This window comes from Pteronotus mesoamericanus, unplaced genomic scaffold (genome assembly GCF_021234165.1).
Source record: "Pteronotus mesoamericanus isolate MK-2021 breed Mesoamerican mustached bat unplaced genomic scaffold, CSHL_Meso_final contig_20, whole genome shotgun sequence".
Lineage (NCBI taxonomy): Eukaryota > Metazoa > Chordata > Mammalia > Chiroptera > Mormoopidae > Pteronotus > Pteronotus mesoamericanus.
Genome location: NW_026555085.1, coordinates 99,927,811 through 100,216,168, shown reverse-complemented (window position 1 = coordinate 100,216,168; position 288,358 = coordinate 99,927,811). Strand labels below are relative to the sequence as shown.

At 46.5% G+C, this 288,358-nt stretch overlaps 3 protein-coding genes across 9 annotated transcripts; 1 reads left to right on the top strand and 2 right to left on the bottom strand.

The window, feature by feature from the left end:
- Positions 1-9,080: 9,080 nt before the first annotated feature.
- DYNLT1 (dynein light chain Tctex-type 1) lies at positions 9,081-15,813 on the top strand. The gene is made up of 5 exons (XM_054570177.1): positions 9,081-9,156; positions 11,661-11,702; positions 14,470-14,593; positions 15,024-15,101; positions 15,385-15,813. Exons 1-5 carry the CDS (start codon positions 9,130-9,132, stop codon positions 15,453-15,455), a joined length of 342 nt encoding a protein of 113 aa, XP_054426152.1. The 5' UTR covers positions 9,081-9,129; the 3' UTR covers positions 15,456-15,813.
- TMEM181 (transmembrane protein 181) lies at positions 10,764-75,462 on the bottom strand. 5 transcript variants are annotated; one of them, XM_054570173.1, is made up of 18 exons: positions 75,329-75,462; positions 51,070-51,173; positions 46,955-47,010; positions 45,213-45,303; positions 43,903-44,024; positions 40,395-40,505; positions 29,249-29,329; positions 27,682-27,781; positions 27,159-27,289; positions 26,868-26,959; positions 25,952-26,009; positions 24,576-24,678; positions 23,937-23,988; positions 22,005-22,087; positions 20,910-20,999; positions 20,021-20,087; positions 16,236-16,362; positions 10,764-10,853 (listed from the first exon to the last, which is right to left on the bottom strand). In XM_054570173.1, exons 1-18 carry the CDS (start codon positions 75,460-75,462, stop codon positions 10,830-10,832), a joined length of 1,626 nt encoding a protein of 541 aa, XP_054426148.1. In that variant the 3' UTR covers positions 10,764-10,829. The 5 variants fall into 5 exon arrangements, with proteins under 5 accessions (XP_054426148.1, XP_054426147.1, XP_054426151.1 ...); XM_054570172.1 differs by lacking the exon at positions 10,764-10,853 and having other exon boundaries at positions 16,205-16,362; XM_054570176.1 differs by lacking the exons at positions 10,764-10,853; positions 75,329-75,462 and adding an exon at positions 61,678-61,828 and having other exon boundaries at positions 16,205-16,362.
- Positions 75,463-90,277: 14,815 nt separating this feature from the next.
- Positions 90,278-282,352, bottom strand: TULP4 (TUB like protein 4). Of its 3 annotated transcripts, XM_054570169.1 has the most exons (16): positions 282,240-282,352; positions 227,636-228,798; positions 226,582-227,422; positions 152,832-152,960; positions 145,506-145,667; positions 133,240-133,420; positions 130,508-130,642; positions 122,692-122,858; positions 114,514-114,738; positions 113,316-113,550; positions 106,523-106,667; positions 103,634-103,778; positions 102,566-102,659; positions 99,206-99,349; positions 94,003-96,500; positions 90,278-92,532 (listed from the first exon to the last, which is right to left on the bottom strand). In XM_054570169.1, the coding sequence occupies exons 3-16, from the start codon at positions 226,831-226,833 to the stop codon at positions 92,416-92,418; spliced, it is 4,629 nt and encodes a 1,542-aa protein (XP_054426144.1). In that variant the 5' UTR covers positions 226,834-227,422; positions 227,636-228,798; positions 282,240-282,352; the 3' UTR covers positions 90,278-92,415. The 3 variants fall into 3 exon arrangements, with proteins under 3 accessions (XP_054426144.1, XP_054426145.1, XP_054426146.1); XM_054570170.1 differs by lacking the exon at positions 282,240-282,352 and adding an exon at positions 281,373-281,518 and having other exon boundaries at positions 226,582-228,798; XM_054570171.1 differs by lacking the exon at positions 282,240-282,352 and adding an exon at positions 267,054-267,104 and having other exon boundaries at positions 226,582-228,798.
- Between the last annotated feature and the right edge of the window lie 6,006 nt (positions 282,353-288,358).

Genomic DNA, 288,358 nt, shown 5'->3' with positions numbered 1-288,358 from the left:
GGACAGTATTTTTTGTTTTGGTTTAGTTTGGTTTGGTTGGTTGGTTGGTTGGTTGGTTTTTAACTAACTCTCAAAGTACCTCCTGCATTTCATTTAAATCATCATTACCCTGAATTTTAAATGTATGCTATTCAATAAAAGTATGTTATTATCCTTTGTCTAATTTACCATTGTTTCTGTTTCCCACCTTTTAATGTCACCAATCTAAGAAAAGTTACCATAACTGTAAACTCTACCCACACCCCTAAACAACCTGCCCAAATGGCTGCCCCTGGATGCTCAGCCTACCTTTGAATCAGCTTCACAAGAAGAGCCCAGAGAGTCTGTTCTGAAGAGAAGGAAGTCGAGTTTTCTTCGTGTTAGAACAACTGACGTATTTCTCTTTCCTTCCTGTTGGGCATGAGGCTGGCCCCGAGTGCCTCTGTGGCTGCCCCACATCACCAAGGACCCCGAGAACAAAGCCCCCCCAAAACCACACCCAGGAGCTCTCATATACCGAGAGCTCGCATTTCTAGCTGGAGGAAAGGCCAAGCTGATGTGACCAAAGTTGCTACTGCGGTGTTTCAGCATTTCACCCCCATGAAGAAAACCCCCAACAGACAGCAGAGGCTCCAAATATTCAAATGCTCCCACTCTTGCAAGGGGTTTCGCACTAACCTCGGGTGTGAATTACTGGCTACGGCTCAGACAACAGCTGCCAACTCAACAGGCACTTTAGAACAAGATTGGTACGGGCTGCGGGGGGAAATGTCACCGCACTTCAGCTCCCACCCAGAACACGATACAAATCATAAGCACAGCTTGATACAGTTTCCCAAACCGAACACACTTCTAGCAAGAAACCAAACTTTATCAGCATCCCGAAAGTTCTCGCAGTATTAGATTTTAGTGTATGACTATCAAAAAAAAATTGACCTCTTGTACTATCGATGGGCACTTGTGTTATCCATCATTGTTGGCTATGATGAAGAGCGTGTCTGCGGACGTTCTCCTACGGTCTCTTGGATGGATGTTTGTACGGGCTCCTGTGGGCGATGCTCCCCGGAGCGGAACCGCTGTGTCATAGGTTAGGTGCTCGTTTCATGTCAGCAGATGCTACCCACAGTTTTCCTAAGTGGTCGTACCCGCACTCCTACCAGCAACAATTTCCAGTTGTTTCACATCCTCGTCAGCATTTCACATTATCTGCCTTTCTTATTCTATCCGTCCTGCTGGTTTTCTGGTGGTGTCACATCATGGTTTTAATTTTCATTTCCTTAACGTTTTGTGTGGCTGAGTAATCGGAGCCTCGTTTTGCATGTTTATCGGTCATTTGGAGATCTCCTTTGATGTTGGGCTTGTCAAGTCTTTTGCCTGCTTTTCTATTGGGTTATCTGACTTTCTGATACTGATTCGTAGAGGTTTTTTAATATGTTCAGGGCATGAATGCTTTGGCAGATATTTATGTTGCTGATATTTTTTGCCCACTCCATGAACTGGTTTTGTCATTCCCTGAACAGGCTCTCTTGAGGACCTCGGCTCCCGCTCAAGGGTGAACTAGTGTGAACTCTGAGAGCATGTGACTCAGGCAGCCAGCGGACACCGCGAGGCCCTGGGGGCCCCTAGGTCTCTGACACCCCGGAACCCGATTGCCTCCTCCATAAGTGAGATTCGCTGTGACTGTGCCTCCGGCCCTTCGGCTCTGCAACCTCACTCTTCCCCGGCCTGAGGAGGACAGCTTGGGATGGTGACTTCCGGCAGGTGCAGAGCAGGGATGGCCGGGAGGTGGGGCGGGCTGGGGAGGGTCCGGACGGAGGAAGGGAAGAGTGAGCCAGGAGGCCAGTTCTGGGCTGAGGCAGACCGGGGAGACCCTGAGCAAACCACGGGGCCTCTCGGAGCCTGTTCCCTCGTGCGGGTCACAAGGCTTCCCTCCCAGTTCAGAGGTCATTCAATTCACTCACGCGTGTTTGTCGTGCATCTACTATGTCAGGCACGGCCATGGTGATCATAGGGTCCCTGGTCTAAGAGGATTCTTAAGAAATAGTGCTGATATTACTATCTTATAACAGAAGATACTGAATAAATTCATTTAGGAATATTTGGAGAAAAGTGTTTTAGAAATGAGGGTAAACTGGAAGGATAACTATCTTGCTAATGCTGTTGTGACAAATACTATAGACTGGAGAGTTAAATAACAGAAATTCTTGATCTTTGGGCCGCAGTTCTGAGGTGCAAAGGTCAAAGTGTTGGCAGGGTTTGTTCTTCTGGGGGCCCCTCCCCTCATCTGTGTCCTAATCTCCTTTTCTAATAAGGACACTGTCATATTGGATCAGGACCTGACCTGATGACCTTGCTTTAACTTAACACCTTTGAAAAAAGATTTTATTTATTTATTTTTAGAGAGAGGGGAAGGGAGGGAGAAAAAGAGAGAGAAATATCGATTGGTTGCCTTTCACATACCCCCAACCAGGGACCTGGCCTGCAACCCCGGTGTGTGCCCTGGTCAGGAATCGAACCAGCGACCTTGCAGCTTGTGGGACGACGCCCAACCTACTAGCCACACCAGTCAGGGCTAATTTAGCACATCTTTAAAGGTCCTATCTCCAAATACAGAAGGTGACATTCTGAGGTACTGGTGGGTAAAACTTCAACATATGAATATTGGGAGGGCCGTAATTCAGCTCCTAACAGAATATACTAAAAAAAATTCAGAACTTCTATTTTTTTTTTAAAGCTAAAGCTTAAACTTTCTTGTTTAGGAAATGGATTCATAGTTTAATATATCATAGTTGAAATAAACACTCCTCTGGGTTATATGCTCAAAAATTGTTCCTGGACTTCTGGTCAGATGGCAGCGTAGGTAAACACGGCTCACCTCCTTGCACAATCACATCAAAACTACACCTAAATTATAGAACAGCCATCGCTCAGAACCATCAGAGACCGAATTGAATGAAAGCCTGACAACTACGGAATTAAAGAAACCACATCCATCCAGACTGGTAGGAGGGACAGAGACGCGGAATGGGCCGATCCCACATCCACGTGTGGTGAATAATCAGGAGGGAAATCTCAGGACGAGGAGTCCCAGCCCCACACCAGGCCCCCCAGCCCAGGGTTCCAGTGCCAGGAAGACTAGTCCACACAACTTCTGGCTCCAAAAACCAGCCAGATTATGTTGGTGGAATAAACTTCAAGAGTCCCAAGTAGGTCCCCTTAAAGAACCCACACGCAGACTTCCACAGACTCCTCCCTTTGGGCTCCAGCACCGGGCAGGAGCTTGAAAGGCACCAGTGGCCTGCGAGGAGGAACTGAAGTGACTGGCATCAGGGCGGGGGCTGGGGGACGGCTTTCTCTAGACAGAAAGATGGGCAGAGGCCATTGTCCCTTTTATGAACCCTCCCCCCCCAACCAACTGAGCCACAGAACCAGCAGGTGGGCGCCCTATCCACCACTGTGGCTAACACTGTTGCCCCACCCCGGAGATCCCCTGAAGCTCTGTCCCACCCAACTAGCAGGCCCACCCAAGCAGTTAACAGAGACTTTTCCATATGAATGGCTGCTCTGGCTCCTGCTTCACAACTTTGAAAATCCCCTCAAACAAGCAACAGCTGGCCTCTGTGAGCCCCAGGCCTGGGACTAGCAGCAGCCAGCCTAGGTTCACAGCTTGGCTTCACCTGGGAATCTCCAAGCCCAGCACAAGTAGCAGCCATCTCAGATTGCTCTATAGCTCAGGCCGGGTGGTCCCAGGCAGAACACAGGCGGGGGCTGACCTTGGCCTGAACCACCCGGGAAACCCCAGAGCCTGTGCACCCAGTGGACCATCGTAGACCATGTCAGAGCATCACCACCCTATGCCGGTACAGCTGATCCTCCACGGAGAGCAGAGAGGTTGGTGGTCAGTGGTCACAGCTAGTCCCTGTAGCTGACTGGCCTCGGTAAATCCCTCCCATTGACCTGCCAACAGCAACCAACCTCCACTACAAGAGGAGGGTGTGCTCAGCCCACATGAAGGGCGCACTTTGAGTACCCAGGCTGTGTGACAGGAGAGGCTGTGTCACTGGACCCTACAGGACACCTACTACATTAGGCCACACTGCCAAGACACGGAGTCAAAGCAGCTCTACCTGATACATAGAAACAAACACAGGGAACCTGCCAGAATGAGGAGACAAAAAAACATGGCCCAAATGAAAGAACAGATCAAAACTCCAGAAAAGGAACTAAACAAAAGGAGAGAAACAATCTATCAGATGCAGAGGTCAAAACGCTGGTTATAAGGATGCTCAAGGAACTTAGTGAGGACCTCAGCAGCATTAAAAAGACCCAGTCAGAAACAACGGATTCATTAATTGAAATAAAGAACAATTTACAGGGAAACAACAGTAGAATAGATGAAGCAGAGAATCAAATCAATGATTTGGAACTTAGGGAAGCAAAAAACAACCAATCAGAACAACAAGAAGAAAAAAGAACCCCCCAAAATGAGGGTAGTTAAGCAGCCTCTGGAACAACTTCAAGAGGTCCAACTTTTGCCTCATGGGGGTGCCAGAAGAAGAAAATGAGCGAGAAATTGGAAATCTTTTTGAAAAAATAATGAAAAAAATCTTCCTTAATTTGGTGAAGGAAATAGACATGCCAGTCCAGGAAGCACAGAGAGTCCCAAACAAGATGGAGGCAAAGGGGCCCACTCCAAGGCACATCATAATTAAAATGCCAAAGGGTAAAGATAAAGAGAGAATCTTAATTGAAGCCAGAGAAAAACTCTTAGTTACTTACAGAGGAGTTTCCATAATACTATAAGCTGATTTCTCAAAAGAAATTTCGCAGTCTAGAAGGGGTTGGCAAGAAATGTTCAAAGTCATGAAAAGCAGGGACCTACAGCCAAGACTGTTCTACCCAGCAAAGCTCTCATTTAGAATTGAAGGGCAGATAAAGAACTTCCCAGACAAGAAAAACTAAAGGAGTTCATCATCACCAACGATTATTATATGAAATGTTGAAGGGACTTATTTAAGAAAAAGAAGATCAAAATTATGAACAATAAAATGGCAAAAAATACAAATCCATCAACAATTGAGTCTAAAAAGCAAACTAAGCAAACAAAAACAGAGACAGAATCATGCATACGGAGAGTGTTTTGATAGTTGCCAGATGGGGAGGGGGAGGGGGAGAATGGGTGAGGAGGGGAGGGGATTAAGAAGCTCAAATAGGCAGTTACAGAACAGCCACGGAGATGTGAAATGCAGTACAGGAAACGGAGCAGCCAAGGAACTTACATGCGTGACCCATGGACATGAACAGTGGTGGGGGGACTGCCTGAGGGAGTGGGGGATGCTGGGTGGGGTGGGGGCAAAGGGAGAAAAATTGGGACAACTGCAATAGCACAAGCAAAAAAATATAATTAAAAGTAAACAAACCAACGGTAAAAAAACCCCACCGATCTAGGGCTCCGGGGCGCACAGGGAAGAGCTGGCGCAGATGGGACAAGCCCGGGCACTGGCACAGGGCGGGCCAGTCAGGTCGCACCTGAGAGTAAGCGGGCTGACATGGGGCGCCCGGGAATGAGACCAGACAGCCGTGGCGGCCGGGGGGCCACCGAGTGGACGCGCGGGCCGGTCAGGCAAAGGGGGCGTGAAGGCGCTAAGTCACCGAGGGAAACCTCATGTGCGCTGTGGGCGGAGGGTTGGAGCACTTCCTCCCTTTGGTGTCCCTGCCCTGTAAACGCAGGCAGGGACAGGAGACTTGCTCCGGGCAACAAAATGTGTGCACAGGCGACACCTGCCACTTAGGAGCAGCACCTTCCTAGCCAACGCTCGCCCCCGCCCCCCCGCCCCCGCTCTCTCTCCCTGGATGACTCGAGTCACCCCGCTCCACCAGCCTGGTCCCAGCAGGGAGGGGACATCGGGCAGAGCCAAGCAGACCCTCCACAGCCATGCAGTGTGAGTGACAATACAACTTTGTTGTCGTCAATGACCCAGAGTCTAGGGTCACTTGTTTCTGCAGCTGAGCCTACGCTGGTGGACAGTGTGCGTGTTTGTTCACACACACAGAACTGTTACCCACCGCATAAAAATTTTCGCATAAAAATCCACTGGTCAGAAGATATACCAGCTGAAGGCCCCTGCTTATGCGTCCAGTTATCCTTTAGTTGTTAATCTTGGGGATGGGGTCTGAGGGAAGGGGCGGGGCAGCCAGGATCGGGGCGGGGGTGGTGCCCAGGGCCGCAGAGCGACAGCAGTGTCCGGTTGGTAGGGAGGTATCTCAGTCCCCCGGTGCCCGTGTTTCCCGGCTGACGGCATCTCGTTAGTGTGTGATTTCTCAGCTCAGGATTCTCACTTCAGAAATGTGTCAGCCACACGTTGCATTTTCTGTTTCTGACAGCATTCAATGGCTGAGACTAGGTTCTTTTGGCATCACCAGCTTCACTGTGTTGTTGCTGTTATTATTGTTATTATTGACTTACCATGCCTCCGTGGCGCATTGCAGTAACACACTCCTGAGCACAGGGAAAAGAAAGCTGGAACATCCACAGGGTCGGAGCCAGACGGCAAAGGAGTGTGCACCACAGACGACGCTGCGAGACCCAAGTGTGGCTGTTGAGGTGACATGGCTGGGGCTGTTAGGCCCACACTTGCTAAGTAAAGGCATTGGAAACACCAACCCCTATTTCTACAGAGTCCGTAGTTAAGAGGCCGGACTCGAAGGAAGAAAGCATGCAGTATCTACCAGTCTACAGCTAAGTCCCAAATTGAAAAAACAAACCTAAGATTCACTCCACTGACTTACTGTGCAGCAAGTAAACATTCTGAAATATGGCTGAATCTGAGCAATTTATGAATGGCCACGTGTCTGGTGGACACTCATTCTTGGGCAGTCAGTGCTGCTCGGAGTGGCAGCTAGTGGACCAAGTGCCCCGGCAATTTGAAACGCCTCAGCCCTAGTGCGTGTGCTCATCAGGCAGAGTACAACGTCCTATAGCTGCATCTTCCCAAGCAGGACAGCGTCACAGGGCCTGGAGAATCCAACCTCCTGTTTGCAGAAACATAGTTTAAAAAAGTCTCCATAGAGACCGTATCTTAGTCAACTTTGTTGCCGTGGGTCCAGCTCAGAGGCTGACACAAAGTGAGTGCTCGCTGCATGTGTGTGGGAAAAAAAAAAGTGAAGAGATAGTTGAGAAGACAAACAGACCCATTTATCCACTGCGGGGGCAGACACAGTATGGCATATACCACGAGCACTTCATGACTGTTCTTTGATAGTTAAAAATGGACTGGTACCCAGTGCATATCAGCGAAGCCATATAAATCTTTTAAAACTCACATTTACATGTTTTCTGTTGATTTTGCATATGCGGTGATTTTCGGTTCCACTGCCACCAGGTCTCTGAGATACCAGTGCACTGTCCCAGAGTCACTCAGGACATTCATTTGGATTTGAAAGTTCTTAAAAGGCTGTGGAACAATTTTAAAAATATGTCCCAAATTTCACTGTCTTTCACTGAAGATGCTCGCCTGTTCACTCTTGCTTTGCACACCTTTCTGAAGCACTAGCTCCCTCACGTCCACAGCTGAGGAGAAAATTAGAAGAGACTGAAAAGGCGCCTGTTTGGCTCAGGAGCATAGGGAGCATGGGGGGCATGGTGCCGTGGGGGACCCCAGGACCAGGCAGGTGGGGTCAAGTGACCATGAAGAACACCTCAAATGGACCCCAGGGGAGGCTGGGAATGTTAGGAAGACAAAACAAAGACACGTGAGAATTAGACTCATAGGTACACTGAGACACAAGACTGAAATATGGAACGGGAGAGTTGAAGTCAGATAATAGGAAGAGAGGAAAACTTAAAGAGTAAAGAAAGTTCAGGATCTGAGAAGCAGAGACCAGCGGTGGGAGAGCTCCAGGTCCCCACCGGCAGGCTGCCTTGCTCAGGCCAGACGTCCAGGGCCGTGCAGCCTGTGTCCCTCGGGCTCTCCCCTCCTCCCCCCACCCCCGTTTCCCACAAGGAGGCAGGCGATTGCATCTTTCACCCTCCGGGCCAGGTCTCTGCAGCTGGGTATGAGGCGCAGCTGACATCTGCGGGGAAAGCATGCTTTCTTTCATTCAGATTTTCACTGCGCACCTACTATGTGCCAAGTGCACCTGAAGAGGCAGGGGATACACCAGTGAATAAATTAGATTCTTTAGGGTTGAAACAATAGGGGTTACTGGTGGAGTGAAGGTTAACTCCACGGGTCTCAGGGCCCTGTGGCCAGACCTTCCTGGAGGGTGGGGAGTGGGTTTTCACAGCTGTGCTTTGGAGAGGTAAGAAGTGACCGATTGACTTCAAGGGCCTGGTACCGCCAGAGAAAAGAGCAGGCAAAGTCGAGATCTTAGCCTCAGAGCCCCTGCGGGTAGGTACCTATAGCCCAGCCCTTCTTGGGGACCACTGTCCCAGAGTGCGTCTAATTTTCCCTATTAGTTGAACCCAGTGACTAATTTTCATAAAGACCCCTGTACACAAGTCAAGTGTGCGTCTCGGTCATTCTGGTTAAGGCAGCCAGGAAGTGTGCAGCGTTTTACATACTTTCCACCGAAAAATGTTTTTTTTTTTTTTTCTTTTCCAATGGTGCTTAAAATAAAAATAATTGATACGGAAAACTTGCCTCCCTAAAGGAAGGTTTCTATTAGAGCTGAAGTTTCCTAACCCTGGCCCCCCAGGGGAACTGTAACCAATATCTTACGCTGCCCAGCAAGGTTCGAAGTCACATTACAATTTGTTACGAGGTGTCCAAGCCCGTCTGAGTATTCAAACGGAGCCACACAGCCCAGTACAAGCGGGAGGAAAGGGCCAGGCTGACTCCTCCCTCCCGAACTGGCCCTGTACATTCGTTTTGTTTCAGGGGCTGCGGTCCAGTCAGCTGCCAGGCTACTCGGGCGGGCGCCCGCGGAGACCACCGCCCGGGGAGGAGGAGAGGTGGGCATAGTCCCGAATTCCGCCCGGCGCGCCCGCCTGGCAGAGCCCCTAGGCGACAGGTTGGGCTCTCGCGCGGACGTGGGAGGGGGCCTAGAGGGGCGGGGCTTGGAGGGGCGGGTCCGTTCCGGGGCGGAGCCTAAGTGCGCCGGCGCAGTGCGCTCCGCTCCGGGAGGCGGAGGCGACGCGCTGGAGGGAAGATGGAAGACTTCCAGGGTGCGGAAGAGGTAACGGCCGGGTCCGCGACGGGAAGGGTGGCGGCTGGGAGCTCCGGCGCGGGTGCGCAGCAGCAGCCAAGGACGTGTGTGAGCGCCCGGCCCGCGTCTGGACGTGGGCAGCGGCCGTGTCCTGCGCGGGTTGAAGGCCGAGCACTTCGCCGTCACCCGGGCCGGCCCGTTCGGGGTGTGGTCGACCTGCCGGGGGGCGGGGCGACGGAGGGGCCCCTGCGCGGCGCGCGGCGCGCGCCGCGTGCGCTCCGCACCCCCTGCCCTGCCCTGCCCCGCCCCGCCCCGCCCCGCCCCGCCCCTGCCGGCCCGGCCTGCACGCCGGGAGAAAAGTCACTCGTTGCTCGTATTCATTGATGCCGACCCCACTGTAGGGTGACAGACACGTGTGACACGCACGTAGAGTCCCATCAGACCCAGATTGGGTGCTCGGCTGTCTGCAGGGCGCAGACGTGCACGGTCGCAGAACCTGCCTTTGTCCTTCGTTCCGCGCCTGCCCGCCGGTGGCTCTTTCAGGTGGCGCCTGAGACTGCAGCGAGCCAGCTCGCGCGAGCGCGCGCGCGCGTGTGTGTGTGTTGGGGCGGGGGCATTTCACTGCCTCAGTGGAGAAGCAGGTGAAGCATACAGGTGTTTGCCCAGCAGAAGACGCCCACGGCAGCGGTGTGCTGCTAAAAGGCTTGTCTCCGGGCGGGGAAGCTCCCGGGGGCTGCGTGTAGCTGGTGAAGGCTGCGGCTGTAGGACAGTTGCCCGTTTCCTTCTTGCTAAATGAGTGGTGGAAATTCAAGTAAATCGAGCCTCAGGTATCGTGCAGCCTGTCAGAAATAAACACTACGGGTAAATTTGGTAGGTTTGATGTTTTACCATTTTTGAAATTTAGTTTAAGCAGGCTTGTATTGGGGGGGGGGGTTGGAAATCGGAGGTGTAAGGACTGATCCTGGAGCTTCCGTTGGGATCCTGGTTCTGAGCCAGCAGTGTCGGCAGCAGCCAAGGGGGTAATTGTGAGAGGCAGGGGCAGCTGGCAGAGCGGCGCTGCTCCCTGCAACCTGGTAACTGATGGAGAGTTGGGGCATGGCGCGCATTGCAGGTGACACCGAGTGACACTGAAAAAGGAAGTGGCAGGGTAAGGGAATGCCCTCCGCCCTGGCAGGGAAGCCTCTGCTCTGCCAGCGAGGTGGCTTTGGCTTTGCTGTCCCAGATCGCGACGGGAGTGTCTGTGAAACGAAGGGGCTGGACAGAGTGATCTGTGCTTTACACGAGGGGCAGCCCCGCCAGGACGGGACCACGACCGTTTCTTCTCGCAGGCACGTGTGATGGTGCCGCCCTTCTGGCGCAGTCTGCACTGAAGCCCTTTCTGCGCGCCCATCCCCTAACCTGACCATGCTCAGCTCACTGTTCGTCTCTCCTGCAGAAGCCGAAAGTGCCCAGCGGGTTCTGTGCCACTGCTCTGCTTTCCACTGAAAGGTCACTGAAACGGCCCTTGAGCTCTTTCATGTCTTGACCACATGGAAAGTTACACAGGGACATTCCTGGATGGTTTAGGATCATTGACGTTCCTTGGAAGGATCCTCTAAACTCTGAGAAATAATTTAATCTCTAAGATACTGCGAATTTTCATTAACCGACTGTATTAGCTTTGTCTCTGAGCATGACTTCTGAGCAGGGCACGTGCGAGGGCTTCAGGCTGGCAGCTCTTGGACCTGCTGGAAGAAAAGGGCGTTGCGAAAACAGGGTGGTCAGTGGCCATCACCGGTGGGGCGAAAACTCACAGCCAGAAAGCAGCAGGGCTTCCTGCCTCTATTTCCTCAAATGCACGCCGACCGAGGGCCTGGGGCTGCCCTCCGGAAGGCCCGGCGGAGACTGCGTGCCGTTCCCAGCACTTGGATGAAACTTATACTTGTTCTTGTGCACTGCATGTAGAAAGAAAGGAAGGAAACCTTCTATAAGCTCCCAGCACTAGATTAGCACTGGCTGGCAGCCCACCTTGCCCATCCTGACCCTCTGCGACCGTGCTAGCAGCTGGGGGGGCGGTCCCGCAGTAGGACTGCACAGAGGGAAAAACCCCAAACGTCTGTCTGAAGTTGCAAGCCTCCGAGTCAGTTTACATCAGGAAAAGGGTCAGTTAATTCACACACAAGTCAAGTAACGCGTTAAACTTCGGGATATGTCAGTGGTCCTAGGGGCCTGTTGAAATGGATGGAGAGATTAAATTCTAGTTTGCAGTCCGTCGTTTGGATCCTGGTGTGATTACAACAAAAACAAAACCAAACACCTTTAAATCATACGTATGGGAATTGTAGTCTCCTGATGCCGCTCCCAGGTCTGTGACCCTCAGGGAGCCACGTTCCGCTTCTCTTTGTAATGTTTTCCTCAGTAAAGTGAACAGTCTGGTTGGATTATTTCTAAGGTCTTCATTTCTAAAGTATGTTCATTACCTAACTTTGTATTAATCAGTGCTCCAGAGGATGAGTTTTAAATCACTCAAACTTTGCTTATTTTCTTCCCTACAGACTGCTTTTGTTGTTGACGAAGTGAGCAACATTGTAAAGGAGGTAAGAGGGGAGATGGCTGCTTTCTGAATATTTGATTAATGGCTTAAGAGCGAGAATAATGTGTTTTAAGTACAGTCTTGGAATTGTTTCAACGCAGCCTGTGTTTTGGCATTTCAAATAACAGTTTTTACTTCAGTGAATATCTAAATAAGAATTACTCCCATATTACGTAAATTATATATTTTGAATCAGACAGGGAACTTTGTATACTAGCTATCCTAGCATTATTATTGAGTGTCACTAAGGCTTGATTCTATAACCGTTTAGGATAAAAGACTCATAGTATACAAGTATATGTTTCCAGTGTTTTACGAAGAGTCGATGTAAGGAACTGAACAACTTAAGACCTGGTGACTTTTTCTTACGTTCCTAAACTACCCACTTTACCATTGTTGACCATGGGGTTTCCCTTAGATAATGAGAAGGGGAGACAAAAAAGGTTTATTTGTTCTTCACTTACTACAAAAAGTAGAGGCCGAGGAGGGCTGCAGGGGGCGATCCTCAAGGAGCTCCCAGTTTGGGGCGGGGAAGGCAGACAGGTGCGCCGGGAAACCCCACGGGGAAGCGTGAGCTTGCGCTGCCTGTGCGGCTCAGCTGGCGAGTTCCAGGCCGGACCCCGGAGCGAGGAGGAGCACTGACTCAGCAGAGGGACCAGACATCCCGGGAGGGGACAGCCCGTGCGGAGGCCCTGTGCCGGGGCGCGCAGTGTGTTGAGGGACTGAGGGGGAGCCGGGAGGGGCACCTGGAGGGCGCAGAGCCTGGGGCAGGAAGGGCGTCCCCTGCTGTGTAAGCCGAGCAGTGAAGCCAGCCGGCGCGAAGCGGCTCTTCAGGTGACCCGAGTTCAGCGGCGCCCTGTGGGGCTATGGACGCGGTTTGGAGCCGATCCCGACGCACAGTGGCGGCTGCCGCCTGCCTTTGTAACATCACCGGAAAGCGGACTGACCTTGCTCTACCACACACACTTTTCAGCATGGGCATGACTTTTAGTTGCCTTTCATCTTTTTCTAAAGTGTTTCTTACGGAAGGGGTGGGAGGAACGGGGTGAGAGAACTGCCTCGACCTGTGGAAGCGCGTTGGTTATGGAGTCGCCTTTGGCCTCGCTTGTTTTCTGTTTGTTCTGACTTGGTCTCTAGGCAGCGGGACCGTTGAGGGTGGACCTGCCCAGTCTCCCTGGAAGCACCAAGTAACAGAGTGGTGTTCCCTTCCCAAGATCAGGGGCCTCCCCAGTTTTCCTCTGGTGATAGGTTAACTCTGAACTCGAGCTAGTTTAAGTATTGGCTAGTAGTAAATTCAGGTGGGTCCAAAATTGGAGGCAGACTTTTCTCCTTCCCTGAAAAACAGTGCATCCCTGAGTGTGTGTGCAGGGTCCTGGAGTTGGAGCTTTAGTCTGCGCAACGGTCCCTGGCAGTACCCCAGTCAAGCAGTAACCTGGCCCCCTTAAACCAGGGGCTGCGACGCCCCCAGCCCCCTTGTGTGCTCTGAGCTGGGGCGGGAGGAGGGCGCGGCAGAGAATGTGGAGGAGCTGTGATAAATGGGGGCGGGGGGAGAGCAGGACACCAAATGACCCGTGTTACTGTGACCGCTGGGAGGCCCAGCATAAACAGGGTTTCCATGGGGAGAATCGGGGCGTGGCCGCAGGTAGCTTTCTGTTCCTCAGAAGCACGCCCACTGGGCTTGTGCCCCAGGCAGCAGCCCCGTCACCAGGGGCGCAACCCAGGTGCTGGCACTGCTTTCCCTGCGGGTGTCAGGGCAGAGCGTGGTGGTCCCTTATTTTAGGTCATGACTCATCATTAAAACGATTCCGGTTGCCAGCCTGGAAGTCAGAACAGGGGTGGGGGAGAGCGTGGGTCAGAAGCAGGCATACCGGCTTCAGCATGGGAGGCCCAGAGGACCCTCTAACAGGGACATTCTGACTCTGGACATGAGCAGGAGCAGGTGTGAGGACAGCCGTGTGTCCGCGAATAACCTTTAACGGGCACGGAGTGCACCCTCCTCCCCAAAGCGCAGCAGAGCGCGAGGGGAAAAGGAAACCCATAATAAAAAGATTTGTCATGAACTTTAAGTTTTGGCATTGATAGGCCCTTTAGTTACATGAAAAAAAAATGCACTTAGGTGGTTACATATTCCCAGAAAATGTTGGATAAAGTATTTATAAAGACATGATTATTTGGAGAGGTTTGTACATTGCTAATTGTACAAACAGTTGGTACAGATTCCCCTATCTGCGATACTTTAAGAAAGGACTAGGCACCAGAGAATGCTTTCCGGTGTCCTGGGGAAAGTGCTCTTCTCCAGGTGCTAATAGCAACAGTAAACACTGAATTCAGTCAAAATGTTGACAGACCCTACCTGTATAATTACGAATTCTTAAAAACAAATATAAAACTGTTAATATGATAGTATTAAACAAAAGGTGTACAGTGGTACCTTGGTACTTGTTGTTAGTCATTAATTTGTTCCGGAACTTGTGATGCGTGCTGAAGGATGAAACATCTTCTCTTGCAGGACTCATAGAAGTCCTAGCAAGCGTGACGGGTCCTGAGCAAACGCCGAGCGCTGAAACTTTTCTTTCGTCAAAATGTGACGCGTACAGGGTTTGATGAGTACCAAGTATGACTGTATTTGCAAAAGTCCTTATGGATACATATAAGCTTACATTTTATGCCAGTTGTATTTCAGTAGTTCTTAGGGTGCTGGACTTCAGTAGTAACAGCAGGGCGTTGGGCATGTTCTGCTAACAGTCACCCCTCTGTACTTTGTTCCCCAGGCTATAGAAAGTGCCATCGGAGGCAATGCCTATCAGCACAGCAAGGTGAATCAGTGGACCACAAACGTGGTAGAACAGACTTTAAGCCAACTCACCAAGCTGGGGAAACCATTTAAATACATTGGTAATGGATTTTTGCTTCGCGTATGTATTTGTGTAGGTTCTCTGATCAAATACTGATCAGAGGCGGGTCTCGTGTCAGAAGAGTGTGATTGTGTCAGTGTGGTGCCCAACCTCAGAGTTCCCTGTAGAAGTGTCACTTGTTCACCTTGTTTTATCTTAGGTCCTGTCACAAACTGGCCGGTTTGGCTACTGGGACAATTGCAGGGCCCACGCCACAGGATTTCACAGGGTGTCAGCTCAGACACCTGTAGAACAAGTCTGCAGTGAAGGACAGGGATGCGTGTGATTTGTCAGTGTTTATAGGACCTGGTGACCTATGCTTATAATTTGTACCATGAGCATCAACCATGCCATGAATGTACATGTGCTAAAAGTGGGCAAAGCCAACCTTGTGTCCCAGAGCTTTCTGACACACCCTGTTTTCTTCGAAGTGACCTGTGTGATAATGCAGAAGAATGGAGCGGGACTGCACACGGCGAGCTCTTGCTTCTGGGACAGCTCTACCGACGGTACGGTGCCCGTCCCCTGGTGTCCGGGGGGTCACACAGTGCCTTCCTGGATCATGCTGAGGTCTAGACTGTCCAGGGCAGTGTTATGGACTGTGTGCTTGGGTGTTTCGTGTCTGTGAACGCATGTTTGTGAGAGTCACCTTTTAAGACATTTTACAGAAAAGAGACTTGCCAGCCGCCTTCGTGTACCACAGAGAGGCAGAGCCTTGGGTGTCTGGCCTTGCTGTGAGGAGTGAGCGTGAGGGGCCCGGTTGTGCTGACCTCGCTGCCCGTCTGCCCACAGGGAGCTGCACCGTGCGGTGGGAGAACAAGACCATGTACTGCATCGTCAGCGCCTTCGGGCTCTCCATCTGACCTGCCCGCCCGGCCCTCCCTCCCTCCGTGTCGGCGTTTCCCTTCCATCTTCGTTAATCGCCAGCCGGGAATTCAGTGAACACCTTTCCTGTTCTGTTTGTGTGTTTGTGTGTGTGGTGGTGGGGGGGCCCCTCTGACAATGTGGAGAAGAAACCCAGATAAGCGCACCGTCCTGTAATCAGCACACCCTCGGCCAGAGGGACCGTCCTCGGGGGCTGCCACTTGTCTCAACTCTGAATCTCTGCTCAAAGGTGCTAAACACTCCAGTCTGCTAGCGTGAAGCTGTCTCTACTCTCTGAAATGACTCAAACACACTACTTTTTCATACTTTGTACTTTTGTTAGAATAAATTAATCCAACTTTAAGTTTGTATTTTTCTTCATAGTCGAAATAGGGTCACAAATGAATTCTTCATATTTAGCACCTATAAAACTGTAAACGATGAAAACATAGAGGCTGCAGTGCAGCCTGGTCCTCTCCAGCACGAGGACAGGCGACACAGCCCGCGGGAGCAGCGCCGGGTTCCCCGGGCCGCATGCCCTCCATCCCCAAGGTCCCCCTTGTGGCGCCGCAGGTGGGCAGCGGGCAAGCCCCAGCCCGCCGGCCAGAGCGCTCTAACGCGCATGCTCGGCCCCAGCCTGCAACATGGTCTCTGGCTCTCAGTAGCGAGCGCACACTCAAAACATTTGTGCTTCATGGCTTGCAAAATGGTTCTGCAGTTCATTTCGTGTCTACAACCGTTAACACCAGTATTTATAGAAAATGTGTTTGAAGGTTTACCTGATTGACTTCAAGCCACAGCCAAGTAGGTAGGAGGTGGGCCCCAAACCCAGGTCTTGGGACCTCATCTTTCTGCTCATCCGTGGGCCACGTCATTGTGTTAATGAAGACACGCCTCTTCGTCCTCCTGCCGAAAGGAGAAAGCCCTGCTGCCCTCATCCCTAAAGCTCACACGTCTGGTCAAATTAATGCCACATGCAGAGAGCCAATGATACACATAAAACAAGACCAATATATTACAAACTGGTTAACACTTACCAGAAAGGCAGTCTCAGAAGGAAGCCACTCCCAAAGTTTGCCTTAAATAAACATTTATTCACTTTAATTATAATGCTCACTCTGTGACTGGGTTTGCTGTGCTCACTGACACAGTTCTAAGATCTAATACATTGCTCTACCCTTTTGAGCTTAAACTTCTGTTTTATTTTACAAATATTTACACTCTTTGTAAGAAGGCAGTTTTCAGTAGCAGAAAATCTTGTGGTTCATAGTACGGTATTATCGCTACCAGTATACATAAAACACGGGAAGTCAAGATAAACAGGCTAACGAGATGTCACAGACTAAAGCAACTGCCCTTTGGCCCAGGGAAAAGATTTTTTCCCCAAAAGTCTAACCACTAAGGCAACTGGTTTTAAAACCCTCAAAAGTTACTGTTTTAAGTCTAGTCTTCACTAGACGTCCCTTTTAATCATCACGTCTATGAAAGTCTGTTTTCCCGTGAAAAGGATTCCAGAAAGTTACTGACCAGGTTACAACCCATATAGCGTAACTATACCTTCAGTCCATGACATACTTGAGGCTGGTGACATTTGTCTTATAATCTGCCCATTTGGCAGGCTGGGGGTACATAATGTGTCTAAACTTACTGCAATCTGTAATTGTGTACAGGAATGGCCTCACAAGTCTTGAATGTATTCTGTATATCCCCTTAGCCCTTCAGGCGGGGCTTCAGAGAGAGGAAACCACACCACTTCACTGCTGTAATGACTGAATAATCAATCAGGCAGGAATATTATGCACACGGACAATGAAGCCCCCCCCCACAGGGAAACTGATGTACCTCCAGTCACCTGCCAGGTCCCCTGGACTATAGCAGTATAAAAAATCACCCCAGAGATGATGCTGTTCAAGCTGGTGGCATGGAAGAACTAAAGTTAGCCCTTTGAATTGGTCATTTAAGTTTGCAAAACTGTGATGCTCTCCAAGAAAAAAGAGAATGTCTTGCTACTGTCTAAAGTTGCTGGCAGATTGAGTGTTTTAACCTAACACCTAGAGCACATAAAGTACATGCTAAATATACTTTAAACAAAATTTTACATGGAGTAGGTAATATATTGATACATATGATACATCGGGAAGAAAAACTGAAAATGAATAGTAATCATTTCCCCCTTATTTTTTTTGTAATTTTTTTGTTTCCAACTTAGTCACAAAAAGAAATATGCGCACATTGTTCATTTCCTTGACTTGATGCCATGAGGAATCAATATGTGAGGACACGAGTCATCGGTTTAAAATTGCACTATAGGACAAAGTTAAGTTCTAAGTTGTGTGACTAGAAGCCTCAAATATTTTACATTTACTGATAACAGCACTCCAAATTATGGACCATAATGATTAAAATGTAAACTGTATCACATACTAGAATACATTAATCAGCACAAGTTTTTGTCAATTTACATAAAATTATAGTCATAATAGAAGTTGTAAAATTTGGTAACAAAATTTTTCAATATCTGAGTATGTAGAATCCAAAAAAAAAATTTCACACCATTGTAAACGTAAGAAACCATGTAAACTTAAATTACCCTTGCAATAATACAGTTGTTTTAATCCAAACATTCATATTTACAGGGTTCTAAAAACATATAAATGGAATCCATATTAAAGGTATGTTATCGTTCACGTTTAAAAAGAAAAGCTTTGCGTCAGCGTGAGTGGTCTCCTGAGCCCCTCTGCAAGGTCCCGGCGCCACCTAGAGGGGAACCGAGCTTTCAGCCAAGAGTGGAGATCGCAGAGGGAAACGATCCCCCTCAGACCAAGCGGGCAGCTCCCCCTCAGACCAAGCGGGCAGCCGGCAGGATGTCTGTGGGGATCACGTGTTAACAGTTCAAAGAGAGGCGCTACTGAGCCTGTCGGCACGGCACAGCACACCAGCGTCTATACCGGAGGAGCGGCCCAGCCTCCAGGGCCTGCTGAGCTGCCAGACAGCAGCTCCACGTGACTTCCTGTCCCGCAGCGCGATCCGCCCGCCCGCCTGGCCACCACGTGAGACGTGCCCAACGAGCTACCTCTACCCAAAGATGTGCTTCCATTAACCATCTAAAATGCTTTCTTTCATCTAGTTTCCAAATATGAAACAAAAACTTTTCGGCAGTAAAGAATCTATAATATATCAGTCATTTGTTTAACTTTTTATTTAAAAAAACAAAAAACTCTACTCAGCCTCACCCGTAGCAGAGCGGCAGGAATGCCCTCTTACTGGACGCGCTCTTCCCCAGCCCAACCACAGGGACGTCCACCCATATCCACGCGTGCGACGCTCACGCACTCCCATGCACACGTGCGCACACAACCCCTGGAAAACCGTATGGCAGCAAGACCTTTGCCGACGGAGCCGCGGCCTCTCAGTGACCTCACCCTCTCCTCCGGAGCCTTAGTGCGCCCTCCACAGGTCCCCGCGCACCAGTTCCGCTGGGGAGGGCTGTGGGGAGGGCTGGAACCTGCCCGCCTGCCACCTCCCTCAGGAGCCACTCCTCCTGCATTTCACATCAGCAGGAGTGTCTGGTCATCTACGACGCTTGGTGGCCCAGGGCGCAGGCTGCTCAGCGGGGAGGGCTGGCCCTCGTGAGGGAGCTGCAGCAGCAGGCTTCCCGGGGGGTTTACGGGGTCAGAAGCCAGGACCCCGGGGCAGCAGGTGGAAGGAGCTACAGGGCTGTGCACCCTGTTCCGAAGGACTTTCCAGGAGCTGGGAATTGGTAAGTTACTTTTTTTAATAAGTGCGTAATTCTCTGTACTAAAAAGAGAAGGAACCGCCTCCCTACCACTGAAAACAAGCTCGCTCTCATCTGAAATCTTTGAAAAACAATTTGGCCTCTCAAATCAGCACCTCTCTTCCCAAATAAACGTGACCACTCTAACAATAAATTTGGCCCAACATTAAAGTTTGTCCTCAGTTTTGGTTTCCCTTTCAAAAATATGTAAACAAAGAAGGACCAGGAAATCTCTGCTTGTAAGACAAGTGCGAACACAGGCAGGTGCAAGCAGGCCAGGGCGGCCACTGTGGAGCAAGCTCCCCGCCGGCCCGCCGGCGGCTCAGTCACTGTCCGACCCCTCCTTGTACTGGGCCCGAAGGGCCTGGCCATTCTGCAGGGGCATCTCTTCATAGTCACTCCTGTTATAAAAGAGACCTTTGATACGAGTCTGCTTTTGACAGCTCTTTTAATTCCCTCCCACGCTGGCATGCCCTTCTAACAAGGACGCATTTCATTCTTTCCCTCGCCCCGTTGCTGTCGCCAGCTGGCAGTGCCCACCCCTGACCCCCGCCCGTCCCCAGGGCTCGTCAGCCAGAAAGGGCCGGCCTTCCTGGGGCCGTCACTCACTGGGGTGGTTCAGAATACCATTCGCTCTGAGCCTGAGTGTTGCGGAAACAAAACCACGGACTCCCGTGACCCTGCCAGCTAAGAGAAACGTCCTAACACCGTTTGAGAACAATGAACCACCTGGCCAGTAAACATGCGACCCCAGGCCGAGCGCTCAGCCTGCACAGGACAGGGACTTACCCGTAGATGACATCGTCATCGGAGTCATTGAGCATGGAGAACGCGGGGTTGTCTTTCAGCTGGGACTCTGAAAACCACCAAGAACATTTTGACGTCAGTAGCCCGGAGAGGAGGGTGCTGTCCTAGGACAGGGTTGGACAGGGTCTGAAAGGACGTGATGCAAATCCCAGCTTCCACTGACAGAGCCGTGTGACCGGAACCGATTGTTCCGCGCCCCAAGCGTGTGTTCTCACCTGCCCGCCAGGGCAGCATCATGCGCGGCACCAGGGAGCCCAGGATGGAGTGAAGCTGCCGCGATCCTTCCCCCAAGTGCACACTGGGGCAGGAGGAGAGTGGCCGGGGGGCAGGGCAGGCCTGGGTCCCCCGCCCGGTCCCCCCCCTTCCTCGGCCACAGCGAGCTGCTGTGCGTCCATTTCCTCCTCCCTAAACAGGAGCGTCAGAGTGGCTGTGAGGCTCAAATGAGGCTTTTCATGAGGGTGCTCTGAGAACTCACAGGACATGGGGGTGGTCCTGACATGCAGGACCCCTGCCTGCCTTCCAGAAAGTTCTCATCCTGCTTGTTCCCTGTGTGACTGGGCGGTTTTGCTGTTTTGGGCTGTGCTTTCTAGTGAGGAGGGCTGCACATGCTGACTTCTTCCTGCGTGGTCAGGGCACGAGCATTCAACAGGCTTGCTTTTGTGGGGCCAAGGACAGGCGCCTGTGCCGGGGCCCACTCACCCGGTGTGGTCCCCTTGTGCTGCAGTGACGCAGCCCGTGCTGCGTGGTGACCGGGACCCGGGGCTCACCATCGAGGCGCCCCGTCCCTCTCTGCAGGTTGGGCCCTGGCACTAACGGGAAACCCGGGAGGCACGCCCGGAGCTTCCTGGCTGGCTGTCCCCGGGCGGCTTACCGTACAGGGCGGTCTTCGAGGGCGAGTACACAAAGGCCAACGTGTAGAGGTAAAAGTTCAGCAAGCCATAGAAAGATAAGAATTCAGCTGGTGACACTGTCAAGGAAAGCAAGCAGGTCCGGACGCTCTGCTTTCAGCCTCTAGTCTGCCTGCTCCTTAACCACCAGTCAGTCTTTCCATGGCTGACCGCCGAGTACCTCAGGACCCCCAACCCAGACCTTCGGGTGCCAGAGGGCAAGCCCACGGCCAGAGGTTCCGTAACCTTTCAAGGTCACCTGCAAGCAACAGGTTAACCGTGCTCTCTGCCACCCATGGGAGCCTCTCAAGGTGGCAAGACCCAACATGACTCAGCAGAGGGCAAGAAGGCCATGTCAAGAAGGAAATGAAGAACTGGAAACAGACCCTCTGACAGGTCATTCTCAACCTTTTCTGGATTACAGACCCCTTTGAGAATCTAATAAAAGTTTAGTGTGAAATTCAGTCACACAAATTGGAAAACCACGCGTGAATTCTAAGGATGCCAGAAGCCCCAAGGAAAGAACCCAAAAAGCCAAGGACTGACCCCTGAGCATCCCGTGGATGCCCCCACAGCCAAGGCAGCTATAAAACACACCCTCGGCCTCTCAGGCACCCGACGGAGGCCACTGCAGGGGCCAGGCCTCAGGCGCCCGCATAGGAGCGCACGGAGGTCCCGCTGCTTGCCAAGCCCTTCCCGGAGGCAGGCCTCAGCCGCCCCAGTTGCCGTGCCCTGTGGCGCTGTAGCTGGACACCTCAGGGTAACAGTGCAAGAGGCTGACAGCGGCTGCAGACACTGGGTCCCTGGGAGCGAAACCAACCCCCGCCGCCGCCCCGCCCCCGCCCCCGCGGGGGAGCCGGTCCCCCACCCGCAGCCCCGCTGCTGCCTACGAGGAACCATGCCCCTGGGGCTGCAGGGCCCAGGGGAGTCTCTCTGCAGACAGGCGGGCATCCCCCAGGGCTCCCCGGTGCAGGTCCCCGGAGGCGACCGCCTCTTCCCGATGCACAGAGGCCTCACACTCTAGCCGCTCCACCCAGTGCGCATTCCTGACGCCTGCTGCTTTCCTGTGAAAAGGATATAATTCTGGTAGTGAGCTGACAATTCAGCTACAAAATTGTCTTGTAACGCTTGTGCTCCAAACCTTAAGTAAAAGATGACGATGCTGAAAAAAAGGAGAGAAATATGTAAAATACACGAACAAACAGCACTAGCTTCGTGGACGTCACTATATTCACCCTATTAACAGTCACGGCCTCGTTACTGTTGTTTCTGCACAGAAACGTGTCCACACACACGCACACCGACCCCGGCTGGCGACTGTCGGTCTCAGATCCAGGAGCCAGCTGCTGGTACAGTCGGCTGACCCGGGCGTCGGCCAGGTCCAGGTCTCCAACCGCCGCCCTGGTACTCGCCCTCAGCATGTCCCCCTCCTTCTTTCGTTCCCTTGGTTCGTGCGTCAAGAACATCACCTTCCATCACAGCTGTCCCGGGAAGTCTGCTTCTCCATAATCGCAGGCCCCCCCGGCCCCCGGGGCACAGTGTCTCACGCCCCAGGTCAGACCCAGCTGCGGACACACGGTGACCGAGGCTCTGGCAAGGGGCGCTCTGCAGCCCGGCCCTGACCCTCCACCCGGCCCCACGCCCCTCACAGCCTGGCGCCTGGGAACACACGTGTAAGCGAGGCCCCTGCACCTGCGGCCTACACCCTGCACCCACCCAGGGAACGGTGCCCTGACCGCTCACACCGGCCCACGGGCCGCCTGACCTCTGTGGCGGCCAGCTGCCTCGCCCCCTCGCCTCCTAGGACGCTGTTGCTCCTCCTCCTCCTCGCTGAGCCCCTGCTGTCCCGGGGGCCGGGCAGCCAGCCCCATGTATTTTCAGGGCCAAATCGCGCGAGACATCCCCGACCCACCCCGTCTAAAGCAGCCTCGTCCCTCCTGCCATCATGCCCTGTTGTGTGTTCACTGCGTGTTCGTTGCTGTCTTCCTGCGTGGGAAGGTCAAGGCCATGACAGGGCGGGACCTGTCTGCCTGTGTACCAGCACGGGCACTCAGTGAACACTGGTGGGAAACGTAAACCAATCCCCTTGGATCTTTCTGACAAAAATCAGAAAGCATAACGGCTTCTGGGACAGGCTGTGCAGAGATCACCACGAGGACACAGTGGCCCCGGGCCCATGGACCGAGAGGCTCGCGGGTGCGGGGACGCGAGGGCTGCGGGGAGTGTGTGTGGACCGGGGAGTGCGGGCGAGAACGTGAGACGCCTGGAGCTGACGTGAGCACCGCGCGCTGCAGACCGATGGGGGCGATGACGCCCTCCCCTCCCCGTGAGGTCAGTGCTGAAGGACGCTCCCAGGTCCAGGCCCAGACTCACACCTGGGTGCACATGCGGAGGGCGGGGCACGGCCCTGGACGCCACGGCCCCTCCCACTCAACGGGGGGGGGGGGGGCAGGGGCGGGGCCAGCCCGAGTCTCCTGCTGCTCCTCCAGGCAAAGGGCAGGGCAGACAGCCACTTGACTCGCCATCCAAATAACCAGGAAAGAAATGCAGAGAACTAGCATTTTTTCCCTGGATTTCGATATGAGGAGAAAGACAAACCATAAACAGCCAAACAACGACCTGCAAGTCATTCAGAGGCAACGCCCCAGCGCTCTCAGCACCCGCCGCCAGTGCGGCTCTCAGGCCCGGCCGTGTGGGCGCGGGCAGTCCAGTGGTGTCTCCTGCTTCGGTCCTGTCCCGGGAGCATGCAGGGCCCCAGGGGCCAAGGGCACACATGGGACTCTAACGACACGTGCTGACTGTCTCCTCCCCCCACATGGCAAATGTCAGAGTAGGTCAGTCACTGACCCAGCCTGGGGTCAGCACACTGCAGTCAACACTCTTTATCCCCTAGACACTGAGTGCATCTGAGTAGAAGGACCTTAAAATTAACTCCGTAAAAGGGGAGAAAGACACCTGTGAGAATAAATAAAAATGCAGTTTCGTTTCTTTTATGAAATAAACTTTCTTACCTAATGATAAGCACTACAAAAGTCAATGCAGTCAAAAATTTTAACCTGAGATCTGAAAAAGAGAAAAAAACTCCCATTAAACCACCCTGGAAGTCCCTTCCACTTCATCTCAGATGAACACAAAGCAAACCCCTGAACAAGACCCCTTCGTGCGCCTGGGTTTGAAACCTGCCTGCACCCGAAGCCCAGGAGAAGCGCTGTCCCGCCTCCCGCTCCGCAGTCCGGGAGGGTGGGTCCCTGGCAAGGCCACAGCCACTGTGGTTTGTTGTGATAAATTGGAGGAAAGGATCCCACGAGCCCAGGTGACTTCCTGACTCGAGACTAAGGAAAGCGCCCTGGCAGGCCCCCCTGCAGCGTGTGATGCTGGAAGGATCCGGGCAGCTCCAACATCCACGGGCCTCCCTCCCACCAGCCCGGGGCTCTGTCCACGTGGCCCCGAGTTACCCATTCAGCCCCGCTGTGGCTCCCCAGGGACCGAGGTGCTGGGGCCCAGCCTGTGGGAAAGGGACGAGTCCCCAGGTCGTCCCTCTCCAGGTCAGGCCGCCTGCCTGGTGGCCTCCGTCCGCTCTGCCACCCGTGTGCACTTTGCCCCAACCGCCCCCCTGCCCCCCCCTCCGGGCACGGGGCAGTGGCACTTACCTACGTAAGGCATGTGGCGAAGCTCAGAGCAGGCCCGCACTACCAGGAAAAGGAGGTATAAAACGTACACAGCAGCTACCACCTCGAAGAAAACCTTCACCCCCTGGGAGGAGACAACATGCGCGCTGCGGTACGAGCAGGGTCGCCAGCGGCTTGCCTTCCAGTACCAGCCCGCGAGCAGGAAAGCAAAGCTTTTCAAAAGGGACCCAGAGCCCCGAGGGGCGCCACACAAGGCAGAACAGGAAGGCGCTCCCGCAGCCGAGGCTGTCCTTGCCCAGGCTTGGCCTGCCGCCCTCTCTGTGAGCACAGGCGGCTGCCCCATGGGCCCCGCCCCCACCCCCCACCCCAGCTCAGGATGCGGCCCCTCCCTCGGGAGCCCTTTTCCAGCATTAGGCTCATTAAAAGACAAAGACAAAGGACAAAACACAAAGATGCCCCCTCCTCCAGTCCCTTGGGATGCTGTCCCTAAGATGCCCAGGGTGGGCAGGGTGCCCACTCAGAGATCTTGGTCTCTATCTTCTGTGCCTTTTCTTTGAGGAGAAAGGTCATGGCACGTTGTTCCTAAGGCGCACATTCCGCGACCTTCCAAACTCCTCGGAGGGATAAATGATCGACTGGGAAGGCTCCGGGCACCCCCTACCGGATTCCAGTTAAGAATCGGGCTGCTCACCCTCTTTCCTAAGACACGTATGTACAGTCTCAACACAAGCTCAGCATCTTTTCAGCCGTCACTCGCTAGCCATCCCCTTCCTCGGCGGCTGCCCCACAAAGAACCGCCGATCTCATCGCTTTACAAGGGGCTCTGCGGAGCCACAGAGAGAAGTGCGGGCGTCACCCACGGTCAGGACTCAGCTTCGTGCCTCTGGGGCTGCCCCATGCCTCTCCGAGGGGCCACCTGCGCTTCAGGGCACCCAGCATTTGTCCAGTGCAGAGAAAGCCACCCGCAGGGCCCACTGTCATTTTTGGGCCTCTGTGTAAAATGAAAACGCTTGGACGCCCTGTTCAAAAAGGACAAGAATTTCCGGACGGGGACAACACAGCGCCGCTCGGAGGCCCCAGCCACGCCATTCACTTGCTGGAAACCTCCTGCCACTTTAGAGAATTAAGTGAACAAAAATCTTTTCTTAATTGTTCTACAATGTTGCTAAAGTCTGACACACCTTCTGGACCTGGAGCTTCAACCATTAACCAAGGACTGGGAGTGACAACATAGTTTTTAAAGGTTTACTTTTCATACTCAAATACATTTTTCTAAACTTTCCACATGGACTTTCTATAGTCCTTCCCAAATAGCCAGTTAGCAAGTTCATGTCAAAAGCACAATTTTTAAAAACGACACTAAAAAACAGTCCTCGTCCTTCATGAACGAATCTTACCTGGAAATTTTCTGTGTCAACTCGATACTGGTACGTCGGGTCATGTAATTCATTAACTCTAAAAATACATTATAAAAAAATAGATTAATAACTAATTTACTTTGTTTTATATTTCCACTTAGATTTTTGAAAAGTTACTAACATGAACAACTGACTAACCAACAGTAAAGAATTTTTTAAAAAGTAATCGTGAATTTACGAGGAGGCCTAAGTCTCACACTGACAATGCCTACGGCACTAGCACATAAACCATCCGCAGCCACCACCCCTGGGAAGTGAGGTCCGTTCCGTCACAAAAATCTCCGGACAGTTGCTCCTGCCCTTATCAGGGCTGCGCGCCAGGCACCTCCCCGGGACCTGCACACGTGCGCCGCAGAGATGAGCACACAAAAGCAGCAATGAAAGTAAACCCAAACCGCCAGGACACTCGCTGTGAAGTGAGCCTGGACGTGAGGTGACAGGCAGGCGGGGGAGGGAGTGGAGGGTGAGCTCCGCCCAGTGCCAGGGGCCAAAATCACACCCCTAAAATGGAACTCCTTTCTGTGAAAAATCTGCTAGCAGGATCTTAGGGAAGCACAGGAAAGTCCTGGGGTCAGGGGTGAGGCGGGGGCGGCCACACATGCAGCCCAAGGAGCCACTGGCACACCGGGGGCTCGAGCCGACAGCGCGCCGGCCTCCCCGGAGGAGGACTTGGAAGCAACGCCGTCTTTCCCATTTTCCATCTCAGGTTAGAAGAATCGTGCATATTTCCCTGGGCCATTCTAGCAAAAACGAACCTTCAGTTCTCGCTACCCAGTCCTCCAACTCCAGGGGACAGATTCCTTGCCGGGTGAGTTCACAACACAGTTAGACTTCAGATCTGTCCACAGTGCCACATGCTTCCAGGACAGGTCTCACACGTAACAGAACTACTCACGTCTGCCATATCCCTAGTGTGACCGAAGTCAGCCACAGCAGTCCGACGATGAGGAACTTAGGCAAGTAGAAAGTCAAACACTTCCTTTCTCCCTAACAAGAACAAAAGAGTGAGGAATGGGACGTTAGTAACTCTGGCAAACCACTGACCTAACAGACTGCGTGGGACCACAGACCCTCGGAGCATGTATATGGCGTGTGTCCTTCCTGCGGCCACAAGGCTGAGGACACGTCCCCAAGGCCAGCTGCCTCCCAGACGCCCCCGGGGCCAGCGGGGTGGAGGGAGGCTCACCTGCACCCGTATCCCATGGTACACGCACAGCCAGAAGAGCAGCAGGGCGCACAGGAACACGGACTGGAAGAGGTCGTCCAGCGGGCCCACCACCCAGCTGTTCACCAGAAAGGAGAGCGGGAAGAACGGATCTGGAACGCAGACAGCGGGGAGCCTGCTGAGGGCGGCGCACGCGCCCGTGGCTGTTGTTTTGCCAAACTCTTAGAGGCCGTGACGGGCGGTGGCCCCGGCAACGGCTACAGATGCCGTCTGCTCCCGCCACCCGCTCCCCCACAGGCCTGGGAGCCCCACGGCAGCATTCCAGAGCAGGAGGGGAACGGGGCGGCGGTGGGTGCCACCTTCAGCCAAGTCCCAAGGGGACTGCATCTGCAGCCCTGCTGAGCATCAGCCACCAACGCGGTCGCTCATTTGTGAAGGCTCCAGCACCTCTAACTCCTGGCGCGGCATCCCCCATGGGCTGCGGCACCCCCGCCCCCCGCTTTCCGTTTTCAAGGGCGAAGCTCCGCACAGAAGCGACGCCTACCGTTGTAGAGCAGCAGCAGGGGCAGCAGGACGGACATCCACCTGTGCTCGATGCCCCAGTCCCTCATGGAGAACTTGCGGAGGAAATGCGCAAACAGGCACTGCAAAGCAAACCGGCCGCGGTCACTGCGCGGGGCCTGAGGTCGCCCCTCACTGGACTGACCGCAGAGACCATGGGTGACAGCTGAGGCAGGAGGGTGCATGGCAAAGGGGCCCGGGTCGGAGGGTCACAAGCTGTTCTCACGGCGCAGGAGGGGACAAGGAATGGAACAGGGACACGGAGAGAACTGCCCCAGGCGCAGGCCTCGCGCCCCTGGCCAGGCGGCACCGGCGGGCGGACCAGGGCTCCAGAGACGTCTGGGAACGAGGCCCACAGCCGTGGTTGGGGTGGGCTGGTTTTCACAGGCCCCTGGAGGCGGCATGGTGGCCAGTGGGAGCAGGTTCCGCAGACCGTTTTCAAGCACTATACAATCTGTGATTCGGGTGCCTGGGGTGATTTTCTATTATCTAACACAAGCCACAATTTTCTGGGCTATCTAGACTTCCTGGCTGGTGGGCCCTGTCCCCTCGGCTATCTGTTCTGCTCCGGCCTTTTCTCTTATGTAAGAACACGTGGGAGCAGAATCCCCGGCACCAGAGAAGCTTCCAAAACAGCAAGGATTTCTGACTGACCAACTAGAAGTGGCGGGTCTCCACTGTCCTGTGGTCAGTTCACTAGGGAAGCCCTGGCCATGGCCTGAGACCACAGTCCCCAGCTCACTCCAGTGAGTGCCCCACCCCCGTCCACACCCCGGTCCCAGCCACCGCCGCCTGGCACTTCTCTCCTGCCCCCGAGCCGTGTCTTTCTACATACGGTCAGTCTGCAAGGCACCGGGTGTGCCTCGGGTGGCACCAGGAGGGGACAGCACTGGGGAGACCAGACCCGTCTCCTGGACGTCACCGCCTCTGTGCCAGTTGACGCGGGCAGACGGCTGCCCTTCAGATGGCGAGAAGCCACCTTCCTCCTCCTCTGATCCATCAATTCCCCACTTCACTGGCCGGGCTGCTCTGGGGACCGCCACCGCGCTACAGGGAAGCACCCCCTGTCCCCTGCCGCTCCCAAAGAGCCCTGTGCTTGGGGATGCTGAGCTCAGCGCCCGCATCGGCCAACAGCCTGCACCCCAAAACTGCCCAGCTGGACCCCACTCCCAAAACGCCCGGAGGCTGAAAAGCTGGGATCGACTTTCCACATGCCAAGGCCCAAGTACGAGCTGCGTCCGCACCCACGCAAGGCAGCCGCCTGCCCCGCAGGTAAATGGCCGGGTTGCTGTGCGCTGACGGGAGTTTACGAGTGGGTGGCCTGCGACCGCTATCCCGTGACACAAGTCCTCACTAAAGAGACCACGTTGCCCTGCGCCCTGCAGCGTCCTAGTGACATGCAGAACGTCCAGTGAGAGCAGGTCGCTCCGGACGCGGGGTCTCGGAGTTGAGACCGGCCTCCTGCGTGGCCCACGCTTGGGTCGTCCTGATGCGCAGACTGACTCCGCCCCTGTGAGCGCCGGCCGCAGCTGCCGGGCGGTGGTACTCACAGTGACGATGAAGGTGAGCACCACGAAGACGAACCGGAACCAGATTTCCAGCCGGGAAAAGGCAGGGTTGTACGTCTTCCACTAAAATGGAAAGTGGGGAACGATTTGAGAAACAGTGCATCTAAGAGGTACCACCGCACAGGGAACGCAGCCAACAACACTGTCGTAACTGTGCCTGGTGCCGGGGGTGCCGGAAATACTGGGGAGCCACTTCATCAAGTACCTGACTGCCCGACTGACTGCAATGCGGTCTGTGCACCCGAAACCAGTACGAAGTAATACTGAATGCCAACCATAATCGACAAATAAAATTAAAGTCAAGAAAGGCAAAAGGGAGTATGTCAGGTTATTCATGATAGTTATCTCTAGATATGAGCGTGTAGGTAACTTAAAATGTTCTCTTTCCTTACACTTTCTTACATGTTCTAAAATTTTAACACTTAGTATATTTTATTTTTATATTAAAGAACACAGACTTTGAAAATGTTAATTACCTAGGGCTGAAAATAGTTTTCAATGGCATTATACTAATGATGAATCTGGCAAAAAGATTATTCTATAATCATAACAAGCGTATTTGGCTTTTAAATCTCATATCAAAATTCAGCACCGTCAATCTCTTTATCAGAGAATGCCAGGTCTTCCACGAGAAGGAACAGATTTTTTAAGAGATGTAAACTGTGAGTAGGTAGGATGTTCTAAGAAAAGATTAAGGGAAACATGAATCTGAAACCAAAAAGGTGCAGAGGAAACCAGCCATCAGTTCTGCCGTCGGGATGGCGTCACTCCTGCCAGGGGCTCCCCGAGCAGAGCCGAGGACGCAGGCGGCCCTTCCGGCTCGGTCGCAGCCAGGGCCACCAGCAGACCTCAGAGCACTGAGTTTTCAATCCCCCTCCAGAACCAACAAAGTTACCGACGCTAGATATAACTTAAAGACTTGCCAGGAACATTCACATTCATATTCATATTCTCTCTCTCTCTCTGACAATGGAAATGCGGCCATGACAGAAAATGACCTCTGGCTGGTGGGAGAGAGGTGCACCCTCTGGCTGCGGGCAGAGCCCAGGGGGCTGGCTCCCTGAGCCATGAACACTCGGCTGGGAGTCCAGGGAGGCAACTCACCGGCGACGCTGTGCAGGGCAGAGCGTGGAGAAGAGAGCGATCCGGAGAGAGGGCGCCGCATGCACGCCAGAGCCGTCCCCTGGGCCTCTGCCTGAGCCCTGACCCGCACACCAGAGTCGGGGAACCGCCCGAGGCCCAAAAAATCCCTGAGAGGCTCGCTGGCACCCCCACAGGCCAGTCGCAACACCTGCTCCCAGAGCAGTGCACTCCTGTACCTCCGCGCGGGGAAACCAGCATTAATCTTAGACTTAGCTTTGGCCCCACCTAGTGAGGTTTAAAAGCAAGGCCGGAAAAGATCAAACCATTTCCAAGTAACTTCACAACATCCCTGAGCAAAGCTCAAGAATATTTTATAAGGATACAAGATCTAACAAGCAATGCCGTCTGGCATTGTAAAAATACCAGGCATGTAAAAAAGCACGAAAATACAAACCATAATGAGGAAACAACAAATCAATGAAAACCGACCCAGAAGTCACTGGCGGCAGAACCGGCAGGTGAGGACACCAAGAAGCCGGAGGAAAGAGGGTGCACAGGATGCAGAGTCCCGGCAGCTAACTGCCAGCAGAGCAGGCGCCACGGAGCTCGGCAACGTGAAGACACAGCGACAGAGGGGGCAGGAACCGGGCGCCAGTTGGCTGGGAGGCCACTGGGAGGCCACGGCAGCCACGGCAAGTGGCCTAGCGGATGCGCATCTGGAGTCCCTGGTGTATGTGGGGAGCTGGGGAGGGGCAGGGGGATAGAAACAAATATTTAGAGAAATAATGGCCAACGTTTTTCCCAATTTGATGAAAACTGTAAACTCACAAATCCAAGGAGCTCAAAGAACCCTCCGTCCAAGACACACGGGGAAAAGCGCACCAAGGAACCACTATCACACTGTGTGACACAGGAGAGAACTCTTACAGGCGGGGGGCAGGGGGCGAGAGGGGCCTTAGCACAGAGAACAAAGACAAGGACAGCAGGTTTCTTGCCCGAAAACGGCAAGCTGGAAGACAACATTTTCACGGTGTTATAAATGAAAACCCCCACGCACTGCAACACCACTACACGCCCATTAAAATGGCCCAAACGGAAAACACGGGCCACCCGAGGTTTACCAGGACGACAAGCAACTGGAATTCCCACGCCTGCTGGCGGGGACGCAAACCACACAGCCGCATTGGAAAACGGTCTGTCAGTTCCTTAAACTGTTAAATGCACCCCAACAACGTGACCCAGCCATGCCATTCCTAGGTATTTACCCAAAAGAAACAAAAGCGTATGTCCAAAGATGTGTACACAGGTGTTCACAGCAGCTTTCTTTATAACAGCCCTGAGCTGGAGACAGTCCACACGTCCATCAACAGGTGAACGGATAAACCACCGCTGCAGGAGCCGCACAGCCAACTAGTACTCAGCAGCGAAAGGGAATAAACTGTCGATACGCCCAACATCATCAATCAGTCTCAAACTAATTACGCTGAGTGAAAGAATTCAAATACTATGATTCCATTTATGTAAAACTCTAAGAAACACAAGTGAATTTCTAATGCAAACAGATCGGGGGGCCCCGGGGCTGAGAGGCCTCGAGGGGAGGGTACGCTCACGCCCCTGCCGTGGTGATGGCCTCCCAGGCACACACCTGTATCAAGGTGGCCAACTTTAAAATTTTACGCATGTGCACTTGGCTGTATGCCCATTATACCTCAATAAAGCTACCCAACAAAAGCCCACAGTTACTGGTTGATGCCCATGGAAAAGTGGAGCACGGGGAATCGAAGCTTGAGGTCACACGCGAAGCTTGAGGTCAGAGACTCCGGTTCAAATCCCAGCTCTTCCGTTTCCTAGTTGAGCAACTTACTTGATCTCACTACACTTTGGATTTCTCCTCCTTGAAATGGGGATACTATGGACTGCTTTGTAGAATTATTATAACATTTAAATAAGAGGATGCATATAAAAAGTTTAGACCAGTGCCAGCAAATAGGAAAAGTTTAATAAATAACAGCTGCTATTATAAATCCAAAACATAACACAAGTACCATGATTATCAGCTCAGTGTTTAACTCTCACAATGGTGTCACAGAATGATCACAGTCGTGATTATGAGCATTGATTACGACTGGTATGAACATGATGTTCAAACAGGAAAAGCACAATGCTCATCTTAGTTGAAAAACAGACTCTAAGGTATAATTAAGAAGAGAAAAGACATGTGTTACCACGAGGGAAAAACTCACAAATTATGTTTAAAGTAGCAGTGAAGGAAGTATTTTATCTCCAAAGAACTAGAACTCTTAAGAAAGAAAATACCCATGGTTTCCCGTCTTAAGATTCTGTCAGAGCAGCACAAAACAACCAACTCATTCACTTTAAAATGAGCACTAGAAAACAATGCTTTCTTCATACATGTAGTTCAACCCGAAATTTACATTTTATTCTCGAACATGAGTGAGTCAGAAGGAGGAGAAGGGTGCGGAGTTGGGATGGAGCGGAGCGCGCTCACTCCGAGCTTCCAGAGTTGGACCCCAGCTGCCATCTGGCGCACCTGCGGGCTCTCAGCGCCGGCGTGGCGTCCGGTCAGTCTTACTTTCCTCCCGTGTTCCTCCCCGCCGACCCCCCGACCCCAGGAGCCGCTTCCACGCGCGCCTTGGCTCAGGAAGGCTGCCTCTGTCAGCAGCTGCAAGGCGCCGCCTCTGTGTCCCTGGAGGCCACCCAGCCCCACCGCTCACCCTGGCACTCGTTTGCTCCCAGGACTCAAAAAGTCTGTCTTTCCCCTCGTGTGAGCGCAAGAAGAGAGCACGACGCCCAGAGAACCGGCTTCGGCCCTGCGCGGCGGAGAGCACCCCGTGGTCACCGGTGTCCGGTGACATCCGGCCGGGAGCAGGAAGGTCCGCGGGGCCTCCGCCAGGCAGCCGGCCTGCCGGCACCAGCCCATTACTAGGGCAGAGGCCGCCGCAGGGACCCAGTTCTATGGAATCAGGGGGTTTTGTTTTTGCGCTTATATTAAGCACCAAAATGTATATCTGAAATGTAAAAAAGCAAAATAAGTAAAAGGAAATAAACAGAGTAAAATCCCAGCTAACACTCAGGCTTTGTACATTTACTTTGACATCTCAAGAGCTGTCCGTCCTTTCCTGGCCTTTGTGCCAAGGTCTTTGTCGTTCACAAAGCTGCCTTTGTCCTTCCAGAGGCTGGGCTCACCCTGTCACACCGTGAACTGGCACCTGGGACAGGGGGTGATTTCAGGACCTCGGCCACTTCTAATTAAAATGGGCAGGTTTTGATCCAGTTCCCCCATTCAGCATTTGCTGAGCATCCACTCTGATGGTATATAAGCAATTACGTTGTCAAATCTTGCGCAGATACAAAACAATGAAACTTAAAAAAATTAGTCAGTAAAAATGCTTCCAGGAGCTAATTTTCTGGCAGAGATCAAATGTGTCTGGAGAGCCTTGGAGAGCCCTCCAAACAGGAAAGCCGCGGAGTGCGGCAGGGAAGGGGCCTTGGGGGCGGGCTCTGAGCCGCGCTCCCCCCAGAAACGCCCTGGAATCGGTCCGGGCTCAGGGTTCAGGCGCTGCCGGCCGCCGGCCTCCTCAGGTCACAGGGAACCAGGCGTCCGCTGGATGGAAACCTGAAGGACTTGGGAACACGGCTTGTTGTTTCAATCTCATCCCCCTGTGAAAGGCAGTGGCTTAGGGAGAAGAAGGAGGAAATGAGACATGAACAGCTGGCTGGAGCCACTCAAGAATCAACCTGGAGAGCAATTAATTAGAGGGGAAAAAACCCAGCTTAGCTGTGGGGACACATGGAACTGATGTGATGTGTGCAGAGCAGATGCTTGCAAAACGCAGGAGGAAATGACAGAAAAATGAGTAGAAACATCTGCCTGGTGTCTAACGTTCACCCTCCATTGCATATGCAGGGCATGGCCAATGAAACACAGTTTAAAAAAAAAAAACACCACACAGAGAAGATAAACAATCTCTCGCTAAGTACCTGCAAGACCTGGAAAGCGGTCTTGACTGGCACCAGGCCATGGGACGTGAGTGAGATGCGTTCGGAAGCTTAAGAGTTGATACACAGGCAGAGATACACAGAAGGACACCACCCTGCTCCAACACAGAGTTGAGCAGAACTCAGTGAACCAGATGGCCCTAGAACAGGCGACTGAGGACACAAGGAGAGAACGCCTCAGCACCTCAAACCAAGGGGGCGTGGCAACAAGGCCCAACACACACGCCCGAACACGCCAGGGCAGGAGGAGGGGCATCCGCCCCCCAGATGCCCACGTGAGGACAGGCGCACTGGGCTAACAGCAGAGCGCCTGGGCCCCCTGGGCTTGCCCTGGTGACGCCGCCACCTCCCAGGAGGCTGGAGGAGCAGCCAGGGGAACTCGCACCCTGAACCTGATTTTCCTCCAGGAGGAAGAACTGGCAAGAGAAGCACATGGACACAGAGTGGGGAAGGTGCCCCTGGGCCCTGGGGCGCTTACAGGAGAGCCAAAGGCACCCCAGCACAGCCGAGCGGACCCTGGCCCTCAAGAGCTCAGAGCCACAGCTGCAAATGCCACGGGTTTCCCAAGGAGTGCCAAGAAAAGAAAGAGGAGCTCTCAAAAGGCCAACTCTGTCGAAGAAGCAAGAGCAGCCGAAGGCAACGCCTGTTTTCACACGGGCAGCAGCCTAATGAGCTCCAATTTTCACAAGTGCAGGACGTGTTTTGTTTTTACCCAGATACTCTCCTTACCAAAACCTGTGTGCATGTCCTAAGTGTGCGGCTCAGGGAACTGTCAGACACTGAACACACCAGGACTCTGATCAAGAAACGTAAGGGGAGGGGCCCCCAGAAGCCCCTTCACCTACCAAGAGTCACGCTTTCCCTGACTTAACAGCATCAGTTCGTTTTTGCCTGTTTCTGTAATTTTTATCAATGGAACCACGCACTCTATGGCTCACTGCCTGCAACCCTGTGCTTATGAAAGTCGCCCACAATGTTGCACACAACTGTAACCGCTCGTGCTCTGGGCCGTGCACTGTCCCGTCAAGGAACGTGCTGCGGCCTGTGCGCTCACCGGGCCGCTGAGCAGCCTGCCGCCTGCCAGCTGAGGACTGCACGCCGAGACGCGACCGTGCAGACGTGGGTCTGATGTGCGTATTTGGGCCAATCCACCTCCACCAGGCCAGCTCACACCCTGGCCAGCCGGGCAGGGGCGCTTCGAGGGCCTCACACCCTTGCCGGTGCCGGCATTTCCTCGTCTGTTTCATTGTAGCCATTCTGGTGGGTGTGTAGTAGCACCGCTAACATACTCCTAAGATGTATTTTATTCCCTATACTTTGGTTACTTCCTAAAAGGAATGGAGGCAGCTTATAATAAAAAGCCAGACTCAAAAGAAACAATTTTTAAAGTTTTTTAAATGGTAAAAATGTAAAGAAAGAGGGTAAATAATTATACCAGAAACCTGTACCAGGATATTAGTAATTACTGCAATTCATATAAAACTTATTTCTGAAATGTCTAGCAGCTGATACCAAGAGAGAAATGTGATGAATTATACAGCTTTCACTCTCTAATAAAAAGAATTATAGCAAATGGGCAAAAGGAATTCTGTGCGGAGGGTTAGAGCAAAGCTCACAACATAACTGATACTGTCTTCAAGGGGAATTTTATAAAAGACACAGAAACACTGTAATACGCCTCTATCTAAACTATAGACACAATGTTACTTTGTGATTCTTTAAGGTAGCTTTTCCACAATTGAGTTTTTTTAGAGTGAATGGCTACAATGTATCCTGGACTTCCCCTGCAAATTTCACTTGAGTTAGGAGCCTTTTTTTTTTTTTAAATCCTTGCTGGAGGATATGCTTGTTGAGTTTAGAGAGAGGAAGGGAGAAAGGGAGAGAAAGGGAGAGAAAGAGAGAAACATTGACATGAGAAACGTCCATCAGTCGCCTCCAGCGCACACTCCAGCAAGAGATCAAACCCACAACCTCGGCATGTGCCCTGACCAGGAATTGAACCCGGCACCTTTGGTGTATGGGATGACGCTATATCCCGCTGAGCCACCTGGCCAGGGCCTTAGGAGGCTTTAAAAAAGTAACTTCTCTTCTGATTATAAAGGTAACAGGAGCTCGTTATAAAACAAAAGTAGAAAAAAGAGAAAAAAATTAAACATTAAGTCCATGACCCAGAGACATCCTTCTGGATGGTTTACTGAAATATTTGCCACAATTATCCATAATAGCCAAAAAAATGGAAACAACCCAAATGCCCATCAACTGATGCTAGACACACAAAATGTAGTACACACACCCACACTGCTATGCTATTCAGCAAGCAAGGGAATGAAGTACTGATGCCAACAGCAGCGTGGATGAACACGGAAAATGTTATACTGAGTGAAAAACGTCATTCACAAAAGGCCGCATACCGTATAACTGCACTCATCTGAAATGCCCAGAACAGGCAAATCCACGGAGACGAAAAGGAGAACAGTGATTGCTAGAGGCTAGGGGAGGGGACCCGGGAAATTGCTAATAGGCCTCTCTTGGGGTGATGAAAACGCCCTGGCAGTGGTACTGGGCGCACAACTCTGAAAAACCTAAAAAACACTGAGTTATACAGTTTAAAAGGGTAACTTTTATGATATGTGAATTATATCCCAGTAAAGCATTATTTTAAGAAAGGAACCCATCGTCTGACAGCCACGGCTTTGCGAGGCAGCTATTTTACAGATAAGAAAGTGGAGGTTTAGCAATGTCGGCCAATAAACGACGGTGCTAGGATCTGAACCCGGCGCCCGCCACCCCGCCAATCTACAGTCTGCGCTCCTGGTCCCTAGGCTGGTTATACTGAGTCCCCGTGCGTGGAAGGAATGAGGAGGTGAATTCAGGGGACCCAAGAAAGGGAAGTCTAACGGTGAGGCCTGTGCCACGTCAGGGCAGGGCCCGCGGCTCGCCCGAGGGGCCAGGGGGCCCTCAGGGAGGGGGCTGGGGAAGGAGGTCCTGCCTTCCGAGGCAGGCTCCCCAGTATCCTCTTTACTATTACTCTAAATCTCGGAACACCACAAAGGCGTTCCAATGTCATGCTGTTTCTGGAGGCTATTCTTGATCCCATATACTTAAGAAATTATGGTTTTCACTGGTTAAAAGTATGTTCTCAATGATCTCAGTTAGAAATTCAATGAAGAGACAGGAAACATAAAATGGAGATGGAAAACATTAAAAATAACCAGTCAGAAATAAATAATACAGTAACTAAAATGAAGAATACATTATAGGGAAGCAACAGTAGAGGAGGTAAAGCAGAGTTAGAAAATAAGGAAACAGAAAACACCCACTCAGAACAGCAAAAAGAAAAAAGAACCAAAAAAAAAAAAATGAGGATAGTATAATGAGCCTCTGGGTCAACTTCCAGTGTACCAGCGTTTGTATCATGGGGGTGCCAGAAGGAGAGGAGAAAGAGCAAGAAATTGAAACCCTATTTGGAAAAATAATGATAGAAAACTTCACTAACCTGGTGAAGAAAATACACATACAAGTCCAGGAAGCACAGAGAGTCCCAAACAAGATGAACCCAAAGAGGTCCATACCAAGACACATTATTAAAATGCAAAAGGTTAAAGACAAAGAGAGACTCTTAAAAGCAGCAAGAGAAAAACAGTTAGTTACCTACAAGGGAGCTCCCATAGACTGTCAACTGATTTCTCAAGAGAAATTTTGTAGACCAGAAGAGATTGGCATGAACAATTCAAAGTGATGAAGAACAGGGACCTACAACCAAGATTAGCCAGCAAAGCGATCATTTAGAATCAAAGGCCAGATAGTTTCCCAGACAAGGAAAAGCTAAAGGAGTTCATCACCACCAAACCAGTGCTACAAGAAATGTTAAAGGGCCTTCTTTAAGAAGAAGGAAAAAAAGGAATAAAAATATGAATAACAATGGGTAATAACTATACAGCTATCAACAATTACTCCATTTAAATTATTCTTGTTTATTCTATTACAGTTGTCCCAGCGTGTCTGCCTTTGCCACCCACCCAGCCCGCCTCCTGCCCCCAGGCAATCCCCACGCCACTGCCATGCGCACGGGTCACTCGAGCATGTTCCTTGCCTAGTCCCTTCCTCGTCTCTCCACCATTCCCTGCTGCCCCTTCCTCTCTGGCACCTGTCAGTCTGTTCCTTGTTTCCGTGCCTCTGGTTCTGTTTTGCTCACTAGTTTAATTTTGTTCAGTAGATTCCTCTTATAAGTGAGATCATATGGTCTTTGTCTTTCACTCACTGGTTTGTTTCACTGAGTATAATGCCCTCCAGTTCCATCCCTGCTGTCACAGAAGGCAGGACCTCTCTTTCTTTTCTTTTTCCTTCCTTCCTTCCTTCCTTCCTTCCTTCCTTCCTTCCTTCCTTCCTTCCTTCCTTCCTTCCACATAGTATTCCATTGTGTAAATGTCCCACAGTTTTTTTATCCATTAATCTACTGATAGGCTCTTAGGCTGTTTCCAGCACTTGGCTACTGTAAACAACGCCGCTATGAACACAGAGGTGCAAAAGTTCATCTGAGCTGGTGTTTCAGGATTCTTAAGATACAGTCCCACCAATGGAACTGCCGCATCAAAAGGAGTTCCATTTTTAATTTTTTGAGGAAATCCCACACTGTTCTGCACAGTGGCCACACCAGTCTGCATCCCCACCAACAGTGCACTGGGGTTCCCTTTCTCCACATCTGCACCAGCACCTGTTTTTTGCTGATTTATTGATGATGGCCATTCTGACAGGTGTGAGGTGATATTTCATTGTGGTTTTAGTTTGCGTCTCTCTGATGGCTAGTGAAGTTGAGCATCTTTTCACATGTCTATGGGCCATCTGTACGTCCTCCTTGGAGAAGTCTATTCTACTAACAATTACTTTAAATGTAAATGGATGAAATTCTTCAATCAAAAGACATACAGTGGCAGAATGGATGAGAAAACAAGACCCTCACATGTGCAGTCTACAGAAGACTCACTTCAGATTGGAAGAAACACACATACTGTCAGTAAAGGGATGAGAAAAGATATTTCATGAAAATGGGGGTAGGGGAGAGGGGAAGCTGGGGTAGCAGTACTTATACCAGATAAAATAGGCTTCAAAACAAAGACTATAACAAGAGACAAGAAGGATCCAGCAATTTCACTTCTGGGTATTTATCTATAGAAATCCAAAACACTAAATCTAAGACATATACATCCATATGTTCATTGCAGCATTATTCTCAGTAGCCAAGGTATGGAAGCCACGTACTTGTCCATCAACAGATGAGGGGATAAAGAAGTGGTGCATATATGCAAGAGAATATAACGCAGCCATAAACAAAAGAATAAAACTTTGCCATCTGCAACAACACGGATGGGCCTACAGGGTGCTGTGCTGGGTGCAGTAATTCAGAGAAAGACAAACGCCAGGGGATTTCCCTTGTACCAGGCGGGAGCTAAAAACCAAAATAAATGAACAAGCAGAACAGACAAACAGGCTCATAGATACAGAGAACACATTGGCGGTTGCCGAGGGGAGAGGCTGGGATTAAGAATCACGAATCGGTAGTTACAGAATCGCCACAGGGATGCTGAGTACAGCACAGGGAATAGATAGTGAGTGATACAAGGTGGGGCAAAAGTAGGTTTACAGTTGGGAGTACACACAACACAATTCTTGTATTGCTGTTTTTCCATACGGACAACTGCGAACCTACTTCTGCCCCACCCTGTACTGTAGTGACTGTGCGTTGTGCCAGACGTGTAGTAGATTTATCGGGGTGATCACTTCATAAGTTATATAAATATCTAATCTCTGGATTGGAAACCGAAAACAATATAATATTGTATGTCATCTGTAATTAAAAAATTAAAAAAAAAAAAGAAATTGTGATTTCCCTCAACTTTTTCAAACTGCACGTCTCCCACTATCCAAAATAAAATAACTTTGATGCTGTGTTATTTCAATCACTGAGCAGGGGAATGGGAGCAAAACGAAGGGGCCATGGAAACGGCGGGGCCAGCTGTGCGCTTACCGTGAAGTTGACTTTCTTGATGGGCACTTTCAGGTGTTCAAATCCCACAATCACTGTGTACTTCGTGTAGTTCAAGTAGCCGAGGTGAGCCACGATCATTTCTGCACACGTCTGCAAACGCATAGGAAGCACCAAGTCTTTAAAGCAAACAAGACTCCCTCTCCCTCCAAGTGACCGTGAAGTGACACGTGCCACCCACAGACGATCCGAAATGACCGTCTCCAGGGAACCCAGCAGAAGCCCAGACAAAGGCAGGTGCCGGCCACACACAGCGCTTAGAAAGGAGGACCCAAGTGGGTATTTTTAGAAATAAACAAAAATGACTTACAGTCCTTAGACTCTACTTGGGATGATTCAGCATAGTATGCAGCTGCCTAAGAAAGCTTCCAGGCTAGCCCAAGCCTGAGTCCTCCCACAGACACGCTCATGCGTGGGGAACGCGGCTGCAACACAACCAGCCGGACCATCGGCTCCCTTGCCTCCTGGGCCCCCTTCTGCAGCTGCCGTGGGTGCAATGGGCGCCTTCCCTTCTGCCCCTGCCCCTTGCCTGCCGCTCCTGACAAGGCTGCCTGCAGCTTCCGTCAGTCCCGGTGCACCAGCGGCGGAGGCTGCATGAACGACAGCTAGTGGGCTTGTGCTGACTGTGTGCTCAGGTCTCCACCGAGGGCCCCTTGCTTCTCTCCTTTAGAATTAAGAATCGGGTCTCCTCAGGGCTCCTTTCGGGGCACGAGGGGAACACAGATGTGCACTGGTGCCCGGGCAGGCGGAGACCCCCACCACAAACCTCTGCCCAGCCATGCGGGCGGCCAGCATGCTCCTCCGGAACGTCCCGGCATCTGACAGAAGGCGCTGTCCGCCCCGAACCTACGGGCAGCCCTCTGGCCTTCCAGGTGGCACTTGCTGGCACTGTGGCTCTGACCAGGGCACAGTCACCCCTCCTGCTGATCAATCAAAGGCTCCTCGAGCCAGGGATGGCTGAGGGCAGGGCAGGAAAACAGAGCTGCGTGCCGCCCCAAGGAACGGGAAGGCGAGTGCGCGCGCCATGAAGACGGCGTGAAGGTACAAGCCCAAAATTCTCAGAACCCTCAGGCCACCTAGAGACGCCGGGCTTGTGCCGAAGCCCACTGTGACGGGCCTGGGGAAGGGCAGGAGCTCCCCGAGGCCCAGGCCCTGCCCTCCCACGGCTGACACACGTGTCAGTGGCTATTCACATGGCACCACGCTGCGGCTTCTCTCCCGCCCCATCAACTTTCCTCGTGGGTACCGGCCTCCTGCTCGCAGGGCATGTGAGCGTGGGGCCAGGTCTCAACAGCAGCAAATCCACCTCCATCTCCAACCCTGGGGCACAGGGGTGTGCGGGGAGGGACAGCGGAGTGCTCTGCGTGGCGGGGAGGTTTACATTAGCGAATGCATCTGTGCTCCGCAGATAAGCACTTCTTACAAGTTAAGAATTTGTCTGGATTTAGAGGGATGTTTCAACTAACAAAAGAGTTCCATGTCAGGCTGGACGTATCTTCAGGTTTAAAGAGCTACAGCGAAGCCCCCCTGAGGCTTTGGGGCCCCAAGTTCAAGCGGTGGCGCGTGCGCTGACTACAAAGCCCCTCTGACGATCCCTTCGTCAGAGTGGCAGCCTTCGCACCTGTGGGGGCTGGCCACCTTGCTCCCTGAGGCAGACAGTGTTTTTCTTCTAAACAACAAAAGAGGTAATGTGGACGGGTGGTCACAATCTCTGTGACATAAAAGTTCCATCTTTTTTTTAGGTCAGAGTTACAGAGACAAACTTGAGCAGAGAGAGACCACAGAAGGAGAAGTCCCCCATGGTGCCCCAGTGTAACTGGAACAGGGCCACCGATAGAAAAGGGGAGAAACCACGCAAATGCACGAAGGACCACTGGCAAGGTGCCCAGTATGGCGGACGCTTCCGAGAAGGAGCAATAGAGACAAGTGGCCTCGTGTGCAGCCTGGCTCTAGCCAAGGCACTGGCTTCGCGGGGTCAGCCAACTCGTCCCAGTCCCATGTGCTGGGGCTCCCTTTGGTTCCAGATAAACCAGCAAGATCGGTCACGCTAGCCTCAGGGCAAAGTCACGGACAACCTGTGCATCACCTGCTCGGCCATCTGCCTGGGGACGCAGCAGTGGTCCTCTCAGAGGCCACACCTGCGTGACCCCGCCTGCTCCGCAGCCCCGTGGAGCACCTACTGTATACAGGCACGCGGGGCGGGGTGGATGCCTCCCACGGGCACAGGCACTGCGCGCTCCCGTCCGGCATTCAGCCTGACCCCTCCTTCCACAGACAGGCGGTGGGGGGGCACGGTGGAACCCCACCTGCTGACGCTGAAACTACACGTCAGAGCAGCCCGGCCCTGCTCACGGTGTCAGCAGAGGCGGACGAGAGCGGTGCATCCGTCACAGCAGCCGCATGGCCCGCCTAATAGCCTGGCCCGGCAGGGCCGCTCGCTCCGGTGGGGGCGGGGAACAGCGGGGGGACGGCGGAGGGGGGACAAGGCATTGACTCGGCCGGGAGAGGGAGGCCCTGCAGCCCCCCCCAACAACCCCACCCCTCAGGCCAGGGTTCTGACCCGTCCCCAGAGCGACCCCGGCCAGGGCCCATCGCTGAGCAGGCGCCCCCCACTGCACTGCACCCCTGCCAGAGGGCCGGGCAAGGGGTCTCCACGCTCTTGGCGAGGCGTGTGCATGGGCGCCGAGGGTGCACCCTTCCCTCACTCCCTGCGCCCCTCTGATCCAGGGCTTTGACCTGGCCGAGCCTCAGGTGCTTCATACATAAAACGGGCCGAGTAACAGATCCGCCCAGGCACCTGCCGGGAGGGCTGGCGGAGGTGCTGTCTGAGAGCACCTGGCATGAGGCCGCGCCTGGACGTAAACGTAGGCTCTTTCTGGCGCCCCCACCCTCCCTGCCCCCCGCGCTCTCCAGGCCGCCATGCCGTCCTGATGGCACGGCCTCGCTCCAGCAGCGACCCAGCCTGGTCCTTCCAGCTGTGACAGAACACAGTGCTGACCAAGTCTGGGCCATCAGGCTTCCGATCCCATAGCCACATACCACACCTGAAACAGATGCTCAAGAGCAGGTCACTTCCCGAGAGGCCTGGCTCTCGGACCCTGGACCAATCAGGGCGTGCATCGCACGGCTGGAAACCACCCAGCGGCCGGGATCAAAAATGGCCACGGAACAGCAGCCCCCACGTGCAGCAGGCGGCTCGTCAGCATCCCCGAGGGACACGCCCGGCCGCAAGCTACACAACCCGAGAAAGCAGGTGTCAGGCAGACTCAGGGTGTGCGGTGTGCACACGTGTTAGGTGTGCTGTGTTTGGGCACGTGTATGTCTGTGCTTGCGTGCATGCACGTGTGTGTTACTAAGCATTTATAACGGTGTCAGTAGGTAAAGTGACATGCATTTTCCATACCATCGTTGGCATGAATTTTGTACTTAAGAAAGTGAGTCTGGGGGGTGGGGCGTGAGGAGTGATCACGGGTCCCGCCAGCGCGCTCACCCCCGCACATGTGAGGGTCCTCGTCCGATTGTGAGCTTTGTTATGAATGAACTTGGTGGTTCCATCTTCAGCCACACCATCGACTTTGACAGTCATGGAAAAGTTTGTCGCAATAGACGTTTCTACAAAAGAAAGAAAGCCAGCGTCAGGGACCAGGCCAGGCACGTCACATGACACAGGCGCCCGCCTGGTTCTGTGACAGCCTGTCCGCCTGCCCTGCGCAGCCCCCCCGCCCCGCCGGACCCGTCAGAGCCTGGGTTCAGACCCGTCGGCTCACCTCCCCAACGGACAAACATTTCATGGCTAATAGAGTCTTTTTTATTTCCCACATACATTTTTAATATAACTTTATACCAATATTAAAAAAGATTTGCAGTATTTTTTCTGATATATAATTTTTCTGATGACATGCTCATTGTTTTAAAAAACCAGAGGAAAAGCACTGCAGAGATGGCATTAAACCCTCCAACCCCGCCACCAAGAGAAACCAGAGTTGCCACATACGTGCCCAAAGCCCCAGACAATTTTCTAGACACATACATACACAGCTGACATCAAATTTATTTATCTTCTTCAAATGTCACCGACAAAGGGGCTGATGTTTTCTAATACGCCTTTTTTCACTGCATTTACTGTGGTCTAGGGTTCTTTCCACATTCTGTCCCAACCGAAGCGTCTTACCCGAATCACAGAGCACAGGAGGTAACGCAAGTGGCCACCGCCTTGGTCCTCCCGGGACGCACAGACCCGGTGCCGCCCCAGGCGGACGGAGCCAACTCGTTATAAACTAGAGACGCTTCGGGGCAGGGTGTTTGGCCTCGGCGCCCCTGACATTTTGAGGCCACAGGAGTCCTGGCTGGGGGCCTGTCTGGTGCAATGATCGCACAGCGCTCAGCAGCAGGCCCCCCCGGCCCCGCCCCGCCAGACCCCAGTCGCTTCTCCTCCCCAGCGAGACCGTCAAACATCACATGTCTCCAGACGTCGCCGAGTACCGCTGGGGGGCAGATGCACTGCTGCGGGGCATCAGGACTTTTCTCCAGAACCCCCCTGAGACAAGCCGCCGCAGCAGCACCTACGCCACGCAGCCACCAAGTGGCGCTGGCCGGCGCTCCCCGAGGGCTGCATCACAGCCTACTCGGGAGGGCAACGGGGAACGTTTACGGGGCTGCCCGTCGGCTGCTACCCTAAAGAATAAAGACCATCCTTGTAACCCACCTTTGACAACCTGTTAAGGATTTTAAAGCTCTTTCAACTTTTAAAATACAGTGCTTTGTACAAAGAAAAATCAGAGCAAATGCCAGGCTTCATACCTTGTGACTGGTTCAACTCAACAACACAGGTCAGCCACAGCTGCTGATTGTATGCAGACAGTGGGTTCGAATGCACTTCAATTGCCTTCAGCTGAAGGAAAAAGAAAAAGGAAGTCAAGTCGCCCATGTGGCCTTTCCACTGCATCTACCAAAGAACTCACCTTAACATGCAAAATTTACATTTAGCAAAAAGCTTTGGGCATCAGTGCTGGAACAGTTCAGCTTTCCTTTTGGTAAGGTTAAGTGAAATTCCGCCTTCCCGAACAAGGAGGGACTGACTCTCTGCTACAATCCCCTTCTGCCTCTCACGACACCCTCTCTGCAGGCACTCCCGCCACCCGCAGCGACACCCCCACCTAAACACCGAGAAAAGGCCGTCCTGGAGACAAACACTGAAAGGGCGCATGCGGAGACACGTAATAAGGTAGTAAGGACGCGAAAGGAAGAGATTCACAAGAATCTTGACTTAGTATCAATATGCCAGAGAGGTTGCTGTTTGATGGCTATTTTTAGCTTTAGAGAAATCTTAACACCCTTGGGGAAAAAATAAGAGGGGACCACGTTGCCGACGATACTCCTGTAATGTCTGTTGAAAACACAATGCTGCTGTCTAAAGGCAGCGGGGTACGGAGAAAACGGCTTAAGCAGCCCACCTGCAGTTCCACAGAAAAGCACCATGTGCACGCACAGTCTTTGAATGCCACGCGTGTTTCCTGTGTTGTGACGCCTCCATGAAACTCTGTGACCAAAGGCGTGCCCCAAAGCCACCTACACGACAAAATCTATGGCAGGATAATCGGTCATCTTTCAGAAGGGAGGATGAGCCTTTGGAAGCAAGTCAGCTCTGCGGGACGGCTGCTACGTCCAGGGTCAAAAGGACTGACACCTGGGGAGGCAGAACATCGAAAAGATCAAACTGCAGCCAGGAAACCCCATGGCTGCACCTCTTCAAATCAGATGCTCAGGCTCAGAGGCAAAGGAAATAAGGAAATGTCAAGAAAACAGGCTACATAGGGGTCCTTTCAAGCTGGTAGGGACAAAAAGGAGAATTAACAGGTGCAAGTTTTAGGACATTTTTCTCCTTTTGCCCTTGTGAAAACTGTATGGATGGAAACGTAGCAGGGAGCTGGGAGAAGAGTCAAGGGGATCTTCAAGGTCAGAGAATCCGAGGTAAACCACACACGTTGCGGTGCCGTGAGAGTGCAAGACAGGCATGTCCCGTTTACAGACAATTATGTTTGATATGCAGAAGTGGGTTTCTCTGTTTGGGTCTCACAAGCTAGTATTTATTAAAGAATAGCATAACTCTCTAGTTGGAAGGACTTTTATTTTTCTCTAAAGACAGTGAAGAATCAAGAAAAATTAAAAACGAAAATAAAAAAGGATATTTCATTTACACTGAGTTCGTGCAAAGAATGCCAGTCCTTAGAAGGAACCGTTACTGCTCGAACGCAAACGCGGAGGCCACGACTTGACCTGGACAAGTGCAGGCACGTGCTGGCTGTAGGGCTCCCAGTCAGGGCGCGGCACTGGCCTTTGGAGATGAGCGGCCGCCCCCTAAGCATGCCCACCGCCTCCCTCTCTCAGCAGCCGAGGACCCAGACGCCTGCTGCCCACAGTGGAGTTAGTGATACACGTGGCCAGAGCAGCCAACGGGGGCAGGACCCCTGAAAGCAGGGCCATTGCCGAGGGAACCTGGAAGTTTCCATGCCCTGTCGTCTGCCACTCAGACCCGGTCTTACCTGTTCGCTCGTATTTTGTGGAACATAAACTTCTGAAGTCTGGATCACTGTGGGCCCTAAAGTGTAACAGAGAAGGAAAAAAGTAGGTTACAGTCTATATGGATAATTAATTTAGTGGGTTTTTCTCCAGATGCCAACAAAGACATACATTACATGGAGGTGATCTCATTTTCTTGGTCTGTCTTAGAGGTTTCACATCTACGTAAGACACGGAACCACACAAATGCAGACACACAATGTCCGCTCTGCGACACATCGTGACTCCCCGATGCAGGTGGATCCAATGGGACCGTCACGCCACGCACACGAAATGCGCTGTCCGCCTGCGCAGAACCCCTCTGCTGCCCTGTGCTAGGGCTCTCTGTGTGCTGCACAGCCAGGAAGCTGTCATTTGCAACTAGCTTCTGTCTAGTTTATAAACCACCAAGATTACTGCTGAAAATGAAGACACATTCATCTATTCATCCAATGAATCCAGTCTTCCAAAAATATGTATCAAGCAGAGAATATTTAAAAAATATATTGCTAAGGCTTTTTACCTAAAAAACACTATACCTAAGGTTTTTCCTGAAATAACAGATATAGAAGCTTCATAGCTTCTTACACTAATTCTTTAGAGCTTTGGCCTTAAAAGAAGTAATCCAAGGAAACACTGTGAATCTGGTTCCAATTTAATTGTGAACTGCACTTGTTCTGAAACAAATCACCCTCAACTTGATGCCCCTGCCGGAGCTGCTTCAGCGACGGTCCCCAACCTGCCGCTGGCTCCGTGTCTGGGAAACCCTAACACAGAAAGTGGTTCTACAGGAACGGAGTATTGAGGGTGAGTTTTCTACATGTTGGTTCTGGAGTTCCTGGGGTTGGTTCTCTACCCTGCTTCGATTTAGAGATGCTAATGATTCTGCGTCCAGTAGTAAACGGAGCACAGATAGTCCATGAAAATAAGCAGAAAACCTCTGCTGGCTACTCCTCAGCAACCACTTGTAAGAAGCAAGGAGCTGAGTGGCCCTGTTTACGCTACTTTAGAACACATTTGTTAAACTAACCAGTGTAATGAGGTGGGCTGAACCCTGCACTACCCACGAAAACAGTAATGGCCTCCCGAGGCAGATGCCTCAAAGGACAACACTGAGCCCTCAGGACCAGCCCTCCTTGCTTCTAGACTCTAACTGGACTCAAGCCCCCGGGCCCCTAGCAGCAAGGCACAAAGGGGCACGCAAGAGGAGGTATACTACACCCCCCAAAAAACTACGCGCGCTCTCTGACGTATACAGACAGGAACGAGAGACCGAGCAGGGGAAGGGACGTGAGGCTGGATGGGGCCGAGTGAGGGATGCGGCCCGCTCCGCAGCGGCCCTGCGCTGACCGCTGCGGCTGGAAGTGAGGGGGCTCTGACAGCGTGGCGGGGCGGGGCAGGGGGCTCACACACGGGCCAGGAGGCATCCCAGTGAGCGGATGAGAAACGCCCGCCTGCCTCGGTGGAACGTCGAGGAAGGGATTCCAAGGCCTGGGAGACGGGACTGTCAGGGAGGAGCTGCCACCTATGACCCACTGGGAGAGCCCAGAGACCTGCTGCCGCTCCCCGTTACTGCCAAAGCTGGGGAGGGGAGCCCAGCGTCCTCAGAGCCCTGCAGCTGCCTTCCCTGCGGCCCGACCTCACCCACAGCAGGCATCGGGTCGCTGCGCTGGGAAAACACAGGACAAAGGGCAGCTGGTAAGACTGGGCGTGGCAACAGTATTGCCCCTGGCGAGCCTCTGGTGAGCCCTGGTGAGCCCTGGCAACGCGCCTGCTTCTCCTCCCCTAGAGGGCGTACTTCCGCCCAGGGACCCGACTACAAGGCCACTGAACTGGAGCAGCCCGGGGGGCTCCTCACGCCCCTGAGTCCACAGGTAGCGAAGGGGGTCCCTGAGCGGGCTGGGCGCCAGAGGCCGGCTGCCGGGGGCTGGCCCACGGGTTCGCAGGGGAGCGCGTCCGTCTCCCGCTGCTGTCCCGCCCCACGACTACAGTCGAAGAACACGACGACCCCGTCCAAGGGCGGCTCAAGGCCCAGGCCCTTCAGGAACGGAGGCCTGGGTCACCCCATCAGGTGAAGAACCGCAGCCACCTGAGGTGCTCGCTGAAGGCCAGGGAAAGGGCGGTGGAACAAGGAGCTATAAACACCAGCTGGGACCACGAAACTAGTAACAGAAACAACCACTGTAACTGTCACAAGCACTTCCTCATTTTGTCATGAATATGTGTGTACATATGAATATATGTACTAAGCAAGTATCTTTGTTTTCATCTCTCTCTTATTCCCTTATCAACACAAAATGCATTGCTATTAGCGACTTGGTAACATAGGACTTAGTACCATTAGCTCTACCCTACATCACAGCACTGAGGTTGCAGGATACGAAGAAGAGTGAGCATCGCCCCAGGACTCGACCTCCTCCTCTGGGGGAAAGGTCTGGGTGTTCAGGGCTGCGTGCAGGACGGCTGCGTGCTGTCAGGCAGACTTAGGACCTCGTGACCGTCTTCGGTACTTGGAGGCTAATGAAGCCTTAATGAGACGCACATGGGGGTCAAGGGGACGCGGGGCAGGCTCACGATGGTTAATTCTAAGTGTCAACGCGACTGGGCCGCAGGGGCCCGGCCACCTGGGGAAACGCCACTCTCCGTGTGCGCGGAGGCTGTCCCGGGAGGAGGTGGGCACGGAAGAGGCAGCCTGCCCCCTGCCCGTGCGGCCGGGCCCCAGCCCACTGCCTGCAGCCTGAACAGAGCGGAAAAGGCTGAGCACGGGAGCATTTGCCCTCCTGGCTGTCTCCGAGCTGGGACACTGCTCTTCTCCAGTCTTCGCACTTGGACTCAGGCCGGAACTTAGAGGGCCAGTCACCTTGCTTCTCGGGTCGCGGGACGGGGGCTGGACCACCATGCGCTTCCCGGGGCCAGGTCCCGATGGCAAACCTGGACCTACACAGACCCTCGTCGTTCTGTTTCGTCCTGCCGGCCCGTTTCTCTGGAGAACGCTGGCTACTACTAGCACTCCAGGGAAACAGGGGAAGGGGTGAGGAAACCCCGACCTCGGTCCCCGTCCCCCAGCCGTGACGCCCCACGCTGCGCGCCTGCGAGCGTGGAGGAGGCGGCCGATGCAACCCTGGGTGTCCGAGACAGACAGCGGCGTAAGGAGTCAGGCGTGGGCTGAGGTCCCGTGAGAATGGAGACTTCAAGACTATTGATGCTCCCCTACCAATCTTAAGGGACAACTGGGAAAACCAAGGGAGATCATGGGTGTGCCCTGTGCTGTCATTAATGCAACTGCTATTCCTCGGTGACCTCACGAGAAGGAAAACGAGACGGCCCACGGCCGCCACGGCCCCTGACCAGCTTCAGCAGCAGCAGGCACACACCCCTGCACTGACCGCCCTGTCCTCAGCGTCCACAGTCCACGCAGGTCTCGGTTTAGGCTGAGAAGCTAGTCCTTGGGGGCACACACCACACGACGCTAGCTTCGCACATGCCTTTGAAACCATCCCGTCCAACCCCCTTCCTCAGGGACGGAAAACTGAGGACCCGAGCAGTCGGAGGGTTTCACGAGGTTCCCAGAGACCCATTTCCCTTCCCTTCAAACAGCCTGCGGGGGGCCGCAGGGCACCCGGGGCCCTGAGGACAGGGCGCCCTCCCGCCAAGGAGTCGAGGCATCCGCCCAGCAGCCTCCCCCGCCCTGCAGCCACCCCAGCCTCGAGCTCCTGGCATCTCACGCCCCCCCCCACTCCCTTGTTGGGGGGACTGTCCCCTCAGCCCGTCCCCCACATCGGCCCACGTGCTCTGGGTTGCCCCACGCCCAGTGGGGCCTGGCACGCAACAGTCTCTCCAGAAACGTCTCACTATCCAACAGCAGGTGCACGGTCAAGGCCAGCCAGGGCTGCTGCGCTGAACTCAGACCCTGGCTGCCGGGCAGGGCAGGGCAGGGCCAGGGCCAGGGCCAGGGCCACCCCTCCCCCCGGCGGAGCCGAGGCTCAGGCTGCACCCTCCACGATGGGCCCCTGGCAGGGGGAGCAGGCGGGCCCAGCTGGGCCGAGAAGCACTGGCCCAGGGCGACTGTAAACAGTGACACAATCCAGCCGGCACTTACCTTTGATCCCGATGAACACGGTCAGGCCAAAACAGACGAAGAAGACGACGAACACGAGGACAAAGTGGCGCTTGGAGAGCGTGTACAGCCGCATGGGGGCCAGCCTGCGGAGCAGAAGCCAGCGGGTGAGGGGCGCAGGGGCCGGGCCTCCCCACCCGCCAGCGCTCACTCAGCGCCAGACCTACTCCAAAGCCAGGCGAGCCACCGGAGAAAGCAGTCGGGATGACCTCAGCGACCACTTGAGGGGGCGGGCGAGTTCTGGTGAGCCCGGGGTCAGGCACGCCGCGAAGAGGCCCTGCTGCCCGGCCCATGCCGTGCCAGCGGCACCCCGCACCCCTCGGGGGGCGTCCCTGTCCGAGCAGCAGGCCCCTCCGTAGGCATCGCGCCGGCAGCTGCCAGAGCAGGGCCCGAGCGCTGCGGCCCCGACGCCACTCCCTCAGGCCCACGCGCTGTAACTGCCGGCTGTCACCACGGGCCCGGACGGGGCCTCCAGGGGCCACCAGCAGCCCCGCCCGCAGTTTCGTGTCCTGCCAGGAGCACCCTCCGCCCCCCGTCTGAGACCCCTCGCTGGCATCCCCCACCGCGGTGCACCTGACCTTCCCTGTGGGGAAGGCTGGATCATTATTATTTTTTTTATTCCTCACCTGAGAACATTTTTTTCATTGCTTTCAGAGAGATAGGAAGGGGGAGAGAGAGCAGCATCGACAGGCTGCCTCCGGCCCAGGCCTGGGACAGGGTCGTCCACGCCCAGGCGGGGGATGGAGCCTGCAACCGAGGCATGTGCCCTGATTGGAACCGAACCCGCGACCTTTCGGTTACAGGACAACACTCAGATCAGCTGGGCCAGGGCTGTGGGGTTTAGCTGTGATGTGGCTGAGCAAGCTGCCCGCAGTTTCCTGTGACTTAACACCAGCGTGGAACCCTGTCCTCACACAAACCCCCCCTCACTCCCCGGCGGTCACCCCCGCTGTGTCCCCTGGCCAGGAGGAAAACTGGTGGGGCAGACGCCATTTCTCTTTAAAACTCCCTCCATCAGAGGCAGGCAAACAAAAGGGAGAATCTGTAAAGGACCAGAAGACACATGTTTGAGGCTCAGCAGGCCACGCGTCTCTGTCTCAAGCCTCAGCACAACCCCAGACGTGATGTAAACCCCTGAACGTGGCAGTTTGCATTCAGCCCCCCCGACAGAGAGGTGGCTGCCCCTCCCCCGGGAACCGGGCCTGGCCTTGGCCGTACAGCAGGAAGGAGCTTCTCCTGCCTGGCAGACAGGTAACAGTACCCTACCATGTGCCAGCAGGTGCCACTGGGAGGGGCAGGGGCAGGGACAGGCTTGGAGCCACCCACAGAGGAGCAGGTTATTTGCGTTTGGGGCCTGCGGCTCCTGTGGCTATGTACACACACGCCCTCGGCCTGACGGCGCCCAGGGCGCCAGCCCCGCCGCAGAAAGCCTGCCTGGCCGTAGCTCAGGGTAAAGGTGGGGTCCATAAGCCGCTGTCCCTCCTCCCTCTGACGTGGCTTTGCTGATACAAGGTCAGCGCTCCCCAGCAGGACCTGCCAGGCCTTCGGGTGAGTGACCGTGCTGATCAAGATCACAGTGAAGAAATAAAGGATCGAGTGTCCTGGTCCCTTCCTTTAAGGCTTGGGTCCAAAGGCTGAACCCCGTGTGGCCCTGCGGTGCGTCAGAAGCGCCGGCTGGGGGATTAAGCGGCCTGAGTCAAGCGAGAGTCTGGACCCAGAGATGGCAAGGCCGGAAAGCCCTGAAGTATCAGGGCGAGAAATTACCTCGGGGGGAAGCCCAACCCCTCCCGTTTGCACACGGGGAGACTGAGGACGAGAGAAACAGGACACTGCCCGAGACGTCACAGCTCCTGCCACCCCCTGAGAAAGGGCCCTGGGAAGCAGGACAGCGCCGAGGGGACCGGCTCCACCTGCCCCGCAGCAAGAGCAAGGCCTCCATCGTCGCTGGACGGCTGCCCCTAGGTGTCCAGGCTGCGGTGCTTCCTCCAGGGCGTGCTGAATACCGACCGGCCTAACCCTGCAGAAGGGAAGGTTTCCGCACAGCGGCACGGGGCCTTCTCGCTGTGACAAACTCCTACACGAGGCTGAACAGGCTGGGTGCTGTGCCAGGGACGGCAAAGGGTCAACAGCCAACAGCACGCTGGCCTCTGAGTTCTGACGACCGTGCACAGCCCGGACGTGCTAACACGAGGGACATGGGCGAAGCGTGAGCGCAGACACCCCGCACTGTCCTGGCCACTCTTCTGTAAATCCTAAGTCCTTTAAAAAATTTACAAGAGCACACATGGCACCGCGTTCCACTGCTCTCACGGCGACCTGCCCCCACGAGGCCAAGGCTTCAAGGACTAAGGGCTCCCAGCAGAGGTGAAAGCAGAGAGCTCACTTGGGAACAGAGAAAAACAGGGTAAGAATAGTGCTATTTAAATTTATTCTTTTTTAGATTTTATTTATTTATCTTTAGAGAGAGGGGGAGGGAGGGAGAAAGGGAGAGAAACATCGATGTGAGAGAGAAACATCAATGTGTGGTGGCCTCTTGCAAGGCCCCAACTGGGGACCTGCCCACAGCCCAGGCATGTGCCCCGGCTGGGAACTGAACCGGAGACCTTTTGGTTCGCAGGCTGGCACTCAATCCACTGGCCAAACCAGCCGGGGCAGAATAGCGATATTCAAATATTGGATTTTTAAAACACGTTATCAATGACTGATTATAAAAGCACAGTAGCTTAGCAGGTGAGAAGGAATGCTGAGAAGAGACTTAAGGGATCATTTCCCCTTCCTTGAAACTTCCTCTTAAATTGATTTTACTAGAAAATTTCCTGGTTCAGGAAATTAGAAAATATTAGAAATTCAAGCATCACCCAGTGCAGAGAAAAGACACAGAGAAAGTAAAAAAAAATAAATAAGGCCCTGCTTGAGAAAATGTCATCGGTCCAACCACCCTCACCGACCTGGCCGCTAGGACAGGGCGGCCACCAGCCGCATTTCCAAGGCGGCCTCAGTTCCCTGACAGGCAACGCCCCCCCAGGCATCCTCGCTCTGGGGGGTCTGGGGTCCACAGACCCTCTCCAGCCACAGCGCCACGGGCCACGGCACCCTGGCACCCCGCCGCGTGGCGGTGTGTCCCTGTCCACCGCGCGTTCTGCCCTCGACTTCCCGCCTCAAAGCTTGGAAGCAGTTCCCCACAACACCAGGGACTCGGCCACCTCAGGGATGCCATCCTGTTCCAGACAAGTGACAGGCCTACTCTGCTGTACGCAGTGACAAACCTCTAAGAGGGCAACACAGAGACAGGAGCAGCAGCCGCCCCAGCGAGGAGTCACAGCCATGGTGAGCCCCGCTCAGGACGCGTGTCCCCCGCCCGTTCACGTTCACATCTCACACCCCAGCTGCCTCCCAACACACGCCCTGCCCCGAGCCATGCACCCAGAGATTCCTCTGCCCTGCCGGAATGCCAGCGAGTTTCTCACGGGCAAGCTGACCCACACTGCACAACCGCCCGGCGCGTCCCGGTGAGCAGGCCGCTTTGGCGCTCCGGGACCAGGCCGCGGACAAGGGGAGTCTTTTTGTAAACACGCATAGGCAAGGCGCGACACAGAAAATGCCCGCGGCCAACCTGAGAGGCCTTCCCTGTTGCCACCCTCCCTCTTCCGTTTCCCGGCCAAGATCCAGGAATCGAACTGGTGACCTTTCGCTTTGCGGGAGAGGCTCAACGAACGGAGCCGCGCTGGTTCAAACCATTACCACACATGTGGTCTGCACGACATGGCTGAGGGCCTGAAGTCAGTGTCCCAGTCCATCTGCGTGGACCCAGACACGTGATGGGCAGTCAGAAAACATCCGCTCAACACGCACGTGTCCACGCAGTTCCCTCGAGTTGGCGATGAGATGCCAGGGAGCAGGGAAGGGCTCCCCACTCCCCATACACCCCAGCCAGCTCTAGCACAGCAGCGGACGCATCTGCTGCCTGGACAACCAGAGCGGGAAGCCCTCCTTCGAGACCTGCCAGCTCGCTGTCTCTCGGTTTCTCCTCCTAATGAGACCCATCGTGAGCCTTCCTCGCAGGGCCTGGGGGCCCTTCCACAGCTGCGCACATCACGCACACGCTCCACAGTTCTGGCTCAGTCAGGGCCCCCAGGCCCTTGCAATGAAACAGACTGTCCCCGAAGGGCCAGCTTGGACTCTTTAGATCCCATCTAAATTAATTTCAATTTCATGAGCAATTTAAAATATTATAGACATATTTCCTAGGGAAACTAAAACATGTCTATGCTAAAGTCAAGCCCCGAGGTTGTGGCCACAGTCCAAACCGCTGCGAGCCAGGCCTGCCTTCACGACACATGCTCACAGCCAATCCCCAGGGGGCGCTTCCACACAAGGGCGAGGCTGCGCGGACAGCGCTGCCAGCAAGAAAATGCGGGGAAACCGCTCGGCAGGGGTGATGCTCCGCTGTCCGACTGGGACGCGTTTGCACAGTGCCACCCTCCACCGCTCCTCCCTCCCTCAGGGACCCTTGTCCTGTTCTGGCTTCGGAGACGGCGAGCGCACGCGCGATTCCACGCGCACGTCGCAGCCCAGCGGAGCTCCAGGCTTGCGAGCACTGCCTGCCTGGCCTCTCCACTTGGCTGCCGGGTCCGCATCTCGAGTGTGGGGCGTCTGCAACCGGACTCCTGGCCTTCCAGGGACCCTGACCTGTGGCCTTCCCCCCTCGGAAAGTGGCCACTCCGACCTTCTAGGTGCTCAGGCTGAACACTTGGGAGTCACCTTTGACATCGTCCTTCCCTCCCTCCCCACATCTGGTGCATCGACAGCCTTCCGGACGGGGCGTGCTGGACTCAGCCGTCCTCACTCTCCGGGCGCCCCACCCCGCCCCCAGCCGCCTCTGCCGTCCTCCTGCCTCCACCCTCAGCACCCACACCCCGCTCGCCTCCCACTGCTCCAGGGACGGCCACACGGGTTCGTTCCAGTTCAAAACGCTCCAGTGATTTCTCCGTCACTCAGAGGGACAGCTGGGCACTTCACGACCAGCTGCCACTGACACGCCTGTTACATGTTTATGCGTGTCTGTTTCTGCGGACGCAACTCACCCACTATCGTATCTACTTCGCTCTAAAGAAGGAACGGGGGTCATGGGACACGGGGGCGGGTCCTCGGGCAGGACAGAGGCACCGCCGGCTGTCCGTCTAGGGCCGCCCCCTGCCCCGCTCCTCTCCGGGGCCCTGCCAGTGAGACCAGCCTCCCACACTGAGGCCAGAAGCGCCAGACCCTCGCCTCCCCCACCTTCTTCCCCACCGGGGCACCAAACCTGCGGGAAATCTACCAGGCGCTGCAAGAAAACATTTCCTCACCTGGCGCAGAAATGGGCGACGGGGAACCAACCCTCCCCCATCTTGAATGGACAGGACCGTGCACGGGGGGCGCTGCAGCAGCGCCGCACGTAAGAGCGTGGGCACCGCCGACGGCCCGGACAGAGAGCCGAGGGACGGAAACCGGCCAGGTCAGCAGGGACGTGGAGCCCCTGAATCCACCCTGGATGTGCCCCGCTCCGTTTCTGGATACCTCCATTGTTTCAGCCACTGTCCATGACCTACCCAGTCAGAACTAAAAGCTCCCCGCTGATGTGCATACCCATGCACTACAACAAAATGAAAGGGAAACTCAAGACACTAAGTTGCACCGGCAGGGGAGCCCCAGCCCAAGGCACCTGCAACTGCCCTGTCAGCACACAAGGCAGTCGCCACCCATCCCTGTCACTATGCGGTGCCCTTCCCCTTCCATTGCCCTGTGGCTCCTCCCTCCCGCCCTCTGCCCTCCCGGCCCAGCAAGCTCCTGCCTGCCAGCCACGGGGTGAGCAATGTCCTCCTTTGCCCGCAGGACGGCAGGAACTCACCCTCTGCTGGGTGTCACCGCGGGTGACAGTGGTTTACCCGCTTTCGCGTCTCCCCAACATGGAGCTCCCTCGGCCTCTCGGGGCCCAGCGCTGCACCTTAGGAACGGCAAGCGTTCGATGACGGCTGATCCCGTGCCCTCTTCCCTGATTTTACTCTGGTTTCCCACGTGTTCTGCTATTTTCCCTGCTATGAGAAGTTATCGGCCACCAAGTTGCAAAATTTAACTTTCTCCTCCCAAAGACGTCTTTTAATGTTTTCATGGCGCTGGCCCTCGCCCTCCACACTGTGAACTGGCCACAGCAGCTCCGGGCCGGCGCCGCCCCCAGCACAGCGGGCCCATGGGCCACCCGCCACTGCAGAGCCCGGGTCCCCAGCAGGGCAGCTGAATGCTCCAGGCCCACGGGAGCCAACCACACGTTTCCCACTAAGCACGTCGCCCCCCACCCCCTCCCCTGCAGGCCCCCGACGAGTCCCTAAAACTGCACTGGAAAGAAAAGCGGGGAGGCGAGCGCTCAGGGAGCCTCTTCAAAGCCTGGAGCAGGGTGACTGCAGGGTGAGGCCTGGGCGAGCGGGAGCTGCGGGAAAGCCCCAGGTGCTGTCCTCCAGGGCCCTGGGGAGCCATGGCGGGGGAGGGGACAGCCAGCACTGACAGCCCCGACTTTCACAGAACCCAGGGGACAGCCAGATGCAGCAGGGCAGGAGGAAGCTGCATCTGGACAGCCGAGGGCCTCGTAATTACTCACTTACCCTGTCTCATGAAGCCACAGTACAACAGGTAGCTAAGACTGAAAATAGTCCACTGCTACAAATTTTGCTACCTGTCCCAACTCGTGCCTGGCGCTCCCACTTAAGAATTAAAAATTAGAATCTGGGCAGCAGAAAGGGACTTTCACTCTTGGTCCCCTCTCATTTTAGTCAAGATTTCATTTCTCTTGTCATCTATATAAAAATAATCCCTTTTCCCATGGTCCAAAGTGCCAGCCGGGTGCCTGTAGCCTGGGTTCGAATCCTGGTTCCCCCACTTCCTAGGCAGATGAGCGTGGGCATCTGAGTCGTGGTCCTGTGTAAATGAGAGGCAGTCAGAATACACACAGGGCTGCTGGGAGGCACAAATACAATAATGAAGTGCTCAGAACAGAGCAGTAGGCAGAGAACTCACTCATAATAGTTGTTAACAGTAACAGTTGTGCTCTGCCCCTCCCCCTACTCTTTCCTTTTTTAAGGAGTCTGTTTCATCTTACCAACATCCCTGAAGATCCACCCTCCCGTCCTCTAGCTCAGAACCCAACCCACAGGAGGGAAGGGCAGGGGCAGCCAGCACTCCCTAAGCCCCTATTGGTACCAGGCCGGCTTCCCAGGGAGCAGGCGTTACCAGCCCATTTTACACACAGGAAAACAGAGGCTCCCTGGGAGGGGTCTCCTGCTGAGGTCCACCCACCAGGAGGTGGAGGCGGGACTCAATTCCAGGAGAGCAGGGGCAGGAAGGGGACCCACCGCTCCCTGCGCCCACTCCTTGGCCCCTCACCAAAGTCTTTCCTTTTCAAACCCACCCCGTAATAATGGGTTTTGAGAAGAAACTCTGAGGGGAGGAACAGAATAAGAACCCTCAAGTTTCCGTCAACCCACTTGAATATATTATGAATAGTTTATCTTCAGCTATTCAGAAAGGCTATATGCGAACAGTCAAAGCCCAACAACCTCCAAATGCATTTTAATGAGCAAACCAAGAATTCACGCGGTCCCTGCCAGGCTGCAAGCCCAGTGACTCACACCCAGGAGCACGCTGGTTAGGTCGCCAGTAACCTGCCCAGGACAAACAGGACAGGGACGCAGCCGCACACTGGTCAACGCAGGGCATGGGGCAGTGCAGCCCAGCGGCGAAGAGCCCGGGATCGGGGGCTCACGGCCAGGGCTTCAAGGCCCCTTCCCCACTGACCCGCAGTGTAACCTGGGGTAAGTCCCCTTACACACTCTTGGGACCTCAGGGTCCTGAAGTGCAAGACTCAGGAAGCTGAGGGACACCCCCCGCCCCCGCCTACGGTTGAGTAACAATAAATCAGTACTTCATGAAGGCCATTGCTCAGTCACTGTCCCCGGCATTGAGCGGCAGGAGAGTACATGTCCAGCGGGCTCCGGAGCTGGCTCCCGGCTTCAGCCTCAGCTCTGCACTCGCTCGCTGTGACCCAGGGAAGCTCGCCCGACTTCTCCGCACCTCATTCCCTCACCCGCCAAACCGGGGCAAGAAAAAAACTCTCTCAAGGGGCAGCTGCTGGCAGGATCACATGAAACGGTGTCTACAAAGTACTGGTAACAGCAGCTGGTACTAAGTCAACGCTGTTGTCTCTTATTAGTTCTACAGATCATTTTGGTTCAGAAAAAGTTAAAAAAAAAAAAAGGAACACTATTCTAAGGGACATAATCCTAAATAACTCGGTGGTTGCAGGGCCAGGACACTGACTCAGGCCTGGTGTTCCCTCCAGCACCAGGACAAGCCTGGGACACAGACGCCACCACAGGGCTTCACGGTGCCCGCTGGTCTGCGTGGCCAGGAAGGGAATGCAATTAATACATGTCTGCACTTAAATGCCCAGCATGAGAGGGACTCGTAAAACACTCTTTAAAAGGTGGGTTGTAAAGACCACGCAAGACACACACAAAAAACGCCGACCTTATGAAGTCTGCAGAGAAGTGCAACAGTCAGAGCAAAGCAGCCAATGGCTCCGGACAGGAAGCGCTGAAACACCAGGCTGAGACGGCACTCCATCCCCTCCTCCTGAGCCCCCGGCACTTCTCACCTCCCGGCATCACCAGGAAAGGGCTGGGTCCGCAGGACACACGAATGTGAAGCTTTAAGCACTGGAAACACTGTATTCTGATGCGTTTGGATGGCACCCTCTCCTGTCCTTTTCCAAAGCGCAGGCAGGGGGAGGGGGGCAGGGAGTCCCGTGGCCTGTGGGCGCCACCTGCACACCACAGGCCCGCGCTGGCCCCTCCATTCTCTTCCACCACCACCCCATTCCTTCTCCAGCTTCTCTCCCTGCTCCTATAACTTGTCACCATTCTCTGCGCTGGACTGTCAGTCGTATCTGACAAGGAGAGCACTTTGACCCCGCCAAGCAGGTAAATCAGACTTGTTTTCTCCTCGGATTCCTATTTGCTGCCCAAGACCTTTACCGATTCCCAGGCCTGTGCCACTGCAATGCCGGGCACCGGCGCTGGCTGACCCGCGGACAGTGTCAACCACCACTCAACCCCGTCCTTGCTCCACGGTGCCTGGCACACAGCCTCCAGGAGCACCCAAGCTGCCCGCTGCCCCACAGTGCGACGGCCGGCCACCCTGTCACCGAACAGACAGCATGGGACTCCAAGAGGAGCCCCAGACTGCGGCCCTGGCTGCCACCCACACCTCCTCAAACCCTCTGCCTCTCTGCGTCCAGTGAAAAGGGTTAACACCCCCCTATCACCACCCAGGGCTGCAGGGTGGACCCAGGGAGATTCCTCTGCGACATAATCTCCTAACCACGCTGGCTGTCACTCTGAGGCAGGGTTAGGACCCTGCACAGCAGTAGAAGGCACCCTTCCTGCCACAGCCCACATGGTGCTGGACACCCGCCCACGAACAGCACCCCCTGGACTGGTGAACGGAGCAGTGCTGACCTGCCGCCTCCTGGGGCTGAACCCGAAGATCTAAAACACGGATGGAGTCTCCTCTCCTCTGCGGTGCTAGGGTCAGAAGCAAGGGGCAACCACGTGCCTCCCATCACCTGGGTTTGCCTTTGGGCCACGGCCGGCTTGCTCTTCCCTGTGTTTGCAGAGAGATTAGCCCCGGCCCACCGCAAACCCTGGTGCTGCAGCACCCTGGGCGCACAGAGAAACACGGAGCCCAGTCTCAAGGCCACCCCACGCGGTGGGAGCCAGCCCCGCAAGGGCCCCGCACGGAGGGAACGCTGGGGAACCCGACCTGCAAAGCGTCCCCGCCGAGGGCCTTCTCCGCGACCTCCTGCTGGGCTCAGAGCTGCACTACTTTGGAATTCTCCCTCCTTTGCTGGCTGCCTCCCTGGGGACACCCCGGAGACTGCCGCGTCAAAAGCAAGTTTTAGGGACAGCGTCTCTGCGACCCTGGACAGGTTTTTCCTCACTAGAAGCCCTGAACTGTGAACTCCTAAGACTCGGTCTCCCAAAGATCTGAAGAAGCGGCGGCAGGCTCCCGACCTGCCGGCACCGTCCAGAGGAGAAAGCTTCCCCGGGCGCGGGCGCTTTCAACAGGGAAGCGATCGACGGATGCCGGCCCGGGCGGGGGCGCTCCTTTGCGGGGCAGGCTGGGCTAAGGTCGGCCGAGAGGCTCCAGGACCGGGCTGCCCCGGAGGAGGACGGAGCCGCCAGGTTCTGCTGAGCATCTCGGGGGCTTTCCCGGGCGCGCTCTAGCCGAGGCCGCTCCCGGAACCTGTACCCCGTCTCCGCGGCCACACCAGCCGGGCAGGCCGGTGGGCCCTCCGCCGAGCAGCTCCCCCCGCCCCACGAAGCACGGCAGCGCCCACTCCCGGGTCTCCGGGGCTCCACGGGAGGGCCCCGCGGCAGGGCTCCCGGGAGCGGGACACCGGAACCCCAACTCCGGGAGCAGGACGCCGGAGCCCCAAGCCCAGGCCCGGGCGCCCGGGAATCCCCCGCGCCCTGACGCCCGCCTTCCCGGCCCCGCACTCACGGTTCCATCGTGGCGCCCCGGGGCTCGCCCCCCGCCCGTGCCCGAGTCCCCCCGGCGCTGCACAGCAGCCGCAGCAGCCACGGGCGCAGCGGGAGCGACCGCGACCAGGAGCACCCGGCTCAGTGAGCTCGTCACAGCGCGACGCAATCGGTCACGCGTGCGGAAGCGGCCGGAGCGGCGGGGGCGGGGCCGAGGGCGGGGCCTGCGGCTGGACCAGCCCGCGAGCGGGGCGGGGCCGGGTCTGCGAGAGGGGGCGCGGCCGCGAGGTTGCCGGGAGGAGCCTGGGGTCGCGGCGCGCCGGGGGGCTGCGGGCCGGGGAGGATGGGCGGCGGGGTGGCGGGCTCGCGGGTGGGTATCCCCGTCGCGCGCCTCTAGAGCACAGAGGCCGGCCCTGAGCCAGGGCTCTAAGGTTCATGAACGATGAATGAATGAACTGACCCCACCCTTAGCCCCTGTCCTTAGAGGAGGGGCACCACCCAATAACTCACCGCCCCCCCAGCTCCCGCCCCCGCTTTCAGGACACCTTAACGGGGCGCAAGAATGGAATCCACGAATACCCTGCCGTGTCTGCAACACCACGGTGTCTGCATAGTTTGGAAAGAGCATATATAACTTTTCATATTCCCAAGGAGGTTTGTGACCTCAAAGAGAGGAAAAGCCAGGGCGAACCTCTGACGCCCACAAGGGATGACGGGAGCGCTCTCCCGGCTTTTTCTGGCACTTTCTGCCGGTCTTTTCTAGATCACCGCTGCCGGCCGCAGCATGCAGATTTCCTGTCCCCAGCACAAGCGCTGTCCCTCAGGAGGGATGCAGGTGTGGGTCCCACTTCCGACGGGGCCGGAAAGGTCACTGGCGGCGCAGGTCCCGGGCCTGCTGAGTGGGAGCGCGTGTCAGGGACCGCCCTGTGGCAGTTTTTTCTGCACTGGGCGAGGAGATCAGCTGACCAGGAGCACTGTCTTGACGGGATCTTGGCTCACATTTGTCATCTAGTGCAGTCGAGACCCACAGTCTGGACATTTCCAAGGTTTTCTTTGGAGCATCAAAGTGCTCTGTGCCCGCGGGTTACTCTGGGTTTAAAATCAAACCAAGTGAGGACAATGAAAGTCTTAGCCTCCTTCCTACTGTACCCTCATTCACTCTCTAAGCCGTCAACAAGCTTGGTAATGATGGGAAATTACCAAAGCGAATAAGATGCAGTTCATGCCCTCAACAAACTTACAGGCAAAAGTAAGTTACCAAAAGGAAGGGTGGCAAGCACAGGTTGCTACGGAGGCACCGAGGAAGGACAAGGAGGGAGAGAACGGGTGGTTCGGGCTGGTCTCAGGGGGGCAGGGGAGGTGGGGACAATAGGAAGTTGGAGAGAAGGGGACACAGCAGGCAGAGCAGCGGTCCGAACACGAAATAATTGATTACGACAAGAAATTCCGTTAGCACTCTGAATCCTAAACTGCAGCTCTTACAGGAACCGTGACAAAAGATTATTTCTCAAATTCTTTTCATAGACACTTGGACAGAAAAGGCAAAAAGGCTGGGGAACATAAACGCCAAGCGTGGGGACAGGCAATTAACAAGATGCGCATCAGTGGGCACCGTGAACCAGGGAGTGAGCGTCGCCTAAAGGGGCAGTGCCACTCAGCACTTTGAAAGAGCCTGACTTCAAATACGATTTTTCATGCGACGCCTTATGATTCTAAACTCTTGGAAGCTACCCCTTCCAACATTTGAGCATCATAAAGCCCTGTGAAGCCCCCTGGTACCTTCTCCCATTGGTGCTCCCGGGGGCTGCTGCCCACCATCACTTAGATCCCCCTTTTTCTCATCTATTTTTTCTCCCAACGTTAACTGTGATGGGAAGGGAAACAGGAAGGTGCTGGGATGGCGCATGGGATGAAAGGAGAGGGACCCCGCGTGTTCTGGGGCTCCGAGAAGTGGGTGGCGCGTCAGCCAGGCACCCATGAGACCCTTTCCGATCGCCTCGGGCTGCCCTGCCCTGTGCTTGCTTCTGTTGGGCAAGCTTCCTCTGTAAGCTCAGAATGGAACACATTTCACATGAGGCCTGTTGCAGCCCAAGAATGAATTCACGTTCCGGCAGCGCCCCCCCCCCCCCCGATTCGGCCCACGGTTCCATCCTCAAGGTGCCACCTCGGCTCTGCTCAGGGTCACCTCGGCTCTCTGCTCAGGGCCATGCTGTCCAGGGAGAATGACCAACCATTACCAGCACCTGAAAAGCTGCAGGCCTGAGCCAATGAATCCTCTTCACATCTTGATGAGTTATCAGTGGTCATGAAGCTCATTTTATAGATAAGAAACTGAGGCTTAAAGTAAGCGATTTTCTCAGGAGCTGCTGAGAAGCACCCAGATGACCTGACCCCAACGTGGGGTCTCCATTGTGGGTGTCCCATGTGTTCACAGCTGTGACAGGAACGCGGTGACCAGCTGAGGTTGGGTGCAAATAGGCTACCAGCTGTAGTTAATAATAGCCCAGATTTATTAACTTCATTCTTATTAAAAAGTCTTCTAAAAGCCAGTTATGCCGTGCCCACAGCATTCCCCAGTAATCCTGTTTAATTGGGAAATTTGACCCGTGAGTGAGTGTATATGTATTTGAAACCCTGGCTTGTTTCAAAAAGGGTCAAGATGTCAGAACTGATATTGGTCTGACGCCCCCTAGTCTTAGAAAAACCGCTACTCATACCTAACGTTCATTCCGTTTCCTAAAGGCCAACAAACCATCCTTTTAAATAATTTCCTTCTAGAATAGGACCAAAGTCAAGCTCACCAGCCTGTAGGTTGCTGACTCCTACTCACTGCCATTTCTCCAAGTTAATAGCCAAGAGGCTCATCTTCAAATGTCCTTGATACCCTAGGAAATAAGCTGTCTGTTCCAAGGGACTCAAACTCACGCCCCCCAACTTAACAAGTGACATCTGTCTAGCAGTTTGTAGATACACTGTTGTGCTCTCCTCACCTATCCTGTTAATAACGATAACCAATAATGTCTGACACTGACTACTTCAGCTCTAGCTGGTGGGCACTGAGCTGGGTAAGAATGAAAAGCAGCCGTTTATTATAGTTCTCCCTGACCTGTTGTCGAAGTCCCCTGGGCTGCATAACAAAGTGCCATAGGCTGAGTGTCTTACACAACAGAAATCGACTTTCTCACAGTTCTAGAGGCTACAAGTCCCAGAGCAAGGTTCTGGCCGATTTAGCTTCTAGCGAGGGCTCTCTTCGGGGCTTGCAGATGGTCGCCTTCCTCTGTGTCCTCACTTGGCCTTTGCTTGGGGTGGGGAGTGTGGGGGAAGAAAGAGAGCAGTCCCCTCCTGCCTCTTCCCCTACGGCCATTAATCCTATTAGTTCGGGGCCCACCCCTATGACCTCATTTAACCTGAAATACTTCCTTACTCCACATACAGCCACCCTGGGGGCTGGGGCTTCAACATATGAATCTGGGGAGGACCTAAACATTTGATCCATAACACCCCCAAAAAGGAAAACAGGCCTATATAGTCAGTCCAGAGAATAGAAAAGAATCCCATACCAATGACTCTAATCACCTGTCCTTGGGTTCAAGGCAGGACAATCTCACAGTCTTGGCGTTTCCTTAAGCACGATTCTGGTGGGTGAGAGTGGGCTGTGCTCAGACAGCCGCTGGCCTTCCGCCCTCGGCCGGCTCGTTCTCGCCCAGAGGCAGAGCAGAGCACGGACGGAGGCCCTTGCCGCCGCGGCTGGCTCAGGTCCCTCACCGAGCTGCCTTCCCGAGAAGCCCCTGCGCCGTCTGGGGGGGGCCGCCCACCTTTCTGGCCCACCTGTGGCATCAAACATGGGTACTTCTCACTGTCGTCTTTTCTCCTAAGACATGATCATGAGAAGCAAGCATCTATCTCTTAGTGGCTCAAATGCTCCGTCTTGCTTATCAACGTTAGTAATGCCAGGAGCAAGACAGTCTTCTGCTCAGCAGTTACGATATAAATTGGTTGTTTTTTGCTTTCTTTTTAAAAAAAATTATAAAGATTTTATTTATTATTTAGAGAGAGGGCAAGGGAGAAAGAGAGGCAGAGAAACATCGATCAGTTGCCCCTAGCACTCCTCCAACCAGGGACGCCGTGGAGCAGGAATTGAACCAGCAGCCCATTGGTTTGCAGGTTGGTGCTTAACCCACTGAGCCACACCAGCCAGGGTTTTGCTTTCTTATCCTCATACTTGTTCCCCTTATTTATTGCTGCCTAGCAAACTACCGTAACATGTAGTTACTGCATTAGTTATCTATTGCTACGAAACAAATTACCCCGGAACTCTGTGGTTTGAAACAACATTCATTTCTCCCAGTTTCCAGGTGCAGCCTACCGGGGTCCCTTGGCTCAGGCTCTCCCAACGACTCAGCCGCCAAAGTCACACAGGTGGCGGGGCCCCGTGCCTCCTGGGCTGCTGGCCGGAGGCTGCTCTCAGCGCCTTGCCACGCTGGCCGTCCACGGGGCAGCGGACAGCACGGTGGCTCTGCTCCATCTGAGGGAGGAAGTGAGCAGAGCCAGGGGGAGTGAGATGAGGAGGCGAGTCGCCTCCTCTCACAAGCGGTGTCGCGTCCCTCTTTCTCCATCCCGCTCTCTACCGGCAAGTCACGGGTCCACCCACCAGCCAGGGGCGAGGACCCCGCACGCGTGTGACCGCGAGGAGGTGCGGAAGGTCCCCGGGGGCATTTTAAGTGGCACCTCCTGCGGCAGCTCCGAACAACAGCTCACGCTCTCTCCTGTTTCGAGGTGATGACAGAGCTCACCGCGCGGTTCCTGCTGGGGGTCACCCTTGCAAGTTCAGCGAGGGGGCGTCTGGGGACACTGTCCTCTGAGGGCTCTGGCGCCTGCAGAGCGGGCGGCGGCCAGGCTGCCTCCCTCCACGGGGTGAGCCCGGGCGTCCTCCCAGGTCTCGGGACATCGGGTCCCAGGGCGGGGCTGGCTTCCCCTGGCCTGGACGCTCTAAGACCCGAAGCAGAAGCTGCGGGGCTGCTGGAGGCCCAGCCTCAGGTGCCCTTCACATCGCTGCCACCACGTCCTCCTGGTGGACAGACAGAGCCAGCCCAGACCCGAGGACAAGCGGCAACGACAGCAAGGGCTCTGGGAGGAGCAGCGCATGGGGCTGCCGTCTCGGAGACCAGCTACCATGGTGTTGCTACAGAACGTTTGCTTCCTCTTTTCTTCATCTCCAGAAGCAAGGTAACTATGCATGGAACTTTGAGCCACTGTAAAGTTGACATCCATATCTTGCTCCATCCCCTTAGCGACCACCGACACAAATGCCGCCTTTCCTCTCCGTACCTGCCGGTTTTGGTACTTGCAGTGACGAAGGCCGGTGAGCGGAACCAGGACAGCCTGGTGGTCGGGTGGCCCCGGGCGCCCACACCCCCACCCAGCCCGGCCCTTCCTCAGGGCCACAGGGGCTCCGCACCCACGCCACCTCTGCCCTCGGCAATCTGGGAGGTTTTACGTATCAGTCCCTGTTGTTTAGACGAAAATGTCTTTTCTTTTATTCTCAGCACTTGAGCCGTGCCATTCCTTCCCTGCCCCCCACGCCAGCCTCTGCATCTGCTCTGCCGGGCCTGGCGTCCAGCCTGGTACCGAAAGACCCCCGACACATGTGGGGACCAAGGACATCTAGACTCGTTAGAGGCCTGGAAAGCGGACCCAGTATGTTTCCTAATGGTCTAGAGAACGGGGGCTCCTTCCGGGGAAGGGAAGAGAAGGGAAAGGGAGGCAGGGCCGCGAGACTGAGGGGGGGCGGGGGAGTGGAGCTGAGGTGCCTCTGGCCTCAGGCGAGGGCGACCACTGCCCTGCTTTTCCTGCGACTACGTTCCGGGTTTCATAGGGAAAGTCCCAGGTCCTAGACCCCCGGGGCCCCAGCGCGCGGGGACAGACTGTCACCTTACTTGCAGCCCACATTTTTTCTGACTTACAGGGTAAAGTTGTCTTACAATTTAAAGAACATCTCAGCCTCGTTCCCTCAGAGCAGAACCTGAGCCGAACGTGTCCATGTCAGCCTTGCGTGGAGCAGGCACAACCCCGGGGAGACGGGCCGAGGGGGCATGGCGGGGGCTCGGAGAGAGGACGCGCGGGAGGCCAAGCTGCCCGGGCTCCACCCGCTCGGCTGCTCGCTCCGTCTCGCGGGATCGCTCCAGAGACGGCGGAAACCGTTCCGTCTGGGGCCCGTCGGAGGGCTCTGTCCTGCCGTCTGCCGCCCCCGGGTCAGAGCCTGACCTGCACGTCCGGGGGGGGCCCTGGTCCCCGCAGGCAGCCACAGGACACGGCCCGTGGGCAGATGGGCCGCCCTCCGCAGCCAGCGGCGGGGGCTCTCTGTAGCAGAAAGCCCGCCAAAAACCCTTCTTTAGACACCCCGCACGTCACCACGGCACCGCGGGAACGTGGCTGTGGCAGCCCAAGGCCGGGGGAAAAGAAACAAAGCTGAAGTCTCAACTGCAGACATTCCGACACAGAAAGCTGGACGGCGCGCCTCAGACCCGGACGAAGTCGGAGGAGGCGACCGTGGTCTGGTCTTTGGAACCAACACACACCTCCCTCCCCAGCCCAGGCCCTCATGCCGGACACACAGGACAATCCTGTCCTTCGGGCCCGAGGCCCGCCTCCCTCCGGACCCGCAGCGGGACTGAGCCGGGGGCGCGGGCTTCCTCTCCTGGCGGGCAATCCAGCAGAGAGGTTATATGACTGGCCTTGGACTTGAATTTAAATTTTGAATCGCACCGGAGTAGTCTATTTCCCAGACCATATAGTGGATGGAGAAACGTCCCCAAGTGTCCGAGTCTGACCTGCCATCAAGACACTGTCCCGAGGCCAAGACACAGAACAGGAGTTCTCAGCAGTCACGGGATGACCTGCAGCAGGTCCGGATGCCCTCCCTGGGGGTCCCAGGGTGACATATGTGCGAGGCCACCTCCAGCCTCTGCGGACCCGTGTTCACCATCTCCGTGTGACCTGGCAGGCCGCTAGTGTCTGGTTCACAGGACACGACCTTTCTCGATGCACACACCCACGTCCCATGGAGGGAGAGCGGCTCCGTCCTCTGTGGAGCCCACCTGACGGGCGGTGTGAGGCAGGAAGCGGCCGTGTCCCTGCCCGCTGCTGCCGGGGATGCTCAGCGCTGCTAATCACGCTGCCCCGGCTTCAGGAAAGGGCGGGGTCCGTGAGTCCAAACCAGAAACGGGAAGAGGGCACCGCAGAATCTTCGAAAGCGTGAAGAGGACGAGCAGGTGGGGGAACCTGAGAGAAGGGCAGCGCTGGAGCCCCCGCAGGGACCAAAGAGCACCCCAGTTCTGGTCACATCCTTGGGGACTGCGCAGCACGAGGGCCTGAAAGGGGCCACTGGGCTTGATGCCAAGGTCACCAGCGACGTGGGCGAGGGCAGCTGCAGGACCTGCCTTGTGAGTTCAAGGTTCCAAGGGGTCAAGGAAGAGAGGGGGCCACCAGGTGGCGGCGTTGTGCAGCGGCTTCAGTGGGCGGCCCTCAGACAGGTGCATACAGAAGAGGTACCTCTGAGCAGGAGGCACCCCAACACCGTGGCCAGGGCCGCCACCCAGAAAGGGAACAGAGTGTGGGAACTCCCAGAGGAGAGGGGAATCAGAGACGTGAGTGACATGTCCAGTCACTGAGCCGCGAGGTGAGGAGACGGGGATGCGGAGCTCCCCCCCGCCCCCCCCCCCCCCGCCCCCCGGGCCGCAGCAGCCAGGGTCTGGGACAGCCACCGGCTGGGTCGCATCCAGGGCTGGCAGATGCTGGGGGCAGTTTCACAGTATGCAAGCTCGAAATGGCTGAAAACACGCCCATGCCGGCTGCGTTTAAAGCAGTCTGTGTGTGAGGGTTTGAGTTAGTCGCCGGTGGGAGTAAGTCAGGCAACTTCTATGAAATAAGTGGAGAAACACACAGCTCGAAGCCAATATGCAGGGACCGTCTTTAACCCATTTGTAGAACAACACGGTGGGGGAGAGGCCCGGCCGGCACAGGTTGACGAAGACACTGTGGTCGCCCCCAAGGGGGCCGTGCTGAGGGGGCTTTGCCTGGACAGGGTCGTCAGTGGCTGGGAAGGAGTCAGAGCTGAGGGAAAGACCTGAGCCCTGAGGACAAGCAGGGACAATTGAGCCACCAGTGGCTCCTCATACAGGTGTTTACGTGGGTCCTTGGACCCTGGCCCGCCTGGAGCCGCTGCCTTGTCCCGAATGGAAAACAGCAGCAGCAGCCTGGCTCCGCAGGCCGGGGCGGAGGCTGCCTCGCAGTTCCCGAGTGTGCGGGCTTAGCGGGCTTCTGTGTCCGCCTTTGATATGATGGAGGTGGAGAAGCCGGCTCTAGAATCAGTCTTGTCAGGGATACTGATTGTCCTTCCCACCAAAAAAGAAACGGAGACAGAGAGAGAGGCCAGGTCTCCACAGTCACAGCGAGGGGTCCCCAGGAACTTGAAAACAAGAGGGAAGCTGGCCGGCTGCAATGTGAATGCTCGCATCGGTCCGGATGGGTCGGGGCAGAAGCGGGCGGGCCTTCCACCTGCCCCGAACCGGACCAGGTGTGCTCCTCCAAAGAGGGAGGCTGGGCAGCCTGGCCACCTGGAAACAGGAGGATCGGCCACCGCAGCCACTGACGCTGGCCACTGAGTCTGCAGTGGGCGAGAGGGAGCCTGGGCTGGTGACCCCGCTCCTCCGGTGCAGGGAGACGTGGGTGCACCGGGCTCGCTGCCCCGCCCCCCCGCGCCCGGAACGCCCCCCTCTCCCCTCCCAGGCTCTCCAACCGGGCTCAGGAAATCATAGTCCTCAGGGGAGGGCCTGGGCATTTGTATTTTTTAAAGCCCCCCAAGGTGATTCTGATGTGGGGCGAGCGTGTGGAATCCCCCTTCTAACTGATTCCCGCGCCCTGACACCAGCCCGGTCCCCGGTGTTCTCATGGGTCTGCATCGGCCGGTTTAACTCACCGGTGTCTGACTCAGTCCGGGAGCCTGGGAAGCCTTCACTGAGAACGAGTCGCCCTCGCTGTGCTGTCCCTACCAGGCCGGCGAGGCTGAGGGCCGGCCCCGGGGCCTGATGGACTCACCGAGGGCGTGAGCCTTGCTTCCGGGAGCCTCTCGGGTGAGGGCCCCCTGGGCATCACTTCACCGGCCAAGAAAAAACAAGCCAACTTTGTCGCTCATATATTTTACAGAGGTGACGTAATCCCATGAGAAGCAGAGCAGGGATCAGCAAAATGGCCCACCGCAAATTCTTCGAGCACTGAGCTCTCAAGGGATGTATTCTGCTGTGTATATTGCGCACTTTTCTGCCCAAATTTTTTAGGGAAAAATAAGGATGCACGTTATGTAGGGGTAGTGCTAATTCTGTATCTATATACATGTTTTTAAGTCTTTTAAAAATTTTTTGTACCTTGCATCTGTTCTTGTGTCTTGTAGTTATTTGTTATATAAAACTTCTTATACCAGGATATGTTCAAAAATAAATGCTAAAATTCTTTATAATAGAAAAACAAGTATCTGAATATAAATAAAAACTGAATTAAAAAATTAAAACAAAAGATTTTCTTCCTGAATGCGTGCGTCAAAAACATGAGTGCACGTTCCACGCGGCAGAACACAGCACTGACCGCCTCCGCCCCCCCCCGCATTTCTGTACACTTCTGCCGTCTGTGCCCTGGACAGACGGAGCCGGTGCCTGCCTGGCCCATCCCCCACATCTTGTCCCGAGCAGAACCCCAGGTGGCCCGGCCCTCTGCCGCCCCCCTCCCCGGGGGCAGCTGCCCCCAGCCCTGGGCCCTCTGCTTCGCTGAGGTCCGTCCCCGCTCCCTTGTGGGTTTGTGCTCTGATGAGCGAAGAGAGGGCGAGGCCCTGATGTCGTGAATGAGACACGGGAGTGGGTTTCCTTTTCTGCCTTCCATTGAGGCAGAATGAACATATGGAAAAGTACAGCTTGATAAATGGCCACAAATTAAATGTGCCCGGATGACCGGCACCCAGAGTAAGAAGCAAAATATTACCAGCACCCGGAAAGGCCCCTCCTGCTGCCTTCCGTCCCCTGTCCCCTCAAGGGTAACCACCACCCTGACTTCTAACACAGCATAGACCGTGTGCTTGTTTTATACATTTGTATGTAAGCAGAATCAAAGAATATGTACTCCCTGTGTCTGGCTTCTTTTGCTCACAATACGTGTGTGAGGCTCATCTCTATTGTGTGTCGTTGTAGGTTGCTTACTTTTACTGCTGTGTGATATTCTATCACGGAGCAAGCCAGATCTACCCATTCTTCAGGGGATGACGGTTGGGCCGGTTTTCAGTTCAGGAATAGGACAAATCGGGCCGCTGTGAACGCTTTAGCACCTGTCTCTTAAGGTATGCCCTTCTGTAGGGCACGCACCTAGGAGGAAGTGCTGGGCCCAAAGGAGTCTGCGTGTTCCATTGAGGAGACACTGTCAGCTTCCACAGTGAGCGAACCAAGGGACCCTCCCACCTGCAGGGACTGAAATTCCATGTCCTGTCCACACGGCTGTCTTCTTCATTGCTGCCCCTTTGGTGTGGGTACAGTGGAGACTCCAGAAGTTTTGCTGTGGGCTTCAAGTCAGCCAGTTTTGAATGAGAAGCACTAGCCCAAATGCTTATTAGCAGCCAAGATAAAAAAGGAAGGACTTAATGCCGTCTAACCTGCTGGCTCAATCCGTTACCTTGTTGTTTTGGCTGGTTGCTTTGGCTCTTCTGCATCTGTGTCTAGAAGCATCTTTAGTGTTTTCTTCAAAGCACTGGAGCCTCACAACATCCTTGCTTCATTTTTCCAATGTGGAAATTAATCACCAGCGAAGTTCGATGACTTCCCAGGCCAGGGAGTTAGCAGAGGGCGGAGTCGGGGCTGGAAGCCAGGACTTGGGACGCCCAGCGCACCGCCCTTCCCTGCCCTATGGCTGGCTCCCCCTTCCCAGCTGTCCTCGCACATTTTGTGAAAATGCCTGTGAGTCCTTTGATCACGTAGCTGCCGCTTTTCCGTGATGCCAAATAACATAGCTAATATGCAAAGAGCCTTGCCAGCTAATGGTGGCAGTGGGGGACCGGGGGGCAGCCATCTTTTGAAAACAGAGCATTTGCAGTTGTGTCCTTGCTATGCCCCACTATGAGGACACTGTCTGCCGCAGGAAGGGAGTCCCCGTCCTCCGGGGGAAAAGGACAGGTGCACTGTAGTCATAAATCACCAAGGTGGAAATGCAGGGGGTGAGAAGAGTAGGAGCAAAAATTATAGTAGCAAATTCGTCTTCCAGCCAGACAGATGCAGGAGCTGTAGCTCTCAGCTTCCCAACTTAGAAACCCAAGAGTGTTGCCAGGAGTTCCGTAAAGGTATGAGCCACTGATGGACAGAAATGCTCGGCGGGGCAGTGGCGGGTAGCACAGCGACCCAGGGCCCCTCCACACCGTAGAAGAAGCTCTGAATCAAGACCCTGCGCTGCAGAGCCTTCTGCCAGGAACGTGTCTCCTGGTTGCGGCGCCGCGCTCATCGCTGCCCCCTTCCGACCGTGGTAGGTTGGTCCTCAGGAGCCGACTTAAAGAGTGAAGAGGCTCCTGGAGCCAAGACTCAGATGCTTGCTGTGGGACAGGCAGCCAACTGCTCATGTCCCTTCCTCCACTGAGAACCCCTCACTGGTGTCGCATGGGAACGCTAATCACACCCCACGGTCTGGCCTTCAAGGCCTTTCGTGACCTAGCCCTTCCATCTCTGACCACTGGTCTCCAGTCACGCTGGTCTTCAGTCTGTTCCCTGAACGTACTGTGTTTGTAGGTCTCAGGGACTTTGAGCCTCTCCTTCTTCTGGAACTTTCCCCTCCCAGCTCATTCTAGTGAGCAACTTATTATTCAGTCCTCAGTCTAATGTCTCCTTCTCCAGAGCAGGCCCCCAGCACGCTCTGTCACGACACTGGGTTCGTCATCTTCCTAGCACTCGTGGCATGTGTAACCACGTGTTCATTATCAGCAAGCCCCATGACAGCAGGTGCCCTGTCCGTCTTGCTCACGACTGTATCCCCAACATCTAGAACTACAGCACAACCACAGGAGATGCTCAGTGACTATGGGTGGAATAAGCAGGCGAATGAGTAAAGGACAGTCCAGTTGTGCATGAACCAATGACGTGGCTTTGTTCTCTCCTCTGCTACTTGTATTAAGACTATTTCACTATTCACCAACTCCTTTGCCAAAGATACATTCTCAAGAAACTAAAACATAGGGAAAAATAGAGGGGGGGGGGGTTAGTTAGTGGGAAAGGAGATTGGAACATATCAAAAATAAGATTTGAGCCCTGACCAGTATGGCTCAATTGGTTGTGCATTGTCTCAAAAAGCGAAAGGTCACAGGTTCTATTCCTGGTCAGAGCACGTGCCTGGGTTGCAGGTTCCATTCCCAGTGGGCAATCGATGTTTCTCTCCCTCTCTTTCTCCCTTCCTTCCTTCCCCTCCTTCTAAATATAAATACATAAAATCTTTAAGAAAATACGTTTGAAACAATCTATGGGTTGTTGGGGGTTTATTATATTGCCCTCCCCCCAGGAGGCTGCAATAGACAGATTATGAGGCACACAGGAGAGCTACCCCGCATGATCTTGGAATTATGTTTTTTCGAAAAAATCAGTAACCGTGGCCTATATAGCGTTTAGTAACAGATGCAGGTGAGCCCCGGGGGCCGCCGGGTTCTGAGAAAGGCGTGGTGGGGAGAGGGGTACGTGTTTACCCTCCCGAGCCTCGTGTCGCACTGGCAGCGCAGAGCAAGCCAGTCGTGGCCAAAATCCTGACGCTCGGAAAGCGCCTGCTTCAAGCTTCCCTGTTACCAGCAGGCGGCCTGTAGAGCAGCGTTGGCCGGCACCCTCGGGGCCTTGGAGTGGATCGATCCAGGCCTCAGGCTCCAGCCCCTGACCCCCTGGGTCCTTCCCGCGCGCGGGGCGCCCCCGCGATGTCCAGCCACTGGTGGCGGACCCGTGAGAATCGCGAGGCGGGGAGGAAGGGGCGGCACCCTGCGCAGGGGTCTGCAGGCCCCAAGCTCTCACCTCGGTGCCTAGGGAGGGATACAGGGACGGACACAGACGACCCAAAGCGACAGCTCCTGGTGGGCTTCGGTGGGTGGCTCCCACGGCATCTTCGCGACGGTGCCCCGCGGCCCGGAGCCCATCTGTGCCCCCATCCCCGCCCCAGGAGCGCCCCAGCCTCGGAGTTCCCACCGAGGCGCAGGGCCTGGCGGCGACGGAGGAGAGACCAGGCCCTCCCTGCGGGACGCTAGGCCGGGCTTGGTCTCGGCCTCACACCGGGACCCAGTGAGGCCTGCGCGGGAGGCGGCGGCGAGGGTTAGGGGCAGAAAGACGCGCAGGGAAGCGAAAGCGTAGCGGGGGAGAGCCTAGCGCGCCCCTTTCCCGGGACACGGGAACCTCGGCTCCGGTTTCTGGGAAATGGAGACAGCTCCTCACTCGCACGCACCCCCGGCCCGCCCTCGACCCCCAGCCAGGTGCGGGCGCCACGCAGCCATAACCCTTGGGCCTGCCGCCCGCGCCCCCTTCCCGAGGCAGCCGAGGGGCGGCCGCCGCGCCCGGCCCGAAGCTCCGCCGAAGCCCGGGGCTGCGCCCCGCCCGCCCCCAGGCCCCCGGCCCGCGCCGGCCCACCTGTAGTAGCAGCGGTCATCGCGCAGCGGCGCGAGGTCCTCCTGTAGCTCCCGGTACGCCTCCTGCAGCCGCCGGCACAGGTGCTTGAGCTCGCCGCACAGCGGGGGCTCCAAGGCAGGGAACTCGGCGTCCATGCCGCGCTGCCCGTCGCGCCCAGGACTCTCCTCCCGCCGCGCCGCGCCGCTCCGCCCTTTGTGTCGCTTCGTTCGCCTCCTCTCGCTTCCCAGCTCCGGGGATGTGGCTCGGGGGCTGCCGGCGCGCCGGGCGGAGCGAGGAGGAGGAGCGGGTGGAGGCGGAGGTGGGGAAGGGGCACGGAGGGAGGGAGGTGGGGCGCCGTGCTCGGGGCGCCCCCAGGCAACGCGGGAGCTGCGGGCTTGGGGTAGGGGAGGCCCCAGCCACGCCGCCTTGCCTCCCGCCCACCGAGGAGCGAAGGAGGGGAGGGTGCCGCGCCCATCTGTCGGGGCCCAGGGAGTCGGAAAAGGAAGGGGGACGGGGGACGCCAACACGAGACTGTCTGCCGCCAAGACAAAAATATAAAGGGCCACCCTCGCTAGTGCTCGTGCTGGGACAGAAGCAGCTGGCGGTGAGAGCAGAAAACAACGTGGGGCTTGGGGACGGACGGAGGCCCTTTCGGGCTGGGAAGGTCGAGGGCGCGGCCGGCTAGCGTTCAGCACCAAGGACAGCTCCCAGGCTGCTTCCCCCTCCAGCCTTGCGTTCCACTTGGCCTAAGGCGCACACACTTCACATCAAGCCCCGCATGGTTATGTCATGATGCATTTTTTTAATGATAAAAGAATGTGCCCAAATGAGATGGCTCTTCCACACGCTCTATAGCCACCGAAATAACAACAAAATCTGGGCATTCTCATCCTCTACAGAAAGCTCAACACCAATGTGCAAAGTAAAAACTCACAAATCAACATGTCTTTCATGGACAACGTCAAAGATGATGTCATCTCCTCTTGTGACTTTTTTTCCAGTAAGTGGAGAAACCACCGTTCCATGCAATGCTGGTGCATTTCCCCCGGAACCCAGGACAGGCTTCCGTGCAATGCTGATCCTGTATGCACTGCAGGAACCTTTTACAAATACACATTTGGGGGCACAATTTACACTATTGAATCTAAATTACATAATATGGACCCCCAGGAACCCGCGTGTTTCAAAGCTCCCCAGGTGAGCTTGGGCCACTCATGTTTAGATGCTGTCAGATTTCCCGTGTTCCCTGCAACCCGCACCTACGCCCTAGTTGCGCCTGCTTTCCTTGCGTTTTATTTGTATGGTCATATTTTAGTTCCTCCCTCCCTTTTCATTGTAGAACCAGTTTTTGTCTGCTGGCCAAGCTTTTCTGTTGGGCCTTGCAAACCTTCAACATAAACTGCAGAGAGGGGAGCGCTAAGAATAGCTCCTTCACAATCTCACCTGCGGGGTTTTTTTCTGTAATGAAATAGAGACAGTGTGGCCAGAATAGGCCATGTTTCAAATGTTTCATAATTGGCTACAGGGGGCTTCTCATAGGAGCACAATTAGCCAACTTCAGTGAGGCCACAGAACACTTAAAACTCGTCTGGGAAGCTGTCCCTGCCTAGGCTGCCCCCCTTTAAACTGCAGTAGCCCCTAGAGGACAATGCAAGACTTCTGGCTCCAGCATTGTGCAAAATCTATGTTGTCACCTCTTTCACCACAAAGAGATGTGCTAGATGAATTGTCACATGTAACACATGCAAACACATATGTAATGACTTTGTACATGTTATGCACAGCTGTGCCATAGAGTATACTAAAATTACTTTTCCTCTTCTGCATATTTTACTTCCATTATGGTGGTGCTATACTAAATATTATTTTTAATTATAGAGAAATGTGTCCAAATGAGCTGTCTCTAGCCACCAAAAAAAAGGTAACTTGTTTCTGTCTCTATAAAAACTTGGGTTAACTTAACTTATTCCTCCTTCTGTTTGTAACTAAGAACACTGTGAAAAATGCCAAACCAAGGAAGATTTAGAAAGGTGAGAGAAATGAGACCCTGAGAGCAATCTCAAACGTTAGACTCGTCTGCTTAAGTGTTTCTGAGTTAACCCCAAACAGGAAATTTGCCCTTAAGTGGCTAAATACTGGTGATGTGAGATTGTCTGTTCAAAGACAAATTTCTTGGAAGAAGAAAGGCAAGCGAAGTGTGCCAGACATTTCTTAAATGAGATGCCCTGCTATTTCCCGCTCTGACTTGCTGCTTCTCTTATTTGGGTATCAACATACTCGCCACATAGTGGGGAGAGAGTGGAGGGAAGAGAGTATTTCCTCTTTTTTAAAAATTTCTAGAAGTGTTTATATAGGAGAGGAAAGATGAGTTACTTGAAAGTTGACAGCATTTACCAGTAAAACCATTTGGCTTGGTGTTTTTTTGTAGAAATTTTTTTTTACTAATAATTATATATCTAAATTTTTAAATTGAGTATCATATAATTATTCATATTTATTCTCTTAGCTTTTAAAAATCCCGATCTGAAGGTAAGTCCCATTTTTGTTCCTAATATGTTTGTGCTTTCTCTTTTTTTTCATAAATATATCATGCCAGATAGTTGTCAAATTCATCAATCTTTTTCAAGAACTAATTTTTGACATCATGGACCCCCTTGAGTGTTTTTTGCCTTGCCTTTATATTAATTAAACTTCATTCTTTTTCTTTGTTCTTTTTTAAAAAATATTTTCTGTTATTTTTCCAATGTCTGAAGATGTACATTTGCTAATGAATTTAAGGTTATAAATTTATCTCCAAGTGCTGTTTTCATGGCACTTCACAAATTTTCATGACCATACACTTCTTCTTTGACCTATGAGCTATTTCGAATTCATCTCAAAATTTCAAGTGTTTGGACAGTTTTTCTTATTACTGATTTATACCTTAATTGCACTGTTACAAAAACATAGTCTATATCATAAGATTCTTTGAACTTTATTGACACTTCTTGCTTCATGGCCTAGTATATGATCCATTTTTATGAATTTTTCATGTATATTTTATAAGATTTTTTTGGTCCCTAGCTGTCTATTTATGTCCACAATATTAGGCTTTTGATTGTTAGGTCTACCTATAGTTGAAAGAAGTATGTTGTGCGCTCCCACCACGGCGATGGATGTGTCCGTGAATTCCTACAGTTCTGTCCATTTCTGCTTTATACATGTTGAGGCTTTTAAAAACATCTGCTGTGGAACTTTTCACAGCGACTCAGAAACAGCATCAGGTAAAGTGGGCCCCTCAGCTCTCGCCCAGCTTCAGTCACCAGCTCCTCGTCATTCTTATTTCATTTAGTGCCCCCCGCCAATGTTTGCTGTTGGGGTATTTTAAAGCAAATCTCAGATATACCCCTTCACTCCAATACTTTAGTATGTTTCTCTAATAGATAAGGACTTAAAGCATACAAACAAAATGTGTCGAGGCCGCTATGGCAGGCGCCTACGGTGGAGGGCGCTCCGGCTCAGGTTCGCCTTTGGAGAGCTGACCCCTCCCCAGTTCAGGGTCAAGGTGTGTGAAGCCGCTGCCGGGGTCCCCTGTGTCCAACGGTTGCTTCGTGAGTGTTTGCGAGAACTCCTTACCCAGCTGGGACCCTTAGGAATGGCCTTGGGAAGCCCAGCCGGCTCAGCGGCCAGCAACCCTGCGGGCAGGCCACGTTGGTCAGCCCCAAGGTCTTGAGATTATCCTGTTCCTTCCCTGCCGTGCTGAGCACTTGTCGGAGGCTGGGGAGGCCCCTTGGCAGTTTTGGGGAACGGGAGTTACAGGGTGAAAGAGTTGGTACCAGATGCTGCCTTGACTCAAGGCCAGGCATTTGGCCACACTTTCTAATTCCTAAAGGAACTTGGCCGAATGGGACGGTGCCTGTGATGAGGGGGTTGTCGCAGGGTCTTAGATAAGCCCTATCTGTTACAGAGCTTTTACGGACGCTGACACCTACCGTGTTCCAGGCGCGTGCCCGGCCCTGGCGCCCTCACGGGTCCACGGAGCAGTCAGGACACGCGCTGTTGTATGTTCACCCTAATGAGCGTGTGCGTACAATGGGGACATGGGCTCCAAAAGGAACAAAGGACAAACTTGCCGTAGACTAGGGCGGAGGAAGGCTTTCGCTGTCGGACATGGCCTCGAAGAGGCTCCGAGGGACGAGCTGGGTTAGAGGGGCGCTGGGCGGGCGGCGGGAGGAGCCTGTGGGAGGCCCAGTGCGCTGAGGGCCTGGCGCCGGGGACGGGACCCCAGGGCACAGAGCAGTGGCCGGGCGAGCAGGCGGGGCCGGGTGGCGGGGGCGAGAGGACTGGCCTTTAGTGACGTGACGGCGGCATGGGAGATGCGGCACTGAGCTGGGCGCCTTACGTACACGGACCCGGAGACTCCTGCTGAGCCCGCGTCCCGTGGGCAAGGGTTGTCCTCACCTGCCGGTGGGACCGGACGCAGAGCTGCCACACAGTCTTGCCCCAGCCACCCAGCTAGGGAGCGACACACCCCCTCCGGCTGGACCTGGAGGTCACGCCTCTCCTTGTCGCGCTCGACCGACCGCCGGGAAAGGGGCTGAAGCCAAGAATGATATAAAAACAAGGTGCTTTAATTGTTAAACACCCTTCCGGTTGCTAAGCGGAACGGAGGAGGGAGCCGGAAGGCCGGCCGAGAGGCCCCAAAAGGGGCCCAGGTGAGAGGCGAGGGGCGCCAGCAGCTGGCCGAGGCCGCAGCCGAGGAGGGTGGGGGCGCTGAGGGCTCCGGAGGGGGCGCCATGGACGGGACTTGGTGGTGGGTCGGCCGTGGAAAGTCGGGGGGGGCGGGCAGGCCTGGTTCCTCGTCATCTGGCACAGCCATGCGCCCTTCTGCTGGGCTCGCAACACAAAGCACTGGGGGGACCGGCGGGGGCACGAGCTGAGGTGGAAGGCGGGGCGGGGGCGGGTGTCCAGCACGCGCGGTAGACCGAGCGCTAGCTGGGGCCCCGCGCGCCCGGGGCAGGCCTGGGTCTCTGCTACGCGCCGTGGGGTTACCTGTCTCTACAAGCATCTAAGTCAGTGAGTTTCGACCAATGTGCCACAAGAATTTAAAAACACATAGCACGTCACTACTTAGCCAGGGACACTGACCTCTTTTCCCTTAGATTGTCAAATTTAAAAAACAACAGTCAACACAACCATAGCTGTCTGGTGTGAACAAATCAAAATTATACCTATTTTTTTGGTCAGATCGGCAAAAGACATGTTTTTGGGTGTGCCACAGAATTTTGGTAATTAGTTTTATGAGTGCCATGAGATGAAAAAGGTTGAAAATCGCTGAGCTAAGTGGCATAGAGTAGGCACTCTTTAAAAATTTGATGAATTAACGGGAAAATGGCAAAAAACCTATCTGCTGAGCCCAGCAGCCGAGTGACCTGCTCAGCCTTCCCACAGTAAACCCCGCCGGCCCTGCGTGCAGCCTGGGCCTGGGCTGTTCTGGTTCTGAAACACCCACGCGGCCGGGGATGTGCCAGGTCAGCATGCGGCCTTGTGGCAGCGTGCGGTTAACTTTTCAGAAACCTTGAGAGCTGATTGTTAAACACAGTCATTATTAAACATTAAATTGCTACTTACTGCAAATCTCTTTCCAGCTCCCATTCAGCGACTTATGTTGGTTGCTCGAAATTGGCTCTGGTGGGAATGTTCACACGGTGGAAATCAGCAGAAGGTCTCATTCGAGGGCTGACTTAGCTCTGTTTCTCATTTCAAGTCTAGACTCCAGACTTTGACAAAGTGAGGAGGCAACGTTAATAACGCAGTTCAAACGGAAAAGTATATCATGACATCGTGAAGAGCACAAAAAAACGAGGACGTTTTCTCCCAGTATTTGAAAACTATGATCCAATATAGTGAAGAAATCACTCATGTCATTCATGCACGGGTGGAGTCCTGACATGTCACTATGAACATACATCTTTTTTGTTTTACTCCTGTCTTGCTCATAAATGTAAATGAGAATTTTAACAAATACTTATGTCCGAACTACACCCACTTGTCAACTGCAACCGCTGGCTGGGTATGGGTACGTGCATTGGGCAGAAATCAGCAAAAACATTCTGTCATAATAGAGTGTTGAATATGTTATTATTTGGCATCGTGTGCTGCACATCCTTCATGTCATTACCATGTATAATGATTGTGTGTGCAGATTCATGCACTCAGGGTTTGGGGTGTTCCAGAGAGCTGGTGGTTAAACACTTACCTACCAGCAGGCCGCTGTGTTCAGCCCTTGGCTGAAAGTATAGTTTTCTGGGCAAGGGGGCAGGAGAGAGACGGTGTCCACACCAGAGGGCGCTGCGTGGTCAGGGGCGGGGTAATTGCGTGTATGGGGCAGCGAGGCCCAGACAGGCTGAGTTACATCCGTCTGTCCGTCTGTGAGAGCACAGAGGAGTCCCAGCTCCAGGTGAGGTTGCCGTTTGCATTTTCTCTTTCCCGCCTTCTCCGGCGAGCTCAGCTCACAGGTTCTGCGACGGAATCGGCAGAGAAGTAGGTGCTCCGTGGATTTCTGCTGACATGCGCTGCTAAGCTCAGAGGCGCTGGCCACCAGCCCTCCTGCCCCCGTCCGCCCCCCACCCCTGAGACTCAGTGGGACTCAATCCACTTTCCTCCTCAGGATGGAATTACTATTTAGAGGTGGGAGGATTCTTATTTAAACATTTCAAAAGCAGGCGACTTGGTAGCTAACAGCACAGTCCTGCTGGGTTCGGGGGGACGGCGGGGGGAGCAGAGCACATTTCCCCGAACCAACCTCTATCGGTGAAGTGTCATTGCGCCCACTCCACCGCAGAAAACGTGAAGCTTTCAAGAACATACCATGAGCTGCGGGGACAGCTTTGTGTTCCTTAGGGGCAAACTAAGGCAATAAAATGAAAATGAGGTTTGCGGTAAAATGTTATTGTAACTAGAACATGATCTACAGAGTGTCTCCTAGTTATCTTCCTCCCATTGCTTCTAGCGGCTCCTGGAGTGTTTTCCCCTTGCGATCAGCTCTGACGGCGCCGTTCAGCACGCCCTTTCCATGTCTGCAAAGTCAACATAGGAATGGGGCGCGATGCACGTGTTCTGGGGAGCATTTGTTTCTTCCTGTGCATTTAAAGGTATAATTGTGCCATTGTAAGATATTCTTACTGATGACAATTAATTTATTGTTCAAGGGGGATAGGTTGGTGTCATTCTTACCCTAGAATTCAGGAAAACTGGAAATTGGCTTATTTAAACCGAGAGACTGAATATACAAGTGGACAATGGCAAACCATCTATAACAACCCTCACTTACCAACTACTGTCACCTGCCCAGGGAGCCAGCTTAGGTCAGACAGGAAGTCAGACTGCCGTCTCTTTCAACAACCCAGGAAGTCGAGCACTGTCCTCTGTAATGACTGGCCTCAAATGGCCGGACTCGATTAAAGACTGCCAGCTCCCCTAACTTCTGACCCCACTTCAATCTTAGAACCGGCAGAAGAAAGCCCAGTGTACACCCCTAACAGGTCCCATGGCCGCCCCACCTCTCATCAGCCGCCTCCAGCTGCCAGGCCCACGGCCCCGTCGGGGCGCAGCTGGGCCCTCCGTTTCCTCCACTAGGACGCTCGCCCCCGCCCCCTGCCTTCAAGTCTCTGCCAAACCCCAGCGATGGTGCCCGATCCCTGCTACAGCAACCTCTGAATTGAGCAGCTTTTGCTTGTCTTTGGTTGGTCTCTGTTTATTGCCACAGAAGTAAGACAAAAAGGCACCTCGACGTCATCCTGAGGCAACCCTGACCCCTGGGTTGTCGCCCAGGAAGAAACGGGTACTATTTAGGGTCTTCCTAGTGGAGCCTTTCAGGGTTCTCAGCACTGGGCCTCGCCCATGGAGGTGTTCCCGAAGCTTGGCAACAACCCCAGGAAACCACCCAGTCCCCCTTCCACTTGGGCGTCTCCAGGTGGACAGCAGATGTTCCCCTGCATCTGGGCGTCCCCAGGTGGCTGCCAGCTTTTAGGAGCTCCCAGGGGACTTTATTTACTGTCCGACTTTCAGGCCAGACGAACATCTTAGCCCTGGGCTCTTTATTTTTTGGCAATTGAAGTGACAAGTCTTTTCCAAGAGCTCAGAAGAGACACTGACTTCTGCAAATGAACTGCCCAGTCAGAGGGCGTTCTATTCAGGACCACATTTCCGGGTGTGAACTCCCAGCGCAGGAGCACAGACCTCAGCGTGGCGCCTGGTGTAACCCACTGGCTTCGCCCCCGGTGGCTGCTTTGCTGACCCTCACTGGTTCTCCTCTCTAAATCAAGTAATAGGTGAAGTCCAGGGTCTCCAATTAAATGGGAGGCAGAAATCGCAATGTATTAATTAGGAACAGAAGCTGAGCTAGGTCAGAAAGAGTCCGCCGTCAGCCTCCCTTGTCTGGGGAAAGGCTGCATTTGCATGAGTTCGAATTGCAAATTGAACAAGAGGAATATTTGCTTCTTGGTTGGCTGTAATGGGCAAGAGCCCAACTCTGCTTCTATCAGCTCTGCCTTGTGAGAAAGTACAATGCAGAAACAACACAACTTTTCACCTTTGCACTCAGCAAACACTCTGCAGGCTCCAGCGAGGGTCTCTTGCCTACTCGAGCAAAGCAAAGCAGAGCTCCTTTATTCTGGCAGAAGAGGGAGGAAATAGGGCTGCTTTAGGTTTTCAATGATTTCCTGCCCTTGGTAGTCATTCTGCACAACACTTGGAGCACACTGAAGCTTCTGTAAAATCCTACAGTGAAGGAAGCCCATTTTACTTAAATCAGTGTGCACAATTGCCAGGAAGTATGGACTCTGCCTTGGGAAATACTTAGTGCAACCTCTTCATTTTTCAGTTGAGCATAAAGAAGCCCAGAGTTGTGTGGCCTACGGAGGTCATGAAGTTTTGGTGACAGATGCGGGGTAAGCCCCCCCCTCCCCCCATCTCCTGGCTCCCAGAGCGGAAGTCTTCGCGCTGCACCAGGCCCCCTCTCCAGTCCCCTGGCCGGTGCCTTATCCAGCCAGGGCTTCCCACCAGAACCCTTTTCAGACCGTTAGTGCGGTGCCGTCACTACTCACGGGAAGCGCGGCCCAACCTTGCCCAAGGGCTATAACTTTCCTATGCAAGTTTGGTCTCAGTTATAGCTCTCTTCTCCAAGGCACACCTACAGGTTGTGTCTGTTTAGCGCTGTTTGTTAGGAGATGCACTTGAGAAGTTTTTAATAAAATCTAAACTGATCCCAAGAAAAGCGCTTGGGTGTGCATGCCCAACACCTGCTGGCTTGTCCCCATCGCCCTGCCCTGTATCCTTGGGGTCCCAGAGATGGTCGGCACAGAGCTAGGCATCTGCGCCCTCCCAGGAGAGATGCCGGGCATCGCCAGGTGCCCGGTCTGAGCAGGGGCTGCAGCATCAGGGGCCCGGACCAAGCAGAGGGAAGGGAGCCTGGAACACTGCAGGGGTGGAGCGGTCAGGAGACCTCTGCGCAGGGTGGTCTGGGTCAGGCCTCTCTCTCCTGTATCTCGGGCGGCCCTCTGCTCTGCCCATGGGAGAGGTTTGACGATCGGACCCTCTCCCTCCCTTAGGAAGGTAGCCAGTGTGGAAAACTGGGGGTATTGTCTCCTCTAGCTCCTCTCTCTGACCAAGAACCCTGGCCGACCGCTCTGTCGGTGAGCTCGGGTGGTTGTGGAGAAACTCGACCAATCCCCTTCCAAATCTGTTGCACCCACTCTGTCTGAGCCCCCCAGGAGTTCCGCGCCCGTTGGGGGTGTGGGCGCTGGAACAGAGAAGGGGTGCAGCTCGGCCCACTGGAGAGAAGCCCTGGGAGCCAGGGGAGGCCTGCTGGGGTGGCCGAGCGAATGGGGTGAACGGAGGCTGTCCCTTCCCGTCAGAGGGCCGTTGCCTCTCGGGCTTAAAAACATTAGAATTTTTCATCTCTGAGCATCTCAGGACTCAGAGCCTCCTGCAGTCAAGTCGGTGCAGATGCTGGAGGGAAGCTGGGTGCACGGAGGGCCTGGGGTTGCGGGGGGGGGGGGCCGAGCAGGAATAAATGACTCCCTGGAGGCCACTCCTCCTTCCTGAGTACATCACACGTTTACGTGCCTGGGCGGTGTCCTGGCTGCTTGCCCGGTACAGGGACAGAGAGGAAACAGAGCAGCGGTGAAGCCCAGGTTTCTGTCCTTGCAACTGGGGAAGAGCAGGCATTCAGGGGGCTCTCCTTAACAACAGGGACTGCCCCCACGACGGGGTCAAAGTAAGAGATTTGATAGGTGGTTCATGCAAGACCCTCAAGGTGGTCCCTGGGAAGGTGTAAACGCTGAGGGAACTCACAGGAAAGGAGCAACGACAGACCGACAGACCTCGTGGGCGAGCTGGAGGCCCACGGGAACGGGGGCGCAGGGGCCCTCGGCTCCCTGTGCGATGGGGGAGGTGTCAGGACCGCCCTGGTTTGCCCTTTTAAAGAGTGGAAACCGAAAGCCAGAGGCGCCCCCACCCCCTAACGGCTGAAGGTGGTGGGAGGTGGCTGCTGTGACTGAGAGAGGCAACTTGATTAGCAGTTTGAGACACTGCCACGCGCCTGCCTTTATCGTACAAGGCCCCCACCCACCCCCTCATCTTTTTGGGGGGTGAGGGAGCTATAGTCGTGCATGCAGCGAGAATGGGCTCAGAAAGGGCCTGGAACAGAACAAGAGCAGGAGCCCCAGAGAAAGGAAAGCACGAGGCGTGAGGTATAGCTATTCCCCGTACCGGACCCCCCCGCCCCGTTTCCTGCTGGGGTCCTGCTGCTCTACACACTGGTGCACCTTCTACACCCGAAGCATCATTCCAGCAGGGACTTTAAGCAAATTCAGGAAATGCGCCCGTAGTTCACGTGGGTGGTTTCAGTCTTTAGTGAATCGGGCAACTGTTTCTAAGCTACGTGGAGAGAAACAAATCCGTAGGCCTGCTCCTTTGTGGCACCCGGGTAATGCTGACGGGGAGCCACATGCTCATGCTCTTGACAGTGCCAGGGCCAGGCGCTCTCGCTGCAGGAAGGACACCTACCGAGGCTGCCTGTCGCGGAGACAGCGCCTGCCCCGGGAGCTCGCGGCTCACGGGAGAAACACCGACATGAAGCACCAGGGGAAGGAGCTGCGGAGATGCTAGGTCTGTTCACTACTGTGACCCAGAAACCTTGGATCCTATTTCAGATCATTTTTTTTGGTCTGTGGAATCCAGAAATCACTTCAACCTCTCCATGCTTTGGTTTTCTCCTGAAAGGAAGGGCAGGCAAAACACGCCCACTCCTTAAGGGAGCTTGGAGATCCAGTGGTGTGCTCTGGGAAATGGCTGTCTCCGGGAGGCCGGCCTCCCTCCCCTGCACTGAGCTTTTGGAGCGAGGGTAAAGAGCTAAACTGATTCTCCACTACCAGGAAAACAAGGCTGAACACCAGAATAAAAAGAGCATGCATCCTTTTCAAAATAAGCTTCAAGAAGGAAAGGGATTTGCTGTTTTCCTACCAGGGCTTTAAAAACAAATCTCTTCTGGAGATGCCGACTTGCATTGAACGAATGGCCCCAAAGCCGACCAGGGGGCTGGTGGGGACAGTGATCCTAGACAGGGGTCCTTAGCAGAGACCCAGCCCCAGCCAAGGTTGTGGTCTCTTGTATTTTGGGAGAGGGAAAATGGGGCTGTGTTTTCCACCAGGTTTACTCGCTACCTGGTTTAAGTGATAAAGATACAATGAATATTGACTTGAAGTTCACAAACTTCCGTAAGAGATGCATTTTGATTCTTATACAAAACTCAGGCCAGTTAACCTTATATGACTGCTACTATTTAAAGCACAGATGTATAGTCTTATGACTACTTTAAAATGTAATGCGTGCTTTGAATTTAAGAGTTGACATGGTTTGTAGTTCTGTCTCCTAAAGTTGAGTGATTGCATGTCCTTTCTTTCTCTGAGAAGAGTGTATGTAGTTCTGCAAAGGTGTGCGAGGGCCAGTGTTTACCCGTGAGCCTCCTGTGACCCCAAGCCCGGCTCCCTCCCTGGGGCAGAGTGAACGGGGCACTAAGGCTCATTAGTGAGAACAACAATGAACAGCGATGTTAGTACTGACAGATGAACTGCTCATAGCCTGGTTTTAGTAGGTGTCCTACACAGCAGCAGAGAGAGTGCCGGGGCGCTCGGCAACTCTGCTTCTGTAGGTGCAGAACAGCCGCCTCCGGAACGCACGGCCCTCTTTTGAAAAAGCACGAAGAACAAACACGAGCTCAGGCCAACTCATCGGGAAGAGGGCCAACCCCTGGCCTCTCAAAAAGAGCGACAGTGATGAGACGGTCAGGGGGTCAGCCACTGGCAGTAATTCAGGGATCAAAGAGGCAGCGGGAAGGCGGTTCAAGCTAGCTGAGACGCGGTTTCTGCACACAAGCAACTGGGATTCTTTTTTTTTTTTGATCTGCAAAATTTTATTAAGCAATAGCTGGACAATTCTTACAACTTCAAATCATCAAGAAAAAAATAAGATTAATTCATCTCAATTATAAAGACAGAAAATAACTTGAACTAAGCACACCATGTTAAATGCAAACCATGAATGCCTTCTAGAACACCTCCCTCACAATCTAATACACAAAATACCTATGAAGAGCGGCAAATCAGGGTGAGCTCATTAGAATGCAACCAGGAACCTCAACCGATCTTGCTTGGAAAGGAAAACAAAGCAGGATGCTGAGCTGAAAACAAATGAGCCAGCATGAGACGAACGGAGGTGCACCGGGCAGGGTGGCCGCCATCCCCAAGGTCTGGACGAGAACGTGCTGGTGGTCTGGTTTGGTCTGGGACCTGTGCACCTGCATTGCACACTTACAGTTAAAAAGAAAAAAAAAAAAAAAAACAAGGAGAAAGAAGTTGCCAGTAGTAGTAAATTCAGAAATTATGTCCAAATTTACAGTACCAAAATAATGTATTTATACACAAATGCAAAAACAACACCCCTTTGGTAAATAATACAGTGCCTTTTTTAGTCAAACGCATAACCCATGCTTTACTACGACACAAAAGAAAATGTTTTTATCTACAATAAATGAGATCTTAGAATCCTACCCCTCCCCTTTAAAAGAACTTGTAAACAGAAAATACAGGTACGAGTAAAGTTACAAGAAAATTGCACAAAGCCAAAGAAATGAAAACAAAATAAGCCGCAACCCTTTAGAGTTTTATCAGCTGGAGATAGAAAATACACAAATGATGTAGTTTTGAGTTGTGTGCTAGTACAAAATCTCAGGGACTCAAACAACATTTTTTGACACATTTTATCTCAACTTTGTTTGCGACCGTTGACTCGGCCAAGCGACAGATGGCCCGTACAAAGACACATGGGCTCCTGCCCCAGAATCCTGCACTTGAAGACAGCCTAGCGCCGCAGTGCACACTCAAGCGTCCGAGACAGCCTAGGCCCACACTCCTTTGTCTTTTTTCAGTCCATTCTACGGTCTTTGGGGCAGGTGGTGACTTTTTTTAGGGCTGGTCCCAAGGGCGGCCGCTGGGCAGGGTGCACCTGTGGGGAGGCTCCTCTGTCTTACCTGGAATCGGTGCTTTTGCATAATTTTATGAAAACACACAATTCCAGATGCATTTTTCTAGAGGTGAATCTTCTAAAGATATTGTTTTAAATGCCCTGATTTAAATTCAGTAGATAGCTCATTAACACAGGAAAAGAAACATTTCTTTACAAAAAGGCAATGTTTGGAAACATACCTTCTGAGTTTGTGAAGTGGAGGGAGGAACCAGCCACGTTTTCAGGCCTCAGGGAGTTGGAACAGACTGGGAGCTCAGACCTTGCCCCGCGTCCCTTTCGTGTCACAGACCAACAGAGGAAGGCCCAGAGGCCCGTCCTGCTGTGGCGGGGCAGGCGCGGTCCTGGGCCTCCTGCCTCCATGCTCTGATGACAGGACGTGTACGGTTCTGCACGTCCTCGTGGGACACTCGACAAGGGAACAATGGCCATGGATGAAGAATACTAACTTTCACGATCCTGACTTGTACTGCCATTAGAGCTTTAACATTTCTGTTTCCTTTTTACCATTTTTTTCAGAACAGACATTCAGTGGATGGACCATATATAAATCTGTGCCTTTGGTTTGATAAAGGTAGAGTTAAAACAAATTTAAAATTGGTTTTTATGTTGGTTAATATACTGCTTCCCTCAAAGAGGCGTGGATTTTTCATATAGTTGATTAATTACTGGGCTAATATTTTTAAATGCAGGTATTCAAGGAGGTTTCTTAATATTCATAAATTATCACTAATAAAGTATGTAGAATTCTGCTGCTGATAGTACTGACTTTAGTAGTATTTACCAAATTGAGACTGAATGAAAATGATTTTTAAAATAAGTGAAGGCCTCACCACTATCTCAGAAGACAACACACTGCCGCAGACGTCTGCTGGAGGAGGTGGCGCCTGAGGCCGCGGGCTCCTCTGGGCCAGGGCGGCCACCCCTCAGGGGCTCACTCAGTGGGCTCGGCGTCTGAGAGGGAGGCCGCTGGCCGTGTGGGGTGCACGCTTGTTGGGCAGTGGGCTAAGAATTCAGTAATTTTAGTTAATTGGCTGTTACAAATATGTTCTCTTCATACGTGTATTTGCGGTGGCGCTAATTCCAAGGATTTCCCCCTATATTTGCTCTTATTAAGGGAAGTTCTAAAAAGTACCCCGTATCATGGTCTTTATATCTCAAAAATCAATCAGAATTTTAAAAACTGAAACTATTACTAATAATTCCTTCTTTTGCTACTCTCATTCTAATAAATCTTTTCTCATTTCATATCACCTTTTAGTTAAAAATAAAAATTTCAAAATTAGGGAAAATATTTTAGGATACATTATCGCAAAGAAATCTTCTTTATATATAATCAATACCACAAAAAAGCAAAAAGCAAAAAAAAGAATTAACAGAAAAAATTTTTTCCCCAATTAGAAAAGGTTACAATCAATCCAGGAAAAAATAAAACAAAAAACCCTATCATAGCCTCTTTATTTCTTACAGCAAAATATACTACTACCAAATAAGTTGTTACAAGGAAACTATTTTTCTAAATAAATAATAATATGGGCATAACTCACCAGTACACAGTAACAGAGGAATTCCTAAGAACACTATTAAAGCAAGATAAATAATTTTCTCTTGGACAATAAAACAGAGAATTGCATTTAAATTATTTTAGAATTAGGCTATAACCATATTGCACAACTAATAGTAACCACTGAAACATCATTTCAAACTATAAAAACTCACATAAAAGAATTACTTAAATCTGAATACACTGCTACATTCTTTTTGGAAGAATTTACCCACCAAAGAATCAGGTTCACTACTTTGAAATGTAAGATGGGAAGCTCTGGCACCAGCTGGGCGATGTCCTCACCCTATTTAAAAACCTCATCTGTGTTTCTTTGGAGGCTGGAGAGAGTGGAGGGTGACGGATAGCATCCTGCTCTGGGAAAGAGATGAGATAATTTCTTCTCTAATTTTTCAACCAAAACAGGAAATTTAAAAAGTATTTTAAAGTCAAAGCAGGGAATTAGAAAATTTTTTAAAAAATGATTTTCTGTAGTATTGTCCACTTGTTTTCAAACAAAACCCAAATTTAGGATAGTTCTTGTGCTCCTGCCCTAAACAACATCACAGACACCGATGACCAAAAACAATAAGCTAGTCTTGCCACCAGGGCTGAACGCCACCCAAGGTGTCCCCTGAGGACGGAGTGAGGTGGGAGAAGATAATCTCAGCGGATTTTTTGCAATTAACAGTTGTCAGCCAACTGCTTTATATACTCTAATTTTAACCTTGCTGTCCCAGTGGTTCATCTCCTTGGTAAACAGTCTACACAGTTAATAAGCAACTTTTTTCCTAGGGAAGATTATGGGACTTCTGTGGAAGGGTTGAATGTAGCTCTCTCTCTTCATACCCTGGCAAATGCTTAAGATTTTTTTGCTTACATTTCTAATCTGTTGAAAAACATTTCTGGTCAATTGAATTTTAATGTAGCTGAGAAGAAAGAGTGCTTCACATCAGTATCGTCAGAGTTTTCAGAAGAAGTGTAGTACAGTGCTGTCCGATGGGAAGGATAATGTTTATAGTCGCATTTCCAGATTCAATGATAAAGGGGAAGAGGGAATAAACATTACTTGTCAGCAAGCGGGCACCCAGTGACTCGCCATGGCTCTCATTGAGAAAACCGCTGCCTCCGCCACATGCTGGGACCGGTCCACGTCTGTCTCCTACCATCTCCAGTCAGACGCACTAAACCTATGGAATTTTGACATGTTATAAAACTAGTGGAGTCTTCAATGTAAACATCCTCCAGAGAGGAGCATAGCCCTTGAACGATTTCAAGCCACCCTACGTAAATCGCCCATGTGTGCACGCGCAGGAGTTTCCTCCTCACCTGCCATCCCTTCCCCCTCATCATCAGGAGCACATCGTGTTCATACCTGGTAAGAGCACCCCCATAAAAAGCCTATTTTTTATTAGTCAAACAGTGCGTTTGCCAAAATACCTTCATTAACCACGTCACCTGTGGGAGAGTGACATAATATGTGTGAATCACGTTGCCCCCCAAAAGAACCTGTACCTTCAGAATTTTTGGTTGTTTTTTAAAAAAGTTTTTTGTTTCTACACTAGTGATGTTGTGGAGAACAAAAAGAATGCACATCCTATGTCTAAAGGAATAGCAGGCTATGAGTAAGGCAGCCTGTCTTCTTGCTGAAGGGCCCCTTGTCCCCAGCTGACAGAAGCAAACCCAGTGGAAGTTACCACAAGCAACTAGGCTTCTAAAAAAACACCAGGTGCCTGGCACCTTGGCTCCCACATACCACTCTCCTCTATTTTATTTTGTTTGATTAAAAAGAAAGAAGACAGACAATAAAGAATAATAAAAGCCCAAACGAATGACAATGCTAAAGATCAGGGCCCTCTCTCGGGCCTGACATTTTCCAGTTTGCTTTGTCTTCTGGTCCCCCAGACACCCAGGCCCCAGGCAGGCCCCTCTAGCCTCTGCCTGCAATCAGGCCTCTCTGAAAAGGGTCCTTTATTAATTCCTGCTCCCCCAGCCAGTCTCTTCATTTGAGGCGCTGGGTGACGTTGGCCAGGGCAACCGCAAAGGCCTGCACGGCGGAGAAGGGGTACTGGAAGTCCAGGATGTACGCGTTACCGTCGATCCTTCCAAACTGCATCACCTGTGGAGGAGGCGGGGATTGAAGCACAGACGTTAGAGGAAAACGAGGCGGGACTGCGCACCCAGGCCCGTGCAGCTCCTGACAGAGGCAGAAGCACAGTCTGTGAGGTGCGTTTGCCAACAACCGCGACTGTGGCAGGCTGCTACACCTGATTGTGAGTTTGTCAGAAGCAAAGGAACAGAGGAACATGTTAAACAACACAGTGGGAAAGATGAGCAAAATTCAAGGTGAGGGAAACTCCACAGGTCAAATGAAGTGGTTTCCTCACCAAGGAAAAGACAGGAGAAATAAAATCTACAGATGAAAGAGGCTGAAGAGAAATATCAATTGCCATTGTCAATGTTGCTGCTGAGAGAAACAAAACCCCGCACACCTTATTGTTCTCGCCTCCCCAGAGCGCTTTCCTCTATCATTTCAGTACTTCCAGGGACTATTTCATAACTGCAACTGTGTATTACGTATATTTGTGATCTTTCTTCTATTTTTAAAAAATTTTAAAATTGGTTTTTAGACACAGAGAGAAGGAGAGTAGAGGGAGGGGTAAAGGGCGGGGGGAGACATCAATTGGTTGCCTCCCGTATATGCCCCAATCAGGGATCAAATCAACAACCTAGGTATGTGACCCAACCTGGAATCAAACCAGCAACTTTTTGGTGTATAGGATGATGCTCCAGCCAACTGAGCTACGGGCAAGGGTTACCACAAATGTTTAACTCAGCTGCTATAGGATAAAAGCAGCCACAGAGAATACTTAAGTGGATGGGTATGACTATGTTACAACAGAACTTGATGAAAAGAAGAAGCCGTTGTCTGTGGGCCACAGTTTGCCGACTCCTTGCTTAGAAGATTGCCAGGCGAACAGCAGGTACTTGATGAGTATTTGCTGTGTGAGTTAATGAAAATGAGATTTAAATATGAGAGGTGAAGGGAATTCCCAGGGTGGTGGAGACAGGCAGTCCAGAACAACAGCTCTGCAGCAGGCCTACAGCAAGTGATGGATTGGAGCAGGGAGAGCTGACAAATTGCCCACTGTGTTTAACTGTACCAAGAGGAGACTTACATCCTGCCACCGAACCAGGGAATGACTTAACAATACACACACAGAGAAATAAGCAAATAACTGGGTGATCATTATGTGTAGGGGGGAAAATTATACAATAAAAAAAAGGAATATAATTAAACCCTATTACATGGCTCAGCTGTGAAACATTTACCGGCATAAAGAGGTAACCGGTGACTACTGATTTAATGAAGAACAGCGGAAAGGGGGGTGAGTCCACGCCCATGGCAACCCCAACTGGCCTGGCCCCATCTAAGAGGATCAGTTATTTTCCACATTTCCCAGGTGGCCTTTGAAAAATGCTCCTCAAAGCCCAAAGCACTGAGACCCTCCTTCTGGTTTGAAAAACCCTGAGAGACCTGCCAAGACCAGGAAGTCGTGATTCTGGCCCGGCCCTGGGATGCCCTTACCTGCCGCCCCTCCAGCTCGATCTGGAAGTTCTTGGCCGACTCCTGGGTCACACGTCCCCCGAAGTCCAGCTGGTATACCTGGGTGGCTTCATTCCAGAGAGGCTGCTTGTTGGCCATGACATACACGAAGCCCTGGCTGCCCAGCCGCCCGTCCTCCCTCTCGCTGGCTTTCCGGCACTTGAACTCCTCCATCTCGCTGGCTGCCCTCAGGCTTCTCTTGCTCTTCCAGCCCTTCTTGCTGCCCTGGCTCTGGTTCATCAGCTCATCCCCGCTGATGAACAGCTCGGGCTCACTCTCTGAGCTGTCCTGGAACTCATTCGTCTTGTTCAGCTTCTTCGACTTCAGCTGGTCTTTCTGACTCTTCACTTTCTTTTTCTCTCTCCCCAGGCGGGGGCTGGAGATCAGGGAATTAAAGTCACTCAAAGTCCGAGTCTCCTTCTTTACCTTGCCCTCAGTGATGGCCTGAACGTTTCCTTCCTCTGCCCGGCTGTCCAGGCGCTTCCGGTTCTTCTTTCCGAACTTCTCTGTCCGCTGGGGAACTGGGCTTTCCGTCAGAGACAGAACCTCCTGGAAGTTGTCTGCGGTCTCTACCATCACCTCTGTACCCAGGTGGCTTTGGAGGTCAGAGGGTGGTGGGGACACGAGGGGCTTCTCCACAACCAAGTGTGCCTTGGGCGGGAGAGGGCCCTGGGGGTTTGGCATGGGTGGGCACGCGCTGTAGGAATTCCAGGGGTGCAAGGCGATGGGTGGCAGCTGTAAACTTGAGCACGCGCTGCTTCCAGGATACATGGGGGGCAAGGTGCAGTAGGACAGGCTGGGCGGGTAGGCCGGCTGCAGGACCATAGCAGACTCCTGTTGTGCAAACTGTGTTGGTGACAGGGTGCCTTTTGGGGAGCACGGAGCCTGCACTCCTGGCAAAGGAGGGTTGTTATAGCTTCCTGGATATGGCACTCCCATCCCATAGCCTGTTTGGAAAGTGGCAGTAGGGCTGGTGGGAGACTTAGGAGAGACAAAGGGCACTCGGGACACATCCAGGTGCTGGCTCTGACCTACCACCAGAGGGGGCAGTTTCAGGGGGTTCAGCACTCCAGTCTGCGCTGTCCTTTCCTGAGGCACCCAAATGTCTTCCCCCAGCACAGCGTCCCACTGGTAAGGAGGTGGCCTTTTCACAGCCACAGCAGCTTCTGGCATCAGGGGGTGCCTCAAGGGCTTCTCTACCGGACAGTGCTGGGCCAGCGCTTCGTCCTCAGTGAAGGCCGAGTTGACGTAGTCGGTGCGCTCGCGGGCTCCGTCGGGTGGACTCAGGAGGCTGTAGGACGACTGCGAGGCCAGCGGGGAGGCGCCTACTGCATGTGCTCCCCCCGGGCCTGGCTCCGGCCTGCCGGCTGCGCCTCCACCACTACACTGGCTGCAGGTGTAGAGGGCAGCCTGCGGCCGCGCAGGGAACTGCGCTGCGCCCTTGGGCTTGGCCGGGTGCTGCAAGGCCGGGTGCTGCGGCGGGGCCCGCAGGGGCTCAGCTGGTACTGCAGCTCTGAGCACCGCCTCGCGGTTATTCCTCCGCAGCGTGGCGTGAATGAGCCCGCTGTCCAGCCGCTGTGCCGCCATCCGGCCTGGGGCAAGTGGGCCGGACAGGTCAGGATAGGGGGGCGGGTCTCCAGCGGGGATGGAGTAACGGGGGACCGTCAGGCGGTTCAGGGTTGCGCTGGTGCACGGCTGGGGCACCTTCTTCTCGGTGGCAGTGAGCCTCAAGGTGGCCGAGCTGCCCGGGCCAGGGAGCGTGTAGGTGTTCTGGGAGCACAGCATCCGTGTCCGGGGCCGGCACACCTCCTCCACGTTGCCGCTGCTGTCGAAGGTGGTGATCCTCTCGTAGCCCAGGGGTGGCTGGTAATGCACCGCGGTAGGGTGCAGTGAGAAGTCGCCCTTCTTCAAGCACACATCCACGGGGGGCTGCGGGGGTGGCGGCGCTGCGGTGGTGGGCGCGGCGGGAATGGTTCCTGGGTAAGGAGGTGGGGGGTTCAACTTGGCCACCTGGACCTCCTGGGGGGCGCCGAATACCACAGCGTCCCCCTCGGCAGTCAGCTGTGCCGGCCGCAGAGCCTTGGTGGGCTTGGGCAGGTGCTCATGTTCGCGGTCTCCGAGCTCCACCACCGACAGCTGGACCGCCCCCTGTGTGGGGGGCGGCGGTGGCAGCGGCAGCTGCGGGGGGTTCGGGACCAGACGGCCCATCTCCACGCCACCGAAGATCACCTGTCCAGGGCTGGAGTAGCGACTAGAGACCGGGTACTGGCTGGCACTCTCACTTGCATGCTCAGCTGCCCCCACGGCTGTGGTCTGATTGGTCAGGACGTCCAGCTGCACGTTCTGATTGGCCAGCAGGGACTGCACCAGCCCGATGCTCTGTGTGGGCGACATGGCTTGCGCCGAGCTGTGGATGGGCGCAATGGGGATGTTCACGGTACAAGGCGGGTTGTTCTCAGGCACGCCAGAGGCTCCCGTCCCTGGAAGGAAGGGAGGAAAACATGCCGCTTACAAAAGGGTGCCCCAAAAGGGTCTCAATAAGCAATCTCTCTCAACTCATCCAGTCTTTTGCATGCAAAATGCAATTGCTATAGACGGAGCTGTCTTTGCTTGGGGAGAGCTCAACAGCTCACACAAGCTACATCATGTTCCTCTGGTGTTTCTGGAAGGGCACCCTGGCAACCGGTGGGTCCTGCAGGGCAACCTGCTGTTGACCGTTAGCTAAAGGCACTGTCAGGGCTTTTCAGTGGCTACACTTGAGCCTTCTCAGTTTGGCACCATGTGCTCAAAGGGCACCATGTGCTCAAAGGGCACCATGGCGGATACTTAATTGTTCAAAGACGGTTTTCACTCATGACATTCCGAGTAGGTGTATCCTCGGTAAGGGATGGGTCAACGTGGGATGTGCCTGCAGCAGATCACACACTTGCTAGTCCTATGTAAACTAGGTTCCTATAAATAGAACCATGTAAAATGGAGTAGAGAAACCAATGAAAAGAACCCTCAGCAAATCTGCATATTAGGAGAAAGCTCAGTACCTAATTTATCTGCTTTTTAGCATTTTAAACAGTACGTAAGGCAGAGCCACACTGACTAAAACTCTGTAAACACACCCTGTGTGTGGTGGGAACTTAGCGGCGCGCACCTGGGCAATGACCTGCTGACACCGGCGAGTGCTTGGAGCCCCTACGCTGCACTGCCCTGTCTGAAGGGCCCACCCAGCAACTTGCTCACCTGGGCCTCTGAGTGCTGGGTGGCACCCAGCACTCAGCAGGAAATAGGACCGGACAGAGTAATTATAAAGGCTGGTTGGCCTTTCACCAGAACTACAGAATGAAGCCAGCTGGTTCCTCAGAGGCTATGCCCTCCTTGGTGCCTGGAAGAGACGCCACCCTCCCTGGGGTCCATTAGTGAGGGGGACTCCTGCTGGGCTGCATGGACCTGGGCCCTGTCTCAGGTTTTCTACTGTCCCTGTTCAGACCCCCTTCCCCGTGGCCTCTCCTCTGTGTGGGACGCTGCGGCAGGCCTCCTCCCTGCGGAGGGAGAGTCTCTGTGTGTGTCACCAGCATTAGGTTCAGTCCTGAGACAAAACGCTCCCTCCTCTCCCTGTGACCATAGACAGGAACGGCAGTGGCAGCAGCAGCAACAGCTGAGCTTTAGAGAGCAGGGAGGGCGTTAAGGGGACCATGTAAGAGAGGCTTCCACTTTCGAGATTCCGAAACAGCAGGGGACCTGCTATAAAGCTCAGGTGGGTGGGGCTCTGTCCCGCTGCAGGTCTATGTGGTTGCAAACCTCTCTCTTTAGGACTGTGGCCCTCTGGCACATGGGTTCCCCCTGTGATGGCTCATGTGACAGGTAAAAACCTGTCATGTGACAGGTAAAAACCTGGGCTCAGAGAAGGGAAGCTACTCCCTCAAGCTCAGAGCCTAAATAGGGGTGCACGTCCCTCCCTGTCCCATGGCGAGGACCACAGGCTCTCTGTTCAAGAACAACTGGATAGAGGACGATGTGGGGTTCCTCTGGCTCAGAAACTAGAGACTTTCAGGACCTGCCTCAGATGTAAGTAGAGGAGTCTCTCTAGTATTTATAAAATTGAAGGTGGACTTTTTCGAGGATAGTTACATACAAGTAATTGGCAGACTAATTAGAAATCATTCTAATCTATTAATCAAAATAGGATCCCCCACTAGAAATCATTATAGATACTTGAAAATTTGTAAGCTGGGATTTTAAAAATTTGTACCAGATTTTACCTTTAACTCAGACTAGGCTTCTATACACGAAGATATTTGCTCCACATTGGGAGGTGTTTAAATGTAGAGGTTTCCTGCCTCTACACCAGGCTCTGTGGGCACCACGGGATCACTCAATTGATGCCCTGGTCTGAGCAGGGAGTAAAAGGATGAGGGCTAGCCCAGGGTCAGCAAGACTGGGGTGCAGTCCTCTGATTGGTCCCGATTAGTTCTTGAACCTCTGTATCTGCGCACGACTAAGAGGATTACTGTGAGGATAAAACGAAGTGGTACAAGTGTTCTGTGAACACGAGCGCATGGCCACCTTAGTCGTCTTTGCTGTGGTAGCTTCCCTCTTCTCCAAATGACTGAGAGCATGTGACCCTTCTCCTGTGTCATGCCACCACACCGACCAACCTCACTGGGAAGTTACACCTTCCCCAAACAGAGGCAGCAGGCACAGACTGGCATGCTGTAACCCTGCTGGAGATCACCAAGGAGATGGGGCCACCTCCAACTGACCTGAGAGCTGGACCTGGGCAACTGGCCGCTCCCCACCCTCATCCTTGTCCCTGGAATGGGCTTTCTCTTCGCCCTTTCCACTCCAGAAGCTACTGTAAGGATATAGCCTTGAAACAATATGGCTTTGACTATCTGGATGGTGTATGGGACTGCTTCCAGTTAGGGCCTCCACATAAACTTACGAGATTCTGGCAGTGGATGTGGAAATCTGCCAGTCTTATAGCTGCCCAAACAAGCCTCGTACGTTCCTTTGCTCACTGAAACCACCACCTGCCCATCTGGAGTGGCCTGCCTCTTTTTTTGGTCTCTTCCTGCCAATTTCAGATGTCTCCTGGGAAGCTCCCAAAGAGGTTGTGAAGCAACAATCACTCTGTCCTCTGTCACAACCCACTAAGGGCTCCTGACCAACTAGGTAATGCATGTGAACACACCTGGTAAATCATCTTCATCCTCACTGAACACATTCGGGTTGAAGACAGGTAAGCTCACGTAGTCCATGGAAACCTTCCGAACCTCTGGGAGATAGATGGTCATCTGCCGCGGCTGGAGATGCAGGAGGCTGGTTTTATAGATTACTGGTGGGAGGAGGAAGAACAGTCAGTAGAGACAGGGGGATGATAGCCTAGGAGTCAACAAGGTCACAGCAAGAGAAAGGGGCAGCGGTTGTCCTGCCGTGAGAAGACAGGCCCGCACAGCTCTCCATCGATCCCCAGGTGCGCCTGGCCACCCCAGCCACAGTCTGGGTTCAGGGACACCAAACTGTCAGTCTAGCCCAGCCACTTTGCCAATGGTTTGTCTGTTGAACCACACACTCAAAATGTCAAAAAAAAAACAACCCTGTAAATTCTTTTTTGTAATGAGCTGGGGCATGATAGATATATTTTTTTAAAAAAAGAACCTTATATGTAAATCAGAAGGATAATTGAGTGAAAATAGTGGAGCTAACCAGACTGCCAAGCTCAGGGCAACCGGGGGCAACGGAGGAGCTGTTTGAGAGCAGCTATGAGATGAGGGTCAGAGGGATCAGGCAGCAGTGAAATGCTGCCTCTCTGCAAGGCTGGATTCTTGTCTTAATGACTTCTCCAATTTCATAATCGGTATACAGACTTATCAGGGACTTCCACGTGGTTTCTTTAAACACTATGATTCAATTTGATCAACAGGGATATTTAAGAGAAAACCCAGGTTTCAACTAAAATACCTTAGAGGAGACAAAGTAAGTTCAAAAATAATGAATCAGAATTTAGATTTCACAGCAGATTAAAATCAGGATGAAACTGCCTGTCAACTTTTATGTTCAATGCTCTTTCCTGTGAACTATGCAGAAGTTATTTTATTACTACTGTGTTTTTTGTTTTGTTAGGATAAAGCCAAATTCTGTCTCCAGGGCCCCAACCCCGAGGCCTGGCGGCTCCCTGCCAGCGTGCCAGTGGCCCAGCAGTCCTTCTTTTTTGAAGTCCTTTGTAAGGACTGGTATGCACTGAGGTAGATGGTGTTCCAGCCCAGTGGTTGTTAGAGGTCTTATTCATGTGCCCTCTTCTCTTGCCCACAGAAGAGAGTATTAATATAGCCTAAGAGCTAATGTGTTAAAGTACTATTCTTCATCATTCAGATTAACAAAGAGGAGTGAAATAAAAAATCTCAGGCGGCCGCTGCCCAGTGTGGCACAGTTGGTTGATGCATCATCCCTTAAACTGAAAGGCTGTGGGTTCAATTCCCAGTCACAGCACATGTCTGGGTTGTAGGTTTGGTTCCCAGTCAGGGTGCATATGGCGGGGGCGGGGAGGGGGGGTTTGGAGGTGGCTACAAGTAATTGGTGTTTCTCTCTCACGTCGATGTTTCTCTTCCTTCCTCCTCTCTCTAAAAAGCAATGAAAAAATGTCCTTGGGTAAGGATTAAAATAATAATAACAACAACTCGGGAAGAATTAAAAAAGTAGTTATCAGTTGTCTCCAGGGGGAAAAAGTAGGTGGCTGGGGGTGAGAATGAGAGAGATTTTACTGTACTATACTCTTTTAAATCTTTTGAATTTATTCCATATTTAAAAAATTAAGAAATACAATGAATTAAAAATGAAAAAAATTATATGGTCCAATTATTTTAATTGCAGGAAACAAATTATCCAGTATGTGAATAGCACTTACTTTTTAAACCCACTAGGAGCGTCAAAGAGTATTTAATAGGGTGCCGTATGTAATATACCTTCCAGAATCCAAGACTTAATTTCATTTCTTCAGGAGAATCAAGTGGAAAACTCTTTTACCTTGACAAGCGAATAGTTACAGCCAAAACACTCTTTTTAGGAAGATCAGTGATCAGGACAGCAGTTCCCTGCAGTCCCATGGACAGCTTGTGTCTCAAGCAGTCAAGATTCCTCACACGGGAGCAACACGTTGCTCAGAGGCACCTACAGTCCCTCTCATCTGAAGGCCCTTGCTGACCTACTTGAGGATCTACCCAGCAGCCAAGGAACAGGGCAGAATGAAGAGACCCATTAAGTCAATTCTCATCTCCCCTCCTTCCTTCAGTGTTTACCGGAGGCAGATGGTGAAGTGCTGAGCTTACTGATGGGGGGCAACCATGCTGCACGCACAGTGAGGATTAGAATCAACTATATACATCAGTAGGGCACTGCTGAATAGCTGAGAAGCAGGTTTTGTGGTCATCAGAGTTTGCAGGTGGTTGAAAATATTCTAAGGTTTGTCTGCATTATGTACAGGGATAGTTTACTGTTATTTCCTAGCTCAGTTTTATGTTTTATTTTTATTCTCTTTTTCTACTAGCTAGTAAACCTCAAATGGAGAATCCAATGCAGCACTAGTAAGTCTCTGAAGAGGCAGATATAGCAATGGGTCTTCATAACATGATTTGCAAGAATCATTTATGTTGAAGGATCTAAGAATGTTTGAAACAACTTAGAGCCAGATTCAGAATTTTTCAAAATTCATTTCTAGTAGCTTACACAGAGCACATTCAAGATGGGGCCACCAGCCACAGGTGAACCTTGCCTGGCTAAGCTGGCTTTCCAGAGACACGTGTGCATATTAAATGATGAGGTGGCCTAGCAAGGTCAGGGGTGGGGGGACTGGACAATACAACTCCTGGGTCCACACAGGATGTGCGCATCAGGGTGAAGGTGCATTGAAAAGGGCCTCCTGCTATTTCACACTGCCCTGTCTCTGAGCAACCAGGGTGAGCCAGTCCTTCTCGCTCCATCCATCCGGAGCAGAGACAGAAGTGCAAGTCCTGGGTTCTAGCCCAGTTTTGCACTCCCTTGCTTCCACATTTTCCTCACTGGCCCAAACTTTCATGGACATGACATTTATTTGATATTTAGAAATGACATCTATAAAGATTCGCCACTAAGCTGTGCTCACAGTCAGCCAACATTTTATAGTCTAATGCTTTCTTCAGGAATTTCTTTTAACTCAAGAAACTAAAGACACTGGTACCAAAACCTGCCAACAGTGGAAGGCCAGAAATTAAAATAACCAGTAGCCTCTAATAGCTTTGATAGAGATTTTGACTATTTCTATCATTTTTATAAGTTGGGGATGATACTTCAAAAAAATTAAAGCACCACTGCCAAAACAAAACAAAACAATTTGAGTGATTATTCTACTTTTTGTGACGTCACAGTGGCTGGAGTCAAAGTTTGGAGGTAAGATGCATGCTAATCTTCAATGTCTACGATTCATTTTCTGTTTTAGGCCACTGAAGGTTGAAATTTTTTTTTTTTCCAGTCTGAGTTCCAACTGGGACAGCAGGCAAAGAACAGGATGTGGTTTTACCTGCACCGAGGTTGGTTGGCAGGAAAGGCGCCAAGCCCACGATCTTAAATTTGGTTCCCCAGATATTAGACGTAACCTGAGCAAGATAGTTGTGCTGTGGGAGGAAAAAAAGGAAATAAACATCACTATTTCCATATTTCCTATTAAATAAACACTTACTGTTTGAAAAGCCACAAGTGTTCTTAACTGGAAATGCACATTCCCCACATCAGTCCACCACTCTGAAGACTAGAGGCTAACTGCAGCATGGCAGGCACTTGCTTGTAACTGGGGTCTCACCAAGCTGTGCTCCTCAGGCTGGGAGTGAAAAGCAGATGCATCCCGGTGTGTTGGCTCAAAAGGCCACAACGGGTTTTGGGCTCATTTACCTTCACCTCTCCATCCCCATAATCACCAGACTGGAGAGGGTATCTGGCTCTGGATCCATTTTCATCCTTGATGTTTCTCCTGGAAATGTCGGCTGCACTGACACCATCATGAAACTACCCAATCATCTGTGTTCGTGGTCAAGGAGGGCAAAAGAATTTAGAAAGCTATCCCTGTGCCCGTGCCTGCATGTGTGTATGCAAGGGCAATCATGAAGTGGAGTGGAGCACAGCTCCCCAAAGACCCTGAGCCCTAACGGAGAAGGTAAGGCAGGTAATTGCTTGCGTACAAGAAGTCACGAGAGGCTCTGGAGGTTCTGTGGCCGAATCTGGGAAGGAAGCCTTCCTGGAGGAGGTGAAATTAGGTCTGGAAGCGTGGAGGCTTCCAGTGACCCAGGCAGAGCAAAGGCACAAAGGCGGGCAGAGGCAGGGGTGGCTCTGCCGCCTGGGCATGAGGGGTGCGGCATCTGAGGCTGCAAGGGTGTCACGTGGGACGTGGAGCAGAGGTGACTGGCCTGCCTGGCGGCAGGGGTGATAAGGAGGACAAACAGGGCTCTAGTTACTTAGACCAGTGTCTGGAGCTGCAGAGACAGGCATGGAGGGTGGGTAGCAAGGGCCCGGCCACCACCATGCATGAACTGGGGAGGGGAAGCAGCACCGCGGTGCATCAGTGCATGGGACCAACCTGGAACCCAGACATTACCTGAGTGATGTCTTCAAAGGGACACTCTCTTCGGGTCAGGCTGGGCGAGCCGATGGAGGGCTTGCGCATGGGCAACCGCGGGGACCTGGACATCTCCTGAGCAGCCCGGGACAGCTTGGGAGACTTCCGAGCCTCAAGGTTGATCCTGTGGAGACGAGGCAGGAGGGTCGAGCACCCACAGGAGGGCTGGGCACCCAGAGCAAGGCAGGCACTCCTGGCACTCCCCTTCACCTCCCAGCAGTCACCCGTGGGTGTCACATTCTTAGGAGCCAGGCCCCTTAATTGAACCAAGTCCTTCCCGCTTGCTTTTGCTATATGAACAAGAGAATGGAAGGACAGAATTCTATACTGAGTAACATTTTAAAATACATCAAGTGAGATCAGATCAAGTGAGTCATCTGTAAGGAACCTCAGAGAATTAACTATCTTTCACTTTCTCCTAACAAGATAAATTTAGAGATGTCCACATGCTGTCAGCCAGGGGTTTGCAGAATCAGTCCTGGGGAAATGGCAGTTGGGAAGTCATTTCTCACCTTATAGCCACAATGATTTTACAATTCCTAGTACATCTGGATTTCAAGAGACTTACCTAGAATTTCATGCCTGTGATTTTTAAATAGAAATCAGTGGAACAAAAGTTCTGCTGCTGCTTTTTGATCCTTTGTTCTATCTGCGGTCCTCAGTTCCTTTGTAACATGGGGACATATGTGCTTAATGCCAGTCTAACCCAAAGAGTGTTATAAAAATGAATACGGTGAGGCTGATGACATTCTAGGAAAGAAAAACATTAAGCCTCACATATACTGTTGGGCCTGATAAGACACCTTGCATGCCCATGGGGAAGGAGGCCAGCGGGACTGGGGTGGTCAAAGCTCTGTGTGCAGAGATTAACCTGCCTGCTATGTGCAGGGGATCAATGCAGGGAAGGACGGAAGGAAGGAGGCCTCACTATGGGGAGAGCAACATCTAGAAACCTTAGATGGTGAAGGATTTAGTTATTTAATGTGCTAAATGTCCTCTCTGCTTAAGTATTAATAGGAAAAGCTGAAACACTACAGAAGTGTAGGAAAGTTCATAATTTTATTTGTAATTTTAACAGGCTTAGAACAATGATGAAAAAGTAAATCAATCAGATCTCTGTAGCAACTGGATAGTTACATGAGAAAAAAATTAACATTTACCTCTAAGTCACACTATACACAAAAATTAACCTGAGATCTAAGTGTGAACCCTAAAACTATAAAGCTTCTAGAATGTCCCATGATCTCACAGTAGACACAGATTTCCTAAATAGGGCACAAAAACACTAACCATAACAGAAATTCATGTATGCGTTAGGCTATATGGCAGGGTATGTCTGACAAGTGAGTCACAGCTAGAATAGAGAATCTTACGACTCAATATAAGCAAAACTGCTCCATAAAGAATGGGCCAAAGACTTGAACAGACACTTTACAAATGAAAATGCCCAAATGGCCAATAAAGATATAAAAAGCTTCTTAGCATCATCAATCACTGGAGATACTAGGATTAAACTACAATGGGACACCACTGCACACTCACTGGAATGGGTGAACTCCCTTTTTAGAAAGGGCCACACAACTGCAGGTGAGCACGCACGCAGCCAGCCCTCTCAGGCCCCGCTGCTGGGGACTCGCCATGGCTCAGGCACCCAGGGACACTGCTTGGCAGTTTCCACTAAAGCCAAACGCGTGTCTACCCCCTGCCCTGCAGCTCCCCTTCTGAGTACATGCCCAAGATGAACACATGCATGTGTCCACAAAAAGACGTGTCTAGGGACGTCTACAACAGCTTCATTCATCATAGCCCCAAATTGCAAACCACTGAATACCCGTGGATTGGTAAATGACATAAACAAATTGTAGTATATTCACTACAGCGGAATTCTGTAGCACAAAAAAGGAAGAACTATTGATAGACACAACAGCATGAGTGAATCTCAGAATCATGATATTGTGCAAAAAAAACCCCAACCAACCAACCAAAAGAAGAGTATATATTGTTTGGCTCCATTTACGTAAAGGTCAAGAGGAAGCAAAACCAATCTATGGTGACAGGAGTTAGAATAGCGATTACCCTAGAGCACAGGTGACCAGGCGGGAGGGCACAGGAGCTGTCTGAGGTGAGGGCCTGTTAGCTTCCGCTGCGTGGTGAATGCACTGCTGTACTGAATGAACTGCGTGTTTATGAGCTGGGCAGGTACATATCTGCATGCCAATTGTACTTTCATCCTGCACAGCACCACAGAATTTAGAGCTGGAAGGGGTCTTAGCAAAGATCTGGTCCACCATGAACTTCTAACAGACAAGGACCCTGGTCTAGTTCAGGCTTTGTCTGTTCACACAGCCTGCGGGGAGCGGAGCCAGGATGAGAAAGGCTATGCTTCTCATCGGCGCCACCCCCCCCCCTTCCACCTACCCTGAGCCCTTCGCCATTCTCTAAAACAAACCTTTAGGGCCTAAAGTTTTCTTTGGTTTACTGTTTCTTCCCCAATTACAGCACTAGAGGCACTGAATTTGGCATTCTCTTCAACACATTACCTATACTATAAAACCTTTTTCTAATTTTTCTCAAACTGGAAGAAAAACAAGGAAGCCAGGAAGCTCGGGCCACTCCATGCCACCCACCGCCAGCGCTGACCCCTAAAGTCCTGGAGGTTAGCAAACTTCCTACTGGGTATCTTTTTCTGTCCCAAAGAAAGGAGGAAGGAGAGCTGTGACCCCTGCAGGCTGGCTTTCCAGATGAGAGGCGAGGACGTGGTCCTGTGCTCTCCTGGTGTCGGTTTCGGTGGGACTCTGCTGCAGGCACAACACAAGCACACGTCCAGGGACACAAAAGAGGGGCGACTGCCCTGAGGAGAAAGATTACCGTGGGAGTTTGGGTGATTTGCTCGCCTGGGAGACTTTGGGAGATTTCTTGGCAGCCCAATCATCACTCAGTTCGATGTCACTGGAGTCCGAGCAGTTGCAGCTGTCGACCACAGTAGAAATCAAGCTGTTCCCATAGATTTCATCTGGTAAGACACCAACCAGCAAGTTTAAGGGAAGTGACATCAGACCCTAACAATGATCATTACTAGAAACTAAAGACAGACTGACTCTACAGGCCATCATTTTAAGTCTAGAAGGTGAAACAGAAAGGAGTAAAGCATTGTTTTCCTTTGACATTTTTATGCTATTACATTTTCTAAGCAAAAGCAAGCAATTATTTCTACATTGATCAAAATGGGCATGGTATTTTAATGCCCTGGAATGTACAAAATAGTCTGGCACTTCACTATTCCAACAGCTGAAACCAAAATGGCTTCATGGTCATCTTCATGACATAGCAGGTGTCACAGGCTTGCTGGCCGCCTGGAACCCGAGTGAGGGACTTACTGACTCTGACTCCCCGAAGAACCTGCTTCTGCCCCAGGACCTGGGCAGGCCCTTGCTGGTTCTGGGCATGCTCTAGACTGGGCACCTGATGGAGCTGCTTATGTCTGCCTTGCAGAACAGCTGCTGCACTGCCCCAAGGTTGCCAGTGGGGGCTCAGCTAACCCACGACGGGGCTGCTGGCGACGGCTGAAGGGAAGATCTGTGTGGCGGGACTTTGAGGGCAGCTTGGATTCTGCTGAGAGTGTCCACGCAGAAGGCAATGTGCACCGAGGTGGGGCCATCACAAAACTGCTACGCAGGTGAAGTTCATGCCTGACATCCTCCGTGAAATCGCTTCTCCTTTGCCGCCTCCCTTCCTCACACACCCTCACACCGCTTCACCACCCAGATCCCTGCTTGGCCCTGCCCCCAGGTCTGTCCTCACTGAAAGCACCTCATTCTTCAAAAATCACTCTGTTTTTGCTGACTAAAGCCTCATTCCCTCACGGCTCCAAGAACCTCCCCAGGTAATAAAAAAGATGACTCATTCAATCTCAATAAAATAATTTATAGGAGAATGAATTTACCGGTCAAAAGGTCTGTTTACATTTGAAAGGATGAGTTTGTTAATCCAACTTGATCTCTAAATGTCTGAGCATACGGAGGTGACATCTGTGAACAGGGGCCTCTCTGAGGCCACTGGAGGCAGAGCAGAACAGCTTGCCACGCAGCGTGGAAGGAGGTTGGCTGACACCCAGTCTGTGTTACTACATCGGCCCTTCATAAACCACCCACCGAGTCTGAAGGCACGAGTCATGGCTCCAGCAAGCGACAGTGGTGTGTCTTAGAGTTTAATCAAATAAAAAGGCTTAATTCACATGCCCTAAGCAGCGCTTCATATTAGTTAATTTAGGAGTTGCTGGATCAGAGGAAGCTTGGCTACAATTCAGCCATGCACGCAAGGCCACACAATGCTTCCACACGTCCATAAACACAGAGCCAGTTCGCTAACCTGAGGAAATTCAGTAAGGCACCATCCACTTACCCCCGACCTTCTTGCTAATGCCGCACGTGCTATCTGCCATACCACTGCTTTTTGCCATTACTCACGCTGTAGCCCCTTTGGGCTGCTATAACATATTGGGTAGCTTATAAACAACAGAGCTGATCTCACACAGCTCTGGAGGCTGGCATTCTGAGGTCAGGGTGCTGGCGTGGCTGGATTCGAGTCACGGCCCTCTTCGGGTTGCAGACTGCGGACGTCTTGCTGTGTCCTCACATGGCAGAAGGGGCTGGGGATCGTTCTGGAGCTTCTTTTAATAGGGTACTAACCTCTTTATTATAAAGGGTCCATCTACCCGCATGATCTAGTAACTTCCCGAAGGCCCCACCTCTGACTACAGTCAAACTGGGCATTAAGATTTCAACATATGAATGTGAGTGGGGAGAAGACAGAAGCACGTGCCGCTAATTTCTAGTTTGTCTCCCCAATTAGCATGTGAACTCCATGAGGGAAGGAGTGGCCTGTCTTGCCTTCTGTTGTAACTGCAGGGATGAAAACAACTCCAGAGACTCAATAAATACTTCCTGAGGAAAACAAGGCCTTTGCTCTGCTGCCTGGCTCCATCCCATGCCGCCTGCTGCAGAATCCTGGGGAGTGGGGGTGGGCACTGGTGAGCTAAGGCTCCCAGGGGATCCCCATGAGCAGGCAGGGCTGAGAACCACTTATCTAAGAGCACAGTGAGGACCTCTCCACAGAACCGACGTAAAGGGGGCAAAGGGTGACAGGTGAGACAAGGCAACTGCTCTCTGAGCGCACGCCCTGAGCCCTGCTTGTCTGTCACCTGTCATCAGCACAACGCACCATGTCAGACCCACAGGCGGGGAGGCCAGGGCTGGTGCCCGATGTGCCTCTTTGTTCTACAGTGGCAATGTCATCAATTTATTATGGAAATTCTGGAACAAATGTCCAAATTGTACAAAAATATAAATTGGGATGGCTGTCGAAGAACCCAAGTTTGCACTAAACTATGTGGGGTCTCACGTCCCAATTTTGTCAGTTTTCAAGAATATGCTTATTTCATCTGGTTGAACTGAAGGCTTTTCAAAATAGGTGACCTGAATCAGATATATTATTAGAATTTTAAAAAGTCTTTAAATGCAGTTTTAACTGCTTAAAAATATTTAAAGTTCTTTCCTAGTCTCCTCAGGCCACCATAACAAAACACTGCATATCTGCGGCTTAAACCGCAGCGTGGGAGGCTGGGGGCCTGAGAGCCGGTGCTGGCACCGCAGGCCCTGCTGAGGGCCCTCTTCCTGGCTGCAGGTGGCGGCCTTCACACTGTTCTTGCATGGTCTTCCTTAGAGCACGTGGGCAAAGAGAGATCTCTCCTTTTCTTACAAGGCCACCAATCATACTGGACGGGGACCCCATGCTTACAGTTTCATTTAACCTGAATTACCCCATAAAAGCCGTACCTCCAAATAGAGTCATATTGGGGGTTAGAACTTCAACATATGAAGTTGAAAGGACACAGTTCTGTCCAGAGCATATTGCCCCTACTTCTCCCTCAAATCCAGGACAACTAACAGCCTTGTTTCATCTCCTCCTATATGGATAGGTAAGAATTTTCCAAATCTTCGAGTTCTAGTTCCTTTTAACAATTCCTTCTTCAATTTGTCTCCTTCCTGTCTCACTTTACTGTAAGCAGTCAGGAAGAACAAAGCAACTCTTTCAGAACTACTGAGAAATCTCTACAGTTCAAAATCCAATTTCATTGGCTTGCAAGTTTTACCTTCCACAAAACCCCAGAATACAGTTCAGCCAAGTTCTTTGCTACTTCATAACAAGGATTATCACTTTCCTCCAGTGTCCAATAACATGGTTCTCCTTTCTGTCTGAGTCTTCACCAGAAACTTCCCTAGTGACCATTGTTCTAGAATGCACGTGAAAACTCTTCATTCCAGCTTCCTTTACCCATGACCCAGTCCCAAAGCTGCTTTCCACCCTTTTAGGTGTTTGCTACAGCAGCACCCCACTTCTCAGTATGAAAATCTGTGTTAGTCAGGGTTCCCCAGAGAAACAGAACAAATAGGAGAGAAACATCACACACATACACACGGACAGGGAGGGCGCGAGAGAGAGAATGTGGAAATGGCTCCTGCGATGACACAGGCTGATAAGGGTGCCTACAGGGCTGGGTTCCAGGCTCACAGATACACATCTTCCTGCTCTGGGCTCACACGGCCTTTCTTTGCTGTGTGCATGTATGCGTGGAGAGAGAAAGAGATCGTTTGCTCTTCCTTTTCTTTTAAGGCCACAGATTCTACTGGATTAGGACCCTACCCTTATGGCCTCATTTAACCTTAATTACTGGCTAAATGCCTTGTCTCCAAATATAGTCACACTGGGGGTTAGGGATTCAACATGTGAATTTTGGGGGGCGGGAAGGGGGACATAGTTCAGTCCATAGCAAGCTCTGACAAAAGATTCCTTTTGAAAATTTGTAGGTTTTTGCCAAAAAATTTATTGGGATTCATGCTATTACAAAAATACATCCTGGGTAATTTTGAGGAACACATTTGCTGAGTTACCTGGAGGATTCTGATAACAGTGGAACTCACACATAAGAGAGTAAGTCACGTGGGCACCCACTAAGTTGCAGACTTCTAAGCCCCAGCCCAGCCCTGCCAAATGGAGGGACGTAAGGGGCAGGCCTAGAGCATCCCAGGTGACCTGCAGGGATATGAATGTTTGACTTAATCAGGTTGTCCCCGCGAGGAATTCCTGGTTTCTGTCCTGGCTAGTGTGGCTCAGTGGATTGAGCACCGTCCTGCAAACCAAAGAGTCGCAGGTTCCATTCCCAGTCACAGCAAGTGCCTGTATTGCGGGCCAGGTCCCCAGTAGGGGGCGTGCGAGAGGCAACCACACACTGATGTTTCTCTCCCTCTCTTTCTTTCTCCCTCCCTTCCCTTCCTTCTCTAAAAATAAATAAATAAAATCTTTAGGAAAAAAGAAAGAAATTCCTGGCTTCTCAGAGGCTGGAATCTTATCCTCCCCTGAACCAGTTTCCATATACCATTCAGTTGGCAATTAGTCATATTCTGCCTTGTGACATGTTTTCTATTTTTGTCTTGAGGTATTTAAATCTTGACTTTTTTATTGAATTTTCTAAATGCTAGGCTGTCTTATCATGCAAAGGGGATTACTGTTTGAGAGCAGACACCTGGCATTCCTTCACGACCACATGAGACTCAAGGACCATGTACAAAGAGCACTGAATGCGTACAGTTGATATGCTCTGCTTTACAATGTTTCTGTTCTTTTAATTACAAAAATAAAACCTCTCTCCCCACCCAAAGACTGTTAGCAATCGAGTCAGGGTGTGTTTGGTGTGAGCTGATAAAATGAACACTGAGGAGGAGGTGCTGTGGCGGTTGGCCAAGGCAGGCTCCTATCCCGGCCTTCATGCTGGACGGCACACCTGCCTGCTGCTTCTGCCCAATTTTTTAGTGGGAGCGTATGCACCCATGGGGACAGAGGAAGGCGCTTCATAGCAGCTCCCTTCAACACCTAATGCAAGTGTAGGTTTCACGAAATTGGACACATGAGAGGCACCTTAGCAACAATGACACTGGATGAGAAGGTGTGATGCCTGCTCTGGTTCATTACCTTTCACACATCCTTCCCCTTCTCTGGTCACTTCTAACCATCAACCCTCCTCAGTTACCTCTAGTCACCCCTGGTTTCCCTTCTTCCTCCGTCCCCTAAAACCACATTTTCCTTTTAAGTTCACATCCACTGCCCTTCTGGTTTTCTCACTTTGCTTCCTTCCTTCCAAGTCCCCCCTCCCCTCTTCTCCACCTGCCTCCCTACCAGCCTCCGTTTCTTCTACTCAGCCTCCCTGTTCTTGGTACTTGTTCATCACATGTGTCAGAAGGAAAACAAAACAAAACAAAAAAACCCTGGCTGGTGTGGCTCAGTGGATTGAATGCTGGCCTGTGAATCAGAGGGTCGCCGGTTCAATTCCCAGTCAGGGCACAGGCCCGGGTTGCGAGCCAGGACCCCAGCAGGAGGCATGCGAGTGGCAATCACACGCTGATATTTCCCTCCCTCTCTTTCTCCCTCCCTTCCCCTCTCTAAAAATAAATAAATCTTAAAAAAAAAAAAAAAAAGACAAAAAACATCAAAATCCCAAGTGAGCCCACTGCACGTGACACCATGATAACTCTGGTCATACCACACATCACAGTGGCTTCAGGGACACAGCGAGGAGCAAAGGCCAGTCTACTGGGAGGGAGAGTAAATGGGAGTTCAGAGGTGGAAAGAGCGAGTGTAAAGTAATGCAAACAGACCCCATTTAATTTGTGTTGTTTTTAGGCCAGGCGCTTGCCAGGCCCCAGGGACACAGAGATGCCCCGGTTCCTTCCCCCCAGGTCCTCAAGGTTTAGGGGAAGACAGAGCCCCAGGAAGACTGCTGTGTGCCTCCCAGGATCCCAGCAGCTCAACGGACAGACGACAGGCACAGAGGACAGTGCCGCTCATTCTGCTGTTGGTGCTGAGCAAAATTTCACAGGGAGTGGCAAAACGTTTGTGTTGGTGCACATGCAAGCCTCGACAGTCACTGGCTAAGGACACTGGGCAGGCACAGTCAGTCCAAACAGAAAAGACAAAGTCCTTCCCTCTGGAGGCTCACAAAGCAGAATTGCAGAGACATGTGTGCAGTGAGCACCTGGAGGACACCTGAGTAATGATGCTCAGGTAGAGGGGAGGATTCTATAAGGAACGACTTGTTCACCAGGCAAGATCTTTACAAATGAGCAAGGAATGTTCCCTGGTAACCACGTAAAAAGCAGTCCCCAGTCGATTAGTGAGGGACAGAAGCAGGACTGCAGCAGAAGGCTGAGGAGCAGGCTGACGGTTTGGGGGTTTTAATTCTTCATTCGTGGGGGTAGGGGACAGAGACTGACCTCTCTTTGGGGTGCAGGGCATCTCAACAGCACATCCAGGCGCTCACTGAACACCCTCCTCGGGAAGGGGCAGCTATCACTCCAGAGCCCTGTGCCAGCTTCCCCTTCACCGAAAGCCCCAACCACTGCAAGCCTCATGGAAAGCTGTTAAATGCCCCATCAAAGAGTACACTTCCAGAATCATTAACTTCAATAGGATTTTGGAAACAGAGTAGCTCTGAGGAGGTTCCATGCCAGCCCACACAGGCTCGCATTCCAAAAATGGGCATTCTCGTTGCATGGGTTGTCAGGAACCACACCTGACGACTGGGTCGTCAGGCGGGGAGGGAGCCCACCTGATTTGCTATCCGTTCGGGGGTCCATGATGACAAACTCCGGCCGCAGCTTGCTGATGCGCCGTCCCTTGAGGATGGGCACCAGCCCACCCAGGTACTCCAGGTAGAGGGTGTAGCATGGGCCGCCGACCTCTGGGTCGTCCTCCGTGCGCTTCATGGTGCAGTGCAGGCGCTCGTTGCCAGCCGAAGGGTAGCTGACAAAGTCCCGCATGTTGTTGGGATCTGGAATCGGGGGCTGGAGGTAGGACACGAAAAGAGAGGAGAGCGTGTCAGCTCACTGGCTACTCTGTCAGAGAGCACTCCCGGCAGCCTCACTGGGGAAGGCTAACTACTCGGGATGAAGCCGTAATTTATAAGGCTGGGCAGACGTCACAACGTCCTGGGAGGTTTTAAAAAAACACCTGACCAGGAGGATCCCAACTGAGACAATGAAATTTGAATCTCTGGGGGATGGGCCTAGGCACGTGTATTTTCTGAAAACTCCTCAGGTATTCTAACGTGCAGCTGGGTTGAGAATTATTGGTGCAGAAGCAAGATTGCAAAGCAACTTGAAAAAAAAAATCACCTAAGATTCTAAAACTCTGATCAGGTAAAAAGTAAGCGATAAGTCAATTTAATACTTAGAAGCAGAAACAGAATACAAAGAAAAGAATGCAGAAAAGAACCTAAGGTTAAAAGGAAATGACCTAAGGCTAAAGGTGTGGACGTGAACAGCCCCTGGCAGATACATACCACAAACTATCGTAAAACACAGAGCAGTTTTCAAGTTACAATCAGGATACAGAAGGCCGACAGCCCGCGGCTGGGTGGGGGCTGCTCCTCCTCAGCACAGTGGTGAGGATGGCGGGCCCTAAAAGGGGGCTGGGGTTCGATCCTGGCCATTTCCAGACGTAGCATGGAGAAAGTTACACAATAATGGCAGCATCTGCCAGGAAGTCAGGGTTGAATCAGACAGACTGACCATCGGGATGGCACAGCAGCCAAGCCCGGAGCACTGCCTGTGCCATGAGAAAGCTAATGCCACCGCACGCGGCGAGTCTCGGGGGCACACGCCTTCTCCACCCAGACTGTCTTGTCAAGGGGAGACACCTCTGTGCTCTTGCCCTGGGATTTTCAGCCGTCTTCCCTGTCACTGCCCTCCTCTCTGCAAGGCTGGGAGGGGGAGTTGGAAGGAGGGAGGAAGGGAGGAAAGCGCTACCTTGATGGTAGGGATGAAGGCAGTGGAGAGGTAGGAGCAGAGGCGGGGGGGCAGGGCCAACTTGCTGACATCCTTGTCTTCTCGCAGGGCGCTGGCGATGGCCTGCTGGCACAGCAGCTGCAGGCTGGACACCCGGTGCTCCACACGTACCACGTACAGGGCTGGCCCTGACGCCATCAGCAGCCTGGAGTCCCGGTGGCCCCAGCAGATGGAGATGATGGGGCGCTGCCAGGAAGTGAGGGGAGACCACGTGTAAGCTTTTGCTCTTTTAAGCAAAGAAGGTCATGCACACTTGTCTCAAGCAAAATAAAGTGACCTAGTAGTTTTTAAGAATAATTGATTTTAAAAAGTATAAGAGAGAATGCTTAAATACTGTATTATGAAAATTCAGTACTTTCATTGAAAAGTGGTTAGATCCTAGGCCAGAGTACAAAGAGAGTATTGGAATAGTTTTATAAAGTTCTTTTACATGTATTATCTCATTTAATTTGGTGCCACCAAATCTAACGCAGCTCTGTATAACAACGTTTCCACCAGAAGATGTAATCAGCTTGGGGTTCAGTCATCCGTATTCCTTACTGAAGCTGTGATTATCTGGATCCTCAAGTCACCGGCGGTGGTTCCTATAGCTTGGGCAGGGGATGAGGAGGGGGACGAGGGGACCCCTCCCTTCTGTCCTGACAGGCAGCGTTTCAGAGTCAAGTCAACACTGGATTTGGGGAAGGAACTGCGTGACCTGGGGCATTACATAAGCCCTGCAATCTACTTTCTCATGAGTCAGCAGGAGCTGTGAGCAGTAAAGGAGGTGAATGATGTCAAAGTGCTCCTGGAATCGAACCCACAGACGCTGAGCTGCTCTTACTCTTCGCCATCCTGAGCTGACGGGGCCAAGAGAAGGTGGAGAGCTACCTGGACGGGAGAGACAGAGGAGAGCGCAGCTCCTGAGATGGCCTTTCTAGGGATATGTGGCCACCACTTGCTTTGAAAAGTCAGGCTGACATACAAACGTACACATAGAAACTACTCGTACCAAAAAACTCAAAGCTCAGGGGAGCCATATAAGTGAGATCAGCCAAGGAAGAAAAAAAGTGAAGGGCTGTGATGGAGAAGCAGTGAGAGAATTTGTTCATTCTGATCCAGACAGATGGAGTTCTAATTTAATGAGGTCTTGAGGGGTTTCAAAGATCAGAAGTGGGGATACCAGACACCAGATCTTTTATACAAGTGACAGATAGAGACAGAATTTTCACAACACTTTAGTGACAAATATCAAGATAAAAGGAACACATGAAGACACTTGCTTAAAATAGCCCCCAGGGTCAGCTAATCCTGGTTTCAACTTCAAAATAAACTGCCAGGCTGAGGCTAGTCCAGCTCCCACGTCCATCAGAGGGGCTGGGCAGCGCGGTGTGGGAGAGCCAAAGCCCCTCGAGGACCGGGGGAGCCCGGTGCTCAAGTCTGGGGGCTTCCAGAGCACTTCCAAGAGGGGCCTCCTTACAAGAGGATCCCATACAGAGGATAGACCCCATAGAGGGGCCTGTTAATTTGGAGCAAGACTACTTGTTGCTGAAAACAGTGCAGACAACACATAAAAAATGGGTAAAAAAATTTTTTCGGTATCATCAACCCCCATGAGTGTAGATCAGGATAGAGGTTCTATTAGTACTAAAATCATGATTAATCTTAAAGACATAACCACCACCCCCAGTCCCAACCCTCTGCCTTCTAAGATATTTACAGCCTAGAGCTCTGGTAACAAGGAACATTTTTCAGTTAGCACAACCTCATGGGTGGGAACTAGCTTCAGGAATACAAGATGCTCCCCGCCCCCCGACGCCCGCCCGCCGCAACTTCCCATTACTCTGAGTCCCTCTACCTGCTGTGCCAACGGTTACAGGCAGGGACCACACATATTCGTCCTCAGTTCCCCACCCAACCCCGCCCCACTAGTTCTGCTGTTCATAGTAGCCATGTCTGTGAGGTAGCTGCATGTTTTGGAAGGGTCTTATATAAAACTTTCACTATGATAAGTGTGTATCTCATATCTTTGTACAAAGAAACTTAAGCCAGGTATACAGATCTTCCAACTGGATAAAGACCCTGTTACATTTACAAATATTATCACTACCTATTGAGGCAGGAGATAGTCAGGAAGCAGGAAACTCCAGAGGTGTCCCAGGGCTAAGATAAAGAACATGGATGAAGGGCGGAGACCCTGTTCTAAGACTGGTAGTTTCTGCATCTAGAATAGCATTGAATCCTAGTGAATCAGGAATGCATATGTGCAGAAGATGCTACCTGACCCCTGCTTCATTATAATAGCATTATAATAAATTAGCATTGTGGGAGACCCACCCTAAGTAATAAAAGCCGTCTAGCCCCTGAGTTCGGGGCTGCTGCTGCTGCTGCTGCTGCTGCTGCTGCTGCTGCTGCTGCTGTTAGGCTCCGCTCCGCTCCACTCTGCTCAGAGTTGGCCTGCTCCCATGTTCTGTGTGGCTTAATAAATCTACTTTTTCTTGCATTCTGCTACAAACTCTGTGTGTTCGATTCAATTTTTTGTCTGCGATCACCAAGAACCTGGTTACCTGTGCCCATCTGTGACACGATCATAGCAAAAATAATGACGTCTTAAAAACTTGCCGCATTCCAATTGCACCTGAAGTTATATTAATAAGCACATGTTACTCATTTAATCCTCCCAACCCTACCACGCAGGTCCCACTTAACATAGGTGGGGCAGACGCTGACAAGTGAGGAACAGTGTGCGGACACAGGCGGGAGAGCTGGCTCCCCCCTCCTTTCTCCCCAGTGGGCGCTCATCTTACTGCCGCTCACGTGCATATGCTGACACAGCCAAGGAAACCTCTGTGATGTCCCACTAAAGAACTTAACTGCCCACCACAGACAGATGAATCCAAGTTCTCCCTTCAGTCTCTCCTTAGTCCTATCAGTCAGGCTATTTTACTAAGAAACAAGCCAAACCATGTGTCTGTAGAAAAGGCAAACAGACCAGAGGGGAGAGAGGCTGCACAAACAGCAAACGGATAAGGCCGGGAATGATTCATCTCGGCAGAAGAGAAGCCACAGGCCCCGGGCCCACAGTGGAGAGGAATCGGCTAAGCAGCTGTGAGGCCCGCGCATGACAGCAGGGGGCGCGCCTGGAGGGCGAGGGAAGGCTGTGCCGCCACGTACTGCACCGGGCGTCACGGAGGGAGACACAGCTCTTCGCAAGGAGTAGGGAAAGGACTTGAAAGGACTGAAAGCTGGGACCAGCAGAGAAGAGCTGAAACCGTTTAGCCTGGAGAAGTGAATCCTGCAGGGCCTCAAAGGAAAAACTGCTGTCTGCGGCACAGTCACCAGGAAATGCCGTCTCCTAAGAGCAGGACAAGGATACCTAGTAAAGCGCTCTGGGGCAGAGCATTCACTTACTTGCCCAAGCCAGCGACAGTTTCCTCCAGTATGGGGTGTGGGGGCTGCTCATTTAGTTTAGTTTTTATAGCATGTCTTCCCTGCATGACAGTAAGGTATAAAATAGATAGTGGTACCTTTGCCATAACTAAGGTTGTGTTAGAAAAATAGGGAAGAACCCCCAGTAGAAGGGCATGTTTAATGCTTGTGAGCACGTGCAAAGGAGGAAAACTGTCCAGAATAGTGCACTGTCAAACTAAGCTGGTGGCTGGTCACCAACAAATTGTGTTGGTTTGGCCACCAACTAAGTTACAGTAATACAAACTAGCTTGAGATTCACTGACCCAAACCTCAGTTTTAAAAGGATATACCATTTTGTATTTTGTATTTTGTAAGCATATAACCCGGGGAAGGACTTTCTCATCTCTTTACAACAAACAGGAAAAGTACACCTATGGCAGCTTCGTGAGAACAGGTAGAGTTAATCCTCAACAAAAGGAGGCAAACATACTTTTTCTAAAGGATTCTCCTTCAAGAGCACAGAAGTCTATGACCATAAATGCAATCCTTTATTTGATTTTTCAGTTCCCACACCTACCTTCTTCTTCCTTCTCTCTTAATTTATTTTTATTTATTGATTTTGAGAGAGAGAGAGAGAGAGAGAGAAACATCGACTTGCTGCTCCACCTATCCAGGAGCTCACCGGGTGCCTTCTGCACGGGCCCTGACAGGGCGACCGAGCCCACGTCTTGGTGGGTCAGGACGATGCTCCCACCAACTGAGCTACCTGGCCAGGGCCCTTCTCTCTTAATTTTCTACCCAAATACCTTACATCAATAAATGAACCTTATAGAATATAAAGTGAGCTCTCCCACTTGCCTTTAATGCAAGAAAAAGTTTATAAAACTAAAACAAAATGGAACAAAACTGATCAACCAAACAACAACTCAGACCCATATTAACTGATGTCAGCAGTTTCAGTCCATAGTGCTAACTCTGAAAATCTGTGTCAGATTATCAGATGTGCCTTTATAGATAGATTGGCACAGATACCAGCTAATGAGATAAATTACAGGATTTTAAATTACAGCAGGTAGGCAGAAAAGGAAAATAAATTATAGTACATTTCCGTATAAGAGCTTCAGCCACAGGCATCGCTGAGAATCCAGTTTAAAAGTTGAAGCTGCCACGAGTTTGTGCCTGGCAACGGCTTTGTACACAGTAACCTACAATCTAATTAACTTGGAAATTCATTATCCATTCTAAACTGCATTTCTTTTTTATGAACAGCTCAATAAACTGTCTAACTTCTTTCCTGCTATAAAAATGTCTGTGCCTCTGGACTCCTTGAATAGCATAGCACAGATAACGTGATTTTAGAATCATTCCAGACAAGAGTAAGTTGGTGCTATATATAATTAATATTGTACTTGATTTTTAATAGCATCATTATTTAACTTTACATTATTGAAGCATTTTTTCCAATGGTTGAAATGGGCCTTCTAGTGAAAAAAAAAGATCAATCATTTACTGAAAATGCTGAGATACTGTATGGATATTTTGCCCCAAAGGAAGATAAGCCGAGCTCCTCTCTTATCCCCAAACCCAGACAATATAAATAAAGGCCCATGACACTTTCATGTCACAGTTGATGCGATCTTTTGCAGGGGTTAGGCCATTGAGGCCTTATTATGCTCCAGGCACAGTAAAGATCCAAAAAAAAAAAAAAAAAAAAAAAAAATTAAGAAAACGTGGTCTTTGACTTCAGGCAGGTAAGGTAAGTAGACAGGAAAGTGTAACACATGCTAGAGGTATTAAGTACCCCAAGGGTTCACAGGAAGAAGGGTCAAAATTGCTGGGCAGGTTTACTAAAGAACGTGACTGGTCTGGCATGGAGGAGGGCGGCTTTTCCCAAGCCGAGATGGCAGGACAGGACCCTCCCTGCGGTGGGACCAGGACGCAGCCAGGAAGGGCGCCCTGAGTCGGAGAGAAGAGCAGATGGTGCTGCGGGCACTTGTGTGCTTCAGCACCACGACTTACAGATATCCTAATAAACCCAAAAGCCTTGTTACCTCAGCAAGAGCTGGAAACTCCCACCCTCTCCTTCTTGTCTTCCGTTTAGGCCATACATTGGAAGCTGGAATGAGACCTGATTGAGAAGGGCACCTGGCCTACTGGTTCAAAAGACCAACAGGAAAAATGAAAAAATGCATATGTTAACGGCTGTCCATCCATCAACCCCACTGAATGAGTGCTCGCTGAACACCCCCGATGTTCCAGCAATGCACTAGCAGGAAGCTCAGACGGTAAACAAGGTTAGCCTCCTTCAGTACCAAATCTGCAGGGACTCCAGTACCTACGCTGATTTTGCCACACAACCTTGGCCTCACACTAATGGCCTCTACGCAACTTCGCATTAGCTCTTCCCTGGTTTGTTTGCTTCGTCACTTACAACTACTTCACTTCTAAAATAGGAATAGGAATTTGCATTTCTTATCCAACCACAAATTCCCATCCTGTTTTCACCACTTCTCCTGAACATGCTTTTTCGTGACTTGACATGCCCTAGTCTCAGGTCATAAAGCATCTACCTACCTACCCACCCAGGTTTTGTAACATCCCTAGTACTTCCCTAAATCTTCTATGTTTTGTCTTTCTGCTGTATTAATATCCCAATCCCTAATTTTAGGCTGTCTGTACCACTTCTGCCTCTGGGGAAGGCCAAGAAGGCATGGTCAGCACTGACTCACTTTCAAATCGCCATCTCAAGCTTTGGCTGGGACTTAGCTTCGGCTTACTGTCTTGACAGGTTCCTGAGCTGTATTTCTGTGCACTGGCACTTAGAGCTTAGAGCTCAGTGCCAGCAACACAGCAGTCCCTCAAAACGTGTTTGCTGGGTACTTGAGTAAACAAATTCTGCTTATTTGCCCACAGAGGATACTGCATTGTCAAAAGATACATTTAAATACTGTAACTCAATAACAAAAGAACAAATAATACAACAAAAAGTTGGCAAGGGTCTTGAAGAGACATCCCTCCAAAGAAGCACAAATGGCCAGTAAGCAGATGAAAAGCATATGAAAAGGTGCTCAACATAATTACCAGGGAAATGCAAATCAAAACCCTACACCCATGAGGATGGCTACTATAAAAAGAACACAGAGCCCTGGCCAGCGTGGCTCAGCTGATCGGGCATTGTCCTGCAAAGCCAGAGGCTGATGGTTTGATTACTAGTTGGGGCACACGCCTGGGTTGTGGGTTTCATCCCCAACAGGGGTACGTATGAGAGGCGACCAAGAGATGTTTCTTCCTTGCATCAATGTTCCCCTCCCTCTCTTTCTCCCTCCCTTCCCCCCTCTCTAGGATCAATAAAAGAAAAAAATATTTTAAAAACGCAGGAAATAACAAGTGTTGGTGAGGATGCAGAGTAGAACTTAAGCACTGTTACTGGGATTGTAAAATGGTGCAAATGCCATGAAAAATGGTATGGTGATTTCTCAAAAAAGTTAGAACTAGAGCTACCATATGATCCAGAAAGCCTACTGGGTATTTATCCAAAAGACTTTAAAGTAGTGTTTCAAAGACATATTTGTATACCTGTTTACAGCGGTATCATCACTAATAGCCAAAAGGTGAAAGAAACCCTTTGTGTGTGTGTGTGTGTGTGTGTTTATATTTATATAAATATATGTATATATTTATTTATATACATGTATGTATATTATTTATATATGTGTTTATATTTATGTATTTTATGTATCTATAAATATAAATATATTTATATATTATAATGGTGTATTATTCAACCTTAAAAAGGAAGGAGATTCTGACACAGGCTATATAACGTGGATGAACCTTGAGGGCATTATAATGGGTGAGATAAGGCAGTCACAAAACGACAGACACTGTATGATTCCAATTATATGAGGTATGTAGAGTAGTCAAATTCACAGAAACAAAATGGTATAAAGTTCAGATTTATGAGATGAAAAAGTTCTAGAGACTGGTTACACCACAGTGGAATACACTTACCACTACTAAACGGTACATTTAAAAATGATTAAGGTAGTAAATTTTATGTATGTGTATTTTACTATAATTTTAAATAAAGAAAATATGTAAGTAATTAACGCCTGCATCTAATTACAAAATATCCCTACCTGGTACACCTGCCTCTCTGATGAACTGGGTAAGGTTAGGACGTAAGTCCCTAGTTTACCATCATCCCCATCACTTGCAGCTCTCTCTCCAGTACGCCCTGCTGAGGACCTACTGTAACTGACCGAGACAAGAAAAGAGCTGGTCTGAAGATTTCCGGAACATAAACACAAACAGAAGGCGGTTCACCGGTGCACACTTTCTTAAAGACCTTTAAGCTTTTAAACATTGTTTAACAATAGCTGAATTGAACTATAAAAGTATATCACTGACATAACAAACATAAAATCTGAGTGAATAAGCAAAGATTCACCATTTACTTCTGCACGCGTCTGATTTCTCTCCTTCAGACTGATGATCGACACCAGGTCACTCTGTTTACTGTCCACTCATTTGCTTGGGCAATGAAATAAGGAATTTTGGTTAAAAGACAAAAATGTCTTTCTTCCTACTTTTCCTGGTTCATATCCCATAATTTAAAGTCAACATAAGATTAAAAAGATTAAAATCTGCCAAAGACAATCACAGCGAGTACAACCAGCTCACAGGCACTCACGGGGGCCCAGGGGCACTGACACAGGGCGCCGCAGCACGCCCTGCGCGCATCCGTACCTGCACAAGCGTGTCCAGTGTGAAGATGTGCTCCCCACGGACGTTGTAGAACTTGACCATGGCGCTCTTCAGGAGAGGGCCGTTGGGAAGGTCGCCAAGCTGGGTCTGCCGTTCCATACCAGCAACTGCCAGGAGGTCTCCCTGCGTGCACCACTGGGCCACCACCTCTGAAATCACAAAGAAGTGGCTGGCCTGAAGACGTGACCTGCTCTGAACGTTCACTTAGGTAGTTTAAAAAACAGAGATGCTGAGCCAATATAACAGTGGTTCTTCCCTTTTCTCTCTTGAAGGCATTAGCTACCTCTCTCTCTGAAGACAACAGAGACTCTATTAAAAACAGATGTTTATTACTTGGTTAGGAACTGCAGTTCCCTTGAAACATAACTAAATCAGGCAAAGATCACATATGATAAAGCTGGCATGTTAAATATCTATCTCTAATGCCAGCATTTCCATAATAGGACTTGCAGAAGTCTGGGAGAGCAGGTAAGACAAATCAAGAGCAAAGCCTAATTTTATACTCATTTGAATTCTGTGTACTACTGGGTAGATAATGCTGAAGTAAAGGATACATCTACATATGAAGGCCCTACTCTCATTAAACAGTTGATGTGGTGGGGCTTAGAAAAGAAGATAAATATTTCTGCTGGGTGCTGGCGCTGTCAGAAATGCCTACACTGGAGATGCAGGCCCCTCCTCTACCCTTCAGTGCCTACGAGAAATGGCTCTCAGAATGGTTTGCCTAATCCCAGGTGAGCCCGTTACTTAGCCTTGCTGGTAAAACAAGCTGTTAGCACTGTTTAAGATTCACAGCATGGCTCTTCTTCCTTAGGACCCTTCCACTGTATGTGGCTTACACAGAGTTCCCTGAAGTCTGGAACATAGCGGCCCCTTCTGCAGAATGACTGGACAGGGCCATCCATGGCAGCGGGGTCTAGAATGCGACAGCTCTTAGGCTCTAACAGGACACACATGGTCATGGCATCTCTCCTATTCACAAGCAATACCGATACTGACATGAACACTGGCCATTCTGAACTGAGGTTACTGAGGCACGTAACTTCCCTTGAAGACTGGACAATAACCCTGGGACAAGACAACTCTCCAGACCCAGGGAAGCCAGAGTTTGCTTGTCAAGTCAGCCACAGACAGAAACTAGAGACAGAGCTCTGGCTGGTGTGGCTCAGTGGATTGCATGCTGGCCTGTGAACCCAAAGGTCACAGGTTCGATTCCCAGTCAGGGCACATGCCTGGGTTGCAGGCCAGGTCCCCAGTTGGGCGCATAACAGATCAATGTACCTCTTGTATTTCTTCTTCTTCTCTTTCTCCCTTCCTTTCCTTCTCTCTAAAAGTAAATTTAAAAAATCATTTAAAAAAAGAAAAAAAGAAATAAACTAGAGACAGAGGTAGCAGAGGGCTGAGTGGAAGTAGCTATAGACAAGTACCAAATGAAAAAACTACAACTTGAGAGATTGAAAACATCAATGAGAGGAATTCCCCCCGTCTTTTTCTTACAAAAGGATATGAATAAGGTTGAAGTACAAACCAGAAAATGAAAAATAACTTAAAAGACTCAAATACAAAACTTGGGGAACAGATTTTTTAGAAGATGACGGGGAAGCGAGAGGGCCTGGGCACACGCTTGTGCGCTCCAGGTGTCCAAATGCCTCAATCGCCTAGGAGAGCCTTGTCGTGACAGCGACACTGAAATGATCTGCTCTGGATGGTACCTTTGGAAGCACAAGGAAGTCAAAAGGAGGAGCTTAACCAAAAACAGGGAGTCTACCACTATTTAGGGCAGAGACATCCCTGCAATACTGCAGAAATAAAGACAACAGCACTGAATTCCCAGGGCTCCTTGGCTGACCCACTTTCGTTAGTGGGTGAGTGAATACCTGCACCATTCTTTTTGCTATTTATTCACTTTAGTAAGAATCTTTGCATTTTGTCTTTTCCCAACAGAAAAGTGGTTTGCTGGACCGCAGGGCCAACCCAGACACACAATCCCCTTCAGAGGCTGCTCAGAGATGAGCCCTGAGCACTCAAGGTGATTCTGTTTAGTAGGCGGGGCCGACTGAGTTACAAATGAGTCCAAGTCTTTACAAGCAAATGCTCAGGGACTCCTCTAACACAGCTGAGGAACAGTAAATAAATTAAAGGGAGTCACTATGGTCAAGCTGCTAAATTATTCAACACTGCAGGCTGAGGCCCGAGGACACAACTCTATTGTTGCTTTAATGAGCCTAGGAACTTAACCCTCTGGACTGTCCAGTCCTGCTTCAATGCCTGGATGCACTTTGGGTCACTGTGCATCAATGCCCGAACACACATCAGACCCTGGATGACCATCTCAATGACCTCAAGAGGAAACTGTTCCATTGTCCAGACCACTGGGCACCTGAACATAAACATCTTGAGCTGATGCAGTTGCTAAGAAGGCAGGACTGATTCTTTTCAAGAATGTACTTTTTACTCTAAGAATCCTCAGCTTTTCATTCTCTGTTGAACAGTCTGGGTATTGCCTAGCTATGTTTCCAGTTTACAAAGGCTAAGACCCTTCAATAAATCTTTGCCATTTATTTCTAAACAAAGCCTCCCGACTCTTTCTGAGCGCATTTGACACAGCTATAATGTTATCCCGAGACAGTTAAAAGCCTACAAAGGAAAGTCAGTCTTTTAAAAGGAGGGAGTTCCACAATCATCAGGACACTTCTTGTTCTAACAATTATACTGCTACTAGCATGAAAGGACACAGCAGTGTTTGGGCCCTCAGACAGCATAAACAGTCCTGATCCACATGACAGGGACACCAGTCCTAGGGGAAATAGGTTCGCGCATAACACCTGGATGTGAAGGATCCATGAGTGGGACTACGAAAGAAAAACCCTGGATTGTTAAACTTCAACCAGGGGTACAGGAGTACTCTGAGGAGCTGAATTCCTAGCACTGGAGTTTAAAATCCTCATAAATTGGAGTAGAATGAAAGAAAATAAAATAGTCATTCAATTTCTAGATGTCACTATAATGAAGAAGAGTGAAGGATATAGAAGCCTAGATGTGATCAGGACAGAACCTTTGTGCCAGAAATTTTGGAAAGCTACGTCTGAATTATTTAGAAAATAACCCCCAATATCTTTGCCCCATGTCTTAGTAACAACTTTGTTTTTGAATCTCCAAGTTTTCTTTTTAAACATAACTTACAAGAAATGAACTAACGCTTCACCCAGGAACTTCTTCTCATTATCCCTCAGCTACGTCTCTAGGGATGAGGGGCATCCAAAGCACAAAAGGTGCCCCTTCTCCTGAGACACCAAATTTTCTTGATGACTTTGAGGGTGTGTGGAGTTTTGGTCTCCTCGTTTTACACAAAGAAAATCAGCAGAACTACACTGTTCTGCTGTATTTTGGCCAGACAATCTTACGACGCTTTTTTCGGAATCTTTTTTGACCCTGGAGGGTCAAATTTTTACACTCAGTCAGCGATTAGAAAATGCGGTTCTTCGGTGGTAACAAGAGCCCCTTGTGTGGTAGTGGTGCTGGGTCAAAAAGGGGCGGCCAAGCTTGAGGGGAGAAAGAAAAGGGTTTCTTCCAAGCCCTGCCTGTGCTGGAGCTGCTGGGTGGAAGTCTGAGGTTCACGTAGGCCTTCCCCCTTAAACGTCCATGTTGAAGAGTCGCCTTTTTGTTCATCGTTAGATGTATGGGTACTTGTGTGTGTGTGCACGTGTATGTCCACACGCTATGTCCGCATATAGAGAGAGAAAAGAAGAGAGAAACAAATTAAATAGTGACATGTGTGAAGGTAAAAAAGCAGGTAAAGTGTCTTCTTTAATAAGAGGACTTATAGTGAGCACAGTAAGGACTGAAAAAAAAAACATCTGTCGATGAGGACAATCAGAGAAATCTCATCAGCCAAGGCTGCAGGAACAGTCAGCCCACTGACCAAATCCTCTGTACTCCTGACTGTCTTGGTGTGCTCAGTGAAAGGATAAAAAGAGGAAATTCTGCAAAACAAGAAACAAAGTATAGAGTTTGAATTCCTTTATTTTAAGGCAATGTGGAGTGAAGAGAGACATGCTTTTGAAAGCTTGCCTTACTACCAGGGACACACTGTTTTGGTCAGAGAATTTCTGAACTACTGACAAAACTATTTTCCTTTGAAGGGTAGCAGAATACACCACCCAAAATATGCCTCACTGGCAGAAGGATTATTTTGAGAATAAGCAGATAAAAAACAAGCTCTCCGTCTCTCCTCATTTGCCTAAAAGCAAGACATAAATTTGTAAATGTGAATGACCTCCCACCAGGAAAGACAAATTAATCACCAGAGACAAATTTAGACCCTTATCAACCCAGAGAAGGCACCCAAAGAATCTACAAAACAAACTTTATGAACTAGTCCTTATCTTGCATTAGTTCCCACAACTTGCTGCCCTAGAAACTTTGTCCTCTTCCTTTTTGTCACTTCTCTAAAATGTATCATTCTTTGGTTAACATGCTATATAATCCCATGTTCTAATCACCCCTTTGAGTTACGCATCTCTGAGTGCTTCCTTGAGTGAGCACAATGTCCAAGTCAAACGTCTGGTTGCTGTTCTCTTGTCAGTCTGTCTTTTGTCGGTCCAATTTAGAGGGCTCCACCTGCAGAACCTCAGATGGGTAGAGGGAAAAGTTTTTCCTCTGCTACATCCTCAAGAAAGAGTAAAAGTCACAAAAAATGGTAAAACCTCCCCAAAAGGTGAACCAGTCTATGGTTCATTGCATGATAAAAAGTCCCCAAATTTGGGATTCTCAGATTTTTCATTTAGGCAAAGGTTGCTCACGAAACATCTGCAAAGCAAAATCACCCCCCACCTCCCGTACACCTGTAACAGGGGTCTGGCCGCATCTCTAAGGAGTGGGGATTAGCCAGCACCTCCTCCCCGAAAAGGGAGGGTGTTATAGGAAGTGCCAAAGGCAACCAGAGATTGAAACTGGAGCTGGGGTTGGATAGGCTTTGTGCCTTGGGACAACTGTAAACCAAGCCAAAGGTGGCTGTGCAAAGCAGCCCTTTTCCCAGCAGCTGAGCAGCGCAGGACACAGGATGAACAGAGCCTGTTTGGGCTGTGGGGGCCCAACACCCCACCTTGGGTCAAGATGCTTGTGCATCTGCGTGCAGCTGCAAAAAATGCTCCCTTCTGGAAAATGGCAGCTGGAAGAGGCAAAGACACTGGGGCTGACAAACACGGCAGATATTGGTCCAAACTGGTTGGGATTTGGACGCTGTCAGGGTGTGGGATTCTGGGGGAAAGAGTTAAAAGGGGGTGGTGCGCAGGAGCTTGTTCTCTTCCTCACCCCAGTTGGGGTGGGGTGTGGAACATCTGCAGGGCCCGGAGGGCTATGGCCCTGAGAGGGGCCCACATGCACAGGCCAGGGGAAGCTCCTAGGCACCAGGAGTGTGAGCGGCCTTGGGCTCCGGGGCCCAGGGGACTGAGCCCCTGGCATGACCAGCTGCAGTGACTGGGCCGGGCGCCCGGGACCCAGGGGAGAGAGAGGCAAGCAAGGCGATGGTGATGCTGGAACCCACAGAGCGCACCCCAGAGAGGGAGAGCCTGCAAGGTGGAGAGATGGAGACCTATTCATGTAGCTGCTTTGGGCTCGAAAAAAGGACAGATAAGCATGATGAGGGAACTTCTGGGCATGGGTTTGGGTTTCTGTCTTTCTGGAAACAAGGGAATTTCTGTGTCCTGTGGAAGAGGTTGGCTTGGAGCAGGAATGCTTCCAGCCCCCCGCAAATTGGGTACCCTATTAATAAAAACCTTTTTCCTTCTCTACCAATCCTTGTGTTATGCTTGTGCACGGTGGCAGGCAGCAGGACCCCAGGCTGCTTGGTCACACACACACACACACACACACACACACACACACACACACACACACACAGAAGATGGAGTTTTGATAGGTGGCAAGGAAAAGGGGTGGTCATGGGGGCGATGAGCTACTGGGCATTCCAAGTTCTTTTGCACATGACCTAATTGTGGTGTGTGTGATAAACTGAAGAATATCGTAAGTCACCTTTCTTCACTAAAGTTCTCTGATAATTTTTGAAACAGTAACAGAGAAAGACTAAGTGGATGGATATAAGATAGGACTTAGAATGAAACTCGAGTCAAACAATTTCATATTAGGGAAGGCTACTTTGGGTCATCTGCCCAAATCACGTATGTTCCTGATCCCTTTGCTGCAGATGTGGTGGGAATGTGGTGCCAATGCTGCTCCAATACGATTTAGTCTGATAAACAGAGACCAAAATAATACACCCAAGGACTAAAAAATAAAGTTTAACAGGTAGACAAGTTATTAAAAAAAAAATCAGAAGAATTCACTCTATAAAGAATAAAAAGGAATTAAGTGGCAACTGTGTTCAGATATTTAGTAGAGAACAAAGTCCAGGATTCCAGAACTAGAGGCCGGTTCTGATTAAATGAATAAACTTGGTTAAAAGACTTGAAAATAGAATTTTGAAGGAAAAAAGTAGAGCTTAAATTACTAAATATATGGAAAAATTTACAATTTATGATGACCATCCCTATATTTTAGCTCCATAAAAGACAGAAAAATTGAGAAAAAGCCCAAGAAATTTACGTTCATCATCATCACCACAAAATTATACACACACACACACACACACACACACAATACTCAGATGCTAACAGGGCCCTTTTGTGGTACAAAGAAGGACTTCTACATGGCTCATGTTCCTAAGGAGTCTATAGGCTAAATAATTCATACATTTTAGTTTTGAAACAGCAAAATAGGACACCCAAAGATGAGTAACTTGCTTCTAAAAATATTCTCTAGTTTAAAAATACAATTACTAAGTGCTTGGGGATGGGGGTATACAGGCAGGTATGATGCATTCCAGCCAATCAACGGTTAGGTATATGGACTTAATATTCTATTTCCCTGTGATTCCTGAATAACTCAGCTGGAATGCGGCAGCAGACCGCCATGGCTCTCTGGTCTGATGGCCAGTCTGAATGACACTAGCGAGTTAAATTGAATGTTCTGGTTTGCGCCCCCCCCCCACCTCCCATTCAGATTACAGTCGGTCCCTAGAACATTGAGGACTAGAGGCAGCCCAGGAATTTCTATTTACGTTACACCATTCAACCCTGAAAAGAGAATTATTTTTCAAACAAACTCATCAAGACCACACGACCAGCAGTATTCTCCAATTGCAAAATTCAGACCGCTCCAAATGCCTACGTCCAAATGCCTACGTCCAAACCCCACTGATTTTCTCCCGAGATACCAGCATTTCATGATGGCTGTCAGGAAGGTATCAGTATTTGACTGCTGACTTCCACACTGATGCCTCAGTCTGGCAATTGTGGAACCTCTACACGTCTGTCAAGGTAACTTTATGGCACAACAATCAGTCCCTTAATAAGCCATAAAATTACAAGGGCTTCTGTGTAAATGTGTCTCATGCGCTGTCTGCTGCCTCAAGAACAGCAGGGACTGCTGTCCAATACTCTGCAAACGCAGGGTCAGCCAGAGGCAAACACATCGCATACCAGAGAGAGGACCACTCTAGCCGCAGTGGGAGAGGAAGGGTGAAGAGGGAGACTGACGGCTAGCAAGCCCTCCTCTAGGCAAGGCTAGGGAGCAATGTGTCAGGTAAGCAGAGGGGAGAAAGGAAATGGACTTTACCAACAGACTCCCTGAAGTCAGAAAGAGGTCGCTGCAGGGGATGAGAATCAACAAGTACTGGGTGCAGGGACACCCAGCCTGGAAGGCTGATCCTGGGGCCTGGGATCATGTGCAGCCTCTGTACCTTTCAGTCCTGAGTGGATAACAGTAGGAGACAAGTCATCATAATTGTTCATTAAGCTGATGTCCCCCGAAGTGAAGCTGACGGTGAGCAGCGGTTTGATGTTCTGCACTGGGATTGGATACGCTGCTGGACCATCTGTGGGGACAAAAGTACAGAGTGAAAGAGACAATGAGCACAGGACCCATATCCAGGACCATGAGGGTGCAATCTTGTGGAGGGTCTGAAAACTGCCTGACTATGCAGATCGGACACTGGGCTGGGATGCTACCAAATAAAGCACCATTTCACACCACTTCTAATTTCACGGCCCGCAGACGGTGCTCACCAAAGAACCCTGGGATGTGTGGTGGTGAAAATGTGTGAGAAGTTTATTAACCTGGGTGCTAATGTGTTATATGTTTCTAACAGGAGGTAAATGTAACATGTGAATCTCCTATAACATACAGAGTTGGGTAAAAGTATGTTCACAGTTGTTGGTATGGAAAATTACACATTAATAAATAATAATACAAGAATGAACTCAGTTTTGTGTGCTCACAACTATAAACCTATTTTTGTCCCACCCTGTATAAGAATGGTGGGAAGAGGGATGAAAATGTTTTCTAATCCTGGTCCAACATACAGAGAAAGGTTGCTTTTCAACACTGAATGTTTTTTCATTGAATGATATAGGCAATGAACAGCCACAGCAGCCACCGTGAGTTCTTTGTTAGGTTTTCAACAGCCGAGACCCAAAATCTGCAGAGAAGGCTGAGGCTGGGTGTAGTCCAAAGAATTCTGCTATGGCCACAGCGCATAGCTGGCATACAGGACATACTGCTTTACAAATTCAAGGAATACTCACTGGCTATTAGAAAAGAGCCATGATGGACCGCATTCTGGGTTCTTCCACGTGTTGTTTCAAAATGTAAAGGTCAGCCCCTCCCAGGGGCCAGGGTGAATCAGGGCTCTCTCAGAAGGCTCCTTCAGGCGTCACACCTACGCCAATCCAGGCTCCGGCATCTGCCCGCTCGCCGCAGCCGCGCCCCGCCCCGCCCCGCCAGCAGGGAGTCCTTGTCCCTGCTCCCTTTTCCCTCCCGCAGGTGCTGCAAGTACCTACTTCTGCACTCACACCCCCTGATCACCGAGGAAAGGCTGCTCTCTCTGAAAGGCAAACTCCACCACCTCCAAACCACCCCACTGCTTCTCAGAAAGGCAATGGGGCACTGAATTCTGCTCTTATACTTCCTCTGGACTTGCTTCACAATCCTGGTGTCTGGATCTTGTTTCTTATGATAGGAAGTGGGAAGCAGTAAATCTGCGTTCAATCTAGTAAAGTCCCACTTTAAAAGCATGCCGAGTCCAATATTTTCAGACATTGACTTTATTACTATGAGGCTGAAGAAACAATCAACACTTCACTCAAGGCAGAGTCCTACTCGCCAAGGGCACGGTTACTTCCTGAATGGATCTGTGAGTGCTAAAAACACTCTCCCTCAAGACCCACTGATCCTGAAACACCACCAGCCATCTTAATTTTTTCACATGTAAACATCGTGTTCTCCTAAAATAAACAAACACACACACAAATAAATGTGCAGGTATATTCTCTGGGAAACATAATGTATCGCCACATCTGGGGCAGGAGGGAAGACAAAGTGAGAGCACCCAGGTCCCAAAGGGGCGGGGGCTGACCAGGAGCAATTGTTAAAGACTTCCGCACACGGGCCCTTCACGGGGCGAACATGCCCCACAGTCACGGGAAATGGCAGGAGCTGTCCAGACTGTGCCTTAGACCATTAATGGCCCTGAGCATGCGCAGGAGCGCCGCCGTCCAGACTGAGGGCACACGTCCTGCAGCAGAGTGATGTCACTGCCTCTCACCGGGCAGCTGTCCCTTCCACTATTTCAGAACATGATTTCGTTTTGTTAAAAAAAAAAAAGGGGGTGGTGGTGCAAGGAATGGGACAGCACGGAAGAGCCAGGGCCTGGCAGGCCGGCACTGAGTGCTGGTGCTGGCTGGTGATGGCCGTATCGACATCAAAGGCTGTACCTTGCACCGAGTCGGTCACACATTTAAGGGTAGAGCCCTGCACGGGGTGAAGGAGGCTGGAGTCCCAAATCATCCCCACCAAGGCTGAAACAATCTTTCATTACTGGTCTAAATGTGTAAAAACCCAGATACCAACTAATCTGGTTTACTATCACTGTGAGGCTTTGGGGGGATGGAAGTGAGGAGGTAAGGGGGTGAGGAGATGGGGAGACAGGTTCTTCTGAACTGAGAGAGAGCAGAGCTTCTGCCGAAAATAAAGATGGGGCATAGATTTCTGTCCAGTGTGCTGGCCTTTGTTACAGGCAGAAGCAATAACCCTTTTCTCACACAAGCAAAGCTACGGGCTCTATCAACATCAGGCATGTGGAATGCCACATATGAAGTTACCCTAACAGCTCAGCATGTTTCATCTTCAGGTCTATCCTCACCACTCCCCAGAGACACAGAAAAGGTCATAAAGTCTCATTTTCTGTCTAGGAAAATGAAGCCAATGGTGCTTCATCGACCCGACCAGTGACAGTGAGGAAGAGAACGGCGGAGAGAAGACGGTCAGAATGAGAACAGAGATGAGGCGGCCCAGCCCGGCATTTTGCTCACGAGCTCTTCCCAGGACGTTAGGGCGTAGTGCTGGCAGCACATCTCCCACCCCCTACCCCTCTGCCAACCAGGCCCAAGCCCGCGGAGTGGCGCGGCGAGCTACCTTGGGGCGGGGAGTAGTCATCGGAGTCTGTGTCGCTCTCGCTGCTGTCCTCCACCAGGAAGGCGGGGTAGTTCCAGGACATGCCCAGGATGCCGTCAGACTCGTGCAGGAGGACATGGGCCAGCATCCTGCCATGGCAGTCCATGACGATCACCTGCCCGTCGGCCGTGCCGAAAAGCACCTGCAAGTGAGGACAGGACTGCTGACGGCCGGGGAGCACGGGCCTCCGATTCCCTCAAACCTCGCCACCTCAACTTGTTTAGAAGGACAAACTGTATTAAGAACTAAAAACACAGACCAGTTAAGTAACTCAGGGGGTAAACAAAGCATTAAGTAGTGAAAATTTAGCATTGTTACTGCAAGAATTTTAGTCCTCTAGTACTGAAGGGTGACTCGGAGCACAGTAAATACATTCATTACACTGTATGGACATTATCAAATAATACTAGCAGAATTCCAGTTTCACTTTTTGTGAGTTGTTTTGTTTTCTTGGGTTGGAGAAGGAGAATTAAGAAGAGGATAATATTTATTTTTCTGGAAAATAAAGCAGCAGCAGAGGTTTGTTGTTAAGAATTTCTCAAATTTAGAAGACAAAACTTAGGTGTATGTTTAACCCAAAAGAAAGTACATTTGGTTATGTAACCATGTTATCTAACCATATTGGGAAAAGAAGATGCTCCTGAAATGGTTTGTCTAATGTTTTATTTCACTGTGAATAAGAATGGCATTAATGTATTAATAATTACTGTTATAATGTATTAACAGTATTAATATCTTCACTAAGCACTGACTTTGTGCTAAGCACCATACTAAAAGCTTTACCTTACTACTTGTCAAAACAATCCCATGAGTCAAGCACTGGCAATGGTGGAATGAAGCCCCGTGGCTGTGCTGAGGCCGGCCCTAAGGAATGGCCCTGGGGTGCCCAGGGCTGGTCGTGCAGGGCAATGGGGCAGGCACAGGGCAGAGGAGGCAGGGCAGAGTGGGTGCTACCCCTTTCATCAGAGCAGGACAAGAGCATGTCCCAGTGCTGGAAGTTCCCTGACTAGGGGTGCCACCCAGCTGGATGTCCCCAAGGGGAATCCTGGGGCTGGGAAGCAGGACCTCCACCGGGAGCACACTATTACCATCTGCTTTTTGTGGTGGACCCTTGTGGTTCTGCATCTACTGCCATTAAAACTTTCTATCTTTTGTGTCTAACGAGATCTGTCTACCCCTGAGCAACTCATTGTGAGAGCTGAGCAAACCATTTCCATTTTATGGATGCAAAAACAACCCGAGAGTGGTCAAGTTGACAAAGTTAAGTGGTCAAGCCAGGGCTGTCTGACTAGAAAGACCAGGACTTAAAGCTTTTCACATCCTTGCCTCTTTTTGCTTTTAAAATTATAACACTAAGCTTGAGGGCACAGACTGTTAACACTGTACTTCTGGCATCTTGCTTTGGGTACACAGTGAATATTCAATAGCATTCCCTGTTAAATGAATGAATTAAAGTCAGCAATAATCAAAAGGCAAATTTTATCAATAGGCCATAAATGCTGATGATTAGGATAGATTAACTGATAGAGCGCCGTCCACCTCTCCACCTGGAAGGACGCCAGTGCTGAGGATACAGCCACCACGTCTTCCAGCGCTCTGACAGAACCTCAGGTGCTGGCCCTCTGCGCCAGCGCCTGCGCCCTCCTGTCGTTGGAGCTGCCCTCGCACCCCTGGGTGGGGGAGAGGGGCGCTGCTTCCTATCAGTTTGGTGTGGCTGAACAAAGAAAGAAGACATACGCAGATTTCTACAGAAATTATGATTCCAGGAAAGATTTTGAGGAGATAGGGAAGGCTGGTATCTTTCAGAATGCAAAGTGATGTTGGAATGTAAAGAATTTCTTTGGGGTGAATCCCATGGAAGTTTGTCACTGACCTGTGTTCCTGAACTATGAAACATGAATATTTGAGCTAAAGAACAGTTTCTCTTGATAAATAAACAATTAAGAAATTTTTTAAAAAGATAGGTTAATTGCAAGGGAAGATATATTTAAGTAGTAATAAGCTCACAGAATTTACAGAACTTAAACCACTTTCCATCAAATACTCTTTTAAACATGGTCTACAGTTTAATGGCTGAAAGCTAAAAAAAAAAAAAGGCTAAAACTTTTCCCAAGGGCAGTGATGAATGAATGTATTAGTGCATGTCACTTAAAGAAAACACAGACAAAACCAGAAGGAGCTCTGCGGAAACTCTGGGAAAGCAGACACCGAATGTGTTGGAAAGCAGCTTTAAATGATAAATACAGAACATGATAGCCTGTAACTTTAACTGAAATGTACAATTTACAATATTTCAAATGAAAAAGATATGTTGGAACTTCACTGTAAGGCAAATGGCATGGGTGACTCATTTGTTCAAGTACGTTCTGAAGAGCAGCTCTGTACCTTGATGCTGGCTGAAGGGGTCATTTATCATTTATCACTTACGATTTTTTGTTTTAGTATCGACAGCTCATTGGCAAACAATTACTCTTCACAGGGACACAGGAAAGGGGTCCCCTGAGACCTCCCAGTTGGTTCTCATGTGCCCACCACCCGTCTGGTGCAATCATCACCACTCTATATGGGCTGCGTGATTACTTGGTTTCTCACTCCCACACTGGACTGTAAACTTTTGAGGACTGGACAATGCCTGCTCTGCCTGTCATGGCCTGTTATGGTAGAGGACACGCGGCAGTAATTATTTTGTGAAGGGACAGAGGAAACACCTCTGCACTGAAGCGTCTTTTGAATAACACCCACATTTTTTCATTTCAGAGGAACAGATACCAGACAATAGAACAGACACCTAATTCTTGGATAAAGGGCTGGTGACTTAATGAGTTACCGGCGCTCAACATCACAGAAAGGAAAAACGGACCAAAAGGTGGCTCCCCACCAGTTCCCTACCGTTGCCCGTTCCCACCACAGCTCTCTGGGGAAGACAACACGCTACACAATCTGAGAGAAGGAAAAAACCAGCACTAACAGTCTAGTTGTCAAGCAACAGTGGACGGAGTTACTCTGTTTTGGAACAAGTATGTCACAATAACTGGAGAACACGAATATAAAGTGAAATCAGGTTTTTAAAAACCTCCTCTATAACGAGTTCTTTTCACGCCTAATCACTTCCAAAGAGATACGGCTTACTCATATGTGATATATAGGTGTACATACAATTTGGCCTTTTTAAGACTCAATAACGCGTGGATAAACTTTGAGGACATTATGCTGGCTAAATGTAATAATCCAGGCACTAAAGGCCAGGTATGGCATGATCTCACTTACATGAGGAATCTAAAATAGCCAAACACATTGAAGCAGAGAGTAGAAAGGTGGTTGCCTTGGGATGGGGGAAGGGAAACAGGGAGCTGCTGTTCAATGGGTGTAACTTCCAGTTACGCAGGAAGGGTGCGCGCCAGAGGCCCGGCGCTCCACACAGTGCCTGCAGCCACCAGTACTGGGTCGCACGCCTGAAAATGTGAAGAGTGTAGATCTCGTGTTAGGTGTTCTTACCACAATAAAACAATGTAATGTACTAGGGCTGCACACTTATTTGAAAGTCAGTTTCTTGTGAATTTAGTGTTATATTTTCTTTACAAGCCTTTCCTGATACCGCAGCATGGTAGTGGCTTTGGCGTTTCCACTGAACCCCTGCATGTACACCATGTTTGTCCAGGTGGCTGAACTCCAAAAACGAGCTAACCAGGGTGGCATTTCTAAACCACAAACGCATTTCTGCTCTGACAACCCTACCCTTGGCATGGAAATACATCCCTGTGTCACACTGGAGGGAGATGACATGTGTGCTACTAGCACTGACAAACTAAATTCTAGTCAGCCCCTGCTCAGCCCTCTTCTTGACTAGGCCTCAATTTTGGCCTAGAAAACTATTCCAATAGATTCTCATCACAAATAATTTCTCTCTCTCTCTCACACACATGCTTGAACAAACATAAGCAACAGTTCTGTCGACCCAAGGCTGTGTTGCTAGGGATGATAATTCCAGCCCTGTTAAGTTCTTGCCTGGAAAAGCTCAAGGCTGCCAAAAGAATTTACTGTTTGTTCCAGACAACACCTCACAATAGGCGCCCCTGTGGGAGGGTAGGTCCCTAACTTTGATAAGCACCAGTTAGCAAACCCAGATGGCCTAATCACACTGGTGTACAGCCTCCTGGTTTTTGTGAATTTCCACTCTGCCCAAATCCCTTCCTGACTCCCCATGTCCTACTCCCTCATTCTCCCTTTAAAATGCCAATCACCTCTGCACAGATAGAAGTTGAGGTCAGTTCATGCTGAACTCTCTTCCTTTTGTAGTAGTTATGACTGTTTAAAATCTGTCCTTACCTCTCTAACCAGTGTTGGGCTCTGTTTATTTTTGACACCAGTCACAAGTGCTGTTGAGTCTGCTTCCATTGCTCTGTACCCTGACAGCTACTGGAGGGTCAGAAACCTTTTACTCTCCTTAGACCAGGAAATTATTTCCTCCTAGCCCTTTTGCTAAAGAAGTTCATTAGTAACCATTGGAAGAAATTAGCATTTTCATATACTGAGAAATGCACATTCTTTATTTTTTTGTTGATGAAATTTAGGTTGTTTCCACATCTTGGCTATTGTGAATGATGCTGCAATGGCTGCAATGAATATAGTTGTGTGAGCATCTCTTTAAGGCCCTGCTTTCAATTCTAGTGGGTAAGTACTCACAACTGGGATTTCTGGATCATATGGTGGTTCTACTTTTTAGGTTTTTGAGGAACCTCCATACTGTTTTCCATAATGGCTGCAACACTTTATATTCCCACCAACAGTGCACAAGGGTTCCAATTTTTCCACTTCCTCACCAACGCTTGTTTTTTTTAAAAAAAATAACAGCCATCCTGACAGGTTTGAGGTGATATCTGTTTCTGATTTTGATATGCACTTGCCCAAAGATTAATGATGAGCATCTTTCACATACTTGTTGGTCATTAGCATGTCTTCTTGGGAGAAATGTCTATTCCAATCCTTTGCTCATTTGAACATCAACACGAGAGAGAAACATTGATTGGCTGCCCTCTTATGCACCCTGTCCAGGGAATCAAACCAGCAACCCCTTGCCTTGTAGGACAACACCTGACCAAGCCCCACTGGTCAGAGCTGGTTTTTTGATATTGAGTTGAAGGAGGTCCCTATATAATTTGGATATTAACTGCTTATCAGATATGTGGTTTACAAATATTTTCTCCCATTCCAGAAGTTACCTTTTCACTCTATTCTTTTGTTTTTTTTTTTTAATTTATAAATCATGTCTATTCTATTACAGTTGTCTCAATTTTTACCTCTTTACCTCCCCCTCTGTTATTTTCTATGCTGTGCAAAAAACTTTTAGTTCAATGTAGTCCTACTTATCTCATTTTGCTGTTGCTGCCTAGCTTTTGGTGTCATATTCAAGAAATCACTGCCAAGGCCAATGTCATCAAATTTTCCCCAGTGTTTTTTTCCTAGGAGTTTTACAGTGTCAATGTCTTCTTTTATATGGCGTAAGACAAGGTGCCAATTTCATTTTTTCCCATGATCATCTCTAGTTTTCCTAGCACCATTTGTTAAAAAGACTGTCCTTTCCCATTGTATGCTCTTGGCACCCTTGCTGAAGATCATTTGACTGTATATGCATGGGTTAATTTCATGTTCTCTATACTGTTCTATTGGTCCCTATGTCTGTAAATACACCAATATCACACTATTCTATTTAGTGCAGCTTTGTATACTTTAAAATCAGCACGTGTTGACTCCTCCAGCTTTGTTCTTCTTTCTCAAGATTGTTTTGGCTATTCTTAGTCCTCTGTGGTTTCATTTAAATTTTAGACTCTTTTCTATTTATGTAAAAAATGCCATTTGGATTTTACATGGATTGCATTGAATCTGTAAATCACTTTAATATGAACATTTCAACAATTTAAGTCTTCCAATCCATTAACACAAGATGTCTTTCCATTTATTTGTGCCTTTTTTTCATTTCTTTCATCAACATTTTGTAGTTTTCAGTGTACAAGTCTTTTACCTCTTTGGTTAAGTTTACTCTTAAGTATTTTATTGTTTTGGATATTATTATAAATAGGATTTTTTTAGTTTCCTTTTTAGATAGTTCATTGCTATTGTATACAAATGCAACTAATTTTTGTACATTGATTTTGTATCCTGCAACTTCACTGAATTCATTGATTTTAACAGAGACTGCATGTATGTTTATGTGTGTGTGGGTAGTCTTTAGGATGTTCTACATGTAAGACCATGTCTTTTGCAAACAGAGATAGTTCTACTTCTTCCTTTCCTATTTGAATGTCTTTTATTTCTTTTTCTTGCCTAACTGCTCTGATTAAGACTTAAGAGTACCTTGTTGACTAGAAGTGGAGAGAGCAGGCGTCCTCATCTTGTTCCTGACAATAGAGGAAAAGATTTCAGTTTTTCACCATTGAGGATGATATTAGCTGTGGAATTTTCATTATGGCTTTTATTATGTTGAAGTCTTTATGTTTCTAGTTTGTTGAGAGGGGTTTTTTTCTTTCCTGTTTATCATGAAAGGCTTTTGAATTCTGTCAAATGCTTTTTCTGAATCTACTGAGATGATCTTGAGGTTCTAATGCTACATCCTGTTAATGCAGCATATCACAATTCATTTCCATATACTGAATGTCCTTGCATCCCAAGGACAACCTCACTTGATTATTGAGTATGATTCTTTTACTGTGCAGTTAAGTTCAGTTTCCTAGTATTTTGTTGAAGATTTTTACATGTATGTTCATCAGAGACATTGGTAATTTTCTTGTTTTTATAGTGTCTTTGTCTGGCTTTGGTATCAGGGTGATGCTGGCCTCATAAAATGAATTTGAAAATATTCCTTTCTGAGTTTTTGGAAGAGAATGAGAATAAATGGTGTTAATTCTTCTTTAAATGTTTGGCAGAAGTCACCAGTGAAGCCATCTGGTCCTGGCATTTTCTTTCTTGGGAGATTTTTGATTACTAATTCAATCTCCTTACTAATTATAAGTCTGTTCATATTTTCTATTTCTTCATGATTAAGTCTCGGTAGATTCTATTCTCTAGGAATTTATCTGTTTCATCTAGATTATCCAATTTGTTGGCATATAATTATTCACAGTAGTTTCTAATGATGCTTACTATTACTGTGACATCAGTTATTAGGTCTCCCTTTTCATTTCTAATGTTATTTGAGTCACCTCTTATTTTAGTCTAGCTAAAGGTTTTTCAACTTTGTTGCTCTTTTCAAAAAATCCAACTCTTACAGCTTTACTGATATTTTTCTGTTGTCTTTCTAGTTTTCTATTTCATTTTATTTCTGCTCTAATTGTTTCCTAGTGAGTCTCCTGTAGTCAGCATACAATTGAATCTTGTTTTGATTTTTTTTAAATCCATTCAGCTACTCTGTGTATTTGGATAGAGGAGTTTAATTTATTTACATCTGAAATAATTATTGGTAGGAAAGGACATACTATTGCTCTTTTGTTAATTGTTTTCTGTGAGTTTCCTAGTTCTTTTGTCCATCTCTGCCTCTCTTGCTGTATTCATGTTCCATTGGTATTTTTCTGGGAGGGGGGTATTCATATGCTTTGATTCCTTTCTCTTTTGTGTATCTTCTGTAGGTATTTTCTTGGTGGTTATCAGAAGACTTCCATAAAACAACTTATAGTTCTCATATTTGGGAAGTTTCCCACTATTATTTCTTTGAATAAGCTTTCTCTCCCTTTCTCTCTCTCTCTCCCCCCTCCTGCTGGGACTCCCAAATGCAGGTTTTGCTCCAGTAGATGGTGATCCTACAAGTCTCTTAGGCTTTCCTCATTGTGTCTCACTTTTTTTTTTCCTTTTTGCTCCCCTGACTCGATATGACAATGACCAGTCTTCCCGTTCATTGCTCTTTCTTTGGCTTGATCTGATCTGATGCTTGATCTGATCTGATGCTTGATCTGATGCTTGATCTGATGCTTGATCTGATGCTTGATCTGATGCTTTTTCTGATGCTGAAATCATTTGTGAATTTTCCATTTTACTTACTGTATTCTTCAGCTCCATAATTTTTAATTTAAAAAAAATGTTTTATCTCTGTGTTGTGTTGAAATTCTCACTTTGTTTACGCATTTTTCTTCTGATCTCATTAAATATTTTTATAATTTCTACTTTGAATTCTCTGTCATAAAAATCATGTATCTCCACTTTATTGGGGTCAGTCTTTAGAGATTTATCTTGTACCTTTGGGACATATTTCCCTGTTTCTTCATTTTCCATGACTCTGTGTTGTTGTCTGTGCATTAGGAAAAAACAGCCACCTCACCCAGCCTTAATGGACCTTAATGGACTAGCTTTGTATAAAAAAAGACCCTCCCCAGTTAGTCTGTTCAGAGATTGATTATGGAGACCTCTTACACTACTGTGCTAGTCCAAACTACTGCCAGGAAGACAGGACTCAAAGAAAAACCAAACCCACCAACACCTTAATCTTAAACTTCTAGCCTCCAGAACCATGAAAAATAAGTGTCTTCTGTTTAAACCCCAAAAGCTGTGGAAATCTGTTACAAAAGCCAAGCAGACTAAGACAGAATCCTCAGCTATTATGTAAACTCCAGGTAGGGTCACATGCCCTTCTTGCAATTTAATGAGAAGACAAATTTAGCCTGAAATGAAAGAAACACATCAGTTGAAAAAATTAGCTACAATTATAGATGAAATAAAGAACATGCTATGAAAAATAATTTTGTTTTTACAAAGGTTCCATCAAACTCAGCAACATGACATTATATACCTTCTACTGTGGTTCAGTATGAAGAATATGAGGTCTTCTATAAAGTACCAAAATTGTTTAATCCAACTCTAATGTAGATCTAACATAGTTTACAGGAAATAAGAGGCTAGGAGAAATTAAATGACACTATGAGTAAACAATCAGTGAAACCCAAAGTGTTAGAACATTCAACAAGGCAACCACAATGAACTTATTATAAAGGCAATATTACAAAAAATTTTCAAAGAACGGAAACTGTTCTAAAGACATAATAACCAATTGCTGTACATAAACAAAACTGATCCTGGTTCCAAATATCAAAGAAAGGAAAAATAAAGCCTATAAAATACATTCTTGTAATAATCAGGAAAATATAAAGATAGCCTGAATACTAGATAATATCACTGCTAATTTCTTAGTTGTGATAGTATAGAATGACCTAAATCTTAGGACATGCATGGTAAATATTTAAGAAGAATATGCCATGATGACTACAACTTATTCTCAAAAATAGCACTATAAAGAGAAAGAGAGGGAGAGAGAGAGAGAGAGAGAGAGTGTGTGTGTGTGTGTGTGTGTGTGTGTGTACAGAAGGAGAGAAGAGGGAGGGAAGAGGGAGAGCACAAATACGGCAAAAGCTAGCTGCTAAATTTAAGGAGGGTATACTCTTTCAACTTTTTTGTAATGTTTGAACATGTGCATAATAAAAAGTTGGGGAACATTATCCCAAGTGTCATCTTCAGACTATCTAGATCAGGATTTGCAGGGCAAGAATCCATGGATGGAATCCTATGAGCTTCCAACATTCTATGCAAAGTGATGCCTATAATCATGTCTGTGTACGTGCACAGCTTTCCAGAGCATGAGTTCCCAATTTCCATCTGATATTCAGAGTTGTCCACAACTTCCAAAGAGTATGTAAATCACCCCTTCAGAATAAAGAAAATATATGACAAATAGGAAAAGGGCTGTATTTCAAACTCACTGCTTATAAAGCAGTACTGTTCGTATTTTAAAAAGTTAACGGGAAGCAGCCTAAATCCCGTTGTGATCAGAGCCGTCAAGATGAGAGGAGGCCCTGTCCGTGGAACTTTGCACTAAGGGCGGGGGCTGTCGGGGAACCAGAGGAGACTCAGTGGCCTCCTGCAGTCCAAACCTTGAGACTCTGGAGACACCACCTTAAACATGTACTAGAGACATTAGATTGTCTTCATACTCTCTTTCATTCATAATTTTCAAAACAAGAAAAAGAGATCAAAGAGTGACAGAGATGGAAAAAGGAGTATGACTTTTCCCTGTCTCACATTCAAATGTGACCAAAAAGAGTACCCCATAGCTCTTTTCTGTGTTCAGTTCTTCCAAGGATCCACATTGCTGCAGCGGCCTATAGTCTTTTTAAAGAAGACAGTGAGTACTTTCCTTGAACAACTCTTACCTGTTGGCCCTAAGTACAGAACCAGGGAAGGCGGTCATTGGGACAGAGGCTGTGGGCCGGGAGCCCACCCACCAGCCAAAGCCACTCTCTCACCTTGCCAATGGGTCTAAGGAGCCAAGTCCCAGAGCCCCTGTCCTCCGCCACACCCATGAAACCAAGCTGCCTGCTACCTCAGCAACTGTTCAGGATGCAGCACAGGACGCTGCAGTCAGTCTCCTCAACAGGCCCCTCGTACCCCACAGGCAGGCGCCAAGTCTCATTCACTGTGTCCGCAGCACCTCTGGGTCTGACACCCACCACCCTTCAGGTACGCTGTCTGCTGGGGACACTGGGTGGCACGCTCATCAAGGAGGGCTGTGACAGGAGCCTTACAGGGTCCATCACACTAGGTGAGGGCAGAACGTGAAGCTGAGACGTCCACTTATCTGTTAAGTGATCTCACTTCTGTTCCCTCATTGGATCATTACAAAAGCCCTGGAACTAGGCAGGAAGTAATTCATACCCTTTGTCACAGAGGAGGGGACTCAGGGAGAGGTTAGGTGCCCAAGCAAGGTTAAATGGACTGTGGCACACTTCCCTTTCAGGAGACTCTAGGGACCGTAAAAAACCTACAAAAATAAAATGTCATAATATGTAAATCCAAATGCTTTCTATGGATGCATGCACCTTACTGGATAATTAGAAGCCTTTGGGAGAGGGAAGAAATGTGGAACTGAGACGATCTTTCTATAATTCTTGCAACACTAAGTTTGAGAAGAAAGAAAAAATACTGGCCATTTTACTTTAAAAAATGGAAACGTGAAACATATAGTGACTACAGAAAAGCAATTTAGTAAAAAAAATAAAAGTGGCTCAAAATAAAAGTTATGGTTCCATATTATACTGCTTGCATTTACCAATATTATACTGCAACTTCTTGTGTACAATATTTTGGCATTTTACAGGTTCTGCTGTACTTGGAAAACACGTTTTATATTTGCAAAGGTTTTAGCTAGTAAACACTATATTTAAAAGTTAATGATCAATATGTAATTTTATTAGATTATATATTGTTTTATCATGAAAATAGAATAGGCACTAAAGAAAAATTTGAAGTTAGGTTTTAAAAAATGACCCAGAGGCTCATTACCCTAAAATTACAACATGCACATAGCATGTGGATTGACTTCCTTTCAGTTTCTCTTGGGTGTTTATGATGTGGTAATCATACCACATATAATGCTTCGGATTATGACTTCTTCCCATAACATTGTATCGTAAGAGCTCTTCCAGATTATTACACCATCTTTGTAACCACAATCTACAATTTATGGAACTACTAAGTAATACTTTAAGTGTTTACTTAAACACTCTATTTTTAGACAAGTAGGCTGTTGCCAAATTTTTACTGTCATAAAGAACTGTTATTTTCTTCCCTTTGTTTCTTTTAGATAAATTCCTAAAGTATATTACCAGGTCAAAGTGGATGATAACTTTAAAGATTTTTGACAAATGCTTCCTCAAACGTCTAAGTATACATTGTCACTAGTAATAAGAGAGAATACTTACTTGATTGTACTCTTATCAATAATCAGTAAAACATTTGTATCAGTTTATTACTACTTTTGCTAGTAAGTGAAAAATATATCCTCACTATGCTATTTTGCATTTCTCCCTGAGAATACTTTTCCACCATACGATTACTGGCTAGTTGAACTTTTTATAAGTTATTATTTATGTCCATTATCCATTTATCAATTGGCTATGTATATAGATTTAAAACTAAATTTGTGACAGCATTTTCTGTAATTACAATGTTAACCCAATGTTTATGGTGTTGGTGGGAAATATTATCTCTCCAATCTATCATTCATTTCAAATTGTTGTTTTAATATTTACCCGGACACTGTCATTACTTTTTTCCCCTTTGTGATTCTTTAAGAGGCTTTGGAGCTAACTCCCCTACCCCCACCCCTTCTTCCCTGTGTGCTAATACTTAACACATCTCCTCCTCAGCTCTCATGCTGTTAACATTAGGCATCCATATTCAAGAGGCATTACCTGCTGGTCATCAGGAGTCCATATGCCACATGTGATCTGACTTTCCAAGTTGATCTCAGATGACCAGTGTCTTTGTCCACTGACAGAACCGACCAGGACAAATCCATCTCGATATGAGATAAGCGCTTGAGTCCCATCATGGCTCCAAGTGAAATCACTCACCTTTGAGACACACACAGACAGAAGTGGTCAATTTGTAATCTTAAAGGGAGAGTACTTTTATCAAAGACTAGATATAGTAATTAACTTAGCCTTTGGCTGAGATCAAGATGGCGTTAATGAAAACAATACAAATGTATATAATGTATGTATTAAACAATATATAATGTAAAAAGACATCATTTGGAAAGCATGGGTCAGTGTGCTGAGTGCTTCACACACGCTAATATACCTCATAAATACCACGGTGGAGGGTATTATCATGCTCACTTTACAGAGAAAATAGGCACAGAGGATAACCAAAAAGAGCAGGACCTGTTATAGACAGATGATTTCATTTATCTTGAGTAAATACCCAGAAGTAGAATTAATTGCTGGTTGTTACGTTAAGTGTTTAAGTGCATAAGAAACCACCAAACTGTTTTCCAAAGTGGCTATACCACTTTACATCTCCATGGCAGGGCATGTGAGCACCAGCAGGACCCAGTTGGTGGTACTGGTCTTTTAATTTTAGCTATCCTAGTATCTGTGTAGTGGCATGACATTGTGTTTTAATTTGTTTTAATTTGCAGTTCAACAATGACTAGTACGTTGAGTTCTATTTCATGTGCTTATTGATCATTTGTATATCATTTGGCACATGTCTGTTCAAATCCCTTGCCATATACATCTATTTTTATACACACACACACACACACACAAGTATACATATCATCTATTCATATACAAAGTCTATCCAGAAAAAAGTTCAGCCATTGTTAACATTAACAAGAATGGCTTGTGCAACATCAATGTAACCTGGCAGTAAAGGAGAGTGGACTGTAATGTGCATGTGCACTGTGTGGCCGTCACATTCAAAATGGCTGAGCAGAACAAAGAATCTACATCAAATTTTGCATTAAGCTTGAACATTCCTCCATAGAAACTATTCGGATGATTCAGAAGGCTGCAGCTGTGGGCACCTAGTGAATGCTGGCTTCATCATGACAACGCGCCCGCTCACACATCACGTGCAGTATTTTTGTGAAACATCAAATCACCCAGGTGACTCAGCCCCCGTACCGCCCAGATTGGGTGCCCTGCAACTTCTGGCTTTTCCCAAAACTAAACCACCTTTGAAAGGGAAGAGATTTCAGACTGTCGATGAGATTCAGGATAATACTACGGGGCACCTGATGGCTATTGGGAGAACTGTGTGAGGTCCCTGGGTGCCTACTTTGAAGAGGACTGAGGCGTCATTGTCCTATGTACAATGTTTCTTGTATCAGAAACGTGTGCTGCAAATAATTTCTCCCAGTCTGTGGTTTGCCTTTTCATTTTCTTAACAGTGTCTTTCAAAGAGTGAGTTTTAAATTTGATGAAGTCCAATATCAACTGTTTTTCTTTTATGGTTCATGCTTTTTGTGTCCAATCCAAGGAACTTTTTCCTAACCAGGGTTGCAAATCTAAGGTTTCCAGAAGTTTAATTTTTATATTTATATCTATAACTCCCTTAGAGTTAATTTTTGTGAAGGGTATGAGGTAAGAATCAAGGTTCTCTTTTTTAAATACAGAAAGTCGGTTGCTTCAGCACATTTGTCAAAGACTATTCTTTGCCATCGTTGAACTACCCAGGCATTTAAAAATTACCTTTGACTGCCTTGTCACCTCCTTTTTCTATAGTCATGCCCAACTTTCCATTTATAAAATTGATTAGGTTTTCTCTTTCTCAATCAGTCTTGCCAGCAGTTTGTCTATTTTGTTAATTTGTTTCCAAATACCAAAGTTTGTTTTGGCTGATCTCCTTCTACTCTATCATTTTCTTGCTATTGCCTTAATATCCATGTAAAAAATTATCTTCCTATTTTCAATGGATTTATTGTTGTTCATTTGGTAACTTTAAGGTTATTATTTAAGCCTTATTTAACAATGCATTTTAAAATTACCAAGTATACAAGAATTTCTTCAATTTATCTTTTTGTTATTAACTTCTAACCTAGCTGCATCACATTAAAAAATTATGGTCTATAATCATGATAACTACCAAAGGATTGTGTTGAGGTTTTATTTACGCCCTAAAACAGGGATTGGTAAACTATGGCCAGTGGGTCAAATCTGCCTCCCACCCATTTTTGTATAACCTACAAACTAAGAATGGTATAGAAAGATCGGGAAAAAAAGATGAATAGAAGAATGACATTTTGTTATATGTGAAATTATATAGCAAATTCAAATTTTAGGGTCCATAAAGTTTCAAATTTCATCAATAAAAGTTTTCTAGAAATCCATTTTTTTCCTGTTATACACTATTTACATAATAGCCTCAACTTTGGCTCCTAATCCACAATGCCTTAAGTATTTACTATCTGGCCCTGTGGTGTGGCTCAGTGGACTGAGTGGTGGCCTGTGAACCTAAAGGTTGCCAGTTTGATTCCCGGTCAGGGCACATGCCTGGGTTGTGGGCCAGGTCCCCAGCTGGGGGCATATGAGAGGGAACAGATCTATGTTTCTCTCACACATCGATGTTTCCCTCTTTTTCCCTTCCTTACTCTTCTCTAAAAATAAATAAATAAAATCTTTAAAAATATTTACTGTCTGTACTTTCACAGAAAAGCTTGTGGAACCCTACAACATGATCAGTTTTTGTAAATTTTCTATGTCTGTTTGAGAAAAATGTATGCTCTCTAATTGGTCGATTCAGAATGTATACATGACCAATAGGTCAAGCTTGTGTTAGATCAAATATTCTCTATCTTTGCTGATTTGTGTTTTTGTTGAAACCTCCAAGTATATGAATGCATTTATCAAATTTCCCTTTCAGTTCTATCAGTTTTCTTCATATATTTTGAGGCTATTATTAATAGGTACACACATATTTAAAACAGTTTCTTCATATACCACAGTTTTTATCATGATGTGGTTGGTAATCCTCTATAAATCAAACACTGCTGTCTTTTTAAAGCCTATTTTAGCTACTTCAGCTTTCTTTATTCCTTGCTATTTACCCAAAATATCTTTTCTACCCTTTTCCTTTAAACTTGCGTAGTCCTTCAGTTTTAGGTGTGGTTCTTAATTTTTAGCTAGTTTGAAGTTACTGAAAAAAGTTTTGTTAGATAAATTCAAAATCTTGGTTTTACTCATCTTATATTTTGACCAAGATACTACTTAGTTTCTCTTAAGAACTTAAAACCTGTTTTAGAGACAACACATTAATTCTGCAATAAAATTTGAAAGTGCTTTCATTGTACACAAATAATACTTTTATTTACATGCATTTTAACTCATTTACCTTGGAAACTACTTATACTAAAAGGAAAATCATCTTAGGAATGGCCTGAAACATAAAGTGAAAATCTCATCCAAGACATGACCAATCTTACACTCACAAAATATTATAACATAGGATGTTTACATGAACTAACTGGGTTTATTAAATCAGGTCAGCACAGAGTGATGAGAATAGATTACAACTGGAAAAACAAAAACAGGAAACGCAGTACCAAATGCTGGAAAGCAAGCAGAGAGCCCCCTGCACTGGCTCCCTTCCCGCTGAGAGGGCAGCAGCGCCCCAGCCCCACCAAGAAGCACTCTCCGGCAGGCTGCCTGAGGCAGCCTTCTATCACACCTTTCTTGGCGACTAACACTGTAAAATTATGCATGCGCTGTTCCAGACTCAATCTTGAAATAAAGGACTCAATAGTTCCTAAAAAAGAAATTGTTAAAACATCACTTTGCTTTTGCCAGATATTTGATTACTCTGTCTCAATGAAAGGAATGCTATATAACAAGGATCACCAGTTATTTGTTCTAAGAAGTGTTATCTCCCTTTAAGCAGGTTTCAAGGACATCCCTGTTCCAAGTCATAAACCTGTCCCTCCCCCCATCAGTTACTGTTCCAGGTATGCAGGGCCACTGCTTCTTTGACCAGTGGATTCATCGCCACCAGAGTATGGTGTTCTTTACTCAAATTAAGATCTGACTTCACCGCAATGAAAAGCAACCAAAAAGTAAAACTATATAAAAAAAAAAATGAATCAGATCACATGATACAGTGGTTACTTTGGTAGAACCCAGCAGGCACTGGCATTTGTGAGATTCTAGGTACTTCCAGATATTCTATGGTCCAGGCAATATCATTCACCTTCAGGTCTGAATTCACTCTTCCTTTCTTTTTTCTAACATGCCTGTTTGCACCAAACTCTAAATGACAAGCAAAGCTGTGGGATGTGGAGGTGGCAGAGACCACACAGCTGCTACAGAGGTGGCAGAAGGTTCCCTCCTCAGACAGGCTGCCAGTCAGGAGCAGAAGATGTGGTAACAGCTCTCTGTGGCTGCTGAGGCTGGACTCGAACAGCTCTGAAGTCTGAGCTCTTTCGTAGAACGCTGATCTTTAACAGCCAGCCAGCCAGATGGGTTTATTTGGGAACAACAAAGAACTGCAATCCCTGACGTGCAGTCTAGTGGTGAACCACACGCAGGTCCAGGGGAACCAAGGAGAGGAACATGGCTCTTCTATGCACTTGGGCAGGGCTGTTGTAAGCAAAGGTTCCATTGGAGGAAACGGAAAGTTCCAAGTGTGGTGAGTTCTCATTGGCTGAGCTGTTCCTGGGCCAGGACGACTCTTTCCTTCTTCCTGCTGACAACAGTCACTCATAGGATCACTTCCTGTCAGAGATGTCAGCACCTCCCGTACTGTGGGGTCAGTCCTGTGCGTTAAGTGAACTATGCATGAAAGTTCTCTCTTTCAATCTCTCAACTCCATTTTAAGTGAAGTTTCTGCTTATTAATTTTCATATTTCCCTCTTTTGATCAAGATCTTTCTCCAAAAGCACTGTTGATCAGAGTCAGGTTTTCCAGATTCAGTGGCCTTTTGTCCCTTGATGCCAGAAAGCACCTTTCCTGGGTGTTCTGTTCCATGTCAAAGGAAAGTGCACAGACTGGCACCCTACTGTGGTCACATCTGAGAAACAAGGAGGGGTGGGAGAAACATCGCAGGCATCTCCCATCTAAAGCCTGTAACTCAGAATATGGAATATGGCAAACATACACTCAGAACTGAAATAATTAAATAAGCACTTTGAGAAACCATAATACAGGAATAAAAACATGAGGCAATTAAAGTTATTGTTAGCTCAAAAGAAAAAATGTCTGGAGCAATATGTCTTAGCAATATACCATGAATATATACATTTCTGCTAAAAGAGCAAACAGTCTCTTGTCAGGGTGCAAGAGAGTGTGTATGACAGTGTTTTGGACTCAAACCTGGGTTCGGTTCAAATTCTGCCTTTAGCAAGTTACTGGACTCCCTGACCTGTTTTTGGCCCCCCGTTAACTGAGAACAGCAATAGCTTCTGAAACGGGTTCCTGTGGAGACAGAGAGGTAACATGTGAAAACGCCAAGCACTGAGTTGGCATTCCTAGCTCCCCTTCACTTATTTCTCTGGGTAACACTTTAAAGACCCCTTGCCATCCCACCGAAAATGCGTCTCACCTGACCACTGCGCCTTTCTAGGGAGCAGGGTTCACTGACATTTTGGCGGACAGGAGAACTGCAGCACTTTAGAGACCCTTACGGGCAAACTCAAGACGAGTCTCCACCTCACAGAAAGCTGTGAAGAGCTGCCGCCACAAGACCTGAAGCTGGTCTTCGGTGATGACACTGTGGCTCCTCTTTCAGGGCAGGAGGCTCCACGCGCGGGTGTTATGGGGTAATAGCACCTCACAGTTCTACAGACACTCTAACACCTCCTGGAGGCTATCATATGCCGACAGCGCTTATACGCACTTTCCATATTTAGTCTCATTTAGTCCTAGTGATCCTCTGAGGCAGGCAACATTAGAGTCCCTATGTTACAGGTGAGGAAACTAAGGCACAGAGAAGCACATTCCACTAAGAAGTCATCGCGTGAGATTCTTGACCCGTGTGGTCTGACTCCAGGGCTCACGCTCTTGACCACGACACCCTCCCTTGCCCCTCGCCCCCACCCCGACGACTTGGACTTCTTGCAGCCATGGAGATTCCCACGTCTGTGGCTCCATGCAGAAGGCTAACCGGTAGTCACAGGGTAGGCTCTGCCTCTTCTTTTTCACTCTGGAGGTATGCAGGAAACGGATATGACCTTGTAAGAGTCAGTCAAAACTGTTACATTTACCTTACCAAGTAAATAAAGTCACAAAGAAAGAAAATTCTGTTTTTACCCAGAGGTAGACTTGTCTTCCATAATGCCATCTTATAAAGATCTTCAGTCTGCTAATAATAACCGCTAATCATATTTTCACTCTTTGCAGTTTTATGTCACTTCACTGATCTCTATCTTTCAAACTTGGGGAGCTTGTAATTTATTTAAGCAACAGATCAGAGAGAAGAGGGTGAGAGCCCTTTCCTCAGAAATGTATAAAGGCTGCCACAAGGAAGCCATCCTAGCAGAGAAGAATAGTCTAAGAAACCCCTCATCAATAAAGGTCCCTGCGGACTCAGTTTCTGGAGCCCCAGTTGTTAAATCCCTGGGATGGGACTCGTGTCCCTAAGCACAGGAGGAGAGGAGCTCTGCGTGGCCCATCCTCATGTACGAGGAAGAGCAGAGCTGTCCCAGGAGTCAGAAGACTCTAGGGAGAGGGGTTTTAAAAACAGCACAGCTCAGCTGGGCATCCCTGGAGCGATTGTTTTCCTCTGAGCGAGACAAATCTGTACCAGAAAGGAAGAGCTGAGGGAGGACCACAGGCGGCCTCGCTAATTGAAACCTGATAGAAGAAAGTGTTAAAACGCAGCTCGGTGAGGGCCCTGTGTGGAGCAGTGATGTGGCGCAGTGATGTGGCGCTCTCTGGGAGAGAACCACAAAGACTGCAACCCAGGGAAAATACCTTGTGAAAGGGAGCAAAACAGTGATAAGTCAGAAGTACTTCAGAGGATCCAAATTTAACAGGCAATCACTACACTGAGTGTAAAAATGATTTCACAGGTTTAATTAAAGCTTTAAAACTTGGCGTGGTCCCACAACAGCGGCATAGGTGCGGAGAAGGAAGTGTGGTCTTTCTCTTTTTATCTAGCAATATACTCATGAAGCATGGAAAGTGGGTTCTCATTTCATTTTCTCTCTACTTCTGGGAAGAGTTTTCATGTGCCCTGGAGCACATGGTCTGAGCAGTCTCTCCACAGCCTTTCCCTGGAAGGGGGTGAGGCTCACTCACCTGAGCCCCTCGGTCATTGACCAGTTCCACGGACCACCGTCCTTCATATTGAATCCACACAAATATCCCTCCATCCGCGTCACACGTGGCCAGCTTCTGGTACGGCTCATTCCACCTCACCAGCACAACCTAGAAACAATCAAGACAACGGTTACCACAGGGAAGGTGCCAGCGGGTCAGGATTATGCCCACAGAGATCAAACCTCAGAACTCAACAGAACGCGTAGTCAAAGGGAACGCCTGGGGGAGGATGTGGAGATTGGTGGAGGGGACTGGGCACAGCCCATGCACATGGCGGAGTCGCAGGGAACCAGAGCCACATAAAGGCTTGCTGACAAACAGCAGGCACCTGAGCAAACGGCGAATTACAGCATGAAAATGCCTATCGCTGTAAAACCAGAGGGCCCAGGTGCCATCTGTCCCTTCTTTGCCTTGCTTCTCAGAAGTGCAAGGATCTCTCACCTGCCAGTCCTGTACGATGGCAAAACAATTTTCACAAAATCTATTGTGTATTTGGTTTGAATCAGAGTATTATTTGGCACAGAAGGAAGAATGGATGAGGACTATTTAATTTCATTTCACTTCCAACATGAAATTTGCCATCTTTTCTAGACTCTTATTTTCAAATAGTTCAGCATCTAAATATGGCCAATTTAGACGATATACACACTTAAAATACCTAGGTTATTTAGGATTTATAACAGAGGAAATAAGAAATGATAAGTTTCAAAATGTTAAGAGTATAAACATTTAATTTTTATATTTGAAAAATTCTGAATCTGGGTAATAACTTTCATCTTTCTCAACTCTAACTTCCTCATCTTCTTCCTCTGGCAGGTGGTTTGCAGGATTAGGTAAATGCCTAACGACAGCCCTCACAGAGCTCAGTAAACCCTCTAAGGACACAGGACTATGAAGGGATCCCTAGAGCCCATGACCCACAAAACCATCTCCCCTCATTCACTACAATGCATCTTCCCTGGGTGTCGCCTGACTGGCCCATGCTGGTGATCATGTCGAATTCAGTCATTCAGTCAGAAACTGAGCTCACACTTAGGTTCATACTGTGTGATGCTGTGACCAATACGAAGTTGGAGAAGACCTGCTCTGCTCTTGGGAAAAGTCCAGCTGGGAGCCAGAACAGCCACAGATATGTGGACATATACTGACATGTGTCCGTCAAACTAGGCCTATCATTAAGCAGCAAGAGGCTGCCTAATGTTCATAAGAAAGCTTTGAATCCCCCTCCTCCCAGGGATTTGTGCCTACTAAACTAATAACCCTTGAGAACATGTGGCACCTGTGTTAAATGGTCTCCATATTCTAACTGACACAGTTGACCCATGAACAATGAGGGGGCTAGGGGTACTGACCCCACCCACAGCCAAAAATCCACCTAACCCTTTTGATTCCCCAAAACCTGCACTGCAGCCATCCAACTGCACTGCAGTTTCCATGAGGGACTGATTCCGGGGCCACTATAAATACCAAGATCCATGGATGCTCAAGGCCCCTGTATAAAATGGCATAGATCAGTGCATATAATTGGCCATCTGTACCTGTGGAGGCAAAACTTGGGAGATACAGAGGGTTGACCATTTATTTATTGGGAAACAACTTGCCTACAAGAGGACCCACACAGTTCAAACCTGTGTTGTTCCAGGGTCAACTGTACAATGACAGACTATCAAGGACCCACAATGACCAGACCCTTCCTGATGCCCACATGTGTCCAAAACACAGATCAACACAAAAGCCCAGTCATTTCTCAAAGCAGTACCATGAGCACAATGCTTTTAGGTCTTTTGGTTTGTTTTCAAGGCACCGGTGTGCTAGGTGTGGCCCCAAGCCCTGGTCCACCACACTTGGTGATGCTAGTGTTGGTTGTAAGATGCATACTAAAATCCTCAAATTTGTTGAGAGGAAATTCTTACCCACTTAAAATGTAAGAATACTGTAGCTGTTCATTAAAATTCTGCAAAAATCAGAGAGCTGTGAGGTTGTAACCTTGAGACATGGCAATCACCAGTCAAATCTGACCTAGCTGATGGCTCCCACACCAAAGGCAACTTCCACGGATGCAGACACCGACAACGGCCGGCAGCCCCGTCCAGCCACCCCTCCGCTGAGCACACCTGCCCGTCGTGCTCCCTGCGCTACAGGAGCGCTGCCCACGCCCCCCCCCCGCCCCGCCCCATGTGGGTGGAAACTTGCTGCACACACCCTCCCCACTGAGCTGTGCTGCTCAAGGACAGGCACAGTTGTGATCATCTTTGAACACCGACACAGCGATTTTGAATATATTGCGCCAAAGAGTAACACATAAGTAGAAGCTATGATCCTTATTCAGTAATATCTTTGAACTATAAAAGGTTATTGGAAACTATTTCAAGCATATTATTTGCAACTCCCAAAGGCTTTTTAACAACAGCTAATACTGCCTGCCTTCCTGCCTACTATAGGGTGTTGGTACTAAGACATATTTGTCCTTGTGGGGCTCAGTTCACCAAATGGACATAATCTAGTGCTCTCCCTGCAATCAGAGCTGTGAACATGCACAGGAGGGCCCTCGACACAGGGGGAGAGGGGGGCAACAAATCCAGGTTCACATTTTTAAGCCTAGTTTTTAAAATGCTCTAAATTACAGATCTAATTTTTAAAAAACAGTAAAGCACACACAGCAACAAGTGTCTTTCAATACAGTGAGTGTGTCACCTTTATAAAGTCCTCTCAGACCCAGAGAAGACTTGGCTGGAGCCTGGCGACCCACAATAGCACGCGCCACTACCATTCGGTCCCCGGAGCCACAGGCTCAGCATTTAAGCCCACAACTATTGAGGGCCTCCAGAATGGCTGCCACAGGGTGCAATACAACTAACAATATGACATTCCTTCTTACCGGTTTTGAATTATTTTCTTAACAGTGACCATTCATCTACTATGACCTTCCTTATAAAACAGCACTTGATGGCAAGGCATCATATCTGAAAGCACGGAGGTTAGTCACCTTTTCTGTACTTTTGCCTTGTTGCTTTAACATCTAGCATATATTGTTCACATCAATAATCAAACCCCTCTTCGTGAAACAGCCGGCATAGTCAGAGCATGACACAAACATGAAAGAGCAGAGGTAGGAAATATTCTAAAGCTATGTCTAATGTCAGAGATTTCTTAGTCTTATGAGAACATAGTGGTAGCTATGGGGTAAACAAGATGTTCTCAGCGTACTCAGTGCATCCTTTTGTAATTCCTGACCAGTTGAGATGAAGCTTTAAATGGAAACGCAGTTCCCCCTCACCACACACTTCTTTGCTGTGAGCTCTAATCGGTAAAACTGAGTAAGTGGGTGGCACCCCTAAATTAGGGGAAAAATCTTTCCAACAATTCTGGTTTAAAGATAAAGTCAGACAGCTGATGCTGTTGCCCTGGATCAGTGTTCTCACTTCTCCTCCAGAGTCTGTGGCTGCCCCCTTATCTCCTGGCAGCTCGTTTCCTGTTCCTGGCCCTTCCAGTCTATCTGGCAATGCTAGGGCATACCAGAGCGCTGAGGGATTACCAGCCAGCAGGCCAGCTGGGTTCTCAGTCGTGCAAACTATATCGCAGAATGCAGGGCGCCTAGGCATTCTAAAGCAGAACCCTTTCCCTTTTAAAGGAAAGGGGGCTCAGGGTCGCACTCAGTGCAGAAATGTTTAGGCTATTAGCCGGAAGGCATCTTCTTCTACCAAAAAGACAGAGGACAAGCTAAATTTTGACTTAGGTCTTTGATTATTTAAAAAACAAACAAACAAACAAACAACCCAGCCTGTTACCTATCATTTTATAGGTATTGTTATAATAAATATTGAGGACTATTAAAAGTAGATAATCTATACTAAAAATATAGGGCGGGTCTGCTGAAAGCCTATCTGGGCCCTGATCTAATACCCTAAATAAGTCACTTCACTTCTGACACCTATAACTATTTTTAGGGAGAATAAAACTGTGTCAGTGAACCCAACTCAAGGATATTCATCTTTTCAAGCAAGAACCCTTCAAATGGTGTTGATCAATACGAATATCATTTATATTTTACAGAAATATGTGGGAAACCACCTTAGTGTACAGCTAGTATCATCAATATTCAGAAATATTTCCCTCAACTGAAAAAGAATGTAATTGTAGTGAATGCTTAAATACAAATAGCTCGAGTATTAAATCCCTGTAAATGATTATCACTTGGTTCTTCTTCTTCTGTAATTTATTAAGTGAAACAGCAGTGAGTTCAATTGTTCAAGAAAAACAAAATGAGTGCCAGTTTATTTTTAGATACATTTAGTCGTTTAAACAAAGAACCAAGAGCATCTTAAAATAGAGGCTGGAAGAAGTTATTTGGGAACAGTAGTTTCCAAAATGGTGCCCATCAGCAGAGAATCCTGTGAAATGGCACGGCTGCAGGCAACAGTGGACCCACTTGGTGCCCCTCGCCCGGTCTTCCCAGGTTGGGAACAGCGGCGCATCCTTCTAGAGTTGTGAAGGGTATGAGAAAGGACCATGGAATAGTGCCAGGCACACAGCACATGTTCAGTCCATGAGAGCTCTGTATTATTTATTCGTAAGCTAACACTTCCCAAACATAAGTCTTCAGCACAGTATCTATGTCTAGTTTCTCCTTCTGAGAGATGGTTTGAAAGATGGTCCCTTTTCAGAGCTGCATTCTGTTCTCTGGCCCTTCCCACTCAACTCAGTGCCTTAAAAACCAGCACCCCCATACACTTCCTGCCCCCTGTGGCCTGGAACACCTCTCTGGCCCTCGGCGCCTGGCGGTGAAGGCGTTGCTGATGGTCCAGCCACTCCCTCTTGCCATCACCACAGCACGCCCCGGACAGGCGGCGCATGTGTTCAAGCCCTGCACTTGCCCCCAACCCTCTCTGTGTCTCACCAACTCAACTTCTCTGCTTTTGCATTGTTGGGGCCACAGCACTATCACAGGCACACAGTAGGCATGCCACAAGTATTTCTAAATTCCACCACTCCCGAGGGATGATTAAGTGAAATTCTGTAGAATATTATATTGTTCTCTCTCAAAAGCAAGATGTTAGAAATGGTTTAAATGAAGGTTCTTCTTTTTCTTCTTTTATTTGAGGGAACAGCTTTATTGAGACAAAATACAATTCACTCATTAAAATGTACAATTGAATGGTTTTTAGTATACATATTTAGAGTTCTGCAACCACCCCATTAAATTTTAGAGCATCTAAATCAATTCCCCACCCCCACCCCGCAACATTCCCTCCAACCCTAGGCAATCACTAATCTACTTTCTGTTTCTATTCATCTGCTTATTCTGGACATTTCATATAAATGAAATCATATAATATGTGGCCTTTTGTGACAACTTCTTTCACTCAGTGTGATGTTTTCAAGGTTTCTGTGTTGTAGCATTATTAATACTTACCTCCTTTATGTGGCCAAATAATATTCCACTGCATGGATATGCCACATTTTACTTATCCATTCAGTTGATAAAAATTTTGGGTTGTTTCCGTCTTTCGGCTATTATAAATACTACTGCTATGAATGTGTGTTCAAGTTTTTGTATGAACACATTTTCATTTTCTTGGGTATATGCCTAGAAGTAGAGTTGCTGTGTCATGTGGTAATTCCATGTTTAACGTTAAGGAACTGTCGGGTTTTTCCAAAGTAGCTGTGTCAATTTACATACCCAACAGCAATGGTAAGAAGGTTCCAATTCCTCCACATCCTCACCAACATTTGCTACTATCATTTTTTATTGTAGCTACGCTAGAGGGTGTGAAGTAGTTTTGATTTGCATTTCTTTGGGGGCTAATGGTGTAGAGTACCTTTCAAGTGCTTTTTGGACATCTGTATAGCTTTTCTGGAGAAATGTCTATTCAGATCTAGTGTTTCTTTTTATTTGGCTTGTCTTTTTACTGCTGAGTTGTAAAAGTTTCTCTTCTTAAGCCCTCTGAAACACTGAATATATTTGAGAAAAACTTTAGCTTTTATTTCCACATATTCCAATTTATTTCTCTTATTTGAATGTTCATAAACCCAGTCTTTATTCATTCAATTTACTTTGTTGATAAGAAGTTCTAGAGGGAAAAGGTCCAAAGATAATAAAGGAATTCAGAAAATCCAGACTTCTGCAATGAAGAAATGTTCTGAAAAATAACTGTGTCAAGTTCTCATTCTGATAGAGGACAAAAATCATAGTAAAAAGAAAGAAACTTAGTGGTGGTAAGTGGTGGTGGATTACAGTGTATTTTATTAGAATCTTTGTGTATTTTCTGGCCCTCCCACAATAGACATATTCCAGCTTCTCACACTTCTTTCACAGGGTTTTCAAACAATTTCTTTTAGCATTAGTAACTAATGGTTTACAAGTAATTTTCACATATATTCACTTATTTTATCTTCACAAATATCTTAGAAGAAGGTATCACCACTGATATAACCTCCCCATTTTACAAACCTAAAAAGTAGAGTTGAGAGAAGGTGAAAATCTCTTAAAACTTTTAAAACAATTTAAAAAATGTTTTGGCAATATTTATGATATAGATAAAAATTTAAAGAAAAAATTCACCCCCAAGTATTCTCATTCAGTTTAAGAAAGTATCAGCAGGATTATCAAGAGCCCTGTGTATTTTTCCCACACCTCAATCCCCCCTCCTGTGAGATAAAACGCTGTTCTGGCATTTCATGTTCTAAATTCACAAGTATTTTTATACCTAGATATTATGGATTCTTACTTATTTATTTTGTGTTTCTTTTTAAATTTTAAGTATTACAGAAAAAATGTTAACATACACCAAGAAAGAACAACTGGGATGATAATCTTGCATGCACCCATGATCCAGCTTCAAAATTAACATTTTTGCCTGTTTTTAAGCTTCAAAACACTGTGTAGTCTTTAACTCTGCATTACATTGTGAAATTCAAGCTGTTGACAAGTGTCTCTCTAACTCACGTATTTTACTACTGCACAGAAACCACTGTCTGAATATACCATAATTTACTCATTCTCTTAACTTTTTTAATTCCCCGTCACCCCCCTCCCCCAAACTTCTCTTTAGTCTCTTATTTCAACTGTACCTAATGCCTCTCCCTGGGTACCTAACAGATGACACAGCTCAGCAAGCCCCTAAGAGTTCTCTGATCTACTTTCCCCCAAGGCTGCTCCTCCCCAGAGCTCTCCACCCATTAATGACACCATCTGTCTCTGAGTCACAGCCAGCCAAGCAGGCTTCCCTCCCTGCCCTCGGGCCCATGGGGGATGGGGGGTGGGGGGGGGGTGTTGAGGAGGAAGGGTCTGAGTAGAGACCTGGTGCTGTCCCCCAGGCTAAGGCATGACTTCAGCAGTGCTGGTGGTGTCCCCTCTGCGGTGTATGAGCTTAATGCTCATTTAAAAAGAAAAAATCCCCGTGCCCAATTAGAAAGCAGAGAAGAAATCCAAAGGCAGAAATTACGAATGTGCTTGAAGGACACACCGATGCACTACAAAAACATTAGCTCTTGGAGTCATTGCCAAAGGGCAAACAGCTTTTTGGATTTCTAATGAACTTTAAATCTCAGAAGAGCTTCAGAAAATGGTCCAGATAGTACAGTGGCCCCACATGCCCCACACCTAATCCCCTATTATTAACATCTTACACAATGTGGTTTATTTGCCACAATAAAATAATATGGGTATCTTATTATTGACTAAAGTTCATCCTTTATGCAGATTTCCGTAGCCCAGTGTCCTTTCTCTGTTCCAGGATGCCACCTCCAACACCCCATCTCGCTGTCAAGAGTCTCCTCAGGCCTCTTGACTATGACAGTTTTTCTGACTTTCCTTGGCTTGGAGACCTTGACTGCTCTGAGGACTCCAAGGTATTTTGCTGGATATCTCTATAGGGTTTGCCTGCTGTTTCCCTGCTGACCGGCTGGGTTCTGGGTTCCGGGTTCCGGGTTCCGGGAGGATGCGCACAGAGGTGGAGTGCCCTCCTCACACTGCACCAGTGGTGTGTACTCTTTGCTCACCAGGCTGAAATGGCGTTTGTCAGGTTTCCTCACTGTAAAGTGACTCCTTCCTCCTTTCCATGCTGTGAAGTGACTAGAAGCAGCCACATCTGACAGTGGATTATGAACGTAAATTATAACTCTTCTGCCAGTGAGGGTTGTCTATTCTCCTCCATGAAGCTTATTTTATCAGTACGGACACATGGATATTTTAGTTTGGGGTATAACCCAATACTACTTCATTTATTTTTGTTGCTCCAATTGTTCCAGCTTTGGCCACTGGGAGCTCCTTAAGTCGGTTCCTGGTATCCCTTTGATATCCCCTCTCCCCATTTGCTGTGTGTGTTTATTGGGTGTGTATGTTTTAGCACTACCTTACTTTTCTGACACTACAAGATGTTCCAGACTCTTCATGTATATTTCCTGCCCCATTCTTTAAATTAGACATTTTTCCACAGAGACCTGGTTTTATTGGAAAATGATATTAGAGACCAAGATCTGGGTGCGAGATTCAAGAAACTAAGATCTAGGTGTGCTTGTTGCTACTACGGTGGGCCAATAGCTTTTGACATTAAAAAAGTCAGCACATTGTAAGATGGGCCTGGGACATCCTGTTATTCCAGACGGCAAGGCAGGTACCAAAAGGCCTCTAGAACCAACCCAAAGGAGCTTCCAGTGACCAAGGATGGGACGATTTGAGCATCAAAAAGAATTAGTGCAATGCACTGAGACAAGCATGCTAAAAATTCATGTATGCTAAAACCCACAAGTTCATGATGATTCTAAAAAATAAAATTCCCACTATTAATCTCTGAAGAATGATACAGAATTTATTACTCTGAAAACTGGTACGAATAGAGGAGAAAAAAAAACAAAACCCACATTTATCTTGCTATTACTTACAGATAGTACCCTGTGACCAAATAATTGATGAGGCAATGTTTCCTTGCTGTAAGTTAACAAATAATAAAGAATTGACAAATCTAGGATATCATCATTTTGTAATTACTAATGAAACAATGGCTCTAGGGAAAGATTTTCAATGGCTACTAAAATCACCAGGTGAGAGGTTGATGGGCTGTAGTATGAACAAATCAAACTGATAAACCTTAACTGATCAATTTTAATATCACACAAAAAAGGCAGATGATTATATTATGTACCTCGTGATGGAAGTACATAATGCTCTATCCATGCAGTACCAAAACAATGCTAAAAAAGAGAAATTAAAATCAAGCTTGAAGGCTCTAGACCCAAACAACTAGCTTACAGAAAATAAAGAAGACAGAAAAACCATATTAAACAACATCCTGGGGATGTAATTGGGAAAATCCATTTATCCTACAGAATTTCTCATGTTCTGGGTTTTCCTAATGTAAGGAAAACAATAAAGAGATGAAAAGCCTATAGATGAAAAGATTTAAAAGACCTATCAACCTAATGCAAGGCATGTAATAAACCTGGTTTGGATCTGACTCAGAACTCAGAAATAAAAACAGCCCATTCTTTTCTAAAGGTAGAAGCTGTGAATGGACTCTTCACCAAAGAAGATATACAGATGGCAAATAAGTACATGAAAAGATGCTCAACAACATTAGTCATTAGGAAATGCTAACTAAAAGCACAGTGAAACAACTCTACACTTATTTGAGTAGCTAACTAACATTTGAGAACACTTAACACTGTGTGTTCCAGTCTCAGCTTACTTAGTTGATCCTTGTACTTCTCTGATATAAACAAAGGAAATATAGTACTGGTTCCCTTGGTGTAACCTTCCCAAGTATTAAACAGATCCAACAGCGTCTTCTATTAGGAAAACTAAAGGTCTTAGACTTTATCCTGTTGGTAATAGAAGGCTGCTTAAGGCTGTTATTCTTTTTAAAACATGTATACTTTATTTAATATCAGAAAACCGTGAGATTTAAGGTTAATTTTAATCAGTATCCACTCAATCATAACATCATGTGCCAGGCAGAGCATCTCAGAGGGGCAGAAGAACCTACCAAAATTGTGGATTCAGGAGCAAGGTGGAGAGGATGTGTGGGATTTGAAAAGCCTGTAAGGTATTACTGCTTTTATTTGCTTTTTAAGAACTTACCATTGAAGTAATACATGTGCTTTGATTGATTTTTGGTAATTCCTTTGAAATTTCAACTACTATTAAAGGATAAGAGTTTTAGTGTAAATATACATGAGTGTTAGGAAATACTGTCATATGGAACTAAAAATTTCTTCTAAAACATGATGTAAACATATGCACAAAAAGCTCAAAACCAGTATTGAATGCCCCACTTTCAATTAAAAGACTGTATTACTATTTCCTTTTACTCATATTTATTTCTTCCCCCCAAAAACCCTACTGGGAAACAATCTCATTGGATACCCTGGAATTAACTTCTCAGTAAGTAACACATTTCCAGTTGGTGAGACAGACAAAGAGTTGTCTTAAAAAATGGACTCGAATGAGAAACATCCAGAACTGTACGGAAGTCCGACAATCAAGGATTTAAAGAAGCTATATTCATCCAGACAGGTAGGAGGGGCGGAGACAGGGAGTCCCAGGAGAGTGGGGTGGCGGCAGCCAGCTGGGGCAGCGAGGCAGCACAGGCAGTCTCACGCTCCTGTGTGGTGCATACAAATAAGGTGAACATCGTGAGCTAGCGATCCCAGCCCCAGGTCAGACTGCGCAGCCCAGGGTGCCAGCAAAGGGAAAATAAAGCCTCCTAACTTCTGGCTGTAAACCCAGTGGGGGTTGGGGCAGTGGAAGAAACTGCAGGTTTCTCAGGAGAGCCTGGAATGTATGCAAACCCATGCACTCTGAGAAGCACAAACAGGTCAGCAACTGGCGGGGCGCCAGTCACATACAGCAAGTGGGTGAAGTGACTGAAAAGGGGCGAGTGCCAGGCAAGCCCCCAGAAGTCAGCCACCTGCAGCAGTGGCCCCTCTTTGACCCCTCCCACACACAAGGAGCCACAAAGCTGCGAAGCAAGTTGCCTCACGCTGGCAAATGCCCAAGGCTTCTCCCCATACAACTTAACAGGTGTACTATGACAGGAAATCAAAGCAGCTCTACCTAGTACGCAGACACAGGGAGGCTGCCAAATGAGGAGACAAAGAAATGTGGCCCAAATAAAGGAACAGAACAGAACCCCAGAAAAAGAACTAAGCGATGAGGAGATAGCCAACCTATCAGATGCAGAGTTCAAAACACTGGTGGTCAGAATGCCCAAAGATCTCATTGAATATGGCAACTGCATAAGGGAAGAAATAAAGACTATATATATTCTAAGGGAAATAAAGAAAAATTCACCGGAAAACAACAGTGAAGGGAAGGATGTTGGGATTCAAATCAATGATTTGGAACATAAGAAAGAAACAGTCATTCAACTAGAACAAAATGAAGAAACAAAAATTCAAAAAGTAAAATGAGAGTTTAAGAAGACTCTGGGACACCTCCAAAAGTGCCAACATCAGAATCATAGGGGTGCCAGAAGGAGAAGAGGAAGAGCAAGAAATTAAAAATTTATTTGAAAAAATAATGAAAGAGAACTTGCCTAATTTGGTAAAGGACGTAGACATACAAGTCCAGGAAGCACAGAGCATCCCAAACAAATTGGAACCAAAGAGGTCCACAGCAAGACACATCATAATTGAAATGCCAAAGGTTAAAGATAAAGAGAGAATCTTAAAAGCAGCAAGAAAAAGGCAGAGAGTTACCTACAAAGGAGTTCCCATAAGACTGTCTGCTGATTTCTCAAAAGAAACTGCAGACAAGAAAGGACTGGCAATAAGTATACAAAGTGATGAAAAGCAAGGACCAACAACCAAGATTACTCTATCCAGCGAAGCTATCATTTAGAATTGAAGGACAGTTAAAGTGCTTCCCAGACAAGGCAAAGCTAAAAGACGAGTTCATCATCACCAAGCCCTTATTATATGAAATGTTAATGGCTCTTACTTCAGAAAAAGGTCAAAACTGTGAACGTTAAAATGACAATGAACTCACAACTAAAAACAAATGAATCTACAAAACAAAAACTAAGCAAACAACTAAAACAGGAACAGGATCATAGATATGGAGATCATCTGGAGGGTTATCAGCTGGGAGGAGGAAAGGGAAGAATAGGGGAAAAGGTACAGAGATTTAGACTTATAACTGAGTAGGTACAAAATAGAGGGGAAGATTAACAACAGTATAGGCAAGGGAGAAGCCAAATTACATGTACAACCCATTAACATGAACTAAGGTGGAGTGTCGCTGGAGGGAAGGGGGGTACTGGGCGGAGGGGGGCAAAGGGGAAAAAATTGGGACAACTGTAATAGCATAATCAATAAAATATACTTAAAAATGATCTAGTAATTAAAAAAAGGACTTACTGTTTGGTTTTGGAAAGGAAAAGAGACAAAGGCATCCTGTCTGCTATTTCAACAGCAGTTCGAGCACTTCCACTTGTGGAGGTCCTGATTTTCTCATCTAGTCAGCTTCCCGCCATGGACTGGCCCTGCTGGGATGCAGTGTTCCCCGCATCTGCCTTCCTCTCAGCTCTGTGCCCCCAGCACTGCTCTGGGTTGAGACACCATTCTAACACCCGTCTTGGCCTGCCTGCTGTTTAAGGGTTCTGGGGTCAGGAAGGTTACTCTCAATTTTTGGAAAGGGTTCTTTGCAAACAAACGGGACAAGAAAACAGGTGCCAATACACATACAAACAAAGCAGGTTACTTGAAGTAACAAAAGAGAATCAGGTAACCTCAGAATAGAAAATAATGTATTTTGAATAAAGAAAAAAATTAACCTCATAAATTATTAGTGAATATTTTCCCCCCTTGCATTTAGATTTAATTCTAATTTGTAGCAGCAATACCAACTCAAATCGAGAAGTATACACTGTTAATTTAAGCCAACAAATACATTGGCTTTCACAATATAACTCATACATTTTCTTTATTCTTGAATTTCTTAAAATCTCTTCCCTGTTTCTACACTAAATATAAAAAAGCACAAACTAAATTGTCAACCAACCATATTCATGGGGTTTCAAGACTTGCCAGAAAGCATCATCTGTTTTTATATCATTGTGCCTGGTTACCTAAGCCCCTGCTAAGTCATCATATTTGATACCAAATGTCCCGTTCTGCCCTGGCCATGTAGCTCAGTTGGTCAGAGCGTCGTCCCAAGAAGCCAAGGTTGCAAGTTCGATCTCCAGTCAAGGCACATAGAAGAAGCAACCAATGAATACATAAATAAGTAGAACAACAAACTGATGTTTCTCTCTCTCTCTCTCTTTCTCTCTCTCTCTCTCCCTCCCTCCCACCTTCTTCTCTCTCTCTAAAAATCAATAAATAAAAATTTTAAAATACATCCCATTCTAAAACACGGAGGTTAACCTCTTATACCTGTAAAGAAATGGATAGTCTACAAGAGGATACAATTTTCAAAAAGACCCCTGGCCTGGTACCTGGAGGAGGCACGGTCATCTTCACGTGACAAAAAAGGAAACAGGTTCGGAAAGGATAACCAGCACAAAGTACCCAACTGGCAAGAGACAGAGCAGGAGCCAGGAACCAGGTACTTTCATTCCTAGTCCAGTGCGTTTTCCTTACGAAATAAATGAGGGCACAATCATTTGATGATCCTATTGTTTTAAATTAGAAATTTCTAGTCTAAGACTTTTGACCATCTAAAATAAACTATGAAAAATGTTCTAAAAAAACAAAATAAAATATTGGGGCAGAACTAGGAGACATAGGCACAAGTTGTAAGTCCTACAGTCACTACGAAAGACAACTTTCTGACGAGGGGTGCTCTCTGTCAACGGAAGGGCAATCTCCAAAAGGAACCTGGAACCCTGGACGGGGTCTAGGCAGAGGCCTGACAGCCACTGCCAGGCGTGCCTGGAAGCAAAGGATATAACCAGGGGGCTACTGGGACTAGAGGGCCTCCGTATTACCATATGCAACTCCAAAGACTACACATTAAAGTTACATGAGCTCTCGACATCAGCGATGTTACAGCCTCAAAAACAAAAAACAAACCAAAAAAAAAAAAAAAAAAAACAAGTGTGCAGGGAGGGGGGTCCTTGCGGATCTTAAGCTTTTAAGTATTCATATATCTACCTACTGCTAAACCTCCACTAAATTTGCTAACGGATGTTTCAATTATTAAAGTAGTTAATGTCTATTTTGATGGAAAATTTACATTTTAACTATTACAATAATCTTGCCAACCAGATATGTACTTTCATTTACTTTTAATCCACTATATTAATTTTCAAGATGTTCCTCTTCAGTTCTCAGAGTGGTTAAGATACCAGGATTCTCAACATCCTGCCCTTTAAAATCCCTACCTTTTAGTCCAGTACATAGAGAATTTGGTCAGGAAATGGGTTTGCTCTAAACGTGCTGCTACCACCTTCAACCTGTAGCCAAGTCTGTTTGACTACCAACTGAAGATAAGCCCTTCGTTCTTCCCTAGAGAGCCCAACTATCAGCCGAACCTGACGCAGGCCTCCCAGCTGCGTGAGCAGAGCAAGGCCAGGACAGCGACGCCGTTCTCAGCTGACAACAGCATATCTGAGCTCCAGTCTAGGCTTTAGCCCTCTGAATCTTTATTGTCTGAAACAAATCAAATTGGCCTAGATAACTTCCAAGGATCCTTCTAGCTCTAATATTCTGATATACTGGATTCTATCTGATCAAGTACAACATGCCCATTCCTAAGTGCAATATCCTGCAAAGCTTAAATATCACCCCTCCACCAAAAAAGACCATCTAGCACATCATGACATACCGTATTTTCCACTTCTTGTTGAGTGGACCTATATGACACCTTAATCCAAAAAAATGTGTATTCATCCTCTTCTCACTAATTGCTAAGTTCCTCACATCCCCTTCCAGCAATTCCATTTCCTGTCATCATCTTTGCACACACTAATGTTTTTAAATGGTTTCACGCTTCCGTATTTTGTATTTAAACCACAAAGTCCTGGACAGAGAGAATACCCTTCTTCTCACTCCTCTCCTAACCTCACGAAGACCTGTTGCTCGGGAAGAGTGGCTTCTTACTAAAGCGCTTGTTAACCGACGTGGACTCCCTGAAGGAACTGACGGAGGCGCGCCCTCAGTGACACCGCAGCTGACCTTCAACAGAACCCTTGGGCGGTTTTCCCAAAGATTTGTCTCAACCAGATAGGGCACGAGGGCTCCGAGAACTGGCACAGCTTTCCATTAGATGAGGGAGTTAGGGGTCGAGGTACGAGCCAGCTGCTGGTGGCTGCTCCGGCTGGTGGCACAGAGGTGACAAATCACACGCAGAGGACCACCTTCAATGTGCCAGCTGCAGCTGAGTTGACCTCCCCCAAGAAGCTTTCCTGCCAGGGTAGCCTGTGCTGCTGTCCCACCCCACGTCTCGGTAACCCTCCCCCAATCAGCTGCGGCCCCTGTGCCACGCTGTGCTGGACCCCTGAGACCTCCTGTGCCTGGCATAGCCCTACCCCGTGGGCCATGCTCAGTTGTTTGAACTGCTCAGAGAGGAAAAGAGAGCACATGGACGGAGCCACCGGTTATTTTTTTTCTTTTATTCAATTGGCAGCTAGTGTTGACCATGGTTACTGCTTCACAATTATTTGTATCACAAAGATTGAGTGAAGGATGATATCTGTGAGAAAACAGATATGAAGATGGTGTATTCCGTACAGAAAAGTCATAGTCATATTAAAATTAACTGAACTTTCATTTCTCAATTAAAATGAGGGGGAAGACTTCGGCACTTTAAAAATTATTGCTGGAGTATCTGTGATACCTTGAAAATACTGTACATTTGGTTGCATTTCAGTTTGTTAAAGACATGTTTATTAGGAAGATAACACCATATGGAAGGTATGAATCATCTATGGCAGGGCAACTTAGAACTAGATTTTAGGTAATGTTCGTGCTTCTGAAACTCAAAGCTGCTGTAGAATTTTATTTAGCTTGTCCTCATAATATCCATGGGAGCCTTCATAACTGTCTCATCAGTCAGGGTGCACTCTGCATAGACAACATACACCAAAGTTTTATCTAACACCTTTCTATGACTTCTCTGTAGAGCTACCACTGATTCAGGCTCCTAGAAATGAGCCCAGGATACCACACTGCTTTTAAGTGACTAATTTCAACCACACTGGGAAACAGACTGAGACACTCTTACAGAAACCATGCAGTCACTCAGAATTATAAAGAAGCTGGACACATCTTAGAGAATGAAACAAAGCATAGAGCGAGGGGGCGTAGTTTCCACCTACTGGGACGATGGCAACCGACAGCAAAAGCTCGAAGGCCAGCACATGAAGCGCAACCCACAGGCAGGCCCAGATTAGGTGAGCTGCTGGCGGAGGCCCCCTCAGGGTTTCACTCCATATGGGGCCCCAGGGCGGCCTTCGAATGAAAGAGGCCCCACACAGCGCCCGCTCTGCCCCTCACCACTGTCCAACATTTACTTCTCACTTCTTAGGTTGTGGGACACTTTACACTTAGGACCCAGAACATGTTCAACAGGTAAAAGTAAACAGCACAGTACTTCGTTCACTATGTTTTATGTAGTACTTATTCACTTCTGGAGAAAAACTCGTCAACCTGGAACTACCTGCAGATTTTCTCAATAAAATGGCCTTATTAAGACCTCATTTTTCCTTAATTCAGTACACAGCCATACTGTCCCATCAGTGGTTCTGTGTTAAGAACTGAACTATCATCATTCTTTTTAAGTTATACAATATAGGGAAATACACAAAATAAATACAGACTATGAGAGCAAAAATCTGGTTGTGTTTCTTACCAAATTCGATTATAATTCTTTCATACTTCAAAAGGCTAGAAATGAAATTCTGCATTAATAAAATTATTACCAGGGTGACTTAAGTCATTTCTAACAACATAATTATGCACTGAAGCTCTGAGTTGGCTAAACTACACAGTAACAGGCAAATGACACTGGGCTGCACCCCAGTTAAAACGGAGGAGTCCAAGGTACTTCTTACATTTAACAAGCAGTTATCCTACACCAGGCGCCGTGCTGGAGCCAGAGAGACAGCTAAGCAAGGCACTGGGCTCAAACGCCCCAAGGGGCGAGGGCTGGGGAGGAGGCACTGGAGAGTGGGTAAGAGGTTACACAGTGAGCTCTGCTCGAGGCTAGGAATGCCTAGGAATGCACACAGAGCGCCCTGCAGCAGCAGCAGCAGCAGCGGAGAGAGGCTGTGGGGAGGCGTCCTGAGTCACAAGTCTCTGTGAGAAAGGGCTTTTAGATGTCCCCACACATCACAGCCAGGGGAACTTGAGCACTCCCTGCTACCACTAATTATGCAGAATCCCTTCAACAGGCCAGCAACTTCTATTCTGCCGAACATTCCTTTTAGAGAGAAAACCAGGGGAGCTTATTAACAGCTACAAACAGAAAATTATAATTACATGTTCTCTAACATATGTAACATTCAGGATTCTCTCTCCAAAATATTTAAGCGTTCCTGTGTACAGGTGATCCTTAAACAACACAAGGGTTGTTGAAGCCACCTCCATGCAATCGAAAACCCTCCTATAACTTTAGTCTATCCAAAATCTTAACTACGGATAACATAAAAGCTGACTAACACATAATCTTTATGGTCATATCTATTATGTACTGTATTAAGCTAGAGAAAAGAAAATGTTTTTAAGAAAATCATAAGGAACAGAAAATACATTTATAGTATTTACTGAAAAAAATCTCCACGTAAGTGGAGGCCTGCAATTCACACCTGTGTTGTTTAAAGGCCAACTGTTCGAGTTTCTGCAGTGTAACTTATCACTGGCTCTCAGGTAATAGCTTAAATCACCTGAAACAGATTGTTTAATTCTTATATAACCTAAATTCAATTTTAACAACTCTGTCTTTGCATTTAGTTGTATGTCACTATTAAAGCTCGACTTTTTTCCACTTTGTTGAAGGATCCATTACCCCACACACATCTGCATCCTGCTGACAGACGTGAACATAACTTTCTTTTTGAAGGGAATTATCAAAGGCATCTTGGATGACCAAAAAAATTCAGCAACCTCTCAAATGTAAAAACAAGAGTCAATTCTATTCCACCATGAGTACTGGTAATCCAAAATGGGACACATCGCTGGATGAGTTACATGACCTCCCTGAGCCTCCAGGTTTCCTCATCTGTGAAACAGGGGTGCGACTAGCACCTAACTGACAGGATTACTGCAAAGAGAAACACTGCTAAACAGGAGAATACTTACCATTCGTTCTGGATTTACCACCGCAAGGTTCTTCACTGTATCATTTCATTTAAATCTCATGTAAAACCTCTGGGGGTAATTAGGATCATCCCATTGTAAAGTTAGAAAACTGCAGCTTAGAGATGTTCACCAATTTGTTTCAAATCTCTCAGCAAATGGGGAGAGAGCCAGAAATGACCCTGGGTGGTCAGGCTCCAAAGCTCATTTTATACCATACACAAAATTTAATTCAAAATTAATTAAAGACTTAAAGGTAAGACCTAAAACTATGAAACTCCTAAAAGAAAACATAGACAAGTTAAACTCCTTGACATTGGTCTTGGCTGATTTTTTTGACCTGACTCCAAAAGTAAAGGCAACAAAAGCAAAAATAAACAGGTGGGACTAAGTCAAACTAAAAAGCTTCTACACAGCAGGGAGAAAAAAAAAAAGGAAACAAACAAACCATCAACAAAATGAAAAGACAACCTACTGAATGGGAGAAAATATTTCCAAATTTGGTGATAAGGGGTTAATATCTAAAATACATAAAGAACTCATACAACTCAATAGCAAAAAAACAAAACAAAACAAAAAAACCAAACTTCTATGTTGTAAAATAACTAGCCATGGGATGTAACATACAGAGTGGTGTACTGAGTATTTGAAAGTTGCTCAGAGTGTAGATCTTCGACGTCCTCATAACAAGAAAAAAATATTTTTTGTGCCTATGTATGGCAATGAACATTAACTAGACTTAACTGTGATTACTTCATAATATATACAAATATGGAATCATTATGTTGTACATCTTAAAATACGTTGTGCACCTGAAGAAGGCAGAAGGCCTTTGGCTAGTGTGTCATGGGCACTAGGTACCTGTGAAGTCCCCTGACAGAGTTCAGGACATTCTACCCCCAAATATGCCACATGTTGGCATACTGAATATTTTACATGGAAGGGATCTGAGAAATGACAGGTACAGAAAAGACTCTGACCTTCCCTCATCCTTCATCCCTAACACAGGACACAAGACCCTCGTGAGAGGTGCCCAAAAGAAAGGAGTGCCCTTATTTCAGATGAGGAGGGTGTGGGAGAAGTCTGAGTGGACAGCGCTTGCTGTTTCCACCAGGTAGGTACCCTTGGCCTGTGGCCCTACTGTCCTGTCACATTTCCCGTCACTTCCCACTTTGCATCAAAGCCACTATAAAAACGCTCGGGTCAAACCACGTCTTCAGTTCTCACTTTCTTACAATGGCTTTTGTGGCATATAAAACGTGTATTAATAAAACGTGTATGCTTTTCTCTTATTACCTGTCTCCTGTGAAGAGACACAACTGAGAACCTGGGGTGGGGAGAGGAAAGATACTTTCCCTTCCCTGCAGTCCCCTGGACTGCTAGAGCCTGAAGAGTAAGGCTTAGCAAGGACCTCATACTTGCTAGTTTTCTGGGATTGGATCTGCCCTCACTGCTCAGCAGAACATTTATATCTATCTTTTCCACTTTCAGAATCTGACTTTCAAATTGTTATGATAGTTCTCATGTAGTACACTGCCTCCACACACAAAAAAACATATTACTGTTAAAAATTTCTCTCCTGCTCAGCAAACACGGTCTCGCTTTTCATAATTATATCCGCTCCTCAATCGCACCACGATCCACTTTTCTCAATCCCTAGTTAACGCGATGTAAAAACAGCGCCGCCCGAGGCCCCGCCGCCTCTGGCTGCGCTCCCACCAGAACACACAGAGTGGGGCCAGCCCCACTCTCCGGGGCTCTGAATGGCTGTGCTTAAGAAACAGGCACGGGCACTTCTGGAGAAGTTAAAACAAGGTTTTTTGTTTTTGTTTTAAAACAAAAATCTCTCCTACTTGTGGCTTAACTGAAACATCTTAAATTATAGTACATGTGTGTATACAGAAAAGCAGCCTGCAAGGCAATACCCCAAAGTAAACAATAGTTTTAGCTCTAGAAGATGGGATTATAAAAGATGTGTGTATTCCTGTTGAATATTTCTTACACAATATATTATTTATATAATTCATATATATGATTACATAAAAATTAGAAAACATATTAAATTCGGTCCCTTCAGAATATTTTCAAAGGATTTACTTCATAATAATGAACTCCTTTGACTGTACCTTTTTAAAAGTAGTACACCTGATATAAACAAAGCAAAAGTTGATTATCACAATAGTCACTTGATTTGTAAAAAGAAACCTGACTCAAAGGCATGCAGAGCTAAGCTTTTTGTAAATGTTTCTTAATCATCTGAGTTGCCTAAAAGCAAAACTGATTCTTGCCAAGAACAAGCAAGTGATGAAGTCAGTTTGAGAACAAAAAAGGAAGAGAGAAACAGGGCTCTGCTTTTCACACGACAGACGTGGCAGGATGGGCTGGAGGGAGAGGGAATATCCATCACGGTGACAGTAATAATACTAGAGTTAACATTCACCGGGGCCAGCGCTCTGCCTGGCTCTCTAACACTGTTACATGTACTTTCTCATTTAACTCTGAGCTTTAGTCTCCTAGTAAGAAGTATCATCCCTGCTTTTGGCAGTGAGAAAGCGGAGGGAGGCACCGGAAGATTTCATCATTTGCCCAAGGTCTCACAGCTGCAGTGGCCGGAGCCATGAGAAGTTGGCAACTGAGTCCAGAGCCAGCACTGTACACCTTACCCAAACGTCACATTTCAGATCAACTCCAGGAGGACTAAGCAAAGAACAGAAATATCAAACACAGCACATCAGCATAAAATGGAACTGTCCAGGCACAACATCTTTGAAAACTGACCATTTTCTAAGCTTTGAGCAGGAGGAGGAAATCAAAGCACAGCAGACTCAACTAGAGAAGCACACGCCTGCGGCTGCTGGGGCCCACAGTGGATGGCTCCTGCTTCTCCGCGCCCAGTGTTCTTGGTTTCCCTGAGGGAGGGGGCCGCTGCCCATCCACCCATGGTGCTCATGCCAGCACTGCCCAGCACTGTGCCCAGCACTGTGCCCCCTGGCCAGCTGGCTGCCAAAAGAACCATGACTCAGGCCGACACGGCTGCTCACAGTGGCTACTTCTAGGGGAACTTGTCATGCCAGCCCTTAGGGACAGAGGGTCTCCTTCTTACCTGGCACTATGAGCTGCTGGGGTCACAGAAGCCTGGGGTTATCAAAAACCACCTACCATGGAAGAAGCTGACAAGAGCATACAGTTAACACATGGAGAAAGAGGAGCTGAAGACACCACCTAAGTGTGTGGAATGCAATGTGCCCAAAGTCAGGTGAACCCAGGGCATTTCAGTCACAAGAGGCAATAAATTCCCCGTTTTTGGATATGCAACTTGTACCCAAAAAGAGATATAACCAATACTAACTGAAATTGTTAAATTAATAAATGTAAAAGGTCAGAACAAAAGAGGGAAATGTGTCTATGGAAAACAACAAAAAATTAAGAGAAAATGCTAAATAAATACTAGGGGGAAATGCTTGGTTTCCCTAGTGAACAAAGAAATATGCTGGCAGTATAGAATGAGGGATGGCTAAACCATCATCCAATCCCAACCTGCTACATTCTTGTCAACCTCTGCTGATTTCCAAGGCCCCCCCTTGCAGTCAGGACTGGCCACATGACATAGTCCTGGCTGATGAGATGTGAGCAGAAATCTGCTAAAGCCATCAACCCTGCAGTCTCCTGCCTTCTCCTCTAATATATTGGAGTGAGAGGCAGCAGCCACCTGTGACCATGAGGAAAAGAACAAGAGAACCACAGAGATGCTGCTGAGCTCAGGCTTCTGAAAACTAGCAGCAGCTTCTTACCTCTGGGTTTCCTATTATGAGATTCAAATCCCTATTTGTATAAGGTACAGTTAAGCACATGTTGTTACTTCATTCAACAGATACTTTCTGAGTGCCTGCCGCACTCCACGCCATGTTCTAGGCTCTAGAAATCCACGGGGCTGTGGGGGGGGTGGGGGAATGCCTGCTCTACTGGCACTTCCTTACACTGCAGAGGAAAGCATACCTAACCACTACAAATAACACTAAGCATCTACTCATAGGCAAAATAACAATAACAACAAAAGTCTTTATAATACAGAACTCCCAGAGCTGGCAAAGACATGACAAAACGGCTACCCTCAAACTCAGCAGCGCAGACTGGAAAGCGAGCAGGCCACATGCGTCAAGGCAGCCCAGCCTCAGCCTGATTCATTTTCCTTCATCCAGGAACTCCGTGTCTTCTCCATCAGGTACAGAAATACATTTAAAAGCCTCTGCCATTCAGTGTTTCTAGTCTACTTTAAATTTTATTTTAAGGAAAAATGGTGTTGCTAAGAGAAAAAAATGCTTTTACACATAACTGACTACATTGCTAATGATGATTTGGCTTAAGTCACAGACCCCTGTTATCCTCTCCCGCGCACATGATGTGCTTTCTACAGGCAATTATCAAAAGGCAGCAGAGTAAGTGCTGGTGGCCTTGCTGCATACAAGGGCTGTACGCTACCCAATTTTTCAAGATACAGCTACTTTACTCCATTTCATAATAAAAATACTTCATTATGTTTTTTTAAATTTTACAAAAGCAAATAAATAGCAACACTCTCATCCCCTACCTGCCCCCAAACATAAATACACACGGACACTATGCTAAGAAATCCTTATTTTACAGCTGTGTCCATGCTGCCATTTATTTCAAATATTTCCATTTTATTCCTGTTCTTAAAATATAGTATCCAAAGTAAAATAAATGCGGTAGTTGAAAATTCTTCACTCTTGAATTTTCAATTTCCACAAAATCATTCCATAAATGGTTTTTTCTCCCCTCAATCATCTGACTTTGCAGTTCCTTGGTACACACGCTGCGATCTTAAGAGTTCTGTTTGCTACTTTTCCTTCTGCGATTGAATTTTCCCATCTGGCAGACAGAGTAATGACTTCTCCTGATCCAGGAAACTGCTGCATAAACCCCACCCCGCAGACAGACCTAAAGGCACCTCCAGCTACAAATGTATTCCATGAAATACAGTATAAAGACTGAGAGGCCCAACTTACGGGGGGTGGGGGGAGCGGCGCGTCAATCTTCTGTTCAAATGAGGAAGGAACACTTTGCTGCATAACGTTAACTTTGGGAAGAAGTCTACAGTGCAATAATATAGCTATTTGTAGATACTACTCCCTTGCTAGGAGCAGTTCCCATACTGTAGTGACTGACAAAATAATTAGAATTCAGGCTGTTTAAGTTGAAGATGCTAACAAATCAATAAGGACAAAACAATGTAAACACTGACCAATACATGGGGGAGTAATTAAATAATGGTACATTCATTTATTATTTGAATAACAACTTTTCTCTTTTTTAAAAAAATCTTTTTCTTTTATTAGTGTACTGACTGGCAAAGAAGTTCACATGTAGGTTGTCTCTATAAAAGCAAGCTGCTGATCAGGTGTTCTATGTTTCGATTCTGTTTTATAAAAAGCTGTATACATTTGTAAACATGTTGTGTCTTTTTGCCTGCTCTTGTGTGCACAACAAAAATTCCCGAAGAACACTAAGCTGTTATCAGTGGCTGTTTCTCCAGATATTGAAGAGGACCTTTCACTTCACAGACTTCTTTATTTCTCACTATGCACATGAATGACTCACACAATTAAACATGCAATTAAAACAAACAAAAAACCCGCTCTAGCCTAGTTGCTCGTTCATGTGCACTTTTTGTTCAACAGACCTGAAAAAGGCTATGCTCTCCAACAGAAACTCTAACCTTAAACAAAAGGGTCTGTCTGCACTTGAAGTAGGAGGGGTACCGCTGGGCTCTGGCCATCTTCTGGCCAAGCCCACACTGAAAAACAGACATCTTGTCAAAAGCACTATTTGCCAACTCCAAGAGAAGAGGCATACCACATGATTCATACATCCTTTTACAGAATTTTGTAATTATATTAATTAAAACCTAAGAAATAATTTGTACAATAAAATTCCTGTGTGCATTTCTTTGATCTTCACATAAAACATAGAGATTTATGTACATGGGAACTATAAGGAGGAAAAGTTCTCATTTTATCTTGGGGAAAAGTTGGCCTTTATTGATTTTAGCTGTAGGAAATAGTAAGAAAATGAAATCTTTTGCCTATTAAGACACTTTCAGCAAAAGATGTACCCTAGCTGGCAAAATTGAAAAAATGAAATAGTTTATTTGGGCTTCATAACTCTTTTTAAAGCTATGACCCAGCAAACCACATCATTTTTAGTTGGGATGTTCCTTTTCAAATCTCAGAGAAGGGGTCAGAGAAACTGAACCCTGGACAGAGTGGCAGGAGGCCCGTGCCTCTACAGCTGCCCGGTGACGGGAAGTGCCACTTCTGCCATCGCCACTGAACTCAGAGATGGCAAGTCTATCTAGTCCAGCCTGTGCTATATTGCTCTAGTGAGATTTCAACTATGATACTAATTGGACATAATTTACAGAGTTAATTTACCTCAATGGCTTCAGAAAGCTATTTAGAAATTTTATTTTTCAGGTGTTTGCCTTGTTAAACAATAAAGTAACTATACCTGTGATGAGAGCTTTGTTTGATTCATTAGAAAATGAGTATGTAATTTTTTTTCTGAGCATTTTTTATGATAGATAAGACTGATTTCATTACCAGTCTTCTATATAAACAAAATTTCAAGGCTAATTATTTGCTAGTTAAGCACAGAAATTACTAAGTCTTATACTGTATGAATTAGATGGAATTTGGCAATTTGCTATAATAGCTAGCAAACAAGAAAGATGTGATTATTTATATTTACTCTAGCTAAACCACTTTAGATATCTGAATCTCTTAAAGCAGCAGTTCTCTCCAAGAAACATGTTAAAGATGTACTAAATTAGACAGTAGAATTGATTAACTATAGAATTTGTTTGTTGGAGAAATCACTTTGAGTTGATCTCATGTACATTCATAAATATGGATTTAACTATGAAAACTAAGTTGACTCTGCAAAGATCCAAGAAAGGCAGGTCATTAAAAAAAGATTTCAGTTGAATTAAGTGAATGTGATACAACTGTCAAATATTAGAGATAATCATCTAGGTAGAGATTGTGCACTTTGTTACCCACCCTTTCCACGGGGCTTTAGAATTCCTGCTCATAATAAATGGCTGTAACCATTAAATAGTACTTGAAAACTTTAAGGGAATTGTGTGGGTTGGGAATTACATCCATGTGCACGCGCATGTGTGTAAGGAAGACAACCTGAACTCCCATCAGAACCTCTGAGTAAAACATTGGCAGTGCTGTGCTTCATAGCAGGTAGCACATGCCTTGAACAATGGAAAAAACATCATGGCATCCATGTGGTAAATACATGGAAACACTACTTACTGGTTAATCTGGTACTCAGAAATAATGCTTTAAGTTATAGTAAAATGTATAAGGTATCCATCCACCATTTCTTAATGATTCACTATTTTAACCAACTTCTCTCTCTCTTTTTTTTGGATTAACCAACCCACCTGCCAGTCCCAATCTTTTAAAACCTTAAAATAAGGACATCTATTATAGTATGCTGTGTTGGAGAACTTCATAAGTTTTAAGATAAATACGTGACTTGCAGGAAGTCCTTTGATATACAAGGCAAACAGTAACCAAGATGTCCTAGTCAAGAAGCGGTCCTCAATTTTTGATGTGCACTTTGGTGTGATGCACCGAGCTCGCTGGGAACGTTTTAGCTGACAGCTTTAAACCCGGCTGCCGTGTATGATGGAGAGCATGACTCCCTCTCGAATTCAGGCCCTCCATGCCGGACCCACTCTCCCAACTGCACCACATGAAGTTTCTTCCTGGTTTTATCCTCTGCTTTGACATCATTTTCCCATTTTGACTACTTTCTCTTATTTCTTCCTATTTACTTCTGCAATCATTTTAAAATGAGAGAAATAAATAAACTAAATCTTCCCCAATTTTCAAAGGTTTAAAAATGGCTAATGCTTTGTGCTACATACAATTCTTAACACTTTCTAGGCATTAACTCATTTAGTCCTTTCATAAACTCCATCAGACAGTAACCATTACTGTACTGATTTTGCAAGTAAGAATATAGAAAAAAGAGATTTAGGAACTTGTCTAAGGTCATTCAACTAATAAATCAGCCAGATTTCCAACCCAGGTAGTCTGGCTTTTATTTGTGTACTTGACCACTTCAACATACTGCCTTTCTGAATAAGAAATGTCCTATCTGAACTCCATAGCTATAAAAAGGTAGAGCCAGAGATTAATGGTTCCTTCCTAGATATGCAATGTTATATTTGTAATATATTATTTTGTTTAAAAATAAATTTTTATATATATTAAAGTAGTAAGAAAAAAATTTACTAGATTGTCTCATTAGCACCTATGAATGGCTTACGCAAGTGTTATTCTCTTACAGTATGGATAGAGTACTTATCTTTTTTGACTATGTAAATTTCATTTTGTCACCATGAAAGACTGGACATCCTCCAAATCATTTTTAATAAATTTTTGCTTAGTTGAATTTTGAGAAATCAATGTTTTATTAAGATGTGAGCACTGAAATGCCAAATTTATTATTCTAATTCAGATACTAACATTACCTGAAATTGGTAATAAAACTTAAAATTAACAAGGGTAATGATTGATCTGATAGCTGTGACTAGACTTAAATAAAATGTTTGGAATGAATATTTGAGCTGGTTGATTGCAATCTTTATAATCAAGATATTATACAATGTATTTGTGAGATTTTCCTGACTGATGTAAAAGCTGACCTGCATGGCACCATATTTGATGGCAAGATTTGTGTGGAAGAGGGGAGAATAAAAATTAGCAAAGAAAAAGGAACTTTATGAAGCCAACACTACAGTAAATGACATGTATCATGTGTAATTATATAATGTATATTTATACACATAATTATATAACACATATTAATATGTATACATATATTATTTATATAGATGTTAATTTAATCCTCACAACTATTTGAGATGATATCACCATGTCACAGAAGAATCTGAAGTCCAACGGGCAGCTTGCTCAAGGTGACCCATTTACTGAGCTAAAAGGAAGATCTGAAGCCAGAATCTGCTGACTCCAGAATCCGTACTTTCTTCCACAATGGGTTTCTTGTGTGGAGCAAAACCACCTTTAAGTAGGTACAACCTAATTCAAGGGGGCTCCGAGCTGGAAGCCCAGACTGCAGACACGTGAGATAGAATAGTAGCCAGATACAAGGGAAAGCCAGTAAAAACAGTCTTAGAATGTTTTGCCTGTAGTGAACTGTCATCATAAATCCCTGATATTTTTATCAAGATGTTAATTTCAGTAGCGGGTAAAGGTGAAAGTCTAGTAAGTGACCATGCATTTTTCCATTTTTCTTGGAAATTACTGGGTGGTTTACTCAGGTAGAAGCTCCATTCACAACAGCAATCCACTGAGGCAGGTGAATGCAACTGCTTTCTAAAGTATTATTTATTTACTTTAGTCAACCAACTCTTAACCCAATTAAAAGCCTGACTTTGGAGGTGGGTACTGAGAGATAGAACCTGGAGTTAATTTCAGAATTTCTAAAGCTTTCTAAGCAGATTGTTTGATTTAGCAGTCCCTCCATGTTACAGACTCTCCAAATGTGTAGGAGATGAGCCCTTGACTATGCTCTCAATCAACAAGCGCTTTGGGCCCACAGGCCCTGGACTGTCTTGCTCCCAGAACCCATCAGCTACTACCAACAAGGGTACATTCAGGTCTGATGCCTCAGATGGACGCAAGGTCAGCTACTCATCCTAGTTGATGATACCCTCCTCCCAATTTAGACAGCTGGTTAATAATCTGTCAAGCAAATTAAGATACTTGGTCTAAGCGGGGATGTCCGACCTGCAGTCCATGGGCCACACGTGGCCCAGGATGGCTGTGAATGCAGCCCAAGACAAAAATCATGAATTTAACTTAAAACATTATGAGATTTGTGTGTGTGTGTGTGTGTGTGTGAGAGAGAGATTATGTATCGCAATGTATTTAATGTGTGGCCCAAGACAACTCTTCTTCCAGTGTGCCACAGAGACGTCAAAAGGTTGGACACCCCTGGAAGGATCTACCACTGCCAACTAGTAAGAAAATATTAAAGTAAATACTAAACAAGCATGTAGTTGTTATGCCAAAAGTCAAATTTTCAAAATTAAATTGTCATACAGTGTGCTATACTCAGGGAATAAAAGAATTGGTTTCCTATGATAGAAAGAAATTGTGTTCAGAATATTTGAGATGAACTATTTTAAAGAAACAGAATGTCACTGTAATTCAGGAAGCTAAGAAAAGAGCTCACAGAAGTTCACCCAAGTCTTCCTGTACCTACCATCCAGCCTTCTTAGCTGGCACTGCTCACCACCCCTCCTCCAACCGCAGTCTTGGGATAACTTTGGTTCTGCACAGGAATCATCCATTTATTACCCACCAAATCCTGCTACATCTTTTACTCTGTTTTCTCCAAGCCATATTCCACTCCTAGAGGACAGTCACCCTCTTTGGAACTTTTTAAAAGGGAGTTCACCGGGTGTGCCCATCTAACTGGCTCAGCTGAAAGTCATTATTTAATCCTGAATATCAAATACAAACTCCCTTTGATGGTCCACAGTTACCACACCACCCCCTGCCCCCTTAAACCCATGCGCCACGTGCCCTGGGAAGCCATCCCCTGGGTTTCACTCTGTCTCCACCTGCCCACTCAGAGTGGCCTGACTGCGATCTCCGTCCAGCATGCCTAGGGCCTTTCAGGTACAGCTCAAAGCACAGCTCCCAGTCACTGCGGACTCATCTGCCACCCCATCCTGGATGTCAAAACGTCCGGGGTATTATCTGTCTATCCTATTCATCCTGATAGGTTCATCTCCAGATTGGTTATACATGACCTTGAAAACAGGCACTGCCCCAGCATAAATTATGTAAATCCATACCTTGTTAATAGCATCTAAAATATGTATAAAATTGTTGTGTGTCACTTCCACTTCAATCATTCCATTATAATCCTCATAACAGTACTATAAATAAATAAAAAGTAGATATAACCATTCCTATGTCACAGGCAGGGAAACAGGATGGAAGATTTCATAGAATTAACACAGTAATTTCTTCAACATCATCCACACGAATTTATGCTGGGTAGGTGGTCTTATTTTAAGTAAGAGGAAGTGGCAGCATAGAATACTCCATGTCTGAAGTCACTAGACTGGGTTTGAGTCTAGGTTCTACACCATTTTTTAACCCTCACCTGAAGACTTTTTTTTTTCATTGCTTTTAGAGACGGACAGACAGACGGACAGACACACACACACACGCACCCACACGCGCGCGCGCACACACACACACACACACACCCCCCACACCCCACCCCAATGTGAGAGAGAAACATTGGTTGATTGCTGTCTCATATGCATCCTAACCGGGAATTGGACCTGCAACCTGGGTATGTGCCCTGACTGGGAATCGAACCCGTGACCTTTTGGTTAATGGGATGATTCTCTAACAACTGAGTCACACCAGCCAGCACTATGTCCTATGTCTTAATGACCATGGGACTCTGAGGTAGGTACTGAGCAGTACAAACAGTCCAGGACAAGATGGGTTCAATTTTGTCCTAGATGCAACTCAATCTGCAAAACTGCTCCAGCAAATGCTTCTCATAACCTACTGGTGGCTAAATTAGCTGTGATCTTGATTCTTGAACACAACTTCTCATCCTATTTCGGATACTGCCCCTCTTTGCTTCTCAAGATCTCCTTTTGACTTCTCAAGGTATTATGGTATTGTACCCTCTTATGTGAAAAGGACATTACTGTAATTAACAGCTCAACCCTTGCTGTCATGACATCTCAACTTCTCAAATAAATGCTGAAGCGAACCATCCATTGTCCCGTGGCACACAAAGGGACTACTGGTGATGAAAGAGAACCACGGTCATCCAGGCTTACCAAGTGGAGTGTCCTGTACCACATTATCAAAAGCATCTCATTTCATCCTTACTACTGGCCTGTGAGGTAAGGGCTTATCTATTAATCATCATCATTTCAGAGGTGAGAACCTGGCTCAGAGATGTAAGGTAAGTCACCAAAAAGAAACTAATGCAGAATGGCAGACCAAGGACTCTACCTCTGGTCTGCCGGGATCCACAGCTCCTTCTTGCCCACTCTGCTGCCTGGAGGAATACGGCGAAGGGAGAAAAAGAGCAGGAACTCCACCACTGCGAGGTGTGTGGTGCTGGAAGGCCAGCTTTCCAACTCAAGGATGAAGGAGGCCCCCTAATTTCACGGGGCACTGACCCCAATTTCTTGCCCTCCACTTCTTAGGATCGGTGGGTACAGAAAGCCCAAAACTAAATACACACAAACAGATAGATAAATTTTCCCCAACTCCAGAGCAGTCAGCCAGTCAGATAGTTCCCAGAATCTGTTTCTTAAAGTTGTGCTCAGGACAGTTAGTAAGGTAAGAGAGCACCATGACATTGCTGGTAGTTTCCGAAGAACATGTGAGACTGGGATGTGCAGGCATCAAGCCAGAGCAGTATACCCACCTCCTCCTCATGCTCTTGCTTCTCCTGCAGACATGTGTGTGAGTGTCTACTATGCCAGATGCCAGCAACAAAAGAGAAAATTCCAGGTTCCCTACCTAGAAAGAGCTTACTGTCTAGTAAGGGAGACATACATGTATGCAGATCACTGCACTGCACATGCTCAAATGAAGTGGTGCCGAATTCAAATAAACACAAACTATAAAGAGACAAACTATAAAGAGTTGCAATAAGAGCATTTCATAATTTGAGCATTTAGAAAGAGAAATGAAACTATACTACTACCGTTACTAAACAATAACATACCTGAATTGGTCTTCTTGGTAGCAATTTAGTTCTATAGCTCAGAACACAGAATTCATTTCACAGAACAAGTCACAAATCCAGTCATTTCACCCCCACATTCTAACATAATGCCCTACAACTCTAATGAACATCAAGTCCATGAAAGGTGAAGAAAATAAAAAGCAGAGAACTGTGTTTGGAATGTGAGTCCACAATCAATTATCCATAATTCTGAACTCCAAAAACCTCTGAAAACCTAATATTTTTCACTAACTTGTTTGATGACAAAACCTAAATTGATTTATCTGGCTAAAAAATCTGTCCTGAACGGGCACACACAGCTCAACTGGACCTTCATCCACGCCACTTAGCAAGCTTTGATGAAATCCTGTGTGTGACTGCAGGTACTGCCCAGCCCAGCGAGGAGACTTTCACACTCTGTGGTGTGTGCATCATATACCTTCTAAAATCCAAAATAATCACAATTCAAGAACTGACTCTCAAATAAAATTATAGTGCTGCACTTGCTTTTCAGGTGCAGAGCAGACGTCAGGGAAAAAAAACCCACAACTCGGAGAGCAAAACTCACTGTCAAGTAAAAAACGTGAAGCATCTATCTTCCTGCCTACAGTCACTCCCCCAAGTCACCAGGAATCGGAGCAGGATGCGCAGATGAGTCACAACATGCCACCTTCAGGAAGCCCTTTCTGACTCTGACCCCCAAAGGGCCTGCCACGTGGCACACCCCGCCTGTCTTCCTCACTGGACAAGCCTCAAGGGCAAGCACAGCTGTCGGCTTTGTCTTTCTCTCTGGAGCCTGGCACAATGCCTGAGCTCTTATCCAATAGACAGTCATTCGTGCAGCCCCAAGTTCTATTCAGCATCCCAACTTGAGACACAGACAACTGGTACCAAATTGCCCTGCCCTCCAGAACAGCACTGAACAACCCGGGTCAGGTGCATTTCCCCAACGACCTGTTTTGCTTGAAAGGTGTGATATAGAATGGAGTAAGTTATTTAAGGCTTGGATGCCAAACACAGAGAGGTGTTTAAGGGCTGAGAAGCATTTGCTTGGCATAATAGTTTCCTAACTTCATATTATCGCCAAAGCAAAGGAGTTACTTGTTAGGTAAGTATAGCAAGACTACAATTTTAAAGGGAGAAAAACACACTGGTAAGTATGTAAACACACCAAAAATATCCTTAATAAGCAAGCTACTCCAAGAGGATGTTACACTTCAGACCTGTTTTAAAACAAAAATATAATTGAGTCCTAGGAGGTAATGCTCATGAATAAATTCACTGCTGACAAGCTAAAACTAGAAACTCGCATGTAATGATAGCTGGTACAGTATGGCATTTCCTATGTCCATTGTATTAGCATTGTTGGAAAGGACAATGCACCTGTAAGCAACTCTGACCACTCCTAAGGTATTGGAAGTAAAACAGTGAATATTTGGAATTCTATGGAGAATTTAAGGAATAAGCTGTGCCTAAGTCATTAGCAGTTTGAAAGCAGAACTCCCAACGTTCTCCTTGGTCCGAGCGACAGCTCTGCTCTCTTGCCTGGCAGAGCTCCCACGATAGAATCCAAAATTGGGGAGCTGGTCCTAGAAGACTAATAAAGTAATTATCTCCTTTGAATTTTAAAACTCTCTTCCCCAATTTCTTTCCTTTTTTCAGAAAATCAATATAACCCACAAAACACCACTCATATTTGCAATACATCCAACACTACCAATTCACTCCTGGAAAATGCCTGCTATTTACTTCTAATCAGCATTTGCATCTAGGCAGGCCTCTGCATTGTTATGTTATTGATAGTAGCATAATGCCACTATTGAAGTAGATCAAGAAAACAGTCTGTGCAATCAAGGTTCCCAAGTAGCAGGACAAGTCACACAGACATTCTCAGTTTCTTAGTTTGATGTATCTTATAAAATAAAAAAAAGCCCTTCTCATGCTCATCTCTGAACTGTATATGCTATTCTCATTTAGTAAGATCTCCCAGTCTCTCTTCCCATATGGAACCTATCCAGGCTTCAAGGACCAGTTTGGTCTTAAAATCTCTGTCTCTGATGAGTGGAACACAGTAAGGTCTGAATAAACATCTGCTAAATATATCAACTTGAAAAATAATTAAAAGTATGTCACTTTATAGGGCAGTTAGTAAATAAGTATTATAAATAAATACTAAACAAAAATCTGTGTGGACCAAGGAGGTTAAAGGCAGCTTCTTGCAGGAGTTAACCATTCAGTTACCTGGGGTTACCATAACCTGTTAATCCAAATGGCCTTTCCTTGAAAAGTATTAATTTCGTTAAGACAGTATGACCATGCGGTAATAAGCTCTGTAACTGTAAGTGGAACTAAACAAATTGTTCTTCAAGAATTCCCCATGTTGTCAAGCCTGGTGCGACATTCAAGTCTGGTCCAAGTGCAAAGCCACCCAGGACGATGAAGATGAAGGTGCACACTGTACTCCAACCATTATTTAGGGCTGCCCCGTGGCTCATCGAAGGAACACTCCACTTGGGAGGCAGGCAGGTGGCAGTGAGGAACACAAGCACCCTCTCACCGTACTTTCTACCCAGGAGCCTGGAGCCTCGCCACCCCAGGCCTCTGCTGCCCAAATGGGGGCGGTCACCGCACCTGCCTCCGAGGCCGCTACGGAGGGTTCAGCAGGTCAGTGCACAGAGGGCCTAGCGTAGGGCCTGCAGCACAGTGAGCACTGTGCGGTGCGGCCTATCATTGCTGCAAGTCCTCTTCTGACCACTCCCCAACTCTACAATTTTCTATGAAAGGACTTTTTCTGTAAGAACCTGACTTATCATTTATTTACAGTTAAGCTCCAATTCTACTTTACTAATTACCTACTTTAATCTTCAGGTTCTTCCCACCTGAGCAATGTCCAGCAGGTCAGACCTTGTTCGGTATCAGTAGAGCCAGTAGGTACAGAATGCTATCAACAGCATCCATTATTACTGCATAAAAACAATCTATCACCTTAATTTCCTACTTATTTATATTTATGCCAAATGTTTTCTCCCTAATTTATTTACTACAGCTACATTTTCAGAATCTGAAAAGTAACGAAGCAATATAAAAAAAAAAAACTATGTACTGTATATTGTACTTCTTGGTAAGAATAATTTAAAAAAAAAACAAACACACAACACTTTAGAAATATGGTGCTTGGGATAATCACAGAGAAGTCCTAAGGGAAAAAGTGTTGAGATTATTGCAGATGGGGGCCACGAGCTCCATACTCATTAGAAACCATTTTATTTTAAAAATCAGGTTAGCTAGAGTGTATAAAATGCTTGTCATTTCAGAGTTCATCTCTATTTATTAAGAACAATGATTCTCAACCATTGTCGAAGGACTCCAGGGCCTTTTAAATTATCTGATGCTACTCAACTCTCAAATTAGAAATTGATTTTTAATTCAATTTCATCTTTAAAAAATATGCCACACTGCACTTTTAAGAGAGTGCTGAGATGTCAGAAAACCAACAATGATATTTCTGATGTTATATAATCCAGTAGGTTCTGTGGTTCAATGTTAACAGCTTAAAAAAAAATTTTTTTTTCCTATCTCTATAGCAGCTTGATCTTCTGATTTTTCTGCCTTGGAGGAGCTGGAGAAGGAAGGAAGGAAGGGTAGTAAAAATCCATGTGGCCATGAGGTGTTTATCTTCCAAAGGGCTGACCAGTCCTTACTGAGTTTCTGGTTTGTTTTTTTAAGCTACCCAACAAAGCTTTTGTTTTTTTTTAATCAGCAGATAGAATGGAATTGTTTTGTTCTTTTTTTGAAATGGGAAAATAGGGGATTTAAATCAACTCTGAAACCTGAGTACATCTAGTGCTTCTTGGCTGTAGTATGTCAACAAGACTTCTATTCTATCTTAAGAAAGTATCTGGTTTTGAACAGAAATAGAGTACTTTTGTACCAGGCTGAAAAACTATATACCTAGCTATAAGTTCTTTTGCAGTCTCTATTTCACCTTAGAGCAAACTTTTAGTAAAATGTGAGGTGAACTTCAGACTAAATATTCTAAAAATTACCATTGAGTGTTTTCTCTGTGCCAAGCACTACGCTTTATAGATAAATGTCATTTAATCATCCAGGGATCCTAAAATTTAAAGGCTATTATCCTGTACCTGTTGGGACTTTGTTTTCTGAATACATGACAAGACAAAAAGTGAATTAATTAGCTTACACAAGTGAGGGATGGAGCCAGGAACCTGGGGCAGAATGAGCTCCAGAAGCAGCCCGAGTTCAGGCCCCACCGGTGTCGCTCCAGGCTTCATGCTGTCCTATAGGCTGGCTTTATCCGTAGTTCCTGAGGGTAAGGTGTGGGTGACTGCTCCTGCAAACCTCACATCCCCGTCTCCATCGCATCCAGAGGAAAAGAACAAGAATTTCATCTTTAGATGTGCTGACCAAAGTCATGAGACCATGCCTGAGACAATCACTGCTGGTCAGGGAAACACAAAGTCTAAGCCAGCCTCATGCGACCCCGCCACTGCACTGGAACCCTAGCAGGAGCCGCAGGGGAGCGGAGGGCTGACAAGAAGGGTGGACGGACACTGCATGTCAAAAACAACAGATGTCTACCACTTTCCTATTTTATAGAAGAGGGGCAGAGAGATGCAGACTTTAAATAAATTACCTAAGGCTAGAGGTGCCCTCTGACTCTATTAACATCTTGTTACCGCTGCACCATTTCCCACAACCAGAGGCAAACACGGTTACCCAGCGGGCCTTGTATTTCCTTCAGAGATAGTCTAAGTGTATACAGCATACATGTGTGATATTCCAAAAACAAATGACACCATCATTTGTTCTGCACGCTGCTTTTAAAAACATACTAGAAACTCATTCAGCTCCCACCTTTGAAAGCCCCAAGCAAAGATGTCCTCATCTAAGAGATAATAAAGTTATCCACCCAGATGGAAACCCAGTCTCAGGATCCTATTCCTGCCCTGGCCCCCTCTGATGGAAGAGGCTAAATGAAAGCCTCTTGATGTTCAAATTTCCTCCTTTGTAAAATTCATCATAAGCCATTATAACAAAATAAAAGCTGCACAAAGAAGTGCTATCCTAGGTGAAAGCCATGGCCTTTCAATGAAAATACATTTGCATTTTTAATCAATTCAAATAAAATACAAAATGAGACACTTCTTGCAAGTTGGCACATTTCTACAATGGCTCTTTGGCACTATAAAATAAAATTACCCTTAACAAGTACCTTTAGATCAAATAAAACTACATCATGGACCATTTTTTTGCAAAGTTATCACATAGAGACCTAGAACCACATGATAAGAATTCTTTATACGTTATGAAATGAACAAATAATCTGAATATTGTACAAATACTGCAAAGATAAAATCTTATTTAAAATTTAACTTTTTACCTGTCCCACCAGAGGCAACTATGTAATTATGTATTTGAAAAAAAGTGTTATGTACTTTAATGAAAATGGTACTGACGTACACTCTATGCTCAAGCCGTGCACCAGAAGCTGTTTTGGTAACGGCAATGTGGGGATCCACTCCTCTTTGGAGACCAAGACTATGCTCAGAAAACTTAAAGAAACTAACTGGCCGACCCAGGGGCTGAAGCAATGTTCTGTTCTCTCAAAGAAAGTGTTTTAACTAACTAAGCTAATTAGCCCAATTTACAAATGCCCTAAGAGACTATTAGAGATAGATGGATTCCTGATATGCTTTAACCACAGGACAAAAGGCTTATCGGATGCCGTTTAAAAGGGCTAAGAAGATTACACTGAATCAAGAAGTTAAACTAAAAAGAATAACTCAATTCTGTTATAAACCATTTTAGCATTAATGATTATAATTTTTCAAGCAAAAAAAATTCTCATGATTTTACAGATGGTCTTTTATTTTACAGGCAAACTAATCAAAAAGAAAAAGAATCATCAAAAGGAAATTCATGGACAGTTCCAACTTTCACTTGAGACGTTTTATGTCACTTTTGTCGTCAGTTTTGAGGACCCGGTGCTCTGAATGCCAGTCAGGGGCCACAGCAGCACCACCTTTTCTTCTGGTTCCCCTAAGGGCCCATCCTGCCCCCACTATCCCCAACTCCCTTGGCTTCCTTCCTTCCTAAGGCCAGGCCCTCACCCTTTCTTCTCTAGCAGCACCTGGTTCTCTAAAAAGTGGAGTTGTCTACAATTCCTTCGTTTGCTGAGAAGTGTAATAGAATCCCTAAGAACCACTGGGCTGGGATCAAATTTACATATCCTCAGAATTCTACTTGCCAAATTTAATATGCCATTTGCAAAAGTTTTAAATTCTTCAAAATATTTTTAGAATTTAGCCATAACTGGTTAAATATTACTTTTATTAATGTGTAGGGAATGTTTCACAGTTTGTGTTCAGCCTTTTAATAGGTCCTTTTTTTTTTTTTTTTAATAGACTGACCTCCTGTTTTAAACAGATACCATATGGCTGCTTCCTTGCTAAGTTATTTATTTTTCAAAAAATGTTAATGGCAATTTTTGCAGTTCTTCATTAAAGGATATTTGTAAAACATAAACAGCTCCAGTGATCATCCATGAAGAGACTTCAGAAACTTGTAAAAAGTAAATTCTACCTCCTCTGACTGACCCCTCTCCATCCTTTCTCGAGTCCCCTTGGGCCATGCTGGAATAGCCACATTGCTGAAAAACATATTACTACTTCCTAGTAAAAAAAATGAATCCCGGGTTCTTAAATAGCTGTTTCTGGAAGCATCCAGGTCTCTGCGGTCATGCAAAGGAAAGGAGATGCATGTGGGGAGAGACAAGGATAGTAGCCCGTGGGGCCAGTAAGAGCTCCTATGGGTTAGGGAAGTCGGGCTTTTGTTTTTTCCTACTAAAGCAAAGTCCGGCATTGAATATAATACCTGAGAAGGCAAACAATAGCTGGGAAAACTTCTGCAGAGGCCACAATACTTTGGACATCTTTTTAGATCAATAATTCATAAGTCTGTTTGGCCTAGATCCAAAAGGACTATAAAGTAAGTGGGTTGATTATAATGTGCCAAACACCTGACTACCAGATAACTGCCCTTGTTGCTGCTGGCCCATAGGGAAGCTGGAATTTTTGGAGCTGGAAGGGACCTTCAAGATTACTTAGTAAAAATGAAGAAACTAAGAATTTCTGCGCAGGATGCCTTCTGAGTTCAGGTTTTAAATACCTACTCACTACTGTAAATGATAGCAATGATAGATATATTTTTAGGAAGGGAGGGAGGAAGAGGAGAAGGGAAAGTCAGTCATGTTTACAAGCAAGAGAAACAAGACACATGATCAAAAACAGACTGGCCGTAGAGTAGAGGCCTGGAGTAGAACTAGCAGCCAAAGGCACAAGTGTGGCTGAGGAGGGTGAAGATGAAGGCGAATGGTTCAGAGCAAGACTCAGTGCATTAAACCACATGGGCTAGATGAAGCACACATTATCTGTGGAAAGAAAGGCTTCTGTAACCACTGCTGGGGGTTGTGGCTCAGATAAAGCTGACACCTGGAGCAGCAGGAGGAAGCACAGAGAGCTTGAAACCTAAACCTGGACAAGGGAATAGATCTGTCTTATCCTTTATATCAAGAATAGGAGCTGGACCTCCAATTAAGGTCCGCTTCTAAGGCAGGGGCTGGTGTGGCGTTGAGGCAACAGCAAAATCATTACATAGGTAGAGGAGAGGGCAGAGAGAGGGACAAAGATTTCTACTTAAGACAGGTTTCTACACTAAAAATCCAACTCACAAGAGGGAAACAAACTTCAAGAAAGACTGACAAAAACTCAATGATCTAATAAAGTCATTCCTGGCAAGATGAAAACACGGCAAACTGAAAATGACCTTAATGTAAACTTGTGAAAACATTTAAAGAAACACAAAAGAAAAAATACCACCCCCCAATTTTTTTGAAACAAAATCAGTCAGATAATAAATCATGTCGTAGATTTGAAAACAAAAATCTATTTGAAATCCTGGAAATGAAAAACATGGTCATTGATTAAAAACTCACTAGATATGAGAAACTCAACACAGGGCACAAAGAGAAAATCAAACTTCTACATAGAAGCTTGCCGGAGTATAGAAAAAGAAATAAAATAGGAGGTCTGCCTGGACAAAGTCCATCCATTGTTAATATAACAAGAATGATTTGCACAACACTGATGTAGCCTGGCAACCAAGAAGAGAGGACTGGAATGCACATGCATGAACAATGACGACTTCACTGTACTAGTCAGTGGAGGTGGTAAACACCATTGAGTCAGCATGCGTACTGTGTGGCTCTCGTATTCAACACGACTGAGAGCAGAGCAACAAATCTGCATCAAATTTTGTATTAAGTTTGGACATTCCTCCACAGAAACTATTTGGATGATTCAGAAGGCCGCAGCTATGGGCACCTGGTGATTGGCAGCTTCATCACGACGATGTGCCTGGTCATGCATCACTTGTCATGCAGGGTTTTTTGGCAAAATATCAAACCACCCAGGTGACTCAGCCCCTCTAGAGCCCAGATTTGGTGCCCCGTGACTTCTGCCTTTTCCCAGAATTAAAATCAACTTTGAAAGGGAAGAGATTCAGACTGTTGATGAGGTTCAGGAAAATGCAACAGGGCAGCTGATGATAATTGGGAGAACTGTGTGAGGTCCCAAGGTGCCTACTTTGAAGGGGACTGAGGCATCATTGTCCTATGTACAATATCTCTTGTATCTTTTTTAATAAATGTCTCTATTTTTTCTAGTATGTGGCTGGGTACTTTCTGGAAAGACCTTGCACATACAGAGTCAAATAACTTAACAGGTGAGACGAAACATATTCTAAGGGTATTTCCAGAAATAAAGCTAGAAGGAATGGCAGTGGGAAGCAATATTAGAACTAATGCTAACAATTTTCCAGAATTGAAGACATGACTCTTGGTACTAAAAAGTGCACATGTGTGCCAAGCAGACTGGATAAAAATAAATATCTTCTAGATAGATTATAGTGAGGCTGAAAAACATCAAGGATAAAGAGAAAATCTTGAAAGAGAAAAAAATGAAAAAAGAGTTAAAAGGATATGATCATCAGACTGGCAGTGGACTTCTTAACAGCAATGATGAATACTAGAAAGTAATAAAATCATTATTTTTGAAGTTTGAGAGAAAACTACTACTAACCTAAAACTCCAGACCCAGGAAGATTGAGGATGAAATAAAGGCACTTTCTGAAATAGTAAGAACTGGGTTTACCTCCTATAGACAGTTACTACAGGAAATACTAAAGGTATATATATCTCTCAACAAAAATTATTTTTAAAAACCCAAAGTGGCCCTGGCTGTTGTGGCTTAGTGGTTTGAGCACTGGCCTACGAACCAAATCGTTGCCAGTTTGATTCCTGGTCAGGGCACATGCCTGGGTTTGGGGCCAGGTCCCCAAGTAGGGGCGTGTAAGAGGCAACCGATTGATGTTTCTCTAGCACATCGATGGTCCGGTCCTCTCCCTCTCTTTCTTCCCTCTTTCTCCTCTCTCTAAAAGTAAATAAATCTTAAAACAAAACAAAACAAACAAGGGGAGGAGGGCAATGCGAGAAGCTAAGAGGGAAAGAAGACATATTTTAGGTTTATAAGTAAGACTGAGACAAATAAAAACCATGATATATTGACTCCCAAGTCAGTATTCTTTCCTCTAACTCTCTGTCTCTTAATTTTATATTTTTATATTTAACTTCCAGCTAGATATAAAACCACAAGTGGACAGCTCCTAAGTATTATCAAAATATTTCCCACAACATTTGAATTCTCATTCATCCTTTCTAAATTTAAAAATTGCCATGGAATGTGATTAGAATGAGAAAGAATTCCAAGAGAAGATTTTATTAATCATTACACTTATTGTGCATTTCCTTGGTCAAATTGCCTGGCCCTCAGCTATATGTTCCATTTCCTCTATGTTTAACACAAAATCATGATTTTTTAAAACTATTTTAAAAGGTGAAGTTTTGATCATTCATAATTGCTTTGATTGGCACCTAAATGAAGAGAAACTGTGCATCTCTAAACAAAGTTGCATTTTTCTTTTAGTGTGACATTATGTCACTGTTTTAATATGCGCTCATTAAAGATGCCAATACCAATATGTACAGACTTAATAAAAACAAAACACATATGACTGTCATATCTTTAGCCCAAATGGAAATAGAAGCTGAAATAACAATAGATAAAAATCTAGCTAGGACTCTTAGGTGAGTAAAAAAAAAAAACAACAACAAAAAACAGGTGCTCTTAAAAAATATAACAGTGATTCAGATGCAGATATTGGTACCTTTGTACAATCTGTGACATGTTAACACATTCTCTAATGAAATCATCTCAGAATTTCCACATCTCAGTCCCAGAGCAATTATCTGCCTACTTTTAGGCTCTGTAAATTATTTGTAACCTTGTACATACTACCAGCAAGAGAAAGGTCCACAGTTTTTCATGTGATAAAACAGGCAATAAAAGGGGATATTACTTTCAAACAGTATATAGTTGGGAAACACACCCTGATCCTAATACAGAGACTATGACTTTGCAATCTGACTTTTAGTCCGATTTACTATACAACACTTTTTGTATATGGGTTAAGTGTGGACAGACAACCAACAACCCCAAGCACCAAAGTCCTCAGAGAAGTACAAATTCAATTACGGAAATTCCTCAGTGCTGGCAGTCGGACCTGGACAGACACCACGCGCAGTCTGTCTGCTGCGCTATCAGGGCTACAACAGTATCAGACTTCACTGGAACAAGCTTGATGCTTTCTATAAAGGATCATTTGGCAGGACACTCTGGAAGCCAGTCTGTGGTCAGAGTCAGTACAAATAACCAAAAGAGTGCAGGTTCATATCCCTGGGCAAAAGCTGATGCTACTCAAGTGTTATTTTTAGACACAGGACAGTTATGCAACAGAGCTATTTCAATGTGCTCTGGGATCATCTATGTAGAATCCAATAGAAGTAATCTCAAACAAGATTTTCAACCAACTGAGAAATGTTCAAAGCTGTACAGCTTGAATATTCTTAAAGCAAAATGGGTAGGCCACCAACACTTTTTATGTTGTTGACAGGAAAATGTTCTAAGCCATAAAGAGAAGTAGATGGAACAAACGCACTCATCAGTAAGTTACCCTCTAAAATCAGGAGGAAGTTGGTATAACTTGGAGGAGTATACATGCTTTGTTTGAAAAAAACATGGAATAAATGTGAGAGTGATAACAGACAGTCGGCTGACTCCTCATGTGCCAAGAAACTTCCTTACGTATTGCTCCATACATTTCTGTTCAGCTCCAGTCTTTACACAGTATAACTTTTAAAAAGAAAGTGAGTGGCTTGCACCTCTAAAAGAGGCAAACACTTAAAATGCTAATAGATTTGAGGTACAAACTATAAACTAGGGATTTGCTTTTGATTACATGAAATATAACACTAATCCACCAATCAAGGAAAAACTAATGAAAAGTCAGGCAATCCAGAATATGATTAAATGGCCTTCTGAGGTTCTCTTTCAAGGACCTCAGGCTCATCTTGCTCAGTGCTAAGGGGCAACACATGGCTCTTTTTAAACACTGAAAAATACTCTGCTTATCATTTTTTGAAAACTTTAATTAAATACTACTCCATTCAAATAATTCATGGATCTGGATGTACTGTTAACAGCAATAGCTACTCTTGAGACTTCTCTGCTCAAAACCCACCAACAGTCCCAATCTCACTCAGTGAAAGGCGAAACTCCATGGCAACAGCAGTGGGACTGGGAGAGGGATAAATGGAACTATACTCTGCAGGGCTCCTGTATTTTATCCAAATCCAGTACTAACATAAAGTATGTTGTGATAAATCCAAGATGATGCTACACAGTGGTTCCTCCTTCCATGAGGAGGAAATATTCCAAAACCCGCAGTGGATGCCTAAAACTGTGGCTAGCATCGAACCATATAATTTTTTCTATTCATACAACCTATGATAAGGTTTAATTTATAAATTAGGCACAGTAAGAGATTAACAACAATAAAATAGAATGTAGCAATATACTGTAATAAAAGTTACATGAATGTCTCTCTCTCAAAGTATTTTCCTGAACTGTACTCACTCTTCTGGTGATGCTGTGAAATGGCACCGTGCCTACATACCACGATGAAGCGAGGCAAACGACATAGGCATTGTGACATAGCGCTGGGCTACTACAGGGGCTACTTGACCACAGCACTGCGACACTAAGTGGCTAACAGGCGGGGAATGTATGCAGCATGGAGATGCCGGACAAAGGGATGGTCCGCATCTGGGGGGGACAGAAAGGGACAGTGACAGATTTCATCGCAGACTCATAACGGGGAACAATTCAAAACTTTTGAGTTGTTAATACTGTAACTTTGTATGGTAACAGAAGGTAACTTGACTTACCACAGTAATCACTTTGTGACTATATAAATATTGATTCACTGTGTTGTACACCTGGAACTAATATAATATTGTAAGTCAATTTAAAAAAAACCTTATGAATTGCTTATTTCTAGAATTTCCCATTTAATATTTTCAGACCACAGTTGACTAAGCTTACCTAAAACTGTCAAAAGTGAAACCATGGATTTAGGGGACGGGGTAGAAACTACTGTAATCCTTAAAACCACCACTGAAAAAAATACAACAAAGAAATATAACTGAAAACCAACAGAAAAGTTTAAAAAGGCATATGAAAAAAATTTTTCAGGTCCTGGCTGGTGTGACTAAGTGGACTGCATGTCACCCTGAGAGCCAAAAGGTCACCGGTTCGATTCCCAGTCAGGGCACAGGCCTGAGTAGCAGGCCGGGTCCCCAGTTGGGGGCATATGAGAGGCAACTGATTGATATTATCTCTCACACATAGATGTTCCTCTCCCTCTCTTTCTCCTTGCCTTCCCTTCTCTCTAAAAATAAATAAATAAACTCTTTTAAAAAAAATTGTAGTTAATACAAAAGAAAGCAAGAAAAAGGGTAAGACAGACAACGCAGCAAAATGGTACACCTTAGTCCAACTGTATCAATAATTATATTGAAGCTAATTCTGCAACATAAATGCAGTAGCAGGCTCATTACTGGTGGGGAAATGACCACAGGGGCTGTATCTTTTGCTAGACCACTTTATTGAGTAGGGTTTCACTTGCTCAAAGACTACTTTGCCTGCTCAGAGCCTGTGAAATATTATTCTTATAATCTCCCATCTCTTCCAGCATTCAGTGAATGTATGAGCAACAGATATCTGCCAAATTAATATTAATAGCTTTATTTCTTCCCCTTATACCCAATTTTCTGTTATCGCTACCCACTCACTTTGTAACAGAATCCGGGTCTTCCTAAATGCCACACTCTAGTTGCTGACACTGCATGCCAATGATATTCTTTTTTATTCCATTTTCTAGGTCACTCAGAAAGATGTATCAGCTTGGGAGAATGATTTGTAAGGAACATGATATATAGTAATACATCCTCTTGGGCAGACATTGATATTCTGCAAACCCAGATGAAGATGAAATAAGATACTGTCAGTTCCTGGATGTTTCCATTTCTACCAAAGACTCCAGGATGGACAGATGGACACCAACAATGCAGAATGTCATAACAGAAACAATAAACAGTGCTACTCAGGCACCTGTGCTGGCATGATATCTGTAATTACCAGGCTCACATTTGGGGGTGGAGGGGAGAGGAGCAAAACCTTCAACTACTCTATTTTACCAAAATAAAAAAGTTAATTTTGATGCTTAGTCCAGTGGGGCTCAACAGTTACGGAGTCCCCAAATCCAGACAAAATGAACAAGCGAAGGACAAGAGCTGAACAAGAAACCAAAAGAAAATCTGCAGGAGCCAAATCCATACAGAAGTTCACCACATAATTAGACAAAATGTAAACCTTTTGTGTCAAGGTCTATTTCACTGAGAAGAGAAGATAATTCTGGGCATTTAATATTTTTTAATTTACAAGTTAGAGATCATATTCTCTCCCTATGATATACATACCTAGGAAAGAGGAGAGCAATAATTACCAAAGAAAGTTTTTTTTTCCTATTAGAAAGAAGAGGAAGCATCTTCCCACGAAGCAGTAAGATGCCCACTTTCTGTGCGCCCTAGGAAAGTGGGCATGGGGAGGGGGACAGCACTGACTCCTGCACAAATAAAAACGCATTAGGGCAGCTGTGTCTCCCACCCTCCAGGGAGAGCCATGTGCGTACAGAGCCATTTCTGAGGGTCTTTTGCTAAGGAGATGTGACTTGCCTACAGAGGACACTTCTTTTACGGCAAAACCCAAAATTTGGTATCTTCTGTTACCCAGAATGATGCTGACAAATGCGTCACCCTGCAGAAGTTCTCTCCACAAAACAGGTGCTGACTTAGCAAGGTATAAAGCCATGTGAGTCATTAAGTTTTTCCCAAATGGACCAAATAAAGTTCTGTACACACACATTCTACCTTGGGGACCAACAGGTTTGTTTAGAGAAATAAAATATCTTAGTGGTGACAGGGTAGAGCATTCTGAGCACAATTTTGACATAATAATCACAAAGCACACTTAAATATACACTTAAAATGACTTTTGCCTCTAAAAAGAGTTCACATAGCTATATCATTTTCTTAATTTAACAGTCTTTTTTTTAAATTAAATTTACTGAGGTGACATGGGTTAATAAAATTATATAGCTTTTGCCATGGCTAATATGGCTCAGAGGACTGAGCACCAGCCTGCGAACATCTCTCTTAAAATAAGTACATAAAATCTTTAAAAAAAAAATTATATGGGCTTCAGATGTACAATTCTATAACATACCCTATCGTACTGTGTGTTCACCACCCGGAGTCAAGTCTCCTTCCATCACCAGTTACACCCCCTATACTGTCTTCTATCCTCCCTCACTCCCCTTTCCCTCTGATAATAACCATACTGTTGTCTGTGTCTGTGAGTTTTTTGTTTTTGTTTTTGCTTAATCCCTTCACCATTTTCAACCCAGCCCTGCAACCCTGTGTACCTCTGACAGCTGTCAGCCTGCTCTCTATCTAAGAGTTTGTGAGTTTGTGTCTATTTTGCTCATTAGTTCAGTTTGTTCATTAGATTCCACATACTAGTGAAATCATACGGTACTTACCTTTCTCTAACTGGCTTATTTAACTTAACATAATGCTCTCGAGGTCATTTTTCTTTTTGTACAGCTGAGTAGTATTCCACTGTGTAACAAAGTCATTATTTTAAAAAAATCATCAAGCCCTGGCAGATAGCTCAGTTGGTTAGTGTCATCCCTATATGCTAAGGTTGTGGGTTCAATCCCCAGTCAGAGCACATACAAGAATCAACCAGTGAATGCATAAATAAGTGGAATAGCAAATCAATGTTTCTCTCACTCTTTCCTCTCCTCTTTCTCTCTGAAGATGAATAAATAAACAATCTTTAAAAATTATCAAAGTTTCTCAGGTCCAAGCACTCTTTCCTCCCCCACCCATACTGCTAACATGGCTTTACAGAGAAGATGCAAAGAAAGTGATCTTGCGGTGGCAGGGGAAGGGTTGAAAAGCTGAAAATCAGGGTCTTCTCAGAACTTTTAACATTAAAAACAACTAACATTTGTGTGGTGCTTTAAATTTTTCAAAGCATGTTGCTTAGACCCTCTTATTTCATGCCCACAGCACTCCCATATGGAAGGCAGGACAGTCATAATCATAGCCTAGATCCCAGAAGGGAATGCCAGGAGCAGAAGGCTTAGTCATCCACCCAACCTCACTCCTCACTAAGTGGTGGAACCAGGACTCCAATCAATGGATCTTCAGAAATCCACATTTTTTTAATGTAGCAAGTAACTGAGGTCCTAAGTTTTACAAAGAAATCAATCAACAGGTCAGAGAGTCCAATGAAGCAGCAAAGGTGGTCATGAAAGCTCTCTGCCCTGCTTTGCCCGATGAACCCAGCAACTGAAAAAGGCAAGCAAGGCGCTCTGGTGACCTGGGCCATGCCGTGCTCACTCCAGGATGGGGCCTGGCCTCCAGCTAGAGGGACATGTTAGGTTCCAGAAGGCGTTTCCTTCCCTGAGCACAGAGTCACAGCAAAAAATGCAGCTCTCCAGGCCAGTGACACCAACAGCGGAAACCACAGCTTTCTCCACTAATCTGATGGAACTACTGGCATCTGGGGTCCTGTGGTCACCAGTCATATAGGATCTCAGATGTGTTTTATATGCCAGTACAGAGTTCTGAGAAGGAGAATGTTCTCAGGGCGGTCCTTAGACAAGATGCTACAGTTTACGTTTCAAATAATTGTTAGATAACGGACCACAGAAATGACTCACGTGATAGTTCAGATTTAAGCCGTATATAAACCCTCTGCTCAGCTCTGCTGGGGACCACCAACTGCTAATCCTTTCACATATTGTCATTAAAGAAAGCACAGTCTTATGGGAGGGGGCAAATGGATGAATGTGGTCAGAGGGTACAAACTCCCTGTTATATGGTGAGTAAGTCCTGGGGATGTACTACAACACATGGTGACTACAGTTAATACTGCACTGTATATTTGAAAGTTGCTAAGAGAGATCCTAAAAATTATCACCACCAAAAATTTTTAAAATATATAACCATGTGAGGTGATGAATATATTCATTACCCTTACTGGGATGATCATTTTGCAGTATATACATATATGAAATCATTACACTATACACCTTAAACTTACGCAATGTTCTACGTCAACTGTATCTCGATAAAGGGAGGAGGACCAGAAAGCATATTCTCAGGCAGAAGGCTCTAATTTCTAGCCAAAAAAAGATCTTTATTCAGAGAGCCACAAAGTCGACCACAAATCCATCTCCTACCAATCTTATCTCTGTTGTGTGTGGGTCACAGATGGGGAGCAGGCAAAGGGCCCATGACGTCCCCCTTCCTGGATGATGTCCCCGCTCCCTACGGGTTGGGTACTGCAGGTGGCTACTACATCCGCCAGCGTGTGAAGCAATGCTTCTTAGTAACCACACTGAAGAAAATGTTAGTCTGGTTGTCTAGTTATCTTGTGCAGTATTAGTGACAAAAACCTGTTTTCCAAAAAGCTGGGCACAGCTGGAGAAAAGACAGCCTCTCCAGTTAGAAACCCTGAGAAGTTTCCAGGATCAATGCTTAGCTCTTCTCCACTGTCCTTCACCTGTCCTCGGCCAAGTCCCTTTTCCACGGCTGAGGAGCCATTTCAGAGCCCCACCATGCTCCTTACGCCAGCGCCTATGCCAGCCCTTCATCCTTGCACCAACAGGTCTGCATGGGCATCGGCCCTTACACTTCTGTCCCTCTGCTTCCAGAAAAAGGGGGTGTCTCCTTGTTTCAAAGTCTGACCCGCCAGTCTCTTTAGGACCTTGCCCACCAATTCTCTCTACCTAAAATCTGGCCTTTTCTACCAGAGCCCCTCTACCTATAAAAGATCAAAGGATCTTGAAATTGTTAAGAACTGGACCCTGACTCTCCCAACCATGTACCTGCCCTGTTTTTCTGGATCCATTCTTAGCCAAAATTCCCTTTCAAAGAATGGCTTACTTTGACTTGTTCACCCTTCAGTGCTTTCACCTCAACATGTACAATCAACCACCTTGGTACTGAAAAACAATGACTTCCAAATTGCTAAACTAGATAGTCCCTATCTTGACACCTTTACAGTGAGTGGAACCCATCCACGGCATTCTTTCCCTTGAGTTCACGTCACTGTCCTCTGGTTCATCTGCACCCCTAATCCCTATAGAGGCTCCTCATCCTTCCACTGGTGTCCCTCGTCTTCAAGGCTGGTGTCCTCCAGGTTTCTTTCTTTGGCCTTTTGCATCCTCATACTTGGCTTAGACGATCTCATCCACTTCTGAAATTGTAGCACCAACCCAAACCCTACTAACTCCCAAGTGTTTACTTATCTGTAGTCTAGACCTGCCTCCTGAACTTGAGTTTTTATAAATCAATTTTATTGATGTATAATTTACACACAATAAAACGCCCATATTAAAGTGTACCGTTCAAGGAGTTTTAATCCAAATATCCTAATGCACATCCACCCGCTCAGTCCCCCAGACAACCACTGGTCTGCTGTCTACCACTGCAGATTATTAGAACTGCCTTTTCTACAGTTTCATATGAATGAAACCATGCACTGGGTACATAGCCATTTGTGCCTGCCTTCTTTCACTTGGTATAATGTTCTTGATGTTCATCCATGTGTTGTACATATAAATTTGAACTGAGTTTTTGATTGATGTCTCACCTGATCATCAAATGCATGTCCCAAAATGAAGTCTACATTGTTTATCTTAGTCAATCACATCCACTCAGAAGTTTGAGAGCCACCTTGAGTTTCTCCTTAGCTGTCATCCACATCAACCCTGTCAGCAATGCTATATTCTGACCTCCTTCATACCTTTGAAACGTGCCCTCTTTATTCCATTGCCACGGCCTGAGCACCCCCTTCATGCCTGGATTCCTGCCAAGGCCCAGAGTCCCAGCTCCCAGGCCCTCGTCTCCTCCAACTCAGAACCTACACCGCACACACTGAGCTGCAGCAAACGCACACACGTTCCTGACAGGCCTGCTGCCGCTCCTCCAGCTGCTCCTTCATCCACAGGGCAGCATCGCCTCTTACTTAGCACACAAGGCCCTACCTCTCCTCAACTCCGTCCCCGGCGAGGCCGGCTCTCAGACAAACCGGTGTCCTCAAGAACTGCTGTGTGCTCTTCAAAACTGCCTATAGTTCAGCTGCTCTGAACCACCTGCTGAGGAATTCCCTCATATTCTCCTCTGTGCTTCCAAAACACCTATGCACACCTCTACCCAACTACTATTTCATTGTATGGCAATTTTATTTATATTTGACAATGAGTGTCATAAGGATAAATGTTTCATCTTTTTTCCCATTTATTGACAACTTGCCTCAACAAGTACTTTCGTGGGTTTCTTTTTCAAGTGATGGAATAAGAGAAAACTGACACTCTGCTAAGTCTACCTATTACACACATTCCAAGTCTGTCAGAAGACAGAGATTCATATTTGTTCATGGTGATAACAATCAGCAAACATGATAACACAGAACGGAAAATGTTGGCCTATTACACACCAGAATGTGCACCACGGCCTCTCTTGCTTAGTAATGATGCTGTGCAGTTGGACACTCTCCAAACGCCTTAGAGATGGACTGAAGGAAATTAAAACACAAAAATGGTACTCACACTTCAGCTTCCATCCTACTAGTTCACTCACTCTTTCTGACAATTGGCAATTATGAAATACTTTTTTCCAAGAATGCAAATACTGGGGGAAATAAAGACATAATAACCTCTAGCATTATAAAATCCCTAAGATACAGTGATTATAATAATTACCCCCCAAATCCCAGACGTGCTCCTTAGCAAACCTCAGTGGCAGAGAACCCCGAAGGGCCCTTGGGGTCAGGACACAGAGTCTCCGGGGCCAATGAAGGAGCGCTCTGAAGATCCCGGAGCCAATTTCTACTGCAACCACTGCGACCAATTCAGATGATGAAGTGCCCATATAAAATAAAACTACTTCAGAGAATCTCAGAGCCAGAGGCTTTATTTAGAAGAGTTTTGTTGTTAGAGAATTCACATTGTTTCAATCTCCAGGAAAGTAGAAATTTTAGTGCTTATGGGGCTTTAAGAATGATCTCAAGGATCTAAAATTTAAAGATAGAAAATACAAGTACCATTGTTTTTGAACATGTTAACTAACGAACAACTCAGCATTATAACATTCTCAGTATCTGTCTCTACATAAACAGTACTCAATGAAGATATGGCTGAACTTATTAAAAGAGGCTAGAAACTCATAGCTGGAAGTTGGAAAGGTATTTTCAGGTAAAGAGAATGCATGACAAACTTCACTAAGCACAATGCTTTCAGTTTACAGTGTGTGTGTGTGTATATATATAAAAATATATTACAATTATATATTAATAATATGATTACATAATATATTATATATATAATTTATTGTTCTGTGGCTTCAAAATTTCCAAGTAATTATATATAGCTATAGGACCTATAAACGAAACTGTAAAGCAATCACAAATGCAAGTAAGAATAATTTGGGGGCATTAACTTAAAATAGTATTTAAGCAATCTAAAAAAATTATAAAGCCTTGATGGGAGATAAAGACAAACGGAGAGATGCATGAAGATTCTATCTACAATACTAAATATAGCGAGGGAGATAGGTGCCCAGGTATTGTGTAGGTGTGAAGCATTATCAGACTCTCGGCACTGCCACAGGCGGTGGGGATGGGAGAAGCAGCCACAATGTAGAAACCAGGTGGCCTGGGAGCAAACAGATCACTCATCGCAGATCAACACCCATCCCATGTAAGGATTTCTAGCTGGCTCTTCTTTGGGATCCGAAACTTTTTCCCCCATCAGCTAGAATCTGTTTTCTGCAACCCTCATTATTAGGAGTAAAGAAGTGACAGTAAAATTTATCAGGAAAATTAAGTAGATACAAATACCAAAGAATATATTGAAAGGGAAAACAGTCTTATTTGTTTTTTCTTTCTTGTTTAAACCCAATATTCTAACAGGTGAAGAAAACATGATCAATACATCATATAAAAATGTACTTGATTCTAAAAATTAAATAAATAGTATCAGTCTACATAGATGACATGTTGATATTATTTTAAAATTTCAACCTGATTATTGAAGAAGTGAAAACTAAAACCAAAATGTACTACTTTATACCCTTCATTAGCCACAAAAAAATTAAGAGTTCACATGATTTAGAAATTCTAGACTGCAGAAGGCTCCTTAAAGATCTAGTGTTCATCATTTTGCCATTCTTGAAAAAAATCTGGAATAAACAATTTTTTTTACCTCACTCAAGGACATTTTTTCATAGCTTTTTTAGAGAGATAGTAAGGGAGAGAGAGAAACATCAATGGGAGAGAGAAGCATTGATCAGCTGCCTCCTGTACACGCCTGGACCGGGGATCAAACCCACAGCCTAGGTGTATGCCTTGATAGGGAACAAAACCCCATAACCAACGCTTACGGGATGACGTTCCAACCAACTGAGCCACACCTGCCAGGACACAACAAAATTTTTGAGAAACTCAAATCATTAAACCCTATTAATCCCAGTTTTGAAACTGCAGTTCCAAAAAACAATGCCAAAGAAATGTATACAAAGAGAGTTATACATATTCACTCTACGGAAAACTTAAAAATATTTTTAAATGCCCCCAGTGAACAAATGCTTAAATAAATAATGGTACAGCTATATGAAAAGATGATACTAAATCCTTACAAATTACAAATTCAGCTTTGTCAATGTTTACAATCACTGAATTACCTGGGGGTCTGGAGTATGGGGGTCCATAAATACCAAACTAGGTCTCAGTTATGAACGGGAGCACATCTACCAAGCGTCCTTCCCAGGAAACACCACCAGTGTTTCTTCATCTCTTAAGTATACAGTATGTGTAACCATAAATTAAATGAAACATCATCGTTTTAGGTTCACAGCCAGCCTCCTCCCTCCTCACTCAGGAGCTGAAATTCACTAAGTCTTGCTCAGCCTTGGCCTCAAGGACACATCAGACACAGGACAGGGGAAGTAAAGACAGACGCCAGTGTGACCCCTCATTTTGGCCACAAGGCTGAGGAGGAAGAGTAGCAGGCTGTGAACGTGACAGCCAGCTTAACCAAGCATCCATTCTTCACCCCACTCTGATTTCATCACAGAGCCTGAGGAGGTATGAGCATGTGTGGCTCAATAGCCCACAACGCAGGACCAGCTGTACATAAAAAACAAACAAACAAATGAACAAACAAAACAGAAAATACGAGTGCAAAGTAAAAGGACATGCTCACAGTCACCAGAGCTCTGTGAAAGCAGACACCGACATGGAAGACTGACCACAACATAAAATCTTACACAGAGTCAGCATTTGCAGTTTATGCATTTACTTATTTAGGGTTATACTGTTTACATTAGACACAGCATCTCAGCAAGAGAAGGTACTCTAAGTATACTGTAGAAAATACAAATGTTCAAACGAGAGAGCATATCAAGAAAGAAGTCCAGGAAGGAGAGTCTGCATTTAATGAGATAATTTACAAACGCCTTCGGGATTCTTAATCAGAGAGGTACTATAATCCAAATGTTATTCAGAAAAAACCTAATTGTGACAGGCCAGAAAACGGGAGAATGGGTAACTCATGACTTAGTGGTCAGGGACGGCCTCTCTGGGGAAGTGACTGTGAATACAGTGGAATCGAAGAGTGAGAAGGACCGACTCACAGAAGGACCACTGGGCTCGGGCCTAGAAGGAGGTCAGCGGGCAGGACCGTGCCTCAGGCAGGGCAAGAGGAAGAGAGAGGCAGGGCGGGGGCTAACCAAGGCGGAGGGCGAGGGGATTTCCTAACATTGGAAATGCTGTTCTGGCCATTGTGTGGACTACAGTCAAGCCCAGACTAGAAGCGGGTGCCCAGTTAGGTGAGTGCACTAACCCAAACCAGAGCCCCTGGGGGCTCAGATGAGGGTTCACAAAATGGAAAGAAGCAACTGGATAAGCAATGTGTGCATATACTTTATAATCCTGTATTTATAGTTAAATATATACATGTTAATAGGTCATGCATTACCTTTTAAATGAGAAATTTCTCATATATAAGAAATACATAAATCTATACTTTTCAATTAATTATAATGCAATGAACTACAAAACTATGTTTAAGATAATCTTTCTTTAATGAGTCAGAAGACATTTTAGAATATTATAATGCCTTAGGAGCATATTATTAATGCCAATTATCCATGCAGTACAAGAAAATAAGAATTTCTGATTTCTTGAAAGCTGTATAAACCATATTTCCATATTTTATTGTAATGGCTTACTTCAGGAAAAAAAGGTACAGCAGAAAGTTAGTTGCCAAGTAAAGGGAAAAAAAATTTACCTGACATTTCTACACTCTGGAATTGCCTAATGAACTTTATCTTCCATGTTTGCTACAGCTGTGGTCATATTTTATTTCCAAATTTAGAAAAACATGCATGCACATTCAACTTAAAAAGTCTAATGCCAAATTAGCACATAGCAAAGATCAGAGAATTATGGAATCCTAATTACTCCAATGATAAGGAAAGGGTAGAAATGTAAGCCCTATTTTTATTTTAGCAATGGAAGACAGGAAAGGAGTGATTAAAAGGGTTCTGCTTCAGCAAAAACTGAAACTCAATAATGTGCCTAAATGAATCTTTAGAACCCCTAATACTGGACCTTCTGGTGCTAAAAGAAGACCACACAAATCCTTTTTTATATCTGATGAGCTAGATAGAGTGCTAGGAACAACTCTCATACTTTGTTAGTATTTTCTCCATATACTTAATTTTATCAGTATTTTCATTTTAAGTCAGATTATTTGCCCTGGCAGATTAAAAAAGAAGAAAAAGCCAGTGAGGAGCCCTTAGTCTTTTCCCCATCATGCTCCCCCGACTCCCCAGCATTACCCTGAGCTATGTTCTGTTTGATGAGAAACACAAAGAAAAAGCACACCAACAATGAGTTAACCAGCCAAGTTTGGAGAAGTAAAATCCCGACGCCATTTTGGACCTGGTGCCAGCCAGGACCTGAGTTCTGCTCTGGCTCAGCCCTCTGACAGGAGCTAGGGCAAACCTCATCTTCCGAGTCAGAGCCCCTCCCCTTCGCAGACAACAGCCAGACAAGGCCCGCCCTTGCACACCAGCAGCTCCAAGGCGAGCATACTTGCGAGGGCACAACTCACGCACAACTCCGATCCCCTGGAGTCAGCTGTTGGTGAGCCTCTAGAACATGCCCGCACCTAGAAACCCCTTTCCCATGGCTGGCCTGGCCGCAGCGGGCCAGCTTCTCCTATCACCTGGGGCTACCTAGTGGCGCAGTCCCGGAAGAAGTGGGCTGGCAGCAGTTCTTAGCAGTCATAGACACAGTTCTATGTACACGTACATGCACATCAAACCTGTAGTTTGATAATTTTCTGGGATGCTAACTGTGAAGTATCCCTAAATATAAAATTTTGGCCTCAAAACATATTGTCTATTTTTATCTCGTTCACTAAAGGAAGCCTGGCAGTTACCATTTATTGAGTATCTTCTTAGGCTTGAACAATGCACCAGATACTTTATATATGAGACAAGTGTACATTACCCTCCTTAATCCTCACAACAGCCCTATATGATTGTACATTTCCTACTTCACAGCTAAGGAACCATGTTGAAGATTATACAGCTAATGTTAGAACCAAAATTTGGTGCAGTGTCTGACTCCAAATCCTAAACTCTTTATACCATGTGCCTTAATTCACCCTTTCAAAAGGTTAGTAATATGAGCACTGAACACACCATATTGTACTTTCACTTGAAAGTATCAAATATAAAACCTAAAAGATAGTCCTGTCCAATGGGGCTCAGTTGGTTGGACATCGTCCTTCAAAAGGAAAGGTTGCCGTTCTGATTCCTGGTCAGGGCACATGACTAGGTTGTGGGTTCAGTCCTTGGTCAGGACTCATGTGAGAAATACTGATGTTTTTCCATCACATCAATGTTTCTCCCTCTCTTCCTCCCTCAATTCCCATAAATAAAGAAAACCTAAAGCACATATAATCAGTTGTTTCCTTATTTGAGGAACCCCGCATGCTAAAGGTACTGAGTTGGCTGTGCAATCACTTCCCTGAATGAATCAGTCGCATGAAATATTTTCCCTCCACAGATAACCCAGGCTATACAAACAAATCACCAGTTTTCTGGATTCAGATCTAAAGTGTGTGCAAATGAACAACAAAGTGAAGATGTGACTCATGTTGATAAATAATACAAGCTTATGTACATTAACCTTTTCAAAGTGCAGCAGTTTCTCATGCATGCTTTTAAAAGAGAGAGAGCCTTAAAATTTGTTAACTCTTCAGTCTGGCTTCATTTCTGCCATCTCCAGTGGCTGAGCAGTTCCTCCGAGGTTCTAACTCAAATAGCATAAACCAGAGAAGGATGGTCTGCATACACCCCTAAAAATAATACAAGGCAATGAGTTCTATGCCCAGCAAGTGGTACAAGCAGTAAGTGATAAGTGACTTCACAGTCACTGAGTGCAAAAGTGGGAGGTCCCTCTGGGGCCATCAGTCTGAACAGCTGAGGCACTTCAAAGAAAGGACTAAGCAGAGTCCCGAAAACTGACATCGGGTAGCCTGGTGATATAAGAGAGAAGCACGTTCACAGAAAGCACCGGGCCAATTCCGGTGTGGCAGACAGCTGGGAAGAGGGTCCAGGCTCCCCTGTGAAATCACTTCCTGCCTCTAGGAGGAACAATGCCCATATGTGCATGCACACACGCACCTGCGTCACTTTGCCCCGGCCCCTCCCCAACACGCACGCTCACACAGTAGCAGGCTTGAGGAGAACACTCAGTGACTCAGGAATAAACTTATGAAAATAAAATTAAATTTATGAGGACTTAATTCAATAAACATGATTTGTACTCAACAGTTACAAGTGGCCCTGCAGGTGAATGTCTACATTACTGTTCGAGGTTTGTTGAGTCTAGGGGCTAAATACAAAGTAATTCTCATACACTTCCCCCGAAAGATGAATGTTCACTAGTCATCAAATTACCAAGACTCCACCCAATGAAATTACAGATCTCTGAATATGCCTACTAGCAGCCACTGCAGTTTCAGCATCGTGGTGGTGGGGACACAGAGGACAAGCAGATGCGCCCACGTCCAAGTCAGACCACACGCCTGTTTCTGTCCTCTCAAAGAGCTCCATTCCATGCTGAAGAGCAGATCTGCCTCAACTAAGCTCACTGGCCACTGGATTAATGTTCCCTGAGCTCTGTGACACCTCTCAGAACAGTCCTCACAAGTGAGCATGGGGGCGCTTGCCCACCTAGGAGTGCTTAGCGCACCTAGCAGTGCTTTTACCTGCATGAGAAAAGCAGGCCTCGGGGACTCCCATGAGGGGAGATATTAAGACGGAGCAAAGTGAGGCAGTGCTCCAGTCAGGAGAAACCTTTGTCATAGTCAAGGCCAACCTCAAAAGCCACATTGTCCAGGAATGTGCGTAATCTCCCCTCCATCCCCAAAGTGCCCTCTTCCATCTGTGGTCCCTGTGAGGTTCTGGCTCTGCCTTGGGGCAGTTATTCGGTGCCTGCACAGACATCATCTTGCAGCCGGGTTCCCTTTCCCCCCACGGAAGGCACAACATAAGGTGGCCACCTCAATGCCATGATATGGAACCCACCCCTACTACATGGAAATGGAGACTGTCAACCGCTCCTCAGTATGTGATGAGACACCACCGTCCAGCCCCTGTGGCCTCTGAGCACAGACCTGGCCCAGAAAGAGCTGACAGGTGCTGACTCAACAGGTTTGCTGTCTGAGACAATCCAAAATAAGGCAAACTGCCATGTTCCTTCACCCAATTATGTTTCCTTTAAACATGTAATTTTAAGTGTCCACTTTTTAGTATTTGTTACGCTTTAAAGTAAAACTTGTAGAGAAGTGCTCCTGCTGGCGCTCCCACTTCAGCAGGAATTTTCTCTGCCACAGCACATGCATGGTCATTGCTGTTGAACCCCACCTCCCTCCACGAGGCCGTGGTCTAGGAGGGGAGAGGCTGTACAGCAGGCCTGGTAATTTGTGGTACCATTCATTCCCTGCTTCTAGGGTGGAGCCTTGATTTCCCCCCAGGAAACACCATTCACTGCTCTTAACCAGCAGGATAGGAAAGGGATGATTCCACCCACCCCGCCGGCTCAGGCCTGCCAGAGTTTTGCCTCCCTTTGGCCATAGTAACTAGTTTAGGTTTGGGCACATGACTAACTCTACATAGTAAGAGTCAAACCCAGCACTTTTATTGGAGGACAAAAATCCCTCTTTTTCATTAGAGGGAAAACTGGGAGACTGTTAGCCTGAGGTTCCCGAGGGAACCATGTTGAATGAGCCAGCCTGTGAAGCCAACATGGACGCAGAGAGATGGAGAGACAAGAGGTCCCATTGGGTCGAGTAATGACTCAAGCTTGATATCCCTTGGACGGTTTTAGTTCCAAGAGCCAACACATTCCTTTTATTAACTGCTTAAGTCAATATAAGTTTTTCTCTACTTGCGACTATATATACTGTAATCAATAAAACATGTGTTCGATCTGTGCACTCCTATAACCAGAGCACTTAGCATGGTAGCTATAACACAGAAAATGCTTAGCATTTTTTCAAATGAGTTGAATGAAAACTTACAGCGAAAATATCTTCCATAGGTTTTTTTTTTTAATGTCAACAGGAAAATAATTGCCACAATTCACCTTCATTAGAAGAAATATGAAAAATTCACTCTACAGGTATAAATCTATTCAGAAAAGAAGACTTTCATTTATAGTAGTTATTATAAATTCTTGGAACTTAAATGAATTTCATACTACACAAAAGTCTTGTGATTTCCTTCCAGATTAAGCTGAATCTATGATAATCATTGACCATTATGTGGTAACACGAACTGTTTTGTTCTCTTGATCATTACAAAAGGGACGTGGGCTACCTCTAGAGTCTGGCTCTGGGTCACATCTTTGAAAATTTAATTGGCTCTTTTTCCATATAGGAAAAATAAAATAGCTGCTCAACAACAGGGTCAAACATTCCTAATAAATGTCAGACCTGCTGAGAATAAATTTTCTTTTAAATAATTAAATTCTCCATTTGTCAGACATAAGGGAAATCCCATTATACAAATGAAAGAGCAGAACATAAGCTGGGGGGTGGGGCTAAGATGGGGAGACAGACAGAGCATGGTTTTCAGTATGAATTCACTACCATATTTTAAGTGCTTTTTATCCAAGTTGCTGAAATGGATCTGTAAAGATCAAGCCACACTTCCCGCCCTTTCTACATCCAACAATGAATTCATGACCTTTGGCCATTGTTACAGAAGGGGCAATTTAGGACCATGAAACAGTTACATACTAATATAAGGGGTAATAAACCTGAAACATTAAGGTATACCTCAGTGTCACTAAGCCCCTAGAACTGTTTTCCCCTTCTAGAACTAAGCCACAACAAGAAACACATGATTTGCCTTTTATTTTTAGGTGCCAAAACCATGTCCCTGCTCCCATGGAGTGTACACTTAAACAGGAATGACAAAACATCAAGTGCAATCAACCTATTTGAGCAATATTTTATTTTTTTAATCCTCACCAGAGGATATGCTTTTTTACTTTTTAAATGATTTGTGAGAGAGAAGCATTTATCGATTGCTTCCTGTACATACCCTGACCAGGGACTGAACCCCACAACCTAGGTATGCTCCCTGACCAGGAGTTGAGCCCACAACCTTTCTGTGTATAGGATGGTACTCCAACCAGCTGAGCCACCAGGCCAGAGCTGAGCAATATTCTTATAACCAAGAATGTTCTAAAAAGAAATTTTTAGAAAGAAGTTTGATTTTTAAAAAAAGCAACACTCAAAAGTGCTTAGCAATTTGGAAAATGTAACAAATATATTAAAAGTAGAAAATAAACCAGAAGAGTTTAGAACCTTAGAGCTGGGAAAGTTCTTAGAGACCACCTGGTTTTTAAAACAAAGAAAACTAAAGGTCAGAAAGTAGCTGTCAAGGGTCACACATTTAGTGACCACTGGAGTTGGAACAGAACCCAAGGCTTCCTCCCGCTTTCCAGTTCCGCATTGTGTGGGAGTGTGAAAAGACAAGCGCAACCCTGGCTGCTGTGGCTCAGGGGATTGAGCGCCGCCGGCCTGCAAACTGAAAGGTCACTGGTTCAATTCCCAGTCAGGGCATATACCTTGGTTGTGGGCCAGGCCCCTAGCTGGGAGTGTGTAAGAGGCAATTAATTGAGTGATGTATCTCTCACACATGGATGTTTCTCTCCCTCTCTCCCTCCCTTCCCCTCTCTCTAAAAATAAATAAAATCTTAAAAAAAAAAAAAAAAGGCTCCGCATCAACGGATTGCTCTATAAACTCATTGCTCCCTGGCCCATCTTCACTTTTCACTGCATGAAAATGAATCACTACATTGCACCATTATTTTTAATTACTCAGTAGCTGAGGAGAGCCTGTGCTCTCCCAGCCTCTAGATTGCTGTGAGCTCACTTGGAAGAGGGGCCCTTTCACACAAATCTCTTAGCAAAAAAAAGGATCCAGGGACCTATGTCCTGGTCCCTGCCTGCCCCACACAGAGAGGCAGTCACTGTCCCAAGCCTCCTCAGTCCTGGTCACGGAGAACAGGCTAAGAAGCGTCCTGGCCTGCAGCCTATCTCCAGACGGCCCTGGCCCCGTGCTAGCACAGGCAGAGCTCCAGGGGAGGCGCTGACGAGGCTCAGCAAATGCTCTGTGAGATCAGGGAGAACCCCTCCAACAGAAGCACCCACTTAACAGGCTAGAAATCTCCACAGGAATGGATTGATTGGTCTTAGGGAGGAACTCAAAGCAGAGGAAGAAATCAGACTTTTTTTTTTTTTTTTTTTGCAATGAGTTAACATTCTCATTTCTATCACTGGCTAAAATTCTAACTCCGCTTAAAGGGCAATCTCTTTGTTCTTTAGTTTATCTACTTGCAGGAGGAATTTAAAACCCTTCTGCCTGGCAGGTCTAAGAGCCCTTAATTACCATTTGTCCCGTTGTAAGAAAGCCATGGACGAAAGAATCTGTAGTAAGTACAAAGGGTATGCTGCTTTTCTTACTAGCAGTATTTTGTGATGAGTCTTCCTGAACCTAGAGAAAATATGGGTGAATTCCTCTATAAGCAAGGTGCAGAAAAAGGCCTTCTAATTATGACTCAAAATCCAGAAGCAAAAAAAACTTGATAAATTTGATTAGATATAAAAAATTGTAGGGTCATCAAGGAACAGTATAAAGGACCCCTGGACAAAGCCAAAGTGGGGAAGGATTTAGGGGAGAGATGGAGGTGGGTGGGGCAGGAGAAAGTTGGGGTGGGAAAATGGAGACAACTGTACTTGAACAACAGTAAAAAAATAAGTTACAAAATAATAATAAAATTTTTAAAAAAATTGTAAATCCTGTGTGGCAAAAATATAATAAGCAGTCAAAAGATAAATAACAAACTGGGAGAAAACATTTGTAACCCGTATCACAAATATAAGACTAATATCCCCAATAAACAAAGAACTTTCAAAATTTGGAGAAGTGATTTAAAATCTTACAGAAAAATAGATAAAAGATGTGACTAGACAGACAACTTATAAGGTATAAAATAAGGTATAAAAATGGACCTTAAATATTTGAAAACATATAACAAACAGTATCCAAATTAAAACTATACTAAGATGATTATTTTTTTAAATTCTCACCTGGAGATATTTTATTACTGACTGTGGGGGAGGGGAAAACACTGGTGTGAGAGGGAAACATTGATCCATTGCCTCCCACACATGTCCCAACCAGGGTCAAACCCCAATCTTTTGGTGTACTGGGTGACCAACCACATGAGCCAGCCAGGGCAAAGATGTCATTTCTTATCTAGCAGATTGGCAAAAGTTTAAAAGCTTGCTAATATTCTCTGTTGGTGAAGCTGTGGGAGAAAAGGATATTTTCATACATTGCTGGTGGGAATGCAAAATGGTTCAGTCATTATGGAAAGGTTTTGGCAATATCTTAACAACACTACATGCGTTTTCACACTTCAACATAGCAATGCCATTTCTAAGAACTTACCCTGCAGATACACCTCCAACAATATGAAAATACAAATGCACAAATTATTCACTGCAGCATTATTTAAAATTACAAATGATAGGAAACTCCTTAAGTATTTAAACTTGGAGACTAAATAAACTCTGGTGCATATTTCCAATGGAGTGCTGTGAACTGAAAAAAAGAAAGAGAATGACCTGCATGAGCCGACATGGGGTCACTTCTAGATGTTAAGTGGAAAAGTATAAAAAAGCATATAAGCATATATACACACATATGTATATACAGACACATACATATATATGCTAATATATGTATACAAAGCTAATATATCAATTATTTCTCAATTAAACAGGCAAAATAACACATGTATATTATGCTCTCTTTTGTTGAAATAAAGCATTACACACACACACTCACTCTATCTCTCTCTCTTTCTCTCTCTCTCTCTCTCTCCAGAAGGTAAGAGAAAAAAATAAACCAGAAGTAATGAAGTATCTATAAGGTTGCTGGAAGGAATAAGGGAAGAAGTGTGAGTATACCTCCCTGTGTATTTTTTACTTTCTAGTGCATGTTAATGTTCCCCATATCAAAACATAAAATCACAGGAAAGAAAAGAGGAAAAATCCAAAATGTGAAACATAAATAAAACAAATAAACCCAACTGCATTTCAAATACACCAGTTACCCACACTGAAGAGATAGAGAATTAATCTGAGCAACTGAAGACCATCCCCTACTTCACCATGAGCATGTGGTAGGAAGACATGTGGTTAGATTCTGAATTCTCATGTCTTAGCTCAGGCCACCATAACAAAATACCATGGACTTAGCAGCTTACACAGTCAAAATATTAATTCTTGGTTCTGGAGGCTCGAAGTCCAAGATCAAGATGCCAGCAAGGTAGGTTTTATAATGAGGCTTCTGGACGGCCAGTATCTCACAGTGTGTCCACATGACCTCTTCATTGTGCACTGGGGGCAGAGCACACTCTCCAGTGTCTCTTTCCTTACAAAGACACTAACCCCATCATGACAGCCTCACCATCATGACCTCATCTAGCCCTGATTACCTCCCACAGGCCCTACCTCCAAACACCATCACATTGGGGGTTAGAGCTTCACATATTAATTCCAGGGAGACACAAAGTCCGTAAGATGTTTTTAGTACTTTTGTTTTTAGTAATAGTATGGGTGACGAAGTTCTGTAATTATTTTATTTGTATTATGAGAATGAGCAAACTACGTAAGAAAAATCACAAATGGGGGAAGAAGCCATGGGGGCGGGGTGGAACTGGGAATGTTGGTGTAGACTCATGTTTTCTAAAATACACCTTTATGAATGTGTGCATGTATCCATATACATGTCAATCACCTTCAATGTCTGCCCTGTAATAAACAATGGAATTCCATTAAGCATTTCTCCTTTAATGGGAGCACAATTTTAGGTTTTCTCAGTAAAGGGCACTGGAGGGGCAATGAAGGAAGACAAAGGCTTCCTGCAGTCCAGGGGTCTTGGGGATGGGGCATGCTGTGTGGGTGTGAGGAAATCCAGCACCACCTGCATCATCTGCTGGCCCAGAACACATTCCCCTCCTGTGACCTTGCAGCTTTGGCCTAGTGACAACCTTCCCACAGTGTCCTAAGCACAGAAACCAGAGCCCCTGACAACCGCCTGTACTCCCAGCTGCCTAGGGCCCAGAGGCTCACACACTGTGCGATCATTTCTCTGCAAGCCCTCCTCCTCATAGGCCCCACGTGACCCTTTCACTCCGAGAGCCTTCAGCCCTGGAACCCCCTGCGTACTCTTCCGCCAGGTGGTGACCACCTGCTGTTCTCTTACACTCCAGAGGGCTGTTCATCCCTTGCCTCCAGACCAGCTCCAATCTGGCTGACTGTGCTGTTAAGATGAACTACACCTTCTCTAATGAGATCTAAACGCCATCCAAGCTTGTCCCTCCTTGGGACCTCTCCCTCAGCCCTAGGGTATCACAATGACTTTCCTTAGATCGCATAGTACTCAGCCTGCTGTGTGGTCTGTCTCCTGAGTGAGCCCGGACTTCTATGGTGTGTGTGCATGTGTATCTCTAGGTATGTGTCTACTGAAAGGGCCTAATAGCAATGATACTCCAGAAACAGTGAGCACATCTAAAGGCCAGATCTTGGTTTCAAAAACCACATGCCACCCCAACCAAAAAATTTTGTAAAAAGCATTTCTCCTTGGAACAGTGGCTGTTTCCAGACCTGAGGCCTGGTGAATACAAGATCAGGCTGGAACATACTGCTGTGTCAGAGATGGGCACTTCCAATGACTAGAGTGCATCAAAAGGGCACGTCAGCCAGAAAGGTCTTCTGATGGCCAAATCTGGGACAATTTGAGCAAAATTGGGTATAAATAATCAAGTTATTAAACACTGAAAAGAAGAGAAAATCCACAAGTTCATACTGGTAATAGGAAGGTGGATGCACGGATGGATGGATGGATGGATGGATGGATGGATGGACGGACGGACAGGGAAGAACGGGAGTTCTTGTCCAGTGGCAACATTCTATGGAGGGAGTACTGGAGTTGAAAATCACCATTCTGCAACCACTATAGTAAAGAACGTTTCAAGCAAGAATCATCAATGGACAATAAATCTAGGGAGAAAATTTTGATATGAAAGAGAATATTTACGTGGTTTTAAAGTGTCCTCCTGTAGAAAATACATTTGCCAATGATACCTCTGATAAGGGGTTAATATCTAAAATTTATAAAGAACTTATAAAACTCAACAACAACAAAAATAATCCAATTACCTGAGTAGAAACTTCTCCAAAGAGGACATAGAGATGGCCGACAGACATACTGGTAATAACAGCTTTTAATCTCTTGTTTTTAAACTGTTTGAGTAAAACACACTCCCCAAGTGTAAACATTAACTTATATTATCTTAAAAACAAGGCCATTAAATATTTATTTGTTACCAAAGAGTTTACAAAATATACTTTACTGACAATGTTATTTCCAAGGTTATTTACTATTTTAAAGGTCTGATGAACAAATACTTTTTTTAAACTCTAAAAATTTAAGAAGCTTAAGAACCATATGATTTCACTCATATGTGGGATATAAAACTGAATCTCATGGACATAGACAACAGTGTGGTGGTTACCAGAGGGAAGAGGCAGCCGAATACATGGTGATCTGACTCTGGGTGGTGGGCGCACAATGGAATATACAGATCAGGTATCATAGAAATGTACACTTGAAACCTATGATCTTATTAACCAATGTCACCCCAATAAATTTAATTAAAAAATTAAGAAGCAAAGAAAGAGAATAGAGTTAAGACAGCATTTATGTTTGTGTTGAATACTGTTATTAAAATTATATACAAGGGGAAGAAAGATGGGAAGTAAGCTTAACAGGAAGATTATTTCAGGGTAAGGAAATGTCCCTAGGACAAAGGAAATTTCCTCTGTAGTTTAGTAGATCAAATATATCTAGGCCAAGTGATAAAAACACAAATGCCAGTAAGAATTCCAAAAAACAGCAGCAATGAGGAAGAGAAACCAAATGTAGGTTGCCAGAAGGTACAATAAAAACACCCAGCAGTGTAATGTTGGGCGAAACACACAGGCGTGTTTGTTTTGGACATTCAGAGTCAAGTATGTGGGTGGAACCAATTAGAAATACCAAACTGCTGCACAGCACAGATTCTCCTGTTCTCATTCCCTTCCCATCCTCCCTACCCCATCCCAGACCATAGCCCAAAGAGATGACTTCAGCCAATTTTGAGTAAAAACCTCCAGTTAGGAAAGGACAGTCCTGCCCAGTGCACTCTGGACCATGACTGCCCTGCGCCTCACAGCTGCTCTGTTGACGGGTGACCCAACGGCTCCCTGTACACCTGAGTCCACGCGTCAGTTCGGTGGACTAGGATGGAAGCAGGCAGGATGAATGCGCTCTGCTTATGACAAGCCCAGTATGCCTTGAAGATATGGAGGTGACGCAGGTGAGGTGCCCAGCATCCCCGAATCCCAAACTGCCATAAAACTAGTAGCACAAGCCCAGCCTCCTTCCCAGCTGGAACACCTTGAACCCTGCTTCTAACCCGTCACCTGCCTCCTGCCTCACACTCCATTCCCATATTTTGTGACCATGAGACCACTTCTCAGCAGAGAGACCATGGCTCCACTGTTTCAGCCTCAAAAAAAAAAATTTTTTTTTTTTAAAAAGCAGATGACAGTCTAAAAGCAACAAGAACTAAGAAAATGAACAAGAACTAAACAAGAACTAAAAAACTCTTTCATGTGCACTGTCTACGGACTGTATCTTTGAGTCACCACAAGCACATTTGGAGACAGGTGTTATGTTCCCAAATAGACAGGGTAACCATGCACAGAGAAACACGTAACTTGTCCCAGATCATACAGAAAAGGGCTCAGTGCACGTCGAAGTAGTCTGGCACAAGAATCCATAGGTTCGCCTATTAATACATAAACAGATGCTGGAGTCAGGGAAATATCTATTTGCATAGGACTTCAGTAATACCCCCATTCATCCTCATTTTGACATGATGCAGCTTAAAGCTTCCCTAGGAGACTACCACCAAAAAATAAATCACTGCCTTGTACCCACATCCTCTCATCCTCTCTATCAAAAGTACACCCCAAAGACAGTGTTTCTCATGTGTTTAAGTTATTTTCAGGCATGATGATTTATTTCTATGAGGAAAAACAATTAAACAAATTGCTAGAGAAAAAATGAGCAATGCTATTATTTTCACAAATTCTATTTTCCAAATAAAATATAATTCTATTATATTCTGGTTTTGTTTAGGGAAATAAATCTACTTTCGATGCCTTTAAGAATCTTTGAAAATATCTTAACAGGAGATTTCTAATTTAAGATGTCAAAATAAAGATGATTCTACTCCTTCTCTTAGATACCACCTCACAAGAAGCATGAAAACAAACACAAAAGCCGTCGTCAGGGTGCCCACGCCACAGCAGAGAAGACAGAAAATGGATGAATGGCAACCGGCCCCACAGAACCAAGCGGGGCCCGAGCGCCCGCAGAGAGGTGCCTGGCAGAAGCGAGCCTGGGAAGGTTCGGGAGGGAGGCTCTAGGTCCTGGAAGAGGCAAAGGCTGTGCTTAAACCAGAGGTCTGGGTAAAAAGACACTCAGAGAGCAGGCTGATGCTCCCTCCCTCAGCTCCATGACAAATGTAACATAACCAGGCAATTCTCCCCACAGCACCAGACACCGAAGGCTCATTCCTCTGGCACAGTGACCCACAGAACCCAGTCCTGGGGACACTGGACACAGCAAAGACTGCAACAAGAATGAAAACAGAGGTGCTTTTCGGAGGCACTACGAGTGTAGTCTGAGGGCTTCCTGGGTTCAGCCTCAGCTCTCTCAATTAGGACAGACGTGCTACCTTGGGCAAGCTGATGAACATCTCTGTATGTCAGTCTCCTAATCTATAAAAGGACAGCAATAATAGGTTCAGCCCTGGCCCGAGTGACTCAGCTGAATGGAGCACTGGCCCGTAACCAAAGAGTTGAGGGTTCAATTCCTGGTCAGAGCACACAGATAGGTTTATGCAGGGCTAATCCCTGGTTTGGGCCCATATGATCCCTGGCCCAGGAACATACAGGCGGCAACCAACTGATGTTTTTCTCTCACATCGATGTTTCTCTCTCCCCTTCCTCACTCACTTCCTCTCTCTCTTTAAAAGCAATGAAAAAAAAAAAAGGTCCTTGGGTGAGGATAAAAGTAAATTAAAAAATAAATAGGTTCAAAGAGGTAGAGCTCATGTCAGGATTAACGAGCTGCAGCTCTTAGGCTGGTGTCCGGCACGCAGTAAGGACTCTGTAAGCACGAGCGCCTCCCTGTCCAGTCAGGGCCCCACCTCAGCGCACGCGCACGCCGCGCCTCGGCTCTCAGCAGGCTGGCGGCGGGAGTAAATTCGCAAGCGTGTGATTGGAAGGGCTTTATCTGGAAAAATTAAGCAACCGCAAAGAAACAGTCTTGGGTGCTGACATTTGGCCATTAGCAACGAAACAGCTGGTTCTTCCCCTGTTATTCCACAGCAAAGCTCATCAGCTGAAACACCCCCCATAGGCACAAACACAGAGGTGCCAAACAGCTTTACAGTACATGACTTTTAAACATCGCCACAAAATTTCAGACTATCTAGGAAAAAGATCAGATGCCAAAACTTCAATTATTTTAAAAAGGTCACATGTAAGGGATGAAGAAGAAGAAAAAAAGAAAGAAGAAAGAAGAATTAGAAGAAGAGAGAGAAGAACTAACTATTTTTACCAAGTTTTCATAAGTTCTAGGCACTGTTCTAAATGCTTTACATATAGTAACTCATTTAATCCTTGTATCAAATCATAGATGAAGAAAGTACTATTTATAAACCCATTTCACAAAAAAGACTATAGTACACAGAAGTTAAATAAGGTACTTAAAGCCAGGATTCAAATAGAGTCTGTTCTGAACTTTTAACTACTGTTTCTCAAGAATAATTCTAAAGGTTTGAAGACTATAAAAAAATGCCTCGAAATTCTGAAGGAACCAACCTAGAAATATATACCTAGCCAAAATATCAACCAAGAATGAGGTAGAATTATGAGATTTTTAGACATAGTTGGCTCTTGAACAACATAGGAGTTACAGGCCCTGATTCCCTCAAAGTCAAAAATCCACATGTAATGTAAATCAGCCCTCCACATACATGGATTCCCAACTGCAGATCAAAAATATATACGGGGGGTGGGGGGGGACTACCCAAAAAAAGCCCCAGAATGTATTTATTAAAAATTGTGTATTTATTCTTACATTTTTAAACTTCAGTCACCTTCTGAGTACTCTCCATTTGATGCAATACAGCTGTTGAGATGTTTTTCCCACTGCTCAAAGCAGTTTTTGAACTCTCGATTTTGATGCCTTTTACTGCTTCTGCCGTTTGTTTCATCTTTTCCACATCAACAAAACATTTCCCTTTGAGGACTTTTTTCATCCAGGGAAACAAAAAAAGTCACTGGGGGTAAGGTCAGGTGAATAGGAAGGGTGGGGCACAAGGATCACGCCATTTTTGGTCAAAAATTGCTGAACACTCAGCACAGTGTGGGCAGGTGCTCTTGTAACTCATCCATCACAAAATGGGCAAATGTGCTGAAAGAGTCTTCAGAAAATAAAAAACATTCACTGAGGCTGAATGCAGCCTCTCACAACACCCCTACCTGGTGCACTGATACAGGTGAGTTCCTAGAACACTCACCTAGCAGGGGAAGCCTGTACTGCAGGGGACCCTCCCTCCAGAAGATAATTCCATGTTTTTTCCTTTTAGGTCCCTCCTCATACAAGTCTTAAAACTCATGATTTAAAATTTCTTTCTTAGATACTGAAGAGTATAAACATACTCTACAAGAAAGAATTTGTTAAACCAGGAAAGACAAAGATACAAGATACAAAAAATAAGGGATCCAGAAGGACAAATGAATCCCCAAGATGACAATAAAAGGCAGTTCAGGAAGTCAGCTGTGCAGCAGGCCCGCTGGCTGAGGCCCACTAAGAGACCAAATCAGAGTGTGCAGGAGGACAAAGGACTCCAAAATGGAAGCCTCCAGAAAAATAACAAAAAATAATAAAAAAAAAGGATAAATGATCTTCTTGATTTGAATATGTAGAAATATATTGAAGATGTAGGAAGATTCACAATAGGTCAAGAGACTAAACAAGTGCAAAAAAGAAAAAACACAATGTTTATCATTAGGAAAAAAGCACTGAATAATAAAGGAAATATAATCATAGTACTCTACCTGGCTCAACAGGGCATAATATTGACACAGTTTTAAAAATGTAAACACTGAATTATGAGTTAACCAATTACTACAACAGAGTAATAATGGGATGATTAAGTAGAGGGGCAAAGTTGGGCTGAATGACTTAGAGAGAGGAAGGGTTCAATCTGCACTTCCTAAGATAGAAAAAAAGTCAATAGCTAAAATCCCAAAACCAATTAATTGAAAAGATAATAATATAAACATTTGTGGGGAAGTGGAGAAGACGGGAACAGGAATTAGAACATGGCTATTTTTCATTATTAGCATTTACTCATGTGTAAGTATTACTATGATAAAAATTCACTCACACTACTGAGCTTTGGTATAAAAATATATTAAGTCAGTTTAGGTGAAACAAAATTCTCATCTTAATATACTGAAATAGTCTTATGTCTGCCTCTTTGCTGGAACAGCTCCCTAATCAAAATAAGAGTTAATAAAATACTTTAACAAGATCTGTTTCTCAAACACCTTCCATCTATAATAACTGGTTACACTCTTTGTCTCATGAATCTAGGCGCACTCATACACTATCACAAATCAGAGTGACTGATATTTATAGGCTATTTTTTGCAAACTATTATATCCATAATAAATTAAAGACATCCAATGCTATTAACTCTGAGATATCTGTACTTGTGGATAAATGCACTGAACTGAATAATAATTTTTATACTCACATTTGATTTTAACACTTCTTTTTGAATACAAGTCTTCTAAGTCTTAGAATGCAACCCAAAACAAAAGCATTGCCTTCTTTCATCCCATGAACATCTTTTATTGTTGTTTTATCATGACTATTCCGAGTACAGTCCCCCAGCCCAGCTTTGCCCTACACTGCCCTCCAATGCCTCACCAAGCCCTTAACTGTCCAAAACCCAAGCCACAGTCACTCGAAACTGTTTCCGGGCCCATTATGGTTCACCTTTTTTGAAGCAGTGTCTCACACAAGGAAAAACACACAGGTATGAATTGACACTTGAGTCTGCCACCTTTGTCATCCAGCTCTATGCCTTGGACAACTTCCATAATGTCTCAGAATGTCAGATTCTTCAAAGGTACAGCAGGGATAATAAAACTAAACTGTAGAGAGTGGTTATGAGGGTTAAACAAAATAATGTGCACAAAGCACATAGAAAATTGTGGCCATATAATATTTGGCAACTGGTAGCGGTAGCAGCAACAGCATTATTTCCATGCAACCCACAACATCCATCCTCTGACAGGCAGGTCAGCTGGGCAGAAATAGCTCCTTCTTCACTGTTGTGACGCCAAAAAGCCTGGCAGGGTCCAGCCTCACAAGAGCTCTCAGTATTTACAGAAATGATGGGGCTTTAAGATCCGACTCATGCCCAAAACTCTCCGCCCCTGCCCCCTGCGCCCCCCACCACAGAAAGCTTTGTGGTGAAAATCTTTACCCTTAATTCCTCCAATAACCCAAAGCTTCCTTTCTGTGCTTAACTGAACTGCAAATACAGACAGAGACATCCAGGTCCACACCTCACCTTCACTGCGGGGCTATGGCCTCCGTGAGGCATAATCCATGATTCATCCTGCCCCACAGTGGCAAAAGCACACACACCCGGCACACACAACAGACGCAATCAATTATCTGCTGACTGCGTATGCGTTCAAATCTTAAGTGTGAAAGAGATATTTAAAAAAACACTGTTTCTGGCCTCATGAGTCAGACCAGTAACCATAATTAAGGGTATTAACGGTATCACAAGGATTGGAAAGAATATAATTAAGTAAATAGGGTGTGAGGTGCTTTACCATCACTATATACATGGCATTCACCATTTTCAAAGCCCTTTCAAAATACCTTCTCATAGATTCTCGCAACAACTGTGAAAGAAAGGAATTATTATTTCAATTTAACCATGAGTAAACTAATGACTTAGCCAGGACCACCCCAGCTAGTTAAGTGATAGAGTTAGAACTTCATGAAGAGAGATACAGAAAAACAGCAATGGGCAAGGGCAGGGGAATGGGTCATCGCCACAGAAAATAAAACAGAGTTCTCTCTGACAGCCATCACTATGACGCCATTCTGGGTGATCACAAGTCTACTAAAATTCACTTTTTACGAAGACTGTATTAGAAGATAAAAAGTTTGCAGTGACTTTTCACTGGCTTTAATCCAAAATTAGCCAAATTTTCTCATTAGAATGAGTGTATAGATCCTTAAATATGTTAAACCCTGTATAAATGTTTTAAAATCCAAAGTGGTTTTCAACTCTCTCCTAACTTTAAGAAAGCTGATTTTCACCATGCACTGTGATGCAAAAACAGAGACCAGGTTTGGCAGTCTACAGTAGCTCTGGGTCTTCTAGAAAGGAAAGTGAACCACAGGAAAGAGGGTGAACGACAGGAAGGAGGTTAAAGGCCAAATCCAGGTTTTCAAACTTACCATGAACACAATGGAAACCTAAAATTCAACTGCAAAGGAGAACATTCTTATCACCTAGAAATTCCCATTCTTTTTGGAATTGTGACATATGTCATATAGTGTTGCTAGGAAAGAGAAAAGATAATTAAAGTACATCAGATTTAAATTTTAAAAACTATTTTAATACTCAAGAAACTAAATATAAATATACCCTCTTAAGCAGAGCCCTCACAATAGGTTAAACAGCAGAGGTGAAGACAAAAGACCTGTGAAATGCAGAAGGAGAGTGAGAGAGCCATGTTTCAGACAGCATTTAGAAGTCAAATACAGTGGGAGATCATGCCTAATAACTGGATTTGGGAACAGGGAAAGGGAAGGAGGACTTCTGTGTTGTAGCCTCACTGGCTGGCTGCTCCTGGGAAGAAGACAGAGGGTGAAACAGGTCTGGTGGCTGAAGGGCCAGCTGGAAAATGAGTTCTCTTGGGTGACCTGCGGATTGAGATGCCGGGTAACTGACATCCAATTTTGTTATCTAATATATCAAGTCGAAGAATGGACTCTGGAATGAGAGTCTGAACGTAAATGGGAGATATAAATTTGGGAGTCGCCAGTATAAAGGTGGATTCAAAACCAACTTAGGCCATCTAGAAAAAGATGCATGCCTGGGGCCCTCCAACATTTAAACATGAGGTGAAAACTCACTGAGAAAGGAGAGAACGACGACGAGCAGATGGCATGAAGGCAAAAGGAAAACCAAAGGAGGGTGGTATCCCAGAAAGCAAGACAAAGTAACATTTCAACTCCTCTGAATGCCACCAGACATCGACTGCAATCAAGTGACCTGTGGGTTTAGCAATGTGAACTCACTGGGAATGTGATTATTTCACTTAGAGGGGTGGGGGGAAGCCACACTGAAATGGGTTAATGAGTTAAAAGTAATTAAAATAAGTGACATTTTAAAGAATGGGAGGTGAGGAAGTTAGGACCGTAAGAACAGACAATCTTCCAGTAAGCTTACTGACCCACACAGCAGATGACTGTCGTTACCAGTACAACCACAGAAGGCTGCTCAGAGCACAAGGGGCGAACAGGGGTGGGGAGGAAAGGAGGAACAAACAGGGTCAGGACAAGCTTCTCAGAGAAGATGTAACCAAATCCAAGAATCTAGCTGAGAACATTCTTAGAGTGTCGTGTCCCTATAATGAAATCAATTCTTCTACCAAACACACGACTGCCTGTCTGTTTCTAAGTAAAGGAAATCCTGTTAAATAAAAAAAATCAGTGCTAACCATGACTAACTTGCATGACAGCGATAATATCTGTAAGAAATTGTTTTCTAGAAGAAAAACAGTCCCAAGTTTTTCAGTTGTGACATCAGCAGATCATTAGAGCTGACAAGGCGGCTGGGTTCTGCCCTAAGGCCCAGGCCGAGTCTTGACCTCCAGCAGTCCCTCCCTGGACCTGGCAGGACATGTCGGGTGGGACGAAGGGTTTGCTCATTGTCGTGGAAGGGGGCAAAGAATGGGTAACTAAGCGATGGGCACTGTGTCTGCCCTAACACTATCCCACCAAAACACCAAAGACAGAAGTCACAGTTTGCAAAGTTTCACTTGGTGACAAATCTAAAAAACTGAAGCAAAGTAAGTTGTGGGTCCACGGAAGGGGAGGTGCTCAAAAATACCTCTAGAAGTGACCAAACAGTGAGAGGAAACCCCAGCTCACCTCACTATTGTGGCCCCGCAGGTTGAAGTTAATTCTCTGTGGAGTGTTCCTGTCCCGGCGGCAGTGGCTTGAGGTGAAGGTCACGCCTACGACGCCACGGCCATTGCCCGTGGCCAGCCAGCCCTCCTCGTAGTAGCGCCTCCTGCACACAGGCTTCTCCTTCTCGCTCTTGGGGACGCGCCCCTTCCAGGACAGGCAGAGGATATTAGAGTCGCTGCAAAGGACAGGCCCCTGTTCCACCGCTGCATACATAATTTCTTTCAGTGAACGATTTTACTTAAAAAGTAATGCTGAATGCCAAAAAATTTAAACCAATTACTTTCATCGATTTATTCTATTTTTGTGGTTGGCTTGTGTTGATCTGCCTGACTCCTTTAATTAAGATTGACCTGGATCAGTATTTTAGGCCAGTATTTTATAAAGATCCACCAAATGCATAGTGAAAAAATTCCTCTATAAAAGATGATGGCAGTCTGCTAAGAAAAGATAATGCTTAAAAAAACGTGGGGTCCACTTTATTTTCAAGTTCTTAGAGGAAGAGTGGGCTGACCCTTTGGAGAAAGAGCGTCGTTAATACGTGATGATCAAGAAACTGAGTTTTCTTCCTTTTACTCAACTTGGTTATTCTCATTCAGCCTGAGATTCCAGTTTAGTGTGATATGATTCCAGAGACCAAGGGTTGCAAATACATAGATTTCAAGTAACTTAAGGCTTTAAGAATCCCTCGAGCTGGAATTTTCTCTCCGAAAGTTCAGATGCAGAAACAGAACACGGGATCATCCTCTTTCTGAAGCCATCCTCTCGCATGCTTTCTCAACTAGACAATTTTCTGCTGCTAAAGCTGAAAAAGATTGCATAAAGTGAAAAAAAGGCACACAAACCGTGCAAAACCACCAGAGTTTGTGCAGTCATCCAAACTTAGGAAGAAAACACCTTCCTGCTATTCAGAACCCAAAACGCCCCACCTCAGAGCCCAACCAGGTCTCCTGGCAGGTCACTGTGTCCCAGGGAGCACGGGGCTCTATCTGGCTGCCCCCCAACTGGCCCACGGCACCTTTAGCGCCACGGAGGTGTGGAGAGATGGTCGTCACTCTGCACCGCCAAAGCGTTCTAGGGCCCCGAAAACCATCCAGTGTTCACCTCAGGTGAATCCCAAATTCTCTTGCTGACAAAATGAAGCCTCGCTGCAGGATTTCGTCTCTTTTGTCTGTCTCCTTCCTCTTCCTCCCTCCTGGACCCTAACTTCTCTCCTTTCTGCTTCTAAAAATCACACATTTTTTCATCTTTAAGGAAATAAAAGCTAATCTTAGAATTAAGTCCATCAAGTAATCCTCCCCTTATAAAAGCAAGTCTTCAACAGAAAACTCAACAAAAAAGAGAATCCCTTAAAATGAAAACACAAGCACAGGCTGGGTTCTTCCTCACGTTTTGCTGATGGGCCCTTTCCCGTTCACATTCGGAGGATGTTTCTAAACGCCACATGGAACAATGAAAAGAAGCTTTGCTTGGATGTTCCTCGATGTTTTGTAATTATTGGTTTCAATTGCTACCTAAGATATTATCCTATACAGAAAAGGAAAGGGAAGTAATAAATTAAAATTTCTTGAGTACAGTCAACTGAAAAAGGCAAAGGAACCGGTTCATTGTTCTAGCTTGTCCCATCAAAAGTGAACTGGCCTTCCTCCAGTCATAATCTCACAGTAAGAGTTACTTGTCAGCCCAGAATTTTAAAGTCTGTCTAAATCACCAAATCCGCTGAAAAATAAAGTGCAAAAAACACTGCCTGATTCCACCTACAATGTGTGAAATCACACTTCTCCCTCAGTCACTGTCTCACTTAGCTCCTTTAAACTGGAGAGGTATTTTTGAGGATTGATCTGTGCAAGTTTTTTTTTTCTTCTTTTTGCAAACTTTCTTTACCCGTGAAGACCACATGGAAACTTGGCCATTAGTGATGTACTTTTCTCCCTGGGCTCCTGAGCCCAGTGGTGTCAAGTTGCTCCATCTGATCCTTAAATGAATTTTCATCAGTTGTAAAATGCTTCAGGTGTGCACCAGAACGAGCCTGTCTTCTTGTATAAGTGTGTGTGTGCATAGAGAGGTTTTATATGTACACAGACATACACTCTTCAACTGGCGCATAATGCGTCTGCTTTCCCAGTCATTTCAGGAACCATCTGATTACTCACAGCTTGAAGGCCCTGGAGTCTTACAAATCTGTAAAAGAAAACAGGATATAAAAAGATACTTAAAAATATTGAAGGATAAAGCTTCTAACAGAATAATCACTGTAACTGAAACTGGAGACCCATCTTTATACTTAACATGGGCGAAAGAGAGTTAGTGATTGGTAAACTTTGAACAGCAGAAGGGTATACCTCACCAACTTAGAGACGATGCACAATGTGAGTCCGAATGCCATGTGCTGTTTGTTAAATTTGCCAGTAGCTGGGCACATGTGAATGAAATCGTTGCCCCCGTTCTCCCACAGCTTATCGTCCTTTCTAAGGCCCCGGCCCTGAGCCCTGAATGTGCAACTTGCCCCCTCATTCGGGTTAAGCCAACAACATCCAAAAGGAGACTGAAGAGGTTCAGGCAAGTTACATGAATTGGTTTTCTCACTAGCAGAAACATATTCCCGGAACACACAAGGCAGCAAGGACCTTTAAAACCCTGCCATCCCCGATTGGGGCCAGGTCACAGAGCAAAGCACAGCTGTCTTCTCAGCTTTTAAACTGCCTATGAGCAATAAAGTCCTACAAAATCTATCTCCAGCAAATCCATCCTCTCCTCCTTCCTACTGCCTTCAGTCCAGGCCTGCATCCCATCCACAATAATGCCAATGACTCAGTCTCTAACTCCCCCACACTATCCCACCTTCCAAAGGGCCCTCAGTGACCTTTACAAAATTCAAGGCTGCTTAAAGAGCCTTGACTGTTCTTTTCCCAGCCTGGGCAGACCCCTAGAGGGCTGGTGAAACAGCCTCACCCCACCCAAAATACCTGACCCTAAAAGTCTAGGGCTGGATCCAGGTATCTGCATGTCTAACAAGTTCCCAAGAAATGCTAATGCAGCTGGTCTGGGGTTCAGGCTTTGAGAACCCACTAATGTATGGGATCAAATGCCAACAAGACCCGTTCTGAGCTGATTTCAACTTGTCCTCTTTTCCTGCCACAGCCTCCACATCCAGCCTGTCACATCTGGCCACTCCCTGTCCCCCAAAGTACTATGTTCTTCCTTTCCATCAAGTCTCCACTCCAGCTGCTCCCTTGCCAGGCCACAGCATCTCCTTTAAAATCCACCTACATGCCCTGGCTGGGTGGCTCAGTTGGTTAGAGCATTGTCCTGGTACGCCAAGATTGTGGGTTCGATCCCCAGTCAAGGCACACGCAAGAATCAACCAACAAATGCATGGTAACTGGAACAACAAGTCGATGTCTCTCTCTACCCTTCCCTCTCTTTCTCTAAAAACAAAAACAAAAAAAAGCCCACCTACAATGGCACCTCTCCTGTGCTGGTTCCCAGAGCAGCTTGTACTAACTTCTGCACCAGCTTCATCATACTGCATTCTAACACCCTGCTCTATGCTCCCAGAGGCAGGGAACCTCGTTCTCATCCCTGGAGTAAAGCTGTAGCATAAACTCAGTGCTCAACACAAGCAGGCAGGCAGGAGCAAGGCAGCAGTTACACATACTTTCCTTGAGATACCCTAATTCAAATGAGTCCTTATATATATATGTGTGTATGTGTTAGTGTCAATGAATCAATATATGTATAGTGTCAATGAATCAAGACAACCAAAATCTCTCAGGAAGTGCCGATGGGAGTGAGAACGGCACCAGGTGTTAGACTGGTGGAGTCAGACCAAACCTCGGCTCAGCAACCTCGTGGTACTTGTTCTGACTAGGAAAGAATTCAGAGCCAAGACTCAAACTATAAGAGAAAGTTTATTTAGAAAGGCACAGAGGTAGGGGAAGTGAGCAGAAGAAATGGGTTCAGGAATCAAGAGGCAAAACAAGGGCCCTTGGAGCTTAGGAGAAAGAAGGATAAAGGTAACTCGCCTAGGGGAAACAAGAAGGTGGGGAGGTGCTCCCAGGAGGAAGAATGTGCTAGGTCCTCTATCCCAAGGGCTTTTAAGGGTGGTGCTTTTAGGGGAAGTCCCAAGGGAGGATCTCAGCTGACTCTGCATCAGCTCTCCAGGTGTGTCCTTTTTAGGGTCCTGCTCTCCACGGATGGGACTGAGCCAGGGCAGGGGGCTGTTAGTCAGTGCAGCTGGTCCTGAGGTCAACCTTGGTGTAACTTGTCTGATTTTGCTTCTTTTCTGGGCCTGAAGCTGAAACACCACTGGGGCAGAGATGTTATCTCCAGGGAGGAAAAGTCAGGGGGATCTAAACCACATGACCAGTGATACAAAGGTCAGATGCTTTAAACCAAATGACCAGTGATATGCTAGGGGAGGAAAGGTTCCCACCCCCCCCCCCACCCCCACCGCAGGCGAGGTCCTTGTTTTCCCAGTTCTGCCCGTTGTTAGGCACCTGGGGCTTTCCACCCTGGTGACCTTCTGTACCTGTCCTATAACATGGAGGAAATTTTTGGCCAACCCAATATCTCACAGTAAACAGGTTTAACAAGCTGCGAGCTATGTTAGTCACCCATGCCTCTGGGATTTTTTTTTAAAAGTATTAAGAAAAAATTTTAAAAATTATTATATCCAATCTAGAAAATCCCAATAAAGTATCAAAAAATGTTATTTTAGTTCTCAAGCTAAGCAGGTATCCACAAAGAAAATGCATGTTAGTAACAACAAATGGAAATAAGAGAATATTTGATAATAAAATTTCAGAATACAGTTCTATTTCTTTCTAAAAAATAAAAGTTTAGGGAGGCAGTGGAGGGGGAACGGAAAAAGAAGGGGAAGGGTCAAGTCAAGGAAGGTGTGTAAAGGACCCACAGACAAAGCCAAAGTGGGGAAGGACTGAGGGGAGGAAGTGGGGGTGGGTGGGGCAGGGGAAAGTGGTGATGGGGAAAATGGAGACAACTGTGCTTGAACAATTTAAAAAATAATTTAAAAATTATAAAAGTAAGAAAAAAAAACACCACCTCATTGACACAGGCAACAGTATGTTAATTACCGGAGGGAAGGGGATGGGAGGAGGTAGAGGAAGGTAAAAGGGGATAAATGGTGATGGAAAGAGACTTGACTTGGGGTGGGGAACGCACAATACAATATACAGGTGACGTATTATAGAATTGTACACCTGAAACCTATAAAATTTTATTAACCAATGTCGCCCCAATAAATTCAATTAAGAAAAAATAATAAAAATTTAAGAGAATGATTAAGCAGAAAATTGAAATGAGAAGCTAAAAATTAGATTTAAAAAACTCATGGACACAGACAAATAGCATGGTGATTACTGTGTCAGGAAAGGGGGGGTGGGTGGAGGTAAAGAGAGTAAAGGGGGGATAAGTGGTGGTAAGAAGACTTGGGATGGTGAACACACGGTACAACATACAGATGATATGTTACAGAATTGTACATCTGAAACCTATGTAATTTTATTAACTAACGTCACTCCAATAAATTCAAATAACAAAGTTCATTCTTAAAAAAATTTTCTTTTAAAGTAGATTTTAGAGAAATATATATAGATGTTAGATGAACGCAGTGCAGGAAGAAAAACACAGTAGAAACTTTCATATAAAATATGCCAAACATCTAAACTTTAAGCTTTTGATTACAGACTTGTTTGTGGGTTGGAGAGAAGGGGGAAAATTAGTTTTCCTGGTTAGTGATGTACATGAACACATCCTGATTCCTACTCTAGGGACAGCAGCTCTGCAGCCATGACCAGCTACTGTCTTAGATGCAGCTCTACAGCTGGTAGGGTAGAGGGAGAGAGCTCTCTCCAACCGCATTCCTCCCATCGCTTCCCCTTTCCACAGATGGCAACATACCCTGAACTCTACTTTTCTATTTAACTGAAGCAACTAAGATGACCTGCCTCTAATTACAGTTACTCCTTCCCTGGGGAATTTTCCAAAACCCACAAATATCCAGAGTCTAAGGCTGTTCTAACTGGTTCCTAAGGAGCTTCAATAGCTGCCTAGAGGCTAGTTCACTTTTGCTCTCCAAGACTGCCTTTTAAGGCAGGAACACTCTCAGCAGTCACTGTCATGTGGCTACCTACACATGCAGGGAAATGACACGTACACGGAAATTTCACAGCACCACTGTAAAGATAATGGATCTTAATGATAATTACATGTCTTAATAATAAGTATGTGTGTGTGTATGTATAATTACCATTCTCAAAACACGCTAGTGAGAAAATAACTAGTGCCATTCATGAATGCCCTGAACGGTGTGGCTCAGTTGGTTGGGTGTTGTCCTGCAAACTGAAAGGTCTCCCTTTGGACTCCCAGTCAGGGCACATGCTTGGGCTGCGGGTTCATCCATGGTCAGAGCATATATGAGAAGCAACCAATCGATTTTCCTCACTACATCGATGTTTCTCTCTCTCTCCCTCCCTTCCCTTCTGTCTAAAAGTAAATCAATAAAATCTTAAAAAAAAAAAAAAAAAAAAGACATGGAAGCATGGTTATGCCCAGGCTTATTCCAAAGACACATTCTGACTACAGTTGTGTCAGTTATCAAATCATTTTCCCCCTGACTTGCATCATAAATTTTAGAGATGTGTTCCACAGAAAAGTTGTTGTAGTCAAAAACAGCAGCAGCCCCCTTAGATGTGATGAGCTGAAGCACTCGACAGGCTCTATAGCAAGGGTCTTCTCTGCTTGTGATAGAACTATTCTTCTGTTTAATTCATCATACATACTAAACCACAAACTCCCAGACTCCAGTTCTTCTCTCACCCGCAGCACCCAGCAGTGCTGCATCTAATTAAGTGTTCCATGAGGCACCAAATAAGCTACAGAACCCCCAGCAGTCTTCTAGGACAAAGATAAACAGTAAATGCTGACCAGATGAGGTTCTCTATGAAGCCTAGTCAACATCAGCCACTCGGAATCCGGGTCTCCTGAAAGCCTAGGCTCACAGGCACTGCACCACTATGCTCAGAGAACAGCAAAGAGGTACATTTTTTTGAGAAAGTTGCTCCCTCTTTCTGCATGTGGTTTCAATAGCCAGTTCTGAGAACATGAGCACCTAACTATCTGTTCAGAGAGAGGAGGGCGTGGAGGCTGCAAGGTAAACAGCTGGATTATGAGTTTACAAGAGATGGGAGCGAGGTACTTCTAAGAGTGAATCTGCACCTGAAACTTGGGCGGTGGAACACTGGTACCTTATATAGGGCTTACTGCTATCAAAAGTCATGTGCCTTAATTTTAAAAAGGAGGACATTTCATTTATCAAAATGACAAAGACTAAAAGAAATGATAATTCTCAATGTCATGCAGGGTACAGAGAAATGAGAGACCTATTTGGTGATATAATTCAAAAGGCATATAACATGCTGCAAACCTTTTGATTCAGCAACTGTACTTTTGGAAATTTATCATTAGGAAATAATCCTGGATTGTACAGAGATTTAGAAGGATTTTCACCACAGCATTTTATAAGTGAAAAATCTGAAAATAACCTTTATGTCCAAAATGGGATATTGGTTCAGTAAATATTAGCACAGACATAAAACACAATACTAATTATGCTGTAGAAGACTACAGAGTGATATGGTAACATGTTCTCAATAACTTGATTAAAAAGTGAAATTATAGGTTATACTTCCAGGACGCTCTGAAGGGGTTGCCCACTACTATGTAACTAGATCTTGGGTAAATGACAACAATCTGCTGGACTTAAAGAAAAGTATGAGAGATCTCCAAGAAGGCACATGACACACACATAAATTCCAGGACAAAGCCAGCCCCATTTGCGACTGTGGTGCCATTTGTGGAGCAGACCTATGACCTTGTTAAACAAGACTGACATTTTACTCAGATTCCGAGCTTGTCCCCAGGACTGGAAATTACTGGAAGCAAGAACAGAACTAACCACTCCCTACAGCCACAGGCAGGCGATAACACAAACTGCAGCCTCCTGTTACAACATCCCAACAGCCCAGGGGCCACACAACAGCAAACCCCCCAACCCCCTTTTAATCCGATTATAATCCAATGAAAGCTCAAAGCGCCCCCCGCCCCAAGGCTGGTGTATCTCTCCCCACGGCCCCCCTCCTTTCTGGGAGAGTGAATAAAAACTCTGCACCTTCTTCTCTTTGTGTCATCCACCACCTTAACCCACGTCACCAACCACCTTAACAATAAATACATGAAAAAGTTACCTTGCAAATGCAGGTATAAGATATAAGTTTGTCCAGAATTGTCTGAACAAATGCTAGTATAAGCAGTGGAATCAGAATTAGGGTGTCTAATTGTCTCAATGTACCCAGAACTGTCCCAGTGTTACCACTGAAAGTCCCGCATCCCAGGAAACCCCTGAGTTCTAGGCACACCAGACACTTGGTCACCCTATCACATCTCCAAACTGGGCCCAACCTCCAGGCGCAGAGACTGAGTCCCATACATTCAGCAGGGCCCACAAAGGAAGCTAAAACTGTCCCAGACTTCTAGCACTCTGTGGTCCTATGTTGGAGCAATGCAAACTTTGTCTGCAGGAAATGTTCTCAATTTAGGACCTAAGCATTCCCACAGGTGAGGTTCAACCAAAACTCAGTTACAAATCAAAAATTACCAAACATACAGAAAGAAGTCATCACAACTTGTCAGCAGAAATAACAAATTTAGATTTCAAACCTTCAGAAATTGAAATGAACATAAACAGAATTTAAAATCATTAGGTTTGGACTTCTGGGTTCCGGTCTGGCACATAAGAAACCTGAAAATCACAACTCTAGCCTAACAAGTTAAAAGCTGGAAAAACAAAAAAACAGAATAATCAACTCTTCTTAGATCCGTATCAGGGCAAAAACTGGAGATAGCAAAAAGCTAATGGAAAGAAATTACATTTGCCAGAGCATGAATCAATTAGCTAAAAACTGTATGGGAACCAGTGCCAGCGTAGGGAAGCCTGAACTGTAGCTGATGAACTGTAGCAGGCTTAGAGCAGACAGGTCTGAGAGGTAAAAATTTACAGGGGACCCAGCCACTGGGGCTCCCAGACTCTGTGTGTTTTTCCTCCAGGAACTCACCAGGCCCTCACAGTACACACTGGAGAAAGGAGTCACTGGGAAACACACCAGAGCACCCTGTCCCTCTTAGCAGGGCCTGCCCCAGGAGGAACTGTTTCACCCGGCCTAACCAGTCAGGGTTTTATCAGAACCCAACCGCCCTGCGGGAGGGACAATGCCCAACTCCAGCTCCGTCCAACCAACACATCCTCCTGCAGAGGGGGTGGGAGACACTGAGAAAAATACGTGAGGACAGCCCAGAGACAAAGGTATACTGAAGGACTGAGATCCAAAGTTCTGAGGACGTTACATAAATCACAGTAACTATGGTTCATGGCACTGTCACATACATGACAGGTGCTAAAGCAGTAAATCTTAAATGGTCTCACCACATTAAAAAAAATGGTGACTATGGGAGGTGATCGAGGCATTAACTAACCCTAAAAAAAAAAAAAGGCCATATCATCCAGCAATTCCTCTTACGGGGGTGTATAACCGGAAGTACTGAAAGCAGGATCTTGAAGAGATACTTGCACACCCATACTTGCTAAGAGCCTATTTACAGCAGTTCCTTTTAATCAGTACATCATGTCCAGCTATCAAGAAAAATATTAGAAAGCATGCTAAAAGACAAAAAAACAGTTTGAAGAGCCAGGAGTAAGCATCATAACAAGGCTCAGAAATGGCACGGATGTTGGAATTATCAAACCAGGAATTTGAAACCACCATGGTGAATATGCTAAGGGCTCTAGTGGATAAAGTAGACAGTATGGGAGAATATATGGAAATTCTAGAAAATTAAAATGGTAGCGATTGAAAATGCTGTAACAGAATGAAGAATGTCTTTGATGAGCTTATAATAGACTGGAAACAGCTGAGGGAAGAATCTCTGAGCTTGACGATCTCTCACAGAAAACTCCAAAACTGAAAAGCAAACAGAAAAAAAAGACTAAAAAACAAACACCAACCTAGAATTCTGTACCATGCAAAACTACCCTTCAAAAATGAAAGACAAAGACTTTCTCAGACAAGCAAAAACAAAAAAAATTGTTGCCACTTGACATGCCTTGCAAAAATGTTAAAAGAAGTTCTTTAGAAAGAAGGAAAATGGTACAGGTCAGAAACTCAGATCTACAAAAAAAGAGGAGACACCGAGAAAGGAATAAGTAAAGGTAGAATAAAAACATTTATTTTTCTTATGCTTAACTGATTTAACAGATAATAGTTAAAATAATAATACCAACAATGTATTCAATAATATACACATACAAACACATGTATATGCTATATATGCTTATATATAAGTGAAAAAAGCCATGATACAAGAAACAGGAGGGAGGAATCAGAATTATTTGGTTATCATAAGGTACTTAAACTACCTGTGAAGCAGGTGTCTCTCACAGGAGACATACCTAAAACCTAAGATCATGTTAGGAATGAAAATAAAAGGGTTAAAAAAGATATAGACCATTTACACAGAAAACAAAGAAGCTGGGGTTGTTATACTAATATTGAATAGAATATATTTCAAGGCAAAGGAAGTTAATACAGAATAAAGGAGGGAGCCACAGAGTTTAATAAAGAGTCCTGTTCACCTAGAGCATATCACAGCTCTAACCTGATAAACACCTAATGAAATAACCTTGAAACACAGAAAGCAAAAGTTGACTGGGGAGAAAAGAATTATCCACCATTAAAGTAGATTTGAGATTTTAATCAGCTTTCTCAATTATTTATAGATCAAGGTGGAAAAAACAGTAAGCCAGTAAACATCTAGAAAATGTGAATGTCATAATGAATAAACTTGGTCTTAAAGACCATATAGGATATAGAATGTTGTATCCAATCAGAGAATGCAGTCTTCTCAACATTTAACAAAAATTTACCATCTGAAGTGAGTCTCAACATATTTCAAATGAATGTCATACAGACCTTACGGTATAGTCGACCACAAACCTATTAAGTTAAAAGTAATTACAAAAATATAAGTTATAAAACTGTTTAAAAAATTTTAAACAGTACGTTTATAAATAACAGAAAAAAGAAATCATAATGGAAAGTTTAAAACACTGAATATTAATTAAAATATTACATATCAAAACTTGGCAGCTACAGAAGCAGCACTCTGCAAAAAATTCCTTAAACATTTATTCTTGAAAAAAAAAAATAGCCCTGGTCCGTGTGGCCTAGTGAATTGAGCGCCGGCCTGTGAACCGAAGGGTCGCCGGTTCGATTCCCAGTCATGCCTGGGTTGTGGGCCAGGTCCCTGGTGTGAAGCACACGAGAGGCAACCACACATTGATGTTTCTCTCACTCTCTTTCTCCCTCCTTTCCCCTCTAAAAATAAGTAAGTGAAATCTTTTAAAAAAGAAAAAGAAAGAATGTTATAAATTAAGGAGCTAAATGTTCAATTAAAAAATACAGCATAAACCAAAAGATGGTAAAGAGATAATAAAGATAAAAAACAAATTCATAAAGTAGAAAAAGTAACATTAGAGAGGCTAAACAAAGCCAAATGTTAATTCTTCAAAAAACATCATCAAAGACACAAACCTCTGGCGAGAGAGATGAAGAAGAGGGAAGCACATATAAACAGTACCAGGAATGAAAAATGGGGTATAACTCTAGGTAAAGTGAAGATTAAAAGGATAAAAGAATACCATGAACAATTTAATGCGAAAAAGTTTGAAAATATATTAAATGAACAAATTCTAGGAAACAATTTAACAAACTAACTTAAGATAAAAGTTTAAATTGTGCTATAACCATTAAAGAAAATGACTCAGTAGTTTAAAATCATCCCACAAAGAACACATCGAGTCCAGATATTTTACAGATAAGTTCTACCAACATAAGGAAACAAGATTATTGCAGATTCATACTCATCCAGAGAAAGGAAAAAGTAGTAACACCCACAACTAATTCCATGAGGCCATTATACCTTGATACCAAAACCAGGTATGGAGAGTGTAAGAATAGAGGGTATAAGGGGGATAGAATGGTAGTGGGAAAAAAATTCAATACATAAATTAATTAATTTTAAGAAAAAAATTAAAGGGCATGTCATCCATGAATATGATACAAAAATCGTAAACAAAGCATTAGCAAATCCAATGGCATACAAAGGAAATAATAGATTGTAACCTACCTGGGTTTACCCCAGGAATAATATTCACCAAAGTCGACCTCATAAACTGCCTAAAGACACCTGCCTCAGCCTGGCATTCAAGGCCCTTCATAGAATGGCCTCACACCTACCTGTACAGCCCATCTTACACCTCTGTCCCCTGTAAAAATTATACTCCTTTCAAAGCATAATTTCTGCTTGTACACCAAGTCTCGTTTGTTCTTCTGACTACAAAGCTCACCCCAAATCCCCCAAGATGGATTTTAGCCATCTTTCCTCATGCATCTTCAAAACCACCCATTCCATTCATCCTTGCCAACTTCTCCCTACTAGATGTGGATTTGTTTAATTCAATCTTCACAGTATACTCTTCTATTTTGCGTAAGTTGCCCATTCAGTTTTCCACCATATTATTGGTATTTGAGCGCCTATGTTCCCTGGTGGTTACTTAAAGGTAAGGGACTTTCATATGCCTGTTCATCAAGATATTCATTCTCAGTAAGTGTATGTCCAATTGAAGAGAAGTGTTTTTATTTTGTATATGGAGTTAAATATCTTTTCCCTGAAGAACAAATGATACTACGTAAGAATAAAAATGCTTTCCCATGAATGTTATAAATTATATTCTTTTATAGACCAGTAAACTGCAGGATATCTTTCCACTACCACAGGCAAATGAACAGATTCATGCACACATAACTCTGGTTGCACAAATGCTAGACAGAGTTTACTACAACTTCAGTCACCCTGTATTTTGAATTCAGGTCTACCTGGATTCCAAACCTGTATATCCCCAAACTGCCTTCCTTCCCTGAGATTTTTTTTTTTTTGTCCTACTCTACCTTTCCTATAACATTGTTAACCTTCTGAGAGCAAGAAATATGCCTTAACCACTGAATTTTCACACCTAAGAAAGAAAGAAAATATTTTTTGAATAAATAACAATTAAATGTAGGAAGATGCCCAAAATGCTAACTCCCTCTAAAAACTTCACTGTGTGTTCTCATGAAATAGAGATGACCCTGAATGGTAAACTACAGGTTCTATTATATCCACTACCCTCTAATTAAGAAGGAAATTGCTTATTTTGGAAGTTGTCCATTGAAAAGAGCTGAAAATCTGGGGCTCTTAGAAGGCTAAGTTCCCAGTCATCTAAAACACTGTCATCTTGGATGACAATAAATATGTCAAATAAAATATAATAAAATTTGTCTTAAATACTAATACCATTACAATACCTAGTTGCAAGTAGCTAAAACTATCCCCCAAGGTCCTGCCAATGTCCCTCTTGCAGTGTCCAGGTGATCTCACCACCTGAAGTTCACCAGGAATACCAGGAATACAGGAGCCTTTCACAGGTGCATAGCAACACAGGAAACTCACGCTGGTTACCGTCTAGCACACAGACAAGAATAAACAAGTTCAGGTTAATGAAGAAATTACCCTCTTGGTCACTGCTAAAGAGGAAATACAAAATATAAATAGCTTCCTTTACAAAAAAAGGAAAAAAATAAAGAAATAGCTATCAGAGAAAAATAAAGTAACAAAACAACTGCGCATTAGTTCTGCACCCCCATTCCACTACCCTAAAAATTATTATATCTCTACAAAAAAAGAGCACAATTGATTATAGTAAATCTGAATTTTAATACATTTTCTAGATTACTTAAAACTTTTAAAGCTTATTTTAATGCTAACATAATTTTCAGTAATTTTTTTAACTAACAAAAAGTTCTTTTCAAAGAACTAAGCTGAATTGGATTGTAACAGACAATGACAGTTTGTTATTTTTCTTAATTTTTTACAGCCAAATATTTTCATGAATACCTATATATTGTTCAACTAAAATGAAAACAAAACACCAATTTACATCATGATGAGAAAATCTGTTTTCACATCTGCTGCCATCTTTTTTACTTGCAAAAATAATCTCCTGGCATTTCCACATCTTTCATACAGAAAGGGTTCAAATGGACAGCTGAAATGCAGCCAGCAACTGCACAGACAACAGAGCCCTGGCTATGACCCAGTCTTAGTTGGATTCTACAGGAGGGATAACTTCCATTGATCCCTTCCTGGTCCCGATGGTAAGCAGAAGTGCCTGACCTTCAGCCAACAGACAGACAAGGCAGACACAGCGAGCATGCCCGAATGGCTACACAGGTCACGCGCTATGGCAGACAGCAGCACCAGGAGGCGGGGGACCAGAGCTAACCAATGGCCCAGTGCCCACACCAATGGACATATTCCCAGTTTTGCACATGTGCTTGGGGCCACACAGAAGCAGGTGCGAGGTATTCAATAATCAACACAGAGAGTCCCAGGTTGGTGAGCAGCACTTACAAACGTGTCTAGCACTGAATGAATGAGCAGCCCTGAGCTGCAAAGGAACCTGCAGCAGGAAATCGGGTGGGAATCTTCTTTTCAATCAGGGAGGGAGACAGCAGAATGCAGAGGTTTACAACACAAAAAAACAACAAAAATATTTCCCCACTTCGCCATAACTCTCACATAATGACCATAATACCTTTTTGGACAGAAATACTTTCATTTCCTCATAACAATGGCATTACATGCTTAATCAAGCAACAATAAACAAACATTAGAAAGTAGCTTCCAAGTGGCCAGCCCAAAACTAGATAATATAAAGTCAATATAAAAATACTGTATCTGGTCCCTGAACTTAAAACAGTTCACAATCTACCTATGAAAGCAAACTCACAAACATGAAGTAATCAGGGGACAATTAAAAGTGAAAGTGCAGGACTCTGCGTGGGCTTGAACAATAAAAGATCTCATAGCGTCAAACCAGCAGCAGAAACACATTAGTCTGAAAATCAGGAGAACGGAGTCTCTGTACCATCGTGGTTTTAGGGGCATGGGAAGGAAGAATAGGCATATTTGTGGAAAATGACGGTACTATCCTCATTCTAAAGACAAGGAACCTGAGACTCATACCTTGCGCATTAAGTAAGTGGTTACCTAAACACTGTGGTCTGTTTTTCCATTTGTAAAACAAATGAACTGACATAAATCAGTGGTTTTCAAACCAGTACTGGCAAAGCACCAGAGTTTTCTGGCAGTGACTCAGAGCCCTAAAGTGGGCAAGGTCCTGGGCTAAGTGTGCAAATCCTCTGGTCAACAGCCCAATACCCACCGCCCCATAGAATGTTCTGCTGTTATAAGCCAGCACTGAAATTAGTACCTGGCACATAATGAGTGACAGATAAAAATGTGAAGCATCCACCAGATGAGTGGATGGAACAAATGGCACATAATAACTGACTTTAAGGTGACTCTCATTTCCTTAGTAATTTTTTTTTTATCTTGCTCACATTTTAGAGCTCATACACCAGTGGCTTGTGGGTGGCTTTGCTCTAGAAGGGGCCTGTGTTTACTTCTGCCGAGCCCTTGGGTGCCTCCAACCCAGGAGCATCAAGTTGAGTTTCTCAGCCTGAGGTTTTCTAGACCACTCAGGCAGCACAAATTCAAATCCCAAACCCAAGAGAGTCAAAAGACGTTTTATGTAAAGCTAAGAAGCAGCCTCCTCCCTTTGCTGATAGATGGTCTCTCCTCATCCCCACCCTAGCCCTTCAGAGACATCCAGAGGAAACTCACTCCCTGAAACTTGGGTCCCTGGTATCAGCAGAGGCCCCTCGGTGTCACCTCCCTCTCTCTCCCTCTCTCTGGAATGCTCACTACTCTTTCTCTTTTTTCACCACTTGGTGGGTGTCTTTTTCTTTTTTAATTGACTTTAGAGAGACAGAGGAAGGGAGAGAGACAGATAGAGAACCATCAATTGGTTGTTCCTCTTCTTTATGCATTCATTGACCCTTACATGTGTCCTGACCAGAGATCGAACCTGCAAGCTTGGCATATTGGAATGATGCTCTAACCGAATGAGCTACCCAGCCAGGGCGTTTCTCACTTTCCTGCAATAAATATGATCAAAGGATGTTTGTTTTATCTTCTCCAATATTTATACTGGAAGTGGTTATAGATGGAGGGGTCCAAAATATCTGGTCAGTTCGTTTTCAGGAGGACTCCATACTCTGTCACCCATCATCTTCAGATGTCGATCCAGAAATCATCTCAAAGGCGAGCAAGCACTGAACCCAGGTGAGAAATCAAAGCAGGGGATGCTCAGATCAGGTGAGGGGAGCATAAACAGCCAACATAAGAGCCAGGCTAGGACTGGCTGGAGAGAAAGACAATCCTGAGGATTGTGGCAAGGAAAAACCTGTAGGGGCAGAAGAAAAAGGCAGGAGCTTATTTCATAATGATAAGGAGACCAACCTGAACTTCAGAAATTAGTTCTGAAGGATGCCTAGAAGATTAAGAACATAATGTTTGCTTTTATTGGTGCTTTCACCAGTTAAAGAAGATAGTTTAGGAATATAGTACTATCGTACTATAGCAAAAAGATTCATGACAAGCACATAGATTCAAAGTGAAATCAGATTTAAGTAAGAGATATGGCACAGGAAACTCCATGTATGGGAAATAAGATGAATGAAGTAGATGTTCCATTATTGGTAACAAATTATCAGTTGTGCTATGCTACAGTGAAATCGTAAGATTCAGAGCACAAGCCCAATCTTGTAAATTCTGTATCACAGAGCCATTTTCCATAGGAATTTGGTTATACATACAGATCAGGAAATAAGTGGACCATCACCAAGGGCTTGGAAACTCTTATTATTCTAATTCAATTATTATCGCATGTAACCAGGCATAATGCTTCAAGATTTTTTAAATTACTTCCTTTCATTGTAACAATAACCCTATGTGGGAGAGAGTTACAAGTTAGCAAAATGAAGCTCAGAGAAGCTGGATAAGGACCCACAACACCATTCACTATCCCTTAGCATTTACAGATGCTAAGTTAGTAGATTTTCATGTACTAACATAATGTCCTGTATATGAAATTGCTAAAAAAAATTCAAAACTGAGATACGACTGACATGAAAAGGGATTCATCAGGGAAGGCGTCTGGATCCCTATGGGACGCCTGCTTCCAGTGTGTGTTGTTACAACAGCACTAACAAGAGTGGAAAGTGGCAGGAAAATTCAGTTAATTTGTAGTCCTGTCAAGCAGTTGCACAAATAAAACATGAGAAAACGAACTGTAGAATTTAAATCTCCACTGTGCTTCTACCTGATCAATGGAGTAAACCTTCTTCCCAGAAAACCTCAAATAAAAGAGTAGATATTGGGCAGCAGGAAAAAGGATAATGATCCAAATCTTCCCTTAAACCACATTTCAATTAAGTGCTATCATCATAGCTAGCGATAATGAACATGAGACTTGGTTTCAGGCAATGATTCATATCACTCGGGTCCCCAGAAGGGATTCAATCATTTATCAAAAAACTTAGCTTTTAGAGAAAGTTTTTGAAAGAAAGTTTTTATACTGCAACATCAAGGTCTCAAATAATTAGAGACATTCAGCATGGCCCAGGACTAAACAAGAAAGAAAACTCAACTGGAATTACTGGTAAAGAGGCTGTAGTGTCAACAAGCATTAAAGTCAAAGCAAATACTTAATGAATAATGAATATGTACTATTGTTTTAATCAATCTATTAAAAGCATGACTCTCTCCAGAATTTAAAGGACTTTATAAAAAGCACATACAAACTAAAATAACATTATCATCTTATAAAAAGAAAAACAGTTAAGAAAAAAAGAGCAACAATGTTAACACTAAGCCCCAAAGCCTTAGCCTTCAGGATGCTTGCAACCAAGGAGAAAGGAGACTGAGACTGTCTTACAGAAGTCTTATTATCAGAAATTAGGAAACTGCCTAAGCTATCCAGGAAAGACAGTGTTTTCCCTATTATTAAATGCTGAAAAAATGTCATCGTTGCAGCGTACTACAGAGGGCCATCAGGTGACGGGAATGGTAACGTCTATGACAATCTCACATGAATGCACAACAGGACTTGACTTATTTCCTATAACAAATATGAATAAAATTTAATATTAAAGGGTAATTCAGTAAAAATGATTTTTTGACGGCTAGGGTATTAAGGTGGAGCAAAATGTGCTATGCACCCAATGGACAGAGAAGAGCCCTTCCCATTCTTCCTAAAAAGCATGACTCTCAATCAGACTGCCTAACAAAGACCACACAGCTGTGCTCGATATCCCTACCTCCTCCTGTGTACCTGTGAAATGCTGCCACTTGTCCCTGTCATCCCTTTGGAATGACAGGAGAGTAAAAACCAGGAGAGGAAAGAAGACCTCACTATTTAGGCCTTATCTTAGATGCCAGGAAATTAACGCAGGGACTTCAACTTAGGGGTCTAAAGTCTGCATTACCTCTTTCAGATACCAGTAAAATGCATGGAAACAAATGAAGATTATTTCTTTCTCCTTCTGCCTTTTTTAAGTTTAAAAACGTCCAGTCTGTTTAATCTTCACAATACATATTTTAGAAAGCTTGAATTTATTCCTTTAAGTGAAAATGACCGCTGTAACTTGGTGAAATGGAACTGACAGGACACCATTCATACTTGAAAACAGTGGTCAGTGGAAGGGAAGGCTGGGCTCTGAAAAGGCACGCTCAGCCAACGCAGCAATAGCAACTCAGAGACCTGCATCTGAACCCTGGCTCCGCCTTTCCGGAGCTGTGCCTCCTCTGGAACGTTAGGTTCATCAGAGGGGGACAATAACCACACCTACTTCACAGGAGTACTGCTAGAATCAAATGAGATAATGAGTGTAAAACGCACAAGTCACAATGACTGGAACACAGGGCACACAATAAACATTAACTCTTGTTAGTTCTTACAATGTAAACAAAAAGTCCTCTCCATATTCAGATCCTAGTGTATATGCAAGGAAATTACAGAAGGGTAAGCCTCAGTCCCAGCTCTCCAGGAGTCAAAACTTGGCTATTCTGCACACACAACAGACAGGGGGTATGTGTGTGTTGTGTGTGAAGGTAGGGAAAAATTCCATAGTGTCTCACGCTTCATTTAATCTGAAGAACAGTTTAATCAGAACACCTTCTGATACGTCACTTATATCATTCCAGAACACACAGTGAATTCAACAATTTAAAAACTAGGTCTACACGCTGTTAGTCTCTGACACCAGTCCTCCACAGCCGGTGTGTGAGAAAAGGCATGCCTGCCTCCTTTTCAGGAGTGCACCGTGTGGGGAGGAAAGTCCAGAACAGGGCGTGGAAGCAGAAGCCTCCGAGGAGACCTCCTGTGGAAAGGTCTTCGTGACCTCAAGCACCTGTTCCACCTCCTTCTGCCTTGAGAATTAGGAGCCAGGAGAGCAGGACGGGAGCAGACAGGCAGAAGGAGATGCAGCCGCAGAGGCTGGTGAGGCCACGGACGCCGACCACGGCCCACAATAGCACTGGCCAGGGGTCCGCAGCAGCCCGGCCCTGCGGTGCTGCCCTGCACAGCTTCCTGGCTGGTGAATGCGCATCTCAGCCTCTGCCCACCCGCGGGGATGAAGACCCCAGCAGGCGGTCACCCGGCATTCCCTCAGACAGTTAGGGGCAGCGATTCCCATGGCACCATCCTGCTCTGGAGGCTGCTCTCCTGCCTTTTTGAATCTCCTTTCCAGGACATCCAAAAGCTGAGGCAGCTCAACCCAGTTCCTTGTGATAATCCACTTCCCCCACCCCCCCACCCCCAGTCACTCAAGCACTTGGGAGTACAAACAACTCCAAGTGGCTATTTTTCTCAGATTTAATATATTGCTAATGTTTCTTTTCAAGTAAAATATTTAAAAAATAAAAATGAACTACTTACCCATACATCAGTCTACCTATTCATTCACTGAACGAACACTGAGTGCCTTACATCTGGCCTCTGTGCTAAACAGTGGAGAAACTATGAATAAAACACACCCTTGACTTTCTAATTTAGATGACAAATGACAGTGTTTCTCTCTCCCAATTTAAACAGCTAAAATGTGCGCTGCACGATAAGAGTGTACATTTCAAATACCATTAGGATGTAAGATTGTCTCCTGCTAACTCGAAGATGGCTCAGGGCCTCAAATGCAAAAATCATACCTTCAACTACCTATGGCCACTAAGGACAGCTGGGCTTTCAGCTCTGTCCCTGCAGCCAGGGACTGTGCCAACAGTTTTTGCAGTTACACAGGCACTGAGGAAGCCATTTGAGGGGGAAATCAAAGTGTGCAAGGACTCCTCCTGACTATGGGTTTCTCCCCTGGCACAAAGAGTCTTTTAATTTCACTAAAGAATTTCCATAAGAAACTAATTTTCATAATAAAAATAAAATCTACATACATGGAGCCACTTATTCCAAAAAGCAAAGAAAATGAATTTCTTAGTGTCTCCATGGTGAAGAAAAATGAAGAAAAGATGCCTTTAAATCACCAGGAAAAATAAGGTAATAAATGACCAGTGGAAAGTATCAAAAATTAAAAAGCAATTAAAAAGAAAAGATACAATGGCATAAAAGCATAGCACCGTGCACTTGGCATGGCTTCAATTATTCATTTTATAATATACAAGGTTTCCTTTCTTTAAATGCATTCATATTACATCGCGCTTGCTACCACAAGATTAATGTTGTACTACAGTTCTAATTAAAATTCACACCAAGACCTACCTCTCAACAACAAACATTCCAGTTGCTAAATAAAAGGAAATGAAAAAAATACGTAAGAAAAATATGCCTTTTTCTCACTAAATTGTCAATTTTGACTCCCCAGTCATTGAGAAAGCCAAACGCCTCCATCTACCATGACGCATCTCCTTGTCCACCCGCATAGTTGATGCCTCTCATTTAGCCTGGTCATAAAGAAGCTTCCCCTACTTCCACAGCACCATCTGAAAGAACAGTCCTACGGCCTAGGGAATGGCTTTCCAGGTAGAGAGTGCACATGCCAAATTCCTAGCCAAGCAGTGTCAAGCACTCACAGCTGCCTGCTGCGTCTGGGAGCCTTTCGGAGGAGAATGGCCGGGTCTGCTGACTGTCTCGGCACAATCCCGGGGGACCACACCATCCCAGAGGTGGGAAGGAACCCAGGCCAAGGACGCTGTCCCAGTTGGGCTAGTGTCAGATGACTGGGCGGGGAGGGGGAAGAGTCTCTGTTTTTCTTTTTTAACATAATTGTCTGAAATTAAATACTAATGAAGTCATCTGAAACTAATTTTTGCACCGTTTAAAACGTGCTAAAGACGTTCCTCATGCATGCAAATAGCATATATATATAAACTAAGAAGTATTTTCTGAACCAATTAGTACCAACGCTGTTATTTTCTTCCATGACATTGAGATCAGAATATAACAGAGAAGGGAAAAGAGCATGTCTTTCTGCCATACTTGGGCTAAATCATGTTTATATGTAAATTAACAGTACCTTTAAAAAGCTGCAAGTAGATGGTAGATAACATATATTCTGAACAATTATTAATTGTTCTACATTATCAAAAACCATGCCCAGTGTTCCACTCCCCACCCCCTCACCCCTGCCCTGGTCTGTGGAAAGGAAGCCAAGCTCTGCCACAAGCTCCCCAACACGGAGACTGTGACCTCCTTCCTCACTGTCACCAGTCCTGGCAGCCTGCCCTCCACGAGTATTTGTCCAATTAAGTGTTTACAAGAGAGGGGGGAAAAAATCAGAACAAGAAGTAAATAGATAATCAGGTCCAAATAAATACTTGCTGGCATCTATTAAAAACAAAATAAAGTAATAGAAGAGGTAAAATGATCAAGAAGACAAAGCTCTTACTGTCAGAGCAACTGTTCTTCTCAACCAATGATATAAAGTTTTTTCAAATTAAATCAGACAAAAAGTGTTATCAATGTAAAATCCTAGGAGGGAGCTAAGCATATGTCTTTAAAATTAAGCATTTCAATCAACACGAGCACGAACACCATCTTTTAGTTCCAATAATAATAAGGACATCTTTTGGAAAATGCTGGATCATTTTACATTTAAAGCAAGGGGCCAAAAACACAATACTTTATTCTACATTTTCCCTCTAAATGCTCTAAAATGTACTGCACCAAAACCACTGAAGGGAAAGGTCAGGTGCTGGGTGTGGTTGTTTCTGTGAAGCTGCAGTGTCACTACGGCCGGTGTCCTGGGCACTACGGCCGGCCGGACACCTGGCAGCGCTCAGAGCTGTGCTGTGAAAATAGGCCCTACCCTGCCCCCCGGCACTTCATTGACAGCAAACTCAGTGCAGCCCTCTTGACTGATAACCAGCAGCCCTCAGGCCCCTTCAAGCTGTCACTCCGCACCTGGGATAATGGATTTAGCACAGGGCCCGGGGGCACCTGGGATAATGGATTTAGCACAGGGCCCGGGGGCCCACACCTGCCTCTGCCTCTGTCTCCGGCGGAGAAGGCCCAACACAAACCAGGGCCCCAGGATCACAGGGGGTGGGGAGCTGCAGGCAGTGGGGGTGGGGCGTGGAGGGGGTTCTGAAAGGATGGTCTCTGAGTGAAGAAAGCAGAGCCTGAGGTGGTCCAGGAAAACCAAAAAGAGTACTGCTGCCAGGAAAAGAGGGGACATCTCTGGTACCCACACCCCTGGCACTATAGCAGAAAACTGGACAGTTTCAGAGTGTCTGCTTTGCTGAGGCAAACTGTCCACAGCCTGAGAATCATTTGAGGTGTACTGTTATCAGGTCCGTATTCAAGGTGCAGAGCAACAGCTTCCACACAAAAGCCAAAAGTTACTCTCCAGGCCACAAGAAAGTTGGAATCACCGAGCCCATTGTGGCACGACGTAAGCTCCTACGCAGCCCACACCGAGCTCTCCCACAGCCGGGAAAGCAGCAGCAGAAGGGAAGAGGTGGTTCTTGCCTTCGTGGCCAAGGGGCCCCGACCTCCAGGTGGTACTGGTACGAACTTCCCTGATTCAGGCACATGCTGCATGGTTAACGTCTGTTTGTAAGTGGGTTGTTCGTAGCTGTGACTAAATAATTCTAAAGAGGTAATGTCATACGCATTATCACTGCTACACAGGTTAGTCCATGAAAGTCATTTTAACCCACAAGGTACTAGGCCTCTAACCCCAACAGGACCTTCCCCATTACTCTGCAGTGTTAAGAACAAATCTCATTTCCCTGACCTCCCTAACTGCGGGTTGTTCAAGGTGACATTCAGGACAGAGAAAAGCCAGGTAAAAGATTATTTGTAGATTCTAGTAACGTAGGCCCTCACTATTTGCTAATGAACACACCTCAGTACTTTTGCTGAGAAAGCGCTGCTTTACACCTATCACTTCCCAATTACTGCAAACTTTAAAGCAAAGATTGCTGTGGGAAGGGGCTCCTATGGTATGAGTTTTGCAAGGTGGGCCCATCTACACGGCTTTACTGTTACCTGTCTAACCGACGAGCGTAGGGCCACAGGACAACCGAAGCGGCCATTAGAAAGGGTCATGCTTACCCTCCCGCTGTCAACCAAGAGTGGTCTTTGCTGCTTTAGAAGAAAAGTCTCCCTAGTTCACTGCAGCCTCCACTCCTGCCCAGTGAGCGATAACTAGTGGGTCTGGAAGACGTGTGTGAATGGCTGCTCCCTCATCTCACAGCAGGGGTCCACTCTCATTCAGTACTTTTACAGAATGACAATTCCTTGGAAGTCGCAGAGACCTAAATAAGCTACCAATTTACTGTCCTCCACAAGAGAACTACAAACAAGATTTTAACTAATCTGCTGACAGTTATTGCTTGTTTACTAAAATTAGCCCAAATTCCATCTTTTTGCTCACTATAGAAATTCTCATGAGGCACATTTCCTTGGACCTCATCCTGAGAGAACGGGTCACTGAAGAAAGTAAAAGAACTTCCCATTAAAGGATCCCTGGGGACAGCGACAGAGCCGCAGAGGGACAGGGCAGGGATCAAGAAAAAGCTAAAGAAAGTCGTGACTGGCCGTCCAGATGTCTTGACTTGGTGTTCAATTTGCACACCGGAGGCAGGAGACTCGAAGTCGGTGAGTGTCGGACTGGGGCCTCAAAGTCACCTAACCCACAGCCTTTCACAAGCATGGACAGGCCACACCCTGTCAGGCCCAGCCCCTCATCATGGGTCAGCGCTGCCCTGCTTGGCTTCCGTCCACTGGCCACAAAAGCCGCAGCATCACCAGGGTTTTGGCAGCCACGGCCTTGCAAGGCTCAAGGTCTGTGGTGCATGAGAGAAACGGTGAGTTTAAGAGTGAAGTAACTAAAACTGCAGACTGCAACGTCCCCGGACCCTTGTAGCCTGTGTGTTCCAGAAGCGGCAGAGCTATACAAGCATTCCACCGCTTAGTGGGGGGCTGCGTTCCAGTCCAGGTTCAGCTCTTTTGGAACTCAAAACACATTTTCCAACCGGAAAGCGTTCGGTTTCTAGGGCAGTCAAAAGGGAATCTGTATTTCTTTCTTTCAACAAATATTTGTGGAGCTCTAGCCCACAGAGGGCTTACAATCTAATGGGAGGAACAGCAGCAAAGGGAAGAGATATAAATGATAAATTGCCACTGGCGGTAAGTGCTGTGCAGAGGAGAAGGAAGAACCCGACAGGGGTGCGAGGGAAGGCCCTCCGAGGACAGACTGCAGTGGGGACCAAAGCTGCGTGGAGAGCAGGGGAGGGGAGCTTCCCGATAGGGGGTGGCTGTGCCAGAGCTAAGGGGCGGGAAAGACTTTGGTGGGACAGAGTGGGAAACACGGGCACAGGATAAAGTGCAGGGGGCCTTACTGGCCAGAGGAGGAGCTTATACTTAACTCCGAGTGCGGTGGGAGGCCACTCAATTGTTGTAAGCCGTGGACTGAGATGTTCTCGTTTCCATTCAGGACCAGTATTGTTGCGATGTAGAAGAGATCTGGAAGGGGACAATGTGAGGGCAGAAAAAATAGGTAGAAGGCTGTGGAGGAGATCCAGGGCGAGCCAGCGGTGGCCCGAGCTAAAATGCTCACTGGCAGGAGGAGGAGAGAGCAGCCTGGAGGTGCGTCTGGGAGTTAGTAACAGAGTTTCTGATGAACTACCTGTGGGACAGGAAACAGTGGAATTGCCTCCTTGGCTGTGAAAGGGGGATAAACACAGTAAAATTCAGTACTGGCACAAGGCATATGCTCGGTCTCTGCAAGACTGCACTCCCAGCTCCAGCCACTTCCTGGCCAAGGGGCCCTGAGTACTGTGGGGAGTAAATGAATCAGTGTTTCAGTTGCTGACATTATCTGTCAATCTGGAATGGTAACAGTATCTAGCTCACGGATATGTGAGGCTTCAATGAGTTAGTACTTATAATAGGCTTAAAACAGAGCCTGGTATGTACTAGGAGCTATACAGTCTATTCTTATTACTATTACTATTATCATCATCTATCTCATGGGACTGACTGAGTTAATTCATGTAATGCCTTTTAAGGAGGTGTCTGGGACATAACAGACTCTCAACAAATGTCAGCTCTCACCGTGATCATGAATGAGTGCCAGTGGGTGGTGGCAATAACTGATGTAAAGAACAGGACAGGGGAGAGGACTGCATGGGCTTATGGAAGCAGTTCCATTTGAAATGTTAAGTTTGTACTGTCTGTGAAACATATAAACGCCAAGGTCAAGTGAGAAGCTGGACACCTGAATCTGAACCTCAGAGGAGAAGTCTCGACTAGCATTAGTAACTTAAGAGTCATCCACATAAAGATGGGTTAACTACAGAAAATGGGGTCAGTTACAGGGAGGATGAAGATGGAGGAGAAGGCCTAGTGGTGAGCCCTGTGGAACCCCGACATTCCAGGTCAGGTCAAGGTAGAGAAGCCAGCAGAGGAGACTGAGAAACAGCAGTCATGCGAGGAAGAAAGCCAGCAGGGAGTCCTCACAGCCAGGCGAGGAGAAGGTCTACTGAGAAGTCAAGATGGATGAAGACCCTGGATGTGGCTCGCTAAGGGTTACTGGTGATCTTGACAAGCCCATTTTTGACATCTTACGTATTCCTTTCAACTCTACCTAACTTTCATTCACAGCACTGTCTGTAAAAGGAAAAGCATTCCGGGACAATGTGCAGCGGGAAAAACCCTGACCCCGGAGTTGAGACCCAAGTTCACGCTTCAGTGAGGTCTTGGGTAAGTCCCTCAACAACAAGGGGGCCCATTCTCTCCACAGGTAAAATGACAAAGTTTTACCAGATTCTCAAACTCGGGTCCTGGGTCCCCTATGTGTCTAAAACCCACTAATCAAAGTCCATAAGCTATGTACTGATCGATTCTCAGCCTGCTGGCTAAGGTGAAGTGTGAAACGTGTACTGAGAACTATCTATTACCTAAGATAAAGTTACATAAACTGGCACATTTCTTTGTTCGCGGCTGAAATTATAACTGGGTGTGGTTAACACTTATAAACTGAGGAAGCAGCAGTGGCTGAGAAGGGGAACTCTGGATCTGAAGGCCTGACTTCAAATCCTGGCTCCATCATTCACTCCTCACTGCGTGGCTAGAGTCCATGCTGTTGAACCACGCAAGGTCCCAGTTTCTCCATCTGTAGGACCCGGACACGACGGCACAATCTCACACAGCAGCTGGGGGCTTTCAATGACTCGACCCCTGTAAGAGCTCAACGGGAGCTCCCTGCCGGCCTTCCTCCTCCCTCCGGCCTGCTCTCTCTGTCTCCTCTGGGGCAACTCTGGCCTGATCTGGGATGTCGGGTTCCACAGAGCTCACGACCAGGTCCTGTCCTCCTCCAAATCCATCCTCCCTCTTGCTGAGCTCAACGTGAAGCACATAATTAAGTACAACTGACCCTTGAACAGCATGGGTTTGAACTGTGAAGGTCCACTTGCATGTGGAGTTTTTCCAGTAAATAGATATATAGTCAGTCCTCAGTATCCATGGGTTTTGCACCTATGGATTCAACCAATCAAATAGGAAAAAAAAAAAATACTGTTTTCAACCTGTGAATGTGAAGGGCCACCTGTGGGGTTTTTGAGAAGTCATAAAGTTGTACACAGATTTTCAAATGTGCAGGAGGTAGGGTTGGAACCCCAACCCCCTCACTGTTCAAGGGTCAATGTACAGAACAAACAGGAGTTATTCATACAATTAGCTTACACTGAACAAAACTTCTTAGCTAGTCATAAGATCACAGTTATTCCCAAGGCAAAAAGAGAAAACAATAAAAAGAATATGATGGTAAAAATGTTGGTGACCACTGGTGACTCCTAATGTGAAATTTATTCTTCTGGATGCTGGAAACACATCTGTGACTCGTGATACCACTCTGAGCAAGCTGGACCTAAATAGTTACTCACCTGACCAGGATTCAAATGTTTTCTTGATATCACATGATAAGCAATAATTAATAACAAAAGAAACAAATAGGAAAGAACAGAGACTACCAAAAAACTGTTTGTATTAAATAAACTAATTACAGTTTATATGTACGATCAGCTGCTATATATAAACTCTTAGACAAAAGAGTTTCATCTTATCATATGAAACGTACTGAAATCTAGGGGACAAGGATTTGCTACCCTACAAGACTGTTACTACTCCCTGAGGGTGGCATCCACATACGATTTACTGACAGCCTATCAACAACAGTTGAAGTAATCCCTTGGTACTTTACCCCCTTACTTCTAAATTCCACTCCTAAGTTTCTAACTTAGAAATTAAAGATTCTAAATTTTTTCTGCAAATTCTTTTAAAGTCTCCATTGTACAATAAATCTCTCAACGACTTACTACCCTACTCCCTGCCCTTTGCATATACTCTTTGTCTCATCTGAAGCACAAATTGACAGAATTTCGGATGTAGCCTTCCAACAAGTTTTCCCCAGCACAGGTCCATTTTCACTGGTTTCTAACTTTAAAATTCAACTTTTCATAACCTTTTTTTTTTCTCCTACTTTGGGGGGATGGTTATACCTGAATGAGAGTTACCCTTTCTAGAGAATTTTCTAGAGAAGAAAAAAACCTGAGCTACAAGAGACAGAACATATGGGCTAGACATTTCTCTGCCCTTCCTCTTAAGTGACTCGTGATACCACTCTGAGCAAGCTGGACCTAAATAGTTACTCACCTGACCAGGATTCAAATGTTTTCTTGATATCACATGATAAGCAACAATTAATAACAAAAGAAACAAATAGGAAAGAACAGAGACTACCAAAAAACTGTTTGTATTAAATAAACTAATTACAGTTTATATGTACGATCAGCTGCTATATATAAACTCTTAGACAAAAGTGAAGGCAGCCTCGAAAGCTGCCACAATGAAGCTCAGGGGAGGCTGGGGTAAGTCAGTTCTAATTCAGACATTTCATGAGTGAAGGATCCAGACTTTCAGGGAAAAATATACAAAGCTTAGGACCGTTTTCGTTTTTTGTTTTTTAAATGCAAGCATGAAATCCATAGATGATGTGTGTTAATTTTAGCTGCAAGAATAGAAAGTGAATTACAAAATGAGGAAAGCAGTCAAGGGACACTCAAGGGCCGACTGAGTGCCCACCCAGCATAGGCTCGGGCCCTATCCATTGTTTCTGTGCATCTAGGTTAACACAGGTTTGAAATGCTTCTTTTTCAGACCCCTAGGAAGCAGAAGCATGGCCACCTTCAAGAGCACATAATCTTGTTAACAATCCTGTAATCCAATCCCTGCATTGTTTTCTCCCACTTTTATGTAATCTTCCTTACATTCCCTCCTTAATTCCAAATACATAAAGAAGCTGCACACTTTCATTCTAGGCAGGGTTTTTCTCACTCTATTAGAATCTTAATTGCAAGTGTGTCCTCTGTTTGGCTGAAATAAACTCTTACATCAAATAAATTCTCACATCAGCAGGACATTCTGACACGATTCAACATGGATGAACCTTGAGGACACTGTGCTAAGTGAAATAAGCCAGTCAAAAAAAAACAACAAACAAACAAACCCAAATACTGTATGATTCTACATAGATGAGATACTCTGAGTAATCAAAATCACAGAGACGGCCCTGACTGGTGTGGCTCAGTGGCCTGGGCATCATCCTGCAAACCAAAGGGTCACTGGTTCAATCCTTGGTCAGGGCACATGCCTGGGTTGCAGGCCAAGTCCCCAGGTGGGGGCACGTGAGAGGCAACCGATTGATGTTTCTCTCCATCTCAATGTTTCTCTCCCTCTCTTTCTCCCTGCCTTCCCCTTTCTCTAAAAATAAATAAATGAAATTTTTTTTTTTAATCAAAGAGAATTTATAATGGTGATTGACAGGGGTTTGGGGTATATTGTTTAATGAGTATAGACTTCAGTTTTATAAAATAAAAAATATTTTTTAACTATCCCAATAATAAAGACTTTATAATTATCTAGGATGGAGTTAAACCAAGGTTCTACGTAAAAGGTTCAGATCTGGATGGCAATTTCAAAGAGGAATAAATAAAATTATAATACCTAAGTAAGAAAAAATTCTTAATGCTACAGATTAGAATTAACATATTCAATAAATAGGAATGCTCTATATTTAACACTTGCTACCTAACATCGTAATAATTAGCTAGTTTAAAAACCCAGATTACGTTTCCTACATCTCTCTACCTATCTACAAACGCACAGCATGCACACACGCACGCACGCATGCACGCACAAAATAGAATCAGCTTTAGGAACATATAATAAAGGGAACAAACTCTTCAAGACCATGAAGGCCAATTCTGTTCTTGTAAACTCCAGATCTCTAGAGGAAATAACAAACGACCTGTACAGTTCCAGAGTCAGACTGCAACTGTGTGTAGCCTGGGCCATACTCCTGAACTGGGTGACTTTTCTGTGCCTCAGTTTCCTATTAAGTGGGACTGTTGGGAAGACTAAATAAATGTATACCAAGTACCTTAACTACCTTCCTGCCACATAGTTAAAATTGCTCAATAAACTGCTGTTGTAATTTTATCTATACTCTACCCAATAAGCAATTTTGAAAATCTAGAATAAAGTTAATTATTAAAAGGATATGTAAAAGCCCTGACTTGGTAGCTCAGCTGGTTAGAAAACTGTCCCGATAACGCCAGGACTGTGGGCACGATCCCTGGTTGGGACACATACAAGAATTGATATTCATTCTCTCTGGCTCTCTCGCTCTCTTTTCCCTCTCTCTTTCTCTCTACCTCCTCCCTCCGTCTGTCCTCTAAATCAATATATAAAAATAAAATTATATGAAATAAAGGACATGTAAAAACAATTATCGCTCACTCCGATTTCAATTTGAAAATTAAAATGGGTCAGAATCATAGAGAAAAAAGGTAAAATTTTATCTCTGATTAAAATGAAAGTCCACTGAAATCCTCGACAACTGTTAGTGAATGGCCTTAGTATGTTAACGGGCCACTGGAGGAGGCAAAGAGCAAGAACTCGTGGTTCCTGATTACTAAGGGCCCACTTCTCTTCTCACTCCACATTCCCGGCTTTCCTGTGAGATATTAAAACCCTCATTCTACAAATGAGCAAACCAAGGCTGAGTTTCAGTTAAGCGTATCGAAAATCACCCGGTTATTAGTAATAGAGTTAATATTTGATATCTGACTCCAAGGCCCATATGTTTTTCCACTCAAATCTGTGTTGCCAGGGTTAACGGTAATTTCCACTCCATACCCATATTGCTTTGGAATAGGGACGTTGTATATACTTGTTTGATGAAAATAAAACGATATATGAATCTAGGCCAACTTTGTTCTTATGGACTCCAGAATTTCTAGAGGAAATAACAAATGACCAAACTCAAATTTGATGTTAAAATGACAGAACCATTAATAAGAAGAGCCTTCCCAATACTCAGGTCACTCAATACTGAGGATGTGGGTGATGCGCACACTCCAATTCTAGTCCATCTTTCCAGAAAGCCATTTGGCAATATGCAGAAAGTAATTAAAACCAACAGTGCTAAAGGCAGTCTGGCTAAGGTGAGAATTAATCAAAGATGTCCACCAATATGTTGTTCAATATCACTCTAGAAATTCCAGGAAGGGCATTATGACAGGAGGGGGAAATTCATATAAAAGGAAGGGCCAAAAATCATTATATTTATAAACAATATAATTTTCCATCTGGAAAACCCAACAAAATTGAATGGAATTAGTACTATTAAGAGAGTTCAGTAAAATGGGAAAACATAATACACAGAACAAATTCAAGATGATGAATGAGCCCTATGTTTACTACTCCCTCTCCCAAATTCCCATTAAAATGATCAAACAAATATAAAAGTACCAAAAACAATCTGCAGAAAACAAAGACAGGCTCTTGACGGGCCCTTGAGGAACTTCTAAAAGACACAGAGCAGATGGAGTCAGACTGACAGAAAAGTACCGAAGAGCCTTTACTCAGCCAGGCGAAGGCTGAGTTAATACAGGGCTATTGGCTATGGCCGTCCACACGGAGCCAGAGAGGAAAGCGGGAGTTTGATCCAGCAAGCCCTCTTGTGCACTTCCGTGGGCAGCAAAGCCACACTCGCGTTAATGCTGGACTGCCACAGCAACAAGCTGACTGGCAAAAGAGTGAAATTCCCCAATGATCTTCAAGACTTACCATCACACATCTGTGAACCATATGCAAGGCCTAACATACCAGCAGCAGGAGGGAGGGAGGGCAGGACCTCCAAGTGAGGGCTCTCTTCTGAAACCCTCTTAGGGCCTTCCCTTCCCTCTGTCAAGCAGCTGTCTAAAAAGCGCATAAAGTCTGCCTTAGATTATTCTGTATGAACCCAGGCCAACTTCTCTTGTCCCTGAGTTTCCTTAGGTTTTCTGTTTGATGCGTTGTCATGTCAAACTAGATGTAAGATCTTTGCAGGCAAGAGTCACATCTTTCATGGTAGCTCTGTATTCACAGACATGCCAATGATTGATATCAATGAAAAAAACGACGAAAGAGAGAACAATTCTTCCCCAGAATGACCACTAGGTCTTACGAAAATTACAGTTTTGGCATTGCAAATGTTTCACTCTCAAAGACGTATATGATCTGTTGATCAGCCCATAAACTCTTCTTGAATATTGTTTTGAGGTCAGTTCTTCAACTCCCAGAAGGCCAATCCTTTCCGACAGCATAAACCATTGCATTATGCTCTCTCATTGACGCGACACTCTGCTGAGTGAGGTAAGAATTCTTTAGACGGCCCTTCATCAATAAAGCATTTTGTTTACTTTTTTAAGGCATTTTATTACACACACGTAAATTATCTTCATCCAAAAGTTCAACCTAAACTCCAACTCAGTAAATAAGAAACAAAGCTGAACACTAGTATTTGTTTAACCCATTCAAAAGGATAAAAAAAGTAAGACAGTATCTATTACATCTGTATTTTAATAGCCACAAATTAGAAGCAACCCAAACACCCAATACTAATCAAACATTGATGTATATTGTGATTTATCTGCATGAGGAAACACTGTGGTCTTCAGAAAGGTATAACCCCCAACTCAGATAATGGATAAAAAAAAGTGGTACATAAATACATTTATGTAGATTGCTATTTAGCCTTAAAAAGAAATTCTGAGATATGCTATAACATGTGCTAAACTAGAAGACATCATGCTAAATGAAATAAGTCAAAGACCAAAGGGCAAATACTGTGTGACTTCACTTATATGAGGTCCCTAGAATGGTCAAATTCAAAGACACAAACCCGGCGTGGTTGCCAAGAGCCGGGTTTGGGGTGGGGCTGGATTGGAATGGGAAATCATTATTTAACAGGTACATATTTCCAGTTTGGGAAGACAAAAAAGGTTCTGGAGATGGACGGTGGTGATATTTGCACAACAATGTGAATGCTCTTAATGACACTTGAACTGTACACTTTAAAATGGTTAAAATCATAAACTTTGTTATATATATATTTTACCATAAAAAAACTATAATTATGAAGACCATGTAAAAACATAAAAAATGCATATGCTACGTTAAATTTAAAAAAGCATACAGAGATGTTTGTTATCTTGATCATAACTATGAAAAAAATGTGTATGAAAAAAGAATTCAAAAGAATGGTTTACTTAAGAGTTCTAATAATGGTGGAAACTATAGGTGGAGTCCCTCTATTTTACAAATGGACTGTAGTATTTTGCTGCTTTTTATGGTTAAATTTATAATAACATCAAAAATTGACGTACTAAGTATAACACAAAAGAGCAAAGATAAGGTAACCACAAAGCTCCCTCACTTGTTACTCCTTTCTCCACTCCTATGATGCTAAATTTGGGGCTCAACCCTAACCTAAATACTGGTGGGGAGCTCCGGGTTTCCAGAGGATTTAACTTTAACCAAATTAACAGTTTTCCTCTTACCTTCATTTTCAAAATTTAAGAAACTCACTTGAGCCAGAATTTTCTATCCACCTAACCTTCTTCTTAGTCTTTGCTTTTAAGCTACCTCAACCCTTTTGTGGGAGACTATGCGCTCTAAATAAGTAAATAAATCTATCATCAAATAAAACTTCTTTGAAAAGGATGGGTGGGGAAAATGAAATGGAAAATGAATCTGACCAGGAATCACAAGTTGGGCTCTGGTCAGCCCTGCTAGACAAGGCCTGGGAGACCTCGACTGGTGCACAGCTTCTCCCAAACTCAGTTTCCCACCTGTAAATGGATGGACTGTTTGCTCCACCCTTCATCTCTTCAACAACAAATAAAGGTCAAAGGTGACATTTATAAAACGGCTCTGAAGAATATAACATGCTTTATAAGCAAGCTAAAAGGTGGTGTCTTGTCAAATTTACCTTAGATTTGTTCTGTGTTGCCACGAGTGAGCAAACGCAATCCTTTTTCTCTTTTACACTGTCGCCTCTGACGCCACTGTGAAGGCGCTGAGTTTCTGCAGTCCTCAGAGCTCCCTGGCTCCGCATTCTCAATGAGAGGCAGGGTTCAAGGAAGCCTCCTTAGAGACACGACATTTCCAGAGCACCCCTGAAGAACAGAAGGGCCACGTGGGATAAAGGGTGTCCTGCAACCTACAGGCAGCACTCCCCATTTTCACTCCACAGCAGGGCTTCTTCTGTGCTGTTTTAGACTACCACTTGGCTTTTACGTCTTTTAAAGCAGTAATAAACGTTTCCTGCCCTTTTGAAGGTAGGAAATGTAGTAGGAGTGAGAGGCATGTGAGAGAACCTTCCAGGTGTCCTCCACTGTGGCAATGTTTATCCAGGTGCTAATCTCAATCCCCCTCAGATCCAATAATAAATCATCCTTCCACATAATCCACATGTTCTGAGGAGGAAAAACTGTTTGAGTTTTAATTTTAAATATATTAATAAGTCAAATGGGTACCAAACCACCTTTATGATACGTGCAAATAAAGTAGATGCTGTGCACCTGAAAAGATGCCAAGCCAACACATTCATAAATTCCCAAATGGCACTCACTAATACCTACAGTTATCAGACCACTCTTTCTTCACCGCGCAATCACCAAGGGATGCTTTGGTATCTCCTCAGATTGCTGCATACAGGTTCACAATACACACAGGGGTTTCCATCCTCATTTAATATCCATTCACAGAGGGTTCTCAGATTCATACAGGGGGATCTAGGTGTGGGACCACACAACTAAAAGAGGAACAGCCACTTTTCATTTCCTCAGAAATCAGTGCAGTATGTGATCTGCTGACGAACTGGTGACCCTGACGAGGTGGCAGCCAGGAAGGACAATCCACTGGTACCTTTTGATTTAAGTAAATGGGATGCAGGAAGACTCAAATTTACAAAGTTCAATTAGTGGATTTCAGAGAAACATTTATAAAAGGATTCCTTCTAATAACAGGAATCCTATGCATTTAAAATATAATTTAATTAAAAATACTTTTATTATACTTGAATTTTCAAGAATGTTATTTCCCACATTGTTATTGTGCTTAATAAAACTTCGGCGACAATTTGTCTTAGTTCGAACAATGCTAATATGAAAATGGGCTACCACTTATTTTACAAAAAAAGATTTCGTTTTTTAAAAAGTAATTCCACAATTTGTTTAGCAGGTTCATCTCCTCAACCAACTTGGTAGTGGTGGTGGTAGTGTCGTGTTTTGGTTTAGTTTTTGGCTTTACTGCTTTGCTTTGGTCTCATTTCTAATGCAAAGCTCAGTCGCTTTCGCAGCCTGGTCCCGTCATGACTGTTACCCTCACACTTCTGTAAACCTGTAGCACAGATGTCCTAACTGCTCCCGGCCTCCGCACACTTGCCATGGGAGTCACCGTCTTCTAAGACCACTCATAAGTTCTTCCCAGAATTCCAGAATTTTCTGGAACACAGAAAAAATAGTGTCTCTCAAGACACTTGGGTCACTATATTAAAAGGGGGGGGCGGTGGGGGGACACTGGCAGCCACGTCTGCCTCACGGATGGAGGAGCCGAGGAAGCCGGTCTGCGCTGAGGGAAGCTGAGATGGGCAGAGAGGGAGAAAGGAGCTTTCCAGGCCTGTCCATACAGCGTTCCAGTTTCTCTGTTCCTGCCCAGTTTTCAGTAGACAGACAGCCCAGAATCGGCCCAATGAATTCCCCCTCCCATTTTTTGAGTGAGTTCAGCTAGCTCTCTTTCTTGTAACCAAGAATCTCCTAATTAACAGAAAGCTTTACGGTCTTTTCTGTTAACTGTTTTGAAAGAGGCAAGATAGAAACCTACAGGTAGACTGAACCTAGCAGGGCTGCAAGCCACAAAGAGGCAGGCAATGCCTCAGAACCCACTTCCGTGGCCGAGGCAGAACAAGGCAACTCCAAGCCCGCACACCCTCACTGGGCCGCCACAGGTCAACTCCTCTAGCCAACCTACCTAGTAATGCTAGCTTAAAGGGGAAGGGGGCTGTTCTCTGTGCCACACCCTGACTTTAAGTATAATTCAGAACAGACAGAGCCAAGTTTTCAGATACCATCAAAACTCTCTGTGCTTGGAGAGCAGAGCTTCCCAGGTCCAAGAGCAGCAAAACAAACCCAGAGAAATGGGGGCACAGCACCTCCACTTCACCTAGTCAATTCCCACATGGAAAGAAAGTGAACTTCAGCTTAAAACCCAAAGGGACCTCACATTAGACAGAGCATGCTGATGGTATTTTTCTATATTTTAGTACACAGAAGGAAGCATCCACAGTTTTTTAAGTCCATACCAACTATAGAGAAAATAGGTAGATCATATTGGAAAGCCTCCAACCAAGTCACAAGTAAGTCAGTAGAAACAAAAATTTTATAGCAGATTTCCTACAAGTAAGAGTCAGTCCGTCCCCCCCACCCCCAATTGGGTCAGCCTTCTACTTCCACAAGTTTAGCATCCATGAATCCAATCAACTGTAGACTTAATTTTTTTTTTTTTTTTTTTTTAAGTCAGAGAGTTCCAAAAAGCAAAACTTGCCCTGGTCAGTGTGGCTCAGTTAATCGGAGTGTCATCCTATACACTGAAAGGTTGCAGGTTCAATTCCCAGTGAGGGCACATGCATGTCTAGGGTATAGGTCCAGTCCCTGGTCAGGGCATGGACAGGAGGTAACCAATAGATGTTTCTCTCTCATACCAATTTTTTTCCTCTCCCCCTCCCCCTCTCTCTCCTACCCTCACTCTCTAAAAGCAATGAAAAAATGCCCTCCAGTGAAGACTAAAAAAATAGAAAGCAAAACTTGAATTTGCACACAATAAGCACTACACTCAATTTACTCAAATGAAGTGATATGTAGACATAGCCTGCTGTAGCCTATATACAAACATAAGTTATATGCAAATACCATACACTTTTATATAAAGAACTTGAGCATCTGTGGATTTTGGTATCTGCAGGGTTCCTGGAGCCAATCCCAAGGGACACCAAGGGACAACAATGTGCGAAAGTACTTGGCTGAAACACCACCATGATGATCACACAACAATATAAATGTACTTAATGCCATTGAACTTTATACTTTATGAATAATTAAAATGGTAAATTTTTTGTGCATTTTACAATTTGAAAAAACAACCAAAAACCTCGACATATTAAAAGAGTTACAGAGACAGACTGAATCTCCTCAGCGGCAAGCACTATGCACGATGTTATGTGTGACAGTCATAAACAAGGTGCTCCTTTGCCATAGGCAACTTAGAGAACTGGGGCTGACTTGGGTAGGCAGAAAAGAGCTGTGGTTTTGGGGGGTGGGGGTGGGGAATGTTGAACCCAAGCAGCTATCTCCTGAAATTAGTAGTAATGAAACACTCCACATAGTTGATTTTCCCCCACCTCCCAGTACCTGATCAGCATGGTCTTAATATTACTAATTCCTAAGTATTTCAACATAAACTCCTCCAAAGTCACTGCTGGTTTCCTATCAGCCACAAGCAGATGGCAACCCAGAAGAGTCCTGTTCCCATCATGCTAACTTGGCGGGAGGCTCACCTGCCACCTCCTGAAATACAGATCCCTCCCACTCGTACACAGAAGGCTCCCAAACACAACTAAATCCTGCCCAGATGCCCACTGATCAGCATCCTTGAAAGCATGGGGGGAAAGTCTCATTACAACTCCACTAATTAATAAACATAGAGAGGGACTACATCACATCCTGATATAATTACAGGAGCAACTGCGCTTCCACTGCAGCTCCACTCTATGGTTCAAGCAGGTTCCCCGCCGGACGACACTGGGATGTAATCCAGTTTTCTAATATATCCATATGTACGAGAATCAGAGCACATCGTACTATATCAAACCTGTAGAAAAACCTTTGGAGATGCTAAAAGTTCAATTTCAGACACACGGCTACATCCTAAAAATTTTACTTAAAATGACACCATCCATCCTATTTTTATAAACCCAACATAGATTTCTTGCTATGCAATTTTTTAACCTAAATGATCAAACATTAAGAGAATGACTGTTCAGAAATTGACCAAAGTTAGAAAACACTAAAGGTATGTCTTTAATCACTGGCAGTAAGAAAATAATCTATATTGTTGACTTCACCAGATTCCAAGCAAAGATGTTCCTCTGCGCTTTCCGGATGCACCTGCTAATCACCAGGGCCTTAACCACTGACAGCTCCTTGCCTGATCAACAAACTTGATTCTGGAACGCTAAGCCAAGGTACTCTTTTAACAGGGGCAGCTTACCTATAGCTCACCGTCCTCCTGCCATACCCCAGCATTGAAAGAAATGGCTCTACTCTTGCAATAAAGAACAAAATCCTTAAATATGGAATAACAAGGCCCAGAATGAAAAAGTATCTCCCTCACCAAGCCTCCCCATGTTCCCAGGGAAGCCATCTCTGACCCTCTAACTAGATCAAATTCTCCCTTTATATCCAGCACTTCTTGGCAAATACCTTGGCCATAAAATAAGAAAATGTGTGGTTGACATAAGTGGCATATGTGGAAAAAGGCTTGGTAATCTAAGTGTTCTACATTTGAAAGGAATATTATTTGCAATGAAAAAAGTTACACACCACCAAGAAAAGCTCTGAGGAAAAAAGACTGACTCCTACTTGTAGGTACATCTACTGTAAATATCCTATTTCTGACTTACTTGTGAGCTGGTTGGAGGGTCTCCAACATGCTCTACTGATTATCTCCAATAGCTGGTATGGACTATAACAAATCTACAGAAACTGCCTTATAGGTCTATAGAAAACCAAAGCCACTATCCTCTTCTCTGCTCCTTCACTGATTATCCTCCCCTCCTCAGGCATGCATAACAATCATACCCTCACTGATTTCTACTTGGTGGGGGGGGGGGGGGGCCAGTAGGGCAGGGGGAGCAGGGCAGGAACACCAGGCAGGAAAGATTAAGAAAGTTTAAGAGTAAACAGATCAACAAACAACAGGTGCTGGCGAGGCTGTGGAGAAAAGGGAACACTAGTACACTGTTGGCGGGAATGCAGACTGGTGCAGCCATTGTGGGAAGAAGCGTGGAATTTCCTCAAAAAGCTGAAAATGGACCTGCCTTTTGATCCAATGATTCCCCTGCTGGGACTATACCCCAAGAATCCCAAAACACCAACTCAAAAGAACCTATGCACCCAATGTTCATAGCAGCACAATTTACAATAGCCAAGTGTTCGAAGCAAACTAAATGCTTATCAGTAGACGACTGGATCAAAAAACTATGGTACATTTACACAACGGAATACTACACAGCAGAAAGAAAAAAAGGACTACTAAACTTCGCGACAGCATGGCTGGAAGTAGAGAGCATTATACTAAACGAAATAAGCCAGGAGGCGAAAGACAAATACCATATGATCTCACCTATAAATGGAACCTAACCAACAATACAAAGATGCAAGGAAAATAAGACCAGCAACACTGAAAGGAAAAGAAACCAACAGAGACAAGAGGGAAGGGGGGCGCGGGGGGAAAGAAAGGGAAGGGGCAAGTCAAGGAACATATAGCAAGGACTCATGGACAAAAGCAAAGGGGAAGGATTGAGGGAGGGAGGGGGGAGGGGCAAGGGAAAGCGGTGGGGGGAAGGCAGAGACAAATGTATTTGAAATAAATAAATAAGAAAGTTTAGGAGTATTTTCAGTGAGAGGGAGACAGATCTGAATGCACAAGTTGAAGCTACCAGTTACTTAGGAGAAAGCCCAGCCCAGGTTGCACGGAAGAATGTGTGTTGTAAAGCCTGTGAAGAGTGAGTGCAGAGCCATCTAAGGCCTCCCTGCTAACGCCATTTTTTATCAGGCAGTGTAGGCATGAAGCCACCAACATGGCTCTCATTCTACCTAACCTCCTGACTGGCCTCCTAACCTCTTAATTTTGTTGATTTGTCCCCACCTAAAGCAAGGGTAGGGATGGGCAACCAAGCCACAGAGTTTCAAACCTATCTAAAAAGTAAGACATGCGCTTATCCATGCCAACCACATTTTTTTCTCATTACATACAAAACACTTCATCTAGGCAATAAAGTTAGAAGAATGGATCTGGAGGGTGAAAGTAGTGATGGATGCTCTGGGGTTTGCTTTCATGCGAGTTTCCTCACAGTAAGGAAGCCTTTCTCTTCAAGACTTAAAAATCAGCAACATATCCTGATGCCCCACTCTGGTCCAGGTAAAAGAAGAATTTGGTAACAGTGAGAGAGCAAAGACCTCTGGGAACCACAATGAACAGGAAACAAGCAGGAACTGGCAGTATGGACAAGTTCCGTCTGGTCCCACACAGGCAGAGCCGTGCTACCGCCAAGATGAACAGATTCTAGGGGAAGAGTGTCTCATAAGGCCAATGATCAAGAATATTTTCCACGCCAATTACACATTATGAACTGTCATGCCCTACACAAAAACAATGTTTTAAGCACAGATTCTCTACAGACCGTGTTGTTGTTAGTGGTCCGGCCTCTTTAAATCCACTCCACTTAATGCAGTTTGGTACCCTGGAAAGAGATCAGTGGAAAAACTAGTGAAAACTTAATGAAGTCTAGAGTTTAGTTAAGAAGAATGCACCAAAATAAAAAAAGATCTTATTTATTTATTTTTAGAAAAAGAGTAAGGGAGGGAGAAAGGGAGGGAGGGAAATATCAATATGAGAGAGAGGTATCAATCGGTTGCCTCTTGCACATGCCCCAACTGGAGATGGGCCCACAACCCAGGAAGGTGCCCCGGCTGGGAACCAAACCAGCGACCTTTTGATTTGCAGGACGACACCCAACCAACTGAGCCACACTGGCCAGGGCACCAATGTTAATTTCTTAGTTTTGACTAATGTCCTACAGTTACGTAGGATGTTAACTTTAGAGGAAAGTGGATGAAGGGCATATGGGAACTCTCTGTACTATCTTTGTACTTTTTCTATAAATCCAATATTATTCCAAAATAAAAAGCTCATTTTAAAAAGTTTAAAACAACTATCTGCTTAAAAGAGGAAAGGAGGAATGGGGACGGGACCGGAGAGAGTGGGAGAGGGGAGAAGGGAAGGAAATAAAGGGAATAAAAGGGAAAAAGTAAAAATATCCAGGGGAAGACTGTCAAAGCAAACCATCAAAGCAGAAGCTATGAAAAAAAAGACTGATAGACTTTACTACATAGAAAATTTAAACTTTTATACATCAATATATGCCACAAGCAGAGTTAGAGTTGAAAGGCAACCAACTCAGAAAATATCTGTAACATACATACAAGAAAAAAGGTTAATATCCATAATGCAGTAAACTTTTTATTAAGGGGAGGAGGGGCTGTAGTAGATGATGCATCTACAACCGCTTTCGCAATTTCAAATCTATGACATGTCCAGATTCAAATTCAGAGTCTCCTTGAAAACAACGTTTCCCCCTTTCCAATGACTCCCCCTAGCCTGGGAGCTCTGCTAGAGAAAGCAGATCTTCAATGAATCTTTCCCCAGAGGCAGCTCACTTCTGTTTCTTTGACTACTCCTAACCAAGGTCTCCTTTCTAGAATCCAAACTCTTCTCCTCTTTATGAGTCCAGTATGTCAAAAGCTTACCTACTCGGTGCCCACAGCAGTGAAAGTCAGTCACACACAACCATAAGTGGGAGTGCTAAGAAAAGACCAAGTTGTGCAAAGACCTTGCATGTCAAACTAGACTCAAATTTCTGCACCAGCCGAACAGGTGAACAGAAAAAAGGAAGCAGAAAAGCATTCACCACAGGTGGGGAGTAGTCACCTCCCATCTGAAGCCTCAATTTACCTGGGTTTCTTGAGACTCACCTATTCAAAGAAAAAGCATCTTTTAAATAAAACACAGTTACATCTAACTCAGTAGTTTATATTAGAACCAATCTACCTTAGTAATGTTTTGATTGTTATTTTTGTGTTTTTAAATTTAGAAGGGGACCAGAGAATTTTAAGAGAGAATATACTTCATTCAAGATGTCACCATATACTGATAGTTTACATGAAGAAAGTTAGAATCGTATTAAGAATTAATATTAGGCCCTGGCCAGTGTGGCTCACTTGGTTGGAGCGTACACCAAAAGGTCACAGGTTCTATTCCTGGTCAGGACACATGCCTAGGTTGCAGGTTCAGTCGCCAATGGGGCGCATGCGAAAGGCAAACAATGTTTCTCTTTCACATTCATGTTTCTCTTCTTCCCTCTCCTTTCCCCACTTTCTAAAATCAATAAGTATGTCCCTGGGTGAGGATGAAAAAAAATTAAAAAAAAAAAAACAGAGAGGGAAAGTTAATATGTCATATTATCATACCAAAAATTAAGCATAAAGTTGTAAATCTCATATGACACTGAAAAACCACATATAAAGTGATATAGAGGCCAAGAAACAAATTATTTTTCACACAGAATAGTGTGACCATGATTAAAACCATGAGACTAAAAACTGAATAGTTGAAAGTTTGCATCCCAGTGGATTTTATGTCTTCTTCCAGAAAATTAAGTAGAATTCTATTGCCTGCTTATCTGGGGTTTCCTATGATACAATATAGTTCGTTTTTCAAAATAACATTTTATATGGTAACAGATAGTACTTAAGACCAGCTAAACACAAAATGAAGAGAAAGGAATTAAACTGAATCTTAACTACTAGAAGCTCATTCATGATTTAATTTGTGAATGAGTCCAGGCTCCTCGGTATGCCTCCTTCTTCAGACAATGTGGGTCCACTTTACCTCTCGTTAGAACCAAAAGAGGGTCAACTCAAACCAATTTTGCTAGTCATTAACAATCTAGTAAAAGGTTTGGTAATAACTGACTGAAATTAAAAGGTGGAAGTAACTGACTTAAATTGACCTCCACAGATTACTGGCACCTTTCACGTGACAGTGCTCACCCTATTTCCCACAAAAAGTTATGGCTATCTTATACACACCACAGAAACAGATCAATTCCCCAAAGCCAAGCGTGTGCACATCTGTCTGTGTCATGTGAAAGAGAAGGAACTTCACCATCTGAATACAGGCAAAAGATAGCCAAGGAGCTTCCATGTCTATGACCATTAGTCAACCAAGGAGACCACAGTTACTTGCACAACACAGAAAGCTCAGGAAGGGAAGACACTGATAACCCACGGCTGTCCGAATTACACACCACACATCGTTTCTGAACCTTTAGTTATTCTTCAGTCTTCTCTACTGACTTACAATTTACAACAAAATCACAGAAGGCTGATTTCAAAGCACCTTATAAACACTGTTTCTTCAATTCTCTACCTCTGTAAAGAGAAGTATTTTTAGCCTAGGAGAAACTTAAAATGGTCCTTAATGTTTCTCTATCACATTTTCTTACACATAAATACATATAAGATACAAATCTGATTCACTATAATGCGCCAAAAAATTTTTTCAAAACAACATGAAGTTTAACTGATCAAAATGTAAATAAATCTGCACCAAATAGTAATGTAATCATGCTGCTTGTCAATGGTCCAAAAAAGGTTTGGTAGTGACTAGGTAAAATTAAAGGTTGACATGATTATATGGCAATTATTTGTGGACTTCGTATTTCAGTGCTTTGCTCTCCACTGAGAACAGAGTCCTGGCTGCCGAAGTTGTTAGAATGGCGAGGAGGAAGGAGATACAAAATCAAACACAAATAGGGTGCCATAAATCCAGAAAGGTCGGGAACGGATGCTCTAGTAAGCTTTAATGGATAGACTCTGGGCGGCACCCCAACCCTACACTTCCCAATTCATTCCCAAGTCCCGCAGAATCAAAGCTGAGTCAGGAGACAACAGTGTGTGTGCCACATGCATTCTCACTTCTGTCACAGCATTAAAAATTACTACTTTGAAATAATATATGAAAACTGTGAGCTACCTTTTGCTAAGAGGTGTTGTGTTTTATTCCAAGCACTTTAAATATTACCGAATTTATTTCATTATTCAGACATCAAAACTAATTCAGAGAAGTTAAATTTTTACATAGGAAACACAAAATTGAGTTTCTGATTTCCTGACAAAAGATGACAAGAAAAAAAAAACAAAAACGCAGACGGTTTAAACTACCAGTAAGCACTGGAAAAACATGACCTGAGTTTTAACCACATTCATCCACCTGCTATCCCCACGACCCTTCCTACTTAATCTCCTTTCGCTCAGATCATTTAAATCCAAGTATAACTTTTTGAAGGTATTCTTCTCTAATCTAACAAATGTTAACACATACTTAAACTTTCTGATTACTTAACAATTTTAAACACAACTCAGCCCATCTAAAATGTCAGTTTTGACTGACCAGGGTTTTCATACACAATATAAAGCTAACTTCTTACAATGCGTCTTTGGTATTGTAACCACTGGAGCTGAATTTGTTCATCTGGTTTTGCGGCTAACGGGGTTGTCTGAAGCTTAAGAAACTGATCATGTTCGAAGACAATCTTTTATAGTCTCAGAATATGGTCACATCACTACTGATCAACTTTTTACTAATATTAAAATTGTCCCAGTACTAACAGTTCAGCCTATAGCTCATCAAGGACCTTTGAAATTACTATTTATCATAGGGATCGATAACAATGCCATGTGCTTCCCCAGGGCGGTAACATATGCTCTTAATAGCCAAAGATGAAGGAGGGGTATGGTAGGGGACAGTAATGTGGAGCTGAAAGGGTTTCTTACAGCTGACTCTTGGTTCTCCTTGCCAGAGGCTGAAAATTACACACACAAACCAGAAGTAACTGCCTCATGGTTAAACTAAATCTTCTTTTTGTCTTTTCATGGGAAAGAAATTAGTGAAAGAAAAATTCAATAGGATGGGAAAATTATGAACCTAGTAAAGTCTGTCTATAACATTTAAGTGAGACTTGAAAACAGTGAACAACAGTTTCTGAAAGCAGATATAGAAGTTCCAACCAGTAACTAACTGGATCAACAGCTAAGACTTAAAAGTAAAGGCTGAGACTTCTGTCATAAAAATCATTCACTAAAAAGCCCAACTTTTTAACCCCAACCAGACATGAACAGCTCAGATACAACAAACTTTTTACTGAAAGTATCCAAGTATTAAAACTACCAAAAGAAGGACTAGTAGAAATAACTGTAACAATGTAATACCTTATATTATGCATTTCAAAATTCTTTCACATACATCAAGGTCTAAATTGAGTCTTAAAATTTTAAAAAGTGAGAAATTAGTATCTTATAGTGTGTGTTATCTTTCTCAAATCTCTTTCACATACATTTGACTCTAATTGTGCTTTTGATTAAAATAGTAACAGTGAGAAAGATGCTCCACTAAGTCTATGTTACCTGCACGGCACCTCTGCACACCTACAGAATAATTTTCCACACTCCACAGCCTACTACACCACTACTAGTGGAGGCTTTCCATAAACACTACTTTTCAATTCTATTTTTAAAATACTCTTTCTCTCAAAGATGGATATCCTTGACACCACACAAGTACAAAGGCCTCTATTCCTATTTCCTGACATCAGAGAAATATATTTGATTCTGAATTAACCATATTTAAAAGGAAAAAATATCATAATTTTAAAAATCCATGGATACTACAAAATTTTAATTTTGACCCATCACTTTCTAAGAAAACATGAAACCAAATCATGGACCCACTGGTATAGGTCCTAACATGCCAAAAAGGGGTGTTAAAAGGAAAAGAATGCACAAAATTTATCAGCATTTACAGTAACTTATGGAGATGTGGCAATTAATTCAACATTTCTGAGCAAAAAATTTACTTAATTTTAACTGAATATGTAGTGGGCATCTATCTCCTTTGAAAGGACAAAGCCAGCCCCATTTGCGATTGTGGCGCCACTTGCCCGAGCAGGCCTGGGACCTTGTTAAACATGACTGACATTTTACTCAGATTCCGAGCGTGTCCCCAGGAATGGAAATTGCTGGAAGCAAGAAGAGAGCTAACCACTCCCCACAGCCACAGGCAGACGATAACATCGGAACGAACTGCGAACTGCGGCCTCCCGTTACAACATCCCAACAGCCCAGGGGCCACACAGCGGCAACCCCCCCAGCCCTTTTTCAACCCAATTACAGTCCAATGAAAGCTCAAAGCCCCCGCCCCTCAAGGCTGGTGTATCTCTCCCCACGGGCCCCTCACCTTTCTGGGAGAGTGAATAAAAACTCTACACTTTTTTCTCTCTGTGAATTCTTTCACAGCCCTTGTCACCAACTGCCCTAATGTTCTGGTGGCCCCTATGGGAACATTCCCTATTTCTCCTTCTCTTCCAGCCTCCTGAGACCTGTGACTAGGGGCGCAGCAGGCAGTGGAGGCTGGACCCGGGCTAACCCCCTAACCCTGTCTCTGTGAGGTTCGGGGAGAGGATTCTAAGCCTTCTCTGTCTCTCCAGACTCTGTGGGCAGCCTCCTCCTCACCCATCTTCACGGCCAGCGACCAGGTTAAGTCTCTCTGAATCTCTGGACGAAAACATCCATTGAGAGTGATAGCTTTTCCCCTCCTCTCGTTGTAAACCCGGGTACTGGGTCTATCACTTTCACAGGATTTCGGCTGGGAGGACGTCTCAAACTGTCTCCTTGCTGGTTTGGTCCGCCCTCAGGGCCCAGGGACACCTGGCTCTGAGGCAGAACCTCATGTTCAGTCTGTCTTCAGGCTTGAGGACACTCAGCTCTGGCCGGAGACCTCTAGGTCATTTGAGTTGGGGACACCCTTCTCAATCCTTCCCCCTCTTGGTTGTTCTCCTCCCTGAGATATCCTTCCCTTTTCTGCAGTTCTCACCAAGGGCAATACTCAATCAACCCCACCCAAGGACTCCCCATTGGGCTGTCTACTTAATTTAAAGGCTCTGAGACTTACCAATCTCAAGGCCGAGCACTTGACTTTTTTTTGCAACACAGCCTGGCCTCAGTACAAACTGAGTGACCAGGAAGTCTGGCCCATGAACAGATCTCTCAACTATATATCTTAACTATATCCTCCAACTTGAACTATACTGTCGACGTTCTGAGAAATAGTCTGAGGTTACTTATTTTCAGACCTTTTTCAAACTCTCTTGCCATCCTGATCTCCAAGTTTCCTGTCACATGTTCTTACACCTACTTCCCTTCCTCCTCCATCATCACAAGATTCAGAAGATCTCCCCCTCTCTGCACCCTCTCCTCCAGATCCCCCGTCACATGCCTCTTCAGCACCCCTTCCATCTCCCCTCCCTACTTCTCCTCAGGCCTCTCTCTCTGCCCCCTTCAGACAGGGCTTCTCCCAGCCACACCCATTCAGGCACCTCCTTAGCCTGTGACCCAGCTCCCTCTCCATGAGGTCGCTGGATTGGAGGGCATTATGTGGGTTCAGGCTCCCTTTCCAATATCAGACCTCTCCAAAATTGAGGTCAGACGTGGCAGTTTTTCAGCAAACCCAGCTAAATTTACAAAGGAGTTTGAGTATCTCACTCGCTCCTATGGCCTCTCTTCAAAAGATATTATCTTTTCTATGCGTACGAACTGGAGAAAGAAAGGCCGTATTTGGGCCAAGGCATGGGAGTATGGGAACGACCGAAATCTGAGACAGCCTAATACTTATGCCCCCAGCGCCACAGCTGTCCCTGACCAGGACTCCAACTGGACTACCAAACTGACTCCCCTGATCGCAGCAAACAGGATCACACGCTCTCTTGCCTCATAGAGGGGATGAAGCGACCACAAATAAGCTTGTTAACTACGGCAAGGCTAAGGAAGTCACCCAAGATCCAGATGAGAACCCTGCTCTTTTCCTCTTTTCCTGCTCTCGGAGACTTTTCGCCCATACACTGACCTAGACCCCGAGCCTAAGGAGGGCCAATCTATCCCAGCAATGCACTGCATCTCCCAGTCAGCCCCAGACTTTCAGCACCAACTCCAAAAGCTAGAAAAGGGCCCTCAGGCCCCACAATCAGAGATAGCTGATCCAGCTTTCAGTCTGTAACAATCATGAGGAGGACAGACCAGGAGAAAGGGGAGAGGGATCGTCAATGGTCCCAGGGGCAAAGAAGAGGTTTTCCAAATGGTAGACTCAGCAGTTGAGAGGGTTTTACAGGAAGGGACTTACCCAAGGCCCCCAACGCAGCAGCAAAAACAACCATCAGTGGCACCGGGGCCCTGAACCTGCTTCAACTGTGAACCAAAAGGGCCCTGGAGCAAAGAGTGCCCTAAGAAAAAGTGGCAGCCGCCGGGAAGTGCTCATGTTGCAAAACGTCAGGGCACTGGAAGAAGGACCACCCTCTCCTCAAGGAAGGAGGTGGAACTCCCCTTCGGAACCAGCAGGCACTCCTAAGAGGGGCTCCCTCCATACCCACAGACCTCCTCGGCCTCCTCCAGACACCAGACTGCTGCACCCCGGCACAGCACCAGGCTCCACTTGGCACCATCAAACTGGCCAAGCCTCTGGTAACTCTCTCCATTGCAGGAAAGCTAACTGATTTCTTCATCAATAGCAGAGCCACTTCCTCTGCTCTTTCCGAGTTTTTGGGCCCTTTGTCTCCCTCTCCTATTTCCATCACAGGGATTAAGGGAAGGCTTCAGGCCATGCTATAAACCCCCAGCCTCCTCTGCGCTCTGGGAGATCAGGTCTTTGCTCGCTCATTCTTAATAATTCCTAATTGTCCTGCCCCTGTCCTCGGAAGAGAGTTAATGACTAAACTAGGTACGCAGATCCTTATACACCCTCAGGCTTCTTTCCTAGGAATGTTGGGGACTTCCTCAACCCCAGCCTCCCTTGCAAACTCCATTCCCCCTGAGGCTGTAAGTAGGGTTCCACCTGAAGTCTGGAACAACCCCCCTCCTGGGAGGGCACATCACATACGGCCTATTACTACCCACATGAAAGATCCCATACACCTTCCTTGCCGCTCACAATACCCAACTGAGCTAGAGGCCCTCAAGGGACGCAAACCCCTCATTATCAAGTTTCTCAAATGAGGCTTACTAAGACCCACCAACTCTCCTTACAACACTCCTGTCCTCCCTGTCAGGAAACCAGATGACTCCCATCGACTAGTACAGGATCTCCAAATCCACTCCCAAAATTATGATATTGGCTGGGACTCCACTATCCTTCCTTTGGGCCTTCAGTTCCTCTTCTATCCCAGCTCACGCCGCATGCCTACCCACACTGGCAAGAATGGCTCTAGCTATCACCTATTACAGGAGAGGGAGGGCACTGAGGCATCCAGTAAAAAACTATCGAAGCCCTACTTCCATATCACGATTGGTACTTGCCTAAATTCAAAAAAATCACACCTACTTCTTCTGTAGGGATAAGGCCTGTCCCTGTTTACCTGCTAATTGGACAGGCACTTGTACTCTTGCTCATATCATTCCCAAACTCACCCTTGTAAACAACAGCATACCTCTCCCCTTATACTCCCAGCCCACAAGAGTCAAAAGGGGGGCCGCCTTAGCTATCATCATCATAATTGGCATTCTAGCCAGAGTAGGAACTGGCATTGGAGGCCTTTCAAACTCCATTTTTATGGCCCAGCAACTATCCTTAGAAGTAACTCAACAGATGATTGACATGGCCAACCAAATTAATACCTTACCAAAACAAATCACTTCCCTAGGAGGAGTAGTCCTACACAATAGGCGAGCCCCACACTTGCTAACAGCTAACCAGGGAGGGACCTGTGCTATGCTTAATGAGGGTTCTTTTTTTTGTTAACCAATCTGGAAAAATACAAAATAAGCTAAGAAATATCACAGACAAAGCCAACGAATTCTGTAAAGGGGCCACAGGAGGACTGAACTGGTGGGATTTTAAAACTAACATCTGGCCCTGGTTTTCTTGGCTAGCTCCTTTCCTACATCCTATTGCAGCTTTTCTCTTTACTGTCGCGGATCAGGCCACGTCTCCTAAGGTATCTCACATCTCTCATCCAAAAAAGTGTCCAAGCTCTAAGAGACTCCTTTTGCAAATGATCCCCAGGCACAGCTCTCACCTTTTGGGCTGGCCAGTTTCACCCTCTCCCTCCTAGTGACCCATACCTGGATCAACACGCACGGCCAACTCAATTTCCCTAATCTTTAGGAGGTAGTTACAGAAGAAGAGAACTTTGTCCCTACACCTCAGAACCAGAACTGGACCATTAAGAATAAAGTCATCTTAAAACCAGAGGGGGGACTGAAAGGACAAAGCCAGCCCCATTTGCGATTGTGGCGCCACTTGCCCGAGCAGGCCTGGGACCTTGTTAAACATGACTGACATTTTACTCAGATTCCGAGCTTGTCCCCAGGAATGGAAATTGCTGGAAGCAAGAAGAGAGCTAACCACTCCCCACAGCCACAGGCAGGCGATAACATCGGAACGAACTGCGAACTGCGGCCTCCCGTTACAACATCCCAACAGCCCAGGGGCCACACAGCGGCAACCCCCCCAGCCCTTTTTCAATCCAATTACAGTCCAATGAAAGCTCAAAGCCCCCGCCCCTCAAGGCTGGTGTATCTCTCCCCACGGGCCCCTCACCTTTCGGGGAGAGTGAATAAAAACTCTACACTTTTTTCTCTCTGTGAATTCTTTCACAGCCCTTGTCACCAACCACCTTAACATCCTTGTCTTCCTTTTCTTTAGTTAAAATCACCTCCAACACTCTGTGACTCCTCCTCCATGCCACATGGTCTTTGCGGGACTATCAGTTGAGAACAATTCTACACACATACACACGACAAAAGGGTGCATATTACCCAAACTAGGCCAATCATACTCTTTCTCCAGGAAAACTTCATCTTATGACACAAGAATGAGATCAGGGCAACCGAAAAAAGACTTTACATTTGATGATTCCTGATCCTTGCAGCCCTGGTTCTTGGCCACCAAAGCCTAGCTGTTCTGCATTTGCTATGTCTATGTTATATGTAAGTGCTATGCCCTATGCCTACAGTTCAGTAATCTCCCTTTTTATTCGATAATATATCATGGGCTTCCTTCCAGACTGGTTAATATAGACCCATATCATTATTTTCAAAGGTTGCATGCAATGAGACTTCCATAATCTATTTACTCAGTTCCTTACTTAAGATCGCTTGCTATATAACTATATATACTATTGTAAATAGTTCTTTACTATATACGTATTTCTTTGTTAACTTTTCCTATTATTTCTTTAGGATAAACTCCTAACTGAGGACTTGCTGAGTTAAGAGGCTATGCAAATTTTACATTCTGATACATAAGAGGAGCAATTTAAAATGATACATTAATTTATACCTCTACTAAGACTGAGAGTACACATTTACCTCCATCTTCACCAGCCCTGGGTGAATCCTTATTCACACTGCAAACTGGGAAGTGCCCAAATATTAAGATTACTAAGAAAAGGATTAGTAGAAGTAACCACAACAATACTTTATATTAAGCTTTATCAAATTGTTTCACAACTAGTAAGGTCTAGATTAAGTCTAAATCATATTACCTATTATATTTGAAAATATTTTATCTTCCTTGGCTTGGGCTGTCGTAATAAATATCATAGACTGGAGTGGCTTCAACAACACAAGTTTATCTCTCACAATTCTGGAGGCTGAGGAGTTCCAAATTAAGATGCCAATATGTAGGCTTCATTCTGAGGCCTCTCCTCTTAGCTCGAAGGCAACTGCCAGGTGGCTGCGTATTCACACAACCTCTTCTTTGTATATGCCCTGGGGAGAGGGAAAGCAGCAGGGAGGGGACAAAAGCTCTCTGGTGTCTTTTCAGATAAGGCCACTAATCCCATCATGAGGGCTCCACCCTCATGAACGTACCTAACCCTAGTTACCTCCCAAAGGGATAAAGCTTCTATATGAATTTGGGGAAGACACATTCAATCTATAACAAATGGAACTTTATTTCTGCTTTTAATTTCATTTCTTTAATTACTAATGAAATTGACGATTTTAATGTTTATTGGTCATTTATTTTTCCTTTCTTGTGTCTTATAAATTGGTCTGTTCTGACTCTAAATCTGGAACAGGAAGGGTATGAGATGTCTGAAGCATCCTGTCATACCAGTGAGAAAGCAAGGAAGCTACCACAGGTTATTAGAAACATGCCATAAGGACGTGAAGCCAACATGAATAAGCCTATCTGCCCAAAGATAGGTTAATTTGAGCATGAAAAGGACAATAACTGAAAGGACTGAAATATCACATATGCTAATAGAGGAGCTCATAAAGATGCACACACCCCGAAAGAAAAAACCCTCATCCATCACTACAGGAGGATGCTAGGGAACTAAGTTATGATTTGGGGAAGTAGTAAATACAAGGAAAGAATCAGACATTATTCCCCGCCTTCCTATACAATCTCTATTACCTCAGGGTAAGTCCCAGACAGCAAGCATACAGACCATTGTAACATCAGCTGGGAAACAAAAATCATCTGTATGAGCCACAAATTTCAGAAAGATGTACTATATGTCACTATCCACTTGAAAGGGAAAAGATAGGACCCATAAAGGACATAACATACCTATCAGTTTTATCTCCCATGAGTCCTAAATTTTAAAAAGGAACTGTGCGTTAACTAATTTGTTTTCCTATTTCAATTAAACAAAGATATCTGTAATTTGCTGTGAGAGCTCCTTATCATGAGGTTACCATGGTTGTTTACATTTAATATGTTAAAGTGTAAAATGTTTATAACAAAACACAGTATGTACATATAATTGTGTATTAGTCAGCTTTAAAAGGAAACTCTGACATGTGACAAAATGACAAAACCCTGAAAAAACCATACTAACTGAAATAAGCCAGTCACAAAAGGACAAACACTGTATGATTCCACTTCTATGAGGTTCCTAAAAGTCAGTCAAACTCACAGAGAACAGTGGTCGCCAGGGGCCAGGAAAGGAGGGAATGGGAAATTACTGTTTAATGGGTATTAATACAAAGTTTCAGCTTAGGAAGATTAAAAAGTTCTGGAGGCAGATAGTGGTGATCATTGGACAGCAATATAAATGTATTTAGTGCCACTGAACTGTACACTTAAAAATGCTTAAGATCTTATCACAAAAAAATTTAGTATGTTTAATATGTTAAAATTATTAACTAAGTTAACATTATCCTAGCCAAATTAAAAGAAATTTGACGTTTTAATTGCACAGTCCCTACCATCTCAGCAGCCTCACTAAGGGCAAATATATAATTTCAGCAGAGCTATTGGTAATGTTGAAACTACTTCCCAGAATCCTAAATAGAAACCTATGCATAACTAAATCAAAGCACTGTAACAAAAGTTCTGCCCAATCATTAATGCATTTGATGAATCACATGCATAGTTGGGCCATTCAATCCATGTTCGATCTTTCTTCATCCACAGAAGGGAACAGGAAAGACTGTACTTGATTGTAAACACAGTGGAACAGATGAAGAACAATGTCATAGCTTAGCCATGCACAAGACAGACACTCAATAAACATTCCTGAATGCCAATACTTAGTGAATCTTCAGGAAAACCAAAGAGAAAACCTGGGTGTCACCCTCTGTCCTATACCCCATCTAATGAGAGGGCTGAAATCGGCCTGAAGGAAGGACTCCGGCTCCAGGGGTCTTTCATCACTTGGGATCTCAGCATCGATGTCAGATGGCTCAATCTAAAACAGGTTTCATGTACCAAACATCATTTCATAGGTTTAAAAAATTTTTTTTCTACTTAATAGTTTTGGTGGGAAAAGGTGTGAATAACCAAACTGCCATGCTTATACCTCCATATGAAAACTAGCAAGTTCAACACGGTACCCACGTCTTTTCTAAATGATGAAATCATTGTTTTCAAATATATAGTAGCAAACATGTTGTATTATTATGTCACAGAAAGCAATCCTGGCTTTCCATTCTGCTCCCATGTCTGAAAGCTCCATTGTGTTAAATCTGTGCCCTATATGATCCCTCTAACTCAGTAAATTACATACTTTAACTCTAGAGGTCAACACCCCCTCCCATCACAGGAAACTGCTACTTTCACAACCCTTACTAAGATAAGCACTTAAAATTCTTAAAGGAAATTCACATTCTCTAACAACACTTTCATACCAATTCAGTGCTAGCCTTTTTAAATTGAAGAACTAAACACTAGGTGTGGCTACTACAATTCACTTCTATGTTCATTTCCACGACAGTAAGCTATAAAGAAATGAAGTGTGGATGCCTGAGATCCCGCGAGTCTGAACGTGGCTCTCATTGCACAATGTTGACATCAGCTTGCGAAGTGCACTGCGAGACGGCCAGGCAGGAGGCCCGCCAGGCGGGAGGCTCGGTGGTGGCTCTCCGGGTTGCAGTGTGGCTCCGTGCAAGGTGCCCTGTCACTTCACATCTGTCACAACCTCAAACCAGGCGGTCTGGCGCGGTGGGGCCTGGTGGTGAGCACTCTCCGGGGCCACGGGGCCATTCCCAGCGGTCTTGGCTGCAGGAATTAAACTGACTACTGAGGAACGGAAACCCAAGACACAGAGAAAGAGGTGTGAAGAAAGGGACTCCCCCCCACCAAGAGTGGCATTTACATTCTTCAAAACCTTAGAAATAAATGACTTTCCTTGTGTTTTTTACAAACCCTGTCTACTGGGTATCCTTAAGTAAACCTGCTGAACTACTGCAAAATACCAAGAGGCGGAGTCCCCAAATAGAGGAATCCAGGAAACAGCTCCCTGTGAGGGGAGTTAATTGTCCCCAAGGAGAGAAGTGTTAGAAGACTTCCTGCTTAACGTGGCAATTCAGCAGGTCAGTCGCATCCACCCCACAGCAGGACTGGGTCACCCTCCTTTCCTTCCACAAAGCCAGGTGGCCCTCACCTTTCCACCCTTGCAGAGCTGGGACAGGAGAAAGTAGACAGACACCATCGCTGCTCATTGCCCAAGCGGGTCCAACTTCAGACCCAGCACCATGCACTTTGTCGTGAAGCGCAGGGAAAAGAGGAAGGGTTGATGCTCTGAGCGGAATCCCCGTGATTTGCCAGACCAGGCAGCAGGAGCGCCAGCATTTCCAGGCAGCTGCCACGACAGGTGACCGGGCCGCTGTGCAAGCGCCCCGCTTGCCCGGGTGTCACGGAGGTGGGCGGCAGGAAGGGGACCGAGGGAGGGAGGCAGACGGCCTGGAGGACGACAAGGTGGGCACGGGCTGGAGGGAAATCCACTCCATCCAGACGCCGGGGAGGAAGAGGAGGAGCACAGCCCCGTCTCCCCGGGGAAACCGTTTTAAGGGATTTTCTGGCTCCACAAGTAAGAAAAAAAATGGCTCCAAGCCAAACGCCTCCTGATTTACACACACGCACACGCACACCAAGCTCCTCTTTCGCCCCATTTTCTGATACGCTGAAACAAAAGGCGAAAACAGCTCAACAGCGGGCAGTGCCGCTCGGAGCCCGGGCGTCAGCCACCCTCTCCCCACGCGCCCTCGGGAGAGGCCCCCGAGACGGCCCGCCCGCCGCCCCCCGCCCGGCCCCAGCCCTGCGCCCGGCCCGGGGCGCCGCCCGCCGCGCTCCCACCGCGCCCCCGCCGCGCCCGGCAGAGGGGCCAGGCCGGGGCTCGGGGCCCCTGCGCCCGCCTCGAGGGGACAGGCGCCGGCCCGGCTCGGGCAGGGGGGGCGCCCCGGGAGGCGCTGGGCCCTGTTGCCCACTCGTACGGGAGGACGTTGGGGACAGCGGCCCCTGCCCGCCTCACCTCCCGGCGGCCGTGCGGCGGCCCCGCGCTCCTCCGCGATCCTCCGCACCTCTCAGCCTGCAGCAGCCCCGCGCCGCTGCTGCTGCCGCTGCCGCTGCCGCCGACTCCCCCCCGCGTCTGGGGCGAGTCTCCGCCTCCCTCAGCCACCGCCGCCGTTGGGCCCGGCTCCGCGCCACGTGACCGCGCCACGTGACCCGGAGTGGTTGGCAGGCGCCTCACGGCCGGCCTCGCACGCCCCAGCCGCGAACGCCCACCCGCCCCCGGGCTCCGGGCTGGGGTCACGGCCCCGCCACTCTCTCCTCGCGCGTGGGCCCCGCCCCAGCCGCCACCTGCTTCCACTAAGGGAACCCCAACTCCACGGACCCTCCAACCCCAGTGCACACACACGCCCATCGCGCAGCCCTCATCCCTCACGGCCGCTTCCCAGCCTGGATCGCAGTGGAAACAACTGAACTAGTCTAGCCTGGCCCTCTGACCCGAGGCATCCTCCTGACCCAACAGGAGGCCCCTTAGTCGGGCCGGAAGTGGCTCTCCCGCTGCCTCCACGTGAAAGCCACTGGGAGCCCAGACCCGCCCGGACCGCGAAGCGGCGTGTCTCCCGTGAGACAGTCACTGAAAGATCTCTGGGGTAATAACCTCAGAGCATCTCTTTTTCAGTTCATCTAACGGAGGAAAGGCCCGGCAGCGTCGTTTTAACGCACATGGGGGATAAGAGCTCACCGCCTCCCCCACCCCCATTACATTGATGGCCGGCAGGGGCTGGAAACTTTCTGCCTCCGTCCCTCCCTTTCCGTCGTTGTGCACAAGAAGCAGCGTCGCCGGCTGCGTGGTCTCCCCGCAGGTGCAATTGTTTCTGAAAACAGGCGGGATCCCCAGCCCTTTCTGCCTGATACGAGGCATAAAAAGCCTCTGCAACCGAGCACAGCAGCAGCTCGTGGGCTGGGATCAGAACTTTTCCCTGTCTTCTCCGATTGCCACGTCTCAAACCAGCCTCGGGTGTCAGGACTCCTGCTGTGAATCTCTGGCTGTCAGAAAGGATCGGCAGTTGGACTGAGTGCCTACGTTCTGAAATTCCATGCCTAGGGTTTCACAAGTGGTGGCGAGTGCTACCGAGATCTTTCAATCTTTTTTAAAAATGTGATTTTTAAACTAGCAGTAGTTGCCTCATGCATGTATGCACCTAAGTGTGATGTATTTAATAGAGGTATTGCCATCAGCCTTATTTGATAACAATATAACACCCCTAAAATTAATTTTGAAACCTTTAAGAAATGAAATACATTTAGGCCTTAGAGTATCTTCAACATAAAAGATAATCCTTAACTCAATGTGAGGAGTATTAAGCCTGAACTGAGAGCCCAATGTTATGCTAAACATGGTGGAAGAGAAAGAGGGAGAAAAACATCCAACCTGCAACCCAGGTATGTGCTCTGACCAGAACTGAACCTGCGACCTTTCCGTGTGTGGGATGACGCACCAACTGAGCCACTCTGTCCAAGGCAGGACCTGGAGAAAAATTTTAAAATCTGACCCAAATGTCAGACTTTAGAAATTTACTAAAAAGAATAAAGATGAAAATACGCATTGGAAGAAATTTCTTGACTTAATCTATGTAACAGTATAACAACTATTTAACAAATACCATCAGGTCTGAACAACACAGGTGTTCTTTCTTATGCAAACTGAAAAATAATAACCTTGAAACCACTCTTCCCCTAATACCGTGGTTTTTCCTAAGGCCCACAAGTGTCAAGCCTCTCTTGTTCAAGCACAGTTAGGCACACACACAGCCAACTTCCGGCAAGTCTGTGTAGAACAAGTCTGTGTAGAAAACAAACCTCAGGTTTGTTTTCTGCCTCTGGGGTTTCCTGCAGTGTCCGTGGCTATTGGAAACGTCTTTCGAACAAGTGTCTTCATTGAAATCCTGCTTCCACCACTTACAAAGAAGTGACACCAAGAACAAGGTGGTGAACAAGATGCTTCTCGAACCATACATTCTGCTTCTTTCCCTACCTCACAGGGCTGTTAAAAGAATTAAATAATTTATGTAAGTACTTGATATAGTACCTGATACATAATAGGTACTCCATCAAAAATAATAGTTCAGGTTTATGAAATGCTTACTGCAGGCCAAAAACCGACCCTTGCCAGTTCTTATTTTGACTGTTCTTTCTGCTCTCTGTGACCCTTGAGGGGTGCCTGCCATCCCCTATCTTGCCCACCACCACCCCTCAGGGATCTGTTCTCTCTCTGCCCTTTCAGGGTGAATATGGCTTCCTTAAGATATTTTAACACGATGGCTCATTTATAGCCATCCATTAAATATGTTGTGAATCTACATTTTAAGCTTTAAAAAAGTCTTTCTAATTAGGAAATGAAAATGATTGCTACTCATTTGGAGATCTGAGGCAACTGGGAGCCCTTAGGAAGGAGATTTGGCAATGGGGACCCTTCCACTGGCCTTTGAAATCCCACTCGTCCAACAATTCTCAGTTTTATTTAAAAGACTTTTAAATATTAGAAAATTTGGCAACACATTTGAAAAAATTAAACTAATCCATAATAATGGTTAAATAGTAATCACTAGAAGAAATTGTCTCTCTTTCGTGACTAGGACTATTTACTGGCTGCCCTTTAGCTCTAGGTTCAAGTTTGAAACAAATGTCTTACTACCCTGATCAAGCTCCCAAAACTTCTGAGCGATGTATGACCTTTCTTTGAAAATCATGCTATCTTGACATCTGCCTTGCTTTTGGTCACGCAATGAGCTCAGAGCTCACATTGGATCTGATAGCCATCGTGGTAACAATCTGACAATTAGCTTGTGACGCAAATGTTTTACGCACATCAACATCTGGCTGCGCACCTAGGAAGAAGTGTGGGCCTAGCATGGTGGACGGACAGCACTGCATGACTCCAAGGCTGGGCCTGAAGGCACAAGGCATCAGAAATCACGGCCGGGTGCCTGGGTTGGTCTCTGTAATCCTAGCCCCCCATCATGTTACTCTAAGACATCCAGCTACTGAAGATCCAAACTCCTCTCAAGTCCTCTTGCCTGCCTTCCTATCACCCAGCATCCCTCTTTACATCTCCTCTGCTTCCTGGCAATGATATAATTCAGAGGCCAAAGTTTCTGCTTACTCAAACCCCTCAGCTACGAAGACATTCAGCACAGGGATCAGAAAACTGGGTCCTGGATGTAGGAACATGGAAGGTGTCCATGGCAAAGGAGCTAGAGCTTTTGGGGAATAAGATGGGAGTCTTTTGTGCTTCAATAGGTCCTGAGAGCCAAAAATGCCAGTGCCAGCTTAGGTTTCATTACAAAAAGAGAGCATTCAGGATTAGGAGGAAGTGCCCATGGCCCACTGTACTCTGCAGAGCCAGCTACAGCCAACCGTTTTTCTCAGTTCAGCACACTGCTGCAGTTGCATTTTAAGGAAGATATTAGTAAGTTGCAGCACAACCTAGGAAGGGTGACCAGGATGGTAAGGACTCTAGAAGCTGTATTATAATGTCACACAGTTTTATAAGTAGCTGTTAAAGACAATAGGAATGCTTACTCTGGAGAGAGACAGAAGAATAGGTGGATGAATATGATCATGTGGGCATACTGTTACTTTTTAACTATTGAGCTGCTACTTTGGACCAAGCACCACCCAAATCAGCATGTGGGGGTTTATGGCAGGGGGTTTTTGGTTCAGATAGAAAAGAGACCTTGCAACAGGATGGTCCATCAAGGGAATGGTCGCCTCATAAAGGAGCCTTGAGCCCACCTGTGCCTCTACTTTGACTCTGGCGAACAGGGCTGCACACATGGAGGGTGACGGCACTGTGCCTCTACTTTGACTCTGGCGAACAGGGCTGCACACATGGAGGGTGACGGCACTGTGCCTCTACTTTGACTCTGGCGAACAGGGCTGCACACATGGAGGGTGACGGCAGGGTCCTTCTCAGACACCTGCTTCCTCTTCGCCATCCTGCGGAGTGCCCCCCTGAGCAAAGGTGACACCTGCACCCACTGTCTAGGACCGGAAATACTGCTCAGCTCACTCTGAAAGGAGAAGGAAGGGGAGCATCTGCTCTGCTGTCTCAGGGCCCTCACTTCAGAGACCTGCAGAGCAGAGAAGATGGAACCTGTGGCCTGCACCTGGGACTGGTCAGAACATGGCTCCTAAAAAGGGAGTTTTTATAGTCGTCTCTTTCTCCTCCTCTCTCTCCCCTGCCCCATCCAGGAGGAGAGAGGAGGTGAGTAGGCTGCCATACTTTGTCTCCCAGTCAAAGCTTCATTGTCCTTCCTCTGAATCCTTTCCTTGCTCAGGTAGGCCCTTTAGGCAGCCCTGAGTTCTGCCCCGACCCTGTCTGAGCAGGTAAATGTTGTTGGGTGCCATTCTCTTTAAGCAGAGTAGTCAATCGTCTTCCAAAAGGAACCAGAGTGGCCTTAGTTCAGCAACTATTAAAGCAGGCAGACACCATTGTCTTGGGTAAACTTTTCATCTTCCCTGGCAATGTCCTGAAACTGCTTCACCGGTCTCTGGGAGGACAGGGAGTGATTTGTACAAGAGATCAGTGACCTACCCTAAGGCCAGCCAGCCGGCCCAGGGCTGGGAGGCTGCTGGTAGGAACACACTGAACAGAGGGAAAGAGCAAGGCAGATAGAATCTGGGGCCTGCATCCGGGGCCCGCATCTGTGCCTGGTCATAGGAAGCCGGCCTGGCTGTCCTGGGGTTGTGCTTAAACCACTTTTGACGCAAAGCTCAAGAGACTGGGTGATTTCCGAGAACCTGCTTGAATGAGAGCCCTGGAATTGGGAGCAGAGGGCTGCAATGCTTGTGGCTGAAGCCAGTTGGGGTATGGAGGCTCCCAACTGAAGCATAAGGCAGTGAAACTGACTTCACTCAAATACTAGACACCACAGACACTTCGGGCTTGTCTGTTATTTCTACATAAACTGTTTGTTATGTCTTCTTTTTGTTTTAGTCACCACATGGAAAAACTAGTCAGAACTAAGGACAGACAGGGTCACAAGGCCTGGGTTGTCATCTGGACCACTGCTTGGTGACTGAGAATCTAGGCACATTACTCCATCTCTGCAGCCTTCATTCTTCAGTCTGTAAAATGGGGAGGGAATGGGTGCCCGATCCTTTCCAGCTCTAAAATTCTATAGCTTTTTCAATGAAATTGTTATAGAGAAAAAGACATAGGGCCCTTTCCCTGACCCATGGCTTCTCTACTATTTGGAATATCTATACTAACCCACCATGAGGAATATTTCATTTTACCAAGCCATGGGGACGCGAAGAACAAGCTTAACTGCCAGGGAGCGTGGGGCTGAGCTGCATGCACTTTTAGACCTCAGCACACATCTGAAAATACGAAGGAGCAAAAGAAGTTTGCAGGGCACAGACCTCCCTGGTTACGTTTACTGCCTCCACAGCAAATCCATCCACTTTATGTTTCCTAGGCCAGGAAGGCTGTACGGGAGGAAAGACAGCTTTTAAAATTAAACCTCTACCCCATTCTTCCCTTTTCTCTCCCTCCTCCCTCACTCACCCTTGTCCTCCCGTGCCCGTGAAACCAAGATGGACTTGAGAACCAGTAAAAAGTCACTAACAGGACCAATGTTAAAGCATTTCTCTATTTTGGAGGAGCCGAACATAAATTCTGTGAGAAGTTAAATGCAACAAACACAGTTGCACCTACAGCCGTTCTCCCTCCTTGCTTGCAGGGAACCCGAACTTAGAAAGCTACCCGCGTCCTCCACACAGTGTGCTCCAGGAAGCCGGGCCACCTCTGACACCATGATGGGTCTGAGCCGCTGGTTCTCACAGCGGGTCCCTGGACCACCGGCAGCAGCACCGGGGCATCGTTAGACCTGCCCGCTCTCAGGCCCCACCTCGAACTTCCAGGTTCAGAAATCCTGGAGTTGGGGGCTGAGCAATCATGTTTTCACACACTCTCCATGCGATTCTGATGCACATGATAGAATCACTGGTGTATGCCGAAGCTGCCGATTCTTCTCTCTTCCTTTAGACATGGGCAAGTGATAATCATCCATGAGGGCAGTCTGCTAAGGAAGCCTTCTGAAAACAGCTTCTTAGCTATAAAAAGGAAATATAAGG

What these genes read in the sequence shown, in the direction of transcription:
- DYNLT1 (XM_054570177.1), top strand. Translation starts at nt 9,130, where the DNA reads ATGGAAGACTTCCAGGGTGCGGAAGAG. An exon ending in TGAGCAACATTGTAAAGGAG is followed by an intron (nt 11,703 to 14,469) that starts GTAAGAGGGGAG and finishes TTTGTTCCCCAG; the next exon opens with GCTATAGAAAGTGCCATCGG. An exon ending in GAAACCATTTAAATACATTG is followed by an intron (nt 14,594 to 15,023) that starts GTAATGGATTTT and finishes TTTTCTTCGAAG; the next exon opens with TGACCTGTGTGATAATGCAG.
- TMEM181 (XM_054570172.1), bottom strand. Translation starts at nt 75,462, where the DNA reads ATGGACGCCGAGTTCCCTGCCTTGGAGCCCCCGCTGTGCGGCGAGCTC. An exon ending in GATGACCGCTGCTACTACAG is followed by an intron (nt 51,174 to 75,328) that starts GTGGGCCGGCGC and finishes TCTGCTCCGCAG; the next exon opens with GCTGGCCCCCATGCGGCTGT. An exon ending in TCAAGAAAGTCAACTTCACG is followed by an intron (nt 29,330 to 40,394) that starts GTAAGCGCACAG and finishes TTTCCATTTTAG; the next exon opens with TGGAAGACGTACAACCCTGC.
- TULP4 (XM_054570169.1), bottom strand. Translation starts at nt 226,833, where the DNA reads ATGTATGCAGCGGTGGAACAGGGGCCTGTCCTTTGCAGCGACTCTAAT. An exon ending in GGACTCCTGATGACCAGCAG is followed by an intron (nt 133,421 to 145,505) that starts GTAATGCCTCTT and finishes CCTCACTTGCAG; the next exon opens with GTGCTTTTCGGCACGGCCGA. An exon ending in CCTTTGAAGACATCACTCAG is followed by an intron (nt 102,660 to 103,633) that starts GTAATGTCTGGG and finishes TTCCTCCCACAG; the next exon opens with CACAACTATCTTGCTCAGGT.